Raw genomic sequence first — 288,358 nt, 5'->3', positions numbered from 1 at the left:
AGTAGATTTTCAAGCCTATATTTTAAAGCATACATGAATGTTAACCCTACAGCTACAGCTACCCAATCTATATGCAGAACCCACCTGCAGGAAAATTCTGCTATGTACCTTGTTATACTGTTTCTTTAAGAAAAATGGTCCAAAATTGAATTTAAAACTAGTAAAGGATCACAGTGGTTCTATTTAACATTTCCTTGATTAGAAATAATTTGGGGTCTCTGGCGCGCCAGCTGGAGGAGCTCCAGGCCATAGTCCACAGACTGCGGGCCATCAGGGACTGCGAGCAGGAGATAGACTCCTACTGCCAGGCCCTTCTCCCCCGGGAGGCAGAGGGTAGATCACAGTCTCCCTCCAGGCCAGAGGAGGACTCTGGGACCTCCTGCTGTGTCCAGCCAGGGGCATGGACCAAGGTGGTCAAGGGCCCTAAGGCCCGCCGCACCAAGGCCCCACCCCCGCCACAACTGAGCAACAGGTATGCACCTCTTGCTGCCCCAGCAGAGCCTGCTGAGTTGCCGGCCCCCACAGGCAACATGGGCCCAACTGCAACTCCCGCCCCTGCTCTCCCCAAGACAAAACGTAAGGTGTTTGTTGTGGGAGACTCCCTCCTGAGGGGGACGGAGGGGCCAATATGCCACCCTGACCCCTTAGCCCGGCAAGTCTGCTGCTTCCTAGGGGCCCGCATCCGGGACATTGCGGAGAGGATCCCCAAGCTCCTCAAACCCACAGACCGCTATCCCATGCTCCTTATTCATGTGGGCACCAATGACACGGCTCGGAGCACTCCCAGCCAGGTCATGAGGCGCTACAGGGATTTGGGAGCGGGGCTTAAGGGTCTGGGGGCACAGGTGGTGTTCTCGTCGATCCTCCCAGTCTCAGGCTATGGGCTGAGAAGGGACAGGAGGATCTATGTGGTCAACCAAAGACTGCGGCGCTGGTGTCGTCAGGAAGGCTTTGGCTTTCATGACCACAGCCCGCTCTTTGGCGAGAGAGGCAGCGAGCTGCTGGGAAGAGATGGTCTCCACCTCTCTCCCCTAGGGAGGAGGCTCTTCTCAGCCAGACTGGCTGACCTGCTCCACCGCGCTTTAAACTAAGCCCGCTGGGGGACGGGGGCACGACCGCCACTGCTGGCCTGCTGAGCAAATCTTGCAAAGCCAGCGGATCATGGCACTCAAGGGAGCCCGTCCCAGCCCCAGCCCTGGTAAAATCTGTGGGCAAGGAAGGAGCCCCCCAGGGGGCGCTTGCCTGCCTGTACACAAATGCCAGGAGCTTGGGGAATAAACAGGAGGAGCTCATCCTCCTGCTCAGTGCAAACAATTACGATGTCATAGGGATCACGGAGACCTGGTGGGACTCCGCCCATGACTGGACCACGGGGATAGATGGCTATACCCTGTACAGGAGGGATCGTGTAGAGAAAAGGGGCGGGGGTGTAGCTCTCTATGTTAAGGAAAGCTACGCGTCCCTGCAAGCCGATATTGGCGACCAGGGTGGACGGCTGGAGACCCTCTGGGTTAAAATCCGAGGGGAACACGGCACAGGGGACACAATGGTGGGAGTCTATTACAGACCTCCCACCCAAAGTCCTGAGCTAGACCAGGAGTTTGCCCAGGAACTGGCTGAGGCAGCTTGCTCCAGGACCATGGTTGTCATGGGTGACTTCAATTACCCAGACATCTCGTGGGAGGATCGCTCAGCAAAATCTGAGCGGTCGCAGAGCTTCCTCTCGTGCGTGGATGATATCTACCTGACTCAAGAAGTCTATGGGCCAATGAGAGGCAAAGCGCTGCTCGACCTGGTGCTGGCTACTGGGGAGGACCTAGTCGGCGACCTAATGATCGATGGGAAGCTGGGTGACAGCGACCACGAGCTGATCACCTTCACCATCCGCCGAAAAGCTGGCAAGTCGGTCAGCAACACGCAAGTCCTTGACTTCAGGAAAGCCGACTTTGACAAGCTCAGGAGGCTTGTCAGTGAGGCCCTAAGGGACTGTGACCGCAGGGAGAGGGGAGCTCAAGAAGAGTGGTTGCTCCTCAAGGGAGCGATCCTCAATGCACAAACTAAGTCTATTCCATCTCGGAGGAAAGGCAGCAAGAGGGCACAGCAGCCCCCCTGGCTCTCCAGGGACCTAGCAGACCTCCTGAGGCTAAAAAGAAAGGCCTACAAAGGATGGAGGATGGGAGTCACCTCCAAGGAGGATTATTCTGCACTGGTCCGGTCCTGTAGGGAGCTGACCAGGAAAGCCAAGGCTGCAACTGAACTCCAGCTAGCTTTGAGCATCAAGGACAATAAAAAGTCCTTTTTCAGATATGTGGGGAGCCGGAGGAAAAGCAGGGGCAACGTTGGACCCCTGCTGAACCAGATGGGGCAACTGACAACTGACGCCCAGGAAAGAGCCAACCTATTAAATAGGTACTTTGCGTCGGTCTTTCATCAGCCCCATGGGACGCCCGTGCCTGCTACAGGGCCGGGAAGTCCGGGTGAGGGTGATCCCCTGCCCTCCATTAATGCTGACTTTGTGAAGGAACATCTTGAGAAGCTGGATACCTTCAAGTCAGCCGGCCCTGACAATCTTCACCCCAGGGTACTCAAGGAGCTGCCGAGCATCATAGCCCAGCCTCTAGCGCGGATCTTTGAAAACTCTTGGTGCTCTGGTGTAGTGCCCGAAGACTGGAAGAAGGCCAACGTGGTGCCTATCTTCAAGAAAGGGAGGAAAGTGGATCCGGCTAACTATAGGCCCATCAGCCTGACTTCTATCCCGGGGAAGATCTTAGAAAAGTTTATTAAGGAGGCCATCCTTAATGGACTGGCCGACGCCAACATCTTAAGGGACAGCCAGCACGGGTTTGTTGCGGGTAGGTCTTGCTTGACCAATCTCATTTCCTTCTACGACCAGGTGACCTATCACCTGGACAAGGGAGATGAGATTGATGTCATATATCTTGACTTCAAAAAAGCCTTCGATCTGGTGTCCCATGATCGTCTCCTGGAGAAACTGGTCAATTGTCGCCTTGGGTCCCCCACGATCCACTGGCTGGAAAATTGGCTCCGGGGTCGGACCCAGAGGGTAGTAATTGATGGAAGTCACTCATCGTGGTGTCCTGTGACCAGTGGGGTCCCCCAGGGCTCTGTCCTTGGACCCATACTGTTCAACATCTTCATTAACAATGTGGACACTGGTGTCAGAAGCGGACTGGCCAAGTTCGCCGATGACACCAAACTTTGGGGCAAAGCATCCACGCCAGAAGACAGGCGGGTGATCCAGGCTGACCTGGACAGGCTCAGCAAGTGGGCGGATGAGAATCTGATGGTGTTCAACGCCGATAAATGCAAGGTTCTCCACCTTGGGAAGAAAAACCCGCAGCATCCTTATAGGCTCGGCAGTGCTATGTTGGTTAGCACTATGGAAGAAAGAGACTTGGGGGTCATCATTGACCACAAGATGAACATGAGCCTGCAATGCGATGCTGCGGCTAGTAAAGCGACCAAAACGCTGGCTTGCATCCATAGATGCTTCTCAAGCAAATCCTGGGACGTCATTCTCCCCCTGTACTCGGCCTTAGTGAGGCCGCAGCTGGAGTACTGCGTCCAGTTTTGGGCTCCACAATTCAAAAAGGATGTGGAGAAGCTTGAGAGAGTCCAGAGAAGAGCCACGCGCATGATCAGGGGTCAGGGAAGCAGACCCTACGATGACAGGCTGAGAGCCCTGGGGCTCTTTAGCCTGGAAAAGCGCAGGCTCAGGGGTGATCTGATGGCCACCTACAAGTTTATCAGGGGTGATCACCAGTATCTAGGGGAACGTTTGTTCACCAGAGCGCCCCAAGGGATGACGAGGACGAATGGTCACAAACTACTACAAGATCGTTTCAGGCTGGACATAAGGAAGAATTTCTTTACTGTCCGAGCCCCCAAGGTCTGGAACAGCCTGCCGCCGGAGGTTGTTCAAGCGCCTTCATTGAACACCTTCAAGATGAAACTGGATGCTTATCTTGCTGGGATCCTATGACCCCAGCTGACGTCCTGCCCTTTGGGCGGGGGGCTGGATTCGATGATCTTCTGAGGTCCCTTCCAGCCCTAATGTCTATGAAATCTATGAAATAAGATATTATTAATCTCTACCTCCTCTGTCATATATCATTGGATAACAGTCATCATAAGCTCAGCAAACTAACTAATTTGTCTGTGCATTATCAGATGCAAGCATAATTTTTATTTGATTCTTCAATCAAGGTATAGAATTGGACTCAGCTTCCACTTGTATTCTCAGGCCACACAGCCAATAAAATCATCATCTCTTAAAAGCAAACCTTTCATCTCGCCAGTTACACACATTTTTATTTAGCAAAATAAGTCAATAGAAGCTCGTAATCAAATTACAATTACTTCACCATTTTTATATCTTCTCTTATAAGATATTATGATGACAACATAACAAAAATACATGCATTTATTCAGGGTGCAACTCACCCTATGCTCAAGGCACATACAACACTTATATGGAACATAAGAAGGTTTTAATGGTATAGGTCATTTTTAAGTTGTTTGGCTTCCATATGGGTTCAGTTGTTTGGTCCCCTCCTCCCCAACCCCCATGATCTCAGCTGTTCTCCGTTCTGCTAAAGAATCTTTAAAAAAAAAATAAAAAAAAAATCAATACCGAATATTCAAGAATGGCATTTCTGGTATCTAATCCCTACTCATCCTGCCAATCCAAGACTTATGTACTTACTTCCTTTATGCAAAGGAATGAAGAGACAAACTGTCACTTCATTGCAAAACTTAGATAGCTTTTTGTCTTTTGTGGTCATTGCAAATATGGCAAAAATACAATAGTCCCATACATGTTAACACCAACACTTGCTTGAAACAAGAATTTCAAATACTATACAGCACTATCAAAGGTAGAAGGAAAAATCATAGACAAATAAATATATCAAGTGTTGTAGGCTTATTATATTTTTGCATTTTTTTTATTATATATATTTTTATATAGTCCTGTTGAATCTCCTGCCAGTTCAGGAGGCTCCCAACTTTTGGTGTTTCCTTTACTGTCCCCCAAAAGAAGCTTCTATCCTCCAGTCTGGAGCAAATGGGAAAGAGGAGGAAGAATAATCATAGCACCATACACAGCAACACAACTGTGCTACTCTAATAGTAGAGCAATGCAATACATATGAAATATTATCTTTACCACATCTTTATCACCCCAGGGTGCTATATTCTACATGAAGAGTATCTGGTTTAGAAGACTTGGCACCTCCAGGATTTTAATCATGGAGATGTGGCAGTGAAGTTCTCTTACTCGAGCTACAAACATCACATTTGTATCTGGTTAAAACATTTTATCTTGGGACAAAGTGCAGCCATTCGGGCCTCCACGTCCCCTATCCTGGGACAAATCTTGAAAGGTTCATGGGATAAGAAGTATTAACAGGTTTATCCCAGGACATCACAAAGTGTGTGTGAATGGTTATCCAGGGACTGAATCATTGAATCAAAGGTAGAAAAGTGACATTGCATTCAGTCAGTCAGTAAATCCTGATTAGAAGGGCAATGTGTACACACGCCAGTCCTGGGACATTACTGTTATGGGACAAACAGGCACAACTTATTCAGGGACAAAATGTGACATTTTGTTCCTAGCCCTCACATATTTAGTAGTGAGGAGCTCCAGTGGAACTCCACTGGGAGAGGTGGGCTCTCCAGAGTCATTGGATGATAGGGCCACTGCTCCCAGGCAGCTCAGAGTGTAGCAGGTGTTGGCTGGTAAAATCCAACCATGTTAGCCTGAAGTAGAAGGCTGCTCCAGATTACACAGAAACTAGTTAAAAGTATGCCTAGGTCCAGAGGTAGCACTGGCCCACTGACTGTAGTATATAGTGATAGACCCCGACTATACGCGGCGCACAACGACTAGGGAGACGACTATTCAATTGCCTATGGATCTTGTTACTCATTAGCCAGAGCAAGCAGGGAGCAAACACCAGCACACAGCAGCTTTATTCAGAATGGAGACAGCTTTGGGCTAGCTCCCCAAAAAAACCCAACAAGCCGGGGAGCCGCAGTGAATAATAGTTTTTTCCCCACACTTATATACTTTGGTTTATACTCATTAACATTTACTCCACCTCCATCCCTCCTTTGTTTCACCCATTTCTCCTCCCATCTCAAGCTCCGCCTCAGTTTACTGTTTGCTTCATTAGCATGAAATTGCCTATGCATTTCATTCATTTACATGCCTTTCTGCTAGAAGCGCATGTCCAAGACCATGAACTTACTTCTTCAGTCAATGGGTGGACTTTGACCAAAACCTGGAAGCTTCTCGAGGCTTCTTCACCAATCACAATTCACCTTTCTGCATATGTTTATCTCGGATTCTGTTACCAATGACGTGTTGTTTTTCCACATTCCAATCTGTTTTTCTATCCCAGGTTGTACCATCTTCACATGCCTAAAGCTTCACCCCATTCACAGCACACAGATTCACTTGCCGCTTTTTCCGAAAAATGGTTAACATAGTTAAGATGGTTACTTAGCATAAGCAAATGGCTGGCTTAGATATCATTCTGCCTTGTGGTTAGCAGCTTTTGCTAGGCCACAGGTTAAAGCCTTTGTATTCAGCTGCAAATCCAGTGCTCCCCAAGATCCAAATATAGTCACTCTAACATATAGTTCACTGCACAACCATTTCACAGTCTGCTCAGTGACTGCACTAAAGCCAATGTGAAGAAACAAATCTGTTTGCTGATAATGATATTAATCTGCTGTTAATGGAGGCCAGTTCTCTAACACCATGTGCTCCTGAGAGAGAGGGAGAAATAGGCCTGAGAGAGAGAGAGTCTTTTATTAGACCAACTAAATAGTTGGAAAAATTGTTCTTTGCAGGCTTTTGGGCACAAACACCCTGCTTGCAACAAACAATTTTTCCAACTATTTAGTCGGTCTAATAAAAGATATCACATCTACCCAAACAACACCCAAACAACCTTGTCTGCCTATGTCCTTAGATGAACACAGCTACAACCAACAATGTGTGTGTGTACATATACATACATACACACACACACACGGCTGGAACACAGCTAAATAATATCATATGTTCTATCCAGAACATCAATATATTAAATATCATATGTCCTATCTAGAACATCAATCCAGTGTATGTGTACAAAATTATGTGCTAGGGTAAGATAAAAGACAAAACAAAACTATTATACTCCAGCAGAAATCCGAAGTTTGTGACTCAACCCTATTTCCAAATAGAAAACCATAATTGAGTTGGAGGAAGGGAAACCAGTAGTTATTGATGAGGGGTTATTTTCAGGTATTGCTGAATGTTTTTTTCTTGTTTTCTCCAATATTGCATATAAGTTAACTACTAAACTATTATTTTTCAGTCAATTGCAGCATAAAAAAAGACTTGATAAACTTGAATTAACTTCACTGAAAAATGGACATCTGATTAGTCAAGATGCTGACTTATTAGTTTATGGCATCTAAAAGTTCCTAACTCATTCAACTGCTTACTGAAAATCAAGCTGGGTTTTACCTTAATGCTATTTTATCAGTTCCATTGTGGCCAGTTACAAACACTCCAAAAAAATGATGCTAAGAACTGAAGTTCTCAAGAAAAGAAAAGAAAAACCTGACTGCTGAAGTTGGAACTTAAAAGGGTCAAGAAATGTGTAATAAATTCTGCACCCCCCTGTCCTTGGAAGTTTTTGAGGATAGCTAAAGGCCAACGATGGCCTGCTCAAGCACATAAGCCCAAAGCCTAACCACTTACACACACTGTTAGTATTCTTTAACAGCAACCAGACTTGTATATGAAGTGCATTCATTCATGTAGCAGCATTAGTCACATTGATGGTAACCTCCTGTAGTTCATGCACTGCTACATAGTCATGCTAAGTTTCCTGAAAGTCTCAGAGACAAGCAGAGATACCAATAACCTGGAATGTAAATGAACTTCTGAACTCTGCTAAGATGACTATAAAATGTGTGGACTGGAAAGAGACTTAAGAAAGTTAAGTGTTAGCATGTCAGAGCCAGGTCAGGTGAGAAAAAAAATAAGAGATCCTCTCTCAGAGGGGGATGAATCTTGTTCAACTGCCATCTTTCAAGGGTCACTGAAGAACTGGTTCAAGCTAGTTCCCCAGGGTGCAGAAGTTTAAGAAGTGAACAATTTTGGAAAGAGGCAAAGCCTCTTCTATATAATATAATAAACAGAAATACCTCACAGGGGAAGACAGAAGTGCGGACAACAAGGAAGATGATCAGTATCTTGTGGGGCTGTCACAAATATAACTGATGGAGTTGTCTGTTTTGAGAAGAATTACTGTGTGTGTTGCCACTCAAAAGAACTGGAATAAATTCTAGGGTCATCACTAGTACCATATGTAATGGTGGGGGTCCGCATATTATTACATAAGGCAAGTTTTATTAGGTGCCTACAAGCATGAGGTTTTTCAGACTCTAGTCTGATGAGTTCCCGCTTCTCACAACTTCAGACAAGGAGGAGTTTCTTCCTGATAGCTGCCAGAAACTGTGCATGTAAGCCCATAATTAATCATAATACACCACACAAGGGCAAGCACTATTTTGCATGTTATTATAGGCCAGGGGTTGGCAACATTTTTGGTCAGAGTGCCAAATATATCCACACACTCCACTTGCAAGATGTTACCGTGGCAGAGGTGGACAGTGATGGAGCTGCTAGGGGCCTGAGCCTTGTTGTGGCAGCACAGCCCCAGCCCTTTCCCTGCCATCTACCTTTAAGCAAGCATGCCAAGTAAAATGCCTTTGTGTGCCATGCTTTGGCACCCATGCCGGGAGTTGCCTGCTATAGGCCACTAATGCATACTCATGAATGGGACACTACGTGGAAAGAAAGCTCCCTTCTGGGAAAGTCCCACAGGATTTTAATAAAATGTGAAACCAAGTACTTTTATTCAGAGCTGTAATGTGACCAAGCCCCCAGGGTGGCTGTCATACACAGGGCAACTTCTGTTTGCTACCATGCTGCGCCACATGGTTGTGATCACATGGCTGGGGCAGCATCCATTTTTTTCCACTCTATTTCCCCTCTACTTCCAATTAAGCAACCAGGTCACCCCACCCTGGTTACGCCACTGTTTTTATCATTGGGCTGGTTTTAAAGGAGCATCATATCCCCAAATCTAGATTGCTAGCAGATAGTTTAAAAACATGGAATGATTTCCAGAGCACTGGCCATAGAACTGCCAAAATCTCATTCCTACTGGATCTGAGTGGACTTTTTAAAGGGAGCAGTCCCATCAATATGTTCTTGAGTCAGATGTGATCATATCAATCCTCTCTCAAAAACCATTTAAGGAATCTAGTAAAAATGCATGGATTAATGAATTGGCCGAGCCCTGTCTCTTTCCAAAAAATGTACATAGCTACTGTGTCTGTGTTTTCTCCTCTTTAGCCTTCTCTAATTTCAGAGTGAGTTCATTCGACCCAGGGACAAACACATCTTGTTTGAGGGAAAAGTATGGGCAAACGTGACTAGACAGTATGATATTTACTCCCTCTCTTCTTTAACCTTTCAGAGACTGAAGAATAGGGCAACATGTGACAGAATATAATCTGTCACACGCACAGAAAGGTTCAGACTGCCATGGACTTTAGATGGCAGACTGTGCACACCAAAAAAGGAAAAATTGCAATATTTGGTCTAATATCAAGGTCACTGTGGTTGTAATTGCCATAGTGAGATATCTTACCTACTAACTCTGCCATCATGTCTTCTGATACCATCCCCTCATCCCTTATCTCCAATTCCCAAGCATGATTTACCTTCAAGACAACAGCTCTGTGAACTCCCCTCTCCTACCCAGAACATCAATACAATATGAGCTGTAAACCAAGCCATATGTAATGTTCATAAAATGATTACAGAAATTCTCCCATTTTTCATAACTACCCAGCAGTACAGTCTAACTTCTGATGAACACACCATCACAGGGCTCAGAAATAGCAATACTGGATTTGTGACATGCAAGTCAAATCAGAACCTGGTTCTATGAATCAAAAGGCCAGTCAAGAAAATCTCAGGAAGCACAACAGACTGAGCCCATCAACCAGACTTCCCATTTACAACACCATATTTTAGCCCGATACACATTACATATATTAGACAATTAAGCAGTTAATTGCACAATACATTTAGACCAGCCATACAGGAGGAAAACAAATGGGAGTGGGGGTCATTGCTCAACAACTCAGGAGAGCTGGTTACTGCCACCCTGGAGAAAGCTGAATTCCTGAATGACTATTTCACCTCAGCCTTTCACCAGACCAAGGGGAAAACAATGCCAGGTAGAGTACAGGATGAGTACGGTAGGAATAATCGCCTTCCTAGTATTGCTGTAGAATTGGTGCATGACCATGTTGGCTACAAAGGACCAACTCATGGGATCATAATAAATTCTAGTTTATTGGATGGGATGTGAAGTTACAAATAAAATCATAAATGCAAACTTTGAGTTATGGGTGGTACTGGTCATCTGAGCACATATACACACACATGCACACACTCATTCAAATCCATGTAATATAGTGTATAGTAGCTGCTGTAGTGATTGTGAGAGCACTAGTGTCAGTATACATACCTATCCGAGGTCCTGGAGCAGGCCTGCTGTTGAAGATCAGCTTCCTTCAAGGCAATGTCTTCTCCAGAAGGGGGTCAACCTGCTTGTCCTTCTGTCTTGGTAGGTCAGGTGCTGGATGAGAGGGCATCACTGAGGGTCACGTTTCACTGCCTTTTATCCCTTTCTGGAAGACTTGTGTGATTCCCCCAACATCATCTTGGCTACCCAATCTGGAGGTCGCTGTCCCACGTGGGTCTTGAGTAGTACGTGACAGCTATTAGTCACAGGGGTGCCTGCTGGTATCTGAAGTTCTGAGAGTCCACCCTTGACTTATTGACTTAATGGCTCTATTGTCATGGGTTACAGAAGGGAAACGTACAAAGAGGGCTTTCTGCTACAAGCACTTAAAAAATTAGGCATATACAAGTCAGCAGGACCAGATGATCTTCATTCGAGAGTGCTGAAGAAGCTACCTGAAGTCATTGCGGAAACCCTGGCAAAACTCTTCTGCAACTCATGGCACTCTGGAGAAGTTCCTGAGGACTGAAAGAGGGCCAACGTTATGCCCATCCACAAGAAGGGCAGGAGGGAGACCTGGGTAACTATAGGCCAATCAGCCTAACTTCCATCCTAGGAAAAATACTAGAAAAGTTCATCAAGCAGTCTATCTGCGATAAGCTTGCAGAAGGTAAGATTCTGAATGACAGCCAGCATGGCTTTGTCGCAGGCAGGTCTTGCCTTACCAACCTCATCTCCTTCTATGACCAGGTAACTCGCCACCTGGACACAAGAGAGCAGGTTCACATTGCATACCTAGACTTCCAGAAGGCCTTTGATCTAGTAACCCACTGTGCAAGGGTGACTTCCGGGCCCGATGTTAGCTCCAGCCCACTCCTGTCTCTGAGCAAACTGCCTGCCTTGTTCTCCTGCCACACCTTGTTAAATAATTAGGATGTTAAATAGGCAGGAGGCTGCCCTTCGAGTGTCCCAGTTGTAATGGGGCAATTTTTTCATGCTCCAACCACCCCTTACACGTCCCATGCCTCGCAGATGTTATGCTTTTATAGTAAACCACTTTGGCTTACAGCCAGGCTGAATCCAGACCTTCGTAAGGTCTCTAGCATACCACCCCCTCTCACAGAGGCTTCTTTCACTCAGCCCTCTAGGCCGCATACACACCTACTTCCATGGAGGTCATTAAGCTTGGCCTCTCACACTTCAACCCGCCCTAGCCCAGCCTGTTGGGTTTCTCCCACGGCCCTCAGCTAAGTGGCAGCTGCCTGATTCACCTAACTTCGGGTTAACTCTGCCCTGGCCCCTCACCAGGCCTCTATGTCCCTTCCCTTGGGGCCTGGGCCAAATGGCCCCATGGACTCAGCCACTTCCTCATGAGCTTAGCTGGCCCTACAACTCCACCCTTTCCCTCACAGGGCTCAGGATTCCCCTTCTTACTGTGCGCGCCGGGTCTGACCCCGGGTCGCTTTCATCGCTCTGCACGCGGGCTGTGGCCAGCAGCCCAGGCAGGCCGAGTCGGAGAGGGCGGGCGCCGAGCTAGAATTAGGCACAGACACGTAACGGTTGATTTTAAGATTATTTTACTTACACCGAGATGGTCATGGTGTAGGCTGAGAACTTGCTTGAGTTGCGGTTACAACAAAAAACACGAACACACGTGGAGGTTGCAAGGCTCCACGCAGACAGAACACGAACAATCACGTGGAGGTTGCTAGGCTCCACGCAGACAGAACACAAACAATCAAGTGGAGGTTGCTAGGCTCCACGCAGACAAACTCCGGATGTCCAGGACAAGCGCGCATAAAACTCGTCGTTACGTCTTATAGTAGGCTCCGTTCGAAGACGGGAAGAGGTGGGCGGTGGATCAGGCCGCCAAACTCCTCTGAGCGACACACAGGGTTTCTATTACCCTGCCACGCACACCCAGAGTCCCCACGAGATGGATGCGGAGTCCTCTTCGGCTTGGGCGGAAACTGCTCAAGCCTCTTATACGGCTAGCAGGCCAATCGCTAGCCGCCACGTGTGAATAATTTAGCACTAGCCAATTGTGGGGCACGAATTTGCATACGACGAGCGGGAAACCTTTGCACCGTGCATTTCTGTGTTGCAAAGGAAATGCACAGTGCAAAGATCACTGCAAAGTGGCGGGAACACTTCCCTGCACGCGGGTTCTCTGCGCAGCAGAACTCCTCTGTGCAACGAAGTTGTAAACCTACGGGGATAATTCTTAGTGCCGAAGCACACACAAAAAAAAATCAGACCTTTGGGTCATGACATTTACAGGCTCAGGTGCTTCCTAAAGCATGCCTGGCCCAACCAGGGTCATCCACCCCTACAGGCTCAGGTGCTAAGCTTACCTGGCCTCACTACCACCACACACACTCTCAATCCACTGGATGGTAGGGATGGAGTATAGGCACCCCAACCCACCTTACACCGAGGAGGGTTCTCAGTCCTGGAATTTATATGGGGACTGCCATGCTACCGGCAGATCCACCAGGCCTCCCTATCCTGGCAGGGTGCAATTTTAGGTCTTGTCCAGGACCAGGAGCCTCCACACCTTCCCCATAGCTCCTGCCCTTTCCTGGTGTTTCGGGAGCAACTCAGCTTGATGTTGCCTCCTTGGCTGTTCAACCCAGACTGCTACCTTTCTGGCCTATGTTTGAAAATGGCCACCACAATCAGCCACCTGGCAGCTGCCTGCTCTAGCCCTTAAAGTGATGGAGCACTAAAGCTGCTCCATCACACCCATGATGTCCTCATGAGAAAATTGGAAGATTGTGGGCTTAACTCTGAGATAGTCAGGTGGGCGAGACCTGGCTACAGGATATGACCCAGAGAGTTATAGTGAACAGATCCATGTCATCCTGGCAAGAAGTAGGCAGTGGTGTTCCACAGTGGTTGGTGCTTGGTCCAGTACTTCTTAACATCTTTATTAATGATTTGGATGTGGGAATGAAGAGTTCACTGGCCAAGTTCACAGACAACACCAAGTTATGGGGAAGCATGGTCACGCTTGAAAATAGACTACAGATACAGGTGGACCTAGACAGGCTAGTGAGTTGGGCGGATCAGAACCTGATGAAGATGAACATCAAGAAGTGCTCCACCTCAGGACGAGCAACCCCCAACACACTTACAGGCTTGGTGGCACTAAACTGACTAGCACCATGAATGAAAGGGACCTGGGGGTAATAATAGATCACAGTATGAATATGAGCCAGTAGTGCGATGCTGTAGCCAGTAGGGCAAATAATACTCTGGGTTTGAATCAATCAATGCATCTCCAACAAAACGAAGGAGGTGATTCCTCCACTCTACTCAGTACTGGTGAGACCACAGCTGGAGTACCGTGTCCAGTTTTGAGCACCACACTTTAATAAGGATATGGACAAGCTTGAGAGAATCCAAAGGAAAGCCACCCATCTGTATGATCAGAGTCTTACATGGCAAGTCATACAAGGAAAAGCTAAGGGATCTGGGACTCTCAGCTCAGCTCACACAAGTACCCCAGCCAGGGTAGCTGGGGAGGGCCACAAGGCAAAGGCCCTCTGTTCTACCCCATTCTCCTCTCTCCAGCTAGACAAAACAGTCATCAGCTCTGTACTGTCCCCCCCCCCCCCCATATTCCCCACTGACAGCCCCAGAGCTGGGGTAGGAGGGCAGGGCTGGGGAGAAGGGCGGTTCGGCTCCACCCCCCAACCCAACAGGTGAATATTTGGGTGGGGGGGTGCTTTAACTAATGGGGTTTTTACACAAAGCACCATGAGTTAGAGCATGGCCCCTTAACATGTACAGGCAGCTTAGATATCTATTTTTCTCTTGGAAGTTCTCTCAGATCTCTACAGCCTTTTCTGCTTACTGCTTAACTCCTGAATCATTCCAGTGAAGTCAACAGAGATATTCTGGCCTTACATCAGTTAACCTGAACACAACTTGGCCCATCATATTTATCCATAGATTTTAAGGCCAGAAAGGACCATTAGATTATTAAATCCAACTTCCTGCATAGCCCAGGCCAGATAATTTCATTATGATTCCTATATCAAGCCCAATAACTTGTGGTTTGGCAGAGTGTCCATTTCAGAAAAGCACAAGACTTGATTTGTAGAGATGGAGAACCCCCAGCTGATGTCATCTTCCTGGACTTTAGGAAGGCCTTTGACACAGTTTTGCACCCTATCCTCATTGGGAAGCTAGCAGAGTGGACGCCTACATGGTCAGGTGGGTGGCCAACTGGCTTAGGGACTGCACCCAGAGAGTGGTGGTGGATGGTTTCTTCTTGGCCTGGAGGGAGGCAGGCAGTGGGGTCCCTCAGGGTTCGGTCCTTGAACCGATATTATTCAATATCTTCATCAGCGATTTGGACGAGGGCATGGAGAGCACCCTCTCCAAGTTCACTGATGATATGGGGCAAGTTATGGGGCAAAGTTAGTACACCGGAGGGCAGGGAGCAGATTCAGGCTGACTTGGATAGGTTGGATCAATGGGCAGAGAGAAATAGGATGCAATTTAATAGAGATAAATGTAAGGTACTCCACCTGGGAAGAAGGAACCCCCAGAAAACCTGTAGGTTAGGGAGAGTCCTTCTCAGCAGCTCAGAGGCAGAGAGGGATCTTGGGGTCATAATTGACTCCAAGATGAACATAAGTCGGCAGTGTAACGAGGCCATCAACAAGGTCAATCGCACCTTGTTGTGCAGGCAGGTGCATGACTAAGAGAACAAAGGAAGTGATGCTCCCCCTCTATGCGGCACTGGTCAGGCTGCAGTTGGAGCACTGTGTCCAGTTTTGGGTGCTGCCCTTCAAGAAGGAAGCAGGGAATCTCGAGAGGGTCCAGAGGAGGGCCACTCGCATGATTAATGACCTTTGTGACAGACCCTATGGGGGAAGGTTGAGAGAGATGAATCTCTTCAGCCTTCACATGAGATAGCTGAGGGGAGATCTTGTGGCCGCCTATACATTTATTAGGGGAGGTCAACGTGGAATAGGAGAAGCGCTGTTTACTAAGGCACCCCAGGGAGTGACTAGGAATAAACGGGTGTAAGCTAGTTGGGAGTGGATTTAGGTTAGAAATTAAGAAGAAATTTTTCACAGTAAGGGTGGCCAGGACCTGGAATGGGCTTCCAAGAGAAGTGGTGCTATCACCTAGCTTGGAGGTCTTCAAGAGGAGGCTAGATACCTGGCTGGGGTCATCTGACCTCAATCCTCTTTCCTGCCAGGGGCAGGGGGTCGGACACGATGATCCATTGTGGTCCCTTCCAACTCTACAATCTATGAATCTATGAAACTTCTTATGATCATTTTTCCTAGGGCTTAGAAACCTGTATTTTGCCCAATTCCTACTGATGCTCTTGACAACTGAGGTTTATTTTGATCAATTTATAATATGTAGATTATTTAAAACCTTCCAGGGAAACCATTTTGTCTTGAATTGACTTGTTATTGCCATTGTTCTGAGTTTTGATCCTCATCCATGATATGTAGTTCTTTTATTTTAAAAAAAGGGGGAGTGAATGGAAACAATGGAACTCCCAGTATTCACAGAAAATAATTATACAAAATATCATAACACTAGGTGCAGCTTGCTTCAAAGACCAAGAGAGACAGCCCCTGCCTTGAGAGCTTTCAGACTAAATATTAGATGTGACATGACGAGTAAAGGTAAAAGATCACCAGAAACAGCAGGAGGAAAAATGGGGACTATAACAATTAGATTCCTCTTAAATAGAAGAAGCCTACCAAATCAGAGAACCCATTATATAACCTGTGTCATTTTAGAAATCACCAGTAAGGTTTCTGGGCAATTAGTCTTGTAAATCTCACTTGGGCTAATACATTATTTACCTATGGCCCCTTTAGACAGCATTAAGGAGTCACAAAGCCAGGATCAATACTGCCAGCATGAGGCTCTGTGGTACTTCACACTGAACCTCTGGAGAAGAAATGGACAGGTATGGTGTGTGGCCAAGGATGGCTGGTCAGCTTCTGAGCTTCAGCTTTTCTCAGTTTCAAGAACAGCTCTTTATAATCACTGCAATCACATAAGTAATCTTATGGCTGCTGTAAATTAGAGCAGGAAATATGCAGGACCGAGCGGACTCTGCTGAGTCTAACTCAACAGAATAAAGAATCAGGCTACATAAATCCACTGCGTTCAAAATCTAATCTATGGTAATGACAAACAGTGTCTTGATCTAATTTGTGGTGATCAGAATTGTGCACAGTATAAAGTTGAACCAGCCTCTTGCAAGGAACAATTAAAAAGAAAGCTTATATAAAAGACTAGGCTAAGTCCTAACAGGTTTTTACTCGGTCACTCTCCACCTCACCTCCAGCCCTCCACCTGGAATTCTGTTACAGCCATAGAAAAAAACAGAACCAATTCAAAAATGCATGCCAGTAGTAGAGTCCCAAAAATCTAGCAGTCTTTTTCACAATTTCTCACAGCTATTCACCCAACTCTCAAGTCCTCCTACAGCACCTGTTTTGTAAGCAATCCCTTTTGTAAATCTTTTGGCCCACAATTTACTTTACATATGCATTCTGCTTTTTAAAATGATTTTGTGCTTCATTTATTTAAAAACCTTCCATCTGCTGCTGCCACTCAGTGTGAGTGGTTTAGCAGAAGTGTCTTGCTAGCACTTTATGCCATAGTATTAACCTTACTGCTAAGCAGTAGTTATCCTTCGGCAAATGGAGTTTGCACAGCTTAAGTCACAAAGGTAAATCATATACTATGTGACATACTTTGATCTGAAATTTGCATCTTAAAGTTAGAGTAACACTAACTATTCTAAATTTGCTTTTGTCTGTTCCCAACTCAAAGTAATCAGGTGCTGGTAACACTAAACAACCTAAAAATGGAAGGATTAGTTATTTCTGCAAATATGGCTGATATGGGGAATCTACCCACCAGATGGCAGATTCCGTTTTCTGGGGTCGAGTCTTTGAGGGGAGAGTCAGAACACTCTAGTCCCATTTCTGGGTTAAGGATCCTGGAATTTTGTACCCTCAAAGTCCCAATTCTAGGAGGAAAGGAAGGTAAATCCTTTGCCCTCTTCTAAAAGCTACTGGAACTAACCCTCCCATCTTATCTTTAAAAAATCTTACACTTAATTTAGATGTTACGCTAAATTCACCATAACTGAGATTAGAATTTAGATGGTAGTCTATAAAAGATATTTATGTTTGTGGCTCAAGGTTTTACATGGAGGACATAACATAGGGCCTCCTTCAATATCTATAGAAACACGAGTTACCAGTATCCAGATACTTGTATTCAAGGTGCTGACCTTACTATCCATGGCATTTTGCATGCAGTCAGGTACCAAGATAACATGTATAGGAAGAGCAGATAGATAACAAATACGTAGAATTAAATCCAAAGCTTTTCATATAGGGCATTTAGGATAAAAGGACATGCCTAGAGCTCCAAGCTGATTTGATGGGTAACTTTGCAGTTTTACAGTTAAGGAAAAACTATGATGCAATCTCAAATTCAGCATCTCTTGTACTATAGTGCTACATTAATATTTCAGCCTCTCACTCCATTTGGAAATGGAAGTGATGACCTTCTATTTGTGGTTAACACTCAGAGAAGGTACTCAGTACCCCCAGACAAGGACTAAATTCAGGGCATTCTTAATCACTCTAAGATGTGGGTTTAGAGCTTCCTGTTTCTATTGACAGTGACAAATGAAAGAGGTCTGCACATTTCAATAGAACATAATACAAAAAACAGACTTAAGAGCATTTAGCATGAGCAAGGAAAAGGAGTACAGAGCTCTGGTTATCTATTGCCATTCTACACTAGAAAAACATGGCATCTTAAATGCTTGCAATAGAAAATAATCACCCCCAAAAATCTTGCCTTTTATGAGTAGGAAAAACACAGTTAAAATTTTACAGATAAATGTATCGTTTCCTCCCTTTCCTACTTTCCATTTTGTCCCTATCTCCTGACCATAAAAGTTACTGTACATATTGGGTCAAATCCTAGAATTTCCTGAATTGCCATAGTGACCCTTACCAGCAATATAGATCAGAGCAGCACAGGCTGCTCTGACTTATGCAGGAGACTGAAAAAGTCTATGGCTGCACGAGGTTCAGGCGAATGTTTAGTTGATCTTAGTGCCACCTTACGTGCTCCATCCCACTGAGGTCTGGTGCCAAGTGAAGACAGACCAAACCTAAGAGCTGGAGTTATTTTGATCATTCATGTTATTAGCCTGATGTTTTTTCCATCACAGAAAAGTGTTAAATGATTCATAGTTTTGGAACTTTGGGCATTACACACATGCTCCAGGGGTGGGGTGGGAGCGCTTCAGTGCGTCTCGTATCAGCGGCTCCATGCTTAAAAATGGCAGCGTGGGCATTTTATCTAAAATGAGCTTTAGACAAAGTGCTTGCACCACCATTATGAAGTGCAGGGACACTGGTACACAAGACACTGGAGGCTGCTGGATGGAGCACAGTAATTACAGCACCTCGGAGCAGGCTCCCAACTCGTGTATAGGCACTTTGTTTCTAAGTTATTCCTTTCTTTAGATTTCCTCCTCCACAAATTCAGATTTGGAGTAGTTTAAAATATACCAGCTAATCTGAGGGTCATTCATTTTCTACTACAGTATTGTCTCCTTACTGCAATTTAGGCAGCTATTTTTATTAGCACCTTTATTTGATTAATAGGAATTCTCAGATGTGGAATATTTCTTTAAAAATAAAAGGTAACATGCATTCAACCTCAGCACGCTTCTTCTTCAGTTCTGGACCTCCACAGCTTTTTCTCCTACACCTACTTGGCAATGTAAGGTGCTATTCACAGTTACTTAGCTATGGTAAATATACATTCCACCATTTGTCTTCAGAGTATATTACATTGGATAACACCCTGAATTACATCATGCCCATTTCAACGTCTAATCTACAGAGTTTCTGTCAAGATATAGTGATTTAAATTCCCCACTTTAATCATGAATTACCATCAGCAAGCAGCAAGAATGTTTTAGGGTGATATCTTTTATTGGACCAGCTGTGTAGAGTTTGGATAGAATTAGACAAGCTTTCAAATGCAAGACATTCTTTCTTTAGGTCTGATCACAATGCATATGTGGTGCCTAGTTTGTTGTGATCTGACGTAGTTGGTTCAACAAAAGATATCACGCTAAGAAATCCTTGCCTCTCACGAAATTCCTGGATCATTCATGGCTACAACATCACTAACTCTACCATAACTTGAAAGATATCAAAATGTTCCACTTATAATGGAAAATCAACAAGTTAAAGAAAAAAGAAGCCAGACTATATAGCAACGTCTTCTTAGGCCTGTGCAAGAAATATAACATCATCCCAAGGGGACTTGCCATCAGCAACTCTCTCGCTAACACACACAACTCCATATACACCACACAACTATGAAGGAGAAATTTGGAAAAACCAAGAAACCATCTTCAGATAATCTACTCCAAAAGGATTCAACTTAAAACAGGAGATACTGACTTAAGCTACTACACTAAAAGACATTAACATAGAGACGTATATCTGACAACTAAGCAGCAGACCCAACATACTACCAAAATTACTGGATGACAGCCATGCAACATAAGAAGAAAAAGTGGAATCAGCTATCACAACAGGAGACGGTGAATCAGGAAAGCAGAAGGAAATTAAGCCTGCAGTGCTCAGAATACCAGCATCAACAACATGTCACCACATCAACTATCCCACTCTGAAACATCTGAACTCTCCAAAGGCCTAAACTTCTGCCCAGAGAAAAAACCTGACAAGACACTAATATAGGGAGAATTAAAAAAATTCTTCTACAGATTTCCCCTGAAAGAATACTCTAAAAGTGGAGAAACCAGTTAGGCCCTGTTAATTGAGTGGCATTAATAAAAATAAAAATGAAGAAAATATTCTTTGCGCTTGTACTCGTGTCAAAAGCCAGTTTCTCTCTGTTTCCAGGTGCTTGCCACATTATAGCAGGAGCTTGACTTCCTTTAAAATTTCAGCTAGAAAAATGTATTGATTTGAATAGCTATGTATTTAGTTTACATGTTTTATAGATTGAGTTCAAGTCTTATGAGAAATTTAATTGACTTAATTGAGTCATCCTTTCAAAATGTTACATCTAATTTCTAAATAAAAAATTGATTATTTTAATAGTTTTTATCCACCTGGGTCTAGTATGTTCATAGTTCTCTCAGAAGAAAGAGGCTTTTAAGATGTGTTTATTCCCATAAATTTATTGAAATAGGCTACATTTAGATAAAAGCCCTATTATAACAGGGCAAATGTGTCCTGTTTAAAAGGTAAAACCAATTTAACTGTTTCAATTTAGAAATAAATAAATCCATTTTAAAATGTGTTTTAATTTAATCAGAAACTAAGCCACATGAGTGGACAAAGGCATAAAAACTCATTAAAACAGAACTGTGTAAGTTTAGGGTTTTGAGAGCATGGCTTATTTTTCATGTCAGGTGTTTCAGAGTTCCAGGATGGAGATCTTATCTTTGTTTCCAAATTTGAGTTCATTAAGATCTTTGAGTTTTCCTTCCACAGCTGAAGTGGAAATTTCCATATACTAAATGCTATTATCCATTTTATCTTGAATAAAACACTATGATCAGCATTGTCCTTACTGAAAACTGAGACAAAGTATTTACTTAAGTTTTGGGGCATGCCTAGATTATCTATACATACAGCTCTTCACTGCATGGTGGCCCCCACCTCTTTATAAGCAGAGCAGCCTTTTGCCATTTGCTTTAAATATCCCTTGTAAGAACTACCTTTCCTTAATCATTTCCAATAATACTTTTCCTCTAATTGCCTTGCAATTTCTGCTGCTTCATAAAGGAAGGAATGGATATACCTATCCAATGCAATTATGAGACGTCATTATTAAAACACAGCTCATTTACTTCTGCCATTCTATTCATGGTGTATTACTTAGTATAATTATTAAACATAGAAGGCAACTGGGCCTTTTACCTGGCATAGTAACTTTATATTTGTTTTGTGCAGGTAAAGTGTAAGGTACAAAAATGCGACATTCACTGGAAAGCAATTGTATTTTTGTGCTATTGTTGGAATGAGTCACACAGATTACTGTTTAGTGTCATGCAGCGTGACTTTTAATGTAGCCTTCGCCCCTGTGTTTGCTAAGCATAAATTCTGGGGGCAAGTTCTGAAGTTATAGGAAGACAATCCAGGGATATGTTATGTGCCACAAGCTTTTGGATGGATATACAGTTAAGAGACAAAACCTTTTTAGGACTTTATCTGCAGCCAGACCAGAGGAGAAACTTTAACTGAAATCTTAAAGGACTTAAAAATTGCTCTGCACAAAACAAAGTTTAGGTTAATGTCATAATTGGCCCTTTGGGAGGAGAAACCCTTGACAAAAATAATTACATTAAAAATCTTATCAAAATAAAATTCCTAATGATCAAGAGTTGCATTTAGGACCCAAATCAAAATGGCCCAAAGGCTATAATTGCTCTTATATAACCCAGTACCCAGGAATCCTGGATGCCACAAATCACCAGTCTTGGCACAAGGGGAAAAAGTATATCAGGAGATATTTAACTCAGTTAGAAGTGTTGTTATGAAGTTACCTAAGAAGTCATCTCATGAAGAATTTGCCTCTGGGGGAACAGAATAAAAAATTCTAGGTGATGTGCCTAAAACAAGCAACTACAAAGACAGGTTCTTTAGTTATTGTAACACTGCAAACAATCATTAGTGACTCCATTTTAGGAAGAGGAAACAAGAGAATTCAGCATAGGACACAAGGAGAATACAATGAAACAAAGCCAACAAACAAAACTGTAACTGAGAGTTTGGACAGAGATGAATAGGGGGCTACCCAATTTAAGGAGATGGCCAGCCAATTTTGCAGGGAGATTGTGGGTCTGGCAGCCATTTTAATGGGCAGATCGCAGTGCCCCCTCACTCCCCCCCCCCCCCCACACACACACACCTCTGATTGGCCAAGGGACCCTGGTGGTCCTGCCCCTCACCACTGACTGGTTGCAAGTGCTGTCCATTAGGCCTGTGCAAAGCGGCAAGCATTCGCTTCAGATTTGCATTTGGCCAATTCCGAAGACAGTGATTTGATACGGAGATTCAAATCACCGTCCCAGTTCAATTCAGCCAAATTGCATCTGAGATACAATGGGAGATTTGGCCATAGACTAAACAGGCAGCAGACTCAGGAAGGGAGGTGGGATGTGGGCATGGCCGTGCTGAGAGTGAGGGCTAGGCCCTGATGCCACTTGCCCCCTTCCACGTGGAGTGAGCCGTGCCTGCATCATCCCCCCCCCCCCGCCTTCCGCCCCAGCTGAGTAAGCAGAAGCAGGACATAGCCCCCTCTCCCAGCACCACCACACCTGCATCCCGCACACCCCCACCCCAGCTGGGCAAGCAGCAGCAGTGCATAGCCCACCGCTTGCCCAGCCGGGGCAGGGGGCGCAGGATGCGGGCGCTGCCGCCGCTTGCCCCGCCGGGGCGGGGGGGTGCGCAGGTTGAAAGTTTTGGTTTTTTTCAGAATGCAGAGGCACATTCCAGTAGGAAGAGTCCATACAGACAGAATAGCTTGTAGTGTGTGCGTGTGCACACACAAGTAAATCTTTTGGTTGGAAGTCAGCTGGATGGCTCTGAAGGATACTGAACTGAAAATGCTAAACAGAAACCTGCAGTACAGTCCCCGTGTCTCAACAAAATGTAACTGATGTGATAGAAATTGTGAAAGGTAGACATTTTTCAGTTGCCACAAGCCTAGGTAACAACCAGGAAGAACTAGAAATTCTCATTTTGAAGCAAAATTTGATATAAGTAGTATTACCAAAACCTGGTGAGATGATTTGCATAAGTGGAACATTAATACTACTGCATATTACCTGTTTAGGAAGGAGAGAGTGGGTACAGGTATGAGATGCTTTACATTAGAGTCACCATTATCTGCTTTAAAATTAGTAATACAGAATGCTTGGGTCTTGCAGGCATATGGTCCAATGTATCAACTAACCATGGCCAGAAGGGAGCAAGGATGGAAGTGTGCTACAGATCTCCAAATCAAATCAAATTAGAACACATGATTAGTGAAGCAATTGTGTGTTAAATTTAAAAGGATTGTGCTTTTAGGGACTTCAGTTTGGAAGATACGTTCTGGTGGTCTCAGCAAAAGAACGTTAGAATTTCTAAAAATTACAGGTGATAGTTTTCTAAGATATAAAGACACTACATTAACTGAAAGTAGTTCTATTTTGGACCCAGTTGTGAGGGAGGAAAATGAATTCATCAGTGGCTTAGAAGAGGATTGTTCTGTAGGGACCAGTAATCAATAACTTAATTATATTCAGATGAGCCAAAAAGGTAGACTGAATGATTTATAATAAGTACTTGGCACTTTGAAAAGGGCCCAGATCCCAAAGCTAACAATGATTCAAAGAAAAATTTAGGCAGAAGAATGCCTGTAACACTTGGCAGTTCTCAAACCCTGACATGATCAAAAAGTCACAATTAAAAAATTTATCAAGATATAGAACAATTTGTTGTTCTACAGACAACAAAATCCCCAATAGCCTTCAACATAAATTAGAAATTGGGGAAAGAAAAAAAGTAATAAGGGAAGCTAAAGATATCAGAACAAAAATCCATAGCTGACAGTGGCACAGGCACTTACTAAAGGGAGATGATACAATTATTTATAAATGCAAGAAAGGAAATGTGCATTAAATATCTGTTCAATGCTTGCAAACAAGTAGGATGATATACTTCCATCACACCAAGAAGTAATTTGAAGTTCAGTAATAATGGAGAAGGAACAGACATCATCTATCAGGGATAAGCATTTTTAGGTTACCTGGGCATGCAGATGTATATACACACAGTCTCAGGAGTTGGGCAAGGAGATATCTGTCCCACTGATACTCATTTTAATAATTCTTGGAATAGTAGAAAATTTTGGAAACTGGATAACTGGTACTGTGCTAATTTCAAAAACAGCAAGCAGGGTGACTGAGGTAATTATAAGCCAGATAGCTCAGTCATCTCCAGCAAAAATAATGAAAAAACCAACACATGCTTATAAGAGGCTCAGCCAGCAGTCAGTGCATCCTCTTGTGTCTGTGCCTAGAGCAGAAATACTATTGTACTTTGTTGCTGCTTCTTACGATCTTCAGACTCCATCCAGACATTCCTATAGCAAACTTTTAAATTTTTAGGCACCTGAGAGCAGAGCATCCTTCCCTCCAGCCCTCTCCCCACTCAAAATAAGGGGATGTTCTAACCCCTACGCTATTTAGTAATGCTCTTTGTTTGTTCTTTCTTTGGCATATGAGTCTTGCATTCTTTTTTGGCCAGTGACCCAGCTTCAGTAGGAGGCTTGGAGAGTTTGCCCTGGCATCCTAGCCTATAGTGAGGTGATTAGGTAACTCTCCTGGGAGGTTAGAGGTGGGTTTGAATCCAGGTCCTCTACTTCCTAGGCATGTGCTCTAACCACTAATAAACTGTATAAAACAGTGGTGCCCAAACTTCCAGCCCCATGGGTCAGGTGAGTGGTATAGAGTCAGTCCCTAGACGGGGTTGGTCCACAGGCTAGATCCAGCATAGAGTTAGTACATCAGATTCAGCTGCAGAGCAACCCCACATGCCAGCCCACAAACTAACACAATCCAGCACACAAGACTATATCATCCATCCTACAGGGCTGCTTGTGGGTCCAGAAATTTGATGGGTAAGGAGCAGCGGCAGCATTAATTGTAGCAGTTAATGTTGGCCTCCTTCCCCTCTGCCAGATTTTCAGACCTGTGGTTTGCTCCATAGGATGGATTAAGCCTATGGGCTGGAGGTTGAGTACCATTCCTGTGAAAGTTAAGTGGCAGCTCCACCACCATCTTTCTCCTCCCTCCACTGTGTTTTCAGATGAAAGTGGTGGACATGGCTGCTGTATTTGGTGCTGAACTGAATGCTGTTTGAGCTAGTGTGCTAGACACAGTCAGTGCACATCTACTGTATCAGGTCCTTCAGGAAACATTGGCACTACCTTGCCTATCTTCTGGATCTCAGTGAAGCCTGTGCAAGAACCAGATGCCCAGCTGTTCAGACTGAGGGCATTCTGAACAGAACATCTGGCACCGAGATAACATGCCTAGAAGGCGATGGGGGGAATATCAACAGCAGGACCTACCACTTTGGGGCCTAGTGCAAAGGTTCAGAGAGAGGCCTCTTCTCTCTGCTGGACAACCACTGCAAAACAGAACTAGAAAGCAACCAAGGCCAGCTCGGAGCCTAGAAATTTTAGGTACCGTTAGGTAAGGCAGCAGGGATTTTTTCCTCCCTTCTTCTTGGTCATAGTTTTAGACCTATTTTGGTAGATTTTAGGTGGCTACTTTCTTCATTGAAATGTATCCTCTCTTTTCCCAGGATAATAGAAAATAAAGCCCAGTGGGCTTTATACCCATTTTCCCGGTGTGGGAGTCAAAAGTACTTACCCCATCTGTTTCAGGTTTAGAAAGAGGGTAGGGGAAACTCTGCCCGCTGGCTTCTGGAGTCCAGGCCCAGGATCACATGTTAGGCCACTACAGTCTGTTCTTTATGATTTTTCAGTTTTCCCCAGACTGTCCCAATCTTCTCACAACATTACTATTACTCACTGTAGTCACTTACTGTCTCTCATGCAGCACCCTCCCCCTCTTCAAAGGCAGTTCTACAAAGCAGTTTCCAGATCTTTCACTACCCTCTTCTGTGTGGGATCCCAGGCCAGCTGTCAGAATTGGCCAATTAGTCACAGCTGAGGAAGTAGTGGGTCCATTAACCCTTCCTTGGCTTGAGCTCCATATACTCCACCACAGGTATTTCAGGCACACAGCAATGTGTTAAAAACTGCCTGGTGGACAGGTCTAAATCATCAGGAAATAATCAAGTTGGGGCATTTCCATTAAGCCTGAGTTACAATGTTATCCCTGGGGGTCTGACTGTAGTAGGATAGAAATGGGGATATTTTTATAAATTTGTTTACAATACCAGACTCCCTTATGATACCTGAGCATTACAAAAGCTCTGTCAATTATGGGTTCAGGAGACCCAGTGCACACCAGATTACTCATAACCACAACAATCAGCTCTGATGTAGGAAGAAAAAGTCTATATTCTCTATAGCAAAGAGATAGTGGCTGCTGATAACATCAGCAGAAGCAGGTAGATAAACAGACATTAGGTGTGTGGGAGACTAATAGATAACAGACATGCACTGCAGAATCCTCAGAATGATAATCCATGAATTGAGTCAATTCGGAAATGTTCACTTGACTCACTTGCAAAGGTGAATATACACTGTTCAATGTACCCAATCTGCATATCAATAACAACTCTGTTGTAGCCATGTATGCCCATCAGTTTCAAATGCTGCTTTCATTAAGGCACAAAGAAAAGAGAGAGAAAGACGTTTGATGTAAACAACTTCATGAGTAAACAGCAATTGGATCAAAAGAGAGTGACAAACCATGCACAGGCCTAGGAGTTGGGTAATGAAAACATTCACTGGTCCTTCCCTAGGCTTCCTTTTAGGAAGGTAGAAGTGCTATCAGGGAATGGGAGCATTGCCCTCAAACATCAAAAATCAGTCCATAGTGCATGCCGTATGGAAAAGAAGGCTACTTAAAGTTCTTATGCAGATTTGGGTAGTGCATTGCACATACAAACCTCTCTCCTTTCATCACAAAAAATCAGTGTTCGCTAAAGATGAAGTTTCGGCTTGTGCTTCAAGCTTTCTTATACAATTAATTGCTTCAAGGGGGCTCTTACTGATTTCCATCATGGAACTGTATTCTAGAAGAGATGGTTGATGACCTGGTGGTCCTACATACAGTCAGGGGTTCTTTTTTGTTCAGTCATATGAATTAATATATAACAGGACCACTGATCCAATGCATCATTAATGGCATATTTTAGGGGTTTTGCTTGCCATTAAAAGTAGTATTTAAGCTGTAACTACAGTCTCTGTCGGTCAAAATCTCATTCAGACATACTATAATTCACCACTTATTGCTGATCACAGGCTGAAATAATTTTATAAGGCTGAATTTACAAAGCTGAATGCTCCGATCATTAGGCTGCGAGTCAGACTTCTTTTTTCATGTCCTTTCCTCCTGGCCCCATCAATCCTCCAAAACGATTGTCTCTACTTTCCATACTCTGCTTCCTCCCACAAACACAATACACTCTGCCCTCACAGTGATATTATTTTCTAAAATCTGTGTTAGAATAAGAAATGAAATTTTGTTATTAATACAGCATTTAAGAAATATAAATCAAAAGTCATATGTTATCTTTAAATTTGACCTCCTCAAACCTGAAAATTGATGTCATGCAAAGAATAAGCATAACAACCAGTGTCTTAATATTGCACTGTAATGATCATGGTTTTTCTCTTTCTTCTTCTAAATTCTTTTTATTAAAGCAATAGTAATAGGATGTGGGGTATATACTTCTCAGAAACGAGCCTATGAACTGCACTTCATCAATTTCCTGAATACAAAAATTCATGGACTAAATATAGACATTGGATTTATGACACATTATAACCTGCCTGACTACTGACTCCCCAGGTACCTCTCCACCATTCAACTGCTACATTCACACCCCCTTTTCTCTCCCCCCACTCCATCCAGCCTGTTTCTCACCCACTGACTCCTCAATTTACATCTTCACTGACTTCCTGTCTTGCATGCAGACCAGCCCAGCCTCTGGTTTCTTTATTATTCATTCCTTCCAGGAAGAGCACACACTAACTGCAGAGACTTCCTCAGCCTGAAGGGTATTTAAACCCAAAACCTTGTTAAGAAGATTTTTCCAAATATTTGAGTTGGTCTAATAAAAGATACCAGATTTACCCAAAGAACCTTGTCTGCCTTCATTTTACTTCCTTTTACTGCCAAAGTGTTCATCATGCATAGATGTAAGAGAGTACCTTCCATTAACATCAACAGGATCAGTGACCCTCCACCCTGTCTATGAGAGTGAGTTCACATAGACATCAAACACAGTATAGTGCAAACATGGCTTCTCTCTCAATAGTTTCATGTTTAAGCAGTATTTTATCAGTGAGATCATTTTCCATGAGTTGGGGAAGTATAGGAGAAATGTGCTATGAAATCAGCTGGGATAAACAAATACTTCTGGCCTGATTTGGTAGGAAAAAATAAAAAGAGGGAAATGTTTCCTCAAATTCAAGTGACACTGCCAAGGCTGCTAGGCATAAAATTAGAACAAGCAGCTTTGTTTTGCTTCACAGTTTCCTGTGTATAGCCTGCTGTAGCTTCCTTTGGCTCCGTCTCCCTTTTCCAATCCTATGAGCAGGCCAGGTCTGTGCAGGGAATACCTCCCTTGCCATCAATTTCAGGAAGCGTATACATTTCCAAATGCTGCCTGTTCTGAAGAAGGGAACAATAGGATACAGACAGCACAAGTACCCTCACCATTTACAAATCCAGGGGCATATCTGAACCAGGTGATTCCTGGGTGAGCCACATAACAAGAGTATGTTTAATATTTTCTAGCTTGACTCATATTTCAGGATTAATAGAAGACAATTAGCATAAATTCAGTTGGGGCCTGGGATGGTATAAGGGTAGGAATTATTTGGTTACCTTATTGCATGTCATATGGCATTATTGTTTACTCCTTCTATAATATTCACATCCTGTTTGGATCTGGTGTGTGTTCAGCATAGGGACTAACCATCACTTGTGTAGAAAGGAAGTTGTGAGCATTTAAATAATACCAGTAGAAACAAATATGATTAACCATACATTTGATATAGCAAGGAATCCAGGTCAAATTGTATTTTCTACACATTCCTTGCCATCATAGTACATGAGCACCTCTTGTATTCGTGTTGTAGCTGGGTAAAATAGGGAAACTGTAGGAGCTTTTATTCTGGGTCATTCTTTAAATAGGAAATGGAGGCAAAGAAATTAAACACCTTGGCAAAGGTCACAGAGGAAGTCTGTAGCAGAGCTGATATCTAAATTTGTATCTCCCAAAGCTTATATCAATATCTTAACTCCTCCTGAGGTTCATTCTTTCACATTCTCTTGTATGCTCTGGTGTATGAATTTAAATGTTCAAGGATTTGATTGTTTTTTTCAATTAATATGCTGCCCTTCCCAAAGAAAGGCTTAGGGTAGCTTATCATAAGAAAACAGAATAAAATAAAACAGGAAACTAAACAAGAGAACAACAAAACTGAGAAAGCAACTGGAGTCTGAACATAAAACAGAGTCTCCCTAAACAAGCTTTGTGTTCTGAACATTTGCCCGAATAGGAAGGTCTTCCAGTGCTTCTGAAAGATGTCTGGGATTGGGATCTGGCAGGTCTTTAGAGTGCAGGAGCTCCAGAGTAACTGCTGAGGATGATCTCTCATGCATTTTCACCAAGCAGCCTTGAAGCATTGATAGGACTTGCAAAGGTTGCTTTTGGCTGACCTTAGGGATTACAATGGGGGCATAAAGGAGATGTTCTCTTATGTGTATAGAGCCTGGACTGTTCAGGGTCTTACAGGTCAAAACTACTAGCTTGAATTTCACCCAGAAAACTTTCAGGAGTCAGGACAGACTCTGAAGCACTGAAGTTATGGGCTTCTGGTGACCCACCCCTGTTAGATGAGCCACTGTATTCTGTGCCAGCTGAAGCTTCCAAGTCTTCCAGTCTTCAAGAGCAGCCCCATGTAGAACACATTATATGCCTTGAGGTTATGAAGGCATGGGTGATGGTAGCCAAATCTGAATCTGAAAGAAAGGGTTGCAGCACTTTCATCAGATGGAGCTGGCCTAGCCATTGCCACTTGATGATCCAGGTGCACCCCACAGCTGTGAACCTGAGTGGCAAGGGAAGCCTGAACTGCATCAGTGATGCAGTCCCAATCCCCACCAAGACAAGCAGTTTGGCCACCATCACCTCTAACTTGTCTGGATTCAGTTTCAATTGGTTCACTTGCATCTGATCCCCAACCACAGCCAGGCATTGTAAAAGTGCACCTGGGTCAGATGAAAAAGAGGAGATCTGGACATCATCAGTATACTGATACTGATGGCTCCTCACTCCAAACATCTGCACAATCTCACTTGGTGGCCTCATATACACATTGAACAGAAGAGACAACAAGGTGAAGTCCTGGAGGACCCCAAAGGAAAGGTCCTGAGGGAATCATAAGCACATGTTCATTACTACCATGTGGGACCACTCTCCTAGGTATGAGTGGAATCCATTTAGAGCTCTTCTGCAAATATCCACCAGGTAATGTAAATGCTTTATCAGTACTCATGGTCAACTGTATCAAAGGCCACTGAAAGGTCTAGTAAGGTCTATGTTTATTGCATACATGGCTTCTTAGGAAAGCCTTTATTAAAATCCTGTATCAAAGAAGCCAGAGTCAGGCTGACCCCTTCCACCGGGGAGTTCTGTAGTTGAACATTACTCCCAGATCTGGATACTGTAACGGCTGGCTGTATTATCCCCAAGGTGGGTAGCTGTTCTGGAGAGTTGAAGACAGTGAAATCATTAAAGCAGAGAGGAAATGTTTTGTTAAGGTCTTTGTTGGAATTTGGGATTCTGTTCTGCAGGGATCAAGATGTATAGTTTACAAAGCACAGATGTATTCCTCATTGTTTATAAGGTATGTTACTCAACATAGTAAAGTTTCAGCTTCTTCTGGTGTTTGCATTAAGTCTCAGGAAATACCTAATATAGTAATCCATCTTGAACAAAGAATGTGAATCAGTAAAATATGTTCTAATCCAAGAGAGGATGCAGTTTCCTGATCATTTGAAAATATACAAAATGTTCAGGTTTTGCACCACTTAGACTTATCAGATGCCACTATTGCTTAGGACAGCCATCAGCATTCTTTTCAAGTTGTCAGCCAGAATGACACAACTCACATTAGAGCCAGGAAGCAAGTGTTGGAGTGGCCAACTAGGGGCCATGCTCTTCTTGACCTGCTGCTCATGAACAAGGATGAATTGGTGGGGAATGTAGTAGTGGATGGCAACTTGGGCAGCAGTGACCATGAGATGACTGAGTTCAGGATCCTGAGGAAAGGAAGGATGAAGAGCAGCAGAGTAAGGACCCTGGATTTCAGGAAAGCAGACTTCAACTCACTCAGGGAACTCATGGGCAGGAACCCCTGGAAGCAAGACCGAGGGGAAGAGGAGTCAGAAGAGCTGGCTGTACTTTAAAGAAGACTTACTGAGAGTGCAGGAACAAACCATACCAATGCGCAGGAAGACTACCAAGTATGGCAGGAGACCAGCTTGGTTTAGCAGGGAACTCTTCAGTAAACTAAATCGCAAAAAAAGCTTTTAAAAAAGTGGAAACTTGGATAAGTATTTTGGGAGGAGTATAAGAGCATTGCTTGGGCATGCAGGAATGAAGTCAGGAAGGTCAAAATGCAGTTGGAATTGCAGCTAGCAAGGGATGTGAAGGGTAACAAGAAGGGTTTCTACAAGTATGTTGGTAGCAAAAGGAGGATCAGGGAAAGTGTGGGTCTGAAAGCTGCTATGGGCAGATTCAGGGCAGATCACAGCAGGGCATAATTGGTCAGGCCAGTGGAGCTGACCATTTTTACTTTGGATGCTAGTGTTGGCTAAGAACCCACTGTTCAGGGGCTCTGCTGCTATTAAATCCCCTCTGAGTCTTCTCTATGCTAAATAAGTCCAGTTCCCTCAGCCTTGCCTCAAGTTGCAGCAAAGGAAATTTAGGTTAGATATTAGGAAGAATTTTCTCACTAGGGGGGTAGTAAAACACTGGAACAGGTTACCCAGAGAGGTGGTGGAATCTCCATCCTTGGAGGTTTTTCATAGATTCATAGATGTTAGGGTCGGAAGGGACCTCAATAGATCATCAAGTCCGACCCCCTGCATAGGCAGGAAAGAGTGCTGGGTCTAGATGACCCCAGCTAGATGCTTATCTAACATCCTCTTGAAGACCCCCAGGGTAGGGGAGAGCACCACCTCCCTTGGGAGCCCGTTCCAGACCTTGGCCACTCGAACTGTGAAGAAGTTCTTCCTAATGTCCAATCTAAATCTGCTCTCTGCTAGCTTGTGGCCATTATTTCTTGTAACCCCCGGGGGCGCCTTGGTAAATAAAAACTCACCAATTCCCTTCTGTGCCCCCGTGATGAACTTACAGGCAGCCACAAGGTCGCCTCTCAACCTTCTTTTGAGGAGGCTGAAAAGGTCCAGTTTCTCTAGTCTCTCCTCGTAGGGCTTGGTCTGCAGGCCCTTAACCATACGAGTGGCCCTTCTCTGGACCCTCTCCAGGTTATCCGCATCCCTCTTGAAGTGCGGTGCCCAGAATTGCACGCAGTACTCCAACTGCAGTCTGACCAGCACCCTATAGAGGGGAAGTATCACCTCCCTGGACCTATTCGTCATGCATCTGCTGATGCACGATAAAGTGCCATTGGCTTTTCTGATGGCTTCATCACACTGCCGACTCATGTTCATCTTGGAGTCCACTAGGACTCCAAGATCCCTTTCCACTTCCGTGCCACCCAGCAGGTCATTCCCTAGGCTGTAGGTGTGCTGGACATTTTTCCTCCCTAGGTGCAGCACTTTGCATTTCTCCTTGTTGAACTGCATTCTGTTGTTTTCTGCCCACTTGTCCAACCTGTCCAGGTCTGCTTGCAGCTATTCCCTGCCCTCCGGCATGTCCACTTCTCCCCGTAGCTTTGTGTCATCTGCAAACTTGGACAGAGTACATTTCACTCCCTCGTCCAAGACGCTGATGAAGACATTAAAGAGTATTGGTCCAAGGACCGAGCCCTGTGGGACCCCACTGCCCACACCCTTCCAGGTTGAAACTGACCCATCCACCACGACTCTCTGGGTGCGACCCTCTAGCCAGTTCGCCACCCACCGGACTGTGTAGTCATCCAAGTCACAGCCTCTTAACTTGTTCACCAGTATGGGGTGGGATACCGTATCGAAGGCCTTCCTGAAGTCTAAGTATACGACATCCACCCCTCCTCCTGTGTCCAGGCGTTTCGTAACCTGGTCATAAAAAGAGACTAGATTAGTCAGGCACGATCTGCCTGCTACGAACCCATGCTGGTTTCCCCTCAGCATAATTTGTCCTGCTGGGCTCTTGCAAATGTGAGCCTTGATAATTTTTTCAAAGATTTTGCCAAAGATGGAGGTGAGACTGACTGGCCTATAGTTGCCTAGGTCCTCCTTCCTCCCCTTCTTGAAGATGGGGACCACATTGGCCCTTTTCCAGTCCTCTGGGACTTTGCCCATGCGCCACGAGCGTTCAAATATTCCTGCCAGTAGCTGTGCAATGACGTCAGCCAGTGCCTTCAGCACCCTCGGATGGAGCTCATCCAGGCCTGCCAACTTAAAGGCATCCAGTTCCTCCAAGTGACTCTGCACCATCTCAGGGTCTACGCATGGTAGTCTGGAGTCTTGCTGCTGCCTCTCTACAACCCCAGTGAGAGACTTGTCATGCCCTCGCTTAGGAACACTGAGGCAAAGAACTCATTGAGGAGTTCAGCCTTGTCCCCCCTGTCCATCACCAATTGTTTTTGCCCATTTAGCAGGGGACCTATTCCTCCCTGGGCCTTCCTTTTACTCCCTATATATCTAAAAAACAATTTCTTGTTGTCCTTTACTTGGGATGCCATCCTCAGCTCCATGGTAGCTTTGGCCCATCTAACTGCCTCCCTACAAGCACGAGCAGAGGAGGTATATTCGTCTTTGGTGATCTCTCCCTGTTTCCACTTTTTATGTGCTCCCCTTTTGGCCCTTAGGCTGCCCTGGATTTCTCTGGTCAGCCAAGGAAGCCTCCTGGCCCCTTTCCCTCTTTTTCCTCGCACCAGGATCGTCTTGCTTTGTGCCCGAAGGATCGTTTCCTTAAGGCACAGCCACCCTTCTTGGGCTCCCATCACTTCAAACAGGTTTTTAAGACTGTGCTAGACACAGCTTTGGCTTGGATGATCTAGTTAGGGATGGTTTTGCTTTGGGCGGGGGCTGGACTAGATGACCTCCAGAAGTCACTTCCAATCCTAATTTTCTATGATTTTATGAAGCATGGACAGTGCCTGTTCCTGTCCCCTCCCTCACCATGGGGGGCACTGATCTTCACCCCTAAGCCCCTTCCTTCCCCCTCCCCTTCTACCACACTGGACTTACCAGCTGGAGGTAGCTGTATCAGAAATTGGATTGGTATTGGCAGATATGCCTCCTTAAATATTGGCTATCTGTATTGGCTCCAATCTCTATCAGTACACCCCTATTTCTTATCCATCTGCTGATGTCTTCCAAGCACTGGGATTATTCAATGATGGAGTTGTAAGCGTGAGCAGAAAGTATCAAGGGACCTCAGTAATAAGGATCTGTCCATCCCAAATCTAAGGAATGAAAAAGCATGGACCAGTATATGTGCTGATCATTGTATTTGCACAGGATCTTGTATACCTGTCTTCAACATCATATGACCTATAGTGCTTGTAACAGGTCGCCCTTCCCAGCGCCATCTTCCTACTACTCCACGCCTTGTGTGGGGCACCCTTGGATCCTTCTTTAGGGTTCTTATGTCCCGCCCTATACTCGCCTGCCACGTCTTGATGGAAATTATGATGATGTTCTTGCGAGCGGGAGGCTGTCTGACTCTGAGGCTCTAACCTTTTCTATTGTCTTGAGGCCTGTGGCCCCTTTTCCTGCTCCAATCCGGAGCCTGGCCCAGAGGCTCGGGCGCCAGCCCCACAGCTGGAGGGTCACAAGCCCAAAACCAGGGGACAACCCCCAGCCCACAGCCTCCCAGGCCACAAAAAAACCCAAAACAACCTAACAACACCAAGATGCACCACAGGCGCACCAGATCTCCCCAACTTCTTTAAGATTGCGCCTCGCTGGCGCCAGGGGTCTGCACCCCTTTCTGGGGCTTCTCACTGCCCCCCCCCGGGCTGGGGTTCCCACAATGCTGTGGGTCCCCTATGAGGCCTCCTCCAACCCCTATCACCCAAACCACCGGTCTCAAACAACAAATAAAACACAAGCCCCTGGGCTATAATGTAAACTCGAGCCACCCGGCTATAACAACATTCACCCTACCAGGAAATACTTCATCCCTCCACAGTGACAGAAGCTGTTCCTGCAGCCAGGCCTCTCCCCTTTGGTTGTTCTAGGAGAGCTCCTTCCCCTTTGGCAGCCAGGAGGGAACTGCCTCCCTGGCCTCAGTCCTGGTGTTTAAATGGGAGCCAGGCCCTCCCCTTCTGGTCAGCTGACCGCTAGTAGGTGTGGGTCACTGGCTCCTTCTGGTCGCCCTAGCAACCAGCACCCGAGTAGCTATTCTGGCTCTCCAAGTAGCAGGCACCTTAGTGCCCTGCTACAGTGCCGAAACAGAATGGGGCTTTCCAGCATAGACAGGCAATTGCAACCTTCTCTTGGCCTTCCACTAATCTCTACATGCATGCCTAAGATATGTGTGATTCTGAAAATCCCTGAAAAACCCTCAAAGTACCTAAAACACAGAAATTGTTCATCCCAAAAGTTCCCTTTGCCTCTACAGTTTCAGTTCTGAGCATTTAGAGAACTTCCCAAACCTGAGTACCCAAACCTGAGTAGCTTAAGCCGCACAGAAATCCAAAACTTTCGCAGTGCAGTACATACAGACAATTTCTTACACAGAAAGAAGGAGCAGGAGATTACTATATACAAGCTGCTCCATGAGAACCTCCCACAAGCTCACTCTTTACCCCATGATAAGAGGAAATTGAGCCATGGTAGCTTAGTTGTCAAAAGAAAAATGCTGTCAGCTTTGGCATAATGTGGGGTAGGATTTTGCATTCAGGCAGTAACTGAAAAGAAGTTGACACACAATAAATCCCTACCCCATTTTACCTCATGGTTAGTTCACATGTCCATACCCATGGGCTGATCTAGGATTTTGAAAAGTGGGGTGCAGATGTTGTGGTGCATCATCACACACATTTTTCTCCAAGGGAAAAATAAACTAAGAGATTTACTAATATGCTAGGGGCCTAGGACTGTATTATTCAGTTTCAGATCAAAGCAGAAAACAAATAAAACATTATTGGAATGTGCATTAATTTGCTATATTATACATTATATATTAAAACACAACAAACTAGGCAAAAAATAACCAAAAGATGTTGTTTCTTTAGTCCTGTAGTCATTAGAATTAAATGTACATCTCTTTCAAATTCAGAAAACAAAATAAAATATTCTTGAGCATCTTGACAGTGCATCCAATGCTTCATTAAAGTTATTTCCACACATGGGTTAATGTTTTAGCTAGAGTTAAAACAGTCTGTAGGACTGTGAAATAGGAGCTACATTACCAGGAGCAGCTAACAGACAACAGAATTGCAGAAAAATGACTTCATTACTGGGACGCTAATGCCATTAAAAAGGAAACAGGGTTGTTAACATCTGTGGAATTAAGAGTTTATAAGGAATCCGATAAATTATAATGAGCCATGAAGTCCAGTGACTCCTACACTACTGCCTAAACAGAAATGCTGCTGCTGCTGCTGCTAGACAGTTTGTTTTAAACTTTGGGTGGAGCAGGTATCAAAGGGGGTGCAACTGCACCCTTCCCCCCACAGCTCCAAATCTGCCCCATCCACACACTTAGGCCCCTGACAGATGTTAATCTCGTCTTAAATAGTGATCTGGCTACACATTCAATCAATTAATGGCATGATAAAATGATGAATAAGCCACCAAGTTATTATACAAAAATGTATGATACCTTTGTGGCTGTTCTCTATAACACCTTTAATTGAACATGTGGCCAGAAGGCAGCCTCTGGAGTATACATGAGCCTTTCAAAACCCCACTGTGCTCCAGAGGCTGGGAGCACCCCTCAGCTGATTTGGGCTCTCAGGCATGGGAAATCAGAGCGATGCACTTGCTACCTGCCAGTACAGAGGGAGCACAGGATCAAGATCCCTCTGCTCTGGCAATATGGCACAATGGGATCTGATTTCATAGATTTCATAGACATTAGGGCTGGAAGGGACCTTGGAAGACCATCAAGTCCAGCCCCTGCCCCAGGGGCAGGAAGTCAGCCAGGGTCAAAGGATCCCAGCAAGATAAGCATCCAAATGTTTCTTAAAAGAGTCCAGAGTAGGTGCTTGCACCACCTCTGGAGGGAGTCTATTTCAAGCATTGGGGGCTTAGACAGTAAAGAAGTTTTTCCTTATGTCCAGCCTAAATGGTCTTGGAGGAGTTTGTGACAGTTGGACCTTGTCATTCCTTGGGGCGCTCTGGTGAACAGGCGTTTCCCCAGATCCTGATGCACACAACTCATGTATTTATAGGGTGCCACCAGGTCACTCCTCAGCCTGTGCCTTTCAGTGTGGGATCCCATAGTCATGTCTCCTGCTATGCGTGTGTGGCATGGCAGGAAGCAGAATCGGTGGGATCCCACATCAGATCCCATCGTACCTTTACTTATATGTCTATCAGGGGCCTAGCTATCCTGATGGACCCAATCCAGCAGGCATGCTCCAAGGATGCCTAAACGCACACTGTCGGGACTGAGCCACACCTAAAATGCAGCTGTATCTTTCTTTTTAAAAGAAGGCCAGAGATAAAGGTGTTCCCTTTTCTGCAGAATAGGTTCTTACTGACAGCACATTCCCAGGAACTGGGAGAACGGAGCTCAATGCCCTCCTCACCCTGGATGTATTCAAACCCCCATCTCCCCTGTCCCTGGAGAGTGTCCACTGGACTACAGGTTAGGCTGGAAGGGGGCACCCTTCATCCCTTCTCTGCCAATTTGCAGAAATTAATTCTAAATACTTGGAGAAGCAGAAGCAGAACAATCAAGAAAGACCATTACTCTGTAGCCTAATATTTACAAAACTTCCCTAAGAGGAGTAAAACCTGGCCCAAGATTATTTCTGTTTTTCTAATCCAATGACTGCTTAATGTACAATTGCATAAATAGCACTAAGAGCAGGGACCAGAACCCAGGGATATCCAACCCCTCTCCCCTACATTGGTGTCCTAACCACTAGGCTACCTGCTGCTGCTTGCTGTTTTCTTTCTGAATCTAGCATTTATACTTGGCACAATAGTACAGAAATGACCCCACCCCAGAGAAGGTTATATCCTAATAGTTTGAGTACACCCCATGAGAGGTTAAGGTAGGGATTTGAATCCCTTCCACCTAAGGAAAACATTGAACCAAAAGAGTATTGAACCACCAGGTTTCAAATATTAAGAGAGGAATAACCCTCTCCTTTTCAAAGGAAAATAGCGAGCATCTCTCTCAAGCAGTTGTAGGGGCTGACTGTTAGGAAAAGACTCTGGATTCTGGATCCCAAGTGGACACAGAGGACAGTCTACAGTCTTGAACTAGGCAGCTAAGCTCCAGAAAGGAAAGGGATTTCGGACCTTCTCCTATGCTGATTATTTCATATTCTAGCTCTTAATGAGTGGCTAGCTTTAAGCAGCTGACTGCCCTTCTGAGGGGCTTAACTTTTCACATGTATTATAAAGGAAATCTAGGGCCAAGTACAGACATACGTTTACTGATATAAATGACTGGAAACTGGTCTATACCCATAACATAAATTTGGCACACAAAACCTATCTATACCCACAACAGGACAGAAGTTCGGCACACATAGACAAGTTTTAAAATGGCGGAACCCAGTCTAAGATTTGCGCTCCCCCAGCCCCCTGACCACCAGAGGGCGAGCATATGTTCTGTTTGCTAGCTATCTGAACTACATTGCTTATAGAAAACCGAGTAGCTTAGATTGATTCTGCCTCAGGCTTTTTGAATGTCTGTACCTAGCCTAGATGTCTAATCCAGGCTATGGATTTCCCAGCCCTCTGTAGGGCCAGGAGGCAGATGGTAAATTCCTACTCTTAGAAATACAAATGCAATGTGAACTTCTATAATCCATGTAGGCTGGGGGTTGGTTTTACACATAAGAAAGACCGCACTACTGGCAGCTCATTGCCTTCTGACATGATGGTAAAGCTCAATACTCAATGAGGAAAAAAAAGACTGACACTTGCAAAAACCTTACCTGTGGCACTTCCTGTACCACTTCCCTGGTGGTCTAGTCTCTCTTGACCTTACTTCACTTTGGGAGATCTGAAAGTATCACAGGACAGTGTGTATGAAAGCTTAGCTTTCTTAAGCCTTATTAATATTTGCTCAGTCCTGTACTATTTTTCTCCATAAAGAGCAAGTTGGGTTAGATACCTCAGTGCAGACAAAAAGCTAATCTTTTTCCCTAGAAACTTTCATCTTTTCTTCTCTTTGATTCTTAGAATCACATTCTTCTCCTTCACCCACTGCTTTTTTTTTTTATTAAGAGATGGTGAATAAAAACAGTGTTATTCTTGTATTCTTTCTGGCCTGAAGATTTTGTACTCAGTGTCTGAAAATGATATGCAGTATGAAATTTATTTTTCACCTTAATGTTGAACTACATCAAATAAAAACAATTATATGGTTATTATTAAGAGTTCTTTAAAATAGGTTAAAAGAACTCCATTCAATTAGATATTATATAGATATAGATATAGATCTCATCACTACTTTACTAGGGAGGATTTTATTACCATCTGACTTAATAAACTGATAATACTGTGTTATTCAAGGATTGCCATAACAGGAGGAAAAAAAACAACTTTATCCAATTTTTCTCTGCCACTACTGCACTGTTTAAAGCCTGTCTCTACAACTCAATACAAAGAAACTGATTACATATGGTGGATGTTATAAAACTTCTCCAGTAAGACACTGGCTGTCTTTATTAAAAATAAAACCAATTACCTATTTATTGTAAGTATTCTGTTGTTCATACTAAATAAAAACCCTTTAGCAAAAATTATTGTGAGAGTTTTCTGGTCTTTTGTTCTGTTTTAAATAATTCTAGGCAAAATAGAGACAGTTCCCTTCAGCACCTCCAACTAAGGCTTTGGTGTACCTAAAATTTAAATGTCTGGCCCTGGCAAGGCAGCTCAAAAATAGGATTACGTATCTAGGTTTCATACACGGCCAATGGAAAAAGTTATGCACCTCCAAAGGGCAATTCAGAGACCTCAGCACTCAGCTGGGTGCTACCCAACCACCCGCCAACAGAAAATATTAAGCACAAGGTCTGAATTTCCTATCCCTCCCAGCCCACATGACTCAGGGCTGCACATGCATTCAGGATTCAGATCCTGCAGTCATCTTCTGAGGGCAGCTACCTAACTCACTCAGTGTTGGTGACTTTTCATGATTAGTCTAGACTCTAGTGGTTAGAATAGACAGCTGAGATTGTGGGACCTGGATTTGGATCCTTGCCCCTAGCTTTATTTATGGACTTTCTATTATGGAATCATTTGATTTAAGAAGTCCCCGGGCTGGGGACTGGACCTTAGGTCCCATTTCTCCCAGTGGATTGCTCTAATCACTGGACCTCAGGGTCCCCCTTGCTCACTCTCTTGTCCCAGAACTCTTGTATTCTTGGCTGCACAGTGGCTCTGCTTCAACTGATGAGTACCCCATCCCTATTGCATAGTTTAGGTAAAAATCGAAGGATGTGGATTTAAATCCCCTCAGGCTAAGAAAGGCCTAGAACCAGCTCTGCCACTTCCAGCACCAGCTCTCTAGATGCCAGGATATAACCTAGGCTATAGGCAAAACCACTGACTATGTTTTTGAATGAATATGATTGTGCCTAATGCCAGGAGCGGGTTAGAAAGGGCAGAGGGGAAAACTGGAAGAGAGTTATTCTGGCCTCATTTACATTCATGTATTTTAAGAAAAACTTCACGGAAGTCAATGGAATTACTGTGGTGCAGGATTAGACTGAGACACAGTTCAAAAGAGAGAAACTTAGCTGGAATGTCTGATGGCAGAGATTTTCCAACTGACCTCCCTGTTGCAGCCCCTGGGCTCCTGCCTCCTGCTGCTCCCTGCAGAGTCTCCAGGCTCCCACCTCAGCAGGCAGGACAGTCTGGCACAACATAGCCCTGGGAGCTGAGGGTAAGGCATACATGGTGCAGCTGGGAGGGGCATGGGTGCATGGTAGAGGGGTGAGGGGGGTGAAGGAGAGTCTGCATGAACATGTGGCACAGCAGTGGGAGGGGGAGCATGGGTGCATGGTGTGGCAGGCAGGGGGCTCCCGTGTGCTGAATTGGGGGAGGAAGGATAGCCTCGGGAGCCAATGCCTCACTCTGGGGTGGGATGTGGTTGCATGGCACCACAACCAATTAAAAGTTGAACAGCTCTGACATAGTCCATATACAAGCATCAAGCGGAGTCAAGACAATGTGGACAGCAGAAAACAGGTTGAAACAGCTTACAGAGTACTAAAATACAAAGCCCACAGGAGGTTGTGCCAGTACATTTCTTCCTCCACTACAGAATAATTACTGTGAGCGCTGTTTAAATCAGTTGACACTGGAAGAAAGTCTTCAGCTATATTTGATCATCCCATCATCTCATCATGTGCCACAAACTGACAAAGGGAAAAAGTTCAGAGATCTAAGGTCAGAGTGGTACCCAGGACTAACCAAAAACACTCTGATCACTCGTCTGCTAGCTGTGAAATGAATTCTTAGATCAGCCTGGTTACCAATGACCAGGAGTCCTCATCACAAGAAACTCTCATTGTGATGGGGAATAGCTGACACATGTTGGCAATCTGAGCCAAGAACCCTTTTATAAATAGACCTACCCCAGGTGCTGGTGGCAGGGTGGTGCTGCTGGCAGGGTGTCATGCCTGATGAGAAGCTATGAGGAAAGTCTGTTTCACCACTGCCCACACTACCTGTAGAAACACCTGCCTTCAGTTTGTAGTGCTATCAATCATGCACAATTAAAAACAAAACTAAAACCGCCATGTAAACCCATGGAAAGACAGTCAAACTTTGTAGCTACTTTAATCCGGGCAAACTGCTATGATTTATAATAAGCAAAAAGGAGCTGCTCATAAATATTATTATGAAACATGAGATCTCTGATAAATTGCAACAAATCATTTCTGATACAGCATTAGATTGTATAAGATTTTGCCCCATGCCAGAACAATGCACAACTGATTCAAGCCAAAAGTTATATGATTTTAATATAATATAATATACTGATACTTACTATAGTGATAAAGTGAGCTAGATGCTTTTAAATTGACCTAGACAAAAAAAAAATACAAATTCAAGCTGAGAAAAATGCTATTGTTCTCTAGTTGGCTTTTCTGAAGTCATAACACTTGGAGGGATTGATCTGCATATACATGAGTAACTTCACATGTTAGGAAGAACATCTTTGAATGCTGTCTCACTAACCAGACATGGAGGGTTTTCTACTAGGTCCTATTGGAGATGGGAGCAAAACTGCACATTGACTGGCAAGTTTAAGATCAAGGGAAGACAGACAAAAAAGGAACTTAATTGTAGATGGGGATGGGAAACCATAAGGCTAAAAAAAAGATATAAGAGGAGAAACAAGAGGTAGTCGGCAAAGCATATTTGATCCTGTATGCTAATCTGGCCTTGCAAACTAGATCTGGACCATGGAGCTCCTTCAGGGCTGAATGACCTACCTCTGGCTTTGGCCCATGTGTCTTCTCACTGTGGCTATGAGAGCCTTTGTGTTGAGATCTGCAGCCAAAAACCTAACGCCATGACTGCACAGTTCCCTCCTGAACCCCTATTTGCCACTAAAGCTAGATCTGCAGCCATGGGGATTGAGCAGCAGCAGCATCTTAACTGCTGCTTTGCTGCTAGTGCCAACATAGAGGATCCTGCACTGCTGGCAGCTGCAGTGAGAAACCCTGCAAGCCCTCCAGGGGCCAGATCCAGCCTGCAAGCCATGTTTGACACCCCTGTTATGTACCGATACAAGGACTGTGGGGAACAAGCAGGATGAACTGAAAGTCTTTAATATATGAAAGAAAATTAGGACTTAATTGGTATTACAGAAATTTGTGGAATAATTCCCACAACTAGAATATTTCTGAGGGTAACAGCTTATCCCAGAGCACATTCAGGAAAAAAAAAGGAGACAGAATCACACTATGTCAAAATATATACTGAGGTCCACGGGAGAGAAACCAGATACATGCTTTCTGTGGATCTGTAGTGTACTGCAGTGGGTGGCCAGTAGCCTTCACATGAATAATGACGTTGACAGAGCTTGTATTGATTTCACTATGCTTCCTGATTTGTGCATCACATAATTAGCCCATAAACACTTGCAGGGATCCACTGAAACTAAACAATGCAAGATCAATTCCACAAACAAGCATTCTAATCAGTTTGTGCTCTCTCTTAAAAAGGACATGTACTCAGTAATATTTATTATTATGTCAAGCCTTTGAATTTGCAATGTCTGGGCATAAAATCTGAGAGAATGAGTTTGCGCTCATGGCAGGAAGGTGCCCAGGCCCATCACCAGGAATCCCGGTTTTCTTTGAAAAAAAAAAATCCCCACACTGTTGGTTCATTTTGATCATAGAAAAATGTGGATTTGGGGTTACTTTTTTAAATCCAAAAATTGGGTGTTTTTTTTTTTTTAAATCAGAGAAAACCAGGATCCCTACCCATCACACACTGCCTGCAGAAGTGGTCTTTGTGCCTTGCTGGGCTGGCCACCCCTCAATGTTATAACACCACCCCCTGCCTTCCCTCTAGCCACTGCCTGCCAGGCTCTTGTCACATGGTGCTCCCCACAGGAACTGCACCATGCTCCATAGCTAGGGAAAACTGCATTTTAGAGTGGTTGGGGGTTGGCCCAGGAGTGCCCAAGGGGGTGGGAGCACATGGAGTGACCAGGGCTCAGGACAGCAAGTGCCAGGGCACAGGGGAGTCTGCAGGGGCAGGGGGTGGGAGCAACAGCCCCAGCTACATGCCCAATCTGGGGCAGGATCAGGGGCGGTTTTACGGGATCGGGGATGTTGGGTCTGCAGGGCATTTGGTGGGATCACAGGTGGGGGCAGCAGGACAGTTCTGCACTTAGATTGATCTAAATGAAAGAAAAAGGCCCCCTACTTCATTGGTGCTGGTCTACATTAGGAACTCCTCTTGCTACATCCCATGAAATCTGCTTAATTAGTCAATGGGATAACTCCTCACTTTGTTCTGGGCAGTTTGGAAGCTACACACATGGGTGAACCAAATCTGTATATACCCATAGTAATTTGGATACATGCAAATTACTATTCATAGATTTATTTCAAACCCGTTTAGTGTATTTCCAAGTCAGTATTTTTTGGCTCTTTGCATTTTGAATTAACAAGGTTTTCCTGGTCCAAGAGACCAGAAAACAGCTTCAAATTCCAAAGTAGACATATTTCAAATTATCCATATTGTAATACAGAAACTTAACCTTTCAGCTGGGGAGTAAAATAGCTACAGGGTATTCATCACTTTGAATTATCTGATATTGAACTAAGGAGGTTTTACTCTCCTAGAAAATTAAACAGTTTATTTTACTTCTTTTCATAATAGCAGATAGTTTGTTTTCTAGAGAATATTTGTTAATATTTTGGGTGGAGAATGAATTTTTTGAGGTAGAATGTAACCCAAGTTGTTAGGAAGGGGTTTTGTGGGGTTTGTTTAACTCCATTGAAGTTAAGTGTCCAGTTCCTTAGACCAGGCCCAGATTTACCCATACCTAACAATATAGAACCATACATACAAGTAAGTGCAACACTTACATGCTAAGGACAGTATGGGGACATGCTAAACACACATGAACATGAACTGAACTTACAGGGCTAGTCACTAACATCAGGCTGCCTCTGCAGTCGGGACTATACAGAGAGGTCACCATTCTGTGGTAGTGACACTGCCATCTTTTGATACTGGATATATTGAACTTTTCACAGACCGTGCAACTGTGCTGCATGACCAAGGAAGTGCAGGACAAGTGGGCAAAAAATAAAAATAAAATCAGCAAATTTGCTTTGTTTTCCTGTTATCTCAGTCCCCCTTTAAACAGCATGAACATTTCCTACGAAATAAATGTGCAGGATTCCTATGTGCTGGGGATGCCAAGACACCAAATCCTTTTAAGTTTTCAGAAAATATGTTAGGGTTATGGATATCAGCAGGCAAAAGGCTCTCTCAAAGATTACAGGACATATAACAGTGTCCCTACTGACTGACTTGGATTTTTTTTGTATGTAAATTGATTGTTTTAATTTTTATGGACAGATTTAAACAGCTGATCTCAAAAAACATTAACGAGGAAGGCTAAGATCTACTTTCCTTCATATCAATGCAAGTGCAGTGAGGCTAAATTAAATTGCACTAGTGCAGAGAACCAACTGTGGCCTATTTGTGCTGAACATTTTGCGATGAAAATGGATTTCACAAGCCGAAGTGCAAAAAGCCCACAGGAGCAACAACAACAAAATCACTGCTCCTCCCCACACACCTCAAAACATTCACATATGGATTATTTGAAATTGCAAAGAAAAAATAATCAAAATGTCCTTACACTTGAAATGTTGCCTGGCTTTATATTTTGGGCATAAAATTAGAGGTTAAAAGTTGTGATCACACCCACCAATGCATCGATTTATAATTTGCACCATACAGGATTTATGATCATTATAAAATGGCACCTTTCACATTTGAAAATATTTCCAAAATACAATGTAAAGTGGGTAAACTTTATATTAAAGCGGGTTCCACTTTATAAAGCCCTATTTATAAAGTATTGACAAAGGATAAATAGTCATGTTATGGACGCAAGAAGATGCTTCTAAGCATGCCTACAGTAGATTGTAGATTATTATTAACCATGGTTATAAACAGATATATCTACTAAAAATGTTAACCGTCTATAAAGGCTTCCTTGTTATAACATCTACTATTCAATCATAACCTTTATTAATTGTAACCCTTTAAATATTGGTTATTAATAAACCTTTAACATAAAAAATAACCAAATCATTTTAAGTTGGATTTTTCACTCACCTAAAGAAGGATAAAAACATCAGTAGAAAACAGCATTCTATTTAAGTTGCCACAATTATTATTCACACACATGCATACCTGCATAAGCACTCACAAGCAAACTGTCCTAATGCCTGAGGCATTATATAATAGAGTGGTCCAACAGCAGCAACTCTCTAGAGCATTTCCTTGCAGAAGTATTCATACCCACTTTAGCTCTAGCCCAGCTGGTATTTCAAAAAGGGCTTCTGGCAGCTGGGCAAGTTTGATCTTTCATTGTTTATTAAAAAGAGAGACCTGTGGTGTTTAATACTCCTGATTTATCTTTTTAAATAGAAGATGAAAGTTCTAAGTGGCCCAGCTGCCAGAGGAGTCAGGTTGACTGGCTATTATACTGAATTAGTGTTCTCACAATGCTACTGCTCAGTTGGACCAGCTTTGATCTTTCTGCTTTTTTATAAAAAGAGATTGATTGGGAGTATCAGGAACGTATGATAGAAGATGAAAGCTCTAAGTGGGCTGTATGTTGAAGAAGCTATGTTGGAAGTTTCACATCTTCTACATGTGAAAGATGAAGTTCCCACACAGAATACTGTACTGCATTTATTAGGCTTCTTTACTGTCTTACAGCTGGATGAGGGCAGGAGATTGCAAATAGTGCCAAAATTTGCTCTCAGCTTCACCTACATAAATTTGGAGTGAAGTCATTTATAACATGAAGATGAAATTTTGAAACTAAAAAGTAAAGTGCTATTTATATTGGCATAATAATACAAGGCTGAATAACTTGGGCTGCATCCACACAAGTAGGGGCATATGTTTGCAGCAGCACAAATAGTACAATTTTTTCTTCAGGGTTTTTTTTTGCTACTGGGAAATCCTGGTGGCAATTTTTGCCCCAGGGCTGCAAATTAGCAGCACTGCACATGGTTCAATATGCAACAGGTGTGGTTTGTGGTGCTGCAAAGAGGTTTGCAGTACCACAAACCGCATGTGCTTGCACATCTGGATCTGGCCTAAGATTGTCTCATTCTTGGATCATCTTGAATTGATGTTTTCTTAAGTGCTCTGTTCTGCACTGATGTGCATCTTGTGTAATCATCTGCATCTGAGCAAAGCATAAAGGTCTACTGAAATCAGAATTCCTCACTCACCACAGCAGCCACCTCTTACATCTACTTTTTTGCTTGATATGCTTTCAGCTTCTCATATTTGGGGTCTAATGCTTAGGGGCATGTGGCGCCTGACCCTGCTGACAGTGCATACTTTGATTTGCAAGGGAAACAGAATCAGCACTGTGACAGCTTTTTGAAAAAATCTTTTTTTCACATTTAGACTGGAATTGAGCCGTTTGATAAGGGCCTAACTTCCCATCTCAGTTCAATTTCCTCTGAAAGAAAACAATTTCTTACTTTTCAAGCTTTTAGAAGCTTTGCTTACTACCTTCAACCCCTCTCTTTAAGGCTTACTTGGAGTAGGACAAAAATCTTTATTTTAATATAATAGTCCTGTAATTTCATATGAATTCTTCAGTATATACATGCTCAGTCCTTGACGGTATATCTAGTCTTGACCCCACTTCATCTAGGACAAACTGGGCATGTCTACACATTCATTAATGTGCCTTAGATACTGTACATTTAGTTTAGTAATTGCTTAATAAAGTTACTGTGTGGTAGCACTGGCACACTATTTTTTGTGACACTGCACATTAGTCTAATAATACTGCGCAGTCGGCTGTTAGCACAGTTTTTAACCGTCACACTACTGCACAGTCATATTAGGCTAATGCGCAGTAAGCGTCTCATGTAGATTTGCCCACTGGCTCTGTTTTACTTTGCAGTGCTGAAACCTGAACTTCAACTCTGCAGGGGAGAACAAATCTCATACTTGCAAGGCACCAGATAATATATATGGTACATCTGAGGGAGTTTTGGTTTTATTATTACTCTTAGTTTTGAATGCCATTACCAGATTTTAGTGGAAGCTGCTTCCACTAAAGTTCCACAAACTGCTTCCACTAAAGTTCTTCCCCACTCTGGGTCCACACTACACTGCAAATTATCCTTCCCCCTTAGATGTCTCAGCCTCACTTTTGCTCATGTGGGTAGCTTGGGTGTCAATGGGCCTGTTTCCTGCAGCCAGCTTCCCTGAGGAGCTGCTCTCCCTGCAGCACGCAGTCTGACTGCCCCCTCGGGCTCAGGCCCTGGGCTTTTATGCCTTGAAGCCCTGAACTCTTCCTGCCATGTAGCTTCCCAGCCACATATAGGAGTTTCCCCTTTGCTTAAGGGCCAGCCTATGCCCTCAGCAGCAGCCACACACAGCCAAGTTGTGGGGTTCACAGAAACCTGGTGGGATCCTACCCACAACTGGGCAGTGAGCATTCAGGGATACACACTATATAGAAGGGACAGGACTGGGAGGAAAGGCGGTGGGGGTCACCCTCTATGTCAAAGAGCAACTCACATCGTCAAGAATTAGCCTTGGGGCAGAGGAAGGTCAGGCAGAGGCACTATGGGTCAAACTTCAAGGGGGGGCAAGGCGAAAGGGATCTTATGGTGGGTGTCTACTATAGACTACCCTGCCAAGGGGTTGAGATGGACCAGGATTTCTCAGTACAGCTTATAGAGGCAGTTGAGTCTAGGGATGTTGTTGTTATGGGGACCTAAACTACCCAGATATCTGCCGGGAGGAGCAGTCAGCCGGGTCTGACTGTTCGCATAGGTTCCTAGTTGAAATACAAGACCTCCACCTTATCCAGGAGCTGCACAGCCCCACTAGGGGAGATGCCTTGCTGGACCTGGTCTTGGCCACTGGGGATGAGCTGGTGAGGGGACTGCAGGTCCTTGACCATCTGGGTGACAGTGATCATCGCCTGCTGGAATTCACCATCCAGTGCAAGGTGTTGAGGGCTTGTACCAAGACTAAAGCCCCTGACTTCAGAAGGGCCAACTTCAACAAATTTAGGAGATTAGTGGGGAGGCACTGAGGGCCCAAAAGGTAGAGGAGATGGGAATCCATGAGGGATGGTCATAGCTTAAGGGGACAAGGAACAATGGCCAAAAGCTGCTAGAGAATAGGTTCAGGTTAGAGATTAGGAGGCACTATTTCACTGTTAGGGTGGCTAGGATCTGGAACCAACTTCCTAGGGAAGTGGTCCTCACTCCTACCGTGGGTAAATCCAAAAAGAGGTTGAATGAACACCTGTCTGGGGTCATGTGATCCCAGTGTGTGCTCCAACCAGCGGGTGGGGGGTTAGACTAGATGATCTATTCAGGTCCCATCTGATCACCCCTAACTACTATGAAACTTGGCCTGCTGCACTTCCTTAAGTACCAGGAGCCCCTGGCAACTTGTTACAAGCTGGAGAAAAATAAGTTAAATTGCCTGAATGTCCTTGTTGCTGTGGAATGTAATCACTCTAGCACCAAAATTTCTTTTTTAAATACTGTAGCCTGGGTGCACCAGGATAAGTGCTCCCTCCTCAAATGGAGGGGAAAAGTTGGCCAGGCAGGAGTGTTGAGAGTGTGATCTGTGAGTACTGGCCAGTTCTCTCTTTTCCCTATACAGTCAGGCCAGGACAAAGGATGACTTAACTATGTACACATTTATTATACAAAAGATTTAAATAAAAGCAATATTAATAAACATATTTCTAATATACAATAGTTATATGGCGATAGATAAAATATTATTAAATAAAGGCTAAAAGATTATGCCCCCTCAGAGGCTTCACACCCGGGACAAGTAAGTGGATAAACTAGAATAGGTAAACAACAGGTTAAACACAAGAGAACAACAGGTAAGTACAAATGAACTACTGGAGACAAGGATTTCTATAGGGCACCTATGTATATGAATCAAATAACCAACCAATCACAGTGGGGTTAACAAAATGTAAAGCGCTGGTCTACAAAATTTTAGGCGCACAGCAACAGTTATAAGACCGATCTTATTAAGGGTCCCCAAAGCCCTGTCAGGCCCCAAGGCTCTGTCAGGAAATAGTGTGGAAAACCCAAATGCCCCTTTTGGCCTCTCACACCTCCAGAGAGCCTCTAAACATGAGGGGGGCCTCTACCGTGGCTCCTCCCCCACTAGATATGGAGATTGCCCCTCCCCTGTGGGTCCCTTTCCCCACCAACTCATGACTCTGTGACCTTGGCGGTTGGTCCTTGTCTTTCAGCTGTGGGTCCCTCCACATGCAAGGCCCCGGGGCTCCTGGATCCTCCTTGGACCACTGGCTACTGGAAGCCCTGTGCACTGTTCCCGTGCGCTGTGGGCTCTGCCTTCTGCTAGGGGGTTGGAAGCCTGGGCCACCTCATGTGGCACCAGGACTCGGCCCAATCCCAGGCCCTCCATGCAGTATTGCCTGCACTGTGTCTGGGCCCTAGTGTGCACTGCCACGTGCACCAGTGGTTCCAGGCGCGTGCGGGGTTGCAGACCCAAGCTGTCTCAAACAGCTCCTAGGGTCTCACCCCACACACTGTGTGGCGCACCAACTGGAGCCAAACCTGGAGTCAACCATCATTCCAGTCGGGTCAAGAGGCATCTTCAGGGACTCTTGAGGGCATCTGCTCCACCCTGCTGGGCAGCTTTCCCAGCTCTTCTTAGCCCCACTCTTCTCTCCATCCCCCGACACATCTGCTGTGTGCTGGGCACGCTGCTTCTTTTATTTGTTCTGGAGGCTCCGCCCCCAGAGTGCTGCGAGTCCTGCAAAGAGCAGGCTTCAATCAGGTCTGGGGCTCTTCGCACACACAACCCTGGCAGGGGGCAGAGCCAGCCCCTCCCAGCAATTACCAAATTGGTGGATGTGCTCCACCAATCACAACGGAGATTCTCTGAGCCTGGGCAGGCCAGGCTACATCAGTAAGTTTCCAATATCCAGAATGGTGAAATGCAAACCACCACATACATGAAACCTACAGACCAACATACATATCTACACAGAACCAGCAATCACCCTAAGCCCACCAAGGAAGCTGTAAAATACAGCCAAGCCCTCCAAAACCACCAAATTTGCACTGAGGAGAACATCCATAATTTTCACCTCACAAATCTCAAAAGGGCTTTCACTCAACAAGGACATTCTTCCAGAGAGAGAGAGATCACACTTTTGAAAGAGCCACCTGAATACCATGTGAAGAATTGCTGCAGTACAAAAAGAAAATCCTGACGAATCACACACCATTCGTTACACAGGCTCCAGGGAAGAGTGATATCTGGAAAACCCTCATACAATTGCAAGTCATACTAGAAGAAGACCTAGTTCTGAAAGAGATCTTTCCAGAACCACCCATCCTAGCTTGAAACAAGGACTGAACCGTGCCAACCTCATCGCCAGAAGCAAACTTCCTATGGCCCAAAGCACACCAAATGGATCCAGACCATGCAGGGACAAGAAATGTAAAACCTGCCAACACATCTCCACCACTCCCATAATAACTACATCCCATAACAGAACCATCACCATTCCTGGATCTTATACCTGCACCTCCAGAAATGTTACACATCTCATCAAGTGCACTGAATGCCCAGGTGGAAAATAGTAGGGGAAACCAAACAACAACTGTGTACCAGAATGAATGCACACTGAAAATTTATCAAAGGCAAAAATACCCAATTACTTGTGGGTGCACATTTCTCACAAGACAACCACTCTGTCTCTAATCTCTCAGTTCAAATCCTCAAAGGGAATTTACAAAACACCTTTTATAGACGAGCCTACAAAGTGCACTTCATTAATCTACTACATACAAAAAACCATGGACTAAACATAGACATCGGATTTATGGCTTATTATAATCTACCTGCCATCCGATAACCCCAGGTAACCTCTCTACATTTTACCAGCTACATTCCATCACCAGGTTAACATTCCCCCCCACACAACTACCTGTCTCACACCTGTTGACTCCCATCTCCTCTGATCTTCCCTGCCACACATTTACATTTTCACAAACCCGCATTTTGCATACTGGCTTAAGCGTCTATTCCACCCAGGAGAGCATACAAACACCAGCAGACTCTCCCTATGCCTGAAGAAGGGTGTTGGTGCCCGAAAGCTTGTAAAGAACAATTTTTTTCAACTATTTAGTTGGTCTAATAAAAGATATCACATTTACCCAAAGAACCAGGTCGGGGAAGAAAGGGGGGGGGTTGCACTTTATGTCAGTGAGCAATATACATCAACCCTCATCAAGACAGAATCCGAGGCTGAGGAAGTAGAAGGATTGTGGGTTAGGCTACATGGGGGGCAAGGAGAAAGGGATTTGGTGGTAGGGGTCTGTTACAGACCCCCACACCAAGGGGAAGAAATAGATGCGGGGCTCCTGAGGCAACTCTCGGAGACCATAAAAGCTAAAGAGGTGGTAGTCATGGGGGACCTAAACTACCCGGACATCTGCTGGGAGACGCAGACAGCAAGGTCCCATCGCTCACGCAGGTTTCTAACTTGTGTACAGGACCTCCACCTGACACAGGAGGTGTATGGTCCCACTAGGGGGAATGCCATACTGGATCTGGTATTGGCAACGGGAGATGACATGATAGGGGACCTCCAAATCGGTAGCTATCTGGGAGACAGTGATCACCTTATGATAGAATTCAACATAAGACGGCGAGTGGGTAAGGTAACTAGTAGGGTGAAAGTGCTAGACTTTAGGAAAGCTGATCTCATTGCACTCAGGCGATTAGTCAAGGAAGCACTGCAGAGTAGGAGTTTTGATGGGATGGGTGCCCAAGAAGGGTGGCTGTGCCTAAAGGAAACGATCCTTTGGGCACAAAGCAAGACGATCCCCGAGCGAGGCAAAAGAGGGAAAGGGGCCAGGAGGCTTCCATGGCTGACCAGAGAAATCCAGGGCAGCCTAAGGGCCAAAAGGGGAGCACATAAAAAGTGGAAACAGGGTGAGATCACTAAAGATGAATATACCTCCTCTGCTCGTGCTTGTAGGGAGGCAGTTAGGCGGGCCAAAGCTACCATGGAGCTGAGGATGGCAACCCAAGTAAAGGACAACAAGAAATTGTTTTTTAGATACATAGGTAGTAAAAGGAAGGCCCAGGGAGGAATAGGACCCCTGCTAAATGGGCAGAAGCAATTGGTGACAGATAGAGGGGACAAGGCTGAACTCCTCAACGAGTTCTTTGCCTCAGTGTTCCTAAGCGAGGGGCACGACAAGTCTCTCACTGGGGTTGTAGAGAGGCAGCAGCAAGGTGCCAGACTTCCATGCGTAGATCCTGAGGTGGTGCAGAGTCACTTGGAAGAACTGGATGCCTTTAAGTCGGCAGGCCCGGATGGGCTCCATCCCAGGGTGCTGAAGGCACTGGCCGACGTCATTGCAGAGCCACTGGCAGGAATATTCGAATGCTCGTGGCGCACAGGCCAAGTCCCGGAGGACTGGAAAAGGGCTAACGTGGTCCCCATTTTCAAAAAGGGGAGGAAGGAGGACCCGGGCAACTATAGGCCGGTCAGTCTCACCTCCATCCTTGGTAAAGTCTTTGAAAAAATTATCAAGGCTCACATTTGTGAGAGCCCGGCAGGACAAATTATGCTGAGGGGAAACCAGCATGGGTTTGTGGCGGGCAGATCGTGCCTGACCAACCTAGTCTCTTTCTATGACCAGGTTACGAAATGCCTGGACACAGGAGGAGGGGTGGATGTCGTATACCTGGACTTCAGGAAGGCCTTCGATACGGTATCCCACCCCATACTGGTGAACAAATTAAGAGGCTGTGATGTGGATGACTGCACAGTCCGGTGGGTGGCGAATTGGCTAGAGGGTCGCACCCAAAGAGTCGTGGTAGATGGGTCGGTCTCGACCTGGAAGGGTGTGGGCAGTGGGGTCCCGCAGGGTTCGGTCCTTGGACCGATACTCTTTAATGTCTTCATCAGCGACTTGGACGTAGGAGTGAAATGTACTCTGTCCAAGTTTCCAAATGACACAAAGCTATGGGGAGAAGTGGACACGCCGGAGGGCAGGGAACAGCTGCAGGCAGACCTGGATAGGCTGGACAAGTGGGCAGAAAACAACAGGATGCAGTTCAACAAGGAGAAATGCAAAGTGCTGCACCTAGGGAGGAAAAATGTCCAGCACACCTACAGCCTAGGGAATGACCTGCTGGGTGGCACGGAGGTGGAAAGGGATCTTGGAGTCCTAGTGGACTCCAAGTTGAACATGAGCCGGCAGTGTGACGAAGCCATCAGAAAAGCCAATGGCACTTTATCGTGCATCAGCAGATGCATGACAAATAGGTCCAGGGAGGTGATACTTCCCCTCTATAGGGCGTTGGTCAGACCGCAGTTGGAGTACTGCGTGCAATTCTGGGCGCCACACTTCAAGAAGGATGCGGATAACCTGGAGAGGGTACAGCGAAGGGCAACTCGTATGGTCAAGGGCCTGCAGACCAAGCCCTACGAGGAGAGACTAGAGAAACTGGACCTTTTCAGCCTCCGCAAGAGAAGGTTGAGAGGCGACCTTGTGGCTGCCTATAAGTTCATCACGGGGGCACAGAAGGGAATTGGTGAGGATTTATTCACCAAGGCGCCCCCGGGGGTTACAAGAAACAATGGCCACAAGCTAGCAGAGAGCAGATTTAGACTGGACATTAGGAAGAACTTCTTCACAGTTCGAGTGGCCAAGGTCTGGAACGGGCTCCCAAGGGAGGTGGTGCTCTCCCCTACCCTGGGGGTCTTCAAGAGGAGGTTAGACGAGTATCTAGCTGGGGTCATTTAGACCCAGCACTCTTTCCTGCTTATGCAGGGGGTCGGACTTGATGATCTGTTGAGTTCCCTTCTGACCCTAACATCTATGAATCTATGAATCTATGAACCTCATCACTCAAGAAGGAACAGGAATTACATTTGCAAAAATCTGCATTGTTTTTCTGAGTTATACTTCCCAGAAAGCCTATAAACTTTAACTATTCTTCATGAGAAACGATTCTAACCAAAGACAGCAAAGAAGCTATAAGTATGGATTTGAAGAAAGTTAAATGGGAAAAATGTTAAAAGTATCCCAATAAATGCTGTGATGTGAACAGGAAATATGCTTGCTATGGACAATAATTTTTGTTCTCTCTCAATGCTCTTTCTTAGTATATAGGGCGCAAACTTGTAAACACTTAATAATGGAGTGTCAGTCACTATACAGTACTATCCCATGGGATTACCACAATAATAGGCCAATCGTAAATATTTCCAAGATGAAGTTTCTAGCTTTGTAAGTCCTTGGTCTAAGGACAAACATTATACATAAACTAGTTTAAGTAATCACAAGCTGGTTTAAATCTGTAACAGAACATAAGTTCAATGCACATAAACCAGTTTCAAAATGGCTGAAACTGGTTTAAAATAAACCTTTTTGAATGTAGTATCAGACTTAACTGATTTGGGTCAAACTGATTTATGCAATGTCTGTCCCAGACCCCTTTCTAGTTTAAGTTAAACCAGAGTCCCCCAGCATCCCAGATGCTTTGCAGCCCTGGGCTAGGCTAGACTGCACTCTCTGCTCCAGAGAACAAGGCTGCCCAGCCTCTCTCCTCCCTAGCCAGAGCTCCAGGGGAGATTACAGACACAGCAGGGTCTGCCTGGCTTCCCTCGCTGCTGAAGCAGGGAGTCCCTCCTCCCTTCCCTCTCCCCAGCCCTACAGACCCTAGCCATGTGATATGCTAGCTAATGCTGAGAGGTGTGTGTGTGTGTGTGTGTGTGTGTGTGTGTGTGTGTCCCCAATTTCACTGGGACAGGCAGACAGAACAGTGTCCTCTTAGGGCTTTTTGGAGCTAATCAACAGGTCAGCTGGCAATGTCCCTCAGTTGCTTCCTTAGAAAAAGCTGTTTAAGAAGAGCTTGAACTAATGAGAGAGGCTTTTGTTTTGCTGATGGGCTTATAAACACTGTGATTTTATCAGCCCCCTGCTGGTTTGCAGTCCTATCAGGTTTGCAGACAGGAATATGGAGATTGAAAAGCGCAGTATCATCAACAGATGCATGCACTGCACACCCCTCCCCTTTGCCTCAGAGTGCTAGCCCGGGGCTGGGGGCTGGCAACACTCCCACGCCTTGAGAAGCAAGCGGGGGCAGGAGCTTGGGTCTGTGCAGGCCATGGTGGGGGTTTAACCCCTCCCTAATCAATCCGTCCTGCCTGGGCCTGGCCACGCTCCCCTCAGCTCAGCACTATCGAAGGGAAGGGAGGGCTGCTCTAGCACCCCTCCTTCCCCCTGGCTTCTAGCCTGAGCCACTGGAGGCATGTGCCTGCATTTCTGGAATGAAAAGGGAATGTTTATCCACCTTTAAATCAATTCAAGCTTTGCAAGTTAGACTTTCAGTTTCAGATTGAATCAGTTTAGGCAGGCTTTGTGAAGATCTGTCCCTAGCCCTGGGGTCAGAAAAGATGGGGATAGGCCTGAATCCCCTATTTAGTACCTTTTCTGCTAGAGGTCAAAAATCAACTTTAGAGCCAGTGGACTAGTCCCCTGTGCTCCTCCATTGCCAGGGACATATGTAACAGAAAAGATGCACAGCTATGACATGCTGATCTTCATTACCAGAACAGCCTTTGGGGATTTATGACAGCCCTGAGGCTGATCTACTTTATGGCTGAGACTGGCTCATAGGCTAACAGGCCCCAGCCTCACAAAAGAGAAAGCAGCAGCCTAGCACCATCTTTGACCTTCCGTTTTCTGAGTTGTATTATCCACAGATTGGATACAGCCCCAAATTGTTTGCATAGCTAGTACAGACTATTAATCATTCTATACCAATAACAACTGTACATTTTACCGAAACTGGTTTAATCATTTAGTTTCAAGGTTAGAGATTAATTCTGTTTAAACAGATTGCATTATTCACCACAGGAAAAATCAGTGAGCTAGAAAGATTACATATATTTTTTTGAAAGCCAGATAGAGGAGGTCTCATAATTCTTTAAGGTTAAACAGATCTTTACCAACTTATTTTAACCAGCATATCTCAAATGATTGCTTAAACCCACTGTCAATCATAAGTACAGGTGTTGTGTACATTAGCTATCGTGAGAGAGTCAGAACATTGGCAGTGCAGAGGAAGGATCATTTGACAGGTTATTGCTAAATTTATTTTGCACTGACACATACTGTCAGACCCTCTTGGCTCCATTTCCAATCAGCTTCTTTTTTCCCCTGAGATGATGATAACAATCTCACTTTCTCCCTGACTGTCTCTTCTCCAACCAAGTTATGCTTTTAAGACATTTACCATATATTTTTGTTTGGCTCTGTCAAAGATTTAAAAAAAACTGTAAATGGTGCTATTTAAATTAAATCTGGATTTTGCTTCAGTTCCAAATGAAGAGTTGCCAGTCATAAAAAAAACCTATCAATCTTCAAAAAGGAATACAATAGGCTTCTTTTTCACACACTTAATGGCTGAAGGTGGGGCAGGGTGGCATTTTAGGGATTAATTGGTTCAGAGGGGTATGAGCTTTTGTAGACAACTGCCCACTTCCTCAAATGCTCATCATGAAATCATAGCATCTATTCATATCATTGGATGAAGTAGGCTGTTGCCTACAAAAGCTCATGACACTCCAAACTGGGTAGTCCATAAGGTACCACACTGCCCTGCATTTTGACTGACTTTTGACTAACATGGCTAACTACCTCTTTCCATCCTGAATCATAGTATCAGAAGAGAAGTTAAGGACTGAATGGATACAAAGACAAAACTTTTTTTTTTTAATTGTCCGTAGTAAAGTCTACCACATCCAAAAAAAGAGGTAAATTAATGGAGCATTCTGAAGAAAATTGTATTGCCATCTGTACTACTCTACAGCTATTGGGGAATAAAAGGAAGGCTTCAATCTTGAGGCCAGTCAATCCACTACTCCTTTTAGTCGAAGAAAACACTCATCTTAAATAAAAAATCTGTTTCAATAAGGAAGATTAATCAGTTAGCGCACTTCTGTCAGCTCTACTGTTTTGGTGTTATTGGACCCACTTACTCTTGTAAGGTTCCATAAGAAAAAAAAATCCCAAATGTTTACAAGCCATTTACACAGAAGAGGAAAAGTTATTTGCCTGTGCGGCCTAATGGCATTGTGGGGAAGTGATGCAAGGCCGCGTCCATGCAGCCTCAGCCTGGAGCTGTTGCCAAGAAACAAGTCCCTGCATTCACAGGCTCTCCCGAGATAGGTAGAGTAAACAGCTCTGACCACATGACTTAGTGTTATCTAACTAGAAAACTCAGAGGTGAGTAAGGGAGGAGACCCCCTCCTCCCAGTGCCCAGTGGCAGCCCTGGGCTTAACAGGGAGGTGGCAAAGACATGGCTAAAGGCCCTTTCCTCAAAGTTTCCATTGAAAGTGTTAGTATTTATGTATCCTTTTATTTCAAGCCACTGAATTTTCTTTTCTAGGCCAACAACTTACTTCATGTCATTAACACGGTCTAGTATCAGAGTCACAACGTCCACATCCTACCCGCAGGGCCACCCGGCTCCTCCGGAATTCAGAAGGAGGTGCACGTGCACAGAGCTGGAACGCTCGGGTCTGATCCCTGCTTTGCAAGGCAGCAGTCTCTCAGGAATGAACAATGGAGCTGGTTGGGACAAGGAGATATTTTTTCCTCTAAACATTTTATTTGTGATTAAAGAAGTGAAAACTAAAAAGAAAAAAAAAAAAAGAAACAGGCCCTAACCACAACATTTTCCAGAAAAAAAACCCAAACAAATAATTGTTGTTAAATCTCACCATGTCTCTGTCTCTTACACGCACACACAGGCACGCACACACTTAAAATGAAAGTATAATTTCCCTTTCAAAATCAGAGTTCTGACAGAAAATTTTTTACCAGCCCTAAGAAACATGAAGGTGTGATAACAGTCTCCATGAAAAGATCCTTTTTTTTTTTTGTTACCTGACCCGCTACTGGAACAAAACATAAATTAAAACAATGAAACTAGGTGTCCTGTCAGTGCCATAGCAATGCAGTTTGGCACCCGGGACAAAGCCTGCAGCGGCAGCCCACCCTTGCCCTGCACACAAATCCAGGGGGCACACGCTCCCCCACAGGCTTGCCCGGGTGTGTGTGTGGTGGCAGGAGCCGCCCTTCCCCTGTCCCTGCGCCCCTTCAAATGAGTGGCTCCATCCCGTGCCCCTCTCCAGCGGGTCAGTGCCTGTTGCCACCCCTTTACTTCAGCACCCAGGGCAGTCACCCCAGTCGCACCCCCGCCCCCATTGCTACACCACCGGGTCTTGTTATGCATGAAACTTAGCATATGCTTATTATAATGGGTGTTAACATTAGGACATGCTTTGACCAGTCACATGTTAGGAGTTAATACTCCGTGCAGTCTCCCAATGCCTGAAGAAGGGTGTTTGTGCCTGAAAGCTTGCAAAGAACTCTTTTCCAACTATTTAGTTGGTCTAATAACAGACATCACACCTACCCAAAGAATCTTGCCTATCCTGTAACCTGCACTGCTCTGAGCTGGCAAGCAGGAGTGTTGCTAAGAGCCAAGCTGGCTCTGTACTTGCCCAGCTCACCTGCTCTCAGGGTGGCCCAGATTGTGGGCAGCTGGGGGTGGCAGGGTCCCATCAGGCCTCCCAGCCCCTGCCTGCCTGAAATCTGGATCCCCACTGCCTCCTACAACCTGGATCGAGCCCACCGCCCCCCTCCTGCCAGCCCAGATTGGGTCTGCCATTGACCCCTCACCTTCCCACCCCCCCCACCGAGAGCTCCCTGCCTGATGCCTGGGGTTCCTCTGCTGTCCCCCACCTCAACCCTTGCAGCTCACCCCCACCTCTTGGGCCCCTGGCTCACCTGCAGTTCCTGGTGCTGTCCCAGATGAGCAAGCAGGGAAGAGGAACCTGCCCACCACTGTCACCACTGCTGCCAGGCTGAGCCCAGCCCAGAGAGTGGTGGCAGCAGCAGTGATGGGCAGGTTCCTCTTCCATGATTGCTGGTGGGTTTGACTCGGGGGTGCAGGCGGGGGACATAGCAGGCCCCATGCAAGGGGGGTTGCTGCCTGACCTCTCCCACCCATGGATCAAAACCACCCCACCCCACACTACACCTCAGATCCCTGCTCACTGACCCTTCCCCTCCCCGCAGCTCCTGGCTAACTTGCCACTCTCAGAAGAGCAAACAAGGAATGGGAACCCACCCACTGCTGCTTCCACTGCCCTCTGGGCTGAACTCAGCTCAGAGAACTGCTATGCTTTAGCAGCAACAGGCAGATCTCCCTTTCCTGCTTGCTCTGCCAGGACAGCGCCAGGAGCTGTAGTGAGCCACAAGGGCCAGAGGAACAGAAGGGGAGCCCCAGGGCAAGGCGGATGGCGGGGGGGAGGGAAATCCTGAGGGGCAGGGAGGGAGCCCCAGGGGCAGGAGAGATGGGATGGGGGGAGCTGGGGAGACTGGGAAGTGCCCAGAATGAGAGAAGAGGGGGGATTCTTTCTTACCCAGCTGCCTCCACTGTCTCTATGGGAAAGAAAGAGAGAGCAGCTGAGAACAGTGCCTCCTGGGATGTTGGAGGACTGCTCCCACCTGTTTTGGGGCCAGCGGAGCAGTCACATATGACTACAACATGAGCTACCCAAAACCAGTTAGAGAGAATCCGCAGCGGAAGAGGATTCTCTCTGAACTGCTCAGAGGGCCATAGCCCGTGTTTCCTTGCCCTAACGTGTAGACTCTAAGTAAATTCACAGTTTCATAGCTTTCCTCCCCTCTACCCTCAAAACCTAGAATTTAGCCCATGATCTGAGCTCAGAACTCTTATTTTCAAACTGTCTTAATTTTAGGGTGAACTTGGATCAGATCTCAAGGGAACTTCTTTTTCCAAGTGTGTTACGAGAGGTTTTGAGTAGAGACAAGACTAAAAGGATCTCCATGATTCAGATCCAGAACTGGATTCAACTGTGCTACGTTGAGTTTGGCAGTTAAACAGATCAAAATTAAAGTAAAACCTAAATATGTCAACTTATTTAAACAAAGTGAAAGAGAGACAGACAGAGGGATATCATCTGTCTATGACTGGAAGCTTCTTCACTCAAAGAGCTTCGCTTAACATTGCCTGTACTTTCAAAGAAGAATCCTAAGAGAAATACAGTTGATCAAGAGTACATACTATGCTAGCAATAATGAGGCACTTTCTCACTCTGTCATTTTTACAAGCACAAATTCTCAACCTGGAAATACCAAGATGCTGCACTTGGGAACCTAACCTTTTTCTTCTCTGATGCAGTCTTCTGGTGGGAGACAAGTGATATAATACTGCTGGGTGACCCTGACACTTTCTGCTCTTTGTAATTAAGATACCAAGTGACTGATTTGGCATTCTTTGCTTTTATTTCTTCTAAACAACTTCACTGCAAACTGTCTGTATGCTCTTCCATTGCTTACAATGCTACTAGGAAAAGGGAACAGTATTTTTGCCTCTTACCACCATTGCACTTGGATTAGGTTTTAAATGTGTCCCAGATAACATAATATCTCAGTCTGGACCACCACAGACTGTAGGGAAAGTGACTAGAAGGTCAGACTCAGGGAAAACACAAATATATTTTACTGTCCACAAGACCTGAATACCAAGAAAGAAGATTTCTATCCTATTTTGGATCTTGTGTTGCAAAGTACATAAAGCAGGGATTCAGATAGACCTTTTAATTCATCCACCCTTCTGAACTTGTAGGAGAGCAGAAATACCAAACTTTCACAGTATTTCAAGTATTTATTTAAAAGGTAGGTTTTTCCCCACTTTGGCCAGGCTTCAGACCAAAGCAGTTAAAATATATGTTCATTATTGAACTAAACTGTTTTATAAATGTAAAGACAAACAAACTGCTTACTAGCCCAAATCCTGTACCATAGCCTCTTTCCACTAAGCTGCTACCAAAAAGTAGCCCTGAACCTAGTACATAATGGTGCCTTCATAGCAGGTAGCCAATGTAGCACATCTTAAATGATCCTGTCCTCCCCTCTCTGGGGAAAGGGTGAACAGGTAAAAGGGGACATGGCCAAGTCTTTTCTAAATGAAACAGTCCCTGACTGCTGTATCAGCCCCAAGTGCCAGACACAGTCAGATGAAATAGATCACAAATCACTCTAATTAATGAAGGGAACATGTCTACTCAGCAAATCTAAGTTCCAGGATCTCAGGTGAGGAAAATAAAGATGGCTCGAAGCCTTCTTTACTACCTCCCTGCTGTGTTATATATACAACCTTCCTGGGCTGTAAATTGAGGATCTGGTACTTAAACTTTAAAACAAGCTATTAATTACTAGTATAATTAGCTATTTTCTGTATTACAGAAACAACAAGAGGCTTCACTCACTATGCTCACATACAATGAAAAGACAGTCTTCAAAGAACTTATCAACCTAAATAAACAGCCAGAGGCAACAAGCAGATGAGGGGAGCGCAAGGTTCACAGGTGTAAAAACCAAAAGGGAGTATTGCAATTGGCTTGTCTGACCACTTGAATGACACAAGCCATAGATAGACTTCTATCCAGTAATTCCTGCAAAGTAACAAGACCAATTCTGATCAGTGCAATAAGTAGAGTAACTCACAGAACAGCGACTGCCTAGCCATTGTGAGGAGTACTGTAAGCATGGTAATGCTGATGAGTTTTAAGAAGGGATCTGAAGGAGAAAGACGTATCTAACATGTTCCTACATCATAAAGCCTCGTTACTGTATAAAACCTTGTTAGCACAGATTAATCTTTTTAATACAGTGGCTAACTGGAGCTTTACTTCTTAAAGATGTCTCAGATTAACAAGAAATAAGTCAGAAATAATAAAACAGTCAAGGAAAAACACCCCAAATTTCCATTCCTGACATAAATCATTAAAGAAAAAAAGCATTTAAACTGAGAGCAACTTTTCTGAGCTTAATTGCAGAATCACCATGTAGCCAAGGAAACTTGTGTCTCCTAGTCTCATGGCCCATCTGTGGGAAGCTCAGTTTCAGCCCCAGCACAAAGCAAGGGGGGGCTGCTTCTCCCAGAATCTGTACTCTTAACTATTGAGCAGCTGTGGTAGTTTCAGCCCTAGTGCAGAGACCGGGAGAAGCAGCCTCCGTCCCCTAGGCTCTGTGCTTGGGCTGAAACTGAGCTGCTGCTAGACAATGAGAGTGCAATGAGAGTGCTGCTGGACCCTGGAGCTGGGAGAAGCACGCTTTTCCCAGCCCTAGGGTCTCACTCTCTGGGCCAGGACAGCTTCCCTTTCCCAGCCAGTGGGACCCTTGTTGCCCCTAACCTAACTCCCCCCTCCAACCTGATCCCTTCACATGCAAGATTTTAGTCCTTTAATTTCTTGTTAATTTTTTTCCCCCTTCTTTCCCTTTATTCTCCCCCCCTCCCCCACCCATTCCCTCATTTCAAACAGTTTTTCAAGATTCTTTCCCACCCTGTGCTTCTTGCTTGGGATATGGTAATTAGTTGATAAAAGACACAGAAAAGCTAAATCAGAAGTTGCAATGACTCCCATTGCTTATGAATGTGAATGTATTGCCAACTAAAGTTAGTTAGAATGGTGTATAAGTTATAAGGACTTTACACCAACCTCTGAAATATCAGGCAAAGGCTACTGGTTGGGATAGGAAAGGAGACTATAGGGACTATTCGTACGTTCTGGCAAGGCAAGTCTTGATAGTTAAAATATAAACAGAGACAGGAATTAGAGGAGCTCAGAATTACTTCAGAACATGGCTAGAGGAAGTTGGTACAGGCTTATTTAGGATAGATTATGTCAGGGGAATAGAATTCTGACATAAGATAATGTCTCCTGGTGGTGTATAAATGTCAAGACATTCGTGGAACGCAAGTGTTGCAGTGAAACAAATCACTATATTTTCATTATACCAAATGATTGATGTAGATGCAAATGTCACCATATGTCTAAAGATGTTTTGTGCGGAGGGACAGAAATTATGACTCCGTAGCAATAATGTACCAGAGCTCCTGTGTATGTCTACAACAAACTCTTCAATTTGGTATCATAGGCCTTGTAAGCCCTAGGAATACCTACAGAGCTTTAGCCTTCCACACAAATGGAAAAGTCCTGGCTTTTGCAAAAGGGAGATTTGGATACATCTTCACTTTTGTGATGTTCCAGTTGATTATTAGAACTCTGTAGGCACGCTCTAGACCCAGATATTCCCTCTGCCCAACCACAATGCCTCCTCTCAAGCAAACAGTATTTGGTGGGCCTGAGAAAATGAGGAGGGGATGATTTCAGAGCAGGCTTACTGGCAGACTTCCTGGACTGAACTATGCCTGTAGATTCAGGTGGACCATTTAAGTTTGTCCCAGTCTTCCTGGGGACCCACCATTTTCAGCAGTACAGACAAGACCAGGGTTATAAGTGTGAAACTATGAGGTTGTTACAATGTTGATTTGTACAAATCAAACTTCCCATAAGAAAGCCAAGCTAAATTAGGCCCTGGTGCTGTGTTCCATCCAATTAGATGCCCACTTAACAAGAAATCTTTAGGTTTCTTTCAAAGTGTACTCTATGTTTTGGCCATTTTGAGAAGTTTAATTGTAAATTATATTAACTTTTTTCAGCACTTGGATACCACAGCAATGTGTCATTAGGAATGCAAATGAATCCATAGATAATGAATAAATGTCAGCTGAAGAGGTACAGAACATCATCTAACAAGTCGTAGAACTTTTCCTCTTTTGAGTTTTGCTCTTACTATTCCCATCCAATAATAGAATGCTGTTTAGCTTTCTGGTTGTCTGCCTCAAATTTCATCTATGCTATGCATTTATAATGATTAAATAAATGTAACCCTGGACATGACACTATCCTCACCTTCACTTGAATAGTGGGATCCTGGGGTACCTGGTAGCCAGTGGCCCCGCCCAGCTCCCTCCGTAGCTGCTGCAGGGTCCCTGAGCGGAGAGCCTCCCCTTACAATCAAACAACCTTGCAGACCATTATAAACTATTTACGGGATTTAATTATTTACAAGGTAACATATAACCAATACAATAAAGCAAATGTTACACCTCATGACCTGGTGATGGTGGCTTAAGGGTTAATGCTTCTTGGATACACATTACACTAGGGGAAGGTATACAATTACCCACCATAAATCAAGAACCAGTACATAAATACACTGATACTTCAACTAATAAACCATCAAGAACTTATTTACACAGTCTATAACTTTTACAGTGTGTACTGAGGACTCTGTGTGCACAGCCCCTGGTGGGGTTTCTCAGGGAGCAGGGCTGTGTCTATGCCCCTGCATGGGATCTTTGGGCGGTACCTGGTGCTGGTGTCCCTCGCACAACCTCCAGGGGTCTCTGTGCATCAGGCAGTGGCTCCTCCCCTGCAGTCCCTGCAAGAGAGTTTATTCCTGCCCAGACCCCTTCCCTGGCTCAGCAGGGAGCAGTGTCTGGGCTACAGGTTGTAACAGTTTCTCCTGCCCAGCACAGCACCTGGCAAATGCAGCCCCTCCCTGGGCCCTGCCTGCCCCGGGGCATCTGGTGGCTGGAGCAGTCTCTGCCCCTCTAGCCCAGGCTCCTTCAGGCACCCTGAGCCTGCCCCTCCCCTGCTGTGCTCACCCAGCCACACAGGGGCTTGCATGAGGGCCTTCCTAGGCTCGGAGTCTCCTCACAGGCAGCTCCTCTCTCGTCCTGCCCCACACGGCTCCCAGAGGAAAGGATGGAGAGCGGACACAGTGTAGCACGTTCCCTGCAGCCTCTGCACCTACTTCTGCAGGGCTCTGCCAGGGGCTGTCGGGGGAGATGGCCGTGGGGAGATCCTTTCCCTGGTCTCCAGCCTGTCTCTCACCGCCCACCCCCCTCCCTCCCTCCCTCTTCTTTGTTCCCCTGGGAAAACTGCTCCCCACTTTTAACCAAGCCTCTCAGCCAATCCCAGGCCAGGACTCTTCCCCCACTTCTGCTAATGTCTCTCATTCAAGGCCTGCTGGGGTTACACTACTCCTCCCACTTCCAAGAGGGCTACCTCCAAAACAGCTTTGCTTCCCCCAAGGCAAACAGTGTCCCTGCTGGGACAAACTCTGTTTCTTCATACTCTGTCCCTCTACAGGGCAGCCCTTCCTAGTCCTTCAGGTAGGTCCCTTTTTAATGTTACTACATAGATATTAACAGTCCCTTTGCTTCCAAATGGAGTCCTGCTCCTGCCTTTTCCACTTAGGAAGGCTCCATAAGGTTTACCTATTGGACAATTGCCAATAGGGGGCAATGGATTTAATACTGCAAGATGCTGAATTCAATCTTCCCCTCCCAGTGGTTTTAGTGTGAGTATGAGTAAGGTCTTTTATACTGAACGTGCCAGTTACATGATGACTTAGGCTGATTTTTAGTTTTCTCAAATAGTCCATGATCCTGCTCCCAGAGTCTTAACTGGGTATTTCTGAAAATGTGAACTTATACATAAAACACACTCCATTTTATACCTGCTGTGAATCCAGCAAATCAAATATGTCCAAAAAGGGTAGAATGTGCCTTTATTTCAGTCATTAAGTTGTTCATCATAATTGAGCTATAGCAGATTAATCCCATCCTGATGGTGCCAATGGAAATGTTGAAATATAGCTTTAAGAAAACACCCAAGGCTCCACATCATTCCAGATCCATTCAAGTGAAAAAGCATTGAGTTTACATGATAAAGTAATAAATGAGTTCACAGTATAAGAAATAAATGAGTATTTAAAATGAGTTGATGGTTTTAATTTATTAAACGACATTATATGGGGAAACACTGCTATGTAGACATATTAAAACAGACTCTGAGAGGTATTAGTCAAACCTTCTTTTTCCTTCTAGATAGTAAAGACATTCATTCCTTTAGCAAAGCAATATTTCCAACAGTGCTTCACACTGTGGAGTAACTATACGGTACATGCATCTATTTTAATGAAAAGAAATTTAATAGAAGCATTAAAGTGAGGTTTAGAGGCATTGTCAAGTTTCTTTGCTCTCTAATAAGGGCTATGATACATTTTAAGTTGGCAGTGCAACAAAATTAAGTTATTATTTTTAAGATCTATTATCAGATACAGAAACCTTCACATACCTTGTACTGAATTTTGCTCTTAATTCTCTTTAAAAAATCTAGTGGTTTCCCCCCAACCCTTCTGCTTTTGATGTATCATCGATTGGTCAGAACAGTGGGCAATCATGCTGCCCCTTCCTAATCTACTCCTTTTCTCTAGATGCATACTTACCTCTACAGTTTCAGGTTGGCTGTTGTCATAAAACATGGCTACAGTGCCTGAGTATAATCATGCCCATGAGTTGCGCATGTAAGAGTTGCAAATGACTATTAACCAAACACTGAAACGGACTCTGTACACTATGCCATTAGATGCACAAACTAAACTGGAAAAACATGTTTCCAGTTTCCTTTACTTGTAATATCCTCAGAAGTATAGACGATCCTGTCCTGGGACAAGAAGCTAGACTATATGACCCCTTTTAGCTCTGTTTTCTGTGATTTCCTGTGGTTACTTATATTATAAGTACATTTATATTTCAGTAAGTATGTAAGTATATTCATAAGTACTTATATGCATGTAAGTAAGTATAATTAGAAGTAAGTATACTTTTATTTAGATGCTCATTTTTGAGGTAGAGAAGTGATTTTCCAGTTCACCTTTTCAAGTTCCAAATATACTTTCTAAATGAACAGAGGGAGACATTCAATTACATTTGAGTACTGAGACCTGCATGTTCATGATGTGGTCATCAGCCCTTCCAGGGAGCAAGAGAGACTGTCATAGGAAAGTGTAAAAAATTAGCCAATGAAATAGTAGAAGTTTTTCATAGATCCATAGATGTTAGGGTCGGAAGGGACCTCAATAAGTCATCGAGTCCAACCCCCTGCATAGGCAGGAAAGTGTGGTGGGTTCAGATGACCCAAGCCAGATGCCTATCTAACCTCCTCTTGAAAACCCCCAGGGTAGGGGAGAGCACCACCTCCCTTGGGAGCCCATTCCAGATTTTGGTCACTAACTGTGAAGAAGTTCTTCCTAATGTCCAGTCTAAATCTGCTCTCTGCTAGTTTATGGCCATTATTTCTTGGGACCCAAACCAATAAGGACTATGAGCCTGTTCATTGATATTTGTGTACTTACTTCAGGTGCGTATGGCCACATACCAGGTATTTTTAAAACTGTAATTGGCAAAAGAAATTAACCCCAAGGGGAAATGTTAGACAAATTGGAATATTATCAGCCAAACTGGAATATAAAAATACAATGGAAACACATTCATTTCACACAATACAGCTGAGCTAATATAGTTGTAACAGCTCTTGGGGGACTGAGAAAAAAGATCAAGAGGTGAAGATGTGCACAACATGCTTCTGGGGTTGTTTTCTTGGGAACAAGCCTTTTTGTTACAGAATTGTTCCTGTCCGATAAGAAAGTTAAGAGAAGTTCAGATGGAGTAGTGCTTAACTCAAAGATCAAACCTTTCTGGATTGGGAGATTTAATTTAGCCTAATTTTGGTCTGCAAAACTACCAGCAGGCAAGTTAAACTGGGGGTGTGGCGAGAGTGGGGACGTGGTCTACCACAGAATTTGGGGCCCTCAGGTCCCAGTGGACATGGCCCCCAACAGTGGGAGGGAGACCGAGGGCTATGCCACCCCATGTCCCAGGCCAAATCTGCTGCCACTGCAGCCAGCTCCACTGCAGTCACGTTGTCCCACAGTCCAGATCTGCCACAGGTTACAGGGTGAGTTTGACACCCCTGGTTTATCCTACCTGAAAGAGAAGGTCTAGCTCCTATGTTCAGATCCAGATTGCAAGTTTCCTGAAGTTCAGGACTGTTTAGTCTAGGATGTAAATAGGATACATTTCTGTGCATATTGCAGTAAGATAGCAGGGATGGTTTTTCATCCCTTAGCACAAGAAGACAAGCTTAATTGGTAGCAGATCCTGCTACTTATTAAGCACCCTGCACCAAACAGCTGAACAGCAGTTGCTACAAGTAAGTAATCTCATTGAATGCATCTACACGTGCACTTAACTATGAGTAAACTAATTTGCTGTGGTGTAAAACATCACAGTCTATATGTGCAGTGCTGTTAGACCACAGCAAACTAATTTGTATCACTGTGAGATAGTACTGTCAGAGTACTGTCTCTGACAGTACTATCTTATGGCAGGGAAAATAACTGCACCTAAGTGCACATGTACACACTGACCTAGGCAGCAGAGGGCCAGACCCCTGCCTGCTGCTTAGCCCACAGCTCTATTCTTTGGGCACTCTCATGCCTAGCCAGCCCCTTCACTGCCTGCTGCTGTGACACAGAGCCCAGGCCTGAACTCCACCCCCCACAGCCTGCTACTAGCCTGGGACTGCTCCATCCTGGCTGAAAATGCTGCAATCCTGGGGAAACATGTGAATGCTGTGCCTGGGAAAAATTATCATGCTGCACTAATTGAACTTGTACATTCACCCACTGAGTACAAAAGATCTCAATCTGTGATTTCCACTGAAGTTTCCTTCAGCTAAGCATCTGTCAGTGGAGCCTTTAATCTAACCATTAATAATTATATTATTGATGATTAGATCATCAGTTTTCTGGAGGAAGTGCCTCAGGTAACAGAGTACCAGCTGACTCAGCACCTTGGCACAGGCAAAACAGCCACTTGTAATGTGCTCACCATTTTCTAAACTGTGTTAACTGATTTGCATCACACAGTTTGAATCAAATTTCAATTCGATTTGAGGGTTAATAGATGATCATTGACCGTCAGGGAAGTTTTTGTGCATTTCTGCTGTTCTGCAGTAGAGATGGCTGGGGGTGCTGGACACCATAAGCAAAAGCACCACTCAGAATCAGGGCCACAAAACTGCTCACATGCTGCATCTGGTGATGGACATGAGCAACAGCAAGCCCTAGATCGGGATAGGCAATGTTTTTTGGCTGGAATGCCAAACCCACCCCCACAATGTCTACCTTGGAAGATGCCGGAGTGCCAGCATGCCAGAAAAATAAAATGAGGGGGGGGGGGGGTACATGGCAAGATGCACTGCATATTAGTATATTTAATAATCATAAATGTTGCCTTTGTTGTTGTGTATTCCTTTTTTATTGAGTATGTTGCAATGAGAGATAAAAAAGAGGCAAATAAGGGAAAGAGGAGAGAGAGAGAGAGAGAGAGAAAAGAGCAGAGAGAGAACCACACACACACACACACACACACATAGAGAACCATGTGCACAAAACGCACAGAAACAGAACACACCCATAACAGACACATGCACACACATCCAGAACCAGACACGTGTGTGCACACAGACACAAAGGACCAGACAGAGGCAGACAAACACACAAAACCAGATGTGTGGGCACACGGAGCTGGGCTCCTGGGCCACTGGACAAAGTCCAGGCATGTGTGCACCCGCCAGTATGGAGCTACTGCCGGAGCCCGGAGCAGATGTTTGCAACCTCCTGGCTGCAGCTGGCCCAGGCTCTGGGTAGCTGCTGCCAACCACGGGAGGGCTTGCAGCCACTTAGCTGCCTGCTGGGACCAGCCTGGGCTTCGTGGCTGGCAGCAGCTGCCTAGAGCCCAGGCTGGCAGTGGTGTGCCAAGCAAAATGGCCTCGCATCCCATGCTCAGCACATGTGCCAGGGGTTGCTGACCCCTGCCCTAGATACTTGTATATATATGCTAATTAATACAGTTTAAATCGCCTAGTTCAGACTGCCCTAGTCTGCATTAGCTTTAATCCTAATTCAATGAGAATTAGTTGATTCGGATTGAAGCCAATTTTAAATCAGACTACAGACATCCATGTGTTATATAGTGATGATTGTAGTCTGGATTAAACCTAGAAAAATGTAATGTCTATAACCAAAATTATAGCTGCCCTTAAGGTTTTCACTTTGTCCCATATATAGGGATTCAAGTGCTAATGAGCAAAATTAGACCTCAGGCCTTTGATCCATGTCATTTCCTGACAGTGTAATGTGTGATGTTCTAAGTGTTAGCACCTCAAATAAGTCTCTCATCATAACTGATGAATGCGCACACACAGGTGATTCCTGATTTCCATAATTAGGGTTAATGGATCATAGGTTTAACCTAAGACCCAAGTCAGCCATGAGGCTGAAACCACACTATTGTTGCTGCCAAGGGATTATCACTGACTATATGGAGTTTACTGACACATTGAAAATACCTGCCCCTCCCTTTATTTTTCAGTAGTGGATGGCCTTACTCTTGGTGCACTGGCCTGAGATTAGAGGGACTGAAGTTCAAGGCTGTCCTGCTCTGCCTCAGTTGTAGCGAGCTGGGATGAACAAGTATGTTTTGTAGCAGACAGAGCAGGGACTTGTCCTCATGTATTTCCCCATACACACATTGCCCAAAAGGCTTCCCTATGAAAATCTGACTTGAATGAAACAGCATATTTTGTGACTGAAGAGAAGATGACTATTTAGTTACTTTTACTTTTCTGAAGAAACTCCTATACAGTATATGAGACTAACAAGAGGCCTATATACCACTTACCTCCCGCATAAACTCCACTTGTTCTTCTGCAAGCAATTTCTGTTTTGTTTTGTTTTGTTCATTTGAAGAGCAAACACTTCCCAGTGTTCAGCTGCAGAAGCTTCTGGAAAGCAGCTGTGTTAGGGCAGATTCCTCTCCCTCCTACCTCCATCCCGTGGCAGCCTCCTGGAGTTTAAAAGGGAGTATTTTTGTTTTCATTAATCAGACAGCGAGTTCATATTAGTTTTCTTATTTTAAAGGGACAGAGAAGAAATTCTACCTGAGGATTCTCGCCTTCAGATGGCAGTAAGAGTATCCACCTGAGCCCAAATCTTCTCACGCTCACTGCCGAGGTACTGGACAAGTATCTAATGAAATCAGCTGCTGTTTACGAAAGTTTATACATCTCGGATTTAGTTAGTTTATAAGATGCAAATCTACTCTGCTTTCTGCCTGACTTCAGACTCATATGGCTACTACCTCTCTGTACTAGAGAAACACATTCTGGAGAAATCCAGTGAAACCTATGGAAAAGTAGGAGCTTTTATCCAAACCTCTCTTGCTTCTAGTTCATTTCACAAGATTCAGACCCGTGCTTGAGTTCTTCCAGGCTGCATCATGGGTTGTCATTTCAGTTCTCATCCTCACAAGCTCGAAGCAACAGTCCTCATTCACAGTGAAGTAACCTAGTCTATAGAAGCTGTTCCATGTTATCAGGAGGGTTGCTTGAGCTAATTGCTCTGCCTTGCTGTTAACACTAGAGGAAATTAGATTTCTTTGAGGTAATACACTTGGGTGTACTGCAAGCCACATGTAATGGGCATATATAGCCATTTAGCTACTCTGGAGCTTTCCTCCACTCTTGTCTTACACCCTCAAAAACAGGTGAGAAAGAAGACTGATGCACAGGCCCAATGGATCCTACTTTCAAGAAGATTATAAATGTCAACCCCCCAGGAGGCACCAATCCCTTAAGCAGAAGAAAGCAGTCAAAATTGTTTGAGTGTTGCCTCTAAGTCATCTTTTTCTTTCAGAATGGAACTAGAAAAAATGAGTTTATTGGCCTCCCTGTCATGTGTACTGTGCACAGGTAACACACAGTAAGGTAAGATGGTATACAGGGATTATATATGTAACCCTGGTGGTACTCCAAGAGGTACCCCCTCTCCAATTGAAGGGATCAAAGCAGGTGCACAAGTGCTGTGGAAGGTGTAGGGACTCTCTTCCCCCTATAGAGCAGAGCCAGACCACCAATGGGGCCTTAACCATATACCTTTTAATGACAGAACAGTGCTGGGAACATAACAAGCATAAACCAGGGAGTATAGGGGACACTACAATGCCCCAAGGGAGCATGATTCAACAAAGGTTAGACACTTACAATCATTGACAAAAGACAGGGTTAACAAAAGATAAAACACGAACAGCAGAGCAAACAATACTGGTTGGTGAAATATAAGAAAGCACACAGAAACGCTACCGTACAACCACCAGTACTGGTACTGCTCCAAGCTGCTAGGGGTCTTGACCTTCCAGGAGCCCCGGCCTCACATCGAGCTTCCTGGCCTCTGATTGGAGGATCTGGAAGCAGAGCTGGGAACCTCTTAAGTCACTGCTCAGATCCTTGCTAGAGCTGGGGAACCTCTCCTGCTGGCTGCAGCCTCTCATAGGGGATCCTGGAGCCCAGCCTCTCCTGCTGGCCACACACCGCACTGCTGAGGGTCTAACTGCTGCCTGCAGGTCCCACTCCTTCAGGTGCTTCTGGGGCAATGGCTTCCACCCTGCTAGCCCAGCTCTTTGAAGCTCCTTCCTTGTGGTCCCTCTCTGGTCTCTCTTGAATCAGCCATGTTGCCCCTTTTATCTCCCTCCAGGTGACCCAAGGGGCCAATCAGGGGACACAGAGGGTGAGTTTCTGGGGCCTGATTGGTGAGTTAAGGGAATCCCAAGTCCTCCAACCATCTTTTACCCCTTCAAAACCCCTGGGCCAAATCATTACCAGATTGGTGAGGAAAGGGAATCCCAAGTCCTCCAACCATCTTTTGCCCTTTCAAAACCCCTGGGCTAAGTCACTGGCAGCTAGCCTGTCACATATAAATACTAACAACAAGTTTTGCTTCTGGATTAGTAAGTGGTGAATTAGTATCACCATGGTGGTGATTTTAGAAGAGGGCCATTTTCTTTCCTAGAGCACACCCACATTGAGAAAATAAAATCCATGTCCAGGAGCACAAGGTAAGGGGCCTGTTAAAACTATGCTTGTCAGCTGGAGGAAGGGTTTCTGAGCTGAGCTATGTCCTTGTCTTTCCACTGCATATTAAATACCTACAGGACACATCTACACAAGATGCATTTCTGCATGGTAGACTAATTGTGCAGTAAAGCATCACCATCTACATGTGCAGACACTTACTGCACATTCAATTAATCTGCTCCACAATTAATTTGCTACCTCTGCAGTAATTTGCAATTTCAGGTAGCATGTTAAATGCAGAGTAGTTACTGCACAGTAGCACACACATGGACGGCAACCAGGAGCAAATTTGTTCCCAGTCAGCACCACTAGCAGGGGGCCACTGGCACGCTAGCCCCAGTGCCATAGGCTTTGGTGCTTCTCCAGCCCCAGGGCTGGGGTTGCTCTTTGCCTGCCCCAGCCTGGCCCTTAAAATGCTGCAGTGACACTGAGGCTCTGGGCCTCCTGCAGCCAGCCTCTGGCCACTAGGTCCCACAGTAGTGTTCCCAAGCCAGCTGCAGCAGCCTGCCCAGACCAAGCACTGGTCCATGGCACAGCCCCACCACCTGCCTGCCCCATGCCGTGCCTCTGCACTGGACACTATAGGCACCTGGCCACGCCTGGCATTGCTCAATGATGGCCTGGAGCACAATGGAATGAAAGCCTTGCTGGCTGTAGTAGGGGCAGTAGCTGTAGGACAAGCAAATGACAGGGATGCAGGTCCTGTCCAGGGCCCTGATGCACTGGGGAAAGCCCTGCCACCTCCTCCAGGGGGTTGTATACCCAGAGCACGGTGTGCCCTATCACATCCTGGAGGGTGCTGAGCCTCCCTAGTAGTCGCTTGCCCATGCCGAAGAGGTGGCCAATGTAGCACAGGCTGGTGGGTATGGCCAGCTTGAGCAGGGTGATAGCCAGCCAGGTGTCTGCAGGGAGGGACCACTACGTGGTGGTGGCCTGCTGCTCCAGGTGCAGGTGGAGCTGTTCAGGTTGCTCCTGGAAGATGCCCCAGGTCACGTGAAAGGACTCCAGCTACTGTTCATCATCCCAGATGTGCTAAACAACATGTAGCCACCATTCCTGGCTGGCCAGATGGGCCCACAGGCAGTGGGGCTGGAGACCCATAAGCTCATGGATGGCACTGGTGGCAGCATCTGGGTCTGCATTGTTGGCATCCCTGCTGGGATCTAGGCAGCAGCAGTGTAGTGGTAATGGGCCTGAGATGCTGTGGGGGCAGTCAGGGCTGAGACTTACATGGGTCAGGCAGCAGTCATTGTGGTAGCAAAGCACAGCAAGCAGGGTAGCCAGCAGGAGCCCAGGGCACAGGTCATCACTCCTGGGGCCTGGCAATGGAGCAGCCATGGTGTGGTGGGCACGGACTCTGGAGATCGTCACAGAGCACTATGCCAGCATGCTGAAGCCTACTCCAGGCCAGAAATGCAGGTGGCCAGGGAGCAGCACATGAGGATGGCTTTTAAAGATGACCTTGGCCACAGGCAGCTGAGGCCAGAGCCTCCAGCTCCCACTGGCTGCTGCAGGGGGGTGGTGCAGGGCCAGAGAAACCCAGGAGGAGGCTATTGCTAGGAGCAGCAAATCTGCTCCAAATACCTGCACATGTAGATGCCTACCGGGGGAGGGAGGGGGGTTACTTCACAGTAAATTACTACAGAGTAAACCCTTATAGCACTAATTGCACATGTAGATGAGCCCACACTGTAAAAACTTGCTACATCTTTTAAGTGAGACAAGCCTGCTTTTAACTGCACGGTCCAGTATGCAGAGGGCATATGGATCTCCAAGGCCTAATGTAACCTGATGATAACATGCTGCCTGAGATCCTCTGTGCCTCTTCCCCTCATCTAAGATAGCTCAGCCTCCTCAGAGGCAAACCTGAACCCTAGACATTGAATAATTTCCTCAATTGTAATGTTCCTGAAGCTGTTTGTTCTCGGGAAATTATACTGCATTTTTACTTCAGATGCTCACCTACACTATTCAGCACAATCCCCATAGCAACCACCCCTCTTTTTAATTTGTATGTATTATCACTACTTAAAAGAATGCACGTTTAGTTGCATAAATCACAGGATTAAACCTCTCCCCCCCTCTAGAAAAACCCAATCTTATTGAATAATGTGCATAAGGTCTTAATCTGAATTCATCAGAAATCAAAGGACATTTTAAAAAACCACATTCTCATATTAATATGGTTTCATGTGTTCATGCTTGTCATTCTAACTTTTGTACCATTGCCAAAAAGAAGATAGATGTTTAAATGCCTCTAAGGCCCAGCTTAAAATTGAGACCCTCATATTTTCATCCTTTTTATCACACAAATATTTTTGCCATACTGTGGCTGCAGTAACTGTGCTCAAAGATTTTCATCCCCCAAAGCCATTTCTGAGTTCCTTTTAGAGATCTGCATGGTTGCTAGGAGGAATCTTGACACATTCTTGTTTAAAAAAAAAATCCCAAGAAACCAAACTTTCAGCATCTTTCAATAATTCATAAACAAGAAATGTATCCTCTTGCTTCCTCCAGACATCTCATATTCTCTCAAATGCTACATCTAGATGTATATGCCAATGACCAGGTAGCCAGCAAACAGGCTGCAAACAAGGTAAGCTGTTTGCAGGCAGTTTGCTGGGGGCATGAGGAGGAAGTAGAAGAGAAGCCAGGCACCAGGTACCAGATCGTGCCCAGGGAAGGCAGACCAGAAAGAGGTCAGAGCATTCACCATTTGCTGGATGAGGTTTTATTCAAACAGCTAGGGGAAGTTTCCTGATCCAAAACCCTGGTTCTCATGGGGGTCTTCAGTCACCCTGACATCTGCTGGGAGGGCAATACATCAGTGTACAGGTAATCCAGGAAGTTTTTGGAGTATAACAAGGCCAACTTCCTGCTGCAAGTGCTGGAGTGGCCAACTAGGGGTCATGCTCTTCTTGACCTGCTGCACATAAAAGAAGGAAGAATTGGTGGGGAATGTAGTAGTAGATGGCAACTTTGGCAGCAGTAACCATGAGATGACTGGAGTTCACGATCCTGAAGAAAAGAAAGATGGAGAGCAGCAGAGTAAGGACTCTCAATTTCAGGAAAGCAGACTTCAACTCACTCGGGGAACTCATGGGCAGGATCCCCTGGGAAGCCAGAATGAGGGGGAGAGGAGTCCAGAAAAGCTGGCTGTACTTGAAAGAATCCTTATGAGAGTGCAGAAACAAACCATTCCAATGTGCAGGAAGGCTAGCAAGTATGGCTGAAGACCAGTTTGGCTTATCACGGAACTCTTCAGTAAACTAAATCACAAAAAGGAAGTTTATAAAAAGTGGAAACTTGGACAAATAAACAAGAACATTGCTCAGGAATGCAGGGATGAAGTCTGGAAAGTCAAAGCTCAATTGGAGTTGCAGCTAGCAAGGGATATGAAAGGTTTCTACAAGTATGTCAGTAGGATGATCAGGGAAAGTGTGGGTCCCTTACTGAATGGGTAAGGCAACCTTGTGACAGAGGATGCAGAAAAGGCTTAAGTGCTCAATATTCTTTGCCTCAGTCTTCACATGCAAGGTCAGCTCCCAGACTTCTGCACTGGGCAGCATAGTTTGGGGAGGAGGTGAGCAGCTAGCAGTGGCAAATGAACAGGTTAGGGAATATTCAGAAAAGCTGGACATTTGCAAGTCCATGGGGCCAGATGGGATGCACCCGACGGTGCTGAGGGAGCTGGCTGATGTGATTGCAGAACCATTTGCCATCATCCTTGAAAACTCATGGTGATCAGGAGAGGTCCCGGATGACTGGAAAAGGGCAAACATAGTGCCTATATATAAGAAAGGAAAAAAAGGAAGATCCAGGGAACTGCAAACCAGTCAATCTCCCCTCAGTCCCTGGAAAAATCATGGAGCAGATCCTCAAGGAATCCATTTCAAAGCACTTGGAGGAGAAGAAAGTGATTAGGAACAGTCAGCATGGATTCACCTAGGGCAAGACATGCCTGACCAACCTGATTGCCTTCTATGATGAGGTGACTGGCTCTGTGGATGGAGGGAGACCAGTGGATATGGTATACCTTGATTTTAGCAAGGCTTTGGATATGGTTGTCACAACCCAAAGTTGTGGTTTTTGTTTGTGTGTGCTTCGGCACCGCTAAATTATTGTTCCCGCCCAAATTGTAGCTTTCTTTGCATGGTAGAGTTCTCTGCTGCGGGAGAGAACTCTGGTGCAACGGGGGATTTCCCGCCAATTTGCAGCTTCTTTGCATGGTGCATTTCTTTTGCATCTCAGAGATGTACGGTGCAAAGGAGTTCCCGCCATTTGTATTTGGATTTGCGCCACATTATTGGCCAGTTCTAAATGTAGGCACACGTGGCGGCTAGCTATTGGCTTGCTAGCTGTACAAAAGGCTTGAGTGGTTTCCGCCCAAGTTGGAGGACTCCACGAACACCAGGAGGAGGAGACTTCACCCAGCGTGAAGATCTCTAAGTGCTGTGGATCCTTACGGACCCAACGCTTTTCTTAAGCAGGCAACAGAGGCTTAACAATCCGACCCACGGAGCTTTAACTACTCCGGAGGGGAAACAAAAGAACGAACGGCCTCTAGCCTCTCCCCGTCGCCGAGCGCAATCCAAGACGTATCCCTTTCCTGTAAACCCAATTTTCGAACCCACGGAGCCTAAACAACTCCGGGGAACCAGGGAACCGAACCGAACCCACGGAGCCTAAACAACTCTGTGGGAAAGAATTGCCGAACCTGCGGAGCCTAAACAACTCCGTGAAAAGAATTTTTCGTAGTCCTCCAGCGAGGATTTAAGCGGAGCCGAGCCTGGAAACCTGTCCAGCCTACACCACTACCATCTTTGGGTGTAAGTAAATAATCTTTTCAATCAACCACTACGCGTTTGTGAGTAATTCTAGCTTGCCACCGGTTTTCTCCGACCCTGTGTGCCCGGGCTGCTGGCCACAGCCCACGTGCGCAAAGATGGGCCGCGGATCGCGCCCCCCCCCCCCCCGACTCACACTTGGCGGCGGGATCGGGGCCCGGCCCGCACATGGTGACAAGGATGGGATCAGGAGAAAACACGCTAGAGCTAGAGTTGGTTCAGAACTGCCCTCGGTGCGATAACCAACGCCAAGTGAAAAGCTTTGAGGAACTGGAGGTGCAAATTGCTTACCACCAGGCAGGCGGAACGGGTGAAAGATTTGTGAGCGGATGCCTGTCGCTAAAGGGAGAAGAGGGAATCTCCGAAGACAGAGCCCCGAGACAGAGGGAAGTGTACTTGCTTCCCGCAGTGTTCAGGTGTATAATGAGAGATAAGCGGGTCCTGTTCAGGCCCCTCGATACTGTGTCCCTTGCCGGACCCAACCCGGCGGGCGAAACGAACCCGACTTTCACCCGGGAGTGTGCCCGATGCCTATGATATGCTCGGGAGAGTGAAGAACCGGAGCCAGTCGGCCGGTTCTCTCCATGTATGGTAATGCCTAGATTACGGGGTCGTGAGCTTCCATCCGAGCTCCGCGAAGATCTGGAGACGGAGGAACGTGCCGCGGATGAAAGAGTGGCCTTGCGGTATGACAAGGGGGGAGAATGTGGTACAACTTTTCATACTGTGATGAACCTAATGCAAAAGAACTTAAGTTTGAAAGCCCAGCTGCAGATGGCGATCCGAGCGGTCAAAGAAGCAGCTGAGAAAAAGGAGCCTGAAACGTCAGTCCAAGATGGCACCAAGCAAGAGGGAGACCACGTGGAAGAACCGGAAAAGAAGGGTGGAGCTTCTGAAGAACCCGCGAGAGTTCGGTCAGCGACTCAGCCCATCGATGCAGCGTCGTCTCCGGCAACCCCGCCTAGCGACGCAGCGATGCCCCTACCGGCCACGCCTTCCTGCCGACGAAGGAGAGAGTCAAGTGGAGGAGTGCATCCACCCCTCCTGCCTGAAGCAATAACAGCAGCAGTAACCCCCGCGGCAGCAGTTCAGCCTTTAACAACATCAACTCCCGAAGGAGCAGTTTATTCTACAACAACAACTAACCGAGTTGCTACTACTTATTATGCTCGCACCAGAACTGAGTTGCAGGATTTATGTAGAGCATCAAGAATTCAACCTGAAGAGACTCTAGCTGTATGGTTAGGACGTTTAGTCATAGAACTTGGATCCGACCTGCTGAACCAAGAATAAGCAAGCTTCTTGGTGAGACAAGCTTCATGGAGTAGAGGACATGTCACTGACATCGACATGATAACATGTAATACTCACTGGCCTATTCCACTGCCAGCACTTGTTGCAGGACTGATTAGTCAAAAGGCCCATGTGTGGCATGCAGGACGGCCAGAATGTACCGGCGCAGAGCATCTTATGCTGGCAATTATCAGCGTCTCGTACTGTGCTTGGAACCTGAGAGCATGTGCGCTGGGACTGACAAGGGTCTCCCACTACATTCTTGCAGGCATACTAAGGAAGTTTTTATATATTTTGTCCTTCATGGGTGAAGACGACTGCATCCAGTGCTGGGGGGGAGTGGGGAAGAAGAGAGAAAAGAGTTGGGAAAGAAACAGAGGAAGGAGTGGGGTGGATGCTAGGTTGCATGGGTATATAGGTGACATAAGCCTGATCTTTGCCTTGAATCTGCTGCAGCAAGGGCAGGGTAGCAATGAGGACTGACTGGGCACGAGAGGTTTTTGTTTTCTTGGTCACGCGTTTCTTCACTGCTTCTGCCATGCATTGCTGTTCAAAGGCCAGTGCTCTGTTTTGGACTCATAACCTCCAGGATGGATGGTCACAAGCGATTTGCTCCCATGACTCTGGATTGATGCTGAAACTCATAAGGGACACCTTTAGTGTGTCCTTGTACCACTTCTTTGGTACGCTGTGAGAGCATACTCCATTTGACAGTTCACTGTAGAAGATTTTCTTTGGCAGGTAAGTGTTGGGCATTCTTGAGAGGTGGCCGGCCCATCTTAGCTGTGCCAGTTTCAGTAGAGTGTGAATACTGGGGAGAACTCATCTTCCAAACACCTTGGCATCTAGAATCTTGTCCTGCCACTTGATCTTTAGTATCTTTCACAGGCAGGGCAGGTGGAAGTGGTTTAGTATCTTGACATGATGCTGATAGACAGTCCAGGTTTCACAGGTATAAAGGAGGGTCAGGAGAATGAAGGCTTTGTATACCTGCAGTTTCATCAATATTCTGATGCCTCTATGGTCCCAGACCAACTTACAGAGTCTGCCAAAGGCCACACTAGCTTTTGCTAGTCTCAAGTTGACTTCATCACCTACGTGGACAGCATGGGAGAATGTGCTGCCTAGACAGATAAACTTGTTGACTATCAACAGTTGTTGGCCTTTAACTAATATGTGTGGTTCCTGGGGTGTTGTGCCAGGTGCAGGTTGAAACATCACTTTTCTTGTCTTGGTCTTTCTTTCCTGGTCTTGTTCGTGTTAATACTGAATCCAAAGTTGTCTCAGGCTGATATGAATAGGTCCATGGACCGTTGCATGTCAGCCTGTGAGCCTGTGCATAGCACACAGTCATCAGTGAAGAGGACATTGTGAAGCATGACTGTCTGGACTTTGGAGCACCCTCAGAACTTGTGCAGGTTGAAGATGTCTCCATCAAAATGGTACCTGATCCCCATACCAAGGTCATAGTCTTGGAAGGCATCTGACAGCATGGCAGAGAATACCATGCTGAAAAGGGTAGGAATGAGCACACAGTCCTGCTTGATGCTGTTTGTGACCAGAAAGGGGTCAGAGCATTCACCATTTGCAAGGATGCATGCCATCATACCGCCATGGAACTGTCGAAACATACTGATGAATTTTCTGAGGCATCCATATTTCTTTATGATTTCTCAGAGGGCTTCACAGTTCACCGTTTCGAAGGCTTTAGTTAGGTGAACAAGTGTGAGGAGAAGGTAGATGTTCTGTTCCTGATATTTTTCTTGAAGCTGCCAGGATGCAAACACCATGTCGGTGGTTCTGCGTCATTTTCGGAAGCTGCATTGGCTCTCAGGAAGTAGGTCATTTAAATGGTCAGTCAGCCAGTTAAGGAGGACTCTCACAAGTATCTTGCTGGCAGTTAAGAGGAGATGCCCCTGTGACTGTCACAGAGTTGGCAATTTCCCTTCCTCATGTACAGGTGGATGATGGAGGCATCCTTGAATTCTTGAAAGACTACCTCCTGTGCCCACATACTGCAGAAAATCTTGGTTAGTTTCTCAGTGAGGTCATGACCACCTGATTTGTAGACCTCTGCTGCAATTGCATTGGCTCCAGGAGCTTTGCTGCTAGACATTTGTATGGCCTTTTGGACTTCCACAATTGGAGGCGAAGCTTCAAGTGAGGTGTTGACAGCAATATGAGACAGCTTTCTATGCTGTCCATGTTGACAGAGGAGGTCCAATTGAGGATGGCACTGAAGTGTTCGGCCCATCTCTGGAGGATCTGGGCCTTGTCAGTTGGCAGCGTGGTCCTGTCAACAGACAGCAGAGAGGAGGTTCCGAGGACCTGTGAACCATAGACAGCCTTTAGGGAGTCAAAAAACTTCTTCACATTGTTTTGGTCAACATAACGCTGGATCTCAATTGCTTTGTTCTTCAACCATGTGTCCTACAACCCTTGCAACTTGCATTGAATGGTCTTCCAGATCAAGCTGTAGGCATGTTGTGCTAACATGGACTTATCATGGAGGTAGGCTCTGTGGAGACACTGTTTCTCTTCCAGCAGCCATTGTATCTCCTCGTCATTTTCATCAAACCAGTCTTGGTGTCTGCGGATGCTTGGTCCCGGGGTCCCAAGAGCTGCAGAGTGCATAGCTTCATGGAGCTGCTTCCAGTTGGTTTTGGTGGAGCCAGAATAGACCAGTGTAGTGTGAAGCTGATCTTTCAGATGGCTCACAAAAGACAGCCTGGTGCTGTCATTTGTCAGCCCTGCAGTGTTGAAGTGCTTCGGTCAACTTCGTCCTTGCAGACGCTGTCTGGTTTGAATCATGATCTTTAGTGAGATGAGTTGATGATCAGTCCAGCATTTAGCACCACACATTGCATCTGTCCCTCCTTCAGACGATAACACTTCAGACGATAAACATGCCAGTGTTTAGAGCGAGGGTGCATCCATGATGTCTTCTTCCAGCTGGGGAGACAGAACACAGTGTTAGTACCCAGGAGCTCATGTTCAGAACATAGTCTGATCAGGAGAAGACCACTGCTATTGCAGCTTCTGATCCCATGCTTCCCAATGATGCCATCCCATGCTTGGCAGTCAGAGCCAATCCTGGCATTGAAGTCACCAAGAAGGATGAAATGGTCAGACTTCAGTACAGCAGCAATCATGGAGTGGAGGTCATTATAGAAGTGGTTCTTGACTTCGTCGGAGTTCGTCATGATAGGGGTGTGCACACTGATGATAGTGGCACGCTTTTTGCCAAGCAGGGGGAGCTTGAGCACCAGTCAATCATTTACTCCCTTGGGCAGGTAGGTCACCTTCTTGACGAGGCTGTTTTGTATAGTAAAGCTGACACCTGCTTCCCATGTGGCTTCACTACCACTCCAGAAGAATGTGTAACCAGCTTTTTCTCCTGTGAGCTGCCCTTCATCGGGTAGGTAAGTCTCACTGAGGGCAATGATCTGGATGTTGAATCTGCCCAGTTCTCTCCCAATGAGGGCTGTACTCCTTTCAAGTCTGTTGGGGTTTCTGTTGGTCAGTGTATGCATATTCCATGTACCCAGCTTGAGAAGGATTGATTTCTTTTCTTTTCTACCACTGTAGTGGGACCCTGCCAGTAGTATGTTGGCCAGGGTGAGGTGAAGCAGACAGTATTTTGGGGCACCTTTTCTAGTCCCTTCCTCATTCTAGGAGGTGAACAGTGCAGTCCTAAATAGGGCTTCTCAGTCGCTCAGGGGCTGCTGAGTTCTACTGCTGCTTCTGTCCAGTAGAAAGCGGCCCAAAGTCCTGAGCCACCTGTATGCAGGTTTGCATCTACGGCTTCCAGTGTGTCCACTCCTGCTGCTTCGTTGCTGGCCCGCCGCCACAGGGCTTGTGTTGGATGCAAGTTGCATGGAATTTAGATTTAAGTGAGGAAGAGTTGTGCAGCATCAGCCTCATTCTCCACAGTCCCCACATTGCCAAACCTGGACTTGGGTGAAAGCATCGATGGTGGGTGGTCCTGCCTGGATAGAAACTTCACAGGTGCAAGCAGAGGCAGTAGCAGTGGCTCTGACTTTCTGACATCCTCCAGCCATTTCCCTGGGTCTCTTAATGTGCCTTCTTTGTCTTGCTGCTCTTCTTCCAAGTACACCTTCCCTAGTAAACTCACCTGGAAGCTGGCCTGTTTATTGCTCCTTGCCCCCAAAGGGTTCCTTTTTTTCTTGTTTCCTCATACCAAGCTGCAAGGATCTCCTCTCAAAAGGGGCAGGGAACTGCCTGCAAACTGCTTACCCTGTTTGCAGCCCCTGGTTGCTCACAGCCAATTGGTAACCAGCAGCAGGACAGAAAGCATTTTCACTGACTGGCTTTCTTGCATGCATACTGGCCTCTGGCTTCTATTCCATCCCAGAAGAGCACAGACAAACTGCAGATGCTTCCTCAGCCTGATGAAAGGTGTTTGTACCTAAAAGCTTTCAAAGAAGGAGTTTTCCAAGTGTTTTAGTTGGTCTAATAAAAGATATTGGATTCACCCAAAGAAATTTATCTGCATATTTGATTAGGTTCTTTCTTAACTGTCAAAGCCCTTGTCCATATGGGATGCTGTGTTAATTTAAGAAAAATCAGGGTGTGTCTTCATGTGCAAATACTCCAGGGTGGGTTTACACTGAAGTAATTTACTCTAGATTAAGCCCATCCCAGGCAAGTGTCTACAATTGTGGGGAAGTGGGAACAGATATGCTGCTCATGGCAGCAGTCTGCTCCTGCCCCTGCCAGCCCTGCACCAACCCGTTACAGCAGCAGTCTCCCGGCAGGGGCTGGGACATTGCTCCCTGTCCCCGGGAGCTGGCTGCTGCTTCAGTGTGCTCCACACCTGGACCCTGAGAGGGGACAATGTTAGAACCGGCCAATAATGTGGCACGAATTCTCATACAAATGGCGGGAACTCCTTGCACCGTGCATTTCTTAGATGCAAAAGAAATGTACCATGCAAAGAAAGCTTCAAATTGGTGGGAAATTCTCCGTTGCACCGGGGTTCTCTTCTGCAGCAGAAAACTCCACCATGCAAAGAAGCTGCAATTTAGCGGCTTACCTGGACAGGCTCAGCAAGTGGGTGGATGAGAATCTGATGATGTTCAATGCCGATAAATGCAACGTTCTCCACCTTGGGAAGAAAAACCTGCAGCATCCTTATAGGCTCGGCAGTGCTATGTTGGCTAGCACTATGCAAGAAAGAGACTTGGGGGTCATCATTGACCACAAGATGAACATGAGCCTGCAGTGCGATGCTGCGGCTAGTAAAGTGACCAAAATGCTGGCTTGCATCCATAGATGCTTCTCAAGCAAAACATCATTCTCCCCTTGTACTCGGCCTTGGTGAGGCCGCAGCTGGAGTACCATGTCCAGTTTTGGGCTCCACAATTCAAAAAGGATGTGAAGAAGCTTGAGAGAGTCCAGAAAAGAGCCACGCACATAATCAGAGGTCAGGGAAGCAGACCCTACGATGACAGGCTGAGAGCCCTGGGGCTCTTTAGCCTGGAAAAGCGCAGGCTCAGGGGTGATCTGATGGCCACCTACAAGTTTATCGGGGTGACCACCAGTATCTGGGGGAACGTTTGTTCACCAGAGCACCCCAAGGGATGATGACTAGGTCGAACGGTCATAAACTACTACAAGACAGTTTCAGGCTGGACATAAGGAAGAATTTCTTTACTGTCCAAGCCCCCAAGGTCTGGAACAGCCTGCCACTGGAGGTGGTTCAAGCGCCTACATTGAACACCTTCAAGAGCAAACTGGATGCTTATCTTGCTGGGATCCTATGACCCCAGCTGACTTCCTGCCCTTTGGGCAGGGGGCTGGACTTGATGATCTTCCAAGGTCCCTTCCAGCCCTAATGTCTATGAAATGTCTATAAACATATTCAAGTTGCAAGGCCTTATGAAATTCACTGAAAAGCTTGTTCCAAAGCAATCTATAAACCAGTAGTCATTTTCTCCATGAGTTCTTGAAGATACAGACATGGGCAAATACAGGCAACCTCCACTTAGCGCTCTTAACTGGCTCCTGAAAAAATGAGCTTTAAGCAAAACGAGCGTTAAGCGAAACCAAAAGCATTTGACAACCGAAGATGGTGACCTCAATTGTTTTTAATGACCCAAGATAGTGATCATGAGTGTTATAATGAAACTCACTGAGCGCTAAGTGAAATCAGGTATCAATTTCAAATGAATGTTATAGTAAATAAGCATTAATGAAACAGTGTTAAGTGGGGGTTGGCTGTATAGTACTTCTCTTTAAAAAAGGGACAAAGGTCTCTTAAGGAATTATATAACAGTTAGTTTGGTATTATTTGTTGGAAAGTTGCTGGAATAAATAATTAGTCAAGAACAAATCATGTCAAACTAATCTTACTTCCTTTTTTGTCTTAATGGAAAACGGGGGAAGAGTAAATATGATATATCCTGCTAAACTATTATGTATCCTGATGTGGAATCAGAAAAAATATATGCCTTAAACTTTGATTATTTTAGTTATAAGATGACATAACCGCTTTGTGTAGAATTGCTGGCTCTGTAGAATAGAACAGATAAGGGCAAGTGTTTGTTCTTTGTAACTCTTCTGCAACTGCTTCGCTCACCGCGGCCTTGAAGGTAGCAAAAAAGTATGTACAAAGTAGATTTCCAGGTGCAAGAAGGAGGTTTGTGAACTAACCTCACCTCCCCCATAGTTCCCATCCTGATTACAGCAAAGAAATAATGAAGTAATATTATAGCCGCTTTTCATGCTAATTTCACTATATGATCACGTGAGTTGTAAGCGACTGTTAAAAAGTATATAAGCCTCCTGATTTTGCTCTTGGGGGGGGACCCCTTCCAAGTGCTTGGGAAATCCATGTCACTTTGGAACTCCCCCCTACAGCTGTAGTTTCTTTTGAATAAAAGCTTCTGTTAACCTGACCCAAAAGTACTCTGTGTGTGTTTCCACGACAATTCCTGGTGCTGTGACTCGGATCCAGAACACAGGCTGAGGAAGGAGGACCGCAGGCTGCCCCCCCCCCCCCAAACCCTGAGGTGCCAAACTTGAGAGGTAAGAGACCTAATTCAAAATCTCTATTGGGGTTTCGGAGGAGGACTGCCTGTAGGCTCCCAACTTGGCCGTGGTAACTGGATCTGAACCTTGTTAAAAAAGGTCAGTCTGAACCTTACTGCCGGCTAAAATTTTCTGTCTGGTAAAGGATCCCATTTTGTGTCTGGTAACGTACGTTTTATTTAGGGAGAAACTGTTTGAGGCACCTTCATCCAACAGCACATCAGGCTTATAGTTAATTGACTAAGGCGGTGTGGGGTAGGAGGTCTGGCTGACTGAATAAATGTGCATGTGTATGTATTTAGAAATATGAGCCACTGACCAGGACTGAGACTACGGTTGGGCTCAGCCGCCCCAATTCTGCCTGACAGGGCAGTTTTGAAAGCAAGGGGGCCCAACTGGAACCTCATGACCCAGTGGACAGGACTTATTGAATGAACGTGTGTGTGTATTTAGAAATATGAGCCACTGACCAGGACTGAGACTATGGTTGGGTTCAGCCGCCCCAATTCTGCCTGACAGGGCAGTTTTGAAAGCAAGGGGGCCCAACTGGAACCTCGTGACCCAGTGGACAGGGCGTCTGAGTGATTTTGTCTTTTCCAAACCCCTTGTCCCAGTAGCTTCTGCCGAAAGCAGGAGTGAAAGGATCCCTCTAGTGTTTCCCTCCCCATTTCCATTTTATGAGCCGGTGTAGGGTCAGAAGCCTTTTCTCTGGGCAGTGAAAAACTGCGGGGCAGGGCACTGAGCAGCCTGGACATCCTAAATAAGCCTCTCCTACGTCTCCCTGTGTGACTGAAAATGGGAACAAGTCAGTCTAAACAAGTTCCTGTCCCCTCTAAGGGGACTCCGGCGTACTTTATGTACACACACTATTCTCCTGAGACTTGCAAGTACCTGGATAAGTGAAACTGGTATACTAGGGATGATCCTGTGAAACATTTTCCACAGGAAGGAACATTTGATCAGGATAAAATAGTGCACTTGAGAGGGGCGTTAGAGTCCCATGGATCCAAAACACCACAAAACCAGTGGGACGCGTTTTTTTATTGGTATGATGAAATGTTCAAAAGGCGGACAGAATCTCAAACTAGGAGCCTAAAAGACTCTCAAGAAAAATTAAAACAGCAGTTAAAAGCTGTTCGGGAGAAATTGGCTGCTCCCCCAAATTACACGCTGGCCACCGCTCCGATGTATCCAGCATTGCCCGGGGCGCCCCCACCACCGGAGCCAGCAGAGGATATCCTTGACCTTTGTTCGAACCCTGCTCTCCTGGGACTCCCACATCAGCAACAACCGGTTCAACATCAGGCTGCAGCCCAGGCTAGTGACCCATTAGCTGAAGCTCCTTCAGTAAATCCATCCATGGAGCTTAATAGCCCGGACTCATCCACCATATCTGCCACTCAATCATCACCAGTGTGGCAATTTCCTCCTGGGTCACAACCCACCACAGGTATATTTAGAAGAATGGGAATAGGCATGGAAAGATCTCCCATCAATCTGAGATCCCGAACTGCACAAGTTTACCCCCTAAGACAAATGCCAGGCATTGGCACCGATGGACAAAATATAGTAACTGTGCATGCACCCTGGACTCCAGGTGATCTCTACAATTTAACTCAAAAGTTCCCAAAAATCAGGGAAGACCCAAAAAAATTTCAGGAAGAATTGCAGACTGTTATAAATTGTTATAATCCAACAGGGGCTGACATTAATCAGCTCATGCGATCCATTTTGCCCAAGAAAACTATGCTACGTCTGTACGCTGCCTGTACTTGGCCAGACCAAAACCCAGGGATTGGCCAAGACTTTATTGACAAGAGAAATGCTTTGGTTCAGGCAGTTCTCACAATTTGCCCAAAAAAGGCAGACTGGACCAAAATAAATATCTGTAAACAAAACAAAAATGAACACCCCAGTGACTATTTAGAATGCCTCAAACAGGCATTTAAACGATACTCAGGAATGGATAACCCAGTCGGAAATGCTAAACAAGCAATAGTGGCAGCATTCGTCCAGGGACTTAACCCTAAAATTGCTGAGAAAATTCAAACAGTAATTATTGGCTGGGAAACTAAAGATTTGACCGAATTCCTTGCTGCGGCTAACCATTTTCATAACAAATTGGAACGGTCTAAAGACAATGCCGAGTTTAAGTTAATGGCCTTACAGATTTCTCAGTTGCAGGGTCCAGGTAGAGGAAGGGGACGAGGACGGGGAAGGGGAGGCTCGGGTAGATTCAGGGGAAGAGATAGATCCTTGAGCCCACAAAACCCAGGCTATGGGAACCAATGTCATTATTGCAAGCAAGAAGGACATTGGAAATCAGAATGCCCCAACCGCCCTGGCCAAGGACCCAGACCCCAGCCCCCACGTCCACTTCCTGTCAATTTTCCCAGTGTTGAATAGGACAGCCTGAGGGACAGTGACATCATTGCTCCTTTGCTTGCTACTGACCAATCTGGTCCGTTTGTTGAATGCCTTATTTCTGGTAAACCTGTCTCCTGTCTTGTCGACACCGGAGCGTCCCGCTCCACGCCAAAGGCTGCTGAGTTTCCTTTTCTACCTTATTCTCCTGAAACTGTAAATGCTGTCGGTATAGGCGGACAACCTATCCCACATCCCGTCTCTGAACCTGTCTCCATCTCTATTGGCCCTTTGTCTAAAAATCATGCCTTTCTTCTTAGCCCCTGTGCACCTGTCAACCTTCTTGGTAAGGATTTGCTGTGTAAACTGGGATGCGTGATATATTGTAGCCCAGATGGTGTTTACCTTGAGGTACCGGAACAGAGGGAAACCGAGCTTGTGGCTTTGCTAACCCAGGAGTACTCTGATCCTGACACTTCCTACTTGCAAGAGGAACTGTTGGCACAAGTACCTCCACAGCTGTGGTCCACCCATGCGAATGAAGTGGGGCACATGCTGAGTGCTGAACCAGTGCGTATCATCCTGAACCCTGCCAAGCCACTTCCTCATGTCCCACAGTACCCCATCTCAAAGGAAGCTGAGGAAGGGATCAAGCCTGTCGTTTCCTCACTCCTTGAGCAAGGGATTATTGTCCCAATACGCTCCCCTTGCAACACACCTATCCTACCTGTTAAAAAACCTGGTAAAGATACGTATCGCTTTGTGCAAGATCTTTGAGCTGTAAATGCCGCTGTTTTACCCGCTTTCCCCGTGGTCCCTAACCCTGCCACTATTCTTTCCTGTATCCCTTCAGATGCTACATATTTCACAGTAGTGGATCTTTGTTCTGCTTTTTTCTCTATCCCCGTTCATAAGGATAGCCAGTATCTGTTTGCATTTACTTATCAGGGATTTCAATATACCTGGACAAGACTCCCTCAGGGATATACAGAGTCCCCAACCCTGTTTTCCCAGATCCTAAAAAAAGATTTGGATCCTATCACGTTCAAAGGGGGGTCCACCCTTGTTCAGTACGTTGATGATCTATTGTTAGCCTCACCCACTTTGGAGGCCTGTGAGCAAGATACTTTGACACTCCTCACAGCTTTAGCTCAGAAAGGCCACAAGGCCTCAAAATCTAAATTGCAGCTCTGCAAGTCTAAGGTACATTATTTAGGGCATGATATCTCAGCAGGAGAACGACACCTTTCCCCTAGTAGAGTTGAAGCTATCCTCAACATTCCCAAACCTATGACTAGAAAACAGATGAGGGGATTCTTAGGTGCAACGGGTTATTGTAGACAGTGGATCCTGGGTTATGCTGCTTTTGCAAAACCCTTGCAAGCATTCACTCATGATACCACCCCGGAACCCCTCCCTTGGACTCCTGAAGCCGAACAAGCATTTGTGGCCCTTAAGCAAGCCCTCACTCTTGCTCCCGCTCTTGGACTTCCTAATTATAAGAAACCCTTTACCTTGTTTTGTCATGAACAGGAAGGAATCGCTTTAGGAGTACTCACTCAGCTGCATGGTGAAAAGCATCACCCAATTGCATATTACAGCTCTGCCCTTGATCCCATAGCTGCGGGACTTCCTCCTTGCCTCCGTTCAGTTGCAGCTGCTGCCTTGTTGGTTGAAAAGGCAGATTCTCTAGTTTTGGGACACTCTTTAACCGTTGAAGTTCCACATGCTGTGATGGCCCTTCTGCTCAAGGGCAAAACTCAGCACATTTCCAATTCCCGTCTTACTAAATATGAGAAACTTCTACTGTCAGCTGCAAATGTAACCTTAAATCGCTGTTCAATTCTGAATCCTGTGTCACTTCTGCCTATTGCCTCTGATGGTGAGCCTCATGATTGCCTGTCTATCACAACTCAATTGTTAACCCCTTGAACTGACCTCCAGGACATTCCTATCCCGAACTCTGACCTTGTTTTGTTTGTTGATGGTTCCTGTCTTAGAAATGATGCAGGCAAATTAGTTGCGGGATATGCAGTATGCACTCAGTATGCTGTTTTGGAAGCCTATTCTTTACCCCAAGCTCGTTCTGCTCAAGTTGCTGAACTCATTGCTTTAACATGTGCTTGCATTCTTGCAAAAAATCAAACCACAACCATTTATACTGACTCTAAGTATGCTTTTGGTGTTGTTCATGATTTTGGACAAATCTGGAAACACAGAGGGTTCCTCACTTCATCAGGGACCCAAATCAGTCATGGTTGTTATGTAAAAGTGCTCTTAGAAGCTGTTCAATTGCCTCTTGCTATTGCTATTGTTAAATGTAAAGCTCATGAGAAACCCTTTGATGATGTCACACGAGGAAATGATCTGGCAGACCGTTCTGCCAGAAATGCAGCCCTTTCTGGCCCACAGGCTCCTAACTCTGTTTTTGTTTGTTTTTCAGCAGACCAGTCTCCTTTGGCTAGTCTTTCAAGTCTGGCCCTTCTTCAAAATCAGGCCCCAAAAAAGGAAATAAATGACTGGCTGCGTGCAGGATGTTCACTGCACCCCAACTCTCTCTGGCGCTCCCCGGACAGCCACCTGGTGGCGCTTAGAGAGCTTTTGCCACATCTTGCTCGTTTAACCCACTCTGTGGCCCATACGAGCAAAGGAGAAATGATTGCTACAGTACAAAGAAATTGGTTTGCCCCAAATTTTCCTTCCATGGCACAACAGTACTGTAGCTCCTGTCCCATCTGCTTAGCTCACAACATTGGGCAACGGGTAAAAACGACACCCGCAGCCCATCCCCCTCCATGGGGACCGTTTGTAAATCTGCAAATTGATTTTGTGCAGCTATCTAAGTGCTGTTCTTATGAGTACATTCTTGTTATTATTGATGTGTTCTCTGGATGGGTGAAAGCCTACCCATGCGTACATGCTGATTCCATCACTGTAGCAAAGAAATTGCTCAAAGAATTCATCTCTAGATTTGGATTGCCCCTCAAAATAGATAGTGACCGTGGCACTCATTTCACAGGACAGATAATAAAAAACATCTGCCAAGCACTCAACATACAGCAACACCTACATTGTAGTTATCATCCACAATCAAGTGGTGCTGTAGAACGTAAAAACTCTGATTTAAAAACGCGCATTTCGAAGATTTGTGCTGAAACAGGCCTCAAATGGCCTGATGCACTGCCCATTGCTCTTATGCACATTAGGAACACGGTTAACAGAAAACATGGCCTAACCCCTTATGAAATACTCATGGCACGACCCATGAGGATGCCAGCTACACCACCTGTTGCCCCTCACCAAACAGACCTACAATTAACTGATGAAACTGTACTAAATTATTGCAAGGCATTAATGAAGTATGCCAGGTCTGTTCATTCACAGGTCCAAGAAGCCTTACCTCAACTACTGGATGTTCCCTGTCACAACCTCGAACCAGGGGATTGGATCTACGTAAAGGTCTATCAACGGAAAAACGCACTTCAACCCAGATGGAAAGGACCTTTCCAGGTACTTCTGACCACTAATTCTGCTGTTCATTGCCAAGGTCACCAAACGTGGACTCACGCCTAGCACTGCAAGAAGGTATCACCTCCATTGGACCCCGAAGCAGCTGTATTCCAACCAAGGTTGGGATCTTTCCCTGAGGCCAAGGACAAAGACCCTCAGGACCTCACTCAGGCAAGTGAGGAGCATCAGGGTGCAAGTGCTAGTAACCTCTCCCCTGCACCCAACGCCTCAGCCCAGCCGGATTCATCAGTTGAAGAACGAAGATATCATCTTCGGCCTCGAAGAAATTGAATGCTCCCATTCGGAAGATCACCACCTCGATCAAGACCAAGAGCTGACATTATCAGTCCTTTAGGTAACTTGAGCCCAGAGGAACAAAAAAAGACTTTGGCTGCCATCCTGGGTTTGGCTGGTAGTGTTCTTTTTCTTACTGGTGCTGGTTATGTTTGTTGTTAAGATTCTTTGTCCCTCCTGTATCTAAAAATGGCACTGATATCCTTATATATCACACTTGGGTATCTCAGTATCACCCAAGGGGGGTGGGAGAAAAATTTGTATTTGCAGATCTCCCGTACTCAAGCTGGAAATAAAAGTGACTGCTGGATATGCTCTCACAGCCCAGCACACCTACACCAAGGAATCCCAAAGATCGGAGTTACCAATATCCCTCCAGCAATGGGGAACAATAAACGGCGGCTTCGTTAGACTCTACTCGTTAGCTGCCCATCGGTCCGCTCCTAAAGAATGGAGGGCCGCCCCTGCTAACTGGATAATCTCCCCAAGAGTAGAGGCGCCTTTCTGTTACAGATCCAATGACACCGGAGCTTATAATAAAGCCACACCTGTAGGACACTATCCTCATTGCCTAACTACTCTAGATTATAGCCCTAGTAGCACCAGTGGAATCCTGTTGGGTAACGTACCCTCTCTCAATTGTACAGGATTCATGGTCTACAACTTTTCTAAGGAACCTCATGTTGCTCTCATTGCAAACAGATCGGAATTTTACATTGACTCCAATTTTACTTCTTGTAATATAGCTCGGTCCAGCAGGATAGCAGCTGAACGTGGTCCGTCCTATACGATGCATATCAATCGAAAGTGCCGGATATGGCGCAACAACTGTCAAGATTTGAGTACCCTTTCTGCCCCAGGCCTTTACTGGCTCTGCGGAAACAGGGCTCATAAAATCTTGCCCTGGAATTGGGTGGGGGAATGCACTCTTGGACGTGTTATCCCTGGTTTCAAAATGCATAATGCAATATATCTGGAACAAGTAAAAAATTTCAACCATCACATGAAAAGGGCGGTTAACCCCTTAGCTACCAGAAACACAGGGTTCCATCGATTTGTGAGAACCTTCATACCGTGGCTTGGAGTAAGAAAATTGGAACTAGCCATAATTAACATTTCAGCCACAATGGAAGCTATGGGAAATGCCACTGTGGATGCAATTCAGGCTCTGCAAAAAGAGATCTCCCAGATCTCACAAGTAATTATACAACACCGCATAGCCCTAGATTACCTATTGATATCCCAGGGAGGAGTATGTGCCTTAGTAAACTCCACCTGTTGTGTCTATGTCAATCAGGACATGCGAATCGAAACTGACATTCGCAAAATCTGAAATCAGTTAAGGGTCTTACATCAAGTGGCCTCAAAAAATAGTGACTGGGGTCTAGAAGAAATGTGGTCTTGGCTAACCTCCTGGCTCCCAGATTTCGGGGCCCTTGGCAAGAAAATCCTGTATGGAATATTGTTTGTCTTGATAGTTCTGATAATGTTCTATGTCTTAGTGTAACTGATCCTCTGCTGCGTGAAAGCCAGCAGGAGAAGCTTTAGCAAGGCAAGAAAACCCACAGCAGAGTCTAGAATAATGGTGTTACAAAAGTGTGAGCAGATTAAAAGAAAACATGAAAGGCTGCATGATGAAATAGAGGGGCTCATAAGAATGGAAATTTAAGGCTAAAGTGAGACTAAATAGTCTCAAAGGGGGGGGCTGTGGAATCAGGAAAAATATATGCCTTAAACTTTGATTATTTTAGTTATAAGATGACATAACCGCTTTGTGTAGAATTGCTGGCTCTGTACAGCAGAACAGATAAGGGCAAGTGTTTGTTCTTTGTTACTCTTCTGCAACTGCTTCGCTCACCGTGGCCTTGAAGGTAGCAAAAAAGTATGTACAAAGTAGATTTCCAGGTGCAAGAAGGAGGTTTGTGAACTAACCTCGCCTCCCCCATAGTTCCCATCCTGATTACAGCAAAGAAATAATGAAGTAATATTATAGCCGCTTTTCATGCTAATTTCACTATATGATCACGTGAGTTGTAAGCGACTGTTAAAAAGTATATAAGCCTCCTGATTTTGCTCTTGGGGGGGGACCCCTTCCAAGTGCTTGGGAAATCCATGTCACTTTGGAACTCCCCCCTACAGCTGTAGTTTCTTTTGAATAAAAGCTTCTGCTGACCTGACTCAAAAGTACTCTGTGTGTGTTTCCACGACACTGATATACTATCTTTCATGAACTTCTTACAAAGAAACTAGATAAATATGGTTTAGATGAGACTGGTATGAAGTGAGTACACAACTGTTAAAAAAAAAACTGTTCACAAATTGTAGTCATCAATGGTTCAATGTCAAATGGGGAGGGCATTTCAACAGAGGTCTATCAAGCATTTTCTGCAATGACTGAAACACTGAAAAAGAGTAGATATAAAAATGAAGGTAGAAATAGTTGCTAGCAATAAGAAAGACAGGATAAGAATTCAAAATGATCTTGACCAAAATCAGAAAGATTGTCCCAAATCAATATACTGAAATTCAATAAAGCTAAATGTAAAATGTTATGCTTAGGAAGGAAACATAAAAGATAAACCCTCAAGTGGGCAATAAACTGCTAGGCAACAGCATCACAGAAAAGGAGTGGAGGTTCAAATGGATCACAAACTAAATATGACTCAGTGATGTTGAAAAAGGGGCAAAACTCATTTTAGGATGTATTAATGGCAGTGTCTCATGCAAGGCATGGGAGTAGGGTGGCCATCATAAAGGACAGTCCAGTTGTCCTCTGTCCTCTATTGATATGAACCTGGATGCCTTTATGTTCTCTATTTTTCTCTTCAAGACATGACATGAAGGAGTCAGGTTTCATATCAATAGAGGACAGAGGATAGAGTAGCAGAAAACCAGAATGTCCTCTATGATGGTCACCCTACATGGGATGCATTATACTGCTGTACTTATTGCTCATGAGGCCCTCACTGATGTACCAGGCCCACCTTTGGGCATCACACTAAGAAAGATCCAGACAAATCAGAAAGAATTTATAGGAGAACAATGAGAATGATAAGATGTGTGTAAAATATGTCTTGTGAGAAAAGATTGAAAGAATTGTGTTTATTTTCTCTAGAAAAGAGGGGACTGAAAGGGAGACAATGACAATAGTCTCCCAATATGTTAAACGATATTATAAAAAGAGGATAGTGATCAATTGTACTCCAGGTCCACCAGAAGAAATTCAAGGAGAAAATCACTTAATTTGCAACTAATTACTAGGACAAACTTTATACAGGTACTAAACACTGGAACAAGCTACCCAGAGAGCTTGTGGAATCTTTTCCCTGGAGATTTTTAAGAATAAGTTGTCTGGGATGGGCTGGGTATACTTAATCCAGCCTCAGTGCATGAGGTTGGTCTCTTGAAGCTCTGTTGAGCCCTACATCAATTTATTGCTGCTGCTGAGAGATACTAATTTAGAACAAAGTTGTCTAATTGGCAGCTCAAGGGTCACATGTGGTCCTTAAGAAAATTAATCCACACTTCTCAGCACTGCCACTACTTGCCCCTCCTTTGATCTATTACTTAATCACCTTGTATCTCATTTCCCCTTCTTTAAAATGGGAATAATGATTCAGCCTTTTTCCAACATTAGTGTTTTATCTGTATAAACTTTTGGAGAACAAAATTTTCCCTTATGTGTATGTGAATGACAAAATAATTCCAGTGATGTTTGCTGTTTACCCAGATCGCCTGTATTAGTCTTGTACAGTACCTTGCACAATGGGGCTCTAATATCATTTGGGACTACCAGACTGCAAATAAAATAAAATGATTTCATAAACAGAATGAACAAACAGAGAGGGACTACTACAACAACTGATTTATTCAGGAAAGCGAGTTATCATGTAATTCTCCATTTTACAGGTTCAATATAGCTAATGAAAATCAGTCTGTATTCAGCTTCACCATCAATAAACTGAACGTGTTTTCTGTTATTTGGCTCTTGGTACTTAAGTAGATTAGAGAATGCTACTGTGCACTGGGTTTCATTGAATTCTGGCACTGTATCAAATACAAAGGTTCAAATACAAACATTTAGTAATAAAAGTGAAGCTCCTTTCTCCTTAAATATTTACTTTACTAAAATTTTGCTGAACTACCAACAAGAAATCAAGGTCAGACAATCATTTTTAATTTTCAGGGGAACCTGTCCCAAGAAGGCACAAAATAGAAGGCATTTTGTTGTCCAGTGTTTTTTAATATGCACTAGATCCACAAAGGTAACCAGGCTGCAATGTTCAAAATGTTTTGGGGGGCCCCTTTTGTACAGGATTTTGAACTCAGGTTTCACACATCTTGGGTGGCCATTCAAATCCCTTGGATTGAAGAAGGTGGCACTAGTGTCACCTTTTCTTTCTCCTCTGTTTTGTACAAGAGTCAATCTGTGAATGCCTCTTAGCCTGAAGGCAGGATAGGTAGAGGAGTTCCTAGTTTGTGAATCGCTGGGAGGCTTGAGCAGGAACCCAAGGTAGGAACAGGAATGTGGCAGGAACCCAGCTGCTCCATACTATCAAGTTTTAGGCAATTTCAGGCATGACCTTCAGCAGACAAGCCAACTTTGCTGAAAATGTAGTTTCCTAGTGTCTTTAGACACCTACCATATAAGGCAGCAGTGGGGGTTTTAGGGATCTAAATTTTGGAATTAGGTTCCTAAAGTCCAAAAGTGACAGGTCAGAGCCAGTTAAATTCTTAAATCCCTCTGTGGTCCTACTCTCTAGAGTCATTTTATGTTACAGTGCATTAATGACGGGAAAACTGTCCAGAACTGTATCTCAGACAAACATGAAACAATTCTGTTATCAAGTGAAGCCCTCAACTATTTTTAAATAGTTTTTTTTCATTTTGAACATCAATTTGCATCACACATCCAGATACACTATATCTTAAACCAGATGAAATTCAACATCTCCAGGAAATGTAATGAAAAAATGCACCTGAGGAGTGTGAAACAACCTGAAACAAAATGATAAAGAATCAGCTACTGATCATTTTCCACAGCATTCCTACCAAACAACATTGATCATACGTTGACACGATGATCAACAGCACTGTGTACCTATTGCACCTTTAACATTATTGCTTGACACGTCTATTTCTCATATAGCAACCTTTTTTTTCAATCTAAAGTTCGTCTTCTGTGTTGAAAACAGTTAAGAGCAAGGTGTCCATTCCATGAATGCTGGTGGACCATAAGTATCTCTATTGCTATGTGGAGTTCCCTGTTTGCCTTGGACTTGTTTATGAATTCTGGGTGAAATCCTGGTTTAATGAAGACAATAGTAACACTCTCATTGACTTAGCCAGGCTTGTTTACAGCATAGCAGTGGTGTGTCTCAACCAGGACTATCCTGACACTCCACACCATGCCTACCTGCACCTTCAGGCACACTCCTAACACTGACAAAGCTGTTTAAGACCACCCCTCAGGCTGCTCTTAGCCCCTCAGTCCCCAATGTGCTTGACAGTGGCCTTTGAATATAAGCCAGAAGCAGCCACACTAGGTAGATTTCTAGTTTTGGAGAATGCATTTGGGTGCCAAGGGGGTCTGTTAGGGCATGCTCAGGCCTGTCCTGGCTACGACATTGTCACCAGGATGTAGACAAGCCTAATCAATCAGATTGCACTGCTTGCCTCCTCTTTCTCTCCATTTTGAAAAACAGTTAACTGAAACCATTATCTACTGTGTGCACTATTGTAATACCCAAGATAAAACATTCTTTCCTAAATGTCATTTTTATTTGTTTTATCTTGGTGACTCCAAGTAATTGATTGGTTCCTGATTAGACTTATATGGACCTCCATTTTGAGAACAGTGAGAAGTAGGCACCCCCAAAGGATGAATCATTGCACTAAGCACCAAGAGCGAGCCAGTAGGAAATACTAGGCACAGGTGTATGTCAGCAAACCCAGCTCTCCTCCAAAAGGTATTAGGTGCCTAACTGAGGGCTACGTATTAAACACTTCAGATGACTAAGGATCCCCAATGCCTATTTCTCCACTGCAAGTAGGTACTTCATAGTGCTTGTGGTGCATTTTGCATAATAGATAGGAAACTCATCCAGGAAGTGGAAGACCTAGGTTCTTGGCCTTCCCCATCCTGGATGTCCAATTCAAACCCACATCTTCTGCCTCTTAGAATGACATAAGTAAAGGATAACAAAAAATTGTTTTTTAGATATATAGGGAGTAATTCTTAGTTTAGTGCATATTAGTTGAAATTATGAATGTTTCTGATGCTGCTAGGAGCTGAATTCAAAGACCTTTCCATTCCATTACCTTGACTCTGCAATAATTCTTCAACTATAAGAATATACATTTCAAATTCTTCCTACACATATTTATTTGTAGGACAATTGCTCTTTTAAAATCATTTTTCCATGATGTAATTGTTTTCTAGTGGCAATTATGCCATAGTATTTTGGATAGATCCCCATGTCTAAAACACTTTTATAGTTGAGTGTTCACGCCATCAGTAGCTTTCATGCTTCACAGCACCTCTGTTGATCATCTCCATATAGTGCTTTTGCTTTTAAGACTCTCTGCAGGTTTTTCTCTTTATTCTTTCTCCATTCGTTAATTATTTCTAATGGTTGGAAAAGAAAGAGAAAAGAATAACCCCAGACTCAAAGCAAAAATCAGTGTTCTGCTCCTTTTCTGAATGGATCCAGTTTTCCAAATGTTAAGTTGGTATAACTGCATTGGAATTTTCTAAAAGCAAATGTATTTGCCCTGAAATAAAAAAGTTCACTTCCAAGCAACTTCATGGTGCAACTAAGCCAAACTGTTAATAGAAAATAACACTAAAATCTGAGAACTGGGCAAACAAAATGGAAAAATCTGAAAGTTAACTTAAACATCTGAGAAAAATCAAATTCCTTTAAGATTTTTTTTTTAAGAGTAAGCTGGATTTCATAACAATTGTTTAAACATTTTGACAAGCTTTAGGGAGGTTGATCCCATACCTCTGATTTCCAGGGAAAGTGACCCAGGTCCCTGGGTTGTTCATGCATTTTGCATTAAACAGTCATTAAACAGAAAAAACAGTGTTGTGAACAGGGTGCAGGGGCCAGAACCCAGAGCGTTGACCTCCAGTGCTGCTTCTCACTAGGTCCCAGAATCACACCCTCCCTCCACCAGTCCAATAGACTCTTGCTTTCCTTTCCATGCAGGAGTCCAGCTTCAATAGGAAAGACAGAGGATAGCCTCAGCTTTCTCTCACCCTGAGCCTGATTAGGACAGACTTTTATGAAGTAGGAGATACAGATTTTAACTCTCTCAGACTAAGGAGAGCCTAAAGTGTAGGTCTCCCACTTCTTAGGAAAGTGCCCTAACCACAGGGCTATTGGTCAAAAGATGGGTAAATCCCCTTCTACATCCTTGCAAAGGATAGGCTGAATCATGCAATAATAGAGGCATGAACAGTGGCCCTGAGCCAGGCATGCACTCATGTGCCTAGCAGGAAATTGGATACTTGTAAATCACTCCCTGCTCAGTAGGCAAATAAGGTTGTTCTTTGACAGGGTGGAAAAGGTCAGTCTGGAGGCACATTAGCCTGCCTGAGGTGTCTTGGAGATAGAATAGGGTTGCTCTCCTGAGGAAGATGTATGATTATGGGGCAAGAAGGAGCTCAATCCCTAGGGGTGTCTATACACGTGCTCTGGGATGGGGAAGGGGGTGTTTTAATTAGAGCAGCTCCCGGACAGCCACTCTAATTAAAATGCAACAGTATCCCATGTATTAAGTGTTCCACATTTCAAACAGCTGTGGGGTGCTTTAACAAAACTCATTCACAGGACACTTAAGTTAATACACATAGTTAATTGGGTCTACTCCAATGCCTTCTAATTAGAACGCATCAGAGCTCATGTATAGGCACCCTAGATATCTAGCAGGATCTGGAACAGAGCACACTGGATAACCTTGGAACAATGAGTCCTCAAGATAGTGCTGATGGCTGTATCTTCGATTATGCCCTTGTCCTGACTGAGGGTATAGATTATAAATGAAAGTCTTTGTTGAAGAAGTCCATTTGCTTAACGAGTCTAAGCCTCAAGTAGAAGCATCACTTGCAGAACAAGGCTTCAGGGGTTGACAAAAGTACAACAGAACAGAACTTTCCTAAGAATACAGTGAAAAATATAGGCATCAAAAAAAACCAAATCCCAGCTTCATAAATTTCCATAAAACACTTGAATCTTTATGGCACCAGGCAGCATTATGGGTTGTGACGAAGGAGTATAACATAAGCTAAATAGTGACAATCACTGAAGCCATCTATAGCAATGCAGAGGGTACCACCCTTGCAGGGAACATATCGAGTGAATGGCTCCATGAAACAATCAGGGGGAAAAAAAGGTATCACCTGTTTTGCTCTTTCCACAGATATTATGACAAACACCAGTGAAGATGTGATGGTTTAATTGGTAGGCTGGAAGATGTGTAACCTCTGTTTTATATATAATATAATCCTGATAGAAAAAAGAGGACCAGAACTAGGAGATAGAACTAAACTATGCTACAACTGTTTACACAACGGAGATCAACACACACAAAACCACGGTAAACATCAGTGGAAAATTCTGATCCACAGATTCATAGATGTTGGAAGGGACCTCAGTAGATCGAGTCTGACCCCCTGCATAGGCAGGAAAGTGTGCTGGGTTCAGATGACCCCAGACAGATACCTATTTCACCTCCTCTTGAAGACCCCCAGGGTAGGGAGAGCACCACCTCCCTTGGGAGCCCATTCCAGACTTTGGCCACTAACTGTGAAGAAGTTCTTCCTAATGTCTAGTCTAAATCTACTCTCTGCTAGCTTATGGCCATTATTTCTTGGGACCCCCAGGGGCACCTTGGTGAGTAGACCCTCACCAATTCCCTTTTGCACCACCATGATGAACTTATAGGCAGCCACAAGGTCGCCTCTCAACATTCTCTCTCGGAGGCTGAAGAGGTCCAGGTGCCCTAGTCTCTCCTTGTAGGGCTTGGCCTGCAAGCCCTTAACCATATGAGTGGCCCTTCTCTGGACCCTCTCCAGGTTATTCACATCCCTCTTGAAGCGTGGCATCCAAAACTGCACAGAGTATTCCAACTGCGGTCTGACCAGTGCCCAATACAGGGGAAGTATCACCTTGGTTCTGTTTGTCATGCTTCTGCTGATGCACGATAAAATGCCATTAGCTTTGCTGACATCACACTGCCAACGCATGTTCATCTTGGAGTCCACTAGGACTTCAAGATCCCTTTCCGCTTTCGTTCCATCAAGCAGGTCATTCCCTAGGCAGTAGGTATGCTGAACATTTTTCCTCCCTAGGTGCAGCACTTTGCATTTCTCCTTGTTAAATTGCATTCTATTGTTTTCTGCCCATAAGTGCACCTGTCCAGGTCTGCCTGTAGTTGTTCCCTGCCCTCCAGTGTGTCCACTTCTCCCCACAGTTTTGTATCATCCGCAAACTTGGACAGAGCACACTTCACTCCCTCGTCCAAGTCACTGATGAAGACATTGAAGAGTATTGGTCCAAAGACCGAGCCCTCCGGAACTCCACTGCCCAAGTCCTTCCAGGTTGATACCGACCTGTCCACCACCACTCTCTGGGTACGGCCCTCTAGTCAATTTGCCACCCACCGGACTGTGTAATCATCCAAGTCACAGCCTCTTAATTTGTTCACTGGTATGGGGTGGGATACCGTATCGAAGGCCTTGTTGAAGTCTAAGTAAACGACGTCAACCCCTACTCCTGCATCCAGGTGTTTTGTAACCTGGTCATAAAAAAAGACTAGATTAGTCAGGCATGATCTACCTGCTACGAACCCGTGCTGGTTTCCCCTTAGCATAATTTTTCCTGCTGGGCTTTCACATATATGAGCCGTAATAATCTTTTCAAAGACTTTGCCAAGGATCGAGGTGAGACTGACTGGCCTATAGTTGCTTGGATTCTCGTTCCTCCCCTTCTTGAAAATAGGGACCACACTGGCCCTTTTCCAGTCCTCCAGGACTTGGCCCATGTGCCACAAGTGCTCAAATATTCTTGCCAGTGGCTGTGCACTGACATCAGCCAATGCCTTCAATACCCTTGGATGGAGCTCATCCAGGCCTGCCAACTTAAACGCATCCAGTCCTTCCAAGTGACTCTGCACTCTCTCAGGGTCAACGTTTGGTAGTCTGGTGCCCTGCTGTTGTCTCGCTATGATCCCATCATGAGACTTGTCTTGCCCCTTGTTTAGTAACACGGAGGCAAAGAACTCCAAGACCATTTAGGCTGGACATAAGGAAAAACTTCTTTACTGTCTGAGCCCCCAATGCTTGAAATAGACTCCCTCCAGAGGTGGTGCAAGCACCTACTCTGGACTCTTTTAAGAAACATTTGGATGCTTATCTTGCTGGGATCCTATGACCCCAGCTGACTTCCTGCCCTTTGGGTAGGGGGCTGGACTCGATGATCTTCCGAGGTCCCTTCCAGCCCTAATGTCTATGAAATCTATGAAAACTCATTGAGGAGTTCAGCCTTGTCCCCCCTGTCCGTCACCAATTGCTTTTGCCCATTCACTAGTGGTCCTATGCCACCCTGGGCCTTCCTTTTACTCCCTATATATCTGGGAAACAATTTTTTGTTATCCTTAACTTGGGATGCCATCCTCAGCTCCATGGTAGCTTTGGCCTTTCTAACTGCCTCCCTAAACTGCGAGCTGAGGAGGCACACTCCTCTTTAGTAATTTCTCCCTGTTTCCACTGCTTATATGCCGCCCTTTTTGCCCTTAGGCTGCTCTGGATTTCTCTGGTTAGCCAAGAAAGCCTCTTGGCCCCTTTCCTCCTTTTCCCCCTTATCGGGATTGTCTCCCTCTGTGCCCGAAGGATCGCTTCCTTAAGGTACAGCCACCCTTCCTGGGCTCTCATCTCACCAAATTTCTTACCCTGCAGTGCGTCATTGACTAAACTCCTGAGCTCGCTGAAGTCAGCCTTCCTAAAGTCTAGCACTTCCACCCTACTAGTTACCCTTCCCACTCTACAGCTTATGGTGAATTCTATTATTTGGTGGTCACTGTCCACCAGGTGACCACTGATCTGTAGGTCCCCGACCATGTCATCCCCCATTGCCAATACCAGATCCAGTAAGGCATTCCTCCTAGGGGGACCATGTACCTCCTGCGTCAGGTGGAGGTCCTGCACACAGGATAGGAAACTGCATGAATGGTGGAGTTCCAAATCTAGTTCTTCCCCTTGGCGTGGGGGTCTGTAGCAGACCCCTACCACCAAATCCCTTTCCCCTTGCCCTCCATGTATCCTAACCCACAATCCTTCTACTTTCCCCTCCTCCAATTCCGTTTTGATAAGGGTTGATGTATAACGCTCCTTGACATAGAGCGCACCCCCTCCCCCTCTCCTCCCTACTCTATCCTTTCTGTACAGCTTATAGCCCTCAATGTGTATCACCCAGTCGTGGGTAGAGTCCCACCAGGTTTCTGTTAATCTCACTAAGTCATAAGTGTTTTCTGCAAGCAGGAGTGCTAGTTCATCCTGCTTGTTCCCCATGCTCCTAGCATTGGTGTATAAGCACTTGAGCCCTGTGACTGGTGCCTTTGTTGCCCCCCGGCTCTGATGCCCAATGGGCCCCTTATTGCTTACCTGCTTATGGCTTACCTGTGCTGTACTGCTGAACATCCCATGGATTGCAGGTTTCTGATGTTCTCCTTCTGCCTCCCCGTCCCCCATCTGAGCTAGTTTAAAGTCCAATGTAGGAGATCAGCCAACCTGTTGGAAAAAAGACTTTTACCTTTCGCTGAGAGGTAAAGTCCATCGCATCCCAGGAAGTCCCTTGCCAGGAAGTGTGGGTCGTGGTCCAGGAAGCCAAATCCTGCATGATGGCACCCACTCCTGAGCCACAGGTTGATCTCTCTGATGCAGGCGCTGTGATGCCTACTGCGACCTCTGACCAGGAGGATGGACGAGAAGACCACCTGCAAACCCATCTCCCTAAGCCTGGCCCCCAGAGCCCTGTAGTCACCCATGACATGGTCAGGACTACTCCTGGCCACATCATTGGTTCCCACATGGATGAGGACCATGGGATAGTAAAGAAATTTCAACAAGAAATTTACATCAAAGGCAAAAAGCTCAAATAAATGAATTCATTCAGGTACTTGAGAACCACCATCACAAAAGCTCATTTATTATCACAGAAGATGGGAAATCTAAAACAGAAATCAAAATAGCATTGCCCTCACAAAAGCGCTACTCATAAAATTAAATGAAATCTGGAAAAATGAAAAGATCTCAAGTGCATTAAAGATAAAACTTCTTAGAATGACTGTATCTAAAGAGCCCTGTATGGATGTGAAACCTAGACAGTAACAATGGAATGAAGAATTCAAGGCTTTGAACTCTGGTATCTCCAAAGACTTCTGCAGATACTATACAGAGCACATACAACTAACAGCTCTATTAGAGGAGAAGCAATTACAATAATTGGTTTCCATGAGCCTCTACTAGCAGCAGGAGAAAGATGGAAGCTGCAGTGGTTCCATCATGAAATGAAATCAGGAGGTCTGGCAAACACAATTCGGCAGAGAACAATTGGAGGGAAAAGAAATGGAAGTCACCCTAGGACAACTAGCCACCAATATGTCACCACCTGAAAATGAAACTCCTACATCTGAGAAGGAAGGAATGGAGTTTAATTGGGGCATCAATCACCTGTTAAAATAAAATTTTAATCCCGTTATCTCATAAGTGGTGAGGAAAACAGTAACAACACAAACCAAACCCCCCCACCAAGGGCTGGAATTGCAAAGCGTCGGATCAGACTCCGCACTTGTGTATAGGCGCCCCGTGATTTTGTGAATCAAGAAGGTCTTGCATCACAAATGGGGGCACTCCACGAGCTGACCAGGGTCAAGAAGCCTCAGCCTACCGAACTGCCAGGCCAGCTTGTTCCCTCTACTGCCTAACTCCTGAGTGTTCAGCCCTGAGGCCCTGTAGGCCAGGAATTTGGAAGGCTTGGCTGCTACTGACTGACACTGATAACAGCAGTAGGGGAATAGCCAAGACTAGCACTTGGTAATGGCTAAGGCCCTGGTCCATGGAGCCCACTTCATTCTGAAAATGGCAGCTGCGGCTTCCACAATTTTTTTTTTAAGTTCTAGCTGACAAGAACTTTGGGAAAATGGCATTTAATCAGCTCTAGACACAACTGTACATTAACATTTAATTTAAGGAATTCATATCTCCTCATCTTCAGTCCCTTAATTCTGGCACTGGGCCTACAAGTACATGAGCAAAGTCAATACTATGACAAATTCTAGAAGTACCATTGCTATAGGAGAGCTCCTTTTGGCTGCAATAATTTCCAGAAAGATGGAAGCTGGAATCACAGGAACATGAAGATCACCTACCTTTGGGCTTCCAATGTACTTCTTTGTTCAAAGGCCTCATTCTCTGCGTGGCTTACATTAGCTCAGAGGCGGGCAATTATTTCAGGTGTGTCAGAGCTGATTTGGATCAGTGCCTCGACACAGTGGAACTTTCCAGCACAAGGCACGGTAAGGCAGGGGAAGTCTCGGCATGGTGAAGAGTTCTGGCGTGGATAGAGTTCCCGCCGAAGATATGCAGATTTGCATAACACGATTGGCCGATGTTAAATTATTCCCACGTGGCAGATGGCAATTGGCTCGCTAGCCGTATAAAAGGTTAGGGGCATTTGCGCCCTAGTTGGAGAACTCCGCGATTCCCCCTGGAGTGGAACTCCGGCAGCTTGATCACCTGCCAACGACTCCCCGTCGACGAAGCCTTACGATGTATCCTCCGTGTTGCATGCCCGAGTTAGACCTGAGCTACCCAGTCTACAAGAGCTCCTTGATTAGTGACTAGAGATTAGAATTGTTGCAACTACGATTGAAGTGTGAAGTCACTTCTTGCCTGCACTGTATACGACTCTACAGTGTAAGTAAAGCCATCTTTGTTTTTCCAATTGATACGTGTCCTGTCTGTGCCTAATTCTGCTCCGGTGATAGAGAGTACCCATCTGCCCATCACGGGATCGCAGCCGCAACCCCAGCTAGCGTTCCCGAGGACTCCCAATCCTCAGTTCCTCCTTGGCCCCCACAAGGTGAAGGGCTGCTTACTGAATTTTGGCAAACCATCGAGGGCCACATGACAGGCAGCCAGGTGTAGATAAATATTAATTTTCTAAATTTTTATGGGGCCTGGCAGGCCAGGTAGAATGGCCTGGCAGGCCACATCTGGCCCATGGGTCGCATTTTGCCCGCCCATGCATTAGCTGTTTTCAGATCAGTAAATAATTTTATCCATCTTAAGCACAGTTTAAAATGAACTGCTAAGCAATTAAAATCCCCATAGTAACAAGATCTCTGGGTGCGGGTTGACATGTTCTCAAATTGATCATTTTGGAAAGGTTCAAATAACTTATTAGCTGGAGGTTTACAATGCTGATGACTCAGAAAATTATCGGTTGCCTCCCTCCTCAGTTTGAAAGAAGCACACTGATGATTCTCCAGACTTCTACCCAGCACTGTTCAGCTGAAGCCATTATAGATTATTGCCAGAATTTCATCCTTTTCAACATGTAAAGATGTTTCCAGTTGGATTAGTTTTACAACTATCCACTCAAATGAGTTTGTGAAATTTCCTTCTGAACTGCTGACCTGGGTGTGCACAATCATTACTTCTGAGGAAGTGCTTTGTAAATTGTAAATTGGATTTCACAAATCTGTGCTTTGTTTTAAATGAATCTGCAACCTTTTTCCCTCGCTATGGCAGTTAATGTGTCCTAAAAATGTTGAATGGTCCCTTAATGAGGACTGGGATATGTTGTTGCAGACTAATTTCACCATCTTTCAGCTTTATTGCTAGTGGATTTATGGGGCTGGCTTTTAGTTCCAGGCTGTGGACTGCTTGAAGATTACAAGGATCTAAAAATGTCAGAATTAATCGATATTGGAACAGAGAAATCACTGAATATCACTTTACAAAAAATAAAAAAGCGGCAGCACTGGAACATTAGGAATATCATTAAAAGTTTTTTCTTTGCAAGACCAAAGCCTGAGCAAGGATTCTACCATACAAGGTCGGGGGGACTTTCTTCAATCACAGCCGAATTGTGGAAGATCTCATGCAGCTTTTCATGCACAAGGAGTTCCTCTGAGGCAATTTTTAAAGGAGCAGGGCCATCTCTGTGCCACTTTCTCTAGCAATGTAAAGGTAAGATCTCTGGCTGATTTCATGACAAGCATCCAGCAGTGACAGGAGACAATGGTCTAGTCCAGCTGTGGGTACTTGTTTTGGCTGGAGGACCACTTAATACATTTTGGTGTCCTCTCAAGGGCCATCTCTCTCTCTTTCTCTCCTGCCCACCCCCATCCTTTCATTATCCTCCCCACCATCCTCCCTTTCTGGAGTTATAGCATGCCCTGATCCTCTCTCCCACCACCCACTGCCCAGATCTGTAGCATGCCTCGATCCCCATCTCCAACCAGAACCTGCTGGCCCCGTCTCCAGTTTATGCCACCACCTGCCCGGCACAATGGAGGGCATCAGCTGTGGATGTGCCCAGCAGGTTCCGGGTGGGGATCAGGGCACCCACCCAGGTCCACAGCTGCTGCTACTGCATCAGTGTTGGACAGAAGGAATCCCACCTGCCCCACCTGGCACCACATGGTGGCCAGAGCCACCAGCTGCCCACAGGCCAGATCCCATGAGTTGGCAGCTGCCCATCCATGGGCTGGATAGTCAGTTGGTGGGCCATATCCGACCCATGGGCTATATTTTGCCCACCCCTGGTGGCCTGATATCCTCCCCTACACAGACACAGAAAAATTTCCATTCACATCCTAGCACATGATTACACGAGATGTTTTCCCTTCATGATGATGCCACCATACACTAGGATAATATTTTCAAACATGTGCATCTCCAAAATAACTAACTTTTCACTTGAAAATGAATGCAAAACAAATCAGGACAAAAAGGTAGGCACTCACCTTGCCCAGTGGGAGACACATAGCTATGCCAGGAGAAACTGGACTTTGAAGCACATTTGAGAAAGTTTGATGAGGACCTGTTAATGAGAGCCTGTTAGAAGTTCTGCGCTATTATTTCTACTTATGGATATATGTATGGGTATAATACTTACAGGGCTACACCCAGGACTTAATGGCCAAGGTCCAGATGTATAGAGAAACATGGGTGCCCCTGAAGAGGTCTCTGCTTGCAGTGGCTGCCTCTTCTGCCATCTCTTGCAATCCTCTCTCCATAGAACAGACTGTTTTTATTTCCTTCCTTCACACACCTGGGTAGTCGCACACACGCGCACACACACCTCCTCATATTCCTCTGAGGATGAAGCCAGGGAGGCAGGAGACTGCTGCAGTGTGAAGTAGGTGTGAGGTATTGGTGCCTTGTGGAAAAAAGGGGAGTTGCTCCTCAGAAATTAGAGAGGTGGGCATTAAACCAGCAGAAATGATGTTTACCAGATGGCCACTAGAAAAGAGGGGGGAGAATGTTTGTTGGATGTTGCTCTAGGGATTGGGCAGAAAAACACAGACTAGCTGGCTTGCTTCATTTTCATTGAAAGTTTTTGTTTTTAGAGATCTTTATTGAACAAGACACCTTTCTAGGCTATCGCCTTGCTGAGTTTTTCTATATTCTAGGACAGATCTGACAAAATGTGCTAATTGCCCAGACTTCAAGGTTGTTTTCATATTATCCAAGTCTTCCTGGAGCATATGGACAGTGAATGGCATATCACTCTTTAATCAATCACCAGCCTAACAACATAGGTGTAGCCCACCTCTCACTGTGCAAGAGTTGGGGACAACATCCTATTACCTGCAGATGGACCCAATTTGTTCCTAGGAGCTGCTCTAACCAAACTGCTTTTATTTATTGAGCAACATCTGACTTGGCTTTTCACCTTGCTTATACTAAGATGATTTAAAGAGTCCCATTCCCCCTTTGATTTCATGCTTTGTACTTTTCCTCATGGTTTGTTTTTTTTTTTTGCAACTAAGTTTACTTTAGTTTTCTACCTGGAGTTGTCCTACCCAAAGGGCTATATTTTCTAAGCCTCCATTTTTACAACTCTGCACTTGCATCTAAGAGACAGGGTGTAAATTGATTTGTTATGGTCAGTGGCAGCATCTCCATTCCCTGCTCTACACCCCATCTCCTACCTTCACGAGTGAAAGACATGGAACCATATATTTCAGAATAAGATCTTCATTTGAGCATATGCCACTATGCACATATAAAGCTTTGCTTCACATCTATTAAACATTCTTCTGGTGTGTTCAGGTCACAGCTTTACAAAGCTGGAGTTTGGGTTTTGTGCATCTAAATACTGTGTCTTGTACACACAGGTAATATTCTATCATGTACAAACCCTAATACTCAAAAATGTGCGTACCGATGTCCTGGGAGCACAGTGGGGTAGGTTGGATACTCTTTAAAAGGATTGGGCTACTTTACACAGCTGAGTATAGATACCAACAACTTGCTTTTTTACAATCTTATTACATTAACAGGTCACATGGAGCAATCAAAGATGGCAAGTTTCTATGGAGCAAAAACAGTTCTAGGGCCTCCGCATTTCACCTGTACTAAGGGAGGGATCCTTTGCCCCAGCATGATGCTGCACCTAATTGGGCAGTTAATAGGCTGTTAAGAATTGCCTCAGGTCTGGATATCACATCTGAGTACTGTAACAGCTTCTGGTAGGATCCCTCAAATGCCACAAGGAGCATGTTGGAGGTAAGGCCTTGGGCTAGGAAGGATGTATAGGAGACAAGAAGGAGCAGAGTTGTAGCTCCTAGTGCTGTGTGGTTTCTGGGAGGTGCTATGGTCTAGCTGCTCTAAGGTAGGCAGCCCCTCAGGGCTATACAAAATGTGCCAGAGATCACAACAGTGCTGGAAACAGTTTCAGAAAGATGCAGCATGGTTTCAACCTACATAACTTCTTTCCTCTGCAATGAAATTTATTGTTTTGCATATTGTCCCACTGATATCAGACACGGAGAAAAAGGACAGTCTTATTTATTATACAAACAAAAAGCTTAACGAAGTGCACGTCAAACAAAACAGCACGCAGCAACAGGAGATAAACACAATATGGAATAATGACAGCTCCTAGCAACAGTGCATAACACATATACATAGCCATATACAACACTGCTCCCCCAATAATGGAGTCCTTTAAGTATTTGGGCTGGACAGTGACTCACCTCATGCAACCCAATTCAGGGGATGGAGGCATCATTTCAGGGCAGATGGCAGTGAGCTGTTTCAAGCTCTCCTTGAGTCACTTTGGCAACTGAAGGATTTGACAGGTCTAGAACAGCTGATGGACTCATAAGAACTGGCCCCGCTGGCAATATGATGTCTTTTAAATTTGTAGATGACATATCACTTGGAACTTGACCTTGCATTTGGTAATTGCTGTGAAGTGTCTTGTCATCTGGAGTCTTGGCCATGTATGACACTGACCTGGCAGCTTCAAGGACACCTTATTTTACAAGATGATTGCTCTCTGCATCAGTTTTTGGATAGAGAGCAAATACAACAAAAACAGGCTTCATTCAAATTGATGCCAGAGATGGGTCCAAATGAAATGGGTGGGCCCTTGTACACACCAAGCCCTTCTCCAAAAACTTCGTTAAATTCCTTTAAGACATCATGTCTATTGAAGTGTCTGTTGCAATACTGTGCATTCCAGTTAACTTGATGCCTGGTGCCTCAAACCATTTTCCACCTAGCAAGCTTGTTCTCTGTCTTTTTGCAATTACAAGGCAAAGAAACCCTGAATACTTTTCAAAATGGATGTTGATGTAACATTCTCCTTTTGAGCCAACTATTTGTTTATTGTAGTCAGGCAAGTCTTGCTTTGCTCGGACCAACAGGAGGAGGATTTTGAGGCCAGAGCAAGTCACATGTTGCTTCTGAAACTAAGACAAGCTTTAATCCTGAGCCTACTTTCTTCTGTAGGGCGGGGGGTCTCCACTGTTGGCAAATGTGGTAGCGTAGACATAAGCCAGTGGTTTATAGGCGTAAGTTCTATTCAGACCAGCCACAGTATTTGTAACACAAGGGAGTGAACCCTCCTGCTGGTACTTCTTTTCAGATAGCTTACATTTCTCATGATGTGTACAATTAATGTTACCCTTGTGATTGCAGGGATAGCACTTGGCTTTATGGAATTAGCATGGGTCACATCTGTGGCTTCCACTGCAGCTATAGCAGTTTCCCAGGGATGAACAATTTATTTTCCTGCGAGCTGGTGGAGAATTTTTTGGAGAAGTCCTTTGAGATTGTACTTGGTAAATCTCAATCTCATTTTCACAGATGACACGTGACTCCCAGTAAGTGGAGGAGCATGGTGAGCAAGTACTTCTTCTTGAACAACGACAAATGTCAAGTTTTGCTATATGAGGAATCTGCCTTATAGAGTGCCATCTTGAGCCTCACACAAGAGTTAATCACTCAACAGAGAGTGAAGACTGGTAATCAAAAGTAGAGTTCTCAGTCAAGCAACTCAAGTCAGCTATGTATGCTGTGACCTGTTCCTTTGGTAGGTGAACTAGCTTTGGTTGAAATGGGACCAACGTTTCAGATTGAGTCAGTGCAAAGTGATTTTTCAGTAGTGTGAGCATTTTATCATAGGACTTGCCACAGGGTTTGGCCGGAGATATGAGTGAAGAAACCGTGTTACAAACCTGTGAGCTGATGACAGCTGATGACACTACACATTTTTGATTAGCCTCAATAATCTCACCAATTTCCAGAAGGATGAACTGGTCGTTGTAGGAGTCCCAGGATGATGGTTTGGCCACATCAAACTCTTCAATACAGACCACAGTAACCGTGTTACCACCCCATGGGAAGGAAAACCCTGGTCTGGGCTTCCTGGGTGGTACAGGCACCTTCTCCTTTGCAGCACTCAGCATTTGCCATTCAGGATGAAGCACTGGAGGCATTTCCTGCTCACTGAGATCTTGTCCTTGTTGCTTAACTGAATGTCTCACAAGCAAAGCAGCAGGCAGCAACAGGAGATAAACCCTGTATGGAATAGCATCACTTCATGGCAGAAGTGCATAACATGTATGCATTTCTGTACATTAAATACATAATATTCTATAAGATAGGTAGGACTCCAGTGTCATGCATCTACAACAGTGATTTTCAGCCAGGGTGTGGCTGGAACCTGGTGCTATGTGATACCACTCAGTATTGGCACTGTTAGGTATACAAACACCTACACGATTCACAAAATAAATCCAGAGATTTCAAATAAGAATCTATCCAAGACAACTACATATTGCAGCCTTCTGCAAAGGTAAAGATGTTATAAACAGGAACACCCAAACCCTAGTACACAAGAAACTGGGTGATTTACATGTCTTTTAGTCTTTTCTTCTGCCCCTGTGGCTGCTAGGTACCACTCAAACCTTTGCCTGAATGCCCTCCAGCTCTCTGCTATACTGCCTGGTAGTAGAAGGGCAGGTGGAGTTTGCAACTTCCATAACCAACTATCCTTAGACTATAACTGGAGGAAGATCACTTATAGTAGCCCTTGTCCTTCCCCATGGTTGAATTGCCCCACTTGTTCTTAGGTTCCAACTTCTTCAGTTTGGATATTAAATTCTTTCAAGTTCCTTCTCGTTTCACACCCCCGACGCCATGTAGTGATCACCAGGTTCAATAAGCATAGACGTATGTGAATGAGATGAACTAAAACAGTGGTGCTCAATCTTTCAGCACCATGAACAAGGTGAGTGGCTGGTCCATAGACTTAATCCTGCATGGAGTTGGGCTCCATGCACCTGGATTCCTCCTTGTGCCACCTAACTTGTATCCCATGCAACTGGATCCTGCCTTATGCTGCCTGGATAGGGCCCCATGCACCCAGATCCTGCTCTGCACCACCCAGAGAAGGCCCTACATACCTGATCTAGTGGCCAGGGCTACGATATCTGCCCATGCGTCTCGAAATTTGGCAGCTGGGGAACAGCAATTAATGCTGCTATAGCTCCCCTGACACCAAATTTTCGGGCCATGGAGAGACCTACGGACTGAATGATATGGCTTTGTGGGCCAGATTTAGCCCACAGGCTAGGGGTTCAGCACCCCCAAACTAAACAATGAACTTTATTGTGGAACTGTAGGCAACCTCTTCAGAAGCTTGGTCTCCTACCTAACAGCTACTATCTAGTAGTAGTAGTGACCATCTCCCAATTCCCAAGTCTTCTAAATTAGAAAGTGTCTCTAAATTATAACTTGTATCACTACACCCAGGGCTCCTCCATCCTGTTCAGGCCTGCTTCTGAGCTGTCTATACTTCCTTGTTTGCAGACTCAGTGTGGAGCAGAATTATTTCTCAGCAGTGCTCTGAGGCTCACTTTATAAACTGGATAAATGTACCCCAAGACTTTTGCTCCTTAGTCAATTCCTGACATGCATTTTAGCCTAATTCATAGGAGGAGGAAATGTGGGGGTCTCGCTGTGCATAGAAGTGATTGAGAACTCTTATTCTGAGTTTCATGCCTGAGTGTTTGCCTCACACTTTTTAGCCAGCTTTTTTGTTTTGATACCGGAGACAGAAAGAATGTCCAGGAAAAAATGTTTAAAAGGATGGGCCTATTGCACATAAATAACATTTCCATCACTTCTGCATCCATTTATCATTCACTGGGTAGCCTTTAGAATTCATCTTCATCTGGCAGAAGTAATATCATAAAACACCATTTTTAGGCAGAAGTACAGTGATACCAGCTCTTCCGTCCTTGGCTTGCTAGACTTATAAAACCTGAATCTTGTTATTTGTATAATACATAAGAGGAAAAAAGAATCAGTCAATTGAGATGTTCAGGACACACAGAGTCACTAAGGAAATGAATTTGTTGTGGAGGATTTTACATCTTGCAGTTCATGTTGACCAACCTGGGCATGAAAGAAAGCAAACCTCTTGGAGATCACTTGGATGATTAGGTTAGACTCAGCTACTGCTCCTCTTTATGAAATCCCTCCACCCACAGCTATTGTCCTGGTCTGAATACTCTGACATTCTTATTCCACATGCACTATACCAGACCAGAGTCTCTGGATTACTGCAGATGCCTAATAGGAAATTCTGGGGATGTTTCTCAACACAAAAAAAATAACAATACACACAACCTATTCTTTTACATCTTTATTTGTTATTGATTGTTTTGCAAGTACATAGAAAGGACTTTGACACAGTTTACAGTACAATAGCCATTTATATTACCTTTTCTCTTTCTACTTTTTCAGGGACACTTGATCATGTTTGGCATCAAACAAAATAAAGAGAAATAAGTTAAGAAGGGAAAACAGCAGAAATGGTACCTTCTTCAATTCAAGGGCATAAGTTCTGTCTTGTGAAGTGAGGCCAGGCAGATAATGATCTCACTGATATACCATTAGACCTTACTTGCATTTTCAGACCTTATTGCCAGGGAGGAGAGAAAGGGGAGCCAGTTTCTCGTCCCTGTGAAAGCTTTGATCACAGCCACCACCTCATTTGCCAGAGGCACATTGAATACGAATGGCTTTGCTTGCTAGTAAAATCCAGTTCATAAGTTTGTATTCATCATGATAATACAAGTCTTGCCAAAAAAACATTAATACAGTTAGCTCCCTGGGTCACTTGATATTTTGCTAAGAATACCAATACTGTACTGTGATATGATGTTACCAAGGCAAATTGATAGTAAAGCAGCCAGATATCTGTACCACACTGAGAAACCTGGTTCCACTCTCCTCCCCATTCACCAATGTAACTCCATTGGCTTCAACACTCTTGAATGACAATGATAAAATGTAAGGAGACTCAGGGCCATTGTGTTCAGCATGGGCACTCCAGTGCTAAAGACCCTTTCATAGTCTTGAGAAAGTGCAGATGTGTCCCAAATGCAATTTGCTGTACACAGTACAAGTGAAATATCTCCTTCCACAGTTAGGAAAACTGAGGCAGAGAGTGCCTTTTCCCAAGGCTACAAGTAGAGAACTGGGAAAACTAAGATTAGAATTCAAGAGCGACTGGTTCCCTCCAAGTCCTTTGCTTAGGAATTTGATATACTGAACTCCAAGTTTCTGTTATATAGTTCCTCTCTTTATAACATCATTTTTAATGATAATTAAATTAATTATGGCCTGGGATCATCTCTCAAGGAGACATAATTCTAGTCAGGAGTTTAGGGAGTGAAATAATATGCACTTGCTACTGCTCTCTGGCACTTATTGTGGCAAGCCATACGGTGGTGTTTATATGCAACATTTTAGGCACCCCGCACCAAACTGACTGGCACTGACCTTACTGTAATGTGGTAAATTACAATAGCCCAGCATTTAATTTTCTAGATTTTCTTCAAGATTCCCTTCATTATTTAAATAGTTTTCTTCCTAGACAATTTAGGTACAAAGTCCCCCCCCAACCCCCACCCCTTGCATAACATTTTATATATTCCCCCTTGAAAAATAGCATCTGCTATGACAGACCTCTAGTAAATATGTGAATAACGACTAGTGGGAACCCACTTATGACCCCATCCATTCCTGAGAAGTCTCTCTTAACCAATCAAACCACCAATCTTCTGCTATGGAGATAATGATAGCCACCCTTTTTACTTCACTGAGTCTACTCTCCCAGCAGTGGATACTGTTAGTGAAGGGTCTTTGCGGATTAAATCTGTCTTAAAATCTTAGCTCAGAACTGTTTTATGCCAACCTACTGCACGTAAGTCTCCGCTATAACAGACCCCATGCTGAACAATCCCACAGAATTCTAGATGGGAGTAACAGTGTCAGTCCAATTCTTAGTTTTTCTTCACATCAGTATTAAATGGTCACGCTATTAATCAAAACCTTGTTTGAGAGCTGTTAACACAGAGGACCTACCCAAACTTAGAAGCCAGATGAAAACTAGAGCTGTTTGGAAAACACAAAGCAGTATTCTTACTTGTAGTTATCCTGAAGTGCTCTGTCCAGTGCCTCACAAATAAAATTAAATACCAGACAAAATCAGTTTTGTATTTATCTTGACATACTAGTTGCAGAGTATTTTTCTTCCTCAAATGTCAACCTTTAGGACTTCTTGATACATGAAAGCTGTATACTGGTATAGGTAACATGGGGCAACTCCTTTAGCATAGGTGTAGTTATACCTGGAAAATGGTGCTTATATTCCTTTATGGGAAGAAGGATAAGCTATTCTCTTAGACAGCACCTTTATACTGGGAAAACTGACCAGAGATTGTACCATTATTTCAATTAAAAAAAATCACAGCTCTAATCAAAATAGTTATACAGGAACCCAAACTAAGTAGATCAAGCCTAATTTTGCAAAAACACTGGGAAAGAAGGTCCTTTCTTATTTTAAAGTCAGAAAAATGAGAGAAAGAAGATAAGTATTTGCCCAGGGCCAGAGAAGAACTAGAAGACAAGAAGTTGCATTTATGGCTCTGTATTCTCAACATACCATGGTCCTCCCACAGTATGATTATGAACAGTTTTTGAAGTGAGAGACTCCTCATCAATGCAGAGTCAAAATGTTTCTCTGCTCTGGAGTTGTGTAAGTATTTTCTTAGCATTGTTTCTTTTCATGCAATTTCCTCTTAATGCTGATCTCAAACACATGATAGGATCCAACTATGACTAGATCCACATGACTGGATCCAACTATGCTTTGGTTACTGTGAATTTTCAGTTAATTGGGGGCTTATTTAATGACTCTAATAACTTGTAAATCACATCCCATGCTATCACAGCTATACTGCTTAGCAACAAAATAGCAGTTCTCTGTAAATTTAATGGAAAAAGAAGAACCTTGTCAAACAGGAAGGTGCAAGGTTATTTAATTTTGATTGTCCTGTAGCTGTTGCATGTTCATTTTAGTTATTAGGAGTTTGGGTCCCAAATACTTTTCTGCTCCCTGAATCAGCAAGAGCCAAGAACTTATTGCTTTAACTCTTTCCTTACAGGAAACTTGAACAGTTTAGGGAAAGGACTCATATCCCTGACTCTTCCCTAAACACTTCATGTGAAAACTTGGCTTTTGCCCTTCCTCCCCACCCACCCTTCTTTCTGTGACCTCATAGGCATAAGCCTATGTCCTACTGCAGCATCATTCAGCTCCTTTCTAATGATGGCTTGGATGAGAAGGGTTATTGGGAAAGACAGAGTGGTTTCTATAAGGAAAATATAGGGTTATCACTTGTCTAAAGAAGGAGACTTATTTTCCATGCAAATTAGACTCTTTCTGGATTGTACATTTATGAGTTTCACCAACTACATACACCAGGGTCATACTCTGGAAGGTGTACCCTAGCCTTGTTAGTAATGGTTCATAAACACCACAGGACCTGTAGATACATTCAGAAGTGAAGGCTCAGGATTGCTCCCACTATTCTTAGTGGGAGTTTGCCACTGACTTATTTTTAAAAGGTCCCAAGTTTTCCACAAATGGAAATAGAAGTCCCTATGCCAGACGTACCTTTGCAGTTCACTATAAACACAACAATCATTCCCCAATGAAAGCCAACAAATCCCTCACCATGAGTCAGAATCACCATGATAATTGCAATATTTCCACTCCAGATGATTGATTTGCTTATGTGACTTTAGCACCGGCAGTTACAAGTTTGCATGGTCATCTGTGCATACAGGTAGTGCCATGCTTGTTTTACATTGCAACCTCTGGCAGTACGATCACTTCTACAAGGCATTTTTGAGCCAATGCTTATTAACAATCCAATTGTACAATGTTGTTATTAAATATTTAGGCATTCAATTCACCCTTTTCAACAAAACTGGTAATGTTATGTGCGTAAAAATGCCATTTACACAGTTATTCATGGCTGGAGTGTGACTACATAGAAACTACTTACAAAGCCCTTTTAAAAAAAACTATAATTGCAAAACAAACGTTGATTTCCTTTCATCAAACTCCCATTTGGAAACAGGGTCTCTGGCAAGTCAAGCCCAGGCTATGATTCAGTTGAAATCTGTTTCATTGGTATGAGATTTGATGAAACCTAGTTAAAAGGAGAGAGAGGGAAGATTAAAAAAAGGCTACATACAGTAGTACAAATGGGCTACCCCTCCCCCTAGCCCCGATTGCAGCAATATCTAGTGTAGCACACAATACTGCAGTCTCAGGTACCCCATCACTGAGTTGTTCTTAATACATGAACAAAGCTGGGTGGGGGAGAAGGCAAAGCAATTTACAGAATACCCAAAGGCTAACAGGATGCAATGGTCATGGAGCTAGCAGGACAGCAGATAGATAACTGTACACTCCCACCCTGTACAGTGAGTGTCACTGAACACCCAGCACCTGATTTATACCTTGCACACACTTGGTTCACACATGCAATTACTCTGATGCAGGCTAAGAGGGACATGGGGGAAATCGTAAACATTTTTGATCTATTCATGTCCAAGAGAGACAATATTTGACTCAAAGAACTTCTGGTTGTGGCTAGTGATGTGGCTTCCAGCATGAACACAAGACTACGAAGGAATTCTTAGTATAATTAACCACCATTACTCTACATGAGCAGCTCCTCCACCTGCTCCTTATCAAACACTTGACAAAGAGTAGGTCTCCTGTCACAATAGGCCCAGACAGAAGGATTCCAAAGCTGGGTTGAAAAAAATCAATGCTTGGGATCTCCACAGCAGGGCCTATAAGCCAAGACCATTCCTGCTGCCAGCCTGATAACAGGCAGAAGCCTAGCACAAAGAGCAAGGACGATCTAGATGTAGTTAACTGCTCATCTGGTTTAAGAGGCAAATCTTTGAGTATTCTGGGCGTAGATGATTAACATATTTCAGTGCAACCTCTCACACTGCATTTTTCTGCTTCTTCTTCCTACCTTTTTTATGTTACTGTATGGAACCTGCTAACACAATTATAAAAGTATAGCTATAAAGGGTCTGCAATCATTAACAACCTGTTGCCTGCAGAGCTGTACTTCACACTGCTGGATTTCTTGAACTATTTTTCCTCAAACTACAATAAATCATCATTTATGTCCAGTTCTATGTGGGAGCTACTGCTAAGTAAAGCTGGGTCCACAGAATGTATAGTTGTGCAGAATGTTAGGGAAAAGTCTTGGTGGAAAGAAAGAGGTACTGTATCTTGATTTTTCAGAGCTCTTTGCACAGCAGGATAATAAATTGCTGTCACATATACAATGTGCGTGTGGGGGAGAGGGGTGCATGTTTGTGCACACACACATGCGTGTGTGTACGTGTGTGTGTGTGCACACGCACACATGTGGAACCACAGGAAAAACACTTTCAATGCACAGAGCCACACAGATGGGTTTCAGAACAGCTTCAAAAAGCAGACAAGCATTATAAAATGTAGGTCCAATTCTGCTAACCCTGAGAAGCATATTATGCATGCACGGCTCTACTACAGTCAACAAAAATAGTGGAAGAGGAAGAAACTCTGCTAAGGATAAAGCAGCATGTAGACCTGCACTTCTGACAACAATGGCAAAATTCATTTCCTATGGAGTGGAGGTTGTGCAACTGCTATCATGGTTTTCAATATCATCCCAGTTTTGCGTTTTCCATTTGAATGAGCGTACTCCATGAAAATTAACATAGGAACATCTGAAATTACATCTATCGCCTGTGTCCACCACCATTCATTCCCATGAAGGGGCTAATTCCCAGGAGGTGTTGAGGCCCTGTGGCTCCTACTGAGGACAGCGAAGACTGCAGGTTCTCTATACCACATTTAATGAGGCCTATATTTAACTGCTTGCTATGAATTAATAAAACTGAAAGGTGATTAAAGCAGCTGGTGAGGATGACTTGTGGCTGGAAATCAGGGAGTAATCAAGTTTGAAATGCAGGGAGTTTCTGGGATCACTGGCTTAAATCCCAGTGGTTTCAGTCACATAAATACATAAGTATGTGAGTGAGAGTGAGTTCTTGATCTGTCCTTCAGATGTCTGCCCTACATGCACATCAAAAACCACAAAGCATTTGGTTAAGATCCCTATATCTTTAGTCAAAAACTGTCCTTCCTACTTCCAAGGTTGTAACAGGATTTGATTACCTACAATTCCTCAGTGCAGAAGAAATGGCACTGCAGGACCTCAAGGCACAGTCAATATAACATTTTTGTAGCCTCGGGTCTTAAGGGCCCTTCACAGATTGATAAAATAATGTTAAAAATGGTGCTGCTTGGAACATTCTGCAGGAAAGCACTAACTGGACAGTGACATTATCTCCTATATGAAAAACATCCCAGGTAAGCAGCTGTATTAAAAAAAAAAATCACCTCTGCATGAGAATGAACTCTATTTCTTACAGCTGCATTAGTAAAATATTAACATAAACATTGTGTTAAGGAATCATTTGAAATTAAATACCGCCCTCTATTCGTACTCCCTCTACCCTGTACAGCATTTCTGTTTCTGAACATGACAAATTTTGAAAACCCAGTTGTAAAGCTAGTAAGTGCTGATGTAAATCCCCATTAGCCCTACCAACAAATGAAGAGGTAGGTAGCTACAGCTAATCTCTCCACTATTTAGACTGCCGTTTTGATGAGGGAGAAAAAGGCTGCATATACTCTAGAAGTATGCTGAATTATTTTTTAAAGATGAAATAAAAATTAAAATGTTAAGTAATCATATTATATAAAGTATAATTTTATAAAATATTAAACAATAAAAATATAATATAAAATAAAATGTTAAACTAACAAAAAGGATAAGAAAACACCAGCCAACTCCCTCAAAATTACCTTTGCATGGTTGGGTGCCCATTCATTACATGAATGAAAGGTTGCTCTACCTTGCTACCTGGAAACTATTTTTACTTTCAGATAAAGGCCATTACTAAAGACCATTTTTAGCCTCAGTCTTTGTACAAAACTGCCTTTAGCAAAGTCAGTTTCACAGCTGGAAGCAGGTGACAAGGACAAAACACAGACTTCACATTTAAAATAGATTCTATCATTTTTTAAATTTAGGTAACATTTCTTTGAATCAAAACCTTGTAGAAATTGATGACGGTGTCTAAACTTTTTTTTTTTTTTTTTACTTGGTGGCTTGAACTTGGACAGTTCAATTTTTATTTTTTTTTTTAACTGGAAAGCCGAGCGATTGATATTCAACCATAAAATATTAAGTTCATTTTTAACTGTGCTATTTTTTAGCTTGATACTAACTTTTGTTGTCTCTTTGTAGCTCTACTATTGAATTTAACTTTCATAGGAGAAGAGGGAAGCTGAAACGTATGCAGATAGACTTGCCATGTCTGTTTTATAATGAGATACATCTATAAAAATATGATTTTTTATTCTTTTCTCTCTCAGTCTCATCAAAGCTATAAACCAGTTTAAGCCAAAACAGATTACCCTGCCAAGGTGATCTATAAGCTAGGTGGGAGCAGATCTGATTTAAGTATACAAGATAAGCCAATACTTTGTCTTCACAGCCTAGAGAAATCCAGGGTGAATTGTTTTTTATACAATGACAGTCCATAATAAAGATTGGCGACTCTAAATCACTTTTCACTTGGCATGTGGCTGCAGTGAACGTCCTCTAGGAAAGATTTTTTCAAGCAAGTAAACAGGCTGTGAAAATAAGAACGCACAATCAAATCTCTCTCAAAGAAATCACAGTGTCATTAAAACCTTGTCTCTCTCTCTATGTGCATACGTACACTTATTTATAAAGATATATAAATAAAAATAGAAACACAAACATATATATATACATATATATGCATATACACACACACTTTATAATTATGATACAATGTTTATGTTACACACATACACATATATATTAGACAGCTTTTTAATGAGACAGGGATTTCTTTGAGAGAGGTAGAGGCAGCACCCAGCTTTCATCAGGATAAAATTAAGTGCAAATGTACAGTCGCCCCTTAAAGTCTCAGTTTAAACAGATAAATGGAACATACGAGTTATTTTAGCTAAATGCTTTCTGTGGCCATTGCAAGAAACCTCCATCCCCAGAAATGTTCCGCTCCATAATCTTATTTTCCTTTAGTCCTGGTGAAAACTGTACTCCTTCCCTGGCCCAATAAACCACGAGAGAAGTCTGCTTTCCTTATACCAGTGTGATATAATTAAAGTCACTACCAACACAGGGATATTTCTTTTGTGCACAGATTTACTGAAAGTGGAGAACTGTTTCATAGGAAATTTTAAAAAGTAAGGTTCAAAGGTAGTTTCAATTATGTACTTTGTGAACAACAAATTATGCAGTGAAGTGGTTTTTATAGCACCTTCTTACACTCTGCCCATTGCAGGTCAATCAACATTAACAAAAAATCCTCCTATTTAACTGACTCTGTTTGCAGAAATGACCTGCTTTTCATTTTTTTTAAAAAACATCCATAATAGCAAAACACAATATTGGCTCTGGTTAGCAGAAATGCAATTTTACAGATGCAGCTCTTGAAATTCCCTGGACTTGCAAGACTATTAATTAGTGTTAATAATTCACTGAGAGCCAACAGTGAGCATGAAACCTTATAACAAAAATAATATATAATACCTGCTCTGAAGTCTTACATTTATCAGCCCCACCCCTTCGGGGAGACTCCCTAAGGGGAAGGAGCCCAGAATAGCACATTCTAGTGTAGCACTGGGATCAGTACAATTATTCTGTATTCTCACACCACAGCACAGTAAATGCTCTAAGTAGCTTCATCACTTGGGGGAGTGAAGTCTTTAAATATATGAGGACAAACAGCATCTTAGGGGTGTGAGAGAAGAATACAATCATGTAATGCACATTTGCTATGTGCATCATGTAAAGGACCTGCCTTGCTAAATAAATATACTAAAACTATATATATCATCTTTCCATTGTTACTGGGTCAGCTTCATGAACCTATTACTGAAGGAGCAAGACTGTTGAGAGGGAACCGAAACAGGGGAGGGTAATGGCTTTCTGGATTAGTGCCGAGTCAAAGTTTCCACTACATGGTGCAGCATAAAAGACAAACCAAAGATATCACTGGGAAAAGGTGACAAATGGGCCAGTTTCTAACCCAAGTGAGTGAAAGTGCAACACCTTTAATGCTGGATAAAGTAGGGTTACAGCTAGAGCAGTTTTGCTACAGTTGTATTCACTATACCCTTATACATAGTTGATGCACAGCTCCCAAGCAGTAGCTCTCCCCTGGCTTTGAAGCCACTACAAATGTGCATTTACCCCTACCCAAACAGGCTCAACTATTCATCCACATCCCTAAGCAAACCACGATGCAACAGAGATGTTTTATTCCCTGAACTATCCTTCCCTAATGCTCTATGATTTCATTTCAACCCCCTCCCATTTCCTCAGTTGTTTCCAGCCATTTCCTAGCCCCATGGCTAACACCTCTTTTGTATCTACCTTAGTAAGCTTACAAATTCCCTCCCTGCTCTCACTGGATGCTTCCTGGTGACCTAGACTTCAGTACCCCCCTTTGACAGGTTAAACCTGCTAGATTACAAAGAAAAGGTCTGCGTGCTATGTTAAGAAGGCTGGGTTCTGGAACTCAGAGAACTATAATTGGTTATACAATGACTTACAGCAAAGTCACAGCCAGTGCTTTTCTTGATGTCATCCACAGACAATCCTTCCCAGATTTCAATCAGGGTCAGTCCCTTTTTCTTGTCCACATCAAACACAGCCTGTCAGGATCAAATAAAGTAGGAATCATGTTTTAATATTAGGTCAGACGTTGAGGAAATTTCTATTAACATAATGAAAAAGGTATCAGCCTTCTAACTTACAACTGTCCAGCAAATATCAGCACATCATTCATTAGCACTTGAAAGAATATTAAAAAAAGAAAAAATATATATTTATTTTGGGAAAAATCTGTAATGTGTTTTATTTTGGATGAATTAAAGCCCTACCTCAGACAAACTAAGAAGGACTGAGGAGTACAAGATACTTATACATTTACTTGGCCACTTCTATTGGGTGGGTCTGCTTTTTGGGAGGTGCTGTTTGGGGGTGAGGCAGGCAGGGATAGCATTTATTTACTTTGGTGTGTAGGTCAGTGAGGAAGTAGAAAATGCTTATTAATTGAACCCTCCTCTAGTGATGACTGTAACAGTCTGTTTTGTACAATATGATTATTTGGGGAGTTCAGGATTGACAGTAAAACAGAGTTTTTCTTCTCTTTTTAACATAATACCTGGGATGAAGTGGTGAAGCTTGAATGAGCGAGTGAAAGCTGCTTCTTTCGATGCTTTCTATAGCACTATAACTAATGTTTTACACTTCCAAAGCTTGCAACACATTGGATACAAAATTCTGTAAAATGGTGTGGACTTTAATGGGATTCTGCCAGACAAGTTATTCTGGTCACATGCCAGTTGCCAGGGCAGTGTGTAAGGTCTAGACATTTTCCTAAAGAAAGTTGGTTGAAAAAGTCAGATGAAGGTTTACTTGGAATAGAAGTGAATTCTCAAGTTCCTCTTATGACTGAAAACTCACACTGAAGTCTCAGCTGATCTCTGCAGAGATTTGGATCTACCAAGACCCTGCATCCCTATGTCTCAAGACAGAAACTGTGGATAATAAACACCTAGTTTGGGATGTTTACTTGGAAATCATTAAACATTACAATTCAATTCAAGAGATGCTCCATTATATCCTTTAGTGTAATTTCTCTGAGAAACAGATGAAAGATGCACAAAAATGGAGGATTGGACAACTCTTGCTCCTTTTATACACTCCTGAGTTGCTTACATAAGAATTGCCATTTACTGGGTCAGACCACAGGTCCATCTTGCCATGTGTCACATGATGGCAGAGAGTGGTTGCTGAAAGGAAAAGTAAACTGGGTATGACCAGGGGGGTTTTCCACCCATCCCCTCTCACTTGCACCTCCAGCATTTAAGGTCTAGGAAGTTCTGATTCAGAGGCTCTACCCCTAACTCCCATGCTCAATAACTACTGATGTCCCTTTTCTCCACGAATTTGTCCAATCCCTTTTTGAATCTGGCTAAACTGTCGGCTTCTGCAGCATCTGGTGGCAACAGATTCTGTGCTTTAATTAAACACTGTATGAAAAATAACTTCCTTTTGTTAAACTTACTACCTACTCATTTCATTTTGTGATCCCTAGTTCTTGTATTGTGACAAAGTAAATAATAAATCCCCGTTTACTTTCTTTTCACCATTTTGCATTTTGTAAACCCTTATCATGTCTCCCGTGAAGTAACTCTTTTCTAAAATGAATTGGCCTAGCCTATTTACTCTCTCTGCTTATTGACACCCTCAAAAAACTCTAGTAGGTTGGTGAGGCACAACTTCCCTTTGACAAAGCCTTGTTGATTCCTCCCCAGCAAGTTATATCCATTCATATGCTGAATAATTCTTTGTTTTTCTTTATTATTGTTTCTACCAGTGTTCCAGGAATAGAAGTCAGACCCACCAGCTTGTAGTTCCCTGCATCCCTGCTACAGCCTTCTTTTAAATATGGGAGCCACAATGGCAATCCTCCAGTCCTTTTGGTACAAGGCTGTTTTTAGTGATAGGTTGCATACTATAGTTAGGAGTTCAGCAATTTCCGATTTGAGGTCCTTCAGGACCCTAGATTGAATGCCATCAGGTCCTGGTGAGTTGCTACTGTTTAAATTTATCAATTTCTTCTACAACCTCATCTACTGAAGCCTCAATTTGAGACAGGTCCACTGACTTTTCCTTAGAAAGGAATGGATCTGGTGATGAAAGTTCCCTAACATCACACATTGAAGACAGATTCAAAGAATGCATTTAGTTTCTCAGCAATGGCCCTGTCATCCTTTAGCACCCTTTTATACCCTGATCATCCAAAGGCCGATTGACTTCCTGGCAGGTCTTTGGCTTCTAATGTACTTAAAGACATTTTAATTGTTACCCTTTGTCTCTCTAGCAAGTTCCTCTTCAAATTCTCTCTTACCTTGTCTTATTACAGTTATACATTTGATTTTTCCAGTGTTATGCTTATTTTATGTCAATCCTCGTTCAGTGTTACTTTGCTCTAAATCCCCCACCCAATTAGCATGTGCGGATTAAGTAAGGAAGTTGATTTTTTGCCTGGGATTGGAAGTGCTGTGGTTTAATTCCTGATCCACAGTACCTCAACTGTGGTATTGCTGTTCAAATAGCTGAGGGGGTCAATTGACCTAATGGCTGATTGTTTTTCATTCAAGAGGTGTTAACAATCGACTCTCCTTTTAATGGTCTTGCTCTTCCACCAATCAAGCTAACCCTTAGTAGGCTATAAACAGACCTTGCCAAATGAAGCAGATCTGCCTTATCAGGGTGTCTCTTGGCAAAGCAAAGAGACTTCACTCTGTGAAGCAGACACCACTCACTGTCTCACAGTGTCAGGCCCCTGTCACTGACAGAAGCAACCAGGCCCCAGTCCTGATGGGCAACATGTAAGCCACACCTCTGCAAGTTGGGAAACCTAGGCTCAAAATCGTTAGGAGTACCTGCTTGGGCAGGCTGGAGAGGGCAGACAGCTCCAGGCTGTCCACACTTTCCCAATTTAAGCAAACAAATGTCTACCACAAAATAACATTATCACTACCCTTTGTGGCAGCCACAGATTTGGGCATTTGTGGCTCAACAATGGGCACAGACATCTACTTTCACTTTGCACCACCATAACAAGTTTTATGGCAGCACAAAGGCAACATCTGTTCATGGCCTTAGGGCAATTTTACTGTCTTCTGCACAGGCTCCTTAGCTCTGTCAACATCATAGATCCACCCATGGAAACCAGTCTTCAGGAACAGCTGGGGATTCAGCTTTAGTTATGCAGGAAAAGGAAGGTGACTCCCTGTCCCTGCTCCATGCAGCCATAATGTTAAAAATATATTTTTTTCTTCATTCTGCCTTTCAAAAACAAAGTGAGAATTATATCTGGGGGCATGTTGTAGTAAAAAAAAAAAAATAGGATAAGATTCACCTTTTCATTTGTTTTCCTCTTTCTTGTGGAGAAAGATTCATTTAATATAACAATAGCAATATAATTCAGGGGAAAACAGTATTTAACAGGAATGTCATTTAAGTGCATTACTTAGTATAATAAAAGGCATTCTAGAGTGACTTAGCCCTTAAAAATGTAAATAACTACAGCAATAGAAATATGGCTATAGCATGAGACTAACTCTGTGGAAAAGGTCAACTGATTATCCAAGCTGATTATTTTGGACTCAGATCTAATACCCTCACACTAAGTATAAATTTACTTCACAAATAATGTTATGCGACGTATGTAGAATTAGAGCCCTTTGTGACTGCAAGTCAGAATAAATAGTGTATGGATTTCAAAAACAGAGTATATGGTATACTGGGCAGAGATGCCTAATGTTCTACTCCTATGCACTGGGGACCTGAAATATTTAAACTGTTAATTTTAGATAAATGCGAAATAATGCATTGAGAAAGCAAACTGTGATTTTTAGCTCTATCCTGAGACTGTGCATGCAGCAAGCCAGGTTTTCAGTTTTAACTGTGGTGCAAAGTATTTAGGATAAATTGATACTTAATTTACATGATCAGTAATTAAACATGGGTGTGTATTTGATGCAGGCATCTGCACTCAGAACATGTTTGAAAATACAGTCTAGTATCTTGGGTGCTAAAGGATAACATTCTTAACAGGAAAAGAGATCCAAACCCTGGAATCCTCTTCCACAGGGTACGTATTCTTTATAGCCAAACAATCCTGTACACAATGCATGTTTTCACTAGATGAGATATAAATATGACTGGTGACACTTTTTAAGGGAAAAATATAATTGAAAAGCACTGCATTTTACCTTCTCTGTAATTATACGGTCTACACATTGTTTCCCAGTAAGTGGCAAATTGCATTTTTCCAAAATCTTGTGGGTGTTGCCCTGTATTTAACAAGATAAAGACAAGTGTTAATGTTTACGAAACAGAATTCAGAAAAGAACAAAAAATAAGGTACCCAAAACATCACAAAAAGAGGCACCCAGAATCCTTGAAGCACGTACTATTGCCCTACACTGGAGATCCTACATAATGTCAAACATTTTGGGCTAGACTGAGGCTTGGATTACACATCTATACAGAAATTAACCATAAAATCTTATTTACACATACCCACCCTATGTCCTGCCTATTTCTGCGTCCTACCTTGGCCTTCAACGCCTCCTGGCTGCCCGGCCCCTACAAGCACAGGTACCAGCCCCGCTGCCACTGGCCAGGCCGCAGAGTTCCCTGCTGCCCCCAAAGGGCCCTCCCACTCCCTTCCCCCACTGGAGGGCAGGTGCCTCCACCAGCTCCCCCACCCCGTTGAAGCCCCAACATCCAGACACCTTCCTCCACCCCCTTAACATACCCATCCCCTCTACAGACACACACACACGCACCCCACCAAGACAGTCCCCAAGCCTTGGCCCTCCAAACCCCATCCCCATCAACTTACTGACATCCTGCTACCAGGGCTGATCCCACCACCCTGCCTGGCTATATGCCAGCCATGTGCATGTGCACACAGATACACATGATGACGTCTGCCTCCAGTCACCCTCCCCCTGCTCTCCCCACTCCCAAGTAGCTCCTTGCTATGGAAAACCAGGAAGTGCTAGGAAAAAATTTGATGCTGAGCACAAAAAAATCCCAGACATTTGTTGATATTTTAAAAAACCACCTGGATGGACATGCAAGGACCCCTTCAACAGGTTGTGTCTGGGAAAACCCAGACATATGCTAACCCTACTTCTCCTGGCACATGGAGATAGGGAATAGGTGAAGCTTTAAGTAACCTGTGCTGTTGAGCTTGTGTAAGGCAGTTGCAGCCAGGCAAAAGGAGGCAAGCAACTGTGCTTCAAAGGGTGTGGACACCGAACACTTGGGACACCTATACATGTGTAGCAAGGCTGCTCCAACTTGCTGTAATTACAGCGCATCAGAACAGAATCGATTAATCGAGTCTGCCAGAGCTTAGTAATTACCCCACTCCAGCAGACTCCAGCATCTCATGCATTAGCATCCCCACACTGAAAAATGGTGATGGGGGCCCTTTAACTAAAGCTTGTTCGACAGGGAAAAAGGTGAACTGCTTCAACAAGGAAGCAACTCATACATTCTAATTGTTATGTGTGAACAAGCTAAGAACAATTAGATTTGAACACTCCTACCTCCAGGGTTAAAGTTGGAGCAGGTTTGTTTCTGGTTCACTTGTAACAATTAGAACATACCAGCTGCTGCCTTTTTTAAATGCTGCCCTTTCAAAAGGGCTCAAAGTGTTTGTGTGTCCACACCCAAAGAGAAATCTCTGAACAATCATGCCTCCAGGAGTGGTACAGTTATACTCCTACTCTGGGCTGTACCTACAGACACAATTTAGCTTTCTAGTGTTATGTTAAAAGCCAAATAATGGCTATGCACATGGGAGTTCAGTGAAACTGCAAGGAAGCTTTCATCCCCATTCAGTCTATACACTCTACAGAAACACATGTACTATATTTTTTTGCTTTGTGAGGTGCATTGCTCATTTCTGGGAGTTTGAAACTTTATTATTACTATCATTATTGTTTCTGTTGTTGTTATTGATAATAATGATGATGATACTAACAATAACAGCATGAGCAGATCCAGGATTTCATAAAGGGGAGTGTGGGAGCAGTAACCTATGCTGTAGGGGTGGCTGCACCCCCATTCCCACACTCCACACACACCAGGGGGACAGACTGTACTACAGAAATAGCAGCAGAGCAGTAAGTCCTTCAAGCAGGTAAAAATCTTCCCTCCCCCCCTCCCTTCCATTCCATGCTCAACAGCATGTTACCTCCCATCCCAAAACCTGCCTCCTACTGCTACTGCCACTGTCCCTAGCTGATCTGGGGGGCAAGGTTTGTGGGGTTAGTTCCAGACCTGCACCTCCCTCTCTCTAGCCAAGCCTGGCAGCAGCCAGGGAATTTCTTTCCCCTGAGCCTGCTCTAGGCTTGCTGCTGCCACTGTCAGCTGAGTCCAGCTTTGCATGCAGCCCAGCTGGAGAAGGTAGGAGTGGCTCTGAAGCTACCCCCATCAGGACAGCCAGAGACAGCAGCAGTGGGCAAGAGTCAGAAGGGGGAAGAGAAGGGGACACACAGCTGAGTATGGAGGGGAAGGCAGGGATTCTTACTTGCTTCAGGGACTACTGTTTGTCTGTTGGATCCATTTTGGAATAAGAACAATGATAACAACAACCATAGCTCAGCTAGTTTCTCCTCTTCCACAGACTCATCCATCCGTCTGCACCTACCTGGCTTCCTGTTGGCACTGCGCAGTCCTAGTACCATGGCCACCAGCCAGGGCCTGCATGGGATAGGGTGCAAAGCAGTGCGTCAAGTAGCCATCCCGCCCACCACGATGAGCCGTTGCTGCTGCCGTGCCAGACCAGGAAAGTCGGAGAGCAGCTGCCTTGAGGCCAAGCCCCACCACTGTCCCCTCCCCCTTCCCCTTTTTCTCCTCCCCACAGTTGGCATGGACTACTGGTGCAACGGGGGGCAGGCAGGACAGCTGCTTGGCGCATTGCATTCCCTGTCACATGCAGGCCCAGCTGCCAGGACTGCACGGCTGCAGTGCCAGTAGGGAGCTGGGCAGGGAAGAGGCATGGCGGATGCAGGGAGCTGGAGGAGTCTGTGTTCTGCATGGCCCTAGCTGTGGTAGACTGCAGCAGCACAGGGCCCACCCTCCCTCCTCAGGTTCCCAGTGCCAGATAGGATCAATTGACTGGCCAGATATGCCCCGCAGGCCATATTTTGCCCACCCCTGTCCTACTCCCATCTTATTCCAGAATCAGCCATATCACAGAAGGTCACTGCAGGCTCTGACATGCTTATTTATGCACAGGATTTACAGAGAGTCTGCTCCACAAATAGTCAGTTCTAGCCACTTTGGGGGCACAGAACCCAGAGCAATTTTTCATGTAATCGAGTCACCCAATAGAGATTTCACACAAATCCAGCTCCCTCCCTTTCCCCAGACTTTATGTCAACATAATCCAGACCAAGATTTTGGATTAGATGGAATTTTACTATCCCAAAGTGTTTTATACAAACCATAAATCAGCCTGCAAACATAATGAACAGGAAGCTTCCTTCTGTGATACTGTTCATTGGCAAAGCTAGGAGACCCGGGATTGGGGCATTGTATGTAATAATTAGAATCGATTTTGATACAAAGCTTCCTCTCTGAGGAGACACTTATGTAGGAGCACACATGTTTAAAAAACCTAGTAGAGGGACATAGGCGGAAAAAGCTCTAAAAATGTAGAAATGGACAGGTCACTGCACCTTTAATTACTTGTAGGCAACTAACAGCTGCAGCAGTAAATGAACATCCTTACTATTACTTCATTCTTTTCATTTTATCTCTAATTTTCCTTTCAAAGAAGGTCTGGGAGTGTTGCAAGCCTAAATTAATCATCTGACCACACACGAGTTTTTTTGTCAGGTCTCCTTAGCATAGCTTGGGCAGCCAGACCTCAGCAGATTCTGTTCCTGGTTTCTGAAAAACTGCATAATACATGTGGTTCTCCAGTGTTGGGACCCAGGGCAGCCGGCCAGCAGCTTTTTTTGACTTTTATTCGGGCAGATAAGGGTCCGGGGCCTTAGAAGGCTGTTAGGCGGGTATTTGTGACGTTTGGAGTGGAATTAATTAGGCGGACGCTTATCGGTTGTAAAGTAAGATTATTTATTTATGCCGTCAAGGTGGTGAATAGCGGAGGTCAGAGATATTTGGTTAGTTATAGCTTAAGGTTCGTAGGTCATATGTCGGTCTGTATAAGAGTTTGTCGGTCGGGCAGATAAATGGAGAAAAAAGTCGGGCCGGCAGGTCGTTGATTTATGTCTGATTAGGTCGAGACGGGGGAGACTGACAAGTGATTAATCTGTCAGTTATTTTTACGCATACGTTTAGAGGTTTTTTAGGTGTGTGTGCAGAGGTCTCTCACTTCACGGAAGTGAAGACGGGTTTTATTTGTGTAATAGCCAATTGTTTTTCGCCATGTCATAAATTTAATTAGAATCGCCAATTATCTAGCAGTCTTTGCTAGGGTGTTATCATAGGGACACTCCCGGACACTCCCCTGTCATTTCGACCAATTATAATGATTTATGTACAGCACAGAAGGCTAAGTTTTATTTTATGTTGGTGTCGCAGTTATACATTTTTTTTGACATGCGCAGCAAAAAAGCGGTTATTATTATTATTGTTAACCCTTAGTTAACCTAGTGTAAAAAAAAAAAAAACTGTTTTGAATGGTTTTATTTGTTTGTGACATGGGCACTACTTAATTTGGTTGTGACATCCAGGATTTCTTTTTTCCTATGAGGAACCACTGTTTCTTTCTAATTTTGCCAGCAAGATCTACATCTGGCATCAAGGCAACTACTCAGATGAAAATGACTCCATCTTAATGAAAGTAATGACTTGAGACAGAGATTGACTTAAGTTGTTCCCGTCTCAAGGACCTTCCTGCATTCTGCTCTCATAACAGAACCAAGATTGATTTGTGCTGTTTTAAAAATTTTCAGCAACACATCATAGAACACCTTTAAGGTCACGTAATATCTCCTTGGGGTGTTCTGCCAAGATTGAACTGTACAGTCCTGTAGAGGTGACGACATGAAGACAGCTCTGTGACCCTGATTGCTGATGAATTTCAGTTTCTTGAATGGAAGAGCCAAAGATTATCTTACTGCCACTTATCATAAGAAGAGGCTTTTAGAAACCACTCAGCCTACAGAGCAGCATCAGCATGAGAACCCAAACAGAACTGCAGGATCTGTTGCTGTCTGAGTCTAAGCTGGTTTGTTTGGATAAAAGAAGACTGGGCAGAGCCTCCCTAACCAAGCCTGTATTAAAAAAGCTTCTCTTGTGCAAAAATGTATTTAATATTTCATGGCATCAAAACTGTTTATAACAGAGAAATGGAATGTGAGCTCCTCAGCTAGAGGTCACCTGTCCAACCCAAAGTAATGGTTTTGGAGAAAGTTAAGAGGTAGATCTTAGCTCCCAGGGTAATCTCTGCTAATAAATATCTGCCACTTCTTCCTTAAAATAACAGAAGTATAAAACACAGGTCATATAGGTTAGATTAACGTAATAAATAACTAGATCATCCTGACCTATTCCAAAATAAAAAAGTGCTGGTTTCCCAAATCTCCAGAATAAGCAGAGAGGCCCATCTGACAATCTTCCTGTAGAACTTAAACTTGCTTTATCACATAGAGGCAAACAGCATAGAAACTGTGGTAGAAAACTAATCTGCTGCTAATGTAGTCTGACAATACCCAAATTCAATATTCCTCTGTCCCTTGTGAAGTATGCTTGACAATTTCTGACTCTGCAGTAACCTTGGCTGGTATCCATTTCCTTTATCCACTAGGTTTTTCCATGCTTTTTACTTCATCTATTCCCCTACTCCCTTACTCAACCAGTAACCACAGGCATCTCTGAAGCCTTGACAGATCTCATATCACTTATTCTCTTCTTACTGCTGTAAGAATTTATTTCCCTCCCTCTCTTCTGTTGCCTTTCAGTCTATCTCAATACTTCACACCTTGGCTTGTTGTGTTAATCCATCACTGGATATTAAAGCCATCTTTAAATTATCTATTTATTTACAAATCAACAAGGCAAACATGGGCCTGCATCGAAGAGTCTGGAATGTGAGCGGATAACACACAAACAGGGGACATTTTTGGCTGTCGCTAAAACATCAACTTTTTATCAGTGTAATAGCATTCTCTTTCTAAGAGTGGCTGAAGTGCGTTCATAAATTCTTTCACTCAGTAGGGTAGTGGAGAGGATGAAAGAGAGTTCCTCTAATGTTTGAAGTGCTTGTTAAATGTGGATGAAACAGCAGTTTGTGAGAAACTCTTTGTGGGTATAAGAAATAAGCAGACTTGAACATAAAATCAGCTTGGGCAGAAGAAGTCACCCTGATAAAACATTTCTCACTTTTGGAAGTGGTGTTGCTGTGTGCATGTGACAGCATCTGAAACCCCAAACAGCAACTTTTGATTTCTGAATTTTACATTAGTATATTTCCAACTTCACTCTCAGAGCAGCAAGAGAAAGCAGTACAGAAATAGAGATCCAGGATCTAGTACAGATAGAGATCCTGAGTTTAAAATGAAGGCTCTCTAAGGAGATATTCTCAATTTAAAAATAAATCAGTAGTTTGTGGGTAGACCTCAATACATGCCAATCACACACAAAAAAAGTGGACCTTATGTGTTCTGAACATCTACTATAGGATCTTATTATACACTATCAGTAAAGTATTTGGAGAGCAGGTGACAATTATAGGCATTCAACTAAAATAATAATTTTTATTATGATTATTAGTCTTAACATTTTTCCCTGATTTAAAACAAAAACAAAAATCTATGGATGTAGCCAATGAATATCAGCTCTTGACATCATGTGTTTACTGAAAATTATGTATTTAGTTTATCTTTTGTAGTACCTTCCCACAGCAAGAAAAGGCAGGATAAATAATTCAGAAATTCCCACAATAGGTTCCTATAAAGAAATGTACATCAGACATTTCTTATATCCAATGGTCTGGTTATATATACATGCATATGTACACAGCATTGCACAATTTGTAACAGTGCAATTATCTCTGCTTTTATTCTCTTCAGAGTTCATCACTTCTACTGACTAAAACCATCTTGCAAAGAAATTGCAAACAGCTGAGATATTATGTTAATACTATTTCAAATAGATAAACAAAAGGTTGGCAGTTAAGAAGAGCTGTATACAGAATTTCAGCCATAACTGAACTGTGTAACTTTTGAAGGTTAGGAATAAGTATTTATGGTCAACATGCACTCATACCAAAAAGTCATGTCTGGATAATGTTCTGGAGCAAACAGAAATGGTTATCCATATATACAGACTGGTTTTGTGCACTAAGTAATACATTCTTTGCACTTTCAATTGTCTACTTCTAGACACACATGCATACAAACAGGTACATACATATGCAACCACTTATTCGGTCAACTAGGTTCTTAGTTTGTCCTTTCAGTCCGTTGTTTGGTATGAACTGTACAAATTCTATATTTTTAATGGGAGTTTTGTTGACCACGTTTGACCATGTTGGACCATTGTTGACCATGTTGACCTTGTTCCAAAACTAATCCCTGAAACCAGGTTTGTTTTTTTGTTTTAAATAAAACCCAAAATATTTACTATGCCTACCTTTTATATTTACTAAGATGCAAATTCCCTATGATATCCCAAGTATATTTCAGTCTAGCTGTAAGCCCCTAACTGGTTTGTGTAATGAGAGCCATAACTAAGCTGCAGGTTCTACTCTCAGAGATGTACCAAAGGTTTGCTCTAGTTGCAGAAACAAACAAATTAGAGAAAAGATTAAATGAGATCATCTTGCCTAACAGCCTATAACTCAAGATTATTTGAAGTACATTTTCCAGCATTCTGAACAATCAAGTTTTGGAAGTCTCACTTGACTTGGATTCTACAAGTAGAATTTTAATATTCTCAACCATCACTTTCATATTTTAATCTCATCCAATTTTATCTCCTATATCAGTAGCTCTCAGCCTTTTTAGATTCAAGGTATCCTTCAATAGAGTCTCCTTGGAAAATGTCGGCTCTTGGTTTTCATTCAATTTCTGACTACAGAAAGATAATAGAGCAATTCTTCTGTTGCAATGAACTTAGACAGAACACAACAGGTCAGGATGTTTCTAACACTATGTTTAAAATTTCTGGGTTCATTTTGAGCATACCTAACAGTGCTAACACAGTGTGACACTTCATAGCACCCCCGAAAGGATCTCAAGGCACCCTCCCCCACGCCACCCTGGTTGAGAATCACTGCCCTACATATATCTTTGGGTGCCACTGAGCAGACCATATATAACCTTCAGATACATGTAGATTTTATGGTTAAATCCCAAAGCTACCTGGAAAGGACTTTGAACTTCCATCTCAGCAAAGTGCTTTCATTACCAGGCCACAGTCTGGACATTACCCAGAGTCTCTGTGTTGAAGCTCACTCACTGAAACTTGCATTTAATATTCATTGGATAAGCAACACTAGGAAAGTTTCTGCCCTGTTAACAGCAAGGGCCCATTGAGAGCAAGGGCCCAGGCTAGGACCCATAGCCAAGAGTGGTCACACATTCTATGGCTTGTTCCCTTCCTTCTGCCCCCACAATCTCCTTCTCTTGGCTACCTCCAATTAGAGCACATTGCTGGGAAGATGATGTAGGTTCAACCCCCCCTCAGTGCTTACACTGAGCTATTAAGCTAAAGTGTGGTGGGGTCTTCCTCTTCCTCTCACATGTAACACCCACTGGTTGTGGGTTTGCCTAACTAAAATTTCAGGACAATCCTATTTTACTGTGCAGCTGCACAGCCAGAGTGAAGCTTTACTGAGCATATTCAGTGGGCATGTGTGTTCTTGCATGCCCACAGCTGGATTACAAACTATGTAACTGCCATCTCTCTATTTAGGCATGTAAAGTGAAAGCGGACTTTGGCCTTGTGTCTCTCCTTAATATATGGTATACTACACACATGATATACACAATACTATACACACTACACATAGTAGACTATGCATATATAAGGATGTGCATGTGTGTGCACATGCGCATAGGCATGCTTGCACATGTCTTTTTAAATTTCTACCTTATTTTTTAGCAGTGGATAATAATAGTAATAAGTCCGAGATGCACCAACCAAAAATTGGAACCTTGATGTCCAAGGCAGCACACAATTTAATATTAAAGGGGCAGTCTGAAAAGCTAACATCCTTATCCTACAATTGCTGCATATTCTGACCTAGAACTGACCTGGATCCCTTATTTACTTACATTTGAACACATGAGCAATTTTATTGACATCAACTAAGCATACAAGTAAAAAGTCATCACATATAGTTCTTATATTTAATAAGAAAACATATGAAAGCAAACTAAAGTAAGTACAGTTCTGTTGAACTGAATCAGTGTAAACATCATTATAAACTTTTTCTGAGGAAGACAAGATTTCTGTTTATCATTTTATGCTTCATTGTGAAACTATATTATTCTTTTGTATTATAAATAACTCTCTCAAACTCCCAGTGCTTATTTCTTTTTGTTGCTTGGTATTTATGACCCCAATCCTCTTCAAAATATATGCTGGACACATTTCACCTGTACCCAGCTAAGTGGCACTTATACAGCTGCATAAGTGCAATTCCTGGCACTTAAGCAGCATTCTGGTTCTATTTCCACATGGGGCACAGCAGGATCACCCAGGTATGTGCATAACTGCCAGAAGTAAAATGCTGAAGTCAGGAGGAGGAGGAGGAGGGAAAGAGTGGTCAGTGGGATGGTTGCTGCCCTGGGAGGGAAGGGGTCCTTGCTCCCAATGGCCTGTCCTTATTTTGTATTAAATATTCATTACATAAAAGCAGTGAGATAGCTTCTGTCTCCAAGGCTAAGGTAAGAATGCTGGGACAGCTTCCTATCCCAGTAGGAGCCATCTCACTGAGCCACCCTGCCTCTCCAGGCCTCCCTTACCATTCCCCAAGGCCGCCCTGTGGAGCAGGATCTACAGGAGGCCGAGCAAAGGTTCTAGGCGATGTCCATCCCAGGGCTGTCCACATTCTCAGTCGCTGCACACTCCTTGGGCCACACTAGCAGGGGCTGCACAAGTAGGATCCATTAGCCCCAGGGGCTCCATGCCCCTCTCTGCACTGCACTGTGTACCCAGGTGCCCCTGCCACAGCACCACGTGTAGGGTGCTTCCCTTCTGCACCATATATGCCTGGTGCACCTCCACTGCTGCACAGTGTGCCCAGTGCTTTCATGCTGCATCCTGTGCCCTGCCACACCAGAGCACCAGGCATCCTTCCTCTCTGGCTGTACTGTGCACCCCATCTCACCCTTAGCTCCCCAGCTGCAAGCTCCCCTGCTGCACCACACCACTCAGACACCCTGGGCTGCAGGCTGCGCTGTGATGCACTGCTTCTTGGGGCAGGGGCAGAAAGGGGACACTGGAAGAGGGCAAGCCTGGTTGCTGCTGCAGCCAGAAAAAGAGGGGGACGGCAGCAGTCGGATAGGAACCTGGGGGCTACAGTTTCTTTGTGGGCTGCATGCAACATATGGGCCACCAGCCGGACAGCCCTGGTCTAGCTGCTGGCCTAGTGGTTAAAGCCTTTCACTTGAATGTGGGAGATGCAGTTTCACAGTAGCATAACTAGGGGATGGCAAGCAGGGCACCAGCCCTGGACACTGACTTAGAGGGGGGCCAGTTGTCCCCCTCCCTCAGGAGTCTTTGCCATGGCAGGCACACCCAGTCATGGGAACAGGCCAGGCACAGCTTGGAAGCCTGCCCTATCCCAGTAGAGTATCTAGAGGAGGAGGGGGTGAAATGATGCCCCACCCAAGAAGGCTCTGCCATGGGAGGCACAGCCCTTCCCTCAAGCGTGAGGGGTGAACAGGTCAGCAGAAGCAGGCCTGGGGACTCCACACTGCTGCCTGTCCCTCAGGGGCAGCAGGCAGAGCCCATGCTGCTGCAGGAAAAGCAGTAGCAGCTGCTGCTCAAATGCCGCAGGTAAGACTCCTCTCCCCACCTCTTCCAATGGTCAGCATAATTGTCCCTAGACGCTGCCCTGCCCAGGTGCTAAAACAGCTTGCTATGCACCTCTGCAGCTTTAACCCCGCTCTGAGGAAGGGACCCCTAAAAGCCTGGGTCAGCAACTCCCTAGGTAAGTGTCCTGACTACTGGGCTAGAGGGTGGGAGTGCCTCTCTCCTCTGGTGTCAAAGACCCACTCCTTGTGCTTTTTCCTGCTCCTAAGACTTTAGGACTTGCACAATATTACATGTATACCTGGGTGATTCAATGCTTCCTTAAAGCCTATGGGTGCCTGTACACTGAGAGGCCTATGGGTGCCCGAGTGCTGGGAGGCTGCTCTGATTAATCAAGTCTGATGGAGCATGGTAATTGTCACGTTCCAGTAATGTCCCGCATCTCATGCATTCATGTCCCCATGCTTCAAAATGGTGGCAGGGGCGCTTGAACTAAAGCTCGTTGAATGAATTTGAGTTCAACATCCCCACCACCATTCTGAAGCATTGGGACACTGATACCCAAGACATGGTGGTGCTTTAATTAAGGTGGCTCTTGGAGCAGCTCTAATTAAAGTGTCCCCCCTTACTCCCAGAGCACATGTAAAAGTGACCTATGTGATCAGACTGCAGCTGCCTGAACATGCTCAGTATGGAAGTGCAGAGCCAGCCTAACTACACACATGCAAACAGAATATAAACTGTGGCAGCTTTCTCTATGATATTAAGTGGTTTCATTGCAAGTCTGTGTGCGAATACACTGGCTGGTATAGTGTGTATTGCCTGAACAAAATATATATTTTTAATAAAAATAATACTTGTAATATTACAATGGAAGTTTTTAGCAGAATAGGAATACTGATGTTTTAATAATTCATAGCAATAAAAGTAGGTATAAGACTAATATAAATGAATATAGGATTATTGTATAATATTACTAATTTAATCACATATTTTACATTAGCTTGCAAAATGAGACTGAGACACAAGGGCTCTCTTCTGTATTACATCTGTTTTACATTTAGAATCTGGTCTGAAAATAAAGATAAGGAACATAAGATGAATGTCCCAGATCCATTATTTTGGTTGTGCCAAAGCAAAATATATAATCGACTAGTTTTAAGAACAACATATTACAACCATGAGGGAATAAACCTTGGATTTGGTCAATTAACTTCACTGTAATGCTTCTCCTTCATACATGCCATTAACGTAAGGCTACATGCTGCCAACACTTTGAGCGTGGAGCTCTTGTGGGAGTTCCACGTTAGAAGTGCTTTCAGATAAAGGCAGCTAGAAGAGTTTGGCCCAGATTTTCTCCTGTTTATTACAAGACAGCCACAGCAGTTTACACTAGCAGAAAACGTGGCCTTTTAATCCCAGTGACTTGTACAAAGCTAAATGTGGAGAGTGTTTATTTCACTCCGTAGTGGCTTTAGAACTTATAGAATAACCTGTACGGTTTGCAGCATTTGAAACTATGGCTTTTCTGTGCTAAAAACAGAAGTCATTTATCAAAGGCACAAGGAACTGTGTGGGCAATTGCTGTAAACTTTCCTATGGTGCTTGTCAATTGGCCTCAACTATTAGTTTGACCAAAAAAACTCCACTTCTGGAGTGGGACCACCACCTCATTTCCCCCCCAAGAGGGATTTAAATAAACAGAGAGTTTATTTACTACAGTCCTGATGAAAGAGGCTATGAGAGACATTATCCTGATCCTTGTTAACTCACATTAAAACTACTATTGCTATTTTGTTTATTATACTTCAGTTATTTCTATATTCAACTGTGAATTTAAAAGGTCATTTTTAATACCTTAGTACTGGAAAATATACACACACATTCACACACACAGCTCTCCACGGGCATAAAGTCTGTCTTCACTATTGCAACGTTTCCTAAAGTATAGGGGACACTACCTGTATGCCTCTGATTTGTTCCCTCCAAAGCCTCAGCCTTCAATGTTCATGAAAAAGGAAGTCTATACCTTATTATTTATGATAGAGCAATATAAAGCAGATAGTGTATCAAATCATACAAAAAAGGCCTGTTTCATCAAGCTGTCACTATCAATTTGGCCTGCAACTTCAGCAGTAAATTTATTTTCGCCACCGTGAAGTGACACTCTGTGGAAAACAACCTTTTTCTGTCACTTTTAAGTTGAGGAGCAAGCCCCATCTGTAGCATCTGCCACAGTTCCATCATTTTACACTTATATTAGAATTACATAAAATCATTAAAAAATGTGTTCAATTTGAAAACATTGGATTAATATTTCATTTCTTAAAAGGGAAAGATTTGTATACAGGAGCCAAATGAATGTGCTAACACCCTACTGTGCTTCTACCATACCTAACAGAAACACTAGAAAATCTCCCCTAAAAACAGAGAGAGACAAGTAACAGGACATGAATCTTGTTGATACAGTGCAAAATATTTGTTTAGTTCTTCTCAACTAGAAGGAAGGGAACAAGCCTCACCTTGGCTGAGTGCTCCATGGTCACGACCACTTTGGTTTGTGAACTCGATACTAAGTCCATGGCACCACCCATTCCTTTCACCATCTTACCCTACAAGAGAATTTTAAAAAGGAAAAATTAAATACCTTGCAATATTTAGTACAAGAAAAACCAATTTAAAATAAGCTGGTTATTTTGCTGCACAGAAATGGAAGGACTGCATGATCACCAGCTTTTCTATGACACCCCCCAGTCTTATATGGGAAGAACTTGACTAGATACAACTACGATTGACAGTTACACTGTAGGAAATATGCAGCCAATTGTACTTCACTGTCCCATTCTGTGATCTATATGGTATAAGTAGAAAGTTATGAATAACATATCTGTCATAGTGATTCTTGGAGTAGTTCCAATGAAGACAATGGAAATAAATCCTTTACTTGAATCACAGCTTAATCCCATGAGTAACTTTAATTTTGTGAAAAGTCTTCATGTCCTTATTGGATGCGTTTAACATTGAACTCAAATGAGACTACTCTTCTTTAATGTTCAAGTCCATTACTTAAATGGAGCCTTGGGGCGCGTCCACACAAGCGTGCACATGTGTTTTGTGGCACCTTGAAGACTTTTGAGGCACCGCAAAACATATCCCATGTATGTGATTCAGTTAGCCAAATTTAGATACCATAAAATCCCAGTATAAAAAAAAAGGACTCTGAAAAAAGCAGCACAACAGACATGGTAGCAGCGTGCGCCATCTGAAACTGGAACCTGGCCAGCCCCGGAGGAGATTTGTTTTCCCATACAAATGTGAATGCAGGAGTACAGTTGTATTTCAAATAGGTTCAAAAGAATAATGGTATGTAAAAACATCACACACCTAATGAAGACATTATGTGTTATGTAATACAAATATCATTATACTACTGAAGTGTCATATCACTGTTTCTAGGACCACCATTCACATAATTAGCTATATGCTTTGCTTGGACTGAAACAGAACCAGAGTCTCAATACATCATTAGGAGTGTAAAGTTGGATCCTAAATTTCCTGTCACTGTTTCTCACTCATATTGGATGGGTTCATGACAGTCTATATCATATCAAGGGCCAGGAGCTCCCCAAAACATGATGTTCCAGAAAAATCACTCTTGTTCCTTTATGTCTAAAGCAGGCCCTACAGAGCCCAACAGATCTTAGCTTGTTCTAAATGAAAACACAACTCTAGATACCCATTTATAGTTCTTACTAACCCTGCACGTTTACAAGTGCATTCTGTTTCTCTGAAAGCTTAAGCTAAGTTTGATTGCAGTTGCCACGTGCCAGATTGTTTGTGAGATGAACTGAGTACCTATGTGCAGAATTCAAACTGTCTTAAAATGAAACATTTACTCTTCCTGGAAACCGGTCTGCAAGAACAGTTAAAAGTTGCAAAATATTCTGTTAAAAACTATTCAGAGTTTTTGACATTGGGTACTGAAGCAGGAACTGGTTGGGGTTTGGGAGGGAACTATATGGATCACTTAGAGAAGTTACTGTTTATTTGTATTTCGTTTTCAGTCAACAGGGTAAATTGAAGGAAGGACAACTGTTCTCTCTTTGCATCTTGATTCAACCCTCTTAATTGAAATGTTATAATTAAATAAGCTAAAATATTATAATCAAATAACCTGTATTAATAGGATCAACTGCTGTTATTAACTCCTTAAAAAAACTAAAGTATTTTAGTTGACAACTGATGAAATAGTTCTGGAGATTTATTATATTTCCTGACATGTTCATAACGGGCATGAACACTTTTTTTCTTTTATAGGTAAGGTTTATAGGATCCCTTGTATATTAATGCTGCTAGCCTAAGATTTCAAAGGAAAATGTTTATTTTAGTAGCAAAACTTCAAACTGTCCCTGACCTCAAAATGCTAGAAAGAAGAGCCTTTTAATGTCATCTCTGATTGACAAAGGAGAAAGGTTTTTCAAAAGCAGCTTTGTACCTTCCAGGGAGATCCAACATTGAGAATGTATGTATACAGGCATGGATCCAGGGGAGTGAGATGGTGCAGTCGCATCCTGCTTTTGCCCCCACTTCCTAGCTGATCTGCATGCAGGAGGAGACCTAGAGATGCTCCTGCCCTGCTCCAGCCATGGGCTAAGGTTGTGCAGGGAGCTAGGCTCAGCATGGGACAGCAGCAGCAGACTGCAGGTTCTTCCTTCTAGCACCTGCTCCCAGGCCTACCTCTCCCCAACAGGTGTTCCCCACTGGCTGGGAGCAGGCGCTGGAAGGAGGAACCTGTGCACCACCACCACTGATGCAGGCATGGGTGAAGGCCCAGGGCTACTCCTGCCCCAATCTTACTCTGCACTGCATGAAACAGCTGTGAGGGGAGCCAGGCAGCATGCAGGGTCCATCTACTCCCAACCAGTGGAAGGCACCTGTGCGGGGGTGATCAGGGAGCAGAGGCTGGAAGGAGGAAACTGTGCAATGCTACTCCCAATGTCCCTGGCCAAACCTGGCTCCTCATGCAGGTATCTCCCACAGCCGCTGGCTGGAGTAGGGCAGGAGTGGCTGTAGGCCCACCATGTCTCCAGGTCAGATGGGAACAGCAGCAGATATATCAGTGGAGGGTGGGTGTGGGGGTCCTCCTGCCTGGCTCCCCACTGTCCTCTGCCACCTGGGGTTCAAGCTACCCCTCACCCTAATCCGATGGTCTGAAGGATGCCCCCCACCCTTTAGTAAATCCAGGATCCACAGATTTGTATATATTTCATATATTTATATATTCTTAGAAAAGACAGGCAAGGAGAGAAGGAAGAAGCATACTCTTGCTTCCCTGATCCTTTGAGTCAGCAAAGCAACTGCAAAGAGTCCATAGAGCTGTGATGACTTCTCTCACATTGTCAAGCCAAGACTTGTAGACATGTAGCTAACTAGAGAGGCTTCCTAATAAAGCCCTAGATGATATGGAGCAGAATATTCATATGATGTACTGTCTGTACTTACCCTGAGGGTAAGGAACACTTTATAGGGACCAAAGGAAACCTTTAAATTGAAAACATAGCTTCACAAAAGGAAACTGAGTTTAGCCTAATTTTCAGTTATAATCCATGCTCACTGAGAGCTGTATGCTTCAACATTACCCGTTTAAATATATGTAAAATAGGTTATCAGCTTGGTTACCTGCACACACTGGATATAGCAAGTTGGTCAGAACACTGCCTGCCTTTCCTTTCTTTTATCAGATAACAATGAGCCACGTGCTTCCTCCCATGTTTTAGGTTGTGTTCCTTCAGACATTCTTAAAAACTGTTATTAATGCTTTTATTTTGAAGCCCTAGCAGGTAAACCACAGTTCTTACGTAGTGCCTACCTGGTGATGAATATAGCCATTAAAAACCCCAGAAAGACCAGTTTAACTCATCCATAGAATCCAATTCAAGCTGACTTGCTAAATAACTTGAACAAATTGCCTGAGATGGAGAAAGGAAAAATTGTGTCTTTGTAGGTATTGCAGGATTTTGGAATTGGAAATGAATTTCCAAGAGCCAAATGCTTCCTTCACATTCAAGGAACGAAGCTGAGAAGAAGGGAACTCAAAACCAAATCAGGAGAGGAACAGTGCACAACTGTTCCACTTTCCTATCCTTAAACTTGCACCCTGAAGTGGCCTCTGAGTCAGAGTGATAGAGAAGTAGGGCTGGAAGGGACTGTCGCTTGTAGGTACTGTAGGGCTTTGGTCCTTTCTTGATAGATGCCTTTCTCCCAAGCGACGTCAGGATGAGATTGGGCTCTGGTGCCACCTAGATGGTGTGGGTGCTGCTCCTACTTTCCTGCCACGTCTTTGATGTTCCTTATTGGGGAAGCAGTTCCCTTCAAGTGGCCCCCAAAGTGAACAGGTCTCGACCCTGGTCTTTCTTTGTGGGGCTCCAAACCTCACCTTTACCCCACCCTTACCACAACCACGGCCTGGGCAAACACTGTACCCTGCAGGTCTTCCCCAGGATGATCTCTTCTCATCCAGACCGCCTGCCTCTCAATGGGTCAGGCCTTCTCAGCCAGCACAATCTTTCCTACAGCTGGTTCCTCAACTTTGGGCCGGCTTGGGCATCTAAACCTGCCCTGGCTTGGGGCTAACTGGAACTCAAAATGAATCCAACAGAAAATATCCAGCCTCCGCCAACAGACCCCTGGGATCCTGTCTCCCATTGTCCACTTGGTCACTTGGGGGGGTGGGGGGAGGGGAACTCGCCCATCCCTTCCCTCCTAGTAGTTGTAGGGCTGGGCAGCTACCCTGTGCCCCACCCTGATCTGTCTGCCACTCATTTGGACTCCTGCGATGAGTATCGGGGCTCAGGGATCTGGGACACACTAGAGGAGCTTTTACTGTCCCTCTCACAGGGACATCCAGAGGACTTCAGTGATCCTTGCAGACCATACTGGAGTAAGGGAGTTGATATAAGAATCAGCGGCTATTCACAGACAATTTATTAACTAAAGGGATGTAACCTTTCAGGAAAATGATGATGAATTCAGTCAGACAGGAAACAGCATTAATTCCACTGTGACATTGTTGTTATTAATGAGCGAAGCAGAAATGAAAAGCAAAAAGGGGTAGAGGAGCCCGGGGCCCACAGTAGTGTAAACTAGGTGTGCGAAATGGGCCGTATTCGATTTGGATTCAGCCCAAATCAGGGACAGTAAATCGATTAATTGATTCAGATCATTGTCCTGATTCAATTTGGCCGAATCTGAAACTGAAGATTCAATGCTGATTTGGAGAATCAGCGATTTGGCCATAGACATGGCTTTAAGTTTTTTCTACATACGTTGAGGTATCAGGCATGGCTCGTGAATGCTGCAGTGGTGTGGTGGGTGGAGCATTCCTCAGGAGCATGCCCCCCAGAGGTGCTTTCAGTCCACTTCCAAGTCCGCCACCATGCACATCGCAGGGGGGTCCCTGCCTTGGTGATCAGCTGCTGGGGGACCCCAGGTGGCCCCCCAGACCCAGGAGGCACCAGCTGCCAAGCCACGGGGGCACAGGGGCACTGCTCTGAGGACCTGGAAGTAGACCGGAAGTGCTTCTGGTATACTTCCGGGTCTCTGCCGAGCACGCTGGGGACCACCCCCCAAGCTGCCATGGGACACTCCATCTGTCCCAGAATCTCAACATTCACAAGCTGCCTGGTACCTTGAGGTATGTAGAAAAAACATTTAAAGCTGTGTCTATGTCCAAATCATCGAATCTTTCCAAATCAAATTGGAACCCTCCAAATCAATTCAGAGAGATTAAAGGGTCTCCTGATTCGATTTGGATTCAGAGATTTGACCGCCGAATTGGACCAAATCTCCGCCGTATTGAATCAAAATTGACCAAAGCTTTACACAGCCCTAGTGTAAACAGAAAGTGGAGTTTTCTGCTCTGCTCCTCTCCTCAGAGAGCCCCAGGGATGTGCATGGGTCTCCCAAGTGACATTAGTACTGACGAGAGTCTGTTCCATAAGGCTACTCTTTGCACTCATACACGTGAAGTTTGAAAACATGCAGAGCACATGTAAGGCAATATTCTGACCTGTATCCAACTATGTAACACAAAGAAAATGATTATCAAAGAATAACAGCATAAATATCACCCATGAAAGTCTTGAACTACAATTATATTTCAAAAAAATCCCCAACGTAATGAGTTTTCTTTAAACATGTCCATAGATATTTATCGTAAGAATAAAACTGCACATTGAAGTTCTCTTCATCACTCCCATGGGTTAACTTGGTTAACACTAGCTTGCTTCTAAAAGAAAACCACTGCTCTTCTGACTTTATGTTTTCCATTTCCTCAACTGAAGGAAGAACAAGAGTGGATGAAGGAGGAGATGAATTGTTCTAGAATATACTCATTCTGTCATTTTTTCTACTTACATTCTCAAATGACACTATTACAGAATTATTCTAACTAGATTGCCATCTCTGACAGATAGGTTAGATTTTACTCAGAGGAACTGACTGAAGAATGTTACCAAGGATTACAAGCCAATCATCAGTGGTATGTTTTGTGACAGTGAAATGGGTAAAAGAAATAATAATATAATAAAACAGTACATATTACATGCAAGCAGATTGTGTACTCATGATACCTGCACACACAGCATGAAGATTTTTAAAACAGATATTCAAAGCAACCTTGTAGATATAAAATTAATTCTCTAACATGTGGCCTCCTTTTCTAGAGTGCTGACCACTTCTTCCCATTGAACTTCCACAAGGAAACAATTATCAAACAACGTGCTAATTTGTCTAAAGCACCTTTCAGTTGGACAGCCTGGGAACTGGAGTAGTACCTAAAAAAGCTATTCATTCCTTTTAGCTAACATGTAGTATACTGGACAATTTTATCAATATAATTTCCTTAATTTTAAAATATTATTTAGTTAAAAGAATAAATACACCAAATAGGTTCTAATCTTTTCTAATACAAAGATTAATTTAAATATGAAATATGCCTACGGAAAACAGGCAATTTGTATTAGGTTATATTCCTACAAAATTAATTCAAAGTGACTGTTGATACTGAAAACTGCCAAGTGAAACTAAACTGAATGCCCAAGAAAAGTTCATCTCAAGAGCTACATACAATGATGTAGCTCTTGATGGCACCACCAAAGTGTGGGCATGTATACTACGGGTGTGCGGAAAGGGCCGTATTCGATTCGGATTCAGATTCGGCCCAAATCGGGGACAATGATTCAATTAATTGATTCATATCACTGTCCCCAATTCCATTCGGCTGAATCCGAATCTGAAGATTCGATGCTGATTCGGAGAATCAGTGATCTGGCCATAGACACAGCTTTAAATGTTTTTTCTATATACCTCGAGGTACCAGGCACTGGGGAGCTCCCCGCACTCCTGTGGGACGCTCCATCTGCCCCAGCATCACAGCATTCATGAGCCGCCTGGTACCTTGAGGTATGTAGAAAAAACATTTAAGGCTGTGTCTGTGTCCAAATTGTTGAATCTTTCTGAATTTCTCCAAATTGATTCAGAGTGTTCCGATTCAATTTGGAAAGATTAAAGGGTCTTTGGATTCAGAGATCTGGTCACTGAAATCAGGCCAAAGCTCCGCCGAATAGAATCAGCATCCAAAGCTTCACACAACCCTAATGCATACGCAACTTTATTTTCACCCAGTGATTAGGGAGCCACACATGTTGCTATTGCTATGCCAAAGGAAAGATCAAGGACTTTTTGATGTATGTTCTTGCTTCTGAAATAGGCAGTGAATATCTTTAGTCTGAAAAGGCCTCTCATAAGGAAGTCTGACTCACAGCTCTTGTTTCCCTTGATAAATGTCTAGGACAGTATACATAACCATCCACAGTATGAGCACTGTGCTCCTCTGCTAGGAGGTGTGGAGAGAAGCAAATAAAATGAAATAGGATAAAGAACCCTCAAACAAAGTGAAGGGAAAGGTAATGCCAACACATATGCTTCACTCTTCCTCTGAGCACACAGGACCCACTCTGAAGCAGTAATTATGTGCTGTAAGTGCTCTGCAGGGTTTCTAGCCTAGGTGTGTGTTGGAAGTGAGGCAGGTGGAGGCACCACATGCTTCACTCAGAAGGCAGATGTCTGTAAAGAAATGAATACTGTTTCCCATAATCAAAATAATACCTCCCTTTGGAAACTGTGGAACTCAAATCTAAGAAAGGAAACCTGTGAACTCTGCGATCCTACCTTGTCCTAATCTCAAGTCAACAGACCTACTTTTTAATTTTTTTTTGCTCTATGGTCAAAAAGCAGAGGGAATTATCATCACCTCTTCCCATCAGCACTGAGGCAAACAAATTTGCTAAACATAATTACCCAGAATGTGTTCTATTTACATAGCATTGAATTGCTTATTTTGCAACACTGGGCAATTATGTCCATTGCCAGTAACAATGATAAAAGAAGAAATATTCTTCTTATGAAACATCTGACAGTTTCTTTATTCAGAAAATAAAATAAAATAAAATAAAATGTATTAGATATTCACAGAAACTAGAAAATAAAACTTTGAGAGGCTTATCCAATCCGCTGTCAACTCTACCCGCTGCTGGCAAAGGAATGACCCTAACAACGCACATTTTAATACAATGTCCGATTTAAAATTTCCCAAGTGTTGTAACTTTTGCCACTTCATTTGGACAACTATTCTACAATAGAATGGATGTCATCATTGTGGACCATTTCTACAGATATATTAACAGCATAACTCCTCATGTAATTCTACTCACATCACTGGAATGATATCAGGGGTAAATTTGGCCCACAATCTAAAATGATAAAGATAAGTCAGAAAAAAAATTGCCATTGAAACATTTTAGTGTCAGGCTCTTTCCAACTACAAAGACACACTCCTCTTCATTTTCATATTAAATTTCAGCTCAATTCTTGGCAGTACTTGACTGCTCAAGTTTTCAGTCAAAATGCAAGAAAAGAGCAGAAATCCATAATCCACAAGGAAGCATAGTAAATTTAAGAGGCTGTCTATTATTCTCACAGTTTTTCAGTCACATCTTTCCTAGTCAGAATGTGTGACAGCTATACATCAAACTACAGCTCTATAAAATATTTACATCATCAGTAAAATGGGGGAAAGATATTATTTATGGCCTGTTAGAAAAGATTTTTTGCACTGTCACTTACAATCATTTAGTGAACCCATTTTTCAGGTGACAACCACCATTGTGCCAAGATTATTATTTTCTGATATAACAAATTTATATTTATGGCATATGTACTGCCAATTGATGGAATGAAAAAGTGACTGGCAGAAACAATGGAGTATTTTTCTGGTTCTTAAATGAACTTTTAGGAAAATCTGACTTTCAAATGCATATACTTTGAATTGGCAAAATGAGTTTCTATCATCTCTAAAATTAATTGACTCTATTTTGACTTTTGAATAACTGTATTTTTATTTATTCTTCTAACATTATGACTGGACACTGACCAAGACTCAAACTGAAGTCAGGTTCTGCTTTAAAACGTATTTTCTATGCTCTTGCTTCTATAAAGATATCCGCAGTCTCATGTGTGCGCTTAAAGATAAACACATACATTAGTTCTTGTAGATTTGGGGCTGTGCAATCCAAAGGAAGGATTCCTTCTATTCTTTCACACTGTTCACTACGCAGGAACACCTCACAAAAAGTGTGCTCCCAAGGCCACTAAAGTAAAAAGGACTCGTTCCATTCACTTCAGTTGGCTTTAGATCAGGCCCCACAAAAAACAGCTAGTTACTTTTTCTAATGCAACTAAAATCAAATAGCTAACTGACCTCTGTTGTTTGGAATCTGGTTTGGCTCCAGAAAACTCCTTTCAAAAACCTGCTTGACTAAGTGAGCTACCCATTTTGCGTAGCAATGGGTCTCTCAGAAAGGGACCTTCATATATACATAACTACATTTTAAATCGAGTGAAAAAATACCACTTAACATATAGCATTATATCCCTAATATTTTAGGCTATACTGACCTCTACAGATAACAAATTAAAATGAATCATTATTCAACTGAATTGGTCTTCATGGTCCCTGCAAAGTTAAGAGTCTTTGGTAGGCCTCAGTATTTCTGCTTTGGTTTCATTAGATGAATGTCATCATTACTGCCTAAATCTGATTACTTCAGAGGCTGTTCCAGGTAGACCAGGGACTTTATATATAAGGAGAAAGGCTTTAATCTAGTATTTCTAAAATTCAAAAGCCATTTTCAGGAATGACTCATTTTAAGTTCCCAAAAGATCTGACACGCACAGTTTCCAAAACACACACACAGCTGTCTGAAAAATCCAGCTTCCTTACAATGTCTCAAGTCTAAAAACTGGGGTACTGAGACATTTATTTATCTATGCCATTTACATGTCGCCCTTCCCAACAAAGGCTCGGGGCAGATTACAGCAAGAGCAACGGAGCAACTTAAAGGACAACTAGAATAAATAAAATAAACTAAAGCAAAATAAAGCAGAGACCCACTAAACAACATCTTGGACTAATTTTGACTGCTAAATGCCTGCCAGAACAGAACAGTTTTGTAGCACTTTGAAAAGACATCCAGGCTTGGGGTCTGGTAGGCCTCATGAGGGAGGGTGTTTCAGAGCTGAGAAGCAACAGCCGAGAATGACTTCCCATGTATGTTCACCAAGTGGACTTGGCATACTGAAGGTACATGCAGGAGGTTGGCCTTGGCTGATCTTAGTGATCACAATGAAGCATAGGGGAGAAGGCAATCCCTTAGGTATGTAGAGCCCGGGCCATGTAGGCCTTTATAAGTCAAAACTAGCATTTTGAATTGTGCCTAGAAAGCTACTGGGAGCCAGTGCTGATGCTTGAGGACTGGAATAAGGTACTCCGGGTGACATGCTCTCATCAGAAAGTGGGCTGCCATGTTCTAAGCCAGCTGCAGCCTCTGAAGAATTTCCAAGGGCAGCCCCCTGTACAGAGCACTGCAGCAGTCATGCTTGGAAGTTACAAAGGCATGGATGTGGTGGACAGATCAGAATCTGCAAGAAAGGGTCACAGCCCTCTCACCAGATGGAGTTGATGAAAGGTGCTCCTAGACACTGATGCCATTTGAAGATCCAGGTGCAGCAGAGGATGTAGGAGCACCCCAAAGCTGCAAGCCTAATTGAAAAGAGCAGGCTGTAGCCTATCAATAATAAATGTAATGTGGCCTGTCCACCCACATCACTCCTGTTTTTTCCAGGATCAATTTCATTTGGTTCATCTGCATTTAGTCCCCAACTGCAGCCAGGCACTGGGAAAGGACCTGGACTCTGGGGCCAGGGTCAGATAAGAGAGAGAGAACTGGGTATTATCAGCAGACCAATGTCATTTCACTCCAAAGCGCTGTAAATCTCACCCAGCAGTCTCATATACATGTTGAACAGGAGAGGAAACAAGATGGAGCCCAAGGGGACCCCACAGGAAAGATCCTGAGGGGATGGCAAGAATTCATCCACCATTGTTCTCTGGGACTTCCCTACTAGGAAAGAGTGGAACCAGTTTAGAGCTGTCCCTCAAATACCTGACATATCACGTAAATGGTTTATCAGCACCTCCGATCTTTGACTAAGGACCTTGTGCAATAATCAATCCTGTTCCAATAAAGGAAGCAACGGACTGACCTCTCCTGTGGCTGAAGGTGGCACATAAGAAAGAGACATGCGTTCTTAGAATGGCTGAGTCACCTTCATGCTATGGTGCATCTCCAGACATATCAGTCAGGCCTCCTCCTGCCTACGACTATGCAGAGAACACTACATTTGCATCCTGCCCTGCTGTTGTGGGGGCTCGGCACAAAGAAACGATGACTCCCTTTGCCACCTCCCTTTCTCTATTCCACACAAAACAGCTCATAATTGCTGTCACTGTCTTAAAAATACTGTTGGGTCTTGTGAGGCAAAAGGGGTGGTAAGCACAATTGAAAACTGTCATTGTTACTCACAAAAATGAATAGTTCTTCCTTCTGCTTGTGTGTGAATTTGTTTTTATGCGATCCTCACATAATACTTCTCTTCCTGACTGAAGTCTTGCATTAGGTCCCATAGTACAAATTTTAAATTACAGCAGAAGAATATTCAGAGACAGAGTTAATGTTCTTAGTCATGAGTTTTCATAGTTTAACAGTGTCAATGAGGAATAGAGGTGTGTATGCCATCCTGGAAAATTTGAACACCTAGAGTTTTATGTACAGAACTCGTACAGTTCTACAAAAAGGCTTTTTAGCCACATTACGCTTAGTGCTTCGTGTGTACGCTTAAAATACTAGTCTGGGAGTGTAAAACAAGGGCAATAGCATCACTAGCAGTGAGCAACTGGGAGACAAGCCCCAGGCACTGATGTAAAGGAGGTGCCAGAGTGGACTTAAAGGGGGTGCCGTCCTACTGTGCTGCAGAATCAGTGGTTGCTCCTTGCCACTGGTGACTGAGATTGGCATCACTCAGGGGTTGGGCTGACCCTGCTAGTGGGACAAGTAGGGGGTTTATGGCATTAATCTCCCTGTCAGCCTCACATGGCTCAGGAGATGCCATTGCTGCGGGAGAAGGTGTCGGCATGGCCAGCAGTCAGGGGGTTTATGCAGCTCCCAAACTGCAGCATCTGCCTTGGTCATTGCTGAGGCAGCTGCAGGAGGGGGCCACAAGAGGATCTCTGCACCCAGAGGGTGCTGCATTAACATACTGGCTGCAGCCTGCACCAACATTTCCCCCATTCCCCCCAGCAGCTGCCTAGGACACAAACCTTACCAGTCAGGCCTCTCAACAAGGGTGCAAAATGATGCATGTTAATTTGCTCTTTCATATTGTTTCTTCACCTTGTGGAACTTCCAAATGGGCATTACTATATCAGGATCAACCCGTGTCAGGCAGCATGTTACTTTCACACTGGCTATGCTGCATGATAATACTCCAAACTTTGACCTGCTGGAAGTTTTTATCTATTGAAATATAAGCCACAAAAGTTTCATTACAATTACTCTTTGAGATTCATCAATCTTTTGCTGCAGGGAATTTCAGTCATCAGTTCAATGGTTCATTTGCTCTTACATCCTATCAGTGGCAACACTATTTATGGTATTAATATTAATGAATCCCTGAGAGGGCTTATCCATCACTTATAATCTCCCCCTCCCCCCTTCTGTTCTTAAAGCATGATATCTAATGGCTTGGGGCTGTTTCAGAAATGCAAAAGCATCATTAGTCAAAGAGTATCAGACTCCTTGCTACTTCTTTTTCAGAAAGGTAACGTAGCTCACTTAAAAATTTACCATGCTTTGTAGAGATGTTTAGAAATGTAGAGAATTAAATGAACTGCAGAAAGGAGTCTATCATCATCTTTAAAGATTACACAGTGGTCTTCAATTTAAAAAAAAAAAAGTCACAATTTATCAACAGCTACTGCACTGACAGTTGCCACACTGAAAACTGCAGTACCTCAAAGAATGCATGGATATTACTGCTGACAAATGTCAACTTTTAAAATTGAATCCTCTGTATATTTCCATTGTCTAAAAGAACAGGATTTAATGAAGCAAGTCCTACCTCACAAAAATTTCCACAGCTCAGGGAATTGATAACACAGCTGAGAAACTTCCTCTAAGGTGGATTTGGGAATTCAGCCATGACTGACAGCATAAGAGTCAAATAAGTTGGAACATGTCTGCATTGCTGCAGACTCTGATTCACAGAAATAGTAATGAGTTAGACTGAGCCTCCTGATCCAACAGACGTTAGCTGTTAGATCAGGAAGGTGGAGGATTGGCTCCAATTTGGAGCTGGTCCAGGGAGACAAGCTGCATCTTCCTATGCTCCTCTTCTTCCCCTGTCTCTCCTTCCCTGGTTTTGCCCTGACTTTCGCAGCTCTGTTGCTGTCTCTGGATGGGAGGAGGGAGAAGGCAGGGGAGGTAAGTCATTCTGGGGTTCTCAGCTGCACTGGAATGGAGTGGGGGGGGCAGGTAGATTGGAGCCCCCCTCCCCACCCCCAAGGTAAGGGTCTCCAATCCTCGCCCCATTCCAGTGGGACTAAGAAAACCCCAAAAGGGACCTCCCTCCCCTGCCTTTGCCCCCTTCCATCCAGAGACAGCAGCTGGGGTCAGGCTGCTATTGCAGTCAGAGCAGATGGAAATTAATGAAGCTGCTCCACTTAGCAGCATCTTCATTTGAACCCTCATATGAAGGTTAATTTGCCCCACAAACAGAGGGTTGTGCAGCTGTGCTCTTCTGTTTGGGCAAAGCTTTAAAGAGCTTTCAAGGGGCCAATAACATGACAAATGTCATTTCTTTATGAGCCCAGACAATGCATCGTGTAAGGTAAACTGTTCCATTAGTAGTTACTTACCTAACTCTTTAAAATTATGCTTTATTACTAATCTGATCCAAGATCCCAGGATTGTTCATGTATTTTATCCAGTGACTGTTTCATGATTCAAAGTCCTGGGAGCTGGGACCAGAGCCCAAATCTCCTCCCCTCCTCATATGTCCTCTTTCTAGATCAATGAATTCTGAATTCTTTGTTGCACAGGGGCATAGCTTCATCAGAAGGGATGGAAATAATCACACCCAGTGCAGCCAATAGCCTGGGGGTAGGGCATTTTACTGCGACATGTAGGTTTGAATCCCCTTAGCAAGGGAAGGAAATGAATTTCTCTTCTGCACCCTGAGTAACTGCTCACATGTCTAGGTCACTACATAAAATGTCAGCAACAGCAGAAGCACTTTTAGCTCTGTTTTAAAAGGGGAAAAAATGAGCCTTGTGTTTCAGTGGCAAATGGAATCATAGACCTGACTATAAAGGAATCAAGAAGTTTTAAGAAAAAGCAGCTGCCAAAAAGCTTGTCTGAAGTGGTGTGCTGAGTCCCCTGGCAACCAGGAGGCTTCAACTGTGATCTGACAGGCACTGGGGGAGCCATCTGTGACCCAGGTTCACCAAAGGTTTTGTAGAGCTTCTGAAACTAGGGTCTGGGCTGCAGTTTCCTTTTTTATTTTCATTACATACCAGAAAATTGTCATTAGTTTACTTGGCAAACTAAATTGCCCTGCTAGCATGAAAAATCTTTTTGGATACAGGACAGTGAAGATGATACCCCTAGACATGGAAAAGTAGGGCACAAGCCCCAGATGTCCAAATGGCACAAATACAGCAACTGCAGACAGTGGAGACAGTGATCTAGCCACTACGCCATGGGCTGCTGCTGCCCAAGGCACAGACCTCCCCAAATAAACCTTTGAAATCACTTGTTAAGAAGAAACATCTGAGCAGAAAAATAGCTCAAGGTCTGTTTTATAATGTGTTTACGATGTCTTCCTGCTCTTCTTACCTCAAAATTCTCCTGGGATTCCCACTTCTATTAAAAATTAGTGAAAAAGGGCTGCAATTATTTTAATGTTCCTTTCCACTTGATTTCCTTTAATTTTTATGAATGCAAGCAAACACATAACTTGAGCATCAGTACTTGAATGTTATCAAGCTGTTAAGGGACAGAAAAAATAGTTTCACAATGGTACTTATTCAAAACTTGAAGGTTTCAGATTAGTACCTGCCTATGAAGTAAATGATGGCATTACCATCAAACAGAGAAACTAAAGGCTTATAGCACATAAAAATATTACACTAAATGGAAATATAAAGCTAATGAAAAATAATATAATAAAATGGAATTTGAAGGTCCCATGACTGATAGCTTCTCCCAATAAAAATGGATCCATATATTATTCATCATAAATCTTGTGATGAAAATGTTATATAACACTCAGTGAAACTGCCTAATAAGGATGATTTATCATCTTATCTATAGCAGAAGTTAGAATAAGACCTAGAAATATTTAAACGCCTACAGTTTGGCTAACCCCATTCAGTCTGGCCCCTATGGGAACATTTGCTACCGTAATTCTTTTGATACGTTCATCAATGTTGGTTAATAAATGTTGCTGCCTAGGTATTTGACTTGGAACACGTGGCATTCCGATTAAAAATTACCCTACAGAATGTCAGATAAGAGCTGTCTGAAAGAGATTTCAAAATGAAATAAGCAATGAGAAATCATTACCAAATGGAAGCATTTCCAGTGGGGTTCTACACAGTACTAAGCCTGATACTATATAACAATTTCCTATATGATCTGGAAGTAAAGAAATTAACTGGTGATTGCACCTGCTCTCAATTCGTGCTGAAGGGACAGTGCTGTTCATTGTGGAGGGAGGAGCAGCTGTGTGGGAACTAGTTTGCCCCCCTCCAAGTTCCCTCCGACATGGTACCCACCAGATCTACTGCAGCACCTGAAGCAGCAGCAGCAGCAGGGGATCAAGGCAGAAGCACAATGTACCCTGGATGGAGCATTATGCTGAATGGCAATGGTGTTACCTGCCATGGCTTAGGCTCCCCCAACACTGCTGTGGTACAGACATGGACACTCTCTGCTCCCTGTCCCACCACTCCCTAGTTTCCAAGGGGCTCTGCCTGGGCCCATGGAAAAAAACCCTTTTTGTCAGGCTGCTTCCCCCCACCCTTCTCAACAAAGAGTGAATAGGGTGGCACCTGAATAGGGTTGCAGCCCCCTTTTCGAAATCCTCAATCTCATGGTCTCCTGGTACCATCATAAGACTAGGACAAGTAACAAACCAAAAAACCTAGAAAAGTTAAAGCAAAACCAAGTAGCCATTTTCTTGTGGGATGAAACTGAAATATAAATATAATTGACACCATTCAGAACTGCTTGACAGGGCTCAGCGCACTGACAAAATGTTAATTCCTGGTCTTATTGTGATACATATGCTAATACTGAGGGACCATGCAGCTATAAAAACTTGCTCTAAGCATGACTATGATTTCTTACTGCAGACTGATGTACCCCTCACCCATAAGTCCTAATGGATGCCTGTAGATGTGTGGGGATGCTGCTCCAACATGCTGCAATTACAGTACATTGGAAAAGACAATTAATCAAGTCTGCTGGAACGTACTAATTGGCATGCTCCAGCAGCCTCCACACCTCATGTATTCAGTGTCCCCACATTTCAAAATGGTGTCGAATGAGCTTTAGTTAAAGGACCCCCATCACCATTTTGAAGCGTAGGATGCTGAATGCATGAGGCACTGCAGGTGCTTGAATTAGAGCAGTTCTTGGCGCTCCCCACTCCCAGTGCACGTGTAAAGATGCCACGTATCTCCACAATTTCTGGAACTCTTGCAGGCTTCAGTGACTATGGTTAGTCTGAGCCACGAGCTCTAACTCTAGTTCATGTTGCTATCATTTCCATCTATTATACTTCAAATATAAATGCTGTTCAAACCCAATTAGACCTTTTGTTCTTTGAACTCAGATTTTTTAACTTTTGAAACCTTCAGCTGACCTCCCACAAAACAAGGAATACCACATTTCCCCAAATCCAAGGTCACCTCAAATTTAAGATGACCCCCACCACCAGTAATTAGAGAGTCATCTTAAATTATGGCCTCCACTGCTGCAGTGGTGAAAGCAGCAGTAGCAGCAGGGGGGCAAAGATTCAAAGTTGTTTTTTGAAAACTGACAAGTAAATAAGTGTTTCATTTTGCATTATGTAATGAAGAGTCCCAACAGCTGCAAATCAGAGAAAATTATGTCTTCTGACAGAAGACTGCTTCTTCAATGCTAAGTAAAAATAAAAATGGTTTGGAAACTTATATAAATGAAAAGATATCCTACTCAATCCATCTACAGGATTACAGTCATAAGTGTTCACCCACACCATGCATCTGGTAACAGGCTTAGGTTTAAAAAGGGATGTGAACTCTTTAAGACATAAGTATAGCAAACATATCACCCAAGCTCAAATATTTTACCAACCTTGGTTTTAGCCCCTCAACTCTTTGATCCTTTTTTACATAAAGATATTTAGTAACTAATTATTAACGTCATCTTAGTTCAAATTAGGAACCATACTAGACTAAAAATATAATTTGATTTATTTCCATTGCTCATAGCTTTATGCTCCTTTCCACAAGGAATTAATATTACTGTTGCTGTTGAAACAGAAAAAGAACTGTTGCTGCTGCTGACTGGTTTTTGTATCTGAGGCAATTAAAACACAACTCGTTCCAAACTTGGCTTAGGAGAAATTTCTTAAAGATTCTAGGGCTATTTGGGGTCTTAAAAAGACAAAGGTAATCTGAAGTAAATATTACAGTTTATACATGACAGGGATTAGCCAGGAAACACATATAGTGCTTGCCAATCCATTTGCCAGGGCAGAAAAAAGCAGAGCAACGCATGTGGCTGAAGCGTGTACCACTAAAAACTGGAGCCTGGCCAGCCAGAGCCATGCTCTGGCTGCCAGGCAGGCTCTACGCACCCAGATCACCACTGCTGTTGCCCCAGGAGGCCCCCAGGACTGCAGGTAAGGCTGTTGGAGCCAGTCTAGGCGCTGGCCCCAGCCTCCCCTACTCCACCCTGGGCAACTTGCCACACAGCAAAGCAAGCGTGCAGGGACATGCCCAGGGACAACTAGCAGTGGCACAAGTATGTGCCACTGCTATTTGTCCCCAGGGAAATGCACATTTCCACTCATGAGGATGTGCCAAAAGTGTCTCCCCCATATTAGGTTCAAGTATGAAGCCACGAAAAATAAATAAATAAACAAACCCTCCCAACCACAGTGAAACATCCTAAGTTATACGCTTATATTAAGTGGAGTATTTATTCTGATCTTGCTTTTCATAACAATAGAAGCAACTTGCCTTGGAAGCATTTCTAATTATCAGTCTGGTACCCTTGGAAATAGGCAAAAATTCAAGCTTTTTTTCTGAGAAGTAGCATTTTAGCTGCAAAAAGCTATGCTTCTTACTGACTGACATGAAATTCAAGAATAAATGTTTGAATAATTCACTGTATAGGAAAGCAAAACTGGTATTGTGCCTACTCGAGGGGTTTTATCAGAGAAGTATTAAACCATCTACCTGAAATGCAGTGTTTTGTAATATCTATGTTCAACCAAAACTGGCAACCTTCATGTATGGTGACAAACTTTTTTAAGGCCCTCAGACTCCTTTCCCCTCCTTACTTTCTTAAGTTCTCAATCTGCAACATCTTGCATACTTATCAGAAAAGTATGTTTTTTGGCTGATTGCTGTAGGCTGATATTCTTTAGCTTCTGCCTGTACCGTCATCTTTCTTTAGACATCCTTTCCTCCTTTGTAGTATTGGTGCTACACTGAGAGCTCATGAAAAAGTATGTACCCAATTTCTAAACCAGGTCTAACTGTTACAAATGCTAAGACATCCATGTTCATCAAAAGAATCACTAAGCTCCAATAACTCCCAAGATGACCTTGACTGTGACTTATGGTTTTGTGTTCAAAACATGCAAAGTTTGTGGTACCACTTGGTTTTGCTGCAAGCTTTTCATAGGTTATGAGGTTTTAAATGTCTAATGGAGGTTCTGAGAGATGAGGCAAGTGGTAAAGACTCATCAAAAGCGGCTCTTCTCATTGACAAAAAAACCAAAACAAGGAATAAACATTGTCAAGTCTCTAGATTTTATTACTAATTGAACAACTGTTGATGCTCTTTTCAAGTACCAGCTCCTGCAGTCAGGTGATTATGTAAGAATCCCAGCTGTCACCAGAATAAGTCTGCCCTTTGGGGTAGAAGAGAAAAAGCTTAAAAAGCTTGAAAGCCTCAAATCCCAGAAGGAAAAATAAAAGACTAATATTTATTATTTCAAAAACCTCATTGTTTTGGGAGTCTTTTGGGAGGTCTGACTCATAATTGTTTTTAAATACTTGGCAATATTGAAGAAAAAGAGCCTTGTTCTTAAACCACATGCATTTTCTCTTAATGTGTCTGGTTTAGATTAGAGTGTCTAAAGAATTTTCTTGTTTGTTTTACTTCTTGCTTCTGATTTTTAAAAATAGTGCACATAGTATGACACATGAGGATAGATCCAATTCCAACCCACAGGGTATCTAAATGAACTTAGATGCCAGCATAGCATGCTGTTCTATTCTTGCCCAGTCCCTGCAAAATGTTAGCACACCTCTTTTTGCAACACTCCGTTATCTTAGCCTTAAGGTTGAATCACAAAAGCTGTGGGCAGGAGAATAACCTATTCATCTTTCACCTTACCTGTTTCTCAGAAAATCAAACAGGATGGAATAAGATCTAGCCCTTGGTGTCACTAGGAAATCTAGATTTTTTTAAAACAGAAATGGTGTGGTTGGTGCAATGAGTCGACTATCAAATGTTTCCACCGCTCCCAAAATGTTCGGTTTTAACAAACATTAAAAAAGGGTGAGACAGAGGCACTGCTAATTGTTGTTTTTCAAGAATCTTTTCTCACTTGCCTCTTCACCTGTCCCTCTGTCCACTATCCATTTAGAAACTGCACTGCTTCTATAAAATGTTCAGAAACACAGTACTATAAAAAAATTAATTGAAAAAGACATTTATCTTGCTCTGAATGTAAGCCCTTTCTTTCAGGGGTTCAAATATCTACTTACAGGAATCATCCAGTTGGCTAGATCACCATACTTGGAAACTTGCATTGCTCCAAGCATTGTCAAATCAATATGGCCTCTGGTGAAAGAATAAAGTCCATAATTAGAACACACTATCAAATAACCCACAAATCTACAAGCCTTTTTTCACATATAGATTTTTCACAATATATAGATCCAACATTTCTTAGACACTGATGCAGAGCAGAGGCAGTGGGGGCTCTGCCTGTTCTACATGTACTTATTATTTTCTTAAGACAAAGCATCACTACAGGTTTCTTTGTCTGCCTACTGAGCCTTGGAAACATTATTATTTTGGTCTGGCTTTGGTTAATTGCATGCAGAGTAAATCAGCTCTGAACTCATATTCTTAAGTGCACTCCTTCATATATTTGCATGCACTGATTATCTTTTCAGAGCCATTATGGCTTAGTGTTTGTTTGTACCAAACCTCTTCCCTGAAAAACAAACAAAAACAGGTGCAGATGCTGAATTTTCATCAGGGAGGCAGAATGAGGACTACAAGCTAAGTAAAGAGTACAGAGTATGTGGGTCCATATTAGATCCTTGGAAAATGGCAAAAAAGTAGTTGCTAAAAGCATAGTTACAAATGTGTTATATACAGCTAGGTAACGTTAGATGCAAACAGCATTAGGGCATCTATTAGTTACAGTAAATTGAATATTTCAATTTCCAGTACCCATACCTAATCCTTCTGTAAATTATTACTGAGCAAATCCATGATAGTGTTCCATATTGTTAGCTGCTAATCATATCTCTAAGTAATACTAATGAGTTTAGTTAGTGACTCAGCTTATTCTGTTCAACACTAACAGATTAATGGTTTGGTGGTTACATACCCTCTAATCATTGCAAATGATTCATCACTAGAGAAATAGGAGGCACCTGGAAGAACAGTCACTGTCTCTTTACCTGTAGGGGGGGAGGAGAAAATCAAGTTATTACATTTACAGAAGCATGATTTACCCAATAGGAAAGGGTCTAGACTATGTCAAAATCCTTCAGATTCTGGTGATATTTTATTAGCGCTATACTTTTTGGAATTCGGGGGGGGGGAGGGCGAAAGGGGTTGTTATACTGTAAAACTAGCTGTGGGACTGAATTAGATTGACAGCTATACACAAAACCAAGCAGAATGAATTATTAGGTAGCATAAGAAGCAGCAGATGCCACTGTATAAACTGGAATAGGCAGTACTATGCAAATCAGAGAAGGGTGCCACCTACAGATACTGTCCCTGAGGTCTGATGTTAAGCTCATTATAAACCTCACTAGACTTTTGTAGACAAACTGAGGGATGATTTGCCTGACAGGATAAGAAAAATGTCTGATAAAACAGAACAGATTAAAAATAAAGATGATCTTGAGTGGCAAAATCATACATGGAAAATTACTTTTTAATGGCTGAGGTAAGGATTTTTTAGTACAATATTTTTTATTGGACAAACTGCTTAGCTTAGAATAGTGTTAAAGAAGCTTTCAAATGCAAGACATTTTTCATCAGGTCTGAGCAGTAAAAGCCATCACAGCAAAGAAAGAAATAGTTGTAGGAGTGGTCAGGAATATGAGACAAATTGCCAGAGGTAACAGACAAATAATTAGTATAGAAAAGAAGCTAATTAGTGAAAGATCAGCGCCCATCAAAAAGGCGAGAGGATCATTCTCACCTTCCATGTTTGGAAATAATTCAGATATCAGGTAGGTAATAATGTGCTATGAAACCATTATCAGTGTTAAGTCCTTAGTTGTTAGTGTCCAGCCAGTTTATGAATTTTTGTTCCCAAGTTCACCCTAAGAAATCCTTGCCTCTTCAGCTACATCACTCTAACACTACCTTTTTAATGGGTGACAGAACTGGTCCTCTCCATTCTCTCCAAGATGCCTGAGCAAAGTTATCATAGGAAATTAGGGTTGGAAGGGACCTCAGGATGTCATCTTTAGCCAGAGCACACAAAGCCTTATACAGCACTCAAGTTGAATATTAGATGGAAAGGGTGAAGGATCTAACTCTAGGCCTGTCCCAAAGCTGCCTTCCTCACTCCTCACTCCGCTGGCTTCTTTACTTCTCATTCCATCCAGGAAGAGCACACACCAACTGCTGAAACTTCCTTAGCCTGATGAAGGGTTTTTGAACCTGAAAGCTTGCTTAATAATTATTTTCCAACTATTTGGGTTGGTCTAATAAAAGGTATCAGATTCACCCAAGGAACCTTGTCTTCCTCACTCCTAGCAGCTTTCCTCTATCCAGGCAGAACACTGCAGATATTTTTGCTTTGCTTAGGCAGCACCTGGTGGGGTGTCTAAAACAAATGACTATTATTATGGGTAGAATGATGGAGCTGGGTGTGAGAAGCTAAGTGGGAGACATCAGATAGGGCTATGGGAAAGGAAAACACTGGGATTAAGTGCTGAAAAGCCTAGGGAAGCCATGGGGAAGAATATGTTGGGGTTTGCCAACAATTGAAGGGAACGAAGTTTGAAATAGTTCAGAAAAAACAAACTGAAAGAGAAGACTGAGAAAGATGACGGCTAACAAGAAACAAACCATGCTATAGAAGGAAAGCAAAAGCCAGAGGAAAAGAAAGGAAGGATAGAAAGAAGGAAGCCATAGGCAAAGGAGAGATGTCCTGTTTCCATTATTTGAGTTTACTTTATTGTAAACATTGGCAACATTTGGCAAATAATACTAGAATATGTGCAAACCAAATAGAAAAGTAAAGCTAAAATCAGTGGTCCAAATGGGGCACTTGACGTACAGCCTGAGCTGTCACACACAGAAGCAGTGAGAGAGACACCACCCTGTAAACAGGAACATAGGGACAGTAAAAGCCCAGGGAGAAATTTGGCAAGGGACAAATACAGAGAGGACCAGGCAGGGAGGCCTAGGATGCATATAACCAAAGTCAAAAGATATACTAGGAAGCAAGCACTCTTTAAATTACAATAAAAAGACTTTATATGATGTAAGAATTTTGGAAAGTGAATAGTTTGTGGTTAGAAAAAAAACCCACTTAAAAATCAAGGCTTAATGTACATAAGGGTGTAACAAGTTTATTTAAGAGAGAAATATTTGGTATTTAAGAAATCAGAGGAATGGACCCTAACTCTGATGCCCATATTGCAAAATTTAGACAAAATCAATGTTAAAAAAAAAAAAACATTCTGGGCTTGATTCTGCTCAAGCCAATAAGAGTTTTCCCAATTACTTGAGCTGGAATGAGTTTAAACCCTGTACTTTTGCCATTCAGAGTTTATAACTCCATATCATTTCAATGAAATGTTCAAACACCTATATCTTAAATTTGAAAGTACTTTGGATGCTTTCTAGTCAGTGGGACTTAGCTACTTTTGAACAATTTACCCAGAATAATTTAGGGCTAGATCCAATAAAGGAGTCAGGTGCCAAAAACAGGAATTGGGCAGAACTGAAGCACCTAAATCCAGAACAGTCATCCTAGGAGATGTCTACATCCATGAGACATGTCCCTCACTGATAGTAATGGTCCCTAGGTACCTAGTGTTCTGCCTCTAGAACTACCCCAGAACTACCCCAGTCTGAGCAGTTCATCACACATTTCCTTTCTAACCTGATTAGGCAGAGGAACATCTAAGCCCCTTGAGCACCCTGATCCAGTTGTTTTTTTCAGAGCATGCCTAAGATGCACTGCTTCAGGAGGCCCAACACAGTCTGCAGTTATGGCTACTCTCTTTTAAAATGTGGTTGGAGGTATACAGGGTTAGTAGCAAAGCCCACATTTCATGGAAGAGCCTCAGGTGATTAGAGAACTCCCTCAGGATATGAGAGACCTAGGTTCAAGGTCCTCATCACACTGATGGGGTCCAACACCCACATTTACTATCTTCCATCAGGCTATAAGCTATCCTCATTGAGGATACACACCACCCCTCCTGTTAAAGGTATTCAGCAAGGAATTCAAAATTTATTGGGACACAGCAAGAAGCAAAAGGGAGAATGACTATCTTAATGGTCAAGGCACACAGATGAGAAGGGAGACCCCTGGGATACAACTCCTGCAGTTGCTGGAACAGTCCTTGGAATATGGATCATAATCTGGGACTTCTCATTCCCAGGTGAATGATGTAACTACTAGGCTTCAGAGTCAGCATCTCATTTGTGTTCCCTTCTCTCCAAGTGATTACATTCTCCATATACAGTATTCTGGATTCTATTTAAGGTCCCAGGTGCCTAACAGTAAGGTGCTACTATGCCTAATTTTTAAGTATCCAAGTCCCTTATTGGAGTTGAGACTTAGTCACAGATTTATTTTATGATGCATTTCATGCTGATTTAAAATGTCTCTGCAGCATTCACCCTATAACTAAATAAAACCATTTTGAAAAAGAGGGGAGAGAAATACATTGAAATGGACAGAACTGCCCTACTGGATCATATCTGAAAGCCATCTAATCCTAAATCATTTATCTGGCAGTGACTGGAATCACAATGCTTCTTCAAACAAAGGTGAAGGAATCCCATAATAGTTAAATCTGAGTTACTTTGTTAATCCCCGTGAATCACATTCTGATATCTAGTTGGTAGTATGACATTTAATACATCTTGCAAAACTGTTGTTACTATTTAACATAAGTCTAGATACTATTGATACCCACATAAATGCTTAAACCTTTTATATCTTGTCAAGGTCTTATCTTTCTTTTTACATCCAGGCTTTATAGTTACATGTTGGTTCTCAAAGAACACCTCAAATACCAGATGATCATTATCAATTTAGGATTTTTTTTCATCCTAATCAATACGTTTTATTGTTGTTTTGATGAACTATTTTTACTCCTGCACTTATAAAACCAAACAAGCATAAATTAATTGCAAGCATTGTCTTGAGCACAAAGAAGCAACAAGCAGGGTGCATCTACATGTAAAATTAATTTGAAGCAATAAACTCTGAAGCATGAGCCAAAGCAAACCACTCCCAGGGTGAGTGTCTACCCGTGCGCCTGGGACAGCACGAGGGTGCTCAAAGTGTGAAGCCATGTTGCTAGGTGGCAGGCAGGATCTGGCCCACTGCTGGCTCGGCTGACTGAGTGCAATTTATGCTTGTGGTCAGTGTCTACACGCGTGATTAACTGCAGATAATTACTTTGTTGTAAGATAGCACTGCCCCAGACAGTATTATCTTATGGCAGCATTAATTAGTTTACTGCAGCCTTAAAGCATCGCATGTGTAGACGATAACATTTTACTCCTCAGCTAATTAGTCTACTCGCAGTTAAGTGCATGTGTAGTTGCAGCCTCTTTGAAGTAAAAGCTGCAGCAAACAACTAAGCAGATTCTCTTAGCAATGCACTGCAAATTAAACAGGTTGGAGACCACCTGTATATGAGTGATCCACGTTCTACTGCACATAATAATGTAGGCAGGTAGGTAAGTACCATCAGCACCACCAAAACTGTTAGTAAGTTTTTGAAGGAAAGCAGTAATGACTGTTTTGCTTTGTGCTATGCTCATTGGTGTCTGCATGTATTAGGCATTGTCTGAAGGCAGCTCCCAAGAATGAGGCATGGAAGTCTAGCTTTTGAATCCCACTATATTCAATAGCAGGTGAAAGACAGACTCTGACATAGACAGATCCACTAAGACAGTAGCACCTCTGGGTTTGTACAGTGACAGAAATTTAGGCATGTAGGCTGACAGATGTGGAACCGCCCCCTTCCTCTCCCCGCCCCCCCCTCCCAGAAAACAAACAAAAAACCCCAGCACTTTAGCAGAAGAGGAATTGTGTCAGTATTACTCAGCACCACAGCATCTCTATAGCTTGTGTGCTTCTGCGAGGCTTTTTAAATCAGCCCATTCAATCAATTAGTACATAAAAGTGCCCAAAAGCCCCGCTGATGCATGTGAGCTATACAGATGCTAGGCAAGCCAGGTCAAACTGACGCGATTCCTCTTCTGGGCAAGCACTATGCTTGGCAGGCACTGTTAGGTTTTTTTTCCACATCTGTAAGCATCCATAAATGCTTTGTGAATCTGGCCTTTTACTCCAACACTGCACATGATGCATTTTAGCAATAGCCTATTGGTGAAACCTTAGTGTTCAAATATCCTGTGAAGGTTATTGCAAAGAAGTCATTGCTCAGGATTGGTGGGGAAAAAAAACGATAGCCCATACATAATGATAAACAGAAGCAATTAATTAATCCAGGTAACAAATATTCTCACAAGTCAATGAGCAGTCACTGGAGTGTACTATTAAATTAGAGAGTTGTTTGGACATCAGTGCTTTATCTAATTTGGCTATTATTCAGTATTTACCTGTACTAGCTAACATGATTCACCAAAGAAGATCTCTCTATTGCTATGAAAAAAAATCCAAAATATTAGCTGGCAGTGCGAGTGCAGTATCGGGATGTGCTAGTGGAAACCTGCTGACATACTGCCAGTATGCTGCGGGGTCTGTGCTAGTTAACCTCAATGCAAGACTAATGCCTGTATTATCCGCTGGCTTTTGAGATAGCTCAGAAGACCCTTAGCTTCTGCAAGGCTCAAGCTTCCTTCAGTTGCCAGAACCATCTGCCAAACAGCACAAACACCCAGTTCCTCTAGCTAATATAGCAGTAGTTGCTAAAATATATATTGGTACTAAACAATGCAAATGGCATTTGATTTACAAGTAACATACTCTGTGCTTAGACACTGAGATATTTTAAGTCAATCATTTATAAGCATCTTCTGAAAACTTAGTTCGTTAACATGATTTTACCTGCATTAATCAGGTCAGGATCTACCTCATGTTCTAAAGGATAAGGACCCTAGGAATAAAACACAAATATCAGTAATACATAAAACTGCTTCTGAGGCTAAGTCCTTTATTCTTTATCAATTCTAGTGTTGTAACTTATTAGGGCCCTGCTATACGTTCAAATTAAAGCTGAACAGAAACCAGCTATAGAGTTGTTACACATTTTCAAGCACTAACTTTATAGCTGGCTCTTTTTAAAGATGGATGTAATTTTTATGGTACGATATTTACTTTGTACCTATGGTCGGTCTAAATTTATTGTGCAATTAACCAGTTATTATGTGATAATTACTTTGCATGGGGGGGGGTGGGCAGTCTAAATTTAGTGCATGGTTAACCAGTTAATTCCATAATATATGCAATGTGTAGCAGGAGTTTCAGTCATATCGGTCATTTCGATTTTTCTCTTTCTTGTGGACCGCTTATTGCATATGCACACTGAAATTTACAGTCGTCAGTGTAATGAGACTATATAGTAGACATGTGAATAAAGGCTTTCATAATGAATAAAGGATCATACATCGTTTTCCTTGAACCTATATTTTTAAAGCTATATCTATAGACCTAGTTTAATACAGCTTTATATTTTGAAAATTGGAATTTAAATTTTATTTAAAATGTATAATACCCGCCACTTAAAAACTACTTATTGACCTTTATGCAGAAAACTACTAAGAATTTAGGCCTGATGCAGCACAGAACTTCATTGAAGTATATGCTTAATTTTAAGCACAGAAGTGGACCTTGCAACCTCAATGGGACAACTTACATAATTCTTAAGTAAATGCTTAGTTTTCTGAGGCACAATGCTGGCACCATGCAATATGGAAACCCGTTGAGTTCAATTTGTAATACGTGTAACTAGTTTAGAGAAAAATAAAGCCAATAATAAACACTTTTAAGCATTACAGTAAATTATCACTGGCGCTTTTCTACATTCTTACCAAACCCAGGACTCCATTTTCACTCTGCAGGTGAACAGTTATATCTGGACTGATGAAGTTGCTGGCCAACAAAGGAATTCCTATGCCCAGATTAGCTGAAGTGAGTTGGTTAAGTACAATGAGAAACAGAATTACTGTAAAGTAATACATTAACAGAATTACATTTGTGTTTCTCTCTACAAACTGTTTTGTTTTACAAACACATGCTTCAAAACTTGACTAAATGACTTTATAATTTGGACTGCCTAACTGCCTTCTGTCAGGTGCCATACAACACTTGAAGGCAGTTCAAATTATAAAGAAATTCAGTCAATTTTTTAGTCCAATTTGTAATATGTGTAACCATCTTAGAAAAAAATAAAGCCAATAATAAACCCTTTTAAGCATAACAGTTAATCATCACTCACTCAAGCAAGTTCCATTTCAAACATATGGATCTTAACTTTTTTGAGAAACACTGATTAATTATTTGACTTCTCATTATTATGCTAGGTAAAGGAGGGAAAAGGCACCAGGTATCACAGAACTTAATATTATGTCTATTTCAACAGGCTGTTAATAAAAGTGACAGAACCACAGGTGTTGCAGAGGACAAACAATGGAGGTGGCAATTAATTTTTGCTAAGAGTAACAGATGCAACTGCCATTTCGTCATAGAAAATGCTAGTTCTTTAACCTAAAACATAGTTGAAGGATACCATACATGCCATCCTCAAATTCTAAGGCTGCTCGCCTGATGATCCTCTCTCTGACGTTATCTCCTCCCTTCTTTTGTTTGCTCTTTGTATCTTCAGGCTTGCGGGTTGATAATCTCTACAAAATAAGAAATTATCATTAGAAAGCTATGGTATCAAGATACTTTGTCATAAAACTCTGGCTTGTCACTTCAATGACAGATCTGACCCAAGAATAAAGGGATCAACCACATCTCTTGCACAAAATAATATTTTCTTCCATCAGTCCAGTTCCCATCTAACCCGATATGGTCACTTATAGTGTGTCTTTCTCTACTTTATTAATTCTAAAAGGATATATGAAGGAGGCTATGGGAGAGAATGCATCAGTCTCAGAATACCAGTGGTGAATTCCAACATCATCATAATCCTGGTTTTCTGTGGACAGATGTATCAGCATAACTTCCATGGGAGCTGCAAGTAGCTCAGCAACTATAGCTTTATTTTCACTTACGTGCATAAATTTACCAGTAGATCTAAGTGTTTAATTTTGGAAAATAAAACTTTAAAAAATATTGTTCTAAGGAACAACTTCTACTCTATGTTCATTCACTTCTTACTCTGGACTTCCATGGATTGGACTAAATTGCCAAGTGACTTCACATAAAAACTGAAGGTTTGTAACCCCAGGTCTAGGTTTTCACAGTTTTGTGTACCTCTAAACTATTCTTTTGCTCAGAGTTGTCTCAGAATGTGTGTGTGCTGGAATGCATGTGTGTAAATCAGGTGATTTCTAGGACACACACACACACACACCACATGCAGCTTTGAAACTGCCAGCACATCTCCGAGACAGGTTTGGGCAAAAGAATGTGTTTAGGGCACACACGATGAAATCCTGGGCCCAACTGAGTGGGCCACAGATTGCAAACCTCAGGATGCCTAGCAGGACCATAACTAAAACATACTGGTTAGGGAGAGATTGCAGAGGATGCTAGGAGTCTATTCCCTTCAAGACCTAGGAGGTCTCCAACTCAGAATGGTCTCTCTAACGTCCATCCTTGAACTCTAGTGTGGAGGAAAAGTTGGAACAGCAGGAAATGAGCCTTGACTGTGTCTCAATAAGATGGCACAGTCACTTCCAGAGATGAGGCTCAACATTTTTGTTGAGCCTCCTGTAATGGGCAAATTTAGTTATGCTCAGGCTGTTAGCATAACTTTAGGCCTTCCCAGAACTAAGCAATTAAATTGTACAGAGTGCCTTTTAAGGTATCAGGAAAAATGAGTGTTGTGATTGGCACAGTGGGCTAACCAGGTACATTAGTTTCCCTAGCAGAAAACCAAAAATGGAATAGGATTGGAGTACCTTATCTAAAAAGATGAGGTAAGAAACTTGAGGACTGGACAGTTTGAGATGAAAAAGTTACAAAAGCAGTGGACAAACAAAGAGACAGTGCATGTGTTTGTGTTGCCACCCTGGGGAGACAGGAGCAGCCTTGGAATGCTTGCTTTGAGTAACAAGGAACCCAGAAACTGACATCCTGCACACCCAGCACAGGATCTAAGGCCGGTACCACCAGAGTTCGCTGTTGTAATGTCTAGGGAACTGCCTGCCAGGTCGTATTGCAAGGATAATTATCTTGTAATAAGCCTAGGGGCTACTAGTAAAGGTCACTTGATACCAAATCGGACAAAGAGTCGTGTCAATCCTTGGGGGTCTCTGGTAAAAGGAATCGTGGGGCAACACCTCCCACACTCTTTTTACCAGGGTGGGAGTAATAGATGGTTCTTATCCCTCAATTGTACGCTGTATGTGGTACTGATTTCAATGACTGAAAATTTATTTAGCCCTACTGATGTTGGACTACAAGAGATCTCTGTACTCCAGAGCTGGATATTTTGGTTTTGTGGAATCACCTTGTAATTTGGCATGGATATGGCCCCAAAGAGATTGCTGGCCATAAGAATTTAATGTCTTGTGAATGAGACCATGCTTACCAAGAGTAAGAGAGCCCATTTTGAAATACCACGTGGAGAGCCCATCTTGAAATCCAATTACCAAAGGTTAGTAAATGTTTTTTTTCACATTTGATGTATTACATTTCTTCACCCAGCCTGAAAAAGGGTCCCTCTTAGAAGCCAGAAACTTCCAACCAATGCATTTAATTTTGAGTTAAAAAATATGTCTATATGGCCACTATACATAACGTCATACTGTGTGACAGGCCACACTAGCTTCACACATACTACTTTCCAAACTGGAAAAAGCATAGCTGTTAACATGGCACTGCCAATGCATCACAAATGTAGTCATCTTACTTCACTTTAGGAACAGGCAAGCACTAAGTAGACATGGTCTATAACAGCACAACAGCAGCATGTGAGAACATTTACAGAGAATTCTTCTTCAGATCAGTGAACTGGGCAGAAGCAAATGATGATGATGATAATAGAAAGTAAAGCAAGTTGCTTTGTATTTATTCTTCTCCTCCCCTCTTCCAACCAACACCTTCTATGCATGCAAGTATGATTGCCACATCGCTAAAATACAGACAAGAACATACCTTTTTTGCTTACACTAACTAAAGTTTGTTTATATGGAAAACCTGTTCAAACAGTCCACTGGAAACTGCAATATGCCTGATCCAATTTATATTCAAAATGTAATACACAGCACCTAGGTACTAGCTTTATAGTCTCTGCGTAAGAGTAAATAAATTGTCAATGTTACTGCTATATTTCTATTTGATTAAATGTATCATTTGAGGTTACAAAACTCACTAGACCAAATTCATCCATATTCCAACTTGGTCATCAAAAATGGTACAGAAAATGTGCAGTGGTGTTACATAAAACCCCTTGTTGATCCCAGATTGGACTCCCCCCCATCCAATCAGAAAAGAAACCCAAATAGCATTTGTGGAGGAGCCTTTCAAAGGATGAAGAAGTATCTCAGACACCAAACGAACATGACAATGGTTTTTAGTGAAAGCAAAAATGAAGGCCTTTAACCAAACAAACTGGATTCTAACTGGATGTAATAGCCCATGGTGTAAAAGGAGAGAAAGGAGTATTAACTGATATCCAACCCAGATTGCCTAAAGAATAAAAATAAATTTATCATATTTGAATACAGTCAGGTACCCCCAATAATGCAGTAAGTTTCTGCATGGTGAACTTGTTGATAGGAGGGGGGGAGAGGAAAGTGGGGAGGAGAAGGGGAAAGTGAGCTTTCACTTGCTTAAGGCACACAATGAGAACTTTAAAAAAGTTCCTACGCTTATCTGGGACTTTGGGACTGTGATGATGACGAAGTTTAATTTGCCATAGAACACTGTTAGGAAGACAATTGTTTACACCAACTTCTTTCCTTTTTTGTCTTTAAAAACTTTTTTTTTCCTCCTCCCTATTCTCCACATCACCAACATACTGTTTTGGTTATACTTTGTTTCCGTGGGTATTCCTGACTTCACAGAAGTATTTTGGGTAGATCTGAGAATAATGAAAGAAAGGCCCTTGTTGCACATTAAATCTAGGTGGTTCTGGGAGCTCTTAACCCTTGAATTGTCCACATATTAACACCTGAAACTAGTTTAAGCATACCTTAGGCAACTTTAAGTTACACCACTATGAGGCAAGTTTCTCTCTGATGCATGTTATCCAGCTCATGTTCCATTAATGTGAGGTCACTCGCCACAGATAAGCTGCCCAAATTGCCACAGATAAGCTGGTCCAGCATCCCAGGATGCAGTGTCCCTTCCCCCAGTTCCTGTTTTGTGTGGACAAATGTTCCACCCTCAAAACTATACTGTCCAGGGGATGGTTCTGGCACCAAGCCAGTCAAAGAAAACTTTTGGCTTTAAGGTGCAACTGCTCCAAACTCAAGCTAGCACTAACATTGATCAACATTTGAGCAGCTCAAATTACAATGTGTAACAAGGCCCAAAGTGGAATTTCCACCTATATTTCAAGGGAGTTATCAAATCACATACACAAACATAGGAAGCCAGGGGACAATTCCTTCCAGGTGTACTGTTAATAGAGTGATGATACAGCTGTTTTCTTGAGAGAGTCATTTAAAGTGTTATCAGATTACTTGTTTGAGTTAAAAGTTGTAATATTAATATTGTTATTTCTTTAATACAGAGGTTGTGAAGTGGGGGTACATGCAAAGGGGCTAAGGGGTATGCACAGGCAGGCGGGGACAGAGCGCTGCCACTCAACACCCTCCCAGAAGCAGGAATGGTGGGGGAGAGGAGGGCAGCAGTCGCCATCTACCACCCCATGCTGCCTCTGGCTGCTGCCACCCCCCTGCTCCACCAGAAGTGGGGTACACTCCTTAAAAAAGGCTGAAAACCCCTGCTTTAATAGATACTGACAGCACCTGCTCTACAGGGGAATGTCCATAAATAAGAGTACTATATTTCATGGTGTATGGCATGGGATGGGGCCACACCAGCTGAGCACTGAGCCAGGACTTGTCTGTAGTGAGCAGCACTGTTAAGCACCAAGCCCAGTGCTGCTTGCAGGGGACAGGACTGGGTTCGGCATTCAGCTGGCATGGCCTCATCCCCTCATCCACTGCCAGTGGCACTGGGCTCGCCGGGGATGGGGCCACGCTAGCTGAGCACTGACCCTGACCCCGTCTGCTACAAGTGGTCCTGCAGAGCACCAAGCCCAGTGTTGTCCCCTGTGAGAGGTGCCAGACTCAACATTTGGTAGTGCTACTAGCAGCAAACAGAGCCAGGCATTTTTGAAGTGGCACAGCGTGCAACTCGGGTTTGATTTTTAAGACACCAAAATTGGGCATCAAAACCCAACTTATACACTGTAAAATATGGTACCTGACTTTACAAAAAGGGTCTCTATGAATATAGGGACAAATTTTATCTCTCTGCCCTAAACTGGGGAACTTTTAAGATATGTAATGTTAGAGATGCTCTCACCTGGTATACAGATGGTTGTTCTAACTATTCCCCCCATTGCCAGTGGAGAGGTTACACTGAAGCAAGGCAAGAAATAATACAAAAGTTTCAGGGCAGAGCTTCAATACTTTCATCTGGTGCGAGTCCTCCAAGGACCATAGCTGCTTGCCTCGGAATTAGAACTACAGCTTCTTAAACCTGAGATCACGTATCCACAGTTTGTCCTCCTTTCTTCCTATCTCTTCTATCCTTAGTGGAACTTGGCATTGAATCAGTTTCATAGCATATTATCATGGATATAATTTAATGGCCAAGATGTATAAAATATAGGCAAAGTTCACACATACTGTCACCAAGAAGCTGAATTACTTACTTCAATTCTCTTTTCAAATCCATCTCCCTTTATGAGGCGGTCAACATAGATCTTGGGGATATGAATGTCTTCTGGGGCAAATGATCCTATATCAACAATTTCTTCCACCTGCAAAGAAAAAAAGGAAAACTAAATATAGCCTGATAAGCCAGTGAAAGAGACTTATGACAGATCAGCAGTGAAAATTCCAGATACTTTTCATACAGCAGATTGAATCTGCCCAAGACAAGGCAGAGTGCCAAAATAATAAAGTAGCCCAAAAATTGGTGGCTAAATTTCCCTGGTGCACAGGGCAGGCACCAGGATTTTCCCAGGCAAAAAGCATTTCCACATACATTATATTGAGTTATATTTCTAATTAGCCAATTTGTACAGCCATATCAAATAAATGTATCCTGTAGACTGACAATGGTTTTGTGCATGCAATGTAATAGGCATCCAAATAAAAGGAAGTATAAATTTTTGGTGGCAAAAATCAGCATGCAGCTGTTTTAGACATATAGAGGCCACTTTGAGAGCAATTTAAATCTTGACTACAGTTCAAGAAAGTACAATTTGAAGACCTATTAGATCAGTTGGTAAAATAAGTCTGCACAAAAATTACCTCTCTCTGCATTCACTATATTTTATGGGATTTCTTTGAAAGGAATTCTTAGGTGAGCAAATGGTCAGTGCAGCTACACAAAGCCTAGACACTGATTTTCCTTATAGTTCGTGTTTGCAATTAGTCACAATATGTGCATGATGTTTTCAGTACTTGTATGTAGGTAAAAACTATTACGTCAAACAATGCAATGTGCCTAAGACAATGTTTTATAATTCATACTCAAAAGGAAATGAAACCATTATCAGACCTAGTTTAAAGCACAGGTTAGAAAATCAGCATTAATCACAGCAGAAATATAGCTAAACAAGCACAAGCCCTAAATGAGAAAGAGTTATGGAATAAGACACACTGATGGAGTTATGCCATTTAACCTTAAAGGTGTGACTAATAGAGAAATTTGAGAGCACTGTCATCGCAAATTAAACAATATTAAAGTAGTCTAAACTCAGGTCATCATGCATAATTCTCAGATGAAAATAAACTTATGTGCTGTTTCTATTGCCATTGTAAAGTCTCATGAATAATAAATGGCATATGGCACCTGTCACACAATGTTTACCCTAATGTGCTCTACAGCACGACAATAATTAAGCAACCTGACAACAAATAAAAGCAAAACCAAAAGAGAAATTGAAAGGTTTATGAGTATAAGAGGACGTTCTCAGATGACCTCTAAAACAGTTAAAAGAACTGATGAAACAACAACAGAAGGATGCTTTGTACAAGAATAACTGTAAATAAGAAAGCTTTTGCACTAATAGTGACAAAACTGTGCAAAACCAATGCTACACATTTAGAAGGAGCAAAAAAGGAAAGAAAGACAAAGATTCTATAATATAGGGTGGAACATGTAATTTAGCTAAAAAAGATGTTTTATTGATGAAAAAATGGTGCAAATGCATCCAAATATTGTCTTACTAATTAACTGGTTACTGTAATATTTGTTTAATTGATCGTTTGGTTGTTTTTTTCTTTATTTCTTTGTTTGGTTTTCTTAATATCACGAGAAGGCAGAATACCTCTGCAATCAAAAATAGGATGCAGTGGAAAAATCCTGAAGGACAAAGTAGAAGACTGTGTCAGAACAGCAGTCACTAAAAATCCTGAAGCAAGGCCAAAAATGTAGAAAAGCAGAAAAGAATTGCATGGACATTTCAATAAAACTATATATAAAACAGAACATCTGCTACCTTCTAGAATTCCTGAATCCCACTTTTCTAATTAGCATGTATAGCAGTACTTACAGTGAAAAATTGAGCCAGGGAATAATTATTGCTCCTGATTTGAACTTTCTTATAAAGGTGCTACTTTTAATCACTTTTACTAAAAAATTAGGATTATTGAAACAAGTTTGTTGTTGGTACAAATAAATTGATTTCAAAGCAATTATGAATTTGACTCATATATACCCCTCTTAAAAGATTTAAAATAAAATAATTTGCATAGTGATATTAATTTTTTGTGTGTTTTAATTTATTTTTAACCTAATGTTTCTTCTGGAGCAGCAGTTAGCATGGTGGATTTTGTGCAAAATAATCGTTAAAATTATACTATAATTTATTTTCTGCATATATAAAAAAATTGACTCTAGAAAATGTAAACGCAAGTGCTCTATTCCTGCTGATTTACCTATGCAGGCTTGCAGTAACATCTGTGGGGTTCTTTACAGCCAGACGCTAATGAGATCTTCCACGTCACTGGAACATAAGTGAATTCACAACCTGACCAAGACACTTAGCAGGATGGGGGATCTAAGTTAAGATGAAACCTGACTCACGAAGATAAATATTTACAGGGAAGGGGAGATGAGGGTGCCAGCAATAAGATAATGGCTGTTTTGGATGCTAAGGCATATTAATGTACTGGTTTTGTGTAACGTGTAATGAATGTAGTAGCTTTGTGTAATTAATGTCCTGGCTTTGGGTAAGGGTAAAATGTTGCTCTCCAAGGCTTGCCTCACATACAGTAGTCCTACTTCCCCAGCCTGCCAGGTGTCAAAGACCTTACATAGAAGAGACTTGTGTTTTGGAGCTGGAAGAACAGAGTTCCAGTTATGTTCTGGGTCTGCGTGAAAGGAGTCTAAAGATTTTATCTAAAACTGGGCATTATGCTGCAAAACCCCTGGATGTTTCCACAGCTTTGCCATGTTTATTTTTAGAGTTGTGAATTTGGAGATTCTGTCTCCAAGTGTTTGTAGCCTACACAGAAGTGTTTTGAGAAACTTTCGCAGCTCTGAGTTGCTTATTCATTAAATGCTGGCACCTAACCTGCATAAATGAGGAAAGGGAAATGGATCTGTCTAAAAATATCTACTGCAAGCTTGTCTATGTGGCAGCTACTGAGTATGGTACATGCTGGTGTTTGGCAACAAGAATATATATTAAGGAGAAGAACAAAAGCATGCGAGGGCACAGCTCATGGACTATACTCTGAGAATCCTTACATCCCGAGACACCAAGGAGATCACAGGAGAACACACAGTACTTTCACTGAAAGGTGAATAGCATTTCACAAATGCTCATGTTTTCCTATTACAAAATAAGTGGTCAATCAAAAAAAGGAAAAAAGCCCCCAATGGGATCTGATGTAAAAAGTGGCTAAGTTTGTGGTTTCATACTTTTATATTTCTAATTTCTACATCAGGAGCAGGCAAAATACAGCCTGTCAGGCAATTCTATCTGGCCCGTGGGGCCCTTAAAAAATTTAGAAAATTAATTATTATCTGTGGCTGGATGCCTGTCAAAGATCACAAGGCACCAGAGGCAGCAGGACCCAGGGGGAGCCAGCAGCAGGACCCAGCAGCCGCAGCAGCAAAGCCAGTCCGGCCCCAACCCACCCCCAGCTGGAAGCTCCTGCCTAGCAGAGGCTTCTTGTCTGGCGTCCTGGGACTGCTCCCCGCCTCCCTCCATCCAGGAGTGCAACTCAGCACAGAACACAGGGAAGAGGGGAGGACTGCTAGTGATTGCCCCAGTCCTTGGGCCTGGGCCAGGCCAGGCTGGCTCCTGTTGCATCCTGCAGTCTGCTGATGCATCCAGGAACCATGTAGTGCTGAAGTGGTGAGCAGGAGGGCAGGCAGTGGGGTGGAGAGAAGTAGCAGCGGTGGGCATGAAAGTGGGGAAAAGGCAGTGGCAGGTGGGGGGGTGAGTGGTAGCAACCAGGTGGGTGGGTGGTTGTGAGTGTAGCAACAACTGGGTGGGAGTGCAGGGGCCGTGCTGGTGCCCCAGGGCCAGGGCCAGCAGGGGCCCAGAACAGGGTGGCAAAAGCATGGGGCCTGGGCTGCTCCAGCAGGGGGAGGGGGGAACTGGCCCAGCTCCACAGATCCCCTGCCAGCCTATGCTCCTGCTGCCTCACTCTAGGCCCCCATCAGCCCTGGTCCTGGGACACCAGCACAGGCCTTGTGCTCCCGCTCAGCTGTCACTGTACTCATACCTGGCCACCTGCTCACTGCCAGCTGCCACCCCACCTGCCACTGTTACCATTTCCCCGCCCCAGCTGCTGCTTCTCCTTAGCCCATCCCACCAGCAACTCTGGTACCATGTGGTTCCCAACTGCATCACCAGGACTGCAGGACTCAACAGGAGCCAGATCCTGCTGCATCCTGTGGTCTTGGGCCATGCAGCTGGGAACTGCATGGTGCCAGAGGTGAATGGGGGAAGAGGAGAGGGGAATGAAGAAGTGACAGGGGTTGTGGGCAATGCGGGAGGGGGTGTGCGTTCATAGGGCAAGTCCCACATGCACATCCAACCATACATATGTACCCACACCCTCCCTCACACTGACATACACGCACAACCCACACCCCTTCACACACTCCCAGCCACCCTCCCCCTCCACATATGCCACAACCTTCCCCAGCCACCCTCCAACCCACACACTCACAGCCCCCCACAAACTCCATACCCACCCACACATTCACAAATACACACACCCTACATACACACCCCCCCAACCCCATACACACACACACCCCACCTATCTACCCCCTCAAATCCTCCCCACATCCACATACCCACACACCCATAGCCTCCCATAAACCTATACCCATCCACCCAGACCCCCCACAAACCCCCACAACCAAGCAGTACACATGCAAGCTAGCTGCCAGTTTTTCAACTTCCCATCAAACTCTGCTCAGTGGAGGCCTAAATGACACTCAGGTTGCTGTCAGCTACCAACATTTTAACTGACTTTTTTTTGCATCCCAGCACTGCAACTGTAGGTGGAACAATTCTGAGAAACATGATGATGATGATGATTGCATAAGGTTGCACAACCCCTGTACTTTATACTTCACTATAGAGGGGCACAGTAGTGCCAAGTAAGGAGCATGACCCCAAACTTTCCAGATAAGAAAAGATAATTCACAAAAATATCTGCAATTTAAATATTTTAAAAGCCCTAGAAGGAGCACCATGTTCTTTTCCCTAGTTCATGTAGAAGTATTTTTTCACCATATTATACCTATCATGGCTTCCACACCCCAAATCCTGAAATCAAGTTACTTGTACTAATCAGCCTGTAGACAAGAAGAATGTCTGCAGCAAGATACATTTTCTTTACTCTAACACTTTTCTTCCTATTTTCTCTATCTTTATCTTCCTTTTCCCAGAAGAGGCCTGAGGTTCTGGTTCCTGCTGCTAGGGTATTACTGTCTATTAACCAATGCCTGTCAAATGTAAAAAATGCATGAACAGTCTAGGAAGCTCGTGTGACTCTAGCCCAATAAGGAGGGCACTGATCTGGGAAGGAAAGTTCCTGGCTTCTGATTCTGGGCCCTTTCTGCAATTAGAGGAATGATTGTCATTAGGAGCAAGGAGCAGAATCTACATTTCCCCTTCTGAGACTCTGACTCTTACTTTCCTTTCCACCCTGGCTTCAGTGGAGGGATGGCAAATCTTCTCAGCGCTGCCTATACCATGGGCTAGAGGCTGGTGGCTAGTGTAGTAACTCTAAATCATGTTAGACTCAAGGCACCCCTCATTAGATCCGAGGCACCCCTCAGAAAAAAATTACTCCAAAAAAAGAACAATTCGTCTCTTGCAAAGAACTTAGAAAGACAACAACAGATCAGAATGTTTTTAACACTATGGATTCCTATTTGAAACCTGTGGGTTTAATATGTGAACTCAGTTTTCACACCTAATAGTGCTAACACTGTGTGGCAACGCACGGCACCCTTGTAAGGATTTCAAGGCATCTGGCTGAAAAACACTGGGTTAGAGCATTGAATGTAGGTCTCTTATTTCCTAGGCAAGTGCCCACCCTCTAGGCTACTGAGTAACAAGGAATCACTACAGCCTATTTACTCTGTACTAAAATTAATACTCCTGACTTGACAGTTAGGCATGGTGGTAGACACCTCCTCTGAATGAGCTGGATCCAAAAAAAGTCTAAGTCCAATCAGACTGAATCTTCACCAAAGAAAGCACGTTAGATTACAAGAATGCCCACTGACAGAATGAGAGAAGCATTCGTGCATCCTCCTAGGTGGAATGGGAGAACTATGCAAAGCAGAACAGGATCAGCCCCAGTGAATGCAATAGGCTTCCCATTGAGGGAATAGGAGTCCTCAGAAGTGCCTTAGCGGTGCAACAGAATTAGCTTTCCTGAAGGAGACATGATTCTGCAGTGTGTGGCACCTATGTCTTAGTTGCTTTTGAAGAAAGAGGATAAAAAGTCACAGCTGTCCATGTCACTGTATTTTATTTAAATAACACCCCCACCTCAAAAAGAAACCCCCCAAAACCCGAAGTCTTAGCCGTGTATTTCCACTTTACCTTATCCTTGAAGCCTAACTGTGGCTTCATGATGTGTGCAACTGGGGAAAAAAGCAGGGATTTTTTAAGCTTAACAGAAAAAGTAAACAATGCATTGTTGATGTTGTTTTTAAACGGTGTCTTTATTAAATTTACTTTAAATTGTTCTTCTTTACTACCCTGGAATCTTTCAGGGCACATAAAAATGTACAAAACTACCCAGAGGGACATAAGTAGCGTAAGATGTTATACTTGGGTAGATCTCCAGAACAGCTACAAATTCAAATAAAACTTTACTATCTAACGAGACAGCCTCATTAAAAATGTCTTCCTCTTGTTTCAAGAGGAGACAGGAAGTAGTACTAACATTCTAAAGAAAAATCTTAAGAAGTTTAGAAAATAAGAGCTGTGAGGCAAGGGTGCAGTAAGCTGTTATTTTCTATGGAAAGACTTACACTTGGTCAAGGTAGGTAGTACTGCTATAACCTCACTGCTTAATTTCAAGGTTATGTTCCAAACTTTGGAGACACTAGAGGTTCTCAAAGAAATAGTTATCAGAATTGAAAATGAACAAAATAATGCATTTTTCCTTAAATTTCTTAGCAGTTGCTGACCCAATTTTGCTAAGCTGTTTTGCAAAAGCAAAAAAAATTCAGCCTGATACCTAGCATGGACCTGTTTGGTTGCATGGTTGCTGTTTAGCAAAGTGCTAATAAACTGAGAGGTCAGTTTGTAATGGAAACTGTTGGTTGCCTTAAATACAGGTGCCATTACCAGTTGCACCAATAAAATCTTATATGTAATTTTACCCTGTATGTATAAAAAGTTTGCAATATGTTTTTTCCAACATTTACAATCTTGCTTTACATTAGGAGCACCAAGAAATCAGAAGTGTCACCAACAATTAGTAATTAGGACAGATAAATCATTCTATTAAGCCAGTGTTTCACTGACTTTTGACATTTGGGGCACACTTTCTTTCTGGATTAAAACTGGTAGCACACCTGACTCTTACAGCTGAAAAGTATTTATAGACAGATACATTTAAATTCAGGAAAGATATGGAAGGGGGCTTTGAGAATAAAAAACACTGTTCTAGGTGGTGCCATTTACCTTCTCATACAAGCGGGTACTGCAGCACACTTCTGTCACTTTTGCAACATGCTGGCATGCCGTGCCGTGCCATGCCATACCCTTTGGGAATCACTACATTAAGCAGATGAAATTCCCGGTGTAAAGACTGCAGAACCGCATTCTATCTCTATTTGGCTATGTATCAGATAAGAGATACATTTTTTTCTTGCTGGCATTATCTCCTTTGCCTTGTTTTTTTAACTATTTTTCTATTGCAGAATTTGGTCTTCCTATTTAATAAACAGTTTTACAAAATCATGTAGCATATAATAGTTCATAAACCATATTATAGTTCATAATACAGTAATCCCCCAGTCATACACTGTGAAAAAGTGTCATTTCAATATTTTTTTTGGAGAAATTCAGTTGGATTTAAAAGTGACAATAGAAATTGGAACATGACAAATCATTTCTTTTTAATTAGAAAGAAGCCAATGTGTTTTCATTACTTCAGTCCCCATCTTGAATGCAAACGCTACAGTTCACACGGTGAAGAAGGTATGTTATTGCCAATTCATTTCTGATTTCTGGATGGGATAAATTTGGAAAAGGACTTTTGGGATTGCATCAGGTAATTGTTGTCAGAATAACTCTAGACAAACACAATGTAGGGAATCAGTCAGGGAAAACAAGGCACTTACCATTTCTCTATTCATTATCAGTTGGCTCTTTACAAGTTGCCTCCAATGTACTGTTACACATCTGCTGAATAAATCATCCAAGCACAGCCACATATAGCAAATTCTTCTACCTCTTATTAATATGGCTCTCATTAAAGTTGATCCAACTAGAGAAATAGCTTTTAACTTGCAAATTAAGTTCTACTTTTATAAAAACAAGTTAGTCTCTCATTGTTTTCCATGAACAGAGGTGGTTAAATGTGTTAGTCTGAAGTCAGGCAGAAGGTACTACCCTTGTTCTACTTTCTACTCCTATTGTTTATTTCAAAATATAGTATATAAGAAGATTTTGATCCAATTTGACTGTTAAAAAACCAATCAAGGCAGTAATAATTAAAGTGTATCCAGAGCTACATACATTCTCGTAAAGATGGGGAAGGATGAGCATGTACCTCAACAAGAGGCATATTTCCTAAATGAAAAGAAAAATGACTAAAATAAGCTTCTCAGCTTTGCACAGCCCATACATTAGAAAGAAATGGGATTTAGAAGTGAGGAAGAAAGAATGTAGGCATTTCTTTAAAGAAAATATTAAACATTTTAAAACCACCAAAAGAAAAAGTTTGCGTTTTCTAAAAACAGGTGCAGAATTTCCTGGCATTTCCCATTCATTCCAATGGAAGTCATGTGTTCAGAATGCTTTACTGCTTTGAAATTCTTCAGCCAAAAGGAATCCATCCAGCTACTGACCAGGTGAGGACACTCAACAAGTTTCCTATGAAATAATTTGTCTTTCCTTCCTAGTAAAAGTGGAGTGCACATGACAGCCTCAGACTGGTGTAAGTCACTCCACTCCAGGATAAAGTTACCCCTCAGAAAGTAAGGAGTAAGTGTGCATCTGTTTCCCCGGTGACTGTGCGACTGCGCACACATGTTCAAATAATCTGGGAGAACTCTCTCAGGTTTGTTCTCCTGGTAGAGAAATGTACCCAGAGTTGCGTGTACAGACATTCAAGTGCTGAGGCCCTGAAGAGTGGAGAGCTTGCAGTGCTCACAATGTACATCTATGGGGGCCTGTCACAGAGCACTGAGGTGCCCTGCTCCCAAAGAGGGGAAACTGCTAGGGAGGAAGCCCTAGCAGGGAATAAGAAGCGCAGCTGTGGGTTGCCAGGGCAACCAGGGAGGGGCAAGGCCTGCCTCCCTTATAAGCCCTAGGGGCTGGGGGCCAGAGGGAGTTCCCTGCTGACAGCCAAGGAGGAAGGAGCTCTCTCTCTCATGGAAGGCTGGACTGTTGTTATGGCCGGGTGGCTTCCATTTATGTTATAGCCAAGTGGCTTACGTTTGTGTTGCTCTTTGTTACACCGGTGGTTTGGGTGAGGCTATTTGGGGTTGGAGGAGGCCTCATAGGGGACGCACAGCAGTGTGGGGATCCCAGCACCAGTGAGGGCGCAGCATTCGGGGTACATTGGCCCCAGTCCCAGAGAAGGGCAGTTGAGAAGCCCCAGAGAGGGGGCATTGCTGAGAAGCCCCAGTGTGGGCGTGGTGAGCCCCAGAGAAGGGGGCAACATTGTGGTGAGCCCCAGGGAAGGAGGCAGTGCTTCAGAAGGCCCCCAGACAGGGCGTAGCATTACTGAGAGGCCCCAGAGAGGGGGCGGCATTGTGGAGAAGGCCCCAGAGAGGAGGCGGCATTGTGGAGAAGGCCCGGAAAAGGGGGCAGTCGCTAAAAAGCCCAAGTGTGGGCGCAGTGAGCCCCAGGAAAGGGGGGCAGCATTACTGATAAGCCCCAGAGAGAGGGCATTGCTGAGAAGCCCCAATGCGGGCGTGGTGAGCCCTAAGAGAGGGCGGCATTATTGAGAAGGCCCTGGAGAGAGGGTGGAGAGCCCTAGCACTGGAGAGGGCGCAGATCATAACAGGTAGGGCCCAAAGAGGACAAGGGGCCAGATTATAATAAGGCTAGGACATAATAACGTCTACTCCATCGGCGAGGCATGGACTGCAGTGTAGGGGAGGAAACAGAGCCGCAGATAGCGCCCCCTGGCCTTGGGGCAGTACAAGGGCAGCCTCCCGCCAATTAACATCAATTAACCAATTAACAGCAAGGCATGGCAGACAAGAAGGTGGGAAGGTGTGGCAGACGAGAAGGTGGGCGGTTGCCCCAGGAACAGGTGCATGGGCCACATTTAGATTGGCCCAGAGCGAATACCTGTGACAATGGTGCATTGGCCAGGAAAGTTTCTTTTGGCAGTATGCATCGTAGGACACTGGTTTGGCCGTATGAGGAAAAGAATCCTTGGGTCCAGAAAGAGAGAGAAGGGAGGGCGGATGCCTACCCCAGGTCCAGAGTCACAACCACAGGTTGTAGTTTTGCTACAGCAAGTAATACAAGGCCTATGAGAGCAAGCCACTAGACAACAGGCTCTGTTAGCCACCATGATGGAAAGCATCCACACACGACCGGCAATCCAGGTGGGGATGTGTGGCTATAGAGCTAGGAGTGGCCCTGAGGCGGAAAACGAGACACCCGCGGTTATAGTCAAAGTGACAAGGGAGGGCAAAAAGGTATGAGCTAGGCTGGATTCAGGCTCATTACAGAAATGGTGCAGAGCAACGTGCTACCGACAAAAGAAAGGAAGATAGTGGATCATGTACAGGTACAACGTTGTTGCGGGGACTCCCTCGGAGTTGACAGAGTAAGGATCATGCTTCAGGTAGGCGATAGAACCCGGCAGATGCTAGTTGGGGTCGCCGAGCATTTACCCCACCCAGCAGTACTGGGTTGTGACTGGCCTGAGCTGTTAGGGGAGATAGCCGGGGTGAGGCCAAAGGAGAAGGTTGACGGATTTGCAGTGGAGACAGAACAAGTGCCCCCTGAAGAAGAGGCTAGACAAAAGGTGGATGTCACCGCTTTGTGGGAAGATGAACATTTTCAGCTGGAGCAGAGTCGCGAGGCAGACTTTTGCTATGCGTTGCAAGAACACCTAGCTCGACGAGATGGCAAGGTCTTATGGCCACAGCTGATGAAGGTGACACCGAGATTCGACGTACAGAATGGTCTACTATACCGAATTGAGCGAGGGAAGCCTGGAGGGGAGGAGGTCATACAGCTGCTAGTACCTCAGCGATATCAACGGGCTGTCTTGAAGGTGGCTCATGAACTCCCTATGGGGGGACATTTGGGCAGAGACAAAACCGAAGCCCGCAATAGGGAAAGATTCTTTTGGCCCGGCTTGGTGTGAGAGGTGGCGAGATATTGCGCCTCCTGTCCAGTGTGCCAAAAAGTGAACCCGAGGCACCCCCCAAAGGCCCCTTTAATTCCGATGCCTTTGATAGAGGTTCCATTTGAGCGAGTAGCTGTGGACATCGTGGGGCCACTTCCCCGAAGCAGCACTGGGAACCAGTATATCTTAGTCCTACTAGATTATGCAACCAGGTACCCAGAGGCTGTGCCGATGTGAATCATATCAGCTCCAAAGGTGGCAAACGAACTATTGAAAATATTCTCTCGGGTAGGACTCGCTAGGGAATTGCTGACAGACCAGGGGATGAATTTTACTTCACGCGTCTTCGAGGGAGTGAGTAAAGCCCTAGGGATTAAACACCTGAAGACGGCAGTCTATCACCCCCAAACAGACGCACTTGTGGAACGTTTTAATCAGACCCTGAAACAGATGTTAAAGAAGTTTGTCACCGAGAGCCCTCAGGATTGGGATAAAATGATACCACCTTTGCTGTCTGCGCTAAGAGAGGCACCTCAAGCCTCAACTGGGTTTTCACCCTTTGAACTATTATACGGCCGGCAACCCCGGGGAATACTCGATCTGATTAAAGAAGGTTGGGAGGAACAACGGGATAAAGACCAGAACTTGATCCAGTATGTGATACAACTGTGAGAGCACCCTGAGGCCGCTTGGAGTGAGGCCATAGGAAATCTCAGAGAGGCCCAGCAACGTCAGGTGAGATATTACAACCAGGGTGCCCGGGAAAGGAAGTTTGAGGTGGGGGACCGCATGTTGGTTCTATTACCGGACCGGGAGAGTAAGCTGCTTGCCCGGTGGCAGGGACCCTATGAAGTTATACGCCAAGTGGGGCCCTTGGATTATGAGGTGTATCAGGCAGACAAACAAAAGAATAAGCATGTATACCACGTCAATCTGCTGAAGAAATGGGAAGACCGAGAGTGTATGTATCTGGCGTCTCATCCTGATGAACTAGAATTAGGACCCTCTTTGACAGAGGAAAGCGGACCAGGTAGAACTGGCCTCGTGACTATCAGAGGACCAGAGGAGACAGGCAGCCAAACTAATGAGGGAGTTTGGAGACATGTTCCAGGAAACGCCTGGGGAAGCTCGGGGTACGGTACACCAGATAAAAACTCCTCCAGGCCAGGTGATCCGCGAAAGTTGGAGATGAACTCCCCAGTGACTACAGGGACAGATAAAAACAGAAATTGAGATGATGCTACAGAAGGGCATCATATGCAGGTCCCACAGCGACTGGTGGAGCCCCATAGTGGCAGCACCTAAGCCCGATGGAAATATTCATCTATGTGTTGATTTCTGGAAGGTAAACACAGTAGCGAAGTTTGATGCCTACCCAATGCTGAGAGTAGATGAACTGATAGAAAACGTTGGACAAGCTCACTACATCTCCACCTTAGACCTGATAAAAGGCTACTGGCAGGTGCCAGTAGCACCTAAAGACCAAGAGAAGACAGCATTTGCCACCCCATGGGGGCTCTTCCAGTTCCGACGCATGCCATTCGGATTACATGGAGCCGCAAGTACATTTCAGCGTCTAATGGACAGAGTTTTGGGCCCCCATATGGGTTATGCTGCGGCATACATAGATGATATTATTATCTATACTGAAGAATGGGCTGAACACCTCAAAGCGCTAAGGGCAGTGGTACAAGACTTGAGACGGGCTGGGCTGACAGCCAATCTAAAAAAAATGTACCGTAGGGAAAGATGAAACTCAGTACCTGGGGTTCCTAGTGGGAAGTGGAAAAGTGAGACCACTGTTAAGCAAGGTGGAGGCTTTGCAGAGGTACCAAACTCCCCAATCTAAAAAACAAGTGAAGGCTTTTTTGGGGCTAGTCAACTCTTATAGAAGGTTTGTACCCCATTTTGCAGATTTAGTGGTGCCATTGACAGAGATGACAAAGGCGGGGGCTCCTTCCGAGGTAAGATGGACGCCAGAGGCAGAAAAGGCATTCCAAGCGGTGAAGGAAGCATTGTGCTTGCAACCCACGCTATATACCCCAGACTTTAATAAACCTTTCCTGGTGCAGACTGATGTGTCCGAAGAGGCAGTTGGAGCGGTGCTGGTCCAGACAGAGGGGGAAGAAGAACGCCCTATAGCATACATAAGTAGCAAGTTACACCCACCAGAGCAGAATTAAGCCACTATAGAAAACGAGCGTTTAGCAATCAAGTGGGCAGTGGAAACACTCCCCTACTATCTGCTAGGAAGACAGTTCACGCCGATTACGGACCACACGCCCCTACACTGGTTACAGAGCATGAAGACAGACAATGCTAGATTGACGAGATGGGCCCTTAGTCTGCACCCCTATTGTTTTGAGGTAAAACATCACCCGGGAATTAAGAATATAAGTGCTGATTTCTTCTCGAGGCAATATGAGGAAGAAGAGGGGCTAGGAGGAACAGAAAGACCGCGGCCAAGAGAGAAGAGTGGGGGTGTAGGGGTAGTAGAGGACTCTAACCCTGTTACTAAGAGGCAGAGCAGTTCCCCCAGGCACAGAACCTTCCGGTTAGGGCCGGGTGGCCCAAGAGAGACCCTGACCCAATCCCTACCAGCCAGTCAAGCGACAGGAGGAGGGGGGTCAGCCCTTTGTAAATGGCGAGCGAAGAAGGCCGGAGGGATGGCCGAGAGACAGACTCCTAACAGTTCACAATTATTTAAAAGATGCAGAGGAAAGACAGGCCTGAATTGCAACCTACCAGGGATGGCTAGTGTGGGGGGACTACCTGTGGCAGGGCAACTCTCGACAAATCCCAGACAGTGAGCCCTTGGGTAAAAGGCGAGGAGGAGAAGGCACCTGAAAACCTCCACCTCCTGTATCTGAGTTGCCGGGTGCCTGAAGAAAGGCCGAGAAAAACCCCAGATCGGTGCAACACCTAACAAGAATGAAGATCAGCCTCGGTGAGTTGGGATCTTAAGGGGGGAGGTGTGTCACAGAGCACTGAGGTGCCCTGCTTCGAAAGAGGAGAAACTGCTAGGAAAGAAGCCCTAGCAGGGGATAAGGAGCCCAGCTGTGGGTTGCCAGGGCAACCAGGGAGGGCCAGCTGACCAGAAGGGGCAGGGCCTGGCTCCCTTATAAGCCCTAGGGGCTGGGGGCCAGAGGGATTTCCTTGCTAACAGCCAAGGAGGAAGGAGTTCTCTCTCTCATGGAAGAGAGGAACAGCCTGACTAAAGGTGCAGCGTCTGACATGGCTGAGGGATGGAGTATTCTCTGGTAGGCTGGACTGTTGTTATGGCCGGGTGGCTTCCATTTATGTTATAGCCAAGTGGCTTACGTTTGTGTTGCTATTTGTTACACCGGTGGTTTGGGTGAGGCTATTAGGGTTTGGAAGAGGCCTCATAGAGGACCCACAGCAGTGTGGGGATCCCAGCACCAGTGAGGGCACAGCATTCAGGGTACATTGACCCCAGCCCCAGAGAAGGGCAGTTGAGAAGCCCCAGAGAGGGGGCATTGCTGAGAAGCCCCAGTGCGGGCGCGGTGAGCCCCAGAGAAGGGGGCAACATTGTGGTGAGCCCCAGGGAAGGGGGCCGTGTTTCAGAAGGCCCCCAGAGAAGTCGCAGTATTACTGAGAGGCCCCAGAGAGGACGCAGCATTACTGAGAAAGCCCCAGAGAAGGGGGCATTGTTGAGAAGCCCCAGTGTGGGCATGGTGAGCCCAGAGGGCAGCATTTATTGAAAAGGACCCGGAGAGGGGCAGCATTACTGAGGAACCCCAGAGAGGGGGCATTGCTGAGAAGCCCCAATGCGGGCATGGTGAGCCCCAGAGAGAGGGCGGCATTGTGGAGAAGGCCCGGAAAAGGGGGCAGTTGCTAAGAAGCCCCAGTGCGGGTGTGGTGAGCCCCAGGAAAGGGGGGCAGCGTTACTGAGAAGCCCCAGAGAGGGGGCATTGCTGAGAAGTCCCAGTGTGGGCGTGGTGAGCCCTAAGAGAGGGCGGCATTACTGAGAAGGCCCTGGAGAGAGGGTGGAAAGCCCTAGCACTGGAGAGGGCGCAGATCATAAGAGGTAGGGCCCAGAGAGGACAAGGGGCCAGATTATAATAAGGCTAGGACATAACAATGTCTACTCCATCAGCGAGGCGTGGGCTGCAGTGTAGGGGAGGAAACGGAGCCGCAGATCGTGCCCCCTGGCCTTGGGGCAGTACAAGGGCAGCCTCCCGCCAATTATCATCAATTAACCAATTAACAGCAAGGTGTGGCAGATGAGAAGGTGGGCGGTTGCCCCAGGAACAGGTGCATTGGCCACATTTAGATCGGCCCAGAGCAAATACCTGTGACAGGGTGCCAGCAGAAATGCTTATGAATGCTTGTGGTGTTTTACGTGTGCGCGCATTTGTCACACCCCTTCTCCAAAAATGTCTATTATCCAATTTAATAGGATGGCAAATTTAAAGGATACATCCATTTCATTAGCTCATTAGTTTTTATTTATTGACTAGTACATTATAGTAAGGCACTACATTATAATTCAAGAGAATCATCTTGCTTCCTTCTTTTAAAAATAATCAGTGATATAGACCTGAAGAATGGATTGCTTTGAAAAGCTTGTCAAAATCTATCCCAATCATACAGTTGGTTCAATAAAAGATAGTCACCCACAAAAATCCTCACCTCTCGCAAAGAGATAAGTAAAATATGTACATTTATGTATCTGGAATCATTTTTTCCCCCTGAGAAGCTTGGAAGAAGGAAAAAGTAGGAAAGAGGGAAGGAGAAGAGTCTGAAATAGCCTCACCAGTTCTGTCAGAACCATAAGAATTTGAATAACAGCAACAGAACAAGTATTAAGTAAGTATTAATCCTGGCAAGTTTAAGATGAGGAAAGGTTTTATTATGCTTCAAAGTTCTGTTTCCTGAAAGAAAAGCACAGTACCTGAAGCTGAAACCAACTTTACAATACTAAATTAGGTTTTCAGTTTAAAATAGAAAAGGAAGCTTTCTTTACTTGAAATAAATAGGGAAGTCTGCATCTCTTGCCTCCAGTTAACATGCAGAATGTTTATTTGGTACTGTACGTGTGCTATGCAGAGTCACAACAAACAAACAGTCTAATCTCCTGATCAAAAAAAGTTCTTTACTTTATCTTGACATCTCTTAATTCTGGGAGAAATAACTGCTGAAGCTCTTGTTTGGCTTTAAACTGCCAAATACAGCCGGTAGACATTCTTTCTTTTTAAAAATATTCATTGTAGGTGTCTTTGTTCTCTGTACTTTACCCATGACCTCCATCCAAAAAAGAATTTTAGCTCCTACAGCAATCTATAGGCTCTTTCTCCATCTTTTGTTCCTGATGCTGCCCAGACATCATTCCCTTAGAGTACATAGAATGACACGTAACTTCACGTGCCTCCTTTAGACCTCTCCTTTCATGTCAATTTGTTCGCAGCTATTTAAAGTAGGTGCAAGTCAGGCAGCCCAAATTCACCCCGGTGGAAACAAGTGCAATTCCCTGTTTCTGCTTCCACCATGACTAGTTTTAGTTTGCGGAAGCTGCAGCTTTCACTTCCTAATGAACCCAGATTAACTTCCATTTTGCTCCAATCACATGCATTGATCACATGCCAATGCACAGGGTTTGAAAAAGAGGCAAATATTTGTAAAACAAGAGCCTTTTCTCATGTCATGCAGTTTACATTCATATGTTCTTTGTATTTTATTACTCTGAAAGCCACTAATTCCTAACGAAGTCTACACAGATCTTAGCCATATGATATGCAACCTGAAAACAGAGCTTCTAGATTTTACAGTTCATTTACTATTTCGTTTCATAATCATGTGGTAATACTGGTTATGTATTAAATCCATCTTTCTTAGCATGAATGCAGGTAAAAAGAGAGTTGAGACTAACCTGTACCTAGGAAGATTAGTTCCATTAATTAATGTATTATGGATATTAAAAGTGAGCAAGATGGAGTCACTAGGAGGTACTCAATCTGGATAGAAAAAAAAAAGTCAAAGCTAAGATGAAATGTTAAGTCATTGCACAAAAGACCACCTCTACCTCCCCAAGCCAGTTTACGCTCAAGATATTAATTGAGAAATCTCTCTAGTCAGAATCCCTTTAACTTTTCTCTTTGCTTAGACTATTTTAAGTTCTAGATTTTTTTTAAAGACCCAGCCTTTAGCTAGCCACTGTATAACACCCTTCAAAACCCCTCACCCCACTGTAACTAGTTATTAATTGTCCTGTAGTATATCAAGGGGCTGCTTGGTGTCTCCACTTGCGAGCCTTTTTTCTAGATCAGGGCTGTCCAATTTCAGAGTAGGCAGGGGCTGCATAGGTCATGGGCCCACAGCTGCACACCATGTGGGCTGCATGCCATAGGAGTTGCACAAGCTCCGTGTAAACTCTGTCCCCCTCCACTATGCAAGTGATTGCTCCCCACATCTCTGGCTGCTACACAAGGTCTTCACACTGCCACCCATCGCACAAACAACTCCCCCCTCCCCCCCACACTGATGCATGAGCAGTGCAAGCTCCCTCCCTCTTCCCTTCACTGCATGAGCCCCTTTGCTGCCACCACCACAAGGGTGATTTCTCCCTGCCCAGGCCTCCCTTGCTGCCTCCCACAGCCATGTTGCCCTGGCTTAGACTCCAGACACCATGACAGCTGCTGAAGCAATAGAAGCAGCTGGTGACCAGGCAGGAGCCTGGGACTACACTTTAATCCCAGGTGGGCCATATCCAGTCTGTAGGCCACTGGGGGACAGCAATGGTCCAGGCAGTCTTGTCCCAGTAAACTGCAGAATGAAGTAAACATGCCATGTGTTCTTCAGCTGATGGGTTGCTCATTAACACACCTCAGTGAATGAGAATGACAGAACAAAGCAGCTGGGAGAAGAGTGAAGGACCTAACAGATGCGAAAAAGTGGCAGGCCAAACTACTGGTCATTAGGCTGTCTGCCATCAGTTTTCAGGAGCTAAGACTTAAGAAAAGTCAAACAGCATAAAAAGGACCACATTTTCAGCCTCTTGAAAATAGGCCTGCCTTTTTCATGCCATCAGTTTTGAAGGCATTGCAGGGAAAACATTCAATTATCTTAGTGTGAGGCTTAGACCTCCTCAGAAAGCCAAGTACCTGATGTGCTTTTCTGCATCCTTTGGAATTCTCAATGTATTCATGGTTAAAATAGAGAATAATTTGTACATATTTTACATATGCTAAAAATCAGCGTTCAGATGCTTTCAGGGCTTCTTGCCATCCTAGAATATCACTTGGTTTTATGCTCATATGCATCAAGAAGTGCTTATATACTATGAAGTGGTATGATGTAATGTCACATAAAATAGTTACCCAGCTGATGCTTTTCAACCCTCAGTACTCTCACCACGTGAAATGATTTGGGGTTTGTTTCCTGCCCAGAGGTAGTAATTCAGACTATGGCCCAATAGTCTATACCAGGGGTGTCCAACCTTTTTGAATGTGGGGCCGGATCACAAAGTTTTTATCCCCCAGTGAGCCGGTGAGCCATATTCAAAGATGTCACAGGAAGTGGCATCATATCAGGAAGTGATGTCACGTGACCTTTGACACCAGTCAAGCTGCAGGGGTTGACATGGTGCTGGTTGACATGGCATGCATGCCCGGGTTGACATGGTGTTGCAGGACCCACCTGGGCAGAACCGGGTCAGCACCGGCCAAGAAAAGCGGCATGCAGCTGAAGCTGGCTTCCCCTGTGCTGCTGGGGACGGGAGGAGGCCGGCCAGGTCTGCACCGGCCAGCAGAAGCAGCAGCAGAGCCGTGTGCCACTTGGAACTGACCAGTGCAGGCTCGTCACATCCCGAGCAGCACATGGCTCCATCGCTGCTTCTGCTGGCTGGTGCAGACCTGGCTGGGCTCCTCCCATCCCCACGAGCACATGAGAAGCGGCCCCCTTGGGGCCTCGCACGCAGGTGGCCAGGCCCAGAGAGCCGCAGTTCCCGGGGGAAGACTGGCCAGGGGAGCAGGCGCAGCCTTGCTGTGGGGCAGGGCAGGGCAGGGCATTGCAGCAGGGCTAGCTTGGAGGCGGGGGGGTTGAGGAGGCAGGCGTGGGTCGGCACTGCCAGCAGCTGCTGCTTGGCCTTCTGCGCGGGGCTGCTCCCCTAGGCCCCGCGGGGGTAAGCAGCGCCCCTCCCCTCGCTGCTGGCTGGGGCCCGCAGGCTGGCCCTGTCCGCCTCACCGCAGCCCCGCGGCGGCGGCTCTGTGCTCCGCAGCTCTCCCTGCCCGCCTCACCGCGCTCCCTCCATGCTCTCTGCCCGCCTCGCCGCTGCAGCTCTGCGCTCCGCAGCGCTCCCTGCCCACTGCACTCCCTCCATGCTCTCTGCCTGCCTCGCCGCTGCAGCTCCATGGTCCATGCTGCTGCCACTGCCACTGCCGCCGCCACCGTTCCGCAGCGCTCCCTGCCTGCCTCACCACGCTCCCTGCCCACCTCACCGCCGCCGCGGCTCCACATTCCGTGCTGCCACTGCCACCATGGCTCCATGCTCTGTGGCCAGATAAAATGGCTTGGCGGGCCGCATGGCAGCCCGCGGGTCATCTGTTGGACAAGTCTGGTCTATACCATTTTATATTTGAATATCACTTCTTTAGTGTTATGTTGGAAACCTACATCTGGAAACACAAAACTTACAATATATATTTTCCCTCTATCAATAACTTTAATACTGTCAAATTGATTTAAATCAAAATAGGTTAAAAAGTCATTCCTGGGATGACCCTGGAAAGCATATGGGATATTTCTTCTTGTAGTATTTTTCTTTGTAAGACACAGTGCTGGACTTCCATAAGATGTACTTCATAAGAGAAAGCCTGACAGACAACAGCTTACTGTGTCTTACAAACAAGAGTAAAGGAGACAACTGTCATGAAGTCATTTTTACATGTGAATGCACATAATGAAATGCTATATAGAAAAGGGCTTAATATCCTTCCCATTTTTAAAGTGTCAGGACTGCTTTTATGTTAAAAAAAATCATGTCTTTTGACTCATGCACACTACCAGGACATTTAAGGTGTCATATCATATCAAATCTGTTGTGTTCACAAAAAATCCCTGAGTTGCTACGTCTGAGACAATTAGTATAGGAAAACTAAAATTAGCTTTAAGAACAAATATGGATTGCCCTTCATAGGCACCACATATTTTGGAGTGTGAAATCATCTCAGCCAATTGATTAACCATGATTTTTTCTGACTGAGTGCCTTCTTTTTCAAAGCAACATCAGTTCTTAGGAAGTTAAAATAACTGGACCCCAGGGATTTTTGTTCTTGGAAGACTGCATTCACTCCATCTGCATGTGTAAGCCTAGATTAAGCTTCTGAAGCTTAATTCTGAGCAATCACACAAAACTTAATTCAGAATGAATCTGAACTGGGGGGGGGGGAACACAACCATTGAGGATGGGAGAGGGGGGAAGCTCTGAACAACACTGTCATACATTACACATAAATGAATCTGAATGAGAGGCAGCTAGCCAGGACTGCATTCACTAGGAATTTTACCTACTTCATATCAAAATGCTCAATATTCCAGTGTGAAGTCCTAAATCTGGGTGACCTTTATAGGAAGACTACTCATCATAGTCTCAGAGACTAGTTTATTATGAAAAAAGCCAACTTACTATTTTCCCTTTCTTGTCACTGCAAAATGGAAGAATAGTAAACACTGCACCTTTGAAAAACAATTATGATTATGTAACTAAACATTTTTAATCTCCTGGTTCCCTAGGACCAGATCCATTAAAGGATTTTAAGTTTCCCAAAGAATGATTTAAGCAGAAATTAGCCCAAAAGTGTTGTAATCAAAACACCCAGCTAAGCCATCAAGCACCTGTAGTCCACCAATATCTATATTTTGCTAGTTTCCTTGGGGCAGCTTAGTACCTATTTAAAGCCTAGGCTTAAATGGGATCTTTGCAGTAGGTACTCCTCATTTGAGTCCCCCAAGAGGCCCCATCTAATAGGTGTGCTCTGAACAATGCTTAGCACAGGCCCACAGGATTGAGCTGGTCATGAAGCAGAGCAGCCATTTTCACGCAAAAGCACAGGACTTGATGACAGTGGTTGTGTCCTATTTTACACCATAACTTGGTTGTTAGTCTTTCCCCAGGGTGTGGGAAATCAGGATTTTATCACCTTCTTTACTGAGGACCAGATCCAGGACTTTAGTTACCCAAAGAGGGATTTAAGCAGAAATTATCCCCAAAAGTATGATCAGCAAAACACCCAGCTATGCTCTCGAGTATGTGAAGTCTATTGACACACCTTCATTTTCCCAGTAAGTTCCCTTGGTGCTTAAAGATTAGGCTTTTTTTTCTTTTGTTCCCTCCCTCCCCCCAGTAAAGTGCCCTAAACTCAGTTTTTTCCGGGTTGAGCCCTCCCAGTGATCACAACCTCGATGTGGTCAAGAGGTCTGTGCACTACCAATGACCTCAAGAGCAATGCCACATATGGTTTTGTATTCCTGATAGGATCACCCATGGAGGTGAGGTCAAATGGAAGATTCTACACTAATCAACTAATCCAAAAATAAAAATAAAATTCCTCAAGAGTGGAACAGGTAGATGAAGAAAAATACTTCACAATGGCTACAAAGGCAGATGAAGGGTAAAGTGGAATAGAAACCTGCCATCATCTAGGTTTATTTTGCCATTAGATTAAGGTTTCCTTCCTGCAAAGTACTATGTGGTTGCTGATGCACAAGGGCATCCCCATGTTAAAAAGACATGCACAGGAAGCTTCCTTCAACCGCAAGTCTGATGGCAATGGGTAAGTGGAAATGAGAGCAAGTGTTACTGATTACCTGAAGCCCCAAGTCAGAGACCTGCCTGGAAGTGATGACTGTATGATGGTCATTTTGTACTTGGAACTGAGACAGGCTTGTAATTCAGCAGCTGCAATCATGACTGAGCAGGCCTATTTAAGATCTATTCTGCTCACCCCACATGGGGAAGGGAATCACAGTCAACCATGTGGATTTCAGATAGGCCTCCTCTGTCATTTCCAGACTCCTGATGACTTCCCTTTTTAACAGAAGACTTCCATCCTCACATCGAGGGACTGCTGACAATGACGGGTTGAGCTCATTCTGCACCTTTGCTTATAAAGTATGCTACTGTGCAGCAAAGAATGTATGGGGCCAGAGCAAAGATCAGCTACTGTACAGCAAAGATCCATGGGGCCAGAGAGAATGAGGCAAAAGAAGCATGACTGTAGCCTAGTGATGAGGGTACTCACTTGAGGAGATGGAGACCAGGTTTCTAATTCATGCTCCAAGGACTACTTAAGCATTTTGCAATCAAAAGTCATTGGATAAAGTACTGAAATAGCTGTTGGAGCAGAACTACTCAGATGAGTGAAGTTAGGGATATAAACTTCTGCAAGACTGGGCACTAAAACAATTTATCTCCTAGTATTCTCAATTAAAAACAATGTCATGGTTTGGCACGGTTAATGAGATACAAAGACTGACTGGTCTGTTTCTGCCCCTCAGTGCAATGTGGTCCATTGTACCTGAGATAATGGAGCTCACTGACATTGCTGGAGTATTGTTGCTAAGCAACCAGTAATACAATGTAGGGTTTAATGATTTCTATTTAATGTATTTTTATGAGACAGAATGCTTGCTTCCCCCCCCCCCCCCACCATGATATTATTTGAGATGGAAATGATGTTTACACAGGGAGCTATATTTAGCAATCCTACCACAAAGAGAACAAAAAGAATTTAGTAGGTTGATACTAGACATGGAAACAGCTAGTTTATAAACATATTGGCTACTTCTATTATTAAATATTTATACGATGTACTTAAAGTACCCAAAGACCTCAATCACACATGGGGCCACACTGTGCTCAGGAAGATATAAAAATAGTAACAGATAATCTGCCCTGAAGGACCTACACTATCTGACTAGGTAGAAAAGAGATTTTTGATATTTCTGGGAATATATACGCCAAACAGTGTTAACTCATTCCTGGTAAATTTTACTGGTACTGCCAATTAAAATTATAATCTGTAAAATACAATTACCCTTAAGGTTAAAATAATAATAGGCAAAATTTTCAAAGGTAGGAGCTTAAAATTAGACTCTTAAATCAATAATTAAGCGTTACAGAAGTATGGAAAACATTACAGCTGTCACTGCCCCCCAAAGGAAAAGAAGAAAATCTTTGCAAAACAAAATACATGTACGTTCAAGGCAACAAAAGAAGACTCGGATTTTAAGACAGTGGGCCAGCTCATCTGCTGGTGTAAGCTAGCACAGATCCACTGATTTATACTAGTTAAGCATCTCCCAGTATTTATAAGGATAACTGATGAGAAAAGTTATCATATTTGGTACATTTGAAAGCTTTAAGGCTTCTGCCTTAAATATTTAAGCATTACTTACTACATGTTATTGTTATTTAGCAGTGGTGTCACCATTAGCCTCCTCACCACCACCACCACCACCAACACACTTTGCTCTAAAATGCAATGTTGACTCCTAACTCAAATAAACCCTCAGGTCTAAGACCAATTTTCTTTGTCTTAATATGATACATGTGAATGTGGTATATTTATATACATGTATTATGTTCAACTAATGGACAGCTGTATGACTATTACAAGGAAGGATGTAAGCACTTTGATTAATGCCTTACCAACTCATGTGAAAAACCCTAGGGAAACTCCTGCGAGATTATGAAGGTTCACCTGTTTCTGTATCAATAACACAAATATCATATGGTTTTGATGACAGAACTGATTAACAACAGCAAACATACTAAACATAGTTTCGGGAGAACAGTTTCTACACATCAAGTACCAGAGAGTACTTTGATCCTAAAGGCCTAGCTGCCTTAAAGTATACAGAAGCTAAATATTCAGTCTACTTATAACAGCTTGATCCAAAAAACTAGTCTGTAATACGATCATTTGTTTAAACTTCCTAGACTATGATCGGTCTCTCTCTCTCTCTCACACACACACACACACACACACACACACACACACACACTCCCCATCCCCCAGTCTAATAAGAGGTATCAATAGCAATACTGGATTTAAGCTTGTACTAAAATCAGCACTAGAAGCAGGACTAAAATCCCAGTTGCACACTTTTAAAAGTAAATCTAATTTCCAAATCAAAATAATTCTTCACTAGACAATTGGATTTTCTGCAGACTTTTAAAAGATATATAATCTATTTACCAACTTTGGCACAGGAAACTTTTTATGACATTGCAATTTAAAAACATAAGGAGCTATTTCCTACATATAAAAATTGAAGTAATGGAATTACTTAGACCCATCAGCAATTTCTGTTTTTCAGTAGAGTCAGTTTGCCTTCTTGACTTGCCAAGCAGGCATGTCATTTGGCAGGTTATATGCCAAGAGGGCCAGGAGTGGGATGTGTGTGAACATGATAGAAGAGATTAAAAGAGAAGTACTGTATTTATCCAAATCCAAGATAATTTTAAATTTAAGATGACCCCCCAATACATAGATTCTATATAGGGAGTATTTATAAATTTGTTATAATTTCCCAACTATAGAATCTAATTATTGGAGGGTTGTCTTTAATTCATCTCCTCCACTGCTACACTGGGGAAAGCAGTGGCAAGAGGGCAGGCAGCACAGGATAAGCAGCCTGACCCCCAGCCCTCCATACATACACACTTGTCTACACCTGCTGCCTTTGCCCACCCCCAGCACTGCTTACAGTCAATCACAGCTCCAGCCCCATGCTGGCCAGGGGCACAGGGCACAGGACAGGACTGGGACTACAGCTACCTTATGCTCTGTGCCCTGGGTCAGAGTCTTGACTGACAGTAAATAGTGGGGTGGGGGTAAGGGGGAAGAGGTGGCTGGGAGGTAGATGGAGGGGGCAGCTCTCCCCTTGCCTTATACTTGAATCCAAGACAAGGGGCTTCCCCTTCTCCCTTTCCCCAGTGTTGAATAGAGTAAAATGCCTCATCTTGTATTCAAGTGAATATGGTAGGAGTTGCTGGAACATGTAGGGGCTTGGAAGGATACATGGGAGCTTAGGGCATCAGCACTGAAGTGTTGGGGCATCCCATGGAAGTGCTGCATTGATGCACATGCTTAGTCAAGGCCACAGCTCTATGGCAAGTGCTTGAAATGATGATGTCTGTGTAGGGCCACATATGCCTCATGACCCCTCCACATTCCATTCTCCCTTGTTCTTGGCCGTCCCCACCTTCACTAGCCCTGCATATAAACTAGGGACTTCCAGTCCCCCTTATAGATCAACTAATCCTCTGTCCCTGAAATTCCCACATTGAATGAGGGAAAAAGGGATCTAGCTAAATGGTATTTGCAGAAGGATCCAAGTTTGGTGAGGGTAATCTAGCAACCTCAGCTTAGCGTTAATCTCGTAGGTACACACGGGTGGAGAATAGGTCCACATATACAGAGAGCTAAACACGTAAGCAAGTTCCTAAGAGTAAGTATTTATATAGGAAGATAAGATGATGAAAATGTAATAAATACTGAATGTAATATTGCTGTAGATTAAAATGCTGTACAGAAAATTTACAGATTTAACTTAAACATCTATAACATTTTAGCTTTAGGGATCGATAAAGCCCCTAAGTAACCCAACTAAGTCTTAACTTCTTCTTTCCCTACTGTCCTTTCTGAGACTAAACAGTTCCATTCTTTGCAGCTCAGCAGCAGTTCAGAGCTAGCAGTTTCCCTTGACTACTGCTAAATTCTCTTAAGGACCCACTCCCAATCTACTTGAGAAAGTCCCACTCTCTTCAACTGAACAGGATCAGGACTAACATATTAAGGCATAAATTCTGCTCACAAACAGACATGCAAACTTTTTCAAGTCGTCAAAACTCATCTGGAAATCTTTCAAAGAAAGATTTTTCATATGCAATTGATTCCCACTTCTGACTTAGGGGTAGAGAAGAAGTATCCAGAGAACATTTCTTCTAGTAGTCCCTTAATATTTATTATTCTCTCAAAGCACAAAAATATATAAACCCAGTCACACAGGGACAAACTCTATTCTACATTTTCATCAGTGATCAGAAAGTAAATATAATATTAGTGTTGATAAACCTTAGGATGATACACAGACAACAGTAAATAATGAGAAGGAGTCAGCAGTTGTAAACAACAATCTTTATTTCTTGCTAACATGGGCCCACTCTAACAAAATGAATTTTAATAGAGTCTAATTGCAAAGCTGTAATATTCAGATATAAGGAATGAAGGGCAGACCTACAGAATAGGAACTGAATCTTTGAAGCTATGCTTCTAAAAAGTGTTTCAATATGAGCTCACAGTCTGATTTTGTAGCAAAAAAGAACCAATGCAGGCCTTGGATTAAAAAAAGATCTATGGAATACAAGAAGAGAGGATTTACTGCTGTCTATGGCATTAGTAAAGCCAACACCAGAATTTAATCTACCATTATGGTGTCCATAGTTAAAAAAGGATACTGAAAAAAACTGAGACTATGATTCAAGTACAGGAGAAAATTCTTTTTGTAGAGACACAAACAGTTGTTTACCATATCCACAAGAAGACTGAGAAGTGGTTTGATTATGGTGAACAAGTAGCTACATAAGGAGAAAATACCAGTTACAAAAGGGCTGATTAACTTATTAGAGAAGTATGTAACAAGAGACTATGACTGGAACTTGAAGCCAAACAAATTCAAATTGGAAACAGTCGCACAAAGTGAAGATGATTAACAACTGGAACATGCTACCAAGGGAAGCACTGGATTTCCCGATCACATATCAAGATTGGATGCCCCCCTGGAAGACATTCTATAGCCAATATTCTTCTTTATCTTTGGCACTTCCTCACAGTCAAGGATGACAATCTTCCACAACTGTCTTATACGTGAGTCTGAAGATGACTGACGAGGCTGAACCGGGATCGACAGGCTTTGCTACAACTCAGGCACATGTTCCCATGTGGGCTGGGTGGCTCTGGATTCTTGATTCGATCAGCAACACGGTGTTTCTGCTGCTCCTGCTTTTCCATCTCCTATTGTCATTGTAAGGTTTCAAAGTGCTATGATCCTTGCAGCAGACACTCCCTCCATTTGGGGTGGTCCTGGGCAGTAGTGTCCCACAAGTTGATGTCAATGATGCCTTTTAAGTTGGCTTTGAGGATGTCCTTGAAGGACTTTCTCTGCCCTCCCCTTGAGCATACATCTTGACTGAGCTGGGAAAATAAAACTTGTTTCAGGAGTCTGGAGTTGGACATTTGGATGATGTGGCCAGCTCAGCAAAGTTGATGTTGAATGATCATTGCCTCAATGCTCATCGTGTTTGCTTGCAAGAGGACACCAATATTGGTGCATCTGTCTTTCTGCTGCATTCAAAGGATCTTCCACAGGCAGCGCTGATGGTACTTTTGTCTAACAACTTGAGGTGTCTCCTCTATGTTGTCCATGGCTCAGCTAAATACAGTAAGGTGGGAATCACAACTGCTTGATAAACCATGAGCTTGGTCTCAGCTCTGAGTTACAATTGTCAACATCTCCTCAGGTGTCCAAAGGCTGCACTTACATATTTGAGGTGATGTCAGTGTTCTGCAAGAGATGGCTTCTGAAGAACAGGAAATACTCAACGTATGTCAGAGTCTCACTGTGAATCTAAATTACTGGAGCCAGGGACTGCTCGTTGAGAACTTGTTAACGGAGGACCTTAGTCCTCTGAATGTTAAGCATCAGTCCCATGTTCTTGTATGCCTTGGTATGCTTTGACAACTGCTTGAAAGTCTGCATCTAAGTGAGCACACACGACAGCATCATCAGTGTACTGGAGCTTGATGATTGAGGTTGGGGTGGTTTTGGTTCTGGTTCGAAGTCAGCTAAAATTAAACAGCTTACCATTAATTCAGTAGTTTAGCTCCACTCTGACTGGAAGCTTGTTGGTGTTCAGATGTAGCTTCGTGGTAAGGAATACCAAGAAGAATGTTGGAGCCTTCCTTAACTCCCATCTTAACCTCAAAGGGATCTGTCATAGATCCATTACTGAGAACCACGCTCAAATACCATCATGGAACAGACAGAATTCTAAACTACATTTTAATCAAGCATGGGATATTTGGTCTCAATAAAGAGGTAAAACAGTGAAATTCAGTGGCCTGTCATATAATGGAGGTTAAACTATTATCCTAGTACAGTTTTAAACTCAATGGATGCAAATTGCACTTTGTTAAAGAGATTTTTTTCCCCAACTGGATAAAAGGAAGCTATATAAAAATAAAGAGTGAAAGGAAAAAATAAAATAAAATGCTTACTGATTCACATATCATGATCTGTATAAAACTATACAAATGTATACAGTTCATATTAACAAAAAAATCCCAGTGACTGAAAAAAGAATCCAAAAATACAGAGCCATGCAACATATTTCTGTCACAGTTACCAGCATCACTCTGGGTCACATACGTAGCTTCTGGAAGTATATATCTGGATATTTAAGGGAGGAAAAAGGACATAAGGGCCTAAAATGTGACTTGGTGATCCAACTCCCCTTCCTGCCTACAACATAATTTGATGCCTAACACTGGGGACTGAACTCCACAGGCATCTCCCCATTTGGCTTTAAAAGTTTTGTGTGAAAGGGAATAATACCTCTCTGCATAGGCCTGTCTTGAGAAGGCTGAGTAGCCCAATGCCTAGCTGATGGTTAAGCCTAAGAGCCATGGTTAAGGCTCTTATCTATACAGAGATAAAAGCCTCATCTCTGCCCATGGTTTGCCCTTAGACGCTTGATTTGGGAAGCATTCTTGGTGATCATCTAATACACATTAACAGAACTGGGCCCTCACAGAATTCGGTTGCAGTTGGTGCCTTCTTTCCAAACACAGCAGGAGATGGCCCCTCTGGCCACCTTGTGCAGAACAGCCTAGTGGTTGAAGCACTCGCCCAAGAAGCAGAGAACACATTTCAACTTCATCACCTCTCTGAGAGATTCGAGCCCACATCTCCCACATCACAGGCAAGTCCCATAACCACTTGGCTATAGGGTAGGGTGCTCTTGACCCCTGATGAGGCTGTGTCACTGTGTGAAAATTACTTCAATGATCTCTGAGCCAGAAAGACAGGGCAAGAGAAAGACTGACTAGTTATCTAGTGTTTACAGCACTCAGTTGGGAGGGAGAAGGCCTGGGTTCTAATCATTGCTACCAGGACTGTTGCTGTACTGTTTCCAAAACCCGTTTAACGTAATGTGCATAAACAGACCTAGAAGAGAAGACCAGTGCCCAAAGCACTAGGAATTACTGACCAGTCAAGCTTTGTTTCAATATCTGGGAAGCTACTAGTACAAATTAGAACACAATCAAGTTGTAAATACCTGGAGGAAGAAAGGGTGACCACTAGCAGTCAGCAAGGACTTGTTAGAAAGAAATCATACCAAACTCAGTTTCCTTCTTCGACAGGTAACCAGTTTGGTGGACAAGGCAGCGGCAGTGGACAAACCATTTTGGACATCAGAGACATCGGAGGTTTCAAGTGGGGCTCCACAGGGGTCCGTCTTCCATCCAACGCTACTGAACATTCTAATTACCGTATTTACTGGAACCCAAAACAAAATTGGAGAGAGGGGGAAGCGGGCAGGGAGGGCAAAGTGCAGGAAGACAAAGGCAGGGGTTTGGCCCCTTTCCCTTCCACAGCTCTTGGGGGGCAGAAGAGTGGGGAGAGAAATCTAAAATGAACTTTTACTAATTAGATTATACACAAGGAAAATTACAGCAAATGTATAATTTTCTATGCATATAATCTAATTATTGAAGGGGTCATCTTAAATTTGAAGTCATCCTGGATTTGAATAAATACAGTAATGACCTGGAAGCAGGGAGAGAGGGCATTCTGACCAAGTTTGCAAGTGACAAACTGGCAGGGGCTGTAAACACTTTGGAGGATAGGAGTGGAACTCAAAAGGACCTTGATAAATTAGAGACCTGGGCTAGAGACAACAAAAGGAAATTCAGCAAAGACAAATGCAAGGTTCTATTTTTAGGGAAGAAACAGCAATTGAAAAAACTGGAGGGCGGGGGGGAGAATTACCTGACTTGGCAGTATAATTGTGATGCAGATACAAAAAAAAGGAAATGAAATTTTGAGCTGCATTAGCAGAAGCCCTGTATATAAGATACAGGAGGTGATCATATCACTCGACTTGGCATTGGTTAGGTCCAAGTTGGAGTACTGTCTCTCGTTCTGGGCTCTGCATTTTAGGGAGGATGTAGAGAAATCAGAGACAATCTACAGGTGAGTAGCAAGGAGGATACAGCAGCTGAAATGCAAGCTGTATGATGAACTATTAAGACAACTAGATGTATCTAGTTTGGAAAAAAGATTAAAAGAGAGACATAGTAGCAATTTTCAAATATCTGAAAGTCTGCCATAACAATTGTTCTACTTGTTAGAGAGGGCAGGGCATGAAGCAAGGGATTCAATGGCAGCAAAGCATATTTAGATTTTTTTTTTAATGTCCTTATTGTCAGAACAGTTGAACTTTAAAACAAGCTGCTTGGGGAAGTCGTGGAATCTCTTTCACTGGATATTTTTGGAGAAAAAAAAAGCATCAATCTGATGTAGGGAATTGGATTGGATTTTATGATTCATATAAAGTTCAGCAGCATAAAATGCTTGCAAAGAAAGTGAAGTCAAGATTCTACTTAGAACCTGCCAAGAGTGCTCAAGAACAGTTTCCCTGTTACTTTCAAAACTCAGTGAACTTTAATTGAACAGAGGAAGCCTTCAAAGGAGTAAGAGAGAAGTCTGACCATCTTCTGGACACTGCTGTGCTGAGCAGCAACCTGTTCATTTATGTGGTTCAACCTAGAATACTGGTAACTGCAAATATAAACTCTTCCCTTTTTCACTCACATTCTTCTAAGGCAATGTGAATTAAAAGGACATGTGTTATTATTCTCTAATTAAACTTTACTCACTAGTTTATGGTATTTTGTGGAGCATACATTACATTAATCTTTTTAATAAGAAATATCTGAACCTCTCTATTCCATATCAGCAATGGAGATCTCATAGCAAGTTAATTAAATTTGAAAATTAGCAACCTAAACAGGAAGACACATCTACCACAAAAGAAATCTGTAAATGCATTTTGTCAAATGTGTTTTATAGCTCTAATATATAATGGTAGTATAGTACCATATATAATACTAACAAGTATTGTGCATTTTATTTTATAAAAAGAATTAAATCTTAAAACATGAAGGGTCTGCCCTATGGCATCCACAATTAAACTGTTTTTGAAAGATGGGGAGCGAACACAACTTGTTGCAGTTTATATGGTTCAGTAAAGTGGATGACAAAGGGCTTACTGTAGGGGCACATCCTATCACCAGTACCCAGGTTTTTCAGGTGACTGCAGGAGTTTACTAGGTAGATTGAGATCCTGCATTACCATCTGTTCATTAGGATTTCCTTTTGCCACCAATGGAGGACCATACAGATAATGCTAGGTTCAATATCAGGATCCAGCATCACTGATACACTGCCACTGCTTTCTTATCTCCCATTTGAGTTTGGATGCTTTAACTTTCAGTGGATCCTGACCTGCAGTAAGGCATGTACATTATACAGCTACTAAAAAGTGTGTCCCACAGAGAACATAGAAATCAATAAGGCACATTCTAAAGTTTACACAGCAGTACAGTAGTTACAATGTGACAACAAATCCTTTCATGGCTAATTGTTTCATGAAGTATTAATTTAACTTTGAAATTATTTAACATTGTAAAGGACTTTACCATGAGGACAAGCAACAGTTACACCATTTTCTTTCTTTCTTACCTCTACCACAGTTTTCCTGGCAGCTTTGCACATTGGTTGGTTGAAGTTTCTTGCAGTCTTCCTGTTATTGGAAAAGAAGGAAAAATATAAACATTAAATTGCCAGTAGAAGTAAAAATATGAGTATATGGCACTCCAAACTAACCTACACTTACATTTGCCTGTAATGGCATAGTATTTTTTGTCAGACCCTTATATGGATAAAGTGGCTGAGAGAGAGAGAGAGAGAGAGAGAGAGAACGAACGAACAGTATTATGGGACACTTTGCATGCTTTTTAAAAATATGTGCTAGTTTTTGCAATTAAATATTTACTGCTAAATTCATTTATTAAGCTATTCAAAGCCAGTAGCAGCAGCAACAGCATTCATTCTTTCCTATTACTCCAATACATGTTGCATTATTCCAAATGTACATTCATTGCTGCACAGAGATCCACCATGAACTGTGTAAACTATATCTCATACATACCTTTAATGTGGCATGCAACATTTATGCTAGCACTCACCATGGGAAAAAATGGTGAGTGCTAGCATAAATGCATTCTTCTTTACTAACAACATCTCTTCTATGACAGTTCTGGTAGGCTCTATCCAAATGTGTGCTACGTGTTCCAAATGTTCTTATGTACTAACTTGTCACATGGAAAAATGCCGTCTAGGAAGTAAAATGAATCAACAATCCATTCATATTTGACAAGTCAAGCTTTGAACCCAGAACTTAAAGGAAACAAAATGTCATGTGACCAATTTCAGTCCTTACACCTAAAACACTACATTTAAAAAAACCCAAACTATTTCTTTACAGAATTTAGGTTCATAATATGATAAGTAAGTGCTACTTTCTATTACAGCTGGTCAGCATTTCTTCAACTCTTTCTTTTTGTTAAAAGCAAAACATTCTGCATAAACATCAGTTCTGATGAAAATTTCATCAAGAAGGGTCCAACAGAAATTAAGTTAAAACTGGGGGGGAGGAGGGGGGGGTGCGAGAGAGAGAGAGAGAGACTGTCTCTTGCCCAATGATTATTAATTATTCATACAAAAGTAGAACAGCTCCCACAGAGAGCTGGAAAGAGTCCAGTGAAAAATGACGGACATTATTAGAGGTCTGATAAACATGGCTTATCTGATAACCATCTTCAAATGCCTGAAAGGCAATTATAGAGAAGACGGAGATAAGAGTCTTTTCCACAGCCACAGGGGACAGGACAAGGAGCAACGGTCTCAAGTTTCAGCAAAGGAAATTTAGATTGGAAATTAGGCGGAACTTACTAACTATGAGGGTTGTTAAGCATTGGAACAGGCTACCTAGAGAAGTTATGGACTCTCCATCCCTGGAAATTTTCAAGAGCAAATTAGATGGACACTTGGCTGGGCTGGTTTATAAACCGTTCCTTCTCCCCAAGTAAAGCCTTTACAATGGGACAATCATTCCTTCAGCAGAGATCTGGGCTAAATGACTTTATCAGGTCCCTTCTAGATCTTTTCCTGGAAGGCATCTCATGTACATTTTCCTACGACCCCATGAAAAGAGACCAATTAGCAGGGATCCTGGTTTTCTCCGATTTAAAAAAATCCCCAATTTTTTATTTAAAAAGTAACTCCAATTCCACATTTTTCAGTGATTTAAATGAAACACCACTAATATATATTAGTGAAACTGGGGTTACTTTTTTTAACCAAAAATTGGGGATTTTTTTAAATCAGAGAAAACCAGGATCCCTGCTGATTAGAGCTTTGCAATTTAGACCACTTGCCAGAAGTGTGGGGGGCCTGAGGTTCAAGTCCTACCTCTAAAGTCAGGCAGAGCAACATAGTACTAAAGGCCCTAGAAGTCCTCGGCTGCCTCCACTTCATCCATTCCTATCTGTTGCATGTCAACATCCTCCTGTCGTCCACATTTAATTCTGTAGGTCTGACATTACAACATCTAGCCATCTTCGTCTTGGCTGTCCAGGAGGCTGTCGCCCTTCCAGCACCACAAGGAGCCCTTTCTTTGGTGTCTAGATGGCTTCAAGTCTTTTGACATAGCCCAGACACTATAGTCATGCTCTAATTTCCTGCATCAGGGTTCGGTGTCTGCACAATTGATATAACTCATTATTGGGGCTTGTATGCCATTCTTCTGTTATGCGATCATACTGTGCACCAAAGATTTTCTGTAAAATCTTTCTTTCAAAACAATCTAGTATTATTTTGTTTCCTTTTGGGAGAACCCAGGTCTGACTGCCGTAGTTTATACATAGATTGACTATGGACTTGAAATGTAATTTTCTTTGGGATAAGCTTGACAGGAGCTTGTGCAAAGCAAAATAGGCTCTACTTCCTGCTTCTATTCTTCCTTTAATTTCTTTATTTTACCATCATGTGCTATGATAGAACCTAAATATTTGAAGTGGGTCACTTGTTTAAAATGCATGTCATTTATTTTTACATGAGGCCCCTAGTTTACTGCTGTCCTATTTACCAGCAAACACTGTTTTATCCATGTTCACTTGTAGTCCAATTCTCTTTGCTACATTTGTTAGTTGAGTATGCAGAGCTTCTACATCATTCATATTTTTACTTATGAGAGGTCTATCATCAGCATGTGTAAGGACTTTATGTTCTCTGTTCAGGGAACTCCTCCCCTCATATATGCTCCTGATTACTTTTTCCAGTGCCAGGTTGAATAGCAGCAGAGACAGACCAACTCCCTGTCTAAATCCAATTCAATTGAGAAGAAGTCTGATTTTCTTTCACTGTTTCGGATTTGTTTCTTGATTCATACATACAAACTTTATTGAATTCAATTAGTTTGTTGGAAATTCCTAATTCAACTACGATGGCCTCACAACTCTTTCTAGAGGTCTATGAACAGAATACATTCTGTGGCACAGCAAAGAAATTAAAGACTTACAGGGTTTTTTTTCTTTTGTTGTTTGTTTTGTTTTTACAAAATTGAGTTACTTTCTGGGTATCCTTACTTCCCAGCTTATATCTTCTTATCCTCCCACAAGCGTTGTCCAATGCACATCACTAGCTTTTTCACCATGAGGAGCTTTGGGCCAACACTGCCACCTCCTGGTTTCCATGTTTTGGCAAGTGCCAAGCACTGAGCACTTTCATGCTAGTTTCTAATGCAGGAAAACAATGGGATAAAAACATCTGAAAACTTACATGGAGGTGTGGAAACTGTTTTATTCATAGTAAGCAGAAAATATAAGACCTCCAGGGGAGTCTAAAGGAGGAAATAACACATTTTTCTTTTAATCTCCCCTGGGATTGTTGGGTTTTTTTTTGTTTGTTTTTAAAAAATATAAGAGAGAGCGTGCACAGAAAAGGATTTAAGTAAAAATTCCTTTCTCAGTACACGACTACAAGAACATAAATTACTAATCACGGTGAGAGGAAAATATATCCCTAAAACTAGCCAGAATTAAAAAAATCAAGTAAGACACGGAAAACATTTTCGTGCTAAATGCACACTTAATTTTTGAGCTTTACCATAGATAATAAAAAGCAATCCAATTAAAACATGTCATCTAAAAAACTCTAAAAACAAACTATCATCAGGGAATAAATACTAAAATTATTAGATGGTATGTTCAAAAATTATCAAATAGTTGTGTGTTCATTGAGGCCTTGATTATATTACTTTCATATCCCCAGCTGGTACATCACTTGTAAGTGCATTTATTGCAACTGAATATGAATGCCCTGTAAGTGACATTTACAAGCATGCTTGAGTACAAGTGTGCTTTTAAAAATAAACAAATGGTAACATCAACAGGCTTTCTGCACAAACACTTTTTGCAATTGAAGTTCATATGCATCTCTTTAGTGGGAGACTTGCTGCTCCTCTGGGCTCTTTAGTTATGAGCATAAACATTTTCTGAAGTTGAAGGACCTAAAAGCAGCATTCTTCAGAAGTTGCTGTTATGGTTATGTTTACACTGCAGTCATAAATGTGACTTGCAGCATGGCACCATGATTTTCTCATTACCTCGGATGCTGCTAGCAATATAGCTGTAGCAGCATAGCTTTCAGCACAGGTTAACTCTCCTTGTCACTTCACAAGATATAACAACCTATACTGAGCTCAGTGCTGCTGTGACTAGAATGTTACTGGTACCCAAACTATCCAGGGTATCTCTACAGTACTCTGCATTTACTCCTATGGCTAGTGTGTAGGCATACCTTAATTGCTGAACTTCCAACATCCTTATGCTGAGAAAAATATAAAAGCTCCACTTTCTGAAGTATATTAGTAGTGAAAGCATCTTCCTTCCTTTTCCTTAATTTATAGCTCATAATATCTAGTATGTATAAATATACTGTAAATTGTCCAAAGTAGTGCATCACTGATGAGGCAGTCTAGGTAATGAGTAATCTGTAGGCAACTCCTGCCAGCTTAAATCAACACTAAATCTATTCATTTAGGAATCCAAACCAAACTCAAGCCATTCCAACAATATTCACCTTGAAGGTGCCTGAAACAAGACACTTGCGGACTAGAGTAGTGCCAGCCAAGCTACATCCAGTATGTACACACTAACATTCACGTTCAGGAATATACCACACAATGGGCTAAAATTCACAAGTGACAAACCTACTGTTGATTTTGATTGGTTTACAGACAGGCTTATATGAGAAGGGCCTGCAGTAGCAGGAGGCAAGACTTCATAACACCAGAAGGTCCCTTCCAGTCCAATGCAAAAGACATTTGTGCTGATGCAAAGACATCACAACTCTGCTTGAAGAATTACTACAGGTGGAGTCCAGAAGAGCACCAGTACTGAGTGGTACTGGCTAAAGAGATGGTGGATACTCCATCTAATCTAGACCTACTAATGAACTTACAACTAGGGCTGTGCAAAACGGAAGCATTTTGTTTCAACCAGCGTTTAGACACACCAGTGTTTTGTTTCAACTTCTGTTTCGAGTTGAAACGACTATTGCGTTTCATTTCATCGAAATGGTTTGCCGTTTCAACCCTGTTTCACCCATAGGATATAATGGGGAAGGTTGAAACAGGCTATAACTTTGTCATTTCGAGCCATATTTGGATGAAACTTGCAGAAATTGTAGCTGATTCTGAGGGTATGATGCATGCAAAGCTTCAAGAAGACAGGTGCAGGGGGTTTGGAGAAACTGCACCCCAAAATCTTGAGAGCAAAACTCATGTCACATGTATGTGTTAAGCCACAGTGGGGACAAAACTGCAGGTGTGGTAGCTCCTGCTGAGGCCATGAAGCCTGTCATGTTTCAAGGTGATAGGTGCAGGGGGTTCAAAGAAACTGCACCCCAAATTCCTGAAAGCAAAACTTGTGTAACGTGTATGTGTTAGGACACAGTGGGGTCAAAACTGCAAGCTTGCTAGCCCCTGCTGAAGCCACGAAGCCTGCCAAGTTTCAAGAAGATCAGTGCAGACGTTCAGGGGAACTGCACTCCAAATTCTTGAAAGCAAAACTCATGTCATGTGTATGTGTTAAGCCACCGGGGGGTGGGGGGGCGGGGGGGGTGTCAAAACTGCAGGGGTGATAACCTCTGCTGAGGCCACAAAGCCTGCCAAATTTCAAGGTGATAGGTGTGGGGGCTTGGAGGGAACTGCACCTCAAGCTGCTGACATCATGGTCATCATGAGTGACCTGAAATTTCCAGACAACTGCTGGGAAGAGCAGTCAGCCAGGTCTGACTACTCATGTAGGTTCCTAGCCAAGATACAGGACCTCCATCTAACCCAAGAGGTGCACAGCCCCACCAGGGGAGACGCCTTGTTGGATCTGGTCCTGGCCACGGGTGACGATCTGGTGAGGGGTCTGCAGGTGCTCGACCACCTGGGCGACAGTGATCATCGCCTGCTGGAATTCACCATCCAGCACAAGGTGGCAAAGACCTACAGCAAGGCAGCAGCCCTGGACTTCGAGAGGGTGGATTTCAATGAGGTAAGGCAAATAGTCAGGGAGGCACTGAGTTCCCAGAGGGGAGAGAAGTCGGGTGTCCAGGAACAGTGGTTGTTACTTAAGGAGACGATACTCCAAGCTCAAAGGGATGTAATCCCAACACCGATCAAAGGGGGCAAGAGGGCGCAAAAGCCCCCATGGCTCACCAAAAGCATACGGAAACATCTCCTAGCTAAAAAGGTGGCATACGCCCAATGGAAGGGTGGGCCCATCACCAGGGAGGACACCCGGTGGGTGGCGAATTGGCTAGAGGGTCGCACCCAAAGAGTCGTGGTGGATGGGTCGGTCTCGACCTGGAAGGGTGTGGGCAGTGGGGTCCCGCAGGGCTCGGTCCTTGGACCGATACTCTTTAATGTCTTCATCAGTGACTTGGACGAGGGAGTCAAATGTACTCTGTCCAAGTTTGCAGATGACACAAAGCTATGGGGAGAAGTGGGCACGCCGGAGGGCAGGGAACAGCTGCAGGCAGACCTGGATAGGTTGGACAAGTGGGCAGAAAACAACAGGATGCAGTTCAACAAGGAGAAATGCAAAGTGCTGCACCTAGGGAGGAAAAATGTCCAGCACACCTACTGCCTAGGAAATGACCTGCTGGGTGGCACAGAGGTGGAAAGGGATCTTGGAGTCCTAGTGGACTCCAAGATGAACATGAGCCGGCAGTGTGACGAAGCCATCAGAAAAGCCAATGGCACTTTATCGTGCATCAGCAGATGCATGACGAATAGGTCCAGGGAGGTGATACTTCCCCTCTATCGGGCACTGGTCAGACCGCAGTTGGAGTACTGCGTGCAATTCTGGGCACCACACTTCAAGAAGGATGCGGATAACCTGGAGAGGGTCCAGAGAAGGGCAACTTGTATGGTCAAGGGCCTGCAGACCAAGCCCTACGAGGAGAGACTAGAGAAACGACCTTTTCAGCCTCCACAAGAGAAGGTTGAGAGGCGACCTTGTGGCTGCCTTTAAGTTCATCACGGGGGCACAGAAGGGAATTGGTGAGTATTTATTCACCAAGGCGCCCCCGGGGGTTACAAGAAATAATGGCCACAAGCTAGCAGAGAGCAGATTTAGATTAGACATTAGGAAGAACTTCTTCACAGTTCGAGTGGCCAAGGTCTGGAACAGGTTCCCAAGGGAGGTGGTGCTCTCCCCTACCCTGGGGGTCTTCAAGAGGAGGCTAGATGAGTATCTAGCTGGGGTCATCTAGACCCAGCACTCTTTCCTGCTTATGCAGGGGGTCGGACTCGATGATCTATTGAGGTCCCTTCCGACCCTAACATCTGTGAATCTATACCTCGGTTGCTTGGGGCTGTAGGGGGGCGGTCAGGAAGGCCAAAGCGGAGATGGAACTGGGACTAGGTACCCAGGTCAAGGACAACAAGAAGTCCTTTTTTAAATACACAGGAGGTAAAAAGAAGGTACCGGGTAATGTGGGACCTCTGCAGGACACGCAAGGAAATCTGGTCATCGCACCAGACAGCAAAGCTAATCTATTTAACAATTTCTTTGCCTCCATTTTTCTGAGCAGGGACTGGGTGCGGAGCCCAGAACTGGATGCAGGACTCCAGCTGCGGTCTCACCAGTGCTGAGAAGAGCCGAATAGAGCAGGAGAATCACTTCTTTGCAATGGTTTTGCTGGAGATGCATCAATTGATGCATGCCAGTGTATTGTTGGCCCTGCTGGCTAGAGCATTGCACTGCCGGCTCCTGTTCATACTGTGGTCAATTGCTACCCTCAGGTCTTGGTGACAAGTGATGGGGTATCTTCAGTCCTGCTGCCTGATGAGAGGCAGTAGTTGCACAAGCCCCCATGTCATGAGTTTTGCCTGTCAGCAGCTAAGGGTGCAGGGCCCAGAACCCTCCTGCCCCTCTCTCCTTGAAGGCTGGCAGGCTTAGTGGCTGCCAGGCCTGCAGTAGTTTCATCTCCCCTGTGCCCCAAGACAGACTCAGTTGCACAAGCACCCATGTCACGAGTTTTGTCTGTCAGCAGCCAGAGGTGCAGGGCCCCAGAACCCCTGCACCAATCTCCTCAACATCTGGCAGGCTTCATGGCCGCAGCAGGGGCTACCATCCCTGCAGTTTTCACCCTGCTGTGCCTTAACACACAGTGTCACCCATGTCACAAGTTTTTATTGTCTGAAGCTAGAGATGCAGTTTCCCCCAAACCCCTGTACTTATCTCCTTGAAACCTGGCAGACTTCATGGCCTCAGCAGGGTCTAGCATGCCTGAAGCTTTGACCCTGCTGTGGCTTAACACATACATGTGACATGAGTTTTGCCTTCAGACTTTTGGGGTGCAGTTTTTCTGAACCCCCCCGCACCTATCTCCTTGAAACATGGCAGGCTTTGTGGCCTCAGTAGGGACTAGAATTCCTGTAGTTTTGACCATGATGTGGCTTAACACATATACATGACACAAGTTTGGCTCTCAAGACCTTGGGGTGCAGTTTCTCCGAACCTCCTGCATCTATCTTCTTGAAACTTAACATGCTTTATGCCCTTAGAATGGGGCTATCAGTCCTGCAAGTTTCATCCAAATCTGGCCAGAAATGACAAAGTTATAGGCTGTTTTGACCTTCCCCATTATAGCCTATGGGCGAAACGTTGAAACAGTGTCAAAATGGCGAAACGTTTTGACTTACCTCATTTTGTTTCGAGGCTGTTTTGACCATATCCGTTTCATTTCAATTTTGCTGTTTCGACCTCGAAACAGGTCGAAACAGTGTCGAAACAAAACTGGTGGCAAAATTTCACACAGCCCTACTTGCAACAGTAGAGCTCCTGTTGAATTCCACTGAAGTTGCTCACCCAAACAATGGAGCCTAGTTCCAAGGCAAAATCATCTTATTCAGGCACTTATCATAGCTGGCTCAGTAAAGGTAATTTAAATCTCCCTGTAACAGTATGAATGACCCCGAACTAAGGGATGGGTTTTTGGTTCTCCTTAAAGGTATCAAAAATATTTTGGTTACATTACCTTGGTTAAGTGCACTTTCCTTGAGAGTGACAGCTATTAGAACAGCCCTCTTGTTAGGCTGTTTGTCCAGGGGTCAGTATAAATTTATTTGGAGATAATGCAGCTATGGAGGTCCATATCAAACAAAAATTTGGCAGGGCAGAGAAATAAGCTTTATCCAATAAATTCTGTGCTTCTGAAAGACCTGTTGCAGTTCAATCATACGCTTCTCGGCTAGAATCTATCAGTGAAATAGATGTATTTCTGTGTATAGATGAGGCTAGAAGACCACATTGATTCCTTCTGTTCTTAAACATTGAAGACATATACCTTAAACCCATTTATTGAAGTGAAAACCTAAAGGTTTTCACCTGATCCTTTAGTAGGAAAGTAACTAAGAGCCTTGCTGGATTGCTTCATTCCAGCTACTGCAAGAAGGTGGCAAAGACTTGGGATATACACTACATATGCCACCCCCCACCAAAGCATGGTAAAATGACAAGAAAACAACTCCTATAGTTCAAGTCATGGGCAGTACCAGCAAGACTTCAGCTCAGTTGGTCACATCAGAATACTGCAAAATGATAAACAGTAGGTTATCTAGTAGGACTGTCCAGCTGGCAAGTTCCACTGTCTCAAAGTCTATCATGATTTCCTCTCTCTACTTTTCCAATGGGCTATACACATTTATTAAACAGTCTACCTATGGTACAATTGCTGTATGTCCTTATTCATTGGTGACCATGTCTTCCATAAAGGAGAGATCGCCATTAGCTCTGAATTAAGTTACTTCATTTGGTAAATTCACTAACTGGATGCTTAAGTGACTTCCACTGAACTGAAGCATTCCTAGTATTCATGAGACTTCAGGAATATGGGGGTAGAAGAAGGAAGCTGAGTGAAAGTGAGAGGGAAGAAGAGAGGCAGAGGGTGATGCAACTGAAAAGTGGGGGCCAACCTTTTTGGCCAGTGCCCCACAAATTAGCTCCAGAACCTCCCTAAGTGTCCTTCTCCTCCCTGATCTGTTACTCTGCTCTCTACTCTCTGCCCTGTGTGCTCCCTACCCAAATTTGCTTCTCTCCTTTCTGCTCTTAGCCCTGTGCTTCCTGCCTAGTCTGCTGCTCTTTCTGTTTCCTGCCCTATCTTCCACTGTGGTCCCTTCCCCCTCCTCAATCTACTACATGCCACACACAGAGGTTGTTTGTGCTGCCCCTGACATGCATATCACAGGTTGGCCACACCTGCAAAAATATGGTTATCAACAAGGAGACAATGGGAGAATGTGGAAAAAGAAAAGGAGAATACAGCAGGTATATGACTGTGTAGAAAGGGTGAAAATGTCAGGGAAAAAATGAGTATAAGGAAGCACATATGGATCAGAACAGAGATGGAAATGTCAGGGAGAATAGGGACAAAAAACAGGTGGGTGAAACAGAATGACAGTTTCTACATCCCAGGGTCTGAAGAGGGGCAAATGAACAGCCAAATTAGGAAGCCAGTGTTTCTTTGTAAGTGAACATGTAAGATTCCATTTTCAAACAGAAATAGTGACATCTTCACCGAAAGGTTGAATACCAGCAATCAGACAACGTGATTCTTTTTCTTCTTTTCTTTCTCAAGAATGTTATGACAAACCTCTAGGGAGAGCAACACCCCTTTCTGAAACCCCAGTTCCTTCAATACTTAAAAAAGTGAATCACTTAGTTTGATACTTTCTTATAATAAATTGCTGTTAGCTGCCACACCGCTTACCTTTCCTTCTGACAGCAGCAAAACAAACAAAAAAACCTGCTGTTAAAGTGCATCTCTCCACTAAAATCTCTGGGGAAAACCAAAGCAGGAACCTAGCACCTGCTAGGTTTTGCACCGGTCTCAGACTGTGACTAAAGTTGTGTTCTAGAGCTTTATAAGGGGACCCAGGCCAGTTTCATCACTGTACCAACTTATGAACTTTTCATTAAAGGATGGTTTTCACTGAATGTAAATGCTTGGTCTAAAACTACTGAAGTCAACAGAAGTTGAACCACTGTCTTCAGTGTGGGGCAGAATGAAGCTTCTATTTAACTATCTGCATCGCACATTAATAGCAGCTGGCTATTATTTCCACATATGTGAATGTCCCCAACATGCTATCCTTCAGAAAAATAGAAATCAGACCTTAACCCCAGAACAGCAGTGTGCCCAGAATGCTATTATATTTCTCTGTAACCACTAATGGCTTTCATCTGCTCTGCCTCCTTTTTAACCTCAATTTTTATTTCACAGCTGCATTTGTATTCTCCAGGGTCATTAATATAAGCAATTATAGCCTGCCATCTTATAGCATTGTAATTTGGCAGTAGAGCAAGGAACCAGGATTAAAAGTGAAGCCAGTAAAATATTCTTTTCCCATCAAACAGGAGATAGGATTCCATTTTCCTTTCATGATCCAAACCATAAGAGAAGCTTTCCTGCTGACTCCTTGGTTACTGTGGTAATAAGCAAGCTGTACCTGAAGATGATGTTTCCTGCACGATCGGCCTTCCACGCCTTTACAAGTGCAAAATCACCTGTAATTGACTTCTCCATAATATAATGACGGCCATCAAATTCTCTCACCTGTAGGGAAAAATAATGCACTATTAAGATGCGGGTTTAATCAGACAGACTAATTAGATACTGCTTACTGCATCTGACTTATTTTTCAGGCAATTCAATTTAAAATTTCTTTTGTGTCTATGTGAGTTTTTGGCTGAAAGACTGGAATTCAAGTGGATGATGGCAGAGAAGCATAAGGAGGCAACAATTTGATTTTATAATTGTTTATATCTTCCTTGGTTAGATAAATAAAACCAGAATCAAGGACTTGTTCCTGCTGCACCACCTACTGGAACTCAGGATGTATTGTTCATCGAGCACTCCACTGCAAACACAAAGTGAGACTGCTCTAGTGCTGAAATAATATGTACCAACTGCATGTGCACACTGGGTAAAATTCACCCACTGAGTGAGGACCCATGCAAGGTCTATGTACCTTTTTAGGAGCAGCATTTCTACACTGATGCAGAGGGTTGTACCAGATGACCCCTGTAGTCCCTTCCAACCTTATGATTTAAGTCTCTTTGTGAAGGTTATATTGACACCCCACCATCACGCAGGCACTTTTAGACAGGGCTATATTCAGCTGCTGTCCTCAGAACCTGTATTTCCTGCTTCTCATAGAGCTCTGTTTGTAACTGAGAAACAAACAAGAATCAATTACTTTAAAAGATCCATCAAATGTGATACATTTGTAGGCAGAAACTTTCCGCAGCTGTATTTATCAAGGCACCAGCTCTTCAGAATTATGGCCAAGCTGCAAACAGTGGAATCAACTGAAGCAAAGCAGAACACTGTGGGTGCATTAAAGGTAGAAACCAAAGTCCAGCTCTGGTAAGTTTATCTCTAGATTTAATAAAACACATCTGTTTTCTCTTCAGAATTGTTTAATGATGCTCAAGGCAAAACTCTTGGAAAGAGATTAGGAAGCTAGAAGAAATGAGTCTCACTGGAAATCATATTAATCACCAGAGACTAGGCATTTATGCATTAGAGTATTTCTGTTTGAATTTGTCGATTACTGAGGCCCAGAAACAAAAGGTGCTGGACCTTGCTAAATCCTTAGAAGTTTGGATTATTTCAAGTTACCCAGGCTGAACTGTGTTCCTGTGTACATGAAGAAAATGCAAAGATAAAAGTTTTGAACTGTTTCTCAAGCATTGCCATTATATTCAAAACAGTTGAGACAACTCAGCAAGCCTGCATTTGTACTGTCTTTAATAATATGTAAGCATACCCCTGCATAATGAAAAAGACTTTGGGCTCCTAACAGTTTAAACAAAGGGTATGGAGGTTGAAGTGATCCTGGATTGGAATCTTACTGCTTGTAATGAGTGATCCACAGAAGATGGCATAATTCTGGACAAAGGAGAGGAATTTGAGCTGCCTAACACTGAAAATCCCACACTCAAAACTAAGTCAAAGAGTGGTTCCCTACCTTGTGAGAGAGAGATGCTAATCAATTGTCTACATTAAGCAATGATACTCATACTAGGGCTCCCAACCCACAGGCTGCTATTCAAATTACCACCTGCAATTCTTTTTTTAGGCATGCCTTTCATGATGGGTGCAAAGCTCTGTGTTTGGAACAGAATAACTGCATGCACAAATACAAACTGTGGAATGATGGGCTAGGCAGAAAAGGAGCCAGGGGTTACAGAGAACCATAAAACTAAATGAGACAACAGTGAGTTCTTATTGCAAAAAACTAAAAAAATGCTAACAGCATACTGGTTTGTATTAACAGGAGTTAAGGGAAAGGGAAATGATTCTTCCACTGGCGAGGCCACACTTGAAGCACTATGTTCACTTTTGGGAACCACAATTCAAGAAAGATGCAGGCAGATAGAAAAGAATCCAGTGGACAGGAACAAAAATGATTAGGCCTCAGACAAATGATTTATGAGGAAAGATTGAAAGAGCTAGGAATATTAATCTGGAGAAGAAAAGACTAAAAGAGAATTTCAGGTACCGGAAAGGTGATTATAAAGGATAGATATATTGTTTATGATAAAGTTGTGCATGGTTTTATATACATATACACATTACAATTTTGTTTTGCATTTAAAAAAAAATCAATAAAAAAGAGGATAGAAATCACCTTTTTTGTGGCTGTGGGAACAGGACAAAAAGAACTAACCTCAAACTGCAGCAGAGGAAATTTAGGCTGGAGATTAGGAAGAACTTTCTGACTATGAAAGTGATCAGTCACTGGAACAGGCTGGAAGGGACCTCAGAAGATCATTGAGTCCAGCCCCCCCCCGAAAGGCAAGAAGTCAGCTGGGGTCATAGGACCCCAGCAAGATAAGCATCCAATTTTCTCTTGAAGGTGTTAAATGTAGGTGCTTGAACCACCTCCAGTGGCAGGCTATTCCAGACCTTGAGGGCTCAGACAGTAAAGAAATTCTTCCTTATGTCCAGCCAGAAACAGTCCTGAAGGAGTTTATAACCGTTTGACCTCGTTATCCCTTGGGGCGCTCTGTTGAACAAACGTTCTCCCAGATCCTGGTTAACACACCTGATAAACTTGTAGGTGGCCATCAGATCACCCCTGAGCCTGCACTTTTCCAGGCTAAAGAACCCCATAGCTCTCAGCCTGTCATTGTAAGGTCTGTTTTCCTGACCCCTGATCAAGCGCGTGGCTCTTCTCTGGACTCTCTCAAGCTTCTCCACATCCTTTTTGAATTGTGGGGCCCAAAACTGGATGCAGTACTCCAGCTGTGGCCTCACCAAGGCCAAGTACAAGGGGAGAATGATGTCCCGGGATTTGCTTGAGAAGCATCTATGGATGCAACCCAGTGTTTTGCTCACTTTACTAGCCACAACATCACATTGAAGGCTCGTGTTCATCTTGTGGTCAATGATGACCCCCCAAGTCCCCTTCATCTCCAGTGCTAACCAGCGTAGCACTGCCGAACCTATAAGGATGCTGCAGGTTTTCCCTCCCAAGGTGGAGAACCTTGCATTTTTCGGTGTTAAACACCATCAGGTTCTCATCCGCCCATTTCCTGAGCCTATCAAGGTCAGTCTGGGTCATCCTCCTGTCCTCAGATGTGGATGCTTTACCCCAGAGTTTGGTATCATTGGCAAACTTGGCCTGTCCGCTTCTGATACCAATGTCTACATCGTTAATGAAGATGTTGAACAAAATAGGTCCAAAGACAGAGCCTTGAGGGACCCCACTGGTCACAGGGCACCACAATGATTGACTTCCATCCACCACCACCCTCTGGGTCTGACCACGGAGCTAATTTCCCAGCCAGCGGATCATGGTGGACTCAAGGCCACAGTTAGCCAGATTTCCCAAGAGGTGATAACGGGATACCAGATCAAAGGCTTTTTTAAAGTCAAGATATACGACATCAATCTCTTCCCCCTTATCCAGGTGATAGGTCACCTGGTCATAAAAGGAAATGAGATTGGTCAAGCAAGACCTACCCACAACAAACCCATGCTGGCTATCCCTTAGGATGTTGCCACTGGTCAGTCTGTTAAGAATGGCCTCTTTGATAATCTTTTCTAAGACTTTCCCGAGGATAGAGGTCAGGCTGATGGGCCTGTAGTTTGCCGGATCCACTTTCCTCCCTTTCTTGAAGATAGGCACCGCATTGGCCTTCTTCCAATCTTCAGGCACTTCAGAGTGCCAGGAGTTCTTGAAGATCCGTGCCAGGGACTGAGCTATGATGCTTGCCAGTTCCTTGAGTACCCTGGGGTGTAAACTGTCAGGGCCGGCTGACTTGAAGGTGTCCAGGCTGTCAAGGTGTTCCTTCACGAGATCAGCATTGATGGAAGGTAAGGAATCTCTCTCACCTGGGCCTTCCCATCCCATAATGGGCAGGGGCATCCCATGGGACTGGTGAAAGACCGACACAAAGTACCCATTTAGCAGGTTGGGTTTTTCCTGGGCATCGGTTGTCAGTTGTCCCATCTGGTTTAGCAGGGGTCCAACGTTTCCCTTGCTTTTCCTCTGGCTCCCCACTATCTAAAAAAGGACTTCTTATTGTCCTTGATACTAGTGGCCAGTCGGAGTTCAGTCGCAGCCTTGGCTTTCCTCGTTTGCTCCCTGCAGGTCCAGACCAGTGCTGCACATTCCTCCTTGGAGGTGGATCCCGTCCTCCATCCTTTGTGGGTCTTTCTTTTAAGACGCAGGAGGTCCGCTAGTTCCTTGCTGAGCCAAGGGGGCTGCTGTGCCCTTTTCCTGCCTTTCCTCCGAGATGGAATAGCCTTAACTTGTGCATCTAGGATTGCTCCCTTAAAGAACAACCACTCTTCCTGTACTCCCCTCTCCTTGAGGTCGAGGTCCCTAGGGCCTCACCGACAAGCCTCCTGAGCTTGTCAAAGTCAGCATTTCTGAAGTCAAGGACTTCTGCATTGCTGACTGACTTGCCAGCTTTATGGTGGATGGTGAAGGTGTCAAAGTGGTCGCTCATGGTCACTGTCACCCAGTTTCCTTTCGATCGTTAGGTGGCTGATTAGGTCATCCCCAGCTGCCAGTACCAGGTCGAGCAGCGCTTTACCTCTCATTGGCCTGTAGATTTCTTGTGTCAGATGGAGCTCATCCATGCATGAAAGGAAGCTTTGCAACCACTCGGATTTGGCCGAGCGCTCTTCCCATGAGATGTCTGGTTAGTTGAAGTCTCCCACGACAACCGTGGACCGGGAGCATACGGCCTCAGCCAATTCCCTGGTGAACTCCTGGTCAAGCTTCTGACTTTGGTGTCTACTACAGACCTCCCACCATTGTGTTTCCTGTGCTGTGTTCCCCACAGATTTTAACCTAGAGGGTCTCCAGTTGTCCACCCTAATCACCAATACTGGCTTGCAGGGATGCGTAGCTCTCCTTGACATAGAGAGCTACATCCGCTCCTTTAGTCCACTCGATCCCTCCTGTACAGGGTATAGCCATCTATACCTGTGGCCCAGTCATGGGTGGAATCCCACCAGGTCTCCGTTTGGGGGTTTGGCCAGAGTGCTGAAAAACCCCACAATGCCTACCTTGGAAGGTGCCAGAGTGCCAGCATACCAGAAAAACAAAATGAGGGCAGGGGGTACATGTCAGGATGCCCTGCTTGTTCCCCTTGCCCCCCACTGAAAGCCCCTGCCCCCCAGCCCAGGCTCTGTGGCTGTCAGCAGCAAACATCCTCTCTCACCTTGCCCTGGCCCCAGCCGCAGCTGCCTCCCAGCCCCAGACCTGGCCCCGGGCTCCAGGGAGGCAGCACATACCAACGATGCTCCCTACACCACTTCTGCAAAGCAGCGCTGGAACCCCACGTGGCAGGGCACAGCAGAGGGGCACAGAAAGCTGCCTGCTCCAAGCTCCCCGCTACCCTGCCACACTTCCCGTGTGCACGGGAGCAGCATGGGCAGCAGCACAGGGTTGTGCCCCTTGCTGCTGCCTCTACCTGCTGGGGAAGTGTGGCCAGAGAGGTGGGGAGCTGGAAGCAGGCAGCTTTCTGCACCCCCCACCGTGCCCTGCTGCACCGGATTCCAACGCTGCTTTGCCCGGGCTCCGTGGCTATCAGCAGCTACCCAGAGCCAGGGCTGGCTGCAGCCAGGAGGCTACAAACAGCTGCTGCCCTCCCGCTCTGGCCCCAGCCCCGGGCTCAGAGAAGGCAGCAGGTGCCAGCACTGAACCCATTGCGGCCGGGAGGCAGCAGCTGTCTGTAGCCTCCTGGCTGCAGCCGACCCCGGCTCTGGGTAGCTGCTGATAGCCACGGAGCCTGGGCTGCTCCCAGCAGGGCTTGCAGCATCCCAGCTGCCTGCTGGCAGCAGCCTGGGCTCCCGGCTGGCAGCAGTTACCCAGAGCTGGGGCCTGCTGAAGCCGGGAAGCTGCAAACAGCTGCTGCCTCCCCAGTCCCAATGCGTGCCGGGGAAAATGGCCTCGCGTGCCATGCTTGGCACGCATGCTGGGTGTTGCCAACACCCGGTCTAAACTGATCTTGAAAATTTCCATGGATAAAGAGATTCCACAACCCCTCTAGGTAGCCTATTTCAATGTTTAACCAACCATCTTCTCTAACATATCCTACTGTATGCCCTAGACCTGAATGTCAAGTAAAATTCTTCCATCATACACTTGTTTTCATTTAGCACAGCTGCATATCTCTGCTTCCTTTAATTCATAAGGAAAAAGATGAATCCCTCCAGCCTCTTAAGCAGCTTTGTTCTATTTTTAACATATATATTTTCACTAGCTTTTAAACTGAAGCTGCTAGAATAGGCTTAATTTGCTGTGATAGTAAATATCTAAGCATAATCTAATTGAAGAAAGTGACACTGTAAATATTGTCACTTTGACAGAAGAAATATTCTAACTCTAACAAAATTATTAATTAAGATTTGTTTAAACACAATATTTGTTTAAACTTGAAGTCATTTTGTGGTACTTTAAGTTCATCTTCTTAAACCTTCAAATTAAAAGGCAAACCATAATTTAGTAATTTAGCTGGCAACTTGTTCTTAGTCTTAGCACCTTTCATGACTATAGGTTTGATCAGTTCAGCTCTTCTAACCTCATCATCCTAAACATTGATGTTTCTCGTTAATGTCTTGTTTATCCAAAATCATCATTAGCACATGTAATCAATCCAATTACAGTTAATAGATTTTGTTCACAGACACTGAGGGAAGTTCTGTGATGATGATTAAGCACAAACAACAAGTAGAAAAAAAATCCCTGCATAAAGCCTATAAAATGTGCAACATAAATATACACCAGGGAAAAGGGGTAGTGCTTGTAACATGATCACACTAGATCTGCATACTCTGTTATCCCTCATGTATTCCTGCTGCATCACTTAGGATAGATTCCTATTTTACTTTCTGCACCTAAATCAGGAGTGTCAAAGATATAGCCCACAGTTTAGATCTGCCTCATGGAGCCCTATCAGCTAGCTCGCGTTGCTGCCTATGGGTTTTAGACTGGACCCACATACTACATGCACTGCACCAGACTGGCGCACACACTGCAGAGCCAGAACTAGCCAGTGGGACTGACCTGGCCCCTTACTACTAATCCAACTCATGGGTTTGATACTACTGGCCTAAATGGCACATATGCAGCCACATAACTGCAGGTTTTGGTACCTAGGGACAGTTTTGGAATGTATTTCACTCTACAGCAAAATAACATTGTCTGTGTGCTTGCATCTGTCATGTGTGGTGGTGGTAGCAGAGGTACTCCTTCCCCAGGTTTTAGCCCAATAGTGGTTATGGCACTACTCCAAGGACCAGGAGCCTCAGGTTGTAGGCCCCCTTTGCCCAGAGAGGACTGGAACCTCTATCTCCTACTCCCCAAAGTGCTCTAACCTCCAGGCCACCAGTTAGATGTTACCCAGGGCCTCCTCTTGAAACGGACTCACCGCACCCTGCACTTAATATTTGTCAGATAAAATGGATAAACAATACTAGGGAAATTTCTCTTCCATCGGGGGCAGAATCCAGATCCCTCTCCAACCTAGTACAGCATCCATCTCATTAAGCCACATACTCTCTGACTTGTTTTCTTCTTTCTGACCCATCTATCTCCCCCTCTTTACTGCCCAGTGGGCCAGCTTCAAGAATTTTTTTGTAAGAGTAAAACAGACATTGAAGCATAGTCCCACATTTATACAGAGTTGTCATGACTCTGGCAGATACAAGTCTTCCAAGGATTCTGAGATAATATGAGATAACCTCTGAGACACCGTAAGTAGCCAGCTAAGCTGTCCCATGGATAAAAATGCTGGGTCCTGGCTCTGCCTCATCTTTATCCTTTGGTCAAAGAGCTAGTCCCTAACATTAGGTACAGATGCACAGCTGGAGGTAGATAAAAGCAAACCTTTTCCTTCCTTCTTCAGTTGACAACTCCCAGACCCATCCATTCTTATATAGTACATTTATTATGTCCCAGGTCTTGCTTCTATAGAGTTCTTGGTATTTACATTAGTATCTGAATGGGGGAAAAAAAACACCTGGAAAAGACTGATACCACTTAAATTACACTTTAAGATCTAGCCACACAATAACCTCCCTTTTAACTTCTTATCTAAGTAAATCAATTCTTTAATGTTGCATATCACATCTTTAGAAATCAGAGAAAGGATGCAACTAAAAACAAGTGCTGTGGTGACCAGACATCAGCTGACAGCCAGAACATATTATCCAGGTGTAGAAACAAGATGCATAATGTGGAAGAAAGCTGGAGTATCCAAAATTCTGATAATAAAAAGCAAGCTCTGAAAGGGAATGGAGGGAAGAAAGAGCAAAAAACTCACTTATGGGGCTCAGTGAGGAGCTGCTTAAAGATCTGAGCTTAATTAAATGAATCAGGTACTGAACATGGTCATGGAACAAGATAACCAAATAAAAACATTCAATAACTTGTTGAAGGAGGTGAAAAAAACCAGAATAGGTTGCTAACGGTAGCCAAAAAGGTCAAGGACAGTAAGAAAAGCTTCGTTCAAGGGAGAAGAGAAATAGTAAAGAGGAAGTAGGCCACTTAATAAACTGAAGATGGACACTTAAAATATCATGGTGATAAATTCTATGTAGAAACAAAGAGTAAATTACTGGCTGCACAAAAATTTACATGCAAAAGAAAGAAGAGGACGCTAGCCTGCACAATTAAGACATCCTTTTAAAAAGAGCTACATAAAAAGCAGCAAATACTTCAAAAATAGCATTGCCTTAGCTCTAATGAGGTTGCATAACCTTTATTAGGGCAAAGTATTATCTCTGCTATAACCAAATGAGCATTCAGTAGCAGTAATATTAGCCACTTACTGTTTGTGGATGCTTCCTTTTCTTCAGATTTTCTCTGATTTCCATACACAGGTCCTGTTTCTCAATTTAAAACATTATGCATTTCACTTCTTCATGATTTTGACGACTTATAATAACAAACCATATTTCCAACTATAGACACCTGTGGGCAATATCTGACCATGATATACCTTGAAAAATGTGCTGCCTTTTCTGATTTCATCTAGTTATCAGGCTAGACACAGTGAAGCTAAGATTGGCTTGGGGGAGCTGATATTTCTATTTCTGCTGTGAACTTGGAAGGAGTTCAGACTCCTAGCATGAAGGTTTTCTTACAGTGGAATAGCTTCTTACCTCTCTTGGATGACTGGCAATGGCAACAGTGCCATCTGTGTTGTATTTGATAGGTGCTCCTCCTTCCTGCACCAGTGTCCCATACCCCGTACTTGTAAAAAACGCTGGAATTCCTGCCCCTCCTGCACGGATGCGCTCTGCCAGGGTGCCCTAGAGGAGAACAAGCAGATAACAGACTTCAGTTTGATTTCCCCAAAAGAGCAAATATATTATGCAGTTTGTGCACACTTTCTTTGGTCTTGCAACTTGGGGCTTTTCTTATTTTTTTTCCACTAACTAACATGATCAAAAGTCATTCAGTCAATTTTCTCCTTTTTTTATTCTCTTCTGCTGATGTGGTATAGCATTTGGCAATAAAACCCACCAGTTACTCAATAGCGTATTGTAGTCAAACTCCCTGCTCAGTCTCAGGCTCTAGCTCTTTGTTATATCTTATTTGCCCCTTGTTTGGATACCTCTTTCCTGGATAATTAGTTACAGTCATCCATTCTGTATCATCTTCCTCATACCCCACTTGGCTGCCTAAAAGTTGTCCTTTATATCAACCTATAAATTTGCTTCATCTCGTCTTCAAACTCTGATACTCTAGAACAGGGATGGTGAGTCTGTAACACACATGCCACAAGTGGCACAGGCAGCCTGTGTGTGTGCGACACAGGAAGTCAGGGAGGAGATGCAGAGGCAGCACAGTGTCAGATAAGGCAGAAAGCAAATTGGGTGGAGGGAAAAGAATCAGAATAGCACTCAGAAGGGGGGGGGGGGGGCTAGGCTAATTTGTGGCAGGCCTGCCAAAAAGGTAGGCCCCACTGCTCTAGAGTAGCCTTTCGCAACCTTTTCAGACTCAAGGCACCCCCTCCAAAATTTTTCAGAATTCAGCAGTACCTCATTTTAAAATATTAATATGAACAAATTATAATATAAGCAGTATAATTCTACTATGAATTAATGTTATTGATCATATAATAAATATATCAAACCAAAGCATATAGGGCAGTTTCTGCCCATGGCAGTGGTGCCAGCATTGTGGCATCCCAGTTGAGAACCACTGCTCTATGGATAGCTGCTAACATTCAGAGTTAGAATCATAGAAAATGAGGGTTGGAAAGGACCTCAGGAGGTCATCTAGTCCAACCCCGTGCTCAAAGCAAGACTATCCTCAACTAGATCATGCCAGCCAAGGCCTTGTTTACCCAGGTCTTAAAAACCTCCAAGGATGCAGATTCCACAACCTCTCTGGGTAACCTGTTCCAGTGTTTTACTACCCTTCTCATGGGAAAGGGTTTCCTAACATCTAACCTCAACTTCCCTTGCTGCAACTTGAGACCATTTCTCCTTGTTCTGTCATCTGAGACACTGAGAACAGTCTAGCTCAGGGGTGGGCAAAATGTGGCCTGCCAAGCCATTCTATCCGGCCTGCGGGGTCCCTAAAAATTTTAGAAAATTAATATTAATCTGCCCTGGGCTGCCTGTCATGCGGCCCTCGATGGCTTGCCAAAACTCAGTAAGCAGCCCTCCACCCAAAATAACTGCCCGCCTTGGTCTAGCTCTATCCTCTTTCTAGCCACCCTTCAGGTAGTTGAAGGTTTTATTAAACCCCCTTCAGTCTTCTCTTATCAAGACCATTCTCCAGTTGAGGAGCAATGCTTTGTAGTTTCAACAGGAGACAGCAAAGGAAGAACACCAAGTTCCTATCTTGAATAAAGAGAAGATCACTGTATGCTCTCTTCAACTTAATATGCAGTTTCCATCACCTCACCTGCATTCTGTCCTGCCTTACTGTCATCATCGTTATCCAGTCTAATGTCATGCGTAATACAACTTATCAAATCCCACCCTACCCACTAATTCCTGTACAAAACCCATGACTTCTGATTGATTAAATGTTACATCTTTTTGAAAGATATGTAATCTTGATGTAAATATGGATTGCCCATCTAAAGTTATGGAAGATCAACTACATCTAGCAAGTTGCTCCAGTTGTTAATGAATTTTACTGTTGAACATTTGCATTTCGTAGGCCCAGAATTACCATAGATCTCAATTCAGATAAAAACATCTGTAAAATTATTTTTTCAAAGTGGGGTTACTGATTATGAAGTGGGGAGAGGAAAAAAGTGGATTGTGAGGTTGGAGGGAGTAAGGGGCATAGAGTGGGATGGAGGATAAAAAATGTTTGGTGGTGGAAGAATGAGGAGGAGCCCATGGTAGAAAAGGGTGTTGGATGCTTCTTCATTTGTGTCTGGGATTCTGATAAGGAGCATCTAGCCTAGAGCCAAGAGTGATTACATAGTATACCAGGGGCAGGCAATTATTTTGGGCGGAGGGCCGCTTAATGAGTTTTGGCGAGCTGTTAAGGGCTGCATGAGTAGCCCCACCCCTTCAGTTGCCCCACCCTCTGGTCGCCCTCTTGGGACCAGAAGCCCCACCCCCACCCCTGACCTTTGCCACCAGAAGCCCCGCCCCCTGACCCCTGCCACTGGAAGTCCCTCTCCTTGCACAACTTACCAGGTAGAAAGGCGTTGTGACCCCTCTAACATCCTGCCCCAGCAGTGGGGTTTCAGGGGCATCAGACCTCCCCCAGAACTTTCCCCCTACCTGTGCCAGCTGGTCCCAAAAGGAGAAGGCTCCACCACCGCTTCTGCTGGCCAGTGCCAACCCAGTTGGGCTCACCCTGTCCCCAGCAGCACCTGGGAAGCTGGCTTCAGCTGCATGCTGCTCTAGATGGGATGGTCCCGGCCAGGTCTGCACCAACCAGGAAAAGCAGCATGCAGCTGAAGTCAGCTCCTTACGTGCTGCTGGGGATAGGAGGAGCCCAGCTGGGTCTGCACCAGCCAGGAAAGGTGGCATGCAGCTGAAGTCAGCTCCTCACGTGCTGCTGGGGACGGGAAGAGCCCAGACAGGTTTGCACCGGCCAGCAGAAGCAGCAGCGGAGCTGTGTGCTGCTCGGGATGGAACAAGCCTGGCCAGAGTGGCAGGGGCTCAGCTGCACCTTCCCCCTGCCTGCACCGGTCAGTCCCGAGCAGCACACGGCTCCGCTGCCGCTTCTGCTGGCCAGTGCAGACCTGGCCAGGCTCCTCCCATCTCCAGCAGCATGTGAGGAGCTGACTTCAGCTGCATGCCACCTTTCCTGGCTGGTGCAGACCCAGCCGGGCTCCTCCCGTCCCCAGCAGCATGTGAGAAGACAGCTTCAACCACATGCTGCTCCGGATGGGACTGGCACGGCCAGGTCTGCACCGGACAATAAAAGCGACGGCGAAGCCGTGTGCTGCTTGGGACTGACCAGTGCAGGCAGGGGGAAAATGCAGCTGAGCCCCTGCCGCTCTGGCCGGGCTCGTCCTGTCCCGAGTGGCACACAACTCCGCCACCACCTCTCGTCCCTGGTGCTGATTGGGCCGGAGCTGCAGCCCAGCTGCTGCTTCCCCTCCCCAGTGCTGGCCCAGCCCGACCTTGCACGGCCCAAGCAGCACTGCACGGGGAAAGCCTGCCCAGCAGCCACTTTCCTAGGCTTACTTGCAGAGCAGGGCCCTTTCCAGTCCTGCGCAGGAGGCAGAAGCTGGCCCAGACACGGTTTCCTCTCACCGGCACCACAGATTCTGGCCCAGCCCCCCCACCCCTCTCAAGCTGCAAACGTGGCCTGAGCCAGGGGCGGGGCGAGGCCAGATGGGTCAGGCTGAGGTCAGGGTTGGTTGCCTTGCAACCAGGACCCAAGGAAACAGCCTGAGGTGCTGCAGCCAGCAGCTGGTGCCACTGGAGGCTTTTAGAGAGGCAGCTGCCATTACCTGGGTTTTGAAGGGCCTTCATGGGCTGGAGGGATGTGGCCTGCGGGCAGTACTTTGCCCATCCTTGTAGTATACACATGGCAAGGGTCAGATTTCCACAGCACAGGATTTCAGGTCTTCTTCCTGGCTTAATTAACAATGTCCTCAATTCTGGGAGTATGTAAGAGCTTATGTTTTAGTAACTGGCTCCACATTTAGAATCATTTAATACATCTATCTATACTGAAGACTGTAAAACTATCTTTATGCAGCTAGTTTTACAGTCAGATCTAAACAGAAGTATGGTCAATGATGGCACCCTACTGTAGCCTTGTACCCAACAATCCTGAGCCTTAGCTATGTTAGGCTGAAAGGCTAGTGTATAAGTATTACATGACAAAACAATTAAATATATGCACGTTCAGATTTAACATAAAAGTACTACTAAAATAATAATTGATTATTGTCTTTCTACTTTTCACACAAAGCTCCAATTCTAAATCTTTTCCACTAGGTGGCAGACATTATATATTTACTTCTACTCTCATACACAAAGCTGCAAAAATACAAACCTTTTCTTGGGGCACAGACCACAACCAGAGACTGTTTCACCAATTGCATTCAAAACTACCAGTAATTGCACGCCCTTATATAAGACACTTTTACAAGACACCTTCTCTAATTTAAGGCTTACTTTTTTTCTAGGGTTGGCAAGTTGGTCAGGTGACTGGATAAATATTGTCAATTGACCAGTCTGACTGCATATTTTTGACCCATGACAGATTGTAGATTTTTTTGTAAAAATGCTAATTATTTTTGTAGTTCTCTTGACAGAAATATGATTTTTTGTTGTTTTTGACACATTTCTTAATGGAAATTTGTGCTTTTCTGTGTATTGTTTGGACCTATTGGCAATTTTTTACTATTTTTTTACCAATATTTATCTGGTCAATTGACCAAACTTTATTTGACCGGTCAAATACCCAACCCTACTTCCTTCAGTCTCTCACTCATCTTGTTACTTCATATGACCAGATAGCCTCCCAAATTCACCTACAGCAAGTGTGCTGGAGTCAGCCCACGGAGCTCTGGCAGCATTAATTGCCACAGCAAAGCCCCATGGCAACTGACACGGACACTGCTCCCCTGCCATCAAATTTCTAGGCCCATGAGGAGCCCCACGGGCTGGAACGACATGGTCCTGTGCACTAGCCACTCCATGGCCATGTCCAATGCACTTGGTCGCACCCATGGACTAACTCTGCCCCGACACTGGATCAGACCTACAGACCTCCCTTGTGCATCAACCATGCACTGGACCAGGCCTGTGCACTAACCCCACGTGTGGATCTGGCCAATGGAATGGCCCCACACTACTCTTCTGGCCCATGGGCCCAAAACGGTTAAAAGCACCAACTTAGTTTATAAGGTGCATCTGTGCCTTGTTGTCTGCCCCACTTTATCTTTTCACCATTGTCCTCGAACCATTACTCCCCACCTGTCCCTTTCCTGACCCCAATCCATCAGTGCCTAGGATTCATTTCTCACCCTCTGTTCCTCTTCCCAGTTATCTCCTCCCTCATCTCCACAGACTGGTTTATCTTCTATTCCTGCTCCACTCTGCTCACTTTCACTCCGAACTCCTGGCTTCCTGGTTCAGTAACTTCCTGGCTCCCTTCCCAAAGCTGACTCTTCATCTCCAGAGTACTGAACTCTCTGCCTCTGAACTTTCTACGAGCATGAGCCATGTGGGGAAAAAATCTGCACCTTCCCCGTTTTTCTAGCATACTGTGGATGTTAACAATACCAAGCAGCAAACGTGTCATATTTTTTTTTAGCAAAGCAATTTATCACCAAAAACCACAACACGTCATAATGAGCAATCCATTTTCTCAAATCAATAGCAGTCCACTCCAAAACGTTGAGAAACTGCTAGGTGTATTTACAACACAGCCCTACCTATAAGAGAAACATAACTACTGCATAAGAACATTAAAATAGAAAAGACATCTTAAGAAAATAAGATTAGCATCATCTATCATTACAGCTTTAAAGAACTGACTGATCCTTTAAAGAACGCTTCCTACCTGAGGTGTAAGCTCAACTTCCAGTTCTCCAGATAAATACTGCCGTTCAAACTCTGCATTCTCTCCAACATATGAAGATACCATGCGTTTTATCTGCTTACTTTGAAGTAAAAGACCAAGTCCAAAATTGTCAACACTGTATAGAAAAAGAATAATACAATCTCAGGGTTTATAAGAGCAAAATGCTTTGCATCTTGAAAACACTTTATAAACATTAGCGAATTAACAGAACTGTTAAACTGAACTGGACTGTTGTTCTAGCTGTAATGGTCCAAGAAATAGGAGAGAAGCAAGATTTTTTTGGTGATATCTTTTACTGGACCAGCTGGGAAAGATATTAGGCAAGTTTTGGGAACAATGTGCTCTTTGTTAGGTCTTGGAAAGAAGTGGAAATAATCTAAACTGACTACCAGATAAAACAGTGGCTTCTGTACAACTCCATATATAAAACAGACACTTGAAGTTGGTGAGGAAGACTATAAATTAAGAGGTAGGATAGATTTGCAAGTTTGGTTAGTCTAAAACATGCAAATCCATCCTGCCTTCTACCTGACTTCAAACTAACACAGCTAACTACTTCTCTCTGTAAATTAGGAGACCAGAGATATTATCAAAAGTAGCTTTCCAGCAAGGGAAGAGCAGTGGAATAGATAACCTAATTATATAAAAGAACAAGACTAGTCAGAAGGGAAAGGGTGTTTATTACCTGTGGATTACTGAGAGGTTATAAGACATGAGTCTTAGATCATAACCAAGACATAAAACCATCATCTATGTTTAGTCCCTCATATTTTAGTTAATATTAGTGTCAACACTAATTCAATGAATTAATCAACTAAAACTTAAAACATAAATTAACTGATTGCCAACTAAAATTACCTGGATAGCAAATTTATTCTCTTCATTTTATAGATACAGAAACAGAGGTAAAGAGCAAGTCCTGGTTTTTAGAGGAAGTAAATTAGAGAAAAAAAATCCAATTAGCCCCAGCAGAATATTGTGCTCATGTATGATCCAGAAGTTGTCAAACTTAAAACCTCAACATTGTACTTAACAGTGTTCTGAGACTCATAATAGGCTGCACAACTTACACACAGATGCCCTCCCTGTACCATCAGGCATTAGACTAAATGATATAAGAAGACAGATCCTAACATCATTAGTGGTAATAGGGACAATAAATGACAAAAATCACCTACTCCATCAACTGTTAACTACAAACCTGAATAGATGGAGGCTTAAAAGTTGTAAACTATTTATAGATGAAGCCCACAAGCTCCTGGAAGAGACTGGGGGTGCTGAACCCAACCTATGGGCCAACCACTGGGAAAGGTTAGACCTATTCCTAGAGCATTTTATACCAACGCCAAACGAGTCCCCTGTTGGGCATGACTTTGACACAGAAGCATGGGTCAAGCTCAACAGAAGATGGAGATGTGGGCCCCTGCAAGACACAAACGGTAATCTGGTGGCCATGCCAGACAAGAAAGCTGATATTTTTAACAGTTTCTTTGCTTCTGTTTTCCTGAACAGAGACCAGGATATCCCACCTACTAGAGGTAGGGACAAACTTGGGGATAGCTCTATCAAGCCTTTAGTCAGTGCAGATGTAGTTTGGGATCTTCTGGAAGGGCTAGACATTCTTAAATCTGCAGGTCCAGGTGCCCACCACCCAAGGGTGTTGAGGGAGCTGGCAGGGGTCATCGCAGAGCCTTTGGCCCAGCTGTATGAGCATTCATGGTCATCTGGCCAGGTGCCGGGGGATTGGAAACTGGCTAATGTGGTCCCTATTTTTAAGGACCCAGGTAATTATAGGCCTGTAAGCCTCACCTCGGTGCTCGGGAAGCTCTTGGAGAGGATCATCAAGGAGCATATCTGTGGGGAACCTGCAGGGAAGATCATGCTCAAGGGCAATCAGCATGGCTTCACCAAAGGCAGGTCCTGCCAGACAACCTGATTGCCTTTTATGACCAAGTAACTAAATCCTTGGATGATGGTGTCGCTGTGGACATAGTCTTTCTAGACTTTAAGAAGGCCTTTGACACTGTCTCTCACCCCATCCTCATCAATAAATTAAGCGACTGTGGCACTGATGCCTGCAAAGTTGGATGGGTAAAAAATTGGCTGATGGGGCACACCCAGAAAGTAGTGGTGGACAGGTTGTACTCAACCTGGCGAGATGTGAGCAGTGGGGTACCCCAGGGCTCAGTCCCCGGGCCCGCACTGTTTAACATCTTCATCAGCAACTTGGACGAGGGGGTGGAAAGCACGCTGTCCAAGTTTGCTGATGACACTAAGATGTGGGGCGAGGTGGACACACTTGAAGGGAGAGAGAGGGTGCAACTAGATTTAGACAGACTACAAAAGTGGGCAGATGAGAATAGGATGGGGTTCAATGTAGACAAATGCAGGGTGCTGCACCTTGGGAGAAGGAATCCACAGCATACATACAGGCTGGGGAGTTCCCTTCTTGAAAGCACGGAGGCAGAAAGGGATCTCGGAGTCACTATTGACTCCAAGATGAACATGAACCGCCAATGCCAGACCACAGCCAGCAAGGCCAGCCATACGTTGTCATGCATCCAAAGGTGCATCCCAAGCCAGTCCAGAGAGGTGATCCTCCCCCTCTATGCGACTTTGGTCAGGCCGCAGTTGGAGTATTGCGTCCAGTACTGGGCACCGCACTTCAAAAGGGATGTGGCCAGCCTGGAGAGGGTTCAGAGGAGGGCCACCCGCTTGGTGAGAGGGCAGCAGGACAGGCCCTACAAGGAGAGATTGAAGGACCTGAACCTGTTCAGCCTCAGCAAGAGGAGGCTGAGGGGGGAACCTGGTGGCTGCCTACAAGCTCATCAAGGGGGATCAACAGCAAATTGCCAGAGCTCTTTTCTCCCCAGCACCACCTGGGGTGACGAGGAACAATGGTCATAAGCTGATAGAGAATAGGTTTAGGTTGGAGATCAGAAAGCAATATTCTACAGTTAGGGTGGCCAAAATCTGGAACCAACTTCCCAGGGAAGTGGTCCTCGCCCCTACCTTGGGCATATTCAAGAGGAGGTTGGACAATCACCTTTCTGGGGTCTTGTGAACCCAGCATTCATTCCTACCTGTGGCAGGGGGTCAAGCTAGATGATCTGTTCAGGTCCCTCCTAACCCTTGCTACTATGAAAAGCAGTATTATCATCAGGGACAGTGAAAGCACTTCTGTGATGCATATGATCGAGGTTCTTTGGTTCAAGAACAGGGACAGAGGGGGTAAGCTGTCCTTTCAGTGGACTGCGATCAAGTCTGTTCTACACATTGGCCATTAAGATAATAACAAGAGGTATAACACAGAGTACAAAGAGGAGCCCAATGCATGAAGATACATATCTGTGACTGTGCATAGCCATTACGAGTGCAAGTGCAGGTCAAGAGCAGATTCGTAATGATCAGTAAGCTTTTCGCCTAATATCCCCAAAAGCTGTTTTCCTGTCTGGCTGCCTCAAAGGCACCTAGTAAACTGTACTCTCCTGCAGCAGGATTTTATATACCTAGCTGCAGAATCCCAGTATGCACATTTTTCTATAGAAGACAAAAAATCCTGGGGCATGAAGGCCCCATAAAATGTCTCTTTGTTGACCTCATTATCATATCAGCTGTTTAATTATTTTTGAGGGAGCTCTATCTGTTTATGTCCAAAATGAGAGCAATCCCTCACCGAGCACAGCACATGCCCAAAAGAGGCAGTGCACTAGTTGCACCCAGCTTTCCCAACGTCTGTACAGATCAGGTGCTTCAGTGGGGCTTTTTTGGCACTTTGATAATAGCCAGTTGAATCAGCTTTAGCTAAAAGCACCAAAAAGCCCCACTGAAGTGCCTGATTTATACAGATGCTGCAGAACTGGGTTGAAGTAACGCACAGCTATTTCCAGTAAAGCGTATTTTTTCCCCTACGTCTCTCAGCGACCACAGTGACCAGCAGCACCTCACCTCAGATGGTCCTTATACATTGATATAACAAGATTATTTTTTGTTTGATCAAAGTAGGCATTTACATGGGGTGCTGTTTTTCAATTGATATAATGTTTTTATGCTCAAAACGTATGTTGGTTTCTGTTTGGTCCCCTTGTAGCAGAAAGCCCCCTTTTCTTCTTGCCTGCATTTGCTCTCCCCTCTTTAAATATGTTTTTCCTCTTCTACCTTTTCTTCCTTCCTCTTTCTTTCACTTTAAGATAAGGAATTGTGTTTTAAATTTTGGATGTGTGCATTTTGTATCTCCCCTTGTATTTTGGTATTTTTTATCTGTTTGTGTGCCATGGCATTACATTTGTAGCTTATATTTTATACTACTCACCTTTCAACTATAAATGTGTTTAGTAACAATGTTAACAAGGGCAGGAGTCAAACTGCCGCTTCCCTGTATCAGGCTGGCCCCTGAAAGAGCGAGTGAATCAGTGATCGAATGTGTAACACAGCAGCAGGCAGCAATTAACACCTAAGGAAACTGCAGATCAACCAACGGAAGAAATCAAAAGAAGACAATGTAGTAACCAGGACATCTCTAAACGTCACTGACCAAGGGCTAGAAGCCCTGGCCTGAGTTAATCAACGCCAGGGACCAACTTTTGGGCTGAATATCTCCAGATCGACCGTTCCCAGAGCCCTATTCAAAATTCATCAATGGACTCCCAAACCTGCACGTACATGCAGACGACCCCTAGGGCTGACAGATGCCATCCAGTTGCCACCCAGGGGGAAGTCCCACGAGGGTCAATGACCCCTGCATTGGACAAACCTGAAAACTGGGGAGTCACCAAAAGTAAGCCAAGGACAGATAAAAAGCAGTGAAAAGTGACCCTCAGGGGTGCCCTCTTGATCTCCAACTCGACCAGACCTGTCCAGCCAGAAGGACCAGCCGGCGACCCCCTTCTGGAGGATAACACCACACTGAAAGGAGCCTCGACTGGCCATCAACGGCAGACTCCAGTGCTTGTAGGATAGGTATATCTGACTCTTGTAGCTTGCTACTGTGTGTGTGTGTGTATGGGGGGGGGAGGGAACCAGCCCCAAGGTTTATGATTTAACTTCATTACAGTGTTTCAATCCGCCTAATAAACCAGAATTTAAGGATCCCGAGTTAGACATTTGTAGCCAACACCCTGAGGCTATTCATCAGGGACACTTTGTTCTAACTTTTTAGTCTCTTTCAGTTAGATTGCTTAGCAAGCAGTTTCTCTGTTCCTCCTGCTTGCTAATTGAAGGACCTATCCTAAAACATAGGGACACAGATTTTCAGATGGAAAGCGTTTTTGGGATTTCATTGTTATTCATTCATTATTATAACATTTCACTTCCCTATATTATACTTCTGTACCTTTCTTATGGGTAGACAATTTCATCTTAATGTGTTCCACCTAAACACAATTTGTCACTTGAACCAGTTCCTTAAAAGCAGAGCTCCTCCTGTTACAGAGTAATAGCATGGATCATTTCAGCATCTGAAGATAGAGGATAGGACAGTTTTCTCACGTGCTTTGGAGAGAGGGTTTGTAAAGCAGAGGAAGAGGAACTGTACACAGGAGTATATCTAGGAGGGGTGCAGTGGCAGTTTCACTCCACTTTTACAGTGAAGGTCACATGCCAGTAGCTCCACTTCCCCATGCCTGAGTCCCCTGAGGTGTCCAAGACATGACTGCAGCCCCGGGCAGGAATGGGACCCCAGGAGGACAAAGCAGGATGAAGGAGGACCCACATGCTGCTGTCTCTAGCGGACCCAAGGGCAAAGGAAACCCCAGGACTGCTCCTGTCCTGCTCCACCTGACGGCTATGGGGAGTGGCTGTATGGGGTGCTGGGTCAGTAGCAATGGCAGGGTTGAGTCTCTGCTTCTTCCCTCTTCGTCATGGTTCCCCCACTGGCCTGGGTGCTCCAGCCACGGGGAACAGCTATGTGAAGTGCCAGGCAGAGAGGAGAATGGCAGTGTCAATCCTCCCCTTCCAACACCTGCTTTTAGACTACGCGGGGACACATGGGGAGCAGGCAGGGAGCACAAACACCTAGAAGGCAGGGGGGAGGGGACCTCTCCTGTGGCACCAGTGGCATCTTTTGCATCCCTTCCCCTTCAAATTTCTACATCTGCTCATGCTTATATCTATGTAAGCTACTCCCAACCCCCTACTCAAACGACTCCCCAGCAAAGTTGCCTAATGTAGTCTTTTCTACAAGGACTGGAAAAACATGATGGGCTCAGTCCGCTCCCACCAACATGGGAGTCCTTCTATTTACTTTATTGTGAGGTCTCATAAGTGTGACTCTTCAAGATGCAATATCTGTCCATATTCCACAAACAAACCTTCTTCCTCCCAGGTATGGAGGTCTTTTGCCACCAGGCTCCATACTGGCAAAGGAACCAGCAGAAAGTTTTGCCCACTTTACTCTTTATGCCTTTATAAAGGCACACTGGACTTCACCAGACGCTTCAATCAAGCTAAAATATTCCAGACTTGAGCCTACGAAGTGCAGGAGTATCAAAGGTGGACTATATATGGATGGCACATCTTAAAGACCTAGAACTATTGGTTAGTTATGTTTGTGCAAGTGTTCATGTATATTCCTTTCCTGGAAAGTTACAAACAATAACCAGATGAGATGAATGTGCATGCCTAAATGAAGACTGAAGCACAACTTTTCCCAAAGAGGCCTTAGACTTCAATGCTGGGGAACAGTGGTTTCCAAGGTAGTGCTAAAAAACCCAAGTTAGAGCTTTAATATATCTCAGATAGATATACTTCTTAAGGAAGTCCCAGGTGCTGCCTCAGGCCTAGTGTAGTAAATGCCAATCTACGCCAACTAGCTTCTAACAATTTAATGCAACTAGACACATACTTTAAGGGTGTCTGGGTTTAAGCAGCTTAACCTTTTAACCTGTCCACAGAGGCATAAGTTTAACTGCTTTTCACTACTTCAGGCAAAAATGAGAGAGAGAGCCTAAGGATGACCATACCTTTACAAGCAAGTCACATATGAAGGTGTTATCATAAGCACCTGTAATTTCTAGTTCTTGCGGCGGATGCAGTTTCCACCAGGAGTGGTGTTTGAACAAGAAGGAAAAGTAGGCAAGAGTTCACATGGGTTCTCATTAAGACTGCTAGAAATGCACAAAGATCCCAGAGAGGAGAAAGGTCCCTAACTGAGGTGCCAGGAAGAGAACATGTGTAAGGTACTCTAGAAATTAGTCAAGTGACAAATCAGTCAAGTGCAAGAAAACTATATCCATGGAGGAAGGTCAATGTAATATGCTGATTTAGGTCCTAAATCTATCCCTGAAGTTAAGGGTAGGCTGTAAAGCGCAATGCAGTCCTGCATGGAGATACTCAAGCAAGCAAGCTCTAAAAGAGAAGCAGAACTAATCAGTTTAGGTCAAGTGTCACACTAATGCAGTTTTGCTACACTTCTGGAAAGCTAACTTGGGCATCTCTGCATTATGCCATATGAACACACCCCAAGAGACAGTGAGGGACAGAATTGCTCAAGAAATATTTTCTCTGTCCTGAAACTATTTTTAAGATTTCTAAATTTTTCCCAGTCCATACTGGGACCAAACAAGTTAAAAAAATAACAGAATTAAGGGCAACATCTCACCTTCACATAGACAGCATATCTTTCTAGTAGGACATTCATCTGAGCCTGAGTTTACCACATTCCCAACTACCTGCTCTGGAACAGAATCATGAACCTAGGTCTTCCACATCCCAAGCGAGTGCCCTAATCAGCAAGTTGCTCTAACTATCTGGGGTTAAGTCTCTGTTTCATGTTCTGCACTGAGTATACAAAGATGAACAGGCTCAGGAAATGGGAAAATGAGAACCTGATGGTGCTTAACACTGAAAAAGGCAAGGTTCTCCACCTGGCTAGCACTGCAGCATCCTTATAAGCTCGGCAGTGCTACGCTGGGTAGCACTACGGATGAAAAGGACTTGGGAGTCATGATTGACCACAAGATGAACATAAGCCTTCAACGTGATGCTGCGGCTAGTAAAGTGAGCAAAACGCTGGCTTGCATCCACAGGTGCTTCTCAAGTAAATCCCGGGACGTCATTCTCCCACTGTACTCGGCCTTGGTGAGGCTGCAGCTGGAGTACTGCATCCAGTTCTGGGCTCCACAATTCAAAAAGGATGTGGAGAAGCTTGAGAGAGTCCAGAGGAGAGCCACACGCATGATCAGAGGTCAGGAAAACAGACCTTATGACAACAGGCTGAGAGCTATGGGGCTCTTTAGCCTGGAAAAGCGCAGGCTCAGGGGCAATCAGATGGCCACCTATAAGTTTATTAGGGGTGTTAACCAGGATCTGGGGAAACGATTGTTCAGTAGAGCACCCCAAGGGATGACAAGGTCAAACAGTTATAAACTCCTGCAAGACCGTTTCTGGCTGGACATAAGGAAGAATTTCTTTACTGTCTGAGCCCCCAAGGTCTGGAATAGCCTGCCATCGGAGGTGGTTGAAGCACCCACACTGAACGCCTTCAAGAGAAATTTGGATGCTTATCTTGCTGGGATCCTATGACCCCAGCTAACTTCCTGCCCCTGGGGTAGGGGGCTGGACTCGATGATCTTCCGAGGTCCCTTCCAGGCCTAATGTCTATGAAATCTATGAAATATAGCATAAAAGAGCTGCACCTCAATTTTAGCCTGCAACATCCTGGACCTGAACAACCTTTCCTGTGAAAAACTAGTACACTGTGTTCAATTACATTGGCATTTTCTAATGCAGAACATTAGTCCAAAAATTCCCAATCCAGTCACAGTCCTGATTTATTTAATATCAGAAAATGTCTTGGGATAGCTAGGACATGGTTTTAAAAAAAGATAAATAACATGCTTGGATAAGACTAAGACCTTTCATTTGACAGGCTGTGTTGGCATGTCACCTATATAGCTTGTCATTTATACAGCACTCAGTGGTGAAAGGAAGCTAAATTTGTATATAGAGTGTTCTCACTGTCCTGAGAGAACAAATCAAACAGAAGAGGTAACAGTTTTGCAAGAAGAGTTGACAAGACCACATGTTCCAGGGACCAATTTGACTGAGAATTACCAGGGTGACTAGGGATGAGTCCTGTCTGATTTTCCTCAATACACTTAGGATCAAATGGATGGAAAGGGAAGCATACAATCATTCTGGAATGTGAAGTGACAAGTAAAGATCCTGGTACTACGCCTCTCCTCTAGCAAAGCTTAAGGCATTTTTTCCTGCCTGTTTCAAATAGATCTACTGACCCTCTTTCTGGAAACTGTTTTGTGTAATGGATTCTGATGCTTTATCCAAAGGAGGTGCTACTCTCACCAGTGTCCCCAGATATGGTATGAAACTTAACTGTTGTGGTGCCTGGGAACCAATGTGACCACTGAAGTTAGCACTATGGATAGCAACCAAAGCTCTGGCTCCATTATAATATTCATGCCCCCTAATCTATACCTGAGCTCCTTTCTCGGAATGACAGTTCTGAGAACCGTGTTGGAGGGACTGATGGTGCTGCAATAGCTGGTGCTTTGCAGCCCAGTACTGAAAGTTCATTGCCAGATGAAATTCAACACAGGCCATGAAGAGGTGCCAAAAGTGAATATCATGAGCCCTCAAGGCTACACCAGTACCTGGTCTGTGACATCTCTTAGAGTGGAACTGATGATTTCAGTCTCTTCTTGGTCTGATCAATAGGAAGAGTGCCTGACTATGCTTTCCAAATCATATTGCACCTTTCCGGCCATGTCTCTGGTTTAAAAGTGTTTTACTGCCCTCCCAGAGTCTGTAGCAACCCAAAAGTGACTGAAGAACTTATGGATTCAGTCCTCATAAGTCAAGGAGGTCCTACTTGCCTGACTCCAAGCAGATCTGTGGAGACTTATGCGACAGCAACAACTTGAGGACAAGTGTTCTTCAAGTCTGGAAAGGACAAGTTCTGCTGTGCTTATACAGTGATGTTTAGTGCTAACAGCAAAGTCAGCAAGCCTCGTCCCATTCTAATCACAGTAGCGAGTGACTACATTTCTATTTCAAAAAAGAAGTAATACATTCCATTGTCACTTATACACTATATTTTCCCTCTGATGAAGTTAGTTATTTTCAGATTATGTTCCAATCAGATTTGAATTGACAGTGGCAATATACTTCAAAGCCTAGCGATTGAAACATAATAATAACTGAACGCCATGGTTAACTTCTGTTATCTCTGATACCACAAAGTACTGATCCAGTGCTGGAAGTCTATCAGGATTGACTTCTGTATTTGCCTACCTTGCTTGCAATGAGAATCTAACAGGCTAGCTGTTCAATGTTATATTTGATTTCTTGATAGTCCCAGGATACAGGACATCCATGGTAGTTTGTCCTGATACAACCTCAGAACAACCTCTATACTAAAATTAGCAAGATGACTGGTCAGATTTCTTCTGGTAATTTCAGTTCATAAAGTACTAGCCATTCAACAACTGTAATAAATAGTAACATGCGGTGAATTAACACTTAGCACATACAGAAACTTTCCAAAGGAAATAATAACAGGGATGCTCTAGCCTCTATCCAGAAAAGCAAAAGTGGTTGTGGCAGTAGCAGCTGCAGTCCTGGGACCAGGGCTGGAGCTGCTCTTGCCAATGCTCCCTGGCCAGGAAGAGGCAAGAACCACCATGTGTGCTATACTCCAGGCCAGAGCCATAGCTGAAGGTAAGCAGTGGCAGGGGGGCATGGCCGCAGCTCCAACCCCAAGTCAGTGCTGCAGCTATAGCAACCACCTGGCCCCTCCCCTCACTGCTTTGTACTCAAATCCAAGTCAAGGGGCGTCCTCTCCTGCCCCCATGTTGATGAATGGAAGGAAAAAACTTTGTCTTGGATTTGAGTAAATCTGGTATGTATGCCTAACAGGGGACACACATTTACATACCTTCCAAGTCACTATGCATGCTCAGTAGATGCATAGATGCTTATGAATCTGCACTGCACAGGAAATGAAATTGCAACCTGTGTGCAAGTGCCAAAAATGGTAACTTATAGGGCTGGAAGATGTACATTTTGTCATGGAAAGTGAAAAAGAATTAAAATAACTCCACACTGCGACATATGACTTCTACACCTGGATTCTCAGCAATCGCAACTGAAGTATGTAATAAGAACATGTTCCCTTACATTCAGTATAATCTTTTCAGATGCTCCTGGCTTTCATTATTCTACTCAAGTGCAGTGTTACAACAAGTAGTTCAATTGCTTATCACAAAGTTTGGTTCAGCCTACTAGAGAAAGGACCCTCCCACATCAAGGCTAGGGACAGAATTTACACAAACTGGTTGAAGTGATCAGAAACTGGTAAACCTGTAACAGAACAGAAACTCAGTGCACATAAACCAATTTCAAAACGGTTGAAACTGGTTTAAGATAAACCTGGCTTAATATAGTATCAGACTTAACTGATTTGGGTCAAACCAGGTTATGAAATTTCTGTCCCAAACCACTTCCTGGATCAAGATAAATCACAGCCCCCCAGCAGGCTTTGTGGCCCTGGGCTCGGCTGTGCTGTCTCCTCCAGAGAGCAGAGATGGCTCCACTCCTCTACTACCTACCTGGAACAGTGTGGGCTGGCTGATAATGCAGGGGGGAGGGAGGGGCGGGGAGAGTCACAAGCCACATTCATCCCTGGCATAAACTCCTTAGACTTAATGGATCTACACCTGTCATGAATTATGGCACAGTAACAGGCACAAAGACACCAATTCCACCAAAATAAATTTTCCCTTCTTTCTATACCATATGACTGATGACAATTTTGGACACATATTTGCAAAGCTTGTTTTGAGTGGTTCCTTTCTTCACATGTAGAGCTACTAAAGTTAATTGGTGAAACAATCAGCGCTGCTTAGCTTGAACAGGGGCAGCAATAACAGACTCTTTATGAATGGGCTTTTTTGAAAAAAAAGAAACTGGCCTGTGAACCCTGCTATATAAAGCCTATAAGATCATGTAAAATATATTTCAAGGATTAATGACATTTTTATAGGATTTTTCAAAAGATTTCTACAGAAATCTATTAAATTTCTAGTGAACTCTCTTGGTGTCACCCTGTATAGGTTTTTTCTATAATGAAGTAGGTATCCAATTTAGCAGAATAAAACATACTTATCAAATTAAATGCTTTAACCAATTGACAAGAAGAATTTTAAGCAAACATCACACTTTTCAAAAAGCAAGTAGCGCTCAACCTTTGGTCTTGTGCCTCGTCACACAGCTGTATGAACATGGCTGGTTGTGACTGCAGAGGATGCCAGTGCACTGGAAAGAAAGCTGCTTGGTTTCCTGCTGCTAACGTAGGCCTCAGTTACGTAGGCTTGATATAAGTTTCCGCACATGAATGAATGATGTGCTTAAATTATTGCAGAGTTGTAGTCCCTAGTATCTCTTTAATCATTTAAAAGGAAGAAAGTGTATGTTTTGTCTGGCTAAAGAGGTTTGCTTTTCTGTGGGGGGTTGTTTCTTGTGAACGAGAGAGTTTGAGTTTCTGAAGTTTCTTACCATCTCATCCTTTTTATAAGTGATGAGCATTCAGTCATTTTAGTAGCTGAATGCCTGTGTATTTCAGCAAAAGAACACCAGTAAGGCTGATGTAACTAAATGCTGACTTAGGTTGAAAATTAAAAAACTTAAGTCCGCCCTCAAGATTTCTGATAGCAAGATTTTGCAAATAGTCTTTGATGCCACTGGGGAAGAATGAGTGGAATTATCAAATCAGACATATCTTACTAGTGAGCTCAAGCAATGCCAGAGCATGTATAATAATTATTATTTTCAGTTCTCCTCTCCCTTAAATACATGCAGAATACAAGGCTGCATCCAGGATGAATGATCTTTTTTCAGTCTGGAGAAATTAAAATGTTATTAATTCAACTACCCTAATTACATCCTGTTTATTAAAGGGACATAGTCAGTACTGCATACTTCTGTCCTATAAATACGAATAGGAGAAAAATTCCATGGACTTTCCAAGAAAAAGCTTGTAGAATGGCTCCTGCATTTTCCCCTCAAGGAGTAGTTTTAGCTTTCATAGATTTCATAGACATTAGGGCTGGAAGGGACCTCGGAAGATCATCGAGTCCAGCCCCCCGCCCAAAGGGCAGGAAGTCAGCTGGGGTCATAGGATCCCAGCAAGATAAGCATCCAGTTTGCTCTTGAAGGTGTTCAATGTAGGCACTTGAACCACCTCCGGTGGCAGGCTGTTCCAGACCTTGGGGGCTCGGACAGTAAAGAAATTCTTCCTTATGTCCAGCCTGAAACGGTCTTGTAGTAGTTTATGACCGTTCAACCTAGTCATCATCCCTTGGGGCGCTCTGGTGAACAAACGTTCCCCCAGATACTGGTGGTCACCCCTGATAAACTTATAGGTGGCCATCAGATCACCCCTGAGCCTGCGCTTTTCCAGGCTAAAGAGCCCCAGGGCTCTCAGCCTGTCATCGTAGGGTCTGCTTCCCTGACCTCTGATCGTGCGCGTGGCTCTTCTCTGGACTCTCTCAAGCTTCTCCACATCCTTTTTGAATTGTGGAGCTCAAAACTGGACGCAGTACTCCAGCTGCGGCCTCACTAAGGCCGAGTACAAGGGGAGAATGACGTCCCGGGATTTGCTTGAGAAGCATCTATGGATGCAAGCCAGTGTTTTGGTTGCTTTACTAGCCGCAGTATCGCACTGCAGGCTCATGTTCATCTTGTGGTCAATGATGACCCCCAAGTCTCTTTCTTCCTTAGTGCTAGCCAACATAGCACTGCCGAGCCTATAAGGATGCTGGGGGTTTTTCTTCCCAAGGTGGAGAACCTTGCATTTATCGGCGTTGAACACCATCAGATTCTCGTCTGCCCACTTGCTAAGCCTGTCCAGGTCAGCCTGGATCACCCGCCTGTCTTCTGGTGCGGATGCTTTGCCCCAAAGTTTGGTGTCATCGGCGAACTTGGCCAGTCCGCTTCTGACTCCAGTGTCCACATCATTAATGAAGATGTTGAACAGTATGGGTCCAAGGACAGAGCCTTGGGGGACCCCACTGGTCACAGGACACCACGACGAGTGACTTCCATCAATTACTACCCTCTGGGTCTGACCACGGAGCCAATTTTCCAGCCAGCGGATCGTGGAGGACCCAAGGCGACAACTGGCCAGTTTCACCAAGAGGTGATCATGGGAAACCAGATCGAAGGCTTTTTTGAAGTCAAGATATATGACATCAATCTCTTCTCCCTTGTCCAGGTGATAGGTCACCTGGTCATAGAAGGAAATGAGATTGGTCAAGCAAGACCTACCCGCAACAAACCCGTGCTGGGTATCCCTTAAGATGTTGGCGTCGGCCAGTCCATTAAGGATGGCCTCTTTAATAAACTTTTCTAAGATCTTCCCTGGGATAGAAGTCAGGCTGATGGGCCTATAGTTAGCCAGATCCACTTTCCTCCCTTTCTTGAAGATAGGCACCACATTGGCCTTCTTCCAGTCTTCGGGCACTACACCAGAGCGCCAAGAGTTTTCAAAGATCCGCGCTAGAGGCTGGGCTATGATGCTCGCCAGCTCCTTGAGTACCCTGGGGTGAAGATTGTCAGGGCTGGCTGACTTGAAGGTATCCAGCTTCTCAAGATGTTCCTTCACGAAGTCAGCATTAATGGAGGGCAGGAGATCACCCTCACCCGGACTTCCCTGTCCCGTAGCGGGCATGGGCGTCCCATGGGACTGATGAAAGACCGACAAAAAGTACCTATTTAATAGGTTGGCTTTTTCCTGGGCGTCAGTTGCCCCATCTGGTTCAGCAGGGGTCCAATGTTGCCCCTGCTTTTCCTCCAGCTCCCCACATATCTGAAGAAGGACTTTTTATTGTCCTTGATGCTCAAAGCTAGTTGGAGTTCAGTTGCAACCTTTGGCTTTCCTGCTATGCTCCCTGCAGGACCGGACCAGTGCAGAATACCATTCAGCTTGAAACTGTCACAACCCAAAGTTGTGGTTTTTGTTTGTGTGTGCTTCGGCAACGCTAAATTATTTTTCCCGCCAAATTATAGTTTCTTTGCATGGTGGAGTTCTCTGCTGTGGAGGGGAGCTCCGGATGCAAAAGGCTTTCCCATCGTTTTGTAGCTTCTTTGCAGGGTGCATTTCTTTGCTGCATACTAGTGATGCACGTTGCAAAGGAGTTCCCGCCATTTGTATTTGGATTCGCGCCACATTATTGGCCGGTTCTAAATGTAGGCACACGTGGCGGCTAGCTATTGGCTTGCTAGCCGTACAAAAAGCTTGAGTGGTTTCTGCCCAAGTTGGAGGACTCCACGAACGTCAGGAGAGAGAGGAAAACTGAAGAGATACAGAACTCGCCAGGAGGAGGAGACTTTGCGCTGTGTGAAGATCTCTAAGCGATGTGGACCCTCGCGGACCCAACGTGCCTCTCTTAAGCAGGCAATAGAGGCTTAATAACAGAACCCACAGAGCTTTAACAACTCTGGAGGGGGGAACAAAAGAACGAACCGCCTCTAGCCTCTCCCCGTTGCCGAGCGCAATCCAAGACGTATCCCTTTCCTGTAAACCCAATTTTCGAACCTATGGAGCCTAAACAACTCCGGGGAACCAGGGAACCGAACCGAACCCACGGAGCCTAAACAACTCCGTGGGAAAGAATTGCCGAACCCGCGGAGCCTAAACAACTCCGTGAAAAGAATTTGTCGTAGTTCTCCAGCGAGGATTTAAGCGGAGCTGCACCTGAAAACCTGTCCAGCCTATACCACTACCATCTTTGGGTGTAAGTAAATAATCTTTTCAATCAACCACTACGCATTTGTGACTAATTCTAGCTCGCCACTGGTTTTCTCCGACCCCGTGTGCCCGGGCTGCTGGCCACAGCCCACATGCGCAAAGACGGGCTGCTGAAAAAGAATAATGAGCATGCCTAAGGAGAGTATGTGGCTGGTTGTATACTATTAAAATCATACTCTACAATAGGGCTGTGCAAAATTTCTCCAGGTGTTTTGTTTCGAAGCTGTTTTGATGTGTTTTGAGCTCAAAACAGCGAAATCGAAACAAAAGGCTTCAAAACAGCTTTGAAATTAACTGAGGGCACTTGAAATGTTCCGAAACATTTTGAGTTTCGAAGCTGGGCTTGCTTGCAGCTAAACAGAAACTAAGGACAGGGAGGGAGAAGTAGGGGGGAAGGGCTGCTCTCATACTGACATCTAGCTCCCTGTTCGATTCCCCAGCTCTCTGATTGCTTCCCCCATCTCTCTGATCATTTTCCCAGCTCTTCCCAGGGGGCGCAGGCCCCCAACCTGTGCGTGAGGTTTCAGCAGGCTGCTGCTGAAACTGCAGCAGCAGCCTACTGAAACCCAGCACACAGATCCGGGGGCCTGCACCCCCCCAGGAAGAGCTGGGGAAATGATCAGAGAGCTGGGGGATTGAACCAGGGGCTGGGGAATCAAACTGGGAGCTAGGATTCCTGGTTTGATTCCTCAGCTCCCCAATCTTTGTCCCAGCTCTCTGATCACTTCCCCCAGCTCTTCCTAGCAGGCGTGGGCTCCCAGATGATGTGGGATGACAGCAGGCTGCCACTGCCAGCTGGTGATGGCGGCGTCTCTGGGCTATTTCCCCAGCCAGCAGCAGCAGCCTGCTGAAATCCTGCGCACAGATTCGGGGGCCCGCACTCCCCAGGCTGGATGTGGGGCTGTGCCAGACTCCTCCCAGTGGGCGCGGGTCCCCGGATCTGAGCGCAGGATAATAGCATGCTGCCTCTGCTAGCTGGGGACAGCACCAGCACCCAAGTCTGCCCAACGCAGCCCATGCCAAGTGCCGGGAAGAACGCAGTGCTTGCACTAGCCCCAGCCGGCAGCAGCAGCCTGCCGTCATCCTGCGCGTAGATCCGGGGGCCTGCACCCCCTGGGAAGAGTCTGACATAGCCCTGCAGCCCTCCCAAGGGGCACAAGCCCCCAGATCTGCCTGCGGGATGACAGTAGGCTGCCGCTACCAGCAAGTAGTGAGTTTTGCTTTGAACAGCTTGAGGTGCAGTTTTGCAGAAACCCCTTCACCTATCCCTCGAAATGTGGCAGGCTTCATGCCTTCAGAAGGGGCTACCATTCCTACAATTTTCAAATTTTCAAAAAAATCCAAATCAGGCAAGAAATGACAAAATTATAGGCATTTTCATGATTCCCCATTATAGCCTATGGGCAAAATTCGAAACGCGTCAAAACAGCAAAACAGTTTTGACAAAACAAAACAGAACAGAACTTTGAAACAGCAAAATGAAACGCTGTCCCTTCAAAACAGAAGTCAAAACAAAACAGTGCTGTTTCACCCAGCCCTACTTTACAAATGGCAATGCACCATGTAAGCGTGTATAAAGCCAGTCCAGTGGTGTATTACAAAGGACGTAGGACAGACTGAAGGAGGCTGACAGGACAGCACAGAGAAGCCTGAGAACACAGAGGAAAATACCTGAGAAAGAATTAAACAGGAGGAAGAGAGAAAGATGCAAGATATTTGATCAGATACCATCTCCTGAGGTAAGTCAAGAAGGCTCATACCAGAAGCCCAGATCTTCATGGTGGAAGAAACAAGAGGGCCATGGCCTTTGGTCCAATTAACCTAACTGTAGTATCACCTAAAAGCATTCTGAATTTTCATACTCCCTGCATAAAATGGAACTGCAGCATTCCAGTATTATCTAGACATGAGAGTGCAAATGGTCTGAGTGAAAATCATAACTTTATTGGACACTAAACACCATGAGCTAAACAGAGATGGTTGTTTCATGACTCAGTCATAATCTAACTAGCCTCTCCTTCAACCTCGCAGTGCTTCAAAGCCAACAAAGATATTTTCCCTTCTGAGTGGTCTTGTACTTTTACATAATTAGTTTATCTCAAGTCAGTTGTTCTTATCTTACTTTGAAGCTACTTCTGTGCTCCTAGTTCACAGCTCTTCTTTAAACGCTTGTTTTCTTTCAACATATGGAGTTAACATGAGCTGTCTGGTATTTACTTAGGTTGCACTTGCTCCTTCCCCAGACCTGAAGAGCACTTTGTGCAATATCTCTCTACCAACTACAGAGTCGGTCCCATAAATGATATCACCAGAAAAAGAAAAAAAGAGAAAACCTTGTTTCTAAACATTAGAGCATGATATTTCTGACTGACAAATTGCTGAGAGAGATCTATGCAGTGTCAAACTTTTATCAATTGCACTCAAATTGGCAGTGGTAAAGACAGGAATTGTGCCTTAATCATGAACAAATCAGCATTATCTTATCATTCAGTCATACTGTCAACAGAGGAGTCCCTAAAAAGAGAAGCTGTGTCAATGTTTAATCAGCACTTAGAAAGTTAAAGCAAATGTTGGGATCTGGTGTTTCAGGCCATCAACTACTCAGTTGGTCTAATAAAAGATATCACATCTACCCAAAGAACCTTGCCTGCCTATGACCTTAGCCCAACACCGCTACAACCAAAAACCCAGGCCTCAAGGAAACATCCAACATCACTATGTAGTTTAACTCAGATACTTACAAAAAACAACAAACAACCCACAACCACCATCTGATTAGAATAGTATTAAATGAGGGCTCAGGCATTAGGCTATAGGCTTTGTCAGACACTATGAAAAGAACTGTACAGCAGGAATTGAGTTAGTTAGCTGTACTAGTCTGAAGTTAGGCAAAAGGCGAGGTAAAGCTGCATCTTATTTTATTCATTACCTGTGTTCTCTGCAAAGTAGGGGGTATCATGCATCTCCAAAATAGTTTATAAGGTGCAACTATACCCTGCCTTCTGCCCAGCTTCAGACTAACACAGCTAACTACCTGATTCTGCATACAGTTTTCATAGGCATTAGGGCTGGAACGGACCTCACAAAATCATCAGGTCCATATAACAAACCCTCACAAAGTCTGAACAGCAATTCATGAAACACCTTCTATAAGTGTCACATCTGCACAAAAGAATTTGAATGATCTTTTGCCCTTGACTCTCATTAACCACCTCTGGTTGCTTTATAAGCCACACCTCCAAAAGAGGATGAGAGGAGATGTACAAAAATCTGTATTACAATAATTACCAGTATCATTTTAGGCTGCAATCTCTGAATTTTCAAGATAAGAAAGGTTCAATCAAATTGGCAAGTGATGGCAAAACTCCCAGGAACACATATGGTATACAAATGCTACATAACAGGGCAGAGGGCTGCTGCTGCCCAGCACAGGCCAGAGTTTGCACTCTACAGTGGAGGAGAGCACAACCAAGGGGATGAGTGGCATGGTGCAGCTCTGTGCCCTGAGCTCCCACGCTGGATCAGATCTCTTTGTGGGCCAGATCTAGTCTGCACACCATAGGCTGCCAACCCATACTATATAATAATGCATCAAGGATTGGACATTCTCTCCCAGTCAGTAACAAGACAATGTTACGGAAAGAATACAATGTTGCTGGAGGCACCATTTGATTAGGAGTCATGCCATCACTGCAACTGTCTTAGGCCAGTGGCTTAGCCAAATTCAAATATAATTAACATTATATTTCCCAGCAGTTTTATTTATCAAACTAACAGTGCTGCAGGATACTACTAAACAACTATTATGTCCCATGCAAAAAGTGGCTGCACTTCAGTGGGTATATAAGCATTTTTCTTTGTAAAGCAAGTTAAGTGCTTTGGAATGTTTTATCATCATCATGGATAGTTTCTTTTCAAATAAGCAAGGTAAATAAAATTAAAAAGTGTCAGATTGAGGTTTAAAACATTCCCTGCCAATAGCTTTACAAAAAAAGGAAATTCAATAGTATAAAAACATTTTCAGTAGTAACAACAGGTCTGTGGTGAAGCTGGGAAGTCTCCTGTACTTCTGAAATTGCTCCAAAATAGCAATACAAAATGTAGCTGAAGGAAAAGACATGGGGATTGTCCACAGTAAAACAAGACCTTACCCAGCCTAAAGTGCATGAACCTTGTGTAACTTTTGGGGGATTAATTCAGCACGAGGAACTCACAAGTGATCCCTTCAACAAAAATTTAACTTTATTTCCTATATAAGACTAATCACAGCTCATTTATAATTCTACAGAACTATAATTCATATAAACAGATTTACAATTATAATTAATAGTAAAAGAACACATGAACACTTACCCTGCATTATTACTGACTGCAGTTAGTCCTTTGACTCCAGTCTTCAATAAGCCCCCAATAAGGTTCTCTGGAATTCCGCACAGCCCAAAACCTAGGCAAAATACAAGTAAACAAGGGATTTAACAACCATTCTGGCCCAATTAGATTCATCCTAAGTAAATATGTGCAGCATATAGGCTGGAGGGGGAAAAAAAAAAAAAAAAAAAAAATCACAAAAAAAATATCATCACAGACTGACCTGAAGGGACTAAAACTGCTTCCAGGTGAACAAGCTGTTTAATTCTTAGAGAAAATGTCATTCAGAACAGAAATTAAAGGTTATTTCCAATAAGGGACTTGAGCACCTCAATTCTGCATAAGCCAAACCCCATGCCCTCCAGTCGACTGCCTAATGCAGGCTATACATATACTACAAAAACACCTTGTTTGACTTGAAAGCACTGTAGCTGCTGAGAGTGATGCTTAGGTGCATGCCCAGGACTGTCCCAGTGAGCAGCTCAGCACATACCCACGGATCAAGAAAAATCCAAAAACTAGGCTTTCTTCTGTCAAAGCTCCCTAAGAGTGCCAGTCTGGTAAGCAAGCTCACACCACACTGAGCAGAGACACAGAATTCCTTACAAAAATGCTTGCTTTGGACAAGGAGGCTGGCTTCTGGTTCTCACCTGGTATAACAGATTTGTCATACAAACGCTGGCCCAAGAAGTGAAAAGCCTACGAAACTCCCTCCTCAGGCTTGGAGAGTTTACACCCACATTTCCCAGCTACCTGGAGAGCATCCTAGCCACCACGCTATGTAGGTCAAATAGAACCATCTCTACCTCTCCTGTTGAAGTAGGTCCATTCTGCAGCACATAATTCAAGATCTGCTGGGAGGCAAAGGGAAAGGAGAAAGCCAAAAATAGGGACCAGACTCTAGGTCCCTCCCCTCCCAGGAGATTCTACCCATTAAGATACAGTCCAGCTCCTTCTTGCTTCCTGTTCTAGCTCCAAATCTCTTGAATTCTGTGTTGCTCAGTGGCCCAACTTCTACAAAGTGTGGAGTCTAGGGCTCCCTGCATATGGGTGGGAGATGTTGGTTTGAACCTTCTAAAGGTGAGGAGAGAATTAAATCTTCCTGGGTGAGTGCTTTAACCACCAAGCCAATGCATAAAGCTTAGGCAGCATCCCCACCGCCACTTGAAAAGAAAACAGCAAGTCTTACTCAGATAGATATATCTATAAACATCTATAATATAGATCTATCTTTATATATTATATTAGTTGTAATAATATATATTAGTTATTAGTCGCTACCTTCAAAGGAGGATCCTGAGGTCTTGACTTGGAGTGGAAGATGGTACCTGCCTGCACCTCTGAATTAGGTGGCTAAGCCATGCAGAGAGGGTAGGTTTTGGACTCACTCCTGTCCTGAGAAATTCCTTACTTGTTAGTTATAAGCAGCTTCCTGCTGCCAGTCCTGGCAGTTTTGGATCCTGGTCTGAGAGTGCATCCACACCACACACTAGATCCAAAGCTAACTCCATGTGAACTAGCTCAGGACTAGAAGCAGGACAACTGTGGTAGCAGGAGCTCCCTGTCAACTAATTTACACACTGATGCTCAATTCATACACACAGTGTAAGGAACCCATGTACCTAACAGAGGGCTCTGGATTCCTCTGAGTGGGTCCAGAAAGTCATATGTTGTAGTGCCTGAGTTCTTTAAATTGAATCCAGTCCTGGGACTTTAACTATGCAACTCCCCTGACCATGAGAATGCCTCTTCCCTGATCTCTGCTGTGGCTTCCCCTCTTCTGCAACATCACAGTCAAACTTTGTGTCAGTTTCAAACAAGAGACAGTTCTTCCTCCTTCCCCTGCCCTACCCCTCTCCCTTCCCCCATAAACACACACTTCCAATCCAGTCAGGTTTCATTCCTGGAAACTCTCTTTGTGTCAAACTCTGATCTCTTTTACAAAGGTGCAAATTCTGATCCCATTTACTTCGGATGATCTTCATCATGATTCTCATCTTGGTGCCTACTATTTCTGTACTCTGGTTCACTTACAGAATCCCTTTTACCCATGCCCCCACCCCCCCCAAAAAAACCCAAAACACCTTGTAAAAAGCCATCCCTCCCTTCCATGAAACTTTCCAGCTAAAATGCCAACTACCCATCCTATCTTTACTGGAGATTGTAAACTCTGAAAGCCACTAATTATGTTCTTAGGAATAATCACTGAACTATGGCATTATGCACAGTATAGATCCTTTTATAAAATGCGCATTCCCCTTTGACTTAGCTGTTATAAATTCATGGGATCTATTTTTCTGAAGTTATTACACGCACTCCTTAAAAAACAATTCTACCCAGTCTACTACTTACAAACTTTTTCAAGATTATGTATGCATTTTTGGCCTCTAAGTAGGACAGATAGAAGTGTACACTTATAATATGATACAAAGCATCACCAATCTAGTAGTAAACAGAAACTGTAGCATTGATAAAACTTAGATCAATCTTAATAAGTAACAGTGTCCATCCATGCTTGCCTTACATATCTACAGGAACAAGATTACAACCCAGAATATAGACCCAAAGATATCACTGAGTTTATACACTTCATCCTCACATACAACAATTTCACTTTTAATAATCAACACTTCCTCCAGATGATGGGAACAGCTATGGGCACTAAAATGGCCCCACAGTATGCCAACCTTTTTATGAGCCACTTGGAAGAAGACTTCCTCAAGAACTGCACCATCAAACCCTTGCTGTACTTAAGATATATCGATGACATCTTCATCATTTGGACTGAGAACCTGGAATCTCTAATTGAGTTCCACCAGAAATTCAACAGTCACCATCCCTCCATCCGACTTTCTCTAGAATACTCCAACATCCCCTTTTTAGACACAAGGATCAGTATCCAGAAGGGTAAAATACAGACCACAGTATACAAGAAACCCACAGACCAACACATATCTGCACAGAACCAGCAACCACCCGAAACACACCAAAAAAGCTGTACAGCCAAGCCCTCAGATACCACCGCATCTGTACCGAAGAGAACACCCGGGATTGCCACCTCATCAATCTTAAAAAGGCTTTCACCCAGCAAATACACTCCTCCAGAGAGGTAGATCGCACCTTTGAAAGAGCCACCTGGATACCACGTGAAGAACTGCTGCAGTACAGAAGAAAAACACCCACAAATCGCACATCGCTGGTTATGACCTATCACCCGTCCCTTGAACCTGTATGGAAAATCCTCAAAAAATTGCAACCCATATTAGAAAAAGACCCTATTCTTAAAAAGATCTTCCCAGAGCCACCCATCCTAGCCTTCAGACAAGCACCGAACCTCGCCAACCTCATCACCAGAAGCAAACTTCCTCAAGCCCAGAACACACCAAAAGGATCCAGACCGTGCCAGGACAAGAGATGCAAAACCTGCCAGCACGTCTCCACCACCCCCACTATTACTACACCCCACAACAGAGCCATCAGCATCCCTGGATCTTACAGCTGCACCTCCAGAAATGCAATATACCTCATCCAATGCACCAAATGCCCTGATGGAAGATATGTAGGAGAGACCAAACAACAACTGCGCACCAGAATGAACGCACACCGGAAATCCATCAAAGACAGAAACACCCAATTACCGGTGGGGGCACATTTCTCACAGGAGGGCCACTCTCTCTCCAGTCTCTCAGTCCTGATCCTCAAGGGAAATTTACACAACACATCCCAGAGACGAGCCTATGAGCTCCATTTCATCAACCTGCTGGATACTAGAGATCATGGACTAAACATAGACATTGGATTTTTGATACATTACAATCTGCCTGACAACTGACTCCCCAGCCCAGCCCAGCCCAGCCCAGCCCAGCCCCTGGCTTCTTTACTTTTCATTCCATCCAGGAAGAGCACACACCAACTGCTGCAGCTTCCTTAGCCTGACGAAGGGTTTTTGAACCCGAAATCTTGCTTAATAACTATTCTCTAACCATTTGGGTTGGTGTAATAAAAGATATCAAACTCACCCAAGGAACCTTGTCTGCCCATATTCATAACAGTGTGGGGTTTCAAAGGTAAAAAGAAATAAACATTTAGACTCAAGTTTTCAAAAACATCCAAGCCCCACAGAAAGTAAATAAAATTTAAGTTTGAAGATAAAAATCCATATCAGTTGACACCCGTACCACATTGTTCACATTAGGTAACAGGCACAGAGAGGCTTATGATCTGTTTAAGGTCATATTAAGTCAGGTACAATGCTTAAAAAAAAGGGTACTCCATCAGAAATTGGATCTTTTAAATTAGTCAATTAAGTGTACTGACAGGATAAGCAGAAGTGTACTGACAGGAACATTGCAAAATATCCATCCATGAAGGAATATAAAATTATTTATATTTTAATTATTTGCAATTAATACTTACCACCAACAAGTACTGTGGCCCCATCAGGTATGTCTTTTACTGCTTCTACCGGATCAGTATAGAACTTGGTGTTCAGCTGATTGCTGGTAGAAAAATAGCAGCTGCAGCTCTGTAAAACCAGTACAAGAAGCCAGCATGAAGCACGTGAATGTTTTGAATTGCTCCTCTTATACAGAGCATCCCATAAACTGTGTAGCATGGAGATAATGGATACGACTAAACTAGTAGTAGTACTAATTGTATTTCTCCAAGTGCAGATTAAGGGCTAAACCCTGTTCCATGTACTCACATCAGTGGTGCACATGCAGGCATCTAACTGCAGTTTTTGGTACAACTCTGGGCAAGCAGGTGTATATACCCACTGAACATGCTCAATGAGACTGAACTCTGGCCAGGAAGGTATGCAATAACACACCCCTCCATTCAGGTGCACACATAAGGCTCTGGAGGCCCAGAACAAAACCCCATGAGGATGCTATATGTCAGAACAGGAGAAGGGTCCTCCCCTGTTTTAGCCCAATAGACTACTAGAGGGATTTTAAATTTGCAACTCCTGCTTTCTAGCACCAAGGCAGAAGTCTGGCATTACTCAAAGCCCTCTGGGTAAAGGAAGGCCTTGAATCTGGGTCCCTCACTCCTTGGGTAAGTGTCCCAACTGCAGCGAAACTATTGGGCTACAACATGAAAGCGCCCTCCTCTTTCACCACTACTGGCACTGCTGCCATCAGCTATGCCACAGGGCAATTCTATATCACCAGAAGGCAAAACAGAATCTGAAACTTTGTGCAAGTGCTCGAAACTGTTCTATATGAACCATTTTGGCACATTAGATGGGATAAGTTTTATCCCTAAGTCTTTTTATTTTTGGAGGGGAATCTGGGTGAGACTCCAGCAACTCCAGGGAACCAGCATCGGCCTGATTCTGGAACTAACAAAGTACTGGCCTGGTCCTCAGTATAAGCAAGAGCAACCCAAGGACTTCTTGTATGTAGCTTTGAAGGTTGTTCAAGTAGCCAGAAATGTTTGAGGCTTAAAACTAACCTAGTCAGAATACCTGTAGCTGAGGCCAAGGAGGATTCAGAGCCAATATGGTAGGAGCAGACTAGCTAGAGATTCTCACAAGGCAAAACAATCCTTTCCATGAGAAAGTCATGTGCATGAAGAGATTTGCTGTACATATTCGAAATGTGTTTCCCCTCCATATGAAGCAAACTGGATATGTAAAACTGGAAATATACATAACTGAATGGCTGTAGTACTACAGTGGACTCTATTTATGTGCCCAGCCTCAGGTGTCAAAGAGCCTATACACTTACTCAAAGTATAGATTTACCTAATCTCAATGCAATGCAATGTAAACAAAGCTCATTAACTACAGAAACAACTTGTACTAAGCTTTCAGCACCTCATTAAGGCTCTTTCTCTTGTTTGTCCCAGTGCCTGGGCTGCAATCCTAAAACTAACAGGAACACACAGTTCAAAGCTCCTTGAGCAACCTTGACATTGATGGCTCCTTGTCAATTAATGGAAGTACAACTACCTCCATAGTAGACAGTATTATTAAAATTCCCTAAGCACTTAAGTGGGTTAAACTATAGGCAGATAACTGATGTTTGCTACAAGATAAGCAACAAGCAAACAATTGGGACCAGCACCCTGTTTTGAGTTGAGCAAGTTATGCAAGTGTCCAACATGCATGTAAGTAGCGTACTAGGACACCAGCAGCAATCAACATTTAAGCCAGCCTGTCATACTGACATAGTCTGGGCCACAGGATACATGGCGGTTAAAATATTGGTAAAGGTGTTTCCACAAGTGGAGCTACTGTTGTGGAAGGAAATTTTGGAAGAGAAAAATCTTATTTATATACATTTTAAGATAGTGATTTATTTCTTCCCTAATGAGTTCTTTTCAGTTTGAATTATAATCACTATCATGGTATTTGGCCTACTTCTAAGACTTCAGAAAACTGGCTGTTTCATCAGTGAAAATAAAAACAGTAGTATTTACATGAACTATCAGGGAAAACATCCTGATAGGATGGAGGTGTCATGCTACCTCCAGGGGAGTGCAGAAGTTCCCTTCCTCTGGATTATAACATAGATTATTTTCTATGCACACTGACTAAATTGTGTAACTCCAGAGAGCATAGTACTAAAATAGAATACAGTTAGGTTAAGAGACAACTGCTACTTATGTTGCATTACAGTTACTTACTTGGAGCACAATGGCAACAGCATTATGCACAAGTCGTCACACATCTGGACTTTTTTGTGAATTTATGCACAACAAAAGTCTACAGGCAACATATTTGGCTAAAATGTATATGCAATAAAATTTATATGCAACAATAGCTTACCATAAGGTAAAAACTTTGTTAAGCAACCACTAAAGGATCTCTTAGAAACAGACTAATAATGATGTTCTTCTGTACAGAGTTTAGTGTATGGCATTGCTTTGACACAAATGGGGTCAGTGCAGTGGTGCCATGCTTTGAAACTAATATTTCTTCCTTCCAATAACAGACTGCAAATGCAGATCTTTTAACTTAAGTGTATAATTCTTAAGTGTCCAGTAATAAAATTGTATGTTACAGCTCCACACATGGCTGAAATACGACTCTTGTTTCACTCAAGTAAATCATCCATATCATTTTCCTTAGCTGTACATATCCTTATCTTACAGAACCATACCAAGATGAAACAAACTGAGATTCCCATTGTTAAATGCCCTTTGCTTTCACTGGAACTGCGAGCCTATCACTGATAATTTCCATTGTATCACTATGTCCTTAAATTACTGATTGTAATAAGCAGCAGCTACTGGTGTCCAATACTGCCTACACTTCTGGTCAGCTGGTATCCAGAGAAAGAAATTCAAACCAGAACAGGTGCAGAGTAGGGCTACTGCCATCATGTGCAGAGCAGACAGGCTATCTTTCAGAAGAGCTTAGTGTAGGTGGGGAGGGGATCTGGCTGTTCTCTCTACAGCCAGCAGGGGACAACCATCAAAGGAGGGAGAAGCAGCTGGCTGGCTCAAGAACAAGCACAAATAAACAGAGAATGAATGAACTAAGACTGAAAAAGAAAAATAATCAAAGATGGCTTGCTCAGAGCAGCGAGGCTGTGGAACAGCGGCTGTTGGAGGAATGGCATCACGCAACCCAAGCTTGTTTTAAAATAGAGCTGGACTGAGCTTTTAGAAGATGGTTGCCTGCGACAACAAGCAGCAACACCGAATGCCTGTGGGCAGTCACACAATCATAGAAAATGAAGGAGGGAAGGGACCTCAGGAGGTCCCATCTAGTCCAACCCCCTGCTCAAAGCAGGGCCATCCCCAACTACATCCTACCAGTCCCAGTCTCATGCAGGAGTTTAGGTGATGGACTGGATGGGAGGGTTTGGAGAGGGATGACCCTGCCTCAGGCCTGGGGGATGCGCTAGATGCCTCTGGAAGGCCCTTCAGCCCCGCTCCTCTAGGACTTGAGCCTCGGGCCCTTCCCGTCCTGCCTTCCTGCCCCTGCTGTGCAAATCCCACCGCTGTGCCGACCCGACACCTGGAGCAGGGCTCGCAGGCGCAGGCGACAGCCGCACGGGCAGAGAAAGGCGTGCCCAGGAGGGAGGGCAAGGTCAGACCGCGCGCTGCTCCAGCCAGGGCCCCAGAGCCGGCCCCAGGCTCCCCGGCCTCTGCCCTTCACGCCCGGGGATGCCCAGGGAGGCTGCTGCCGACGAGCGGCGGGCCGCCGGGGCCATCTCCAGGGGGGACAAAGCGTTTCCCCCCGGGCCCGCGTGCAGCCGAGCTGGCGCCTGCAGGTCGCGCCGCGCGGGGGCCGCGAGCTGCGTCCGCCCTTACCTGGGCCGGGGCCGGGGCCGGGGCCGGGAGCAGGGCGCGGAGGCTGCGGGCGCGGGGGCGCGAGAGGAGCCGGGTCGCCGCCATGTCGGGCCGTGCAGCGCGGGCGAGGCCGGGGAGCAGCAGCCGGAGCCGCAGTCACATGCGGGAGGCGGGGCAGGGGCTTGGCTGCGCCGGCACGGCCTCGCGCCCGGCCCCGCCGAGCTCCCCCGGGGCAGGCGGGGGCCTGCCGTCCCAGTCCCGCGGGAGCCCCGGGGGTCAGGCCCCTGAAGCTTTGCTGGCGGCGGCAGGGTTGCCCTTCAGGGCAGCGAGACACCGGCCTTGGCAGGAGCCGCCCAGCCACAGGCTGGCTTGAGTCGTGGAGCATCAAGGTCGTCGCAAAGGAGAAAGGGGCCTTGCCCTGGGCTGGGATTGCTCAGAAGGGCTTGGGTCAATGGGGATGAGCCGACTCCCTCGCTGCTGCCTGACTAGAAATGCTGCCGCCACCGCTAGGCCCTTGGTTTTAGACTTCGGGTGGAGCAGGAAGCACAGGGGCCTACTGCAGAACCAGGGACGCCCGGGCAAGGCTGCCATCTCCTAAAAACGCAGGCTAGATCAGCACCACTGGGCCATCCTTCCTCTTGGAGGCAGCAAAGTAGCTGACAACGTAGCTCAAGTTGAACGGTTGCATTCATGGTGCTTGGGTCCATAGTGCTGATTGCATTGGAGGAAGCACAGCGGGGTGCAACTGCAGGGGTGTGCAGCCCCCATCCACCCCTGGAAGTGATGCAGGCCAGCTGTGGCAGCAGGAGCATCTACTGGCAAAGCTCCCTGCTTGCTGCCTGCAGAGCCGTGCTACGGCTCCCCAGCACAGCCTCTGCTTCTGCTGCCTTCTGAAAGAGATGTGCGTGCAGGACAACTGCCGGGCACTGAGCAGATGCTGAAAGGGAGAATGAACTGGATATGACAGCAGAAACTTCCTGTGCCTGAAGAAGAGTGATTATGCCCAAAAGCTTGCTAAGAACTTTTTTCCAACTACTCAGTCAGTCTAATAAAAGATATCACATCTACTCAAAGAGCCTTGCCTGCCTAGGTTTTTCCCCTGTTCCACTTGCAGCCTCCAGCATTTAAGCTCTAGGAAGTTCAGATTCGGAGGCTGTGCCCTTCACTCAACAACTACCAGTGCACTTTTCTTCCAAGAATTTGTCCAATCCCTTTTTGAATCTGCCGAACCTGTCAGTGTCCACAGCAGCTGGTGGCAATGAGTTCCATGCTTTAATTACACACCCAATGGTCAGCACAAGCACCATATCAATCACCACATCTCTGACCCTACAGTCAGTCAGCCAGGATTTAACTGGCCGTGTCATTATTGGGCACTTTTCAACCATTTTCAAACTGGATAGGGTCACTGTGCCTCAAACCTATACCAATGAGGCCGCCACAATGACAAATTCAACCCATGTGCCACGTTGACTTGTGTCCCTTTACTATGTTACCTGCTGGCCTTCAAGCTGTTCACACTGGTGATGACCTCACCAACTGCATATGCTAAATAATTAAAATAAAAATTTCACAATGTGTGAAAAGAACTTTGTTTTGTTCATTTTAAATTTACTACCTACTCATTTCATTTTATGACCTCTAGTTCTAGGGCCTACCACTGGTTTGACTAGTCCTTCCAGTAGCTGCTGCCTTCCCAGGCTGCTGTGGGCTCTGCCAGGAGGACTGCTGCTCTGGAGATGGGCCGAGTCCCCAGAAGGGCATGCACACTGGCAGTTTGGGGATGGCAGCTGGGCCTACTGCAGAACCAGGAACATGCAGACAAGGCCACCATCTCCTAAAAACGCAGGCTAGCTCAGCATAACTGGGCCATCCTTCCTCTTGGAGGCAACAAAGTAGCTGACTGTGGCTCAAGTTGAACTGTAGTCTTCATGGTGCTTGGGCTCCTTAGTTCTGTTCCCCACCATTGCTATTCCACTTTCCGTAACTCGTGTCATTAAGTCTCAGATTCCAAGACCATCTGTCACAGCCATGCGACATGCAGCCTTCCATAGGCTGCTACTATTAAATTAAGCACCTGTGGCATACCACTGCTACTATCAAATACCTCTCTTGATGTTCAGGGACGATATCTATGAATATTTTATCTCTTCAGAAACGAAGTCAGAAAACACAGTGAGAGACCATTTTGGGAAGGGATTGATTCACACAGCAAAGTGCTGAAGGCAAACCACAAAATGACAACTGGAAATACAGGCTGTCATTCCTAAGGAATGTTAAAGCAGAACTGACTTACAACATTTCTGTCTAGCTTTTTTCCATTCGGTGTGCCACTATTGCTGAAATTCTAGAGGCAGACCCCTCTTAAACTCATATGTCCTTCTACATTTCTTATCTAAAACTGAGAACAAGAACACTTGCTATGTTTAATTTTATACTTATTTCTCATCTCCTCCACTACTAATGTATGTGCATTTGCATCATGTGTAGAACATTTCAAAGTCCATTTCAGTTCTAATTTCAAAACTAATGCAAAGTGCCCAGGATTTTGAATAGTTAACAGTCAGAAGGTCAATATTTTATGCACTTACCATGTGGATTCTGCCACAGACTTAGGTAAGAAAAGTCACCAGCGCAAAATAATGCTTATTCAAAAGATCCTGTGATGCAGTCCTTTTGTTCCTGGCATTTCTGTTGTTACAAGATAAGAATAAAATGTGCCTCCATCACCATTTTTATTTTTTAAATAACCTTATTCCTGCTCTAAGTGGTATCTTAAAGAGCAGGAATAATAATACAGATTCAAAGAAACATACTATGTATAGCAACTTAGTTTTGTTCCTCCATGTACTCGCTCACATCAGGATCACTAGGGTTGTTCCTCTGTGTTCCCGCTTGGCCAATGTAGTTCTTTGTGTATAATTAAGCATACTGTTGGGGTATTGTCTTCACTGCTGACAGTGATGCTTGTGCTGGTTCATCCTTGGAGACGTCAATGTTACACAAAGAATTAACCACAAGGGTCAGTCTGGTTTATTACTTGCAAAGCAACCTAGCAGGACGGGCCCTGGGGACAGCCGTAACACCCCCCTCTCCCCAGCCTGTGCTGCCTTAACCCTGCCCTGCTTGCCCACTCTGGCTTCACAGGGTCTCCCCTACTACCTCACTTGTGCCATGGCTTGATGGTACAATGAAGTGGGGAGGCTGCCCTCAGAAGTGCTCTTCTTCTTTGGGCTCAACTTGGCCCAGATGATTCAGGGTTCCAACCCCACTGCACACAGCCTGGGGTTGACCCCTCTGGACATCAGACTGAAATCATGGCCTCTGTCTTGTGGCCTATAGCCATACCCAGGCCTTACAGGTGTGACTCCATATGAATTTAGAGAGGGCCCTTTAGCCCCTACACCTTTGGGCTTCAGTTTTCCCTGCTTCAGTCCTTTTTCTCTGGCTGCACCCTTCACCCCAGATCCACTGCCCTGGACCTCCTCCCTATCTTGTTCTCTGGGCCCCTGGCCCCATTTCACATGCTGCTCTAGACCCCTAGGGTCCCTGACCCAGGCAAGACTACTCTTGTTTTTTGACAGCCCCTCACCCTTTACTAGGCTGAGCCCCTCTGAGTCCCTAACTCTGCAGGACTGTTACCTCCAACCTCTAAACTATTTGGTTTTAGCCGCATGCAGCACACTGGGTCCCAGAACCAAGAAGGACTCCTTATTTAGGCTTTAGCTTCTCCTACTTCAGGGTATTTTCCAAGCACCTTCACCTATAGCCTCCATACCACCCTCATCAGACACACACAGTTCTCCAGTGTTCTGCCAGCTACAAGTCACTCAAACCCTGTCCTGGCTCTCCCAGGGTCCCAGCAAACATTTGTCCTGCAACTGCTGGTCCTTGCAGCTTCCCCAGGTCCCTATATTACCTAGGTTTCCCCTGGTGTAGCCCAGGCCAACAAGCATTCTGTTCTCAGCAGCAGTCAGGGCCAGACTGAACTCTCTGGTTGAGGGTCCAGGCTTTCAGCAGGCTGGTCTTTACCTTGTTTGATCACATGGCCTTCTCCTTGGCCAGGGTTTTCTAATTAGCCCAGTACTCTGCCTGTCATCATGTGTTGGCAGCCACTGCTCTCTCTCTCCTGCTGCACTTTAACTCCTTGTGGTTTTCCCTGGTTGCATGTTACTCTGCAGCTGGCCCTACTTACAGCTCTGTGATTCTGGCTTCCCACTTTCTAAGCAGCAGGGGTTAGGGGTGCCTGCTACAAGCATCAACTCACTAGCATTCCTGTCCAAAAGGTTACAAGATGTTAGACCTTGATGTTTATGAGTTGTCTGTCTTACCACAAGCATGTCCCCTAGACCTAGTTCAAATTCCAAAAGTGTCTGTCCTTCTTGTATATGTGAATAGATAGCATTTTGTGTATTTATGTAACAGACATCAACACCTTGTTGGTGTTTCGGGGTGGGGGCAGGGGGAAGGTCTGTACTGAATCCCTTTCTTTTTCAGGCATCACTTGGAGCAGGAACAATGTTATTTTTAGAAAATGGAAATGATTAAGGCATGCTTTGTATTTTCCTTCTTGTTGTGACAGAAACACCAGTAGCAGAACAACTGCATCATGTGATGATCTGAACAGGCATTCTTCTCCAAGGGTGATGTATTCATACCCAAACATAGAGTCTAAGTACCTGGCAGAGACCACATGGTCTGTGCACAAAATGCTGAAGGTCTAAACATTAACTGTTCAAAATCTAGGACACTTTGCATTACAATCTTTTAAATTGGCACTAAAAAGGCTTTGAAACTTTTGTAGGCAGCCAAGGACATGATACAAATACACATACAAATATAGCTGTGACAAGACAAAGAAGTGCAAATTTAAACAGAACTGTCACAACCCAAGGGTGTGATTTTTGTTTGTGTGTGCTTCAGCACCGCTAAATTATTTCCCACCACTCGTAGCTTTCTTTGCAGGGTGCATTTCTAGGTTGCAAAAGAGAAATGCACAGTGCAAGGAGTTCCCACCATTCATATACAAATTTGTGTCCCGCTATTGGCCAGTTCTAAATTATTCCCACGTGGCGGCTAGTGATTGGCTTGCTAGCCGTATAAGAGGCTTGAGCGGTTTCCGCCCAAGTTGGAGAACTCCGAGGAGAACCCCGCAAGGGAGGACTCCACAACCATCTGGAGGAGGAGAACTTCACATCTCGTGAAGATCTCTAAGCGCTGCGAAGCCTATCAGACCCAGCGTGTATATCAAGGAGGCTATAGGGGTCTGGTCAGCCTCTCGCCTCTCCGCGTCGCCGCCTGATCCCTTGACGTACCCTTCCCTGCGCGCAAGTTCCACGGAGCCTAGCAAACTTCATGAGTCTATTCAGAGCTCTTTGCTTCGAGTTACTTTCTTCGGTTGACACGACGGGCTCGCAGTTTAGAGCTTTCAACCGCATTGGGCTAGAATGTTCACGGGAAGGAACTCTAGTCCTCCTCTCTTCTTTTCTGTCTGTAACTGCAACTCAAGCAAGTTTTCCTGCCTGCACTGCGACCATCTTCGGTGTAAGTAAAATAATCTTAAATCAACCACTAAGCGTCCATGCCTAATTCTAGCGTGCCGCCTGCCTTCCCCGACCCGGCGTGTCCGGGCTGCTGGCTACAGCCCGCCACGCGAAACCCTCCCCCCCCCCCCCCCCCCCCCCGAGGGCCTCAGACCGCTCCCGGCCCGCACAAGAACAAGGGTTACCAAGTGTTACAAGTTGCAGACAAGAAATTATAAGAACTGATTGTACCAAAACAGCTGCATGTCTTAAGAAATACAGCCCAGAGATGCCCCCACTCTAGAAAATCGGCAGCTATAGCACACTAGAAGGGCAAAAGGGCCAGAAAGAAATGTTGAAAGTCATTTCGGCTTCAAAAATCCTTATGGTCTTTCACTACATGACTTTTACTCCCAGTTTCTCAATTTGTGGTTTGCCTTCAGAGCTTCATTTTATCTTTTCTGAAACGTTCTCTCACCATTTTTTTTTACTTTGCTTCAGAAGGTATAATAAAGTCATAGCCATTATTCACCAAACATCAAGGGAAGTGTTTGATATCAATATTGGCTGTGCACACCCCATGGCTGTCAGAGGTGGTCTTGAAATCTGAGACTTTTAATATCACGACTTAAGGAAAGTTTGGCTCCTCAAAGTGAGTGCTGAGCTCCTCTAGTGCAATCAGCAATGGCAAGGAAAGGCCCTATGTGAAGTCCAAACACATTCAGAAAGCTGAAATTAAGCCAACTCAAAGTCAGCAGTTTGCTTCCTTAGGGAGAATAGATTGAATTTTATGAATCCAAAAAGATGACAAAGCCAGTAAGGAGATACGGATCGTCCAAGCAAGGGACTAACATAAGAGGGATGGGGGTGAGGAGGGGAATACAACGAGGTTACAGAAAATACAATGTTAGCCAACTAAGCCCGGGGGAGGGGGTTCGCGATGCTGAGAGAAAAGGAAGATAGATGCACACAAACCTGTACAATGGTCCACAGTGGTGGAGGCAGTAAGTTGGTGAAAGTTTCTGAATCCATATACAATCTCATTGCAGGGTCCTCTTTGGGTGGACTGGGGTAGTCCATTGCTGAAAGTTCTTCTCAAAGTGAAGTCCATCAGGTGCAGAGGTGGGTTCAGGCAGTCCCCTCTAGGTCCAGTCCAGCGGCGGTCCATCTGGTGGGGTCGGGGTACTGTTGGTGGCCTGTGATGTGCTCCACGTAGATGTCACGGGACTAGCGGATCCTGTCGGACACCATGAGGCAGCACATCAGCTTGGCGTAGAGGCAGGAGACACAGCAGGCACGCAGGACGCTCTCATTGCTGGGGTCCCAGGCTCTGAGCATTCCCACGAATACAGTGGTTGGTCAGCCAGCCAGCCCATGATTCAATTCCCTCCTCTGCCACAGGCAGCTATTTCACAGCAGTAACCACCAGCTCCTCCTGTGCTTTCAAAAAAAGGGGCATCAGCAATTGCATTTTGTGGATAGCCCAATTCTTTGCATGTGTGTAAGTTCTCCCTGGAGAATAACTCACAGTCTGTGCAACTAAGGGGACTTAAGCATAGGAATGTTTAATTTCTAGATCCAGATTGGTTTTTAGCTTCTGAGTTGCTCAGACTAAAGCAGTTTGAGATTTAAGTGTAAATACAGGCTACTGGGGAACAAAATCAGCATGAGGAACTTATGCAGTTAAGTGCCTCTGGATTTAGGCAGTAGCTATACAGGACTTCCATAATCATAGTTTTGGATTTAGGTACCTTAATTCTTCTTGAATTCAACTTTAGAGGACCCGCTTTATGGATTTCAGCCCCTAGTCCCTGTCATAACTGACATTTTCTCTAAGCATTGAGCAGCTTGTTTATCTAGAAACTCGTTCTCTGCTCAGGATACAAGGTTTTTCTCCTACACTGCACACTTCTTAAGATAAATCAGGCTGCTTCTGAATGTTTGCTTGTGTTTTGCCTACAAATTGGATTGTGTGAAATTCCAGAAGATATCACAAGAGACCGAGTGAAGACTGGAATAAAAGGCTTAACTGCAGTCAGAAGCTATGCTGGGAATATTAATTATAATAAACTTTTACAGTAATTATAATTTACCTGAGCCATGATAAATTTTACATGAGAAATGAGATTATATTTTTCCTAGAATGATCACTTGTGACACTACTTTCTCAAGTCACATTAATCCCCCAGGGTTATGCAAGGGCCACATGCCTTAAGGCTTGGACATATCTTAGGTCTGCTCCTTCAGCTATGTTGTTGAGTACTGTTATTCTGGAACAACTCTAGCAAGATAGTTTTACTATACTGACATCCCAGCTTTGTCAGAGTTAGCTGTTGTCATGACTGCAGCAGATGGCAAGTTCGGAGAGTCACCACAAAAAACTATATCTGAGCATCAAAGTTCTTACTGGACCTGGCACAAAGGTCTGCTCCAATGTCTCTGGTTTACCCATTGACTTCAATGAGATTTTCTTGCCCTTTCCATTTATTTTCAAATGTTTTGAGCCTTTGATCCAATTCATAAAACAACATTCATTAAAGAACAGGAGCAATCACCCAGTGTGAACATAAGAATAAGGTAACACTTTGGCATACCATCAACTTAATGGTTCACCCTGCATAAATTAAATAATTGATTTTGCTATTTTTTACATTGTAACCCACCCTGTTCAACTAAAAATGATTGCCCACATGTCAAGCTCTCACTTTAAGTGATATCTTTAAAAAAGCACACAAGGGAAAGGACATTTTAGGAAAAAAAAATGCTAGTGATGGGGTCATTTTAACAGGGTTGGAGCATTGCTGCAGATGTAAGGGTACAGGAAATGTATGAGAGGAAAGATTTGTTTGGGTATTTTGGGATGGGTTGTGGGCTGTTATATTATTTGATGAACTCTATAGTTGGGAGAGATACTAGACAAGCTCCTGGGCATACAGTGCCCTTCTTGGGGTATTTTAGTGTTATCCTCCACCCCAATACCCTCTATAAGCAGTACATTCTACACTGTTTGGCATGTGATCATCAGGATCATTAAATTGCTAATGGCCTATAGGGCATAACTGAGCCCATACATCAGTTGGTGTATGCCCTCAACTCCCACTACAGCCAGCAGGAGTTAAGAGTTAACAGTGTCTTGCAGAAATGCTCAGCATTTTTCAGACCCTAATTAGAATGCTCTATTTAAAGGTACCCTGAGCTGTGCCCTATGCCCATCTGTGCCACCCCCATCAGCCAAGTCTTCTGCCCACACTGTGTCCAGGCCTTCACAGCCATAGGCATGGCACTTCCAATTCAACTCCCTTCCAGACTGCCTCCCAGTTCACATGAAGGAGACTAGGGGGATGGACTCTGATGCATTACAGCAGCAAAGGGGACCACACCCCGCAATGCCTAGTGCACTCATGGGGGCAGGGAGAGGAATCAGAACCCACTGGAGACTAGGGTCCCCAAGACAGAATATGGGGCTGACAGCTCCCAACACTACAAGCCTGCCACTGACTCTGCCAATCAGCAATATCTCTCTTAGTATCTCACCCTTCCTCTTCTATGCCAAATCCTCTTCTTACCCTGCCCTACCACCATCCCTACTCACTCTCACCAAATTTACCCTCCTCTTGCTGCAACCCTCAACTAAATATGCAGTTCTATTCAAAACCTATAAACAAGATCATTAAACAATTACAACATATACCTGAAGATGATAAAAGTTTTCCACCCAGCCAGGGTAAACTCATTAACTGAAAGAAACTCTGCAAGCAGAGTTTCTTTCAGATGCCAAGCAGAAGACAACCCTGCATCACCAACAAGTGTTTAACACCTGCCAAAACATCCATGATCAACACAACCAACAACAAAACCAACTGAAATTCATGGATCCTATACAGACCTATCACAAAACATGACATACCACATCAACTGAATAAAATGCCCTCACAGAAACAGTATGAATTAAATTAAACAATTGCTATTCTCCAGAGGAAACTCTCATAAAAAGTATAAGGAACAGAAATACCCAATGACCTGTGGGAGTACTTTTCACAGAAGAACCATGCCATCTCTAACCTTCCAGTCTTCATCTTCAAGTAAAACCTACAAAATAACTTCAGAAGTCAGGCTTGGAAACAAAAAATTCTAGCTTTGTAGGATACCAGAAACCATAGCCTTAAGGTAGGCAATGGTTTTATGGCTCATTATTTACCCACTACCTCTGCTAACCTGTCTTTGCTTAACAGGTGATAACAGCTCTCTTCCCCTTTGAATGGTCCTATTGTTACATAATCAGATTTAACTACAGGTTTAAATGACCAAGAACCTCTTCTTTACTTGGTCTGTAACTCTCAAGTTCTTTGGTCCTCAGCTTTGATGCCTGGTTTAAATTATTGCATTCATTAACACCATGGAGTTAAGGAAAGTAATTTTTAAAACTGGTGTTTACCTAAACTTTGTTTAATGTATCTTGCAACTATAAAGCTAATCAATAAACAGCACTACCTCCTTTACAAGTCTTTCTTATTGCATATTCCCTGGACAACCACAACTACAATAACGCTATTTCAGTTTCATTGTTCATTATCCCAGCTTTCAACTTCCCTCTCCTTAACTAATGCTAATCGATTAATTTGTTCTAGAGTTATTCTATAATAATCCAGCAGGTGGGAAAGTACCAACATGACCAGCTATCCTTCTCATGTGTCTGCAGAGAGCCTATGTAATTCATTATCTTTCAGTAAATCACTATTATGACTGCCTGCACACCTTAAAAAAAAAACAAACCAAAAAAACAAACAAACACAATTTACCTTCAAAAGCAGTGCATTAGTTCAACCTGGCTCTGCAACCAGTGTATAGATTGGGCACTTCAGCAGGGCTTTTGGGCCCTTTTATCTAAAGCTAATTCAATTAGTTATTAGATAAAAGCACCAAAAAAGTCCCACTACATTGCCCACTCCATAGAGATGTTGGGAGAGCTGGGCCCATCATGATGCCTCTTCTGGGCATGTGCTGGGCTTGGCCCAGGAACCCACTGAGTTTAAAGCAAACTCAGTTGTTGTTTTTTTGATGTCTACAACCAGCCTATAAGACCTTCTAAATTTGCATGGCCCATTTTCCAAATTTAAAAATCTTGTGCCTTAACAAAGGCAAATAGTAGCAAAATCCCAAGGGTTGGATGAAAAGTATGGTGATGGTTATAGCTTGAGAGGTCATATTTCCACCATGGGTGCAGACAGAAGTGACGATTTTTCCCCAATCTGGCCCCAGAAAATAGTTTATAGCTGTGACCAAACACAAGTGGATGGCTGCAGACAGCTTCACAAATGGTTGACTGGGTGAGAATCTGATCCCTCGTTGGGTGAGGTATCAGATGAAGACATTTCAAAACTTAGCATCTTCTGTAACTTGTGTCTGGGGACCTCCCAGCCTGTCTCTGTTTTCAGAAGGGGGGTGGGAAAGGAAGGGAGTGGAGGAAGTTCAGTCTGGGGTTTTTCCAGCCCCACCTAGAGGTTGGGGGGGGGAGGGGGAGGAGCTCCAGTTCACCCACCCGACCCTTCAGCACCAACTTGGAAACTCCCAAAACAAGCTTCCTCTACTGCCTTTTTCCCTTCCCATTCTGAAAAGAGTGAGTGCTGGCAAAGGAGCTGTGGCCATTGCTATGGGAACCTGGCTGCAGGTTCCCAGCCTATTCTCCTCTCTGGTGTGCGGGCCGGGAGCGATCCGGGCCTGTCTTTGTGCACGCAGGCTGTGGCCAGCAGCCCGGGCACGCGGGGCCAGAGAAGACCGGGGCGAGCCAGAATTAGTCATGGACGCGTAGCGGTTGATTTAAAGATTGTTTACTTACACCAAAGATGGTCGTGGTGTAGGCTGGACAGTTTCCAAGTACAGCTCCGCTTAAATCCTCGTTAGAGGACTATGACAAATTCGTTCTTTTCCCCCGGAGTTGTTGAAGCTCCGTGGGTTCGGTAGTTTCTCGTACAGGAAGGGATACGTCTAGGAATCTATCGGCGACGCGGAGAGGCTAGAGGCTGTTCAGGCCTCTGTTGCCTTTTAAGAAATGCGTTGGGTCCGTAAGGATCTGCAGCGCTTAGAGATCTTCACGCTCTCCCTCTCGAACTCCAATTTCTCTCTCTCCAACTTGGGCGGAAACCACCCAAGCTCTTTATACGGCTAGCAAGCCAATCGCTAGCCGTCACGTGTGCATATATTAGAATCAGCCAATAATGTGGCACGAATTCTCATACAAATGGCGGGAACTCCTTGCACCATGCATTTCTTAGATGCAAAAGAAATGCACCATGCAAAGAAAGCTACAAATTGGCGGGAAATTCTCCGTTGCACCGGGGTTCTCTTCTGCAGCAGAAAACTCCACCGTGCAAAGAAGCTGCAATTTAGCGGGAAAAATAATTTAGCAGTGCCGAAGCACACACAAACAAAAAATCACAACTTTGGGTTGTGACATCTGGAACCAGGAGTGAACTTCTGTCTGGTCTGCGGTAACACAACTCAGAACTCTTTGCAAAAATTCTTCTGAGTTATAGCTGGGAGCTGCACTTCCATCTGTACCCTATATAGGAAGTGGTCCCTTGAGCCCATCAGTTTGACAACAGGCTATCAGATAACTCTGTACATTAACAATGTGTGCTCCTGGAGAATGGGGGTAGGTGGGCATGGTGACCACTCATAGGCAGCAGGGGTGTGGCAGCGGTGAGCAGTGAGCTCCTGCAGGTGGCCATGGTGGGGGGGGGGGGGAGTGGCAACCACCTGCAGACACTGTCAGCAGTGTCGGTGGTGGCCAGCAGCAATTGGCAACTGCCCACAGATGCTGCCAGTGGTGTCAGTGGAGAGGGAGCAGGGGGGTGGCAAGCGGTTGACACTGACAGTTTAACATCTGATGCTGCCGGCAGCACCCAATCACAGGGAATGCACCGCCAATCTCAGGGGGTACACATGCACCCGTGTGCACCCCGTACACATTGCCATTGACACTGTATGCCATTGCCATATACACCTTTCAGTCTCTTTGACTGGTGAGTTTTTGTCCATGCTGTTCTAGTGAGGTAAACTTCCTTTAAATAACTTTTTAAACGTTGCTTCTCAAAAGGCAGTAGCTATCTTGTACTTGTCAAGATAGATATCAAAATATTGATTAGGGGATGGTTAGAACCGTAGTTCGAGTCCTGGTTATGCACAACAACAGGTTAACAATCTGATAATATTCTCAGACAGTTGGATCTTCTCAGCAATATCTTACTCAAATGCTGAAATGCTAACACAATCTAGATCACCCATGAGTACAGAAAAGATTGCACCTATTCAAACAAGCCCAAGGATTTTACAGACTTAGAAAAGTCAAACTTTAAACAGAGGGCTGTTTTACCTGCCATAATAAATGGTCGTGCCAGCCAGCGGGGCATGCAGGTTTTTACATACCTTTGGTGCTATATAAATAAATAGCCTCTCAATTCTACTTGCCCACCCAACATAAACAAACATCAGAAGTTAATCTATAGCAATTTTGCTCTTTCACCACTTTCTCCTGTCCTTGATCACCATTTTCTCTCAGAACACCAAATACAAATTGAGACTATTACCCTCTTTATGTGTAAATCCAAGTACATCTCTGAATCTACTACTGTGACCTACCCTAGCAAGTGATCTCACAGTAGGATTTAATACGAGGATCTGTATTAATAGGTTCTCTTTGTCAATAACCTCTTTTCTCTGTTTAACATCCTTTTTTTCAGTTCCCTTTGTGCTTCCTTCTTCATCCTAAGCACCAGAACTTAGAGTAGGCACAGCATTGTGGAGCGCTGCAGAGGTGTACCCTGGTCTAGCACAGAAGTTCCTAAACTTCTTGGAAGAATACATCATTTTCACCCCTCAAAATGTTTTGCAGACTACCATGAATACTAATCATCAAGGTTTTGCTAGCACTACACAGGCATGTGGGGCATGCTGCAATCTGAAAACTGCTTAGCATAACATGCATTATTGATCTAGTGAATTATGCACAAAAAAGCCAAATAGGAGTCCCAGTTCAACTGCAGTTTGTTAGGTGCCTTGCTTTGTGGCCCTGAACAAGTTACTCAACATGCTGTGCATCAGTTTCCCATTGGTGTAATATAAATACAACTTAATTGCCTCAGGGGAGAGTTTTGCAAAGCTCTTTATATAGTGAATTCTGGTGCAAGCCAGCCAGTGTGGAAAGATCCCCCGGCAAAATCACAGCCCTGCTAGAATGTATCCTAAGCCATTCTCTAGAATATATACTGTATTTTTCTTTTCATAAGCTATAACCAGTTACTTTGACATTAGTAGCAAAGAACTTAAACTTTGTTTACTTTAGAGTGAATAGTAGCTGAATCTTGAACCTCCCATGCCAAGTAGAAGTCACTAACTAAAGTTAATGAGGATAAACTTACAGTTTTAGAGTCACTATGAGTTAATTATTACATTAAATGCTTAGTGCAATCAAACCTTAACTGAAACATTTATATGGCATGACACAAAGCTAGCTTAGTTATGCTATTAAAGGAAAACTGTCAAGAAAGCAGTATGTCAAAGTGCAGTCACCCAAATCCTTCTATCAGGGGCCTAGTTACACAAACAGACTGTCATTTTCTACATTGCTTTATGTTGCAGGTGAAGGAAAAAAATCTGAGGAAAAAAACTACTTTATCCTAGAGAAATACAACATTTTATCTTGTCCTAAGAAAACTAAAAATATAAACAAGTTACAATAAGATAAACAAAAGCAGGAATTTTTAGTGTACCAGCTGTTTCAGGGTAACTGTACTCAGGGCTGTCCCTAGAGAAGGGGATGAATCAGGGCGACCTCCCAGGCCCTGCACTTTAGGTGGCCCCGCAGAGCAGGGCGGAGTGGCTGCGGCAACTCTATGCTGCTGCTGGTTTCACATTTCACCGCTCGGCACCCCACCGCCAGCTTCTTTGCGTCCGGGAGCAGGGCCCCACATAGGCTGATTTGCCCCAGGCCCTGCACCCTACTCTGGTCATCTCTGACTGTACTCACCCTCTCATGGAAAATTAAAGCCAACCTTCAATAGGTTACCATTAAAGGACTCTGTACCTGGAAAAGTGAGTGGGGTCAACAGTGTTAGAGGAGTCTCTAACAGGAAGTGTATACTACAGCAGTGAAATCTGCTTCTTCCAACCTACTGATGGAGGTAACTGAGTAAAATGTAACTCACCAAAGCCTACATGGGAATACAACAGAAAATGGGTTTTTCATACTGCTTAATTTGCAACAAGTTGCCAAATTAACCATGAGTGACTCAGCTGGTTCCTGCACCTTTCACTTCAGAGTGCTGCTTTTCCTATCAGCTCTGGAGCTCACGTGCTTGGTGAAACAGCCTCTTGTGAAATGAAAATCATGGCAACTAGCTGGAGAACCTCAAGAGGCTGGCACAGCTTTTTATTGTAGTGCTGTATACACTCTCACATACTTTATAAACCTACATTCTTGCAGGAGGGATGAAGAATTTCACTCTGCAAAGGATCCTGGTCCTACTGTATCCAGGTTTGGTGGTAACAAGTGCTTATATATTTTTCCTTTATCCCTTTCTCTGACTTGTGTGGTTGGGGGAGAAATCCTTGCTTTGCAGAAGCTGGTTTTAAGTACTTTAGCCACTGCTACAAGCTGCCAGAAGAAAAGAACTTAGAATTGTAACAAGCAGGTTGGAGTATTCTTTCTGAGAAACAAGAGGGTGGATATCTGAAGATCTGGTCAATGCTTCTAGAACTTCCCTCACGGGGTGGATAAGGATAGTTTCATAGTACTTAGGATCCGAAGGAACCTAAACAGATCATCTTGTCTGACCCCCTGCCCTGGGCAGGATAGTGAATGCTATCCTGATAGGCTTGTCTACACTATCATGCAAAGTCCAAAACCACTATAAAAAGGTCAATGGTTCCTGGTCCATATGCATCAAATCCATGAAACAAGACAGCCTTACCCAGAGCACGTGCACAGCTTGGTTCCTCAGTGCTCTGTCTAAAGCATGATTATAACCATGGGCAGATCTACAATTTTGAAAGGGGGTGCAGATGGTGAAGTCCATCATTAAGTATAAAACAACAATTTTTTTTTCTACAATTATAAATAAAATAGAAGTATTACTCATACTCCAGGGGCCCAGGGTTGTATTAATCAGTTTAAGATTGAAGCAAAAACAAATATAACTTTATTTGGATGAGTTAAAAACAGTCTGCAGGGCTTTGAAATACAAGCTTCATTACCGGGAACAGCTAACTGACAGGAAAATTTCAGATCAAAGGACAGCTTGATTGGCAGAACATCACAACCATTAAAAAGGAGAGGGTCATTAATACCTGTTGAATGAAGAATTTAGAAGGGATCAGGTAGATTATAATGAACCATCAAGTCAACTGACTGCCTCAGCACTGCCTGGCTTAAAATGCTGTTGCCACTGCCAGACAGTTGGTTTTAAGCTTTGGGTGGAACAGGAATCAATGAGGGGTGGTGAAAGTGTACAAGTGCATCTGGCCCTGCCTACAGGCCCATGCTCGGTGTAACTGAATCTTCCCTCACTTCAGGATTTGATGCAAGTTGAGTGGGAATAATGGGACAGAATGTGCTTCTCTGATAATCCTGGCCTCATCATGAAGGTGTTATAGACAAACCCTAGAGCAGAGGTGGGCAAAATGCGGCCCAGGGGCCGGATGTGGCCTGTCAGGCCATTCTATCCGGCCCGCGAGACCCCTAAAAAAATTTAGAAAACTAATATTTATCTGCCCCTGGCTGCCTATCATGCGGTGCTCGATGGCTTGCCAAAACTCAGTAAGCGGCCCTCTTCCCAAAATAAATGCCCGCCCCTTCCCTAGAGTACAGTTTGCCCTGTAAAAGTGATGCATGTGCCATCTTATTAGCCTGGACAAACAAGTTGAAAATAATGTTAGCAAATACAATTTACAGCTGTTTTGTTTAACAGCCTAGTCACCTTGGCTAGGGACAAAAGTAACACTCAAACCTGTGTAAGTGATTGGAAGCCAGTTCCAATCTGTAATACAACAGAAATTCAGTGCACATAACCCACTTTTAAAATGGCCAAAACTGGCTTAAGATAAACCTGGATGGATGTAGTATCAGACTTTACTGATTTAGGTTAAATCGGTTTATTGAACTTCTGTCCCAGATCCCCTCCAGAGTCAAGTTAACTCGTAGTCCTCCAGCATCCCAGGATGCTGTGCACCTCCCCCATAACTGCCCCCTTGTAGGGTGGGCAGGCTAGTCTTGGCCCTAGCTGTTTGCTCCAGCTGAGCAGTGAGGCAAGCTTTAGTGCTCCCAGCTTGGGCTACTACAGGCATGTGGCTGTATTTCTGGAATCAAAAGTGAATGTCTGTTCACTTGCTTATCAGTTCAATCTATGCATTTTAGACTAACCTCTGAAGATTAAGTTGATTCAGCCTCAGGCTTTTTGACTGTCTGTACTAAGGCTAAACAAGTACAGGATCAGCATAGAGCCAACAGATTTGAATGAGAATATAAAAAATAAGCACTAGCCTATGAGAAACAAGCAGTAACCTCTACCCTCCATATTATCCTTAGCTTTTTGTGCAAATTCAGTGTTTTGGCAGGTCCTATGCAATAATAAAATACTGGTTTAACTTCTCAGGCTCACAGAAGTTAATTACTGAATTAGTTAAACAGCTTTTATGTTGGACTTGCAAGCAACTAGATATACTTCCCATTCTTACACATTTGATAATGTATTTAACCTGGAAAATGAGAATGGAGGGGAAAAGAGGAAGACCGTATGTTTTAAGTAGTCTGAACTTCAGATTTGATGGAAAAAAAACTATGAATTAGAGCAGTCACATTCAAAAGGAAATGTCTGGCTGCATCTTTCCTCTTTGAGTTATTTTAGTGGTACAAAGACACAATGAACAGCCCATGCGTTCTTCTGCACACTGGAAACTTTCCAAATAAACAGTCATAACAGGCAGATTAGGAATAGAGAGAGTTCAGAGGGAAGCGGCCAGAATTCACAGCTTAGAGACATGCCTCTAAACTGGAGCTGTTAGAACCAGCCTCAAAATCATGCTACTACCGTGTCTCCCTTGCACATGTTGGAGGAGAGACATAAGTGAGAAACCAGGCCTGAGTGCAGCATCATACATCCCAATGCAAATCCTATGAAGAACTGTCATTACAATTTTGACTGATACCTGTGAAGTCTGAAACCCCTACCATTAGTAATTCACTCAGTCAAAAGATAGAGATAGGCAAATATAGCTCATGAGATTTTGTACTGAATGTTCATTGACTTCTAGAAACTGCCTTCTCATGCAGTTCAGATCTTAGTGATCCCAATAAATAACACTAGAAACAGCCCACAGCTGGCCACACACCAAACCGGTTAGAATTGCTACTTCGCTTTTAGTATGAATGTAATCAGTGAACCAAGGTACATCATTTTTATTGGTTTACTTTTGTTGTAAAAAAATTCTGTTTCTGAACTTGCGGTCTTTTAAACACCCTTTCTTTAATTTTATGACCTTTTATCTTCACTAGTTAAGGTAATGATCCTTTTAAACAGAAATTTAAGACAACCATATTCACCCATACGGTGTCATTGGAGTACAGCTAGTAAGTACAAAATATCATTTAATCAAAAGAATCAGGAGAACATAATAGACCAAAGATAAAACTAGACACAGACTTTCTTTACTTGTTACAAATGAATGGACTTTACTCAATTCATCAGCATGGAAAATAAAGAGAGATATTTTCATAACGGACATTTCAATAAACATAATCTTTAAAAAACAATCATTGAAAACTCCAGACTGAGGAAATTCAACTCTGCATATCTATCACTGTCACTGGAAATATATCACAGATGTATTTGGCAAATTCTACTTTCTTTTACTTGGTTTGTCTCCTATAAAGCAAGAATAATAAAAGTTGTCTACATAATGATAAGACCAGTATAAAATATCTATACAATTTATTCCACTTTTAAATGGCTTAACACCTTTCAGACCCACTCTCTGCTTACTAACTAGTTTACCAGTAGTATAATTAAGACAGGGCAACTGGGACAGTAGCCCTGGGTGCTGACTTATGGGGGGCAGAGGGGAGGAGGAGGGGAGAGCTGCTGCCTGATTGCTGTCGCAGCCCCACCTGTGGCACTAGCAACAGGAAGTCACCACTGCCACTGTGCATTGCTGATGCCTCAAGTGCTCAGCTGCTCTGTTGCAGCACTGGTTTACTTTGTTACTGGCTATATTCAGAAACAGTGAAAGGGAAGCAGCTGCCAAAGGGCTGCTATAAGAATGATGGGAGCTGGACAGTGTCACAACAGGTATCTAACAGCACCCCAGAAACTGACCTGCTCCTGTCATTTTTAAGGCTTCTAACATTTACCCTAAATTGACTATTAGAAGTTTTGAAAACAATAGGCAATAGTCAGTTTGAGAGTTGCTAATAGCACCCCCAATACTGTCAAGTATCTGCTATGACCACTGCAGAAGGTAATGCAGGATGGCACCTTAAAAACGAATTCACAGATGCATGAGCTTTTGTATGCTACAGCTTCCTTGTCAGATGCTATGAATGAAGAGAACAGGGGTATGAAGTAGAAAGGAATAAAGTCATTTAAATAGAAAGGGAAGGGAAAGGGAGAGGAAAGAAGGGGGCACTGTTGAGAGAGGCAAAGATGGATTGAAGAGATCAAAAGGGATAGACAAAGCAGCTAACCCACTGAGAGACATTAGAGTTATAAAAGATAGTCCAGATAATAGAAGAAGAATCTAGATTTTAAGAAGTAGGGCTGGAAGGTGCAGTGATAAAAGTGATGAAGTAGAGACACTCCTTAATTTAGAAAAGTTAGAGTATTGGGAGATGGTCAGGTACTGGTAGCTGTTAGTTAGAGACCAAAGGTCAGAAGAAGTTGCCAACTGCTCTACAAATGTTTGTTTTTTAGTTCTCCTTGGCCATTGGGTGTCTATTGAACCAAGTGGTCATTATATGGCATCAGAAGTGGGAATGAGACCAACCTTGAAAGACTTTTGAGATCCAACCCGAAGAAGTTGGAACCTGAGAGCAAACAATATGGCACAGAACTGGAAGGCTTTTGGATAAAGTTTGACTGCCTAACAGTCACAAGGGCAGAAGAGAAAAATGATTAAGTAAAATCCTCTATCTTCCTGCATGGGGGAGGAAGCCCTGGTTCTTTACAACACCTTTACCTTTGAAAAAGGTCAAATTATGAAATTAAGTAAAATACTATCCAAATCAGAGGATTATTGCATGCCAAAAGAGAATAGGACTCTTGAAAGACACAGGTTTAAATGCAAAGACACAACAAAAGAAATATAGATCAGTATGTTACTGCATGCGGAAAGTTCGGTTTTAATTGGAACACAAGGAACCATATTGCCAAGTGCTGCAGATCCCACATAAAAACCTCTAGGCTAGGGACAAAAGTCTCACGTAGACCAGAAACTGGTTTAAACCTGTAACAGAACAGAAACTCAGTGCACATAAACCAGTTTCAAAATGGCTGAAACTGGTTTAAGATAAGCCTGGTTGAATGCAGTATCAGACTTAACTGATTTGGGTCAAACTGGTTTATGAAACTTCTGTCCCAGACCCCTTCCTGGTTCAAGTTAAATCACAGTCCCCCAGCATCTCAGTATGCTTTCCAGCCCTGGGCTGGGTTGTGCTGTCTGCTCCAGAGAGCAGGGCTGACCACGTCCCTCTGCTCCCTAGTTGGAGCAGTGAGGGCTGGCCATTGGCAATGCATAGGGGGTGTACGTGGGTACATGTGCACCCCCTGAGCTTGGTGGTACACCCCCGCAAAAAGGTGCTGCCAACACTTGCTGCTCACTACTCCCCACCTTGCCACTGACACCGCCAGCAGCGTCTGCAGGTGGTCCCTGAACACCACTGGCCGCTGCTGGTGGTGTCTGCGAGTGGTCGCAAACCAGTGGTTGGCACTTGCCCCCGCCCCCAACACTTCACCTGCCGCCAACAGCACCGTGGCCACCTGTGGGAACTCACCGCTTGCGACTGCCATGCTCCTGCCATCGACAGCACCACCAGAGCCTGTGGAAGCTTGCTGTGCTCCCCCCGGAGCATGCAGCATTCATGGGGCTGGCTGACAAGGGGTGGTGGCAAGCCTGGCTGGGGATGCAACCCAGTCTACAAGGGGTCTGCCCCCCCGGCAAACCCCAGCCAAGGTCTGGGGCCAGGGAGAGAGGTTAAACACCCTTTCCCCTGCTCAAACTTACTGCTGGCTGCAAGTGTGGACTACAAATCCCAGAGGCAGCTAGAAGCAGGAAGAAGTGATGAGTAACCCTGCAGAGTCCTGATGCTGTAATTCTGGGTTGCAAATCCCAGAGACCTCAGCAGCTGCAGGAAGAGGAAGTGAATACTGACTATGTGCCAGATGGCTGTGCTCTAACACCCCCTGGCTTCTGTCCCGATCCACTAAATCAAAGGTAAATGTCTGTTCGCTTCTGTTTCAATTTAATCTGTGCAGTTTAAAATAACCTGCAACGACTGAATCGATTCAGCCTTGGGCTTTTTGACTGTCTGTACTTAGTGCAACAGAACAGAAGCTCGGTGCATGTAAACCAGTTCAAAACAGCTTTAATTGGTTTATGATAAACTTGGTTGAATGTAGTATCAGACTTAACTAATTTGGGTCAAACCAGTTTATGAAACTTCTGTCCCAGACACCTTCCTGGTTCTTGTTAAATGGTGGCAGGGGCACTTTAACTAAAGCTTGTTCAGTGAGCTTAGTTAGTGCCCTCACTGCCATTTTGAAATGACGTGGAGGCTACTGGAGTGTGCTAATTAGCATACTTCAGAAGACTTGGATTAACTAAGGCTGATCCAATGCATGCTAATTGACATGCATTGGAGCAGATGTTCATCACATGTATAGGTGCCCCTAGGGTGCATCCCACCTGGCCCTGCTGACTTGAAAGCATCTAGGTTCTCTAAGTAATCCCTAACATGTTCTTCTACAACTCTAGGCTGTTTATCTCCTCCCTATTTTTGCTGCCAGCTATACTCACCATCTGATTGCTGACCCTATTTGTGAAGACTTAAGTTAAAAAAGGCATTAAATACCTCAGCCTTCCTTATACCCTAACTAGACTTCCTTCCCTGTTCCATAAGGGACCTATGGTTTCTTTGGTTTTCCTCTTACTTGAAATACTTTAAGAAATATTTATTGCATTTTATGTCCCTGGTCAGTTGCATCTCCAATGATGCCTTAGCCTTCCTAATTTTCTCCCTGTATACCCATGCAATACTCTCAGACTCTTCCCAAGTACTATGACCAAGTTTCCACTTTTGGATGCTTATCTTGCTGGGATCGTTTGACCCCAGCAGACTTTCTGCCTCTAGCAGCTGGGCTAGACTCGATGATCTCGTGAGGTCCCTTCCAGCCCCTAATGTCTATGAAATCTATGAAAATGGTTTTGATTGTGACCACTCTCAGTATCATCTTGATCCAATGCCTAGATGATTATAATGTATATTTACACTATACTTATAATTAAGGCAATAGTCAATTTTGTATCAAATCACGCATATGTTTTAAACCACCCCAGTCAGTGAATAGGCTGATTACATTTTACTAGTCTAGGCTGTGTAGATGGAAATTAGGCACTGCTAACAGACTTTCTTACCACCTCTCTCATTCTTGGAACAAAGCTAAGTGAGGTTTATAATTCCCATGCAGAAGAAATGTTCCCTTAAGGAAACAAAAGGCACACTCAGACTTTCATACACACACCAGCTGCTGCAAAGCTACAGCGTTGTGTCATTTAGAACTTATAGAGATTTCTCTTTAATCTGAGAGGAAAAAACTCTCTCACTCCCTAATTCTGGTCAAATGCCATGGAATAGCATAAAACAGGAGAGCCTGATTTTTGCTTTGTCAAACATAGAGTATGAACAGTATTTTATTGATTGTTGCAGGAGAATGTTAATAGATGCATTAGGGGAAACTTGGGAGAAGCCAAATTTCAAACACTATTTCAAACAGAAATCCTTAATGAACATGCAGCAAGTCAGATCATGCCTCACAGAGCTATTGGAACAGGCTTTGCTATACATAATGTTGCTTTAAATAGCTAGGTAGGGGTACTCAAACATGCCTTGGCAGGAAAGGTACAAAACTGGGGCTTATTATGCACTTCAAGTTTAAGTTTTTGGCGTGTATTCTTACTGCTCTGTATACACCAAGCCCTTTACCTTACAAAAGGACAGTATCATGAGTGTTTGGGCAAACACGGTAGTCATTTTGCATCAAGTAACATCTTATGGGCAGATTTGGGCATTTACAATTTATTTTTCTGGTAGACAGACAAATATTTGTAAGACATTGGTAACTTCCCATTCTTTTCCATTGCACCTAATCAACAGACATTGCACTGACTTCAGCTGAGTTGCAACTGTGTAAATAAGGACAGAACTTGCCCCATAGAGCTCATTGACTCCTTGTCATTCCAAGAGTTCAGCAGCATTGGTGGGCAGGTTGCTTTTTCCTTCCGCCATCTGTTTCTATGATCAGATCCCAGCATACTGTCATCTGCATCATCATCATGTGGTATCCCATTGACAATAGAGCCTTACCACCTGAATGACATTTTGTTACCACTGGGTATGATTTCATGCAAGGCAGATAGTATCTGGATGGGGGAGAGAACTTTAGATTTAAGAGGGTCTTGACAGGATTACCTTTGAGGGCATCTTCTTAATTGCTTCCTAGCTCCTGGAGCGTGCAGAGAAACCTGAACCAAATGCTACAGATTTAATTGTGGAAGCTGGTCATTAAGCTATTTCACCTGTTCACATTGTCTTGGACTGTCTTCTGTGGACTCTTAGAACAGCATGTCAGTGCTAATCTTGTCGATCCTCCTTGTCAATCCTTCACAATGGATTCATAGTTTTTGGTAGTTCTTCTCAAAGATGTTAGGAAGGTAACGGCCCATGCCCATTGTAGGCCCGTTGGTAACTAATCAGTCCAATTGCAGACAGGCAAATCCTGCTGCAATGGTTACAAGTGTATGGCTGATTGCTGCTAGATGAGGGTGCAACTTTCCTTCTACTCCTCTTCTCAATGCTGACTCTGCACTGACATTGGAAGAAGATGGTTGCCTTTTTGATTTGGAGCTACTAGGCATCACAATCTGCAGCCTGTTTCCCACAGTTTGTGGTCAATACTGCAGGAAGAAAAGGACCTCTTCAGAGTGTCCTTGAAGCACTTGCACGAGGCCCCTCTGTTGCATTTCCCAGTCATCAGTTCCCTGTACAGCATGGTCTTTGGTACGTGGTTGTTATCCATTTGGGCCATGCGGCCTGCCCGTCGCAGCTGAGTCTGCATGATAATTGCCTCCATACTGGTGGTATTGGCTCTTTGTAGCACCTCCACATCAGTGACATAATCCTGCCAGCGGATCTTGAGAATGGTGCAGAAGCAGCGCTGATTAAGGTGCTCAAGGAAGTATACATGGTGGTGATACAAGACCTATGACTTGGCACCATACAATAGAGTGGAGTTAAGTACAGCCAAAAGCACAGATGGTGGCCAGATTTTGGCTGAGAAAAGCTGGGTTTGGGACCCACAGAAAATAGCCTAGCTGGAGGTGCTGGAAAGCCTTAATTTAGTTGCATAAGAAATACCTTTATCTGCTCAATTTTTTTTCATGAAGCTATGGCAATAGAAAACCAAGGTTTTTCAATGCTGAACACCAGTTTCAGCGTTGACGGTCTTAGAAACTTCATAACAAATTGTAACATCTTTCCTTCAGAACTGATTGTTCCTGCTTGCCCAAGGCTATGACTTTCATTTTGGCCAGGTTTGCTTTCAGGGCCTATGTTTCATAGATTTCATAGACATTTGGGCTGGAAGGGACCCTGGAGGATCATCGTGTCCAGCCCCCTGCCCCAGGGCCAGGAAGTCAGCAGGGATCATAGGATCCCAGCAAGATAAGTATCCAAATGTGTCCTGAAGGCGTTCAAAGTGGGTGCTTGAACCGCCTCCGGCAGCAGTCTATTCCAAACCTTGGGGGCTCAGACAGTGAAGAAGTTCTTTCTTATGTCCAACCTGAATCGGTCACAGTGGAGTTTGTGACCGTTTGATCTTGTCATCCCTTGGGGTGCTCTGGTGAACAGATGTTCCCCCAGATCCTGATGAGCACCCCTGATAAACTTATAGGTGGACACCAGATCACCCCTGAGCCTGCGCTTTTCCAGGCTGAATAGCCCCATGGCTCTCAGTCTCTCATTATAAGGTCTGTTTTCCTGACCTCTGATCATGTATGTGGCTCTCCTCTGCACCCACTCAAGCTTCTCCA

At 44.0% G+C, this 288,358-nt stretch overlaps 1 protein-coding gene across 2 annotated transcripts; it reads right to left on the bottom strand.

Moving 5' to 3' along the window:
* Window positions 1-115,863: 115,863 nt before the first annotated feature.
* Window positions 115,864-263,655, bottom strand: OXCT1 (3-oxoacid CoA-transferase 1). 2 transcript variants are annotated; one of them, XM_006274734.4, is made up of 17 exons: window positions 263,505-263,648; window positions 259,653-259,761; window positions 255,222-255,312; window positions 235,085-235,220; window positions 229,240-229,389; window positions 220,058-220,164; window positions 208,669-208,729; window positions 176,505-176,612; window positions 171,231-171,345; window positions 170,533-170,627; window positions 169,550-169,598; window positions 163,649-163,721; window positions 162,792-162,867; window positions 142,807-142,896; window positions 129,523-129,603; window positions 125,284-125,385; window positions 115,864-119,740 (listed from the first exon to the last, which is right to left on the bottom strand). In XM_006274734.4, exons 1-17 carry the CDS (start codon window positions 263,586-263,588, stop codon window positions 119,693-119,695), a joined length of 1,575 nt encoding a protein of 524 aa, XP_006274796.2. In that variant the 5' UTR covers window positions 263,589-263,648; the 3' UTR covers window positions 115,864-119,692. The 2 variants fall into 2 exon arrangements, with proteins under 2 accessions (XP_006274796.2, XP_019351548.2); XM_019496003.2 differs by lacking the exons at window positions 115,864-119,740; window positions 125,284-125,385; window positions 129,523-129,603; window positions 142,807-142,896 and adding an exon at window positions 161,806-161,929 and having other exon boundaries at window positions 263,505-263,655.
* Window positions 263,656-288,358: the final 24,703 nt, after the last annotated feature.

The sequence above is a fragment of the Alligator mississippiensis genome, chromosome 3, assembly GCF_030867095.1.
Source record: "Alligator mississippiensis isolate rAllMis1 chromosome 3, rAllMis1, whole genome shotgun sequence".
Lineage (NCBI taxonomy): Eukaryota > Metazoa > Chordata > Crocodylia > Alligatoridae > Alligator > Alligator mississippiensis.
The sequence above is the reverse complement of the archived record's forward strand: the minus strand, read 5'-3'. Positions and strand labels throughout refer to the sequence as shown.

Bases quoted from the DNA above. Each gene is read 5' to 3' on its own strand.
- OXCT1 (XM_006274734.4), bottom strand. From the start codon at position 263,588: ATGGCGGCGACCCGGCTCCTCTCGCGCCCCCGCGCCCGCAGCCTCCGC. The intron at 259,762-263,504 runs GTAAGGGCGGAC...CTGGTTTTACAG, and splicing joins CGGCCCCGGCCCCGGCCCAG to AGCTGCAGCTGCTATTTTTC. The intron at 142,897-162,791 runs GTAAGTAGATAT...ATTCTCTTGTAG, and splicing joins TAGCCAACTGGATGATTCCT to GGTAAGATGGTGAAAGGAAT.